Source organism: Rhinolophus ferrumequinum, chromosome 18 (assembly GCF_004115265.2).
Source record: "Rhinolophus ferrumequinum isolate MPI-CBG mRhiFer1 chromosome 18, mRhiFer1_v1.p, whole genome shotgun sequence".
Lineage (NCBI taxonomy): Eukaryota > Metazoa > Chordata > Mammalia > Chiroptera > Rhinolophidae > Rhinolophus > Rhinolophus ferrumequinum.
Genome location: NC_046301.1, coordinates 60,851,480 through 61,095,820, shown reverse-complemented (window position 1 = coordinate 61,095,820; position 244,341 = coordinate 60,851,480). Strand labels below are relative to the sequence as shown.

At 55.4% G+C, this 244,341-nt stretch overlaps 14 protein-coding genes, 2 long non-coding RNA genes and 1 pseudogene across 29 annotated transcripts; 10 read left to right on the top strand and 7 right to left on the bottom strand.

Moving 5' to 3' along the window:
* The first annotated feature begins 15,920 nt into the window (after positions 1-15,920).
* On the top strand, positions 15,921-70,746 carry DOT1L (DOT1 like histone lysine methyltransferase). Of its 2 annotated transcripts, XM_033134380.1 has the most exons (29): positions 15,921-16,228; positions 26,714-26,757; positions 31,268-31,342; positions 34,213-34,276; positions 34,883-35,111; positions 36,641-36,735; positions 37,315-37,377; positions 45,494-45,549; positions 48,017-48,096; positions 50,101-50,169; positions 50,800-50,906; positions 51,269-51,310; positions 52,313-52,423; positions 52,645-52,879; positions 53,125-53,238; positions 53,844-53,935; positions 54,306-54,407; positions 54,648-54,785; positions 55,394-55,519; positions 57,373-57,857; positions 58,039-58,174; positions 58,722-58,868; positions 60,008-60,122; positions 61,096-61,676; positions 61,918-62,123; positions 63,588-63,652; positions 64,218-65,156; positions 65,904-66,524; positions 68,218-70,746. In XM_033134380.1, the coding sequence occupies exons 1-28, from the start codon at positions 16,148-16,150 to the stop codon at positions 66,488-66,490; spliced, it is 5,184 nt and encodes a 1,727-aa protein (XP_032990271.1). In that variant the 5' UTR covers positions 15,921-16,147; the 3' UTR covers positions 66,491-66,524; positions 68,218-70,746. The 2 variants fall into 2 exon arrangements, with proteins under 2 accessions (XP_032990271.1, XP_032990272.1); XM_033134381.1 differs by lacking the exon at positions 65,904-66,524 and having other exon boundaries at positions 15,923-16,228; positions 68,218-70,745.
* Positions 70,747-71,343: 597 nt separating this feature from the next.
* PLEKHJ1 (pleckstrin homology domain containing J1) lies at positions 71,344-73,666 on the bottom strand. Its single transcript, XM_033134383.1, has 6 exons — positions 73,291-73,666; positions 73,134-73,201; positions 72,987-73,053; positions 72,063-72,153; positions 71,922-71,985; positions 71,344-71,846 (listed from the first exon to the last, which is right to left on the bottom strand). The coding sequence occupies exons 1-6, from the start codon at positions 73,382-73,384 to the stop codon at positions 71,781-71,783; spliced, it is 450 nt and encodes a 149-aa protein (XP_032990274.1). The 5' UTR covers positions 73,385-73,666; the 3' UTR covers positions 71,344-71,780.
* Positions 73,667-73,921: 255 nt separating this feature from the next.
* On the top strand, positions 73,922-82,116 carry SF3A2 (splicing factor 3a subunit 2). Its single transcript, XM_033134382.1, has 9 exons — positions 73,922-74,075; positions 76,759-76,922; positions 78,087-78,158; positions 78,805-78,851; positions 79,326-79,435; positions 80,384-80,433; positions 80,512-80,652; positions 81,092-81,160; positions 81,274-82,116. The coding sequence occupies exons 2-9, from the start codon at positions 76,797-76,799 to the stop codon at positions 81,988-81,990; spliced, it is 1,332 nt and encodes a 443-aa protein (XP_032990273.1). The 5' UTR covers positions 73,922-74,075; positions 76,759-76,796; the 3' UTR covers positions 81,991-82,116.
* A 119-nt stretch (positions 82,117-82,235) lies between these two features.
* Positions 82,236-85,676, top strand: AMH (anti-Mullerian hormone). Its single transcript, XM_033134384.1, has 5 exons — positions 82,236-83,326; positions 83,983-84,125; positions 84,326-84,434; positions 84,512-84,671; positions 84,755-85,676. The coding sequence occupies exons 1-5, from the start codon at positions 82,885-82,887 to the stop codon at positions 85,605-85,607; spliced, it is 1,707 nt and encodes a 568-aa protein (XP_032990275.1). The 5' UTR covers positions 82,236-82,884; the 3' UTR covers positions 85,608-85,676.
* A 208-nt stretch (positions 85,677-85,884) lies between these two features.
* JSRP1 (junctional sarcoplasmic reticulum protein 1) lies at positions 85,885-93,588 on the bottom strand. Its single transcript, XM_033135482.1, has 8 exons — positions 93,529-93,588; positions 89,661-89,814; positions 88,494-88,646; positions 88,074-88,111; positions 87,785-87,914; positions 87,271-87,441; positions 86,527-86,618; positions 85,885-86,414 (listed from the first exon to the last, which is right to left on the bottom strand). Exons 1-8 carry the CDS (start codon positions 93,586-93,588, stop codon positions 85,968-85,970), a joined length of 1,245 nt encoding a protein of 414 aa, XP_032991373.1. The 3' UTR covers positions 85,885-85,967.
* A 3,088-nt stretch (positions 93,589-96,676) lies between these two features.
* Positions 96,677-100,426, top strand: OAZ1 (ornithine decarboxylase antizyme 1). The gene is given in 6 exon segments (XM_033134224.1): positions 96,677-96,914; positions 98,339-98,396; positions 98,398-98,484; positions 98,888-99,060; positions 99,483-99,568; positions 99,860-100,426. Coding segments are annotated over 6 exon segments (684 nt in total). The 5' UTR covers positions 96,677-96,768; the 3' UTR covers positions 99,994-100,426.
* A 2,049-nt stretch (positions 100,427-102,475) lies between these two features.
* On the bottom strand, positions 102,476-107,493 carry PEAK3 (PEAK family member 3). 6 transcript variants are annotated; one of them, XM_033134219.1, is made up of 4 exons: positions 107,410-107,493; positions 106,855-107,175; positions 105,842-106,380; positions 102,476-104,008 (listed from the first exon to the last, which is right to left on the bottom strand). In XM_033134219.1, exons 2-4 carry the CDS (start codon positions 106,934-106,936, stop codon positions 103,232-103,234), a joined length of 1,398 nt encoding a protein of 465 aa, XP_032990110.1. In that variant the 5' UTR covers positions 106,937-107,175; positions 107,410-107,493; the 3' UTR covers positions 102,476-103,231. The 6 variants fall into 6 exon arrangements, with proteins under 6 accessions (XP_032990110.1, XP_032990113.1, XP_032990114.1 ...); XM_033134222.1 differs by having other exon boundaries at positions 106,855-106,940; positions 107,410-107,483; XM_033134223.1 differs by having other exon boundaries at positions 106,855-106,937; positions 107,410-107,483.
* Positions 104,793-104,884, top strand: LOC117038573 (uncharacterized; annotated as a pseudogene).
* A 1,801-nt stretch (positions 107,494-109,294) lies between the features above and the next one.
* LINGO3 (leucine rich repeat and Ig domain containing 3) lies at positions 109,295-124,357 on the bottom strand. Its single transcript, XM_033134217.1, has 2 exons — positions 124,268-124,357; positions 109,295-113,855 (listed from the first exon to the last, which is right to left on the bottom strand). The coding sequence occupies exon 2, from the start codon at positions 113,807-113,809 to the stop codon at positions 112,031-112,033; it is 1,779 nt and encodes a 592-aa protein (XP_032990108.1). The 5' UTR covers positions 113,810-113,855; positions 124,268-124,357; the 3' UTR covers positions 109,295-112,030.
* Positions 124,358-132,341: 7,984 nt separating this feature from the next.
* Positions 132,342-135,707, bottom strand: LSM7 (LSM7 homolog, U6 small nuclear RNA and mRNA degradation associated). The gene is made up of 4 exons (XM_033134215.1): positions 135,594-135,707; positions 135,411-135,501; positions 134,064-134,135; positions 132,342-132,623 (listed from the first exon to the last, which is right to left on the bottom strand). The coding sequence occupies exons 1-4, from the start codon at positions 135,597-135,599 to the stop codon at positions 132,481-132,483; spliced, it is 312 nt and encodes a 103-aa protein (XP_032990106.1). The 5' UTR covers positions 135,600-135,707; the 3' UTR covers positions 132,342-132,480.
* On the top strand, positions 135,692-150,777 carry SPPL2B (signal peptide peptidase like 2B). 6 transcript variants are annotated; one of them, XM_033134210.1, is made up of 16 exons: positions 135,692-135,820; positions 139,597-139,716; positions 140,482-140,664; positions 141,247-141,336; positions 141,933-142,072; positions 142,662-142,801; positions 142,977-143,073; positions 143,869-143,985; positions 145,728-145,809; positions 146,264-146,338; positions 146,418-146,480; positions 146,554-146,653; positions 147,065-147,142; positions 148,731-148,891; positions 149,884-150,049; positions 150,220-150,777. In XM_033134210.1, the coding sequence occupies exons 1-16, from the start codon at positions 135,761-135,763 to the stop codon at positions 150,297-150,299; spliced, it is 1,752 nt and encodes a 583-aa protein (XP_032990101.1). In that variant the 5' UTR covers positions 135,692-135,760; the 3' UTR covers positions 150,300-150,777. The 6 variants fall into 6 exon arrangements, with proteins under 6 accessions (XP_032990101.1, XP_032990102.1, XP_032990100.1 ...); XM_033134211.1 differs by having other exon boundaries at positions 142,659-142,801; positions 146,572-146,653; XM_033134209.1 differs by having other exon boundaries at positions 142,659-142,801.
* A 1,141-nt stretch (positions 150,778-151,918) lies between these two features.
* Positions 151,919-154,178, top strand: LOC117038045 (uncharacterized). Of its 2 annotated transcripts, none has more exons than XR_004425606.1 (4): positions 151,919-152,291; positions 152,547-152,772; positions 153,216-153,265; positions 153,623-154,178. It is a non-coding gene; the product is annotated as an uncharacterized LOC117038045 (long non-coding RNA). The 2 variants fall into 2 exon arrangements; XR_004425607.1 differs by having other exon boundaries at positions 153,172-153,265.
* A 314-nt stretch (positions 154,179-154,492) lies between these two features.
* TMPRSS9 (transmembrane serine protease 9) lies at positions 154,493-188,739 on the top strand. Of its 2 annotated transcripts, none has more exons than XM_033135236.1 (21): positions 154,493-154,558; positions 154,926-155,041; positions 156,675-156,782; positions 168,053-168,219; positions 171,594-171,704; positions 172,864-173,008; positions 173,118-173,293; positions 173,991-174,032; positions 174,867-174,980; positions 175,202-175,373; positions 176,231-176,505; positions 178,538-178,674; positions 179,415-179,733; positions 180,833-181,004; positions 181,626-181,900; positions 182,425-182,561; positions 183,080-183,467; positions 186,257-186,431; positions 187,100-187,365; positions 187,473-187,609; positions 188,162-188,739. In XM_033135236.1, the coding sequence occupies exons 4-21, from the start codon at positions 168,078-168,080 to the stop codon at positions 188,321-188,323; spliced, it is 3,345 nt and encodes a 1,114-aa protein (XP_032991127.1). In that variant the 5' UTR covers positions 154,493-154,558; positions 154,926-155,041; positions 156,675-156,782; positions 168,053-168,077; the 3' UTR covers positions 188,324-188,739. The 2 variants fall into 2 exon arrangements, with proteins under 2 accessions (XP_032991127.1, XP_032991128.1); XM_033135237.1 differs by having other exon boundaries at positions 154,510-154,558; positions 154,910-155,049; positions 171,577-171,704; positions 172,941-173,008.
* Positions 188,740-188,844: 105 nt separating this feature from the next.
* TIMM13 (translocase of inner mitochondrial membrane 13) lies at positions 188,845-189,749 on the bottom strand. Its single transcript, XM_033135238.1, has 3 exons — positions 189,561-189,749; positions 189,403-189,471; positions 188,845-189,251 (listed from the first exon to the last, which is right to left on the bottom strand). Exons 1-3 carry the CDS (start codon positions 189,678-189,680, stop codon positions 189,153-189,155), a joined length of 288 nt encoding a protein of 95 aa, XP_032991129.1. The 5' UTR covers positions 189,681-189,749; the 3' UTR covers positions 188,845-189,152.
* Positions 189,750-189,895: 146 nt separating this feature from the next.
* On the top strand, positions 189,896-197,283 carry LOC117038333 (uncharacterized). The gene is made up of 3 exons (XR_004425658.1): positions 189,896-189,984; positions 192,216-192,363; positions 196,928-197,283. It is a non-coding gene; the product is annotated as an uncharacterized LOC117038333 (long non-coding RNA).
* A 4,659-nt stretch (positions 197,284-201,942) lies between these two features.
* On the bottom strand, positions 201,943-220,757 carry LMNB2 (lamin B2). Its single transcript, XM_033134490.1, has 12 exons — positions 220,455-220,757; positions 213,518-213,654; positions 210,190-210,346; positions 209,824-209,949; positions 205,221-205,391; positions 205,001-205,126; positions 204,591-204,811; positions 204,191-204,470; positions 204,013-204,120; positions 203,108-203,227; positions 202,741-202,854; positions 201,943-202,043 (listed from the first exon to the last, which is right to left on the bottom strand). Exons 1-12 carry the CDS (start codon positions 220,731-220,733, stop codon positions 202,002-202,004), a joined length of 1,881 nt encoding a protein of 626 aa, XP_032990381.1. The 5' UTR covers positions 220,734-220,757; the 3' UTR covers positions 201,943-202,001.
* A 9,773-nt stretch (positions 220,758-230,530) lies between these two features.
* On the top strand, positions 230,531-232,533 carry GADD45B (growth arrest and DNA damage inducible beta). The gene is made up of 4 exons (XM_033133456.1): positions 230,531-230,802; positions 230,891-230,992; positions 231,361-231,583; positions 231,823-232,533. Exons 1-4 carry the CDS (start codon positions 230,759-230,761, stop codon positions 231,934-231,936), a joined length of 483 nt encoding a protein of 160 aa, XP_032989347.1. The 5' UTR covers positions 230,531-230,758; the 3' UTR covers positions 231,937-232,533.
* Positions 232,534-244,341: the final 11,808 nt, after the last annotated feature.

The following is a 244,341-nucleotide window of genomic DNA, read 5'->3' as shown; positions in this document are numbered from 1 at the left end:
CCATCCATCCATCCATCCATCCATCCATCTCTCCATCCACCCATCCATTCATTCAGTAACAACATACTGAGTGTGTACTGTGCCAACTTCGGCAATGAACAGAGATGGAGGACAAAATTGTAGCCAGGACGTTTTGGGGCAATGGTCCAGGTAGACTTCAGGACAAAGTGACAGGTTAGAACAAACAGCATGGTGGAGGAACAGAGAGGAGGCTGGTGTGGTTGGAGCTGAGCAATGAGGGGAGTGAACAGAGGTGAGCTTGGTGAGTTCGACAGGGGCCAGATCAGGCATTACCTTCCAGGACAATTCACGCTCCTGGAACGCTTATGGTATACCCCACGTGTGCTAGTCTGATGCACAAGACAATGGGTGAGGGCCATCTCTTTTTGCTCTTGACAGAAGAGGCTCAGAAAAGTGAGGTCAATTAACCAAAACCCCACAGCTGGCAAATTGCCAAATTCAAACCCAGGTCTCCAGTTTTTCTCCTACTCCCAGCTACCTTTGGATTCAATTCAGACACCATTAACAGGTGCTCCCATCAGCACTTGGTCTCACAGCTTTGAAGCTTTCTCAGTCCAGTGAGGGGGGACACCTACTTACTAGTCAACAAGTGTGATCATTCTGCATAATAAACTACACCAGAGCTCAGGGGCTTAGACCATCGTCATCTACTCCATTGGTGGGTCAGCTGGGCATCTGTAGATCTAACCGTGGCTCAGCTGGTCTTGGTTCCAAGCTTTGGGTTAGGCCACACATGTTCCATGGAGGGTGCACTGGCAAATACTGAACAACTGGCCTTTGGGAGGCTGGCATTCATTTGTCAACTTTGCCCATTTCCATGGTGTAAATATTCCCACTGTGGCTGATTTCAAACTACCATTGTGACATCAGTGAATGCAGAGTTGGGATGACACGTGTGGTAGCAGGCCGTTGGTAACTATCTCAAGTCTGTTCAGGCGGTTATAACAAAAATGCCATGGACTGGGCGGCACAGAAACACAGGCACTGATTTCTCACAGTTTTGGAGGCTGGAGATCCAAGTTCAAGTCTGCAGCAGGTTCAGTTTCTAGTGAGACCCGCTCCTTGGTTCACAGACGGCTGTCTTTCTGTGTGTCCTCACATGGTGGAAGAGTAGAAGGAGCTCTCTGAGGTCTCTTTTATAAGGGCACTGATCCCCTTCACAGGGGCCCCACCCTCAGGGTGTGATCCCCTCCCAAAGGCCCCACATCCTAACACCGTCACATTGGGGGGTAGATTTCAAGATACAAATTTGGGGGCACACGTTCAGTCCACAGCATATACTATTTCCACCATAATGACACAATAAGTATAAATAACACTAAGATAATAGTACAATGGTAAAACAAATGGGAAGAGTGAGTTTTGAGTATTGATTACCTTTGCTTTAATTACAATGAATGTAATTGCATGTTTATATAATTTAATTTTTAATACTGGCTGTGTTTAAAAAACAGTCACAACATTCCTAAATATTTCACAACGAGCCACCGCGAGGCAGCTTCAGCACGCGTCTGTGCTCATCTTCCCGGGCCAGCCAGATGCAACTGTGGAGCACCGTCATTTCACTGACCAGAACAAGCCAAGGCCACACACGCACACACACACCCCCATGAGTCAGGGGTGGAGTCTTCCTACGGTTGGGAGATTTCAATCTCACCTAAAAAAGTGTGTTGACACAGGGAGGGGTAAAGAATATGAAAGAATAAAACAAGGAACTACATGTGCCATTGAGCCTCCCCCCTTTTTAAAATAATGACCATTGAGATATGTCCAGGAAAAACTTACTTGTCCTGTTTGTGTGTCCTTTACTCTCACACTACCTGCACCTGCCACACTCATAACACTTCTGATACCAGACTGTGGAGTTTTTCCCACACAAAGCAATTCTCTGTGACATCAGCTGGGAGTCCTACAATGCACTCGCTTCTGCCACCACCCCCCTGGAGACAGCATCAGACCCCCAGGTTAACAGTTCCGCCCCACTAGACTGCCCCCGATCAGACGCCAATCCCTGTGTCTAGGTTGTCACCGGTGCTTCTGACCGATAGGCCATAGGTCAGAGGTTCCCGCGATTCCCTCCTTGGGTTCAATTAATTCGCTAGAGAGGCTCACAGAATTCAGGAAAACATTTACTTACTGTTTATTGGTTTATTATAAGAGAATATGACAAAGGATACAGATGAACATCCAGACGGAAGAGATGTGGGAAGGGGCATGGAGCTTCCACGCCCCCTCCCAGCACACGGCTCTCTCCACAGCTCGCCTGTACACAGCCTGGAAACTCCCCGAATCCCTTACCTTTGGGGTTTTTCTGGAGCCTTCCTCACGTACGCATGCTCAAGTACTAACTCAGCCTCCAGCTCCTCTCCCCTCCCTGGAGGATGCGGGTGGGGCTGAAACTTCCAACCTTCTAATCAAGGCTTGTTCTTCCTGGTGACCAGTCCCCATCCAGGAGCCCACCCAGGGTCACCTCATTAAACAAAAAACACTCCTATCACCCAGGAAATTCTCAGGCATTTAGGAGCTTAGGGTCCGGAACCAGGGGCAGACACCAAATATTAGAAAAAGAGATGATCCTAGCGCTGTTATCACTTGAAATTATAAGTGTTTTAGGAGCCTTGTGTCAGGAGCAAGGGGACAGAGACCAACATGTACTTTCTATTATTTCACAAGGTATAATTTACATACTATAAAACTCATCCTTTTCAACGTCCAACTCAGTGGTTTTTAGTATACGTATTCAGTTGTGCTACCATCACTACTATCTAATTCTAGAACAGTTTCAACACCAGAAAACAAAAACCAAGCCAAAAAAACCCTATATATACCCTTCAGCAGTCACCCCACCCCCTCCCCAGCCCCCGACAACCACGAACCCACGTCCTGTCTTTGTGGACGCGCCTGTTCTGGACGTTTCCCTTAAGTGGAATCACACACTGTGTGTCCGGCTTCTCTCATGAGCACCATGTGTTCAAGGTCCATCCACGTTGTGGTGAGTGTCAGCGCCTCCGTCCTTTTTATTGTCAAATAATAATCCATTGTATGGATAGACCACATTTTGTTTACCCGTTCATCTGTTGATGAGTATTCAGGATGTTTCCACTTTTTGGCAACTATGAATAATGTTTCTGTGAAGTATTTGTGTGGACATATATTTTCATTCCACCTAGGAGTGGAATTGCTAGGTCATATGGTCACTATATGTTTAGCCTTTTGAGAAAATTTCAGACTGTTTTCCACAACAGCTGCATCATTTTACATTCTCATTAGCAATGTATAAGTGTTCCAATTTCTGCACATCCTTACCAACAGTTGTTATTATCTGTGTTTTTTATTCTAGCTGTCCTAGTGGGTATGAAGTGCCATCTCACGGTGGTTTTCATGAGCATTTCCCTGAGGGCTAACGATGTAGAGCATCTTCTCATGAGCTCATTGAGCATTTGTATATCTTCTTTGGAGAAATGTCTATTCAGATCGTTTGCCCCTTTTCAAATTGGGATTATTATTATTAAGTTGTAAGAGTTCTTTATATATTCTAGATACATGTCCCTTATCAGATATCTGATATGCAAATATTTTCTCCTATTTCATTGGCTGTCTTTTCATTTTCTCAATGGTGCACAAAAGGTTTTCACTCTGCTGATGTGCAGTGTAATTTATCCATATTATGTACGTTCTCGTGCACATCTTTTGAGTAGTCTTGTTTAGAGGACTGGAATCGCTGGGTCATGGGGTGTGTAAGTTTTAATAGTTGAAGCCAAACAGTTTCCCAAAGCATTGTAAAAATTTACAATCCCAGCAGCAGGGGGTGGGTGTTTCCAGTGCTATCTGTTCTCGCCAACACTTGGCTTTTATCAACAATGTTTGATCAATGAATACACATACATAAGGTGACTGCTAAGGTGCCCACCTGGCAGACAAGGAAGCTGGGTCTTTGAGAGGTAGGTGGTTTGCCCTGGTCGCCCAGAAGGTTAGTGGCAGAGCACAAGCCATCTGGCTCAGTCAGAAAACACCTCCTTTGAAAGGCAGAGTCTTCAGGGCTATGCCTGGTAGCTGGGTGAGTGATTGGGCACCTCCAGCCCCAGAGACACCAATTAGGCTGCCTCAGGCCCTGGGTGGCTGGGGAGAAGGTCCCAGCAATGAACCCATCTTGCACCACCTGTGTTCCTGGTATCCACAGGCACCAGGTCTGCAGGGAGGACACAGAGAAGCTGGCAATGCCTGTCAAAATGGCAGCGCAAGTTGGGCCACCAGGGAGGTAGCTAAGAAGCCTGGAGGAGCATGGTCTTAGCCAGCGTGCCACCAGGAACTCAACCTGACAGCAGGATCCTGGGCCTCGCTTTCCCCAATTGTAAAATGAAGTCATGATATTCCTTATTGGCCTAGTCTCATAGGAAGAAAGAAGGGCAAAGGTGTTAATTATGCTGACGTTGATAATAACAGTGGGTGCATTTATTGAGCATTTACTGTAAGCTTTGTCTACAGTGACTCATTTAATGCCCTTATGTGGTTCATATAAAAATCAGAGGCTGAGGATCCTTGTCCAAAACACAACCATTAAGGGGGCAGCACAGGGATTTGAACCCACTTATATTTCTACCCGAGAGTTCCACCTTCATTATTCCCCAGAGGGAGGCTCTGACTGGGCCACTAAGTAACCTCCAATACCTGTACTGGCTAGAACTCCAGGCCTCCTGATAGGCTGCTTTCTCAACCTATGGCTGGCTGCTTTGGTGAGGGAGCCAATCCCTGTCAAGGAACTATGGTCACATGACAGTCACGATAACAAATATGGCCCTTTCCAGACCATTATCCACTTCACTGGTAAAGCCCATCTGATAAAGACCTCCAAGGGCACAACTGTGGTCCCAGAACATTAGGTTTATTAACTTGCTGCAGCAAGAGACCACACAATAGAGGAAGGATGGGGCATCTCACTGAGAGAGAGGGGAGGGAGAGAGAGGGGGAGATATCACAGGATTTGGGGAGAAATTAGAGTTTAGGTAATATTTACATGAAACGTAGTTTGATAGACTCCAAAGCTAGACAGAATTATAATTAAAGAGGTTGTCATTAAGCTTGGGCTGAGTGAGATGCAGACGCAGGGTCTTGGAAACTACCAAGTGAAGGGTTGTGTTCAGACATGTTTCATTTTGAAGTTCTGCACCTGGGTTGGAAATCCAGGTTTCTTCTCTGGGTCAAAGTAATTTACAGGGTTCAGACCCTCCAGACAGAGCATGATGTTGCCTTTTCACCAACGAGACTGAAAACAGCAAAGATTCTGACAATCTATGATTTTGGAGAATGTGTCCTTTTTTTCCCCTCTCACTTTTTAATACTTTTAATGGTTGGTGCCAAGTCACCCTCCAGACCTCTAGCCAGAATAGAAGAGTGTCTATTTCCCCCACACTTTTGCCAACACTGAGAAATAAAAATATCATTGTTTTTCAAATTTCTATTTAATAGTTGAACATTTCTTCATTAAGAACAACGTGTTCCTTAATATGCTAATATCCTTAATGTGATTAACTAAATCCATTTGTACAGACTGACATCACAAATCCTTGTCACATCACACAGAACACCTAACAGTTCACAACACCAGCACCGGGATTTTGGTTTCTCACTGTTCTCCAACAAAAGCTAAGCTTGCTGGAGAAATGACTGAGTCTAGACTTAGGCAGGAAATATACATGAATAGCCTGGAGCAGCTTGTAGTACCAGGAAGTAAGTGTTTAAAAATCCACCACAATGATGGGGTATGTCAAAGGGACACAGGAACCAAAGGAACCACGAGATAAAGTAGTATTAGACTCTAACCCAAAATATAACATAAATATCCATGACTCCATGTTGATAATAACAAATGATTAACAAATGGGAGAATAGATAGATCTCCTACAGGCAGAAGAGTTCAAAATAATTTACAGGAATACTCAGCCTTCAAGGAGAAAGAGCACAACTCCCGACCCATAAGTGTGGGCCGTGCATAGTGACTTTCTTCCCACGTAGACAAAATGGAAAGGAGAGGACTTCACAGTGGAGAAACCTGATGACACACTCAGCCAGGGAGTCAAGGTCAACATCAATAGTGACAGGTCACGGTGACACATGACCCCTCATATGATGGGAGGAGAAGGGCCCTGAACTCTGTGGTCTTCCTCCCAGAAGCCACCATCTGGGCTAACCAAGAGAAAAACCCCAACTGAGGGACATTCTATAAAATCCCCAACCAGCCCAACCAGCGCTCCTCAAAACTGCCAAGGTCACCAAAAGCAAGAAAACCTGAGAAACTATCTCAGCCAAGAGGAGTTTAAGAAGATACAATGACTAAATGTCATGTGGTTCCCTGGAAAGGATCCTGGGACAGAAAAAAAAGAATAAGCAAATGCATAGAGATAGGAGATGGTGGTGCCAGAGGCTGGGGAGGGGGTGGTGTTTAATGGGGACAGAATTCCAGTTTGGGAAGATGAGAAAGTTCTATAGATGGATGGTGGGGACAGCTGCACGACAACGTGAATGGACTTCATGGCACTGAGCTGTGCAATTAAAATGGTTAAAATGATATATTTAATGTTATGTGTATTTTACCACAATTAAAGAAAAATAGACAAAAACCAAGAGACACTTAAGAATCCGATGTGCTGGACCAGGTAGCTTCTGGAGGTTGCCATGAGGTCAAGATAGCAAAAGAGTGTCTTTTTGTTTATTTCTCCTTTGTTTTTAATCAGCATGTTCAAACCAACTGGTATAGTTTGAAAGCAAAATTTGGACACTGAGTTTGTACAGGAGTGACCTTGACTAGCTCCTAAGAGGTGTGTCAGGTAGGGAGGCCTTCCTTCAATCACAGATCACCCTAAAATATTTAGATTCCAGGAAAGCTCCAAGGTCTTGGGCTGCCCTAGAGCTCAAGGCTGACTCCCAGCTCGAGGCCAAGTAAGGACCTGGAAATAGGAGGTGTGGGGTGTAGTTAGCAAGACAAAGCAAGAGCTAGGCCCCCAGTGACCCCAAACCATTGGCCAAGAGAGGCAAGCTGGGGGGTATTTCAGTACCATGGAGAGCTCTGAGCTGCCGGAAAGTGGCAAGATCCCATATCCTGCCATAGTGGGGAGGACACGGTGGTCTGTTGAGGGAGGTGGGGAAGATGCAACCGGAGACCCCAGGGACTTTATTGCGGGCTGTACTCTAAAACAGCTCTGCCTACTTTACTTAGTGAGAGAGCAAGTCACCACTTTTTAAAACCCTACACTCAGCCCTCTCTTGCCTTCCTCCTGCCCACAAGCACTTGGGGCCCTGCCTGTCTAGCGCACTGGCTAACAGCTCTAGCTCTGGAGCTAGACCAACCCAGCTCAACCACCGACTGGCCACTAGTGCCTCAGGCAAGTCCCTGAACCCACCTAAACCTGTTTTTTCATCTGCAAAATAAAGTATGGTAGGCAGACAAATGCCCCCTACCCCCAAAGATGTCCACATCCTAATCCCTGGAACCTGTAACCTACATTAGGTTACGTGGGCAAAGGGGAAAAGCTTATAGATAGAATTAAAGTTGTGAATTAGCTGACCTCAAAATGGAGGGATTCACCCTGAATTATCCGGGCAGACCCAAGGTAATTAATCACAAGTCTCCTTAAAAGTGGAAGGTCAGAAAGATAGCAGCTTGAGAGGGACTCAGCCTGCTGCTGTTGGCCTTGAAGATGGGGAAAGGGGCCATGAACCAAGGGAGGCAGGCACCTTCTGAAGCTGGAAAAGGCAAGGGACTGGACCCTCCCCTAGAGCCTCCGGAAAGGATTGCAGCCCTGCAGACACCTTGATTTGAATGCAGCCAGGGTTCTCCAGAGAAACAATATATGTGTGATAATAAATTTGTGTTATTTTAAGCCACTAAATTTGTGGTCTTTTGTTACAGCAGCTGTAGGAAATGGATACGAAAAGACTGTCCTTCACAGGATCCTTGTAGGATCAAGAGCGATGCTGTGCGAAGTGCATGGCCAGCATTTAATAATGGGGAGTGGTTTAATTGCCAAAGCCTCCCCATGGCAGGGAACTTGGAAGCCCTGGGTCCCAGCGGGGGCAGTGGGCTGGATCCTGGAGCAGAAGGAACCTGCAGCAATTCTTCTGTTCTGTGCAGTCACAGCTGTCACTTCTGAGACTTCAACATAAGCCGTGAAGAGCCAGCAGCTCCATCATTTCCCTTCTGAGGGAAATTTGGTGAATTCACTGAGATTTCCCAGAGCACCTGGCGATGACATTTCATCCTTGGTGTGCCTGTCTTTGCCGTGGAAAAGAAAAAAAATCCCACTTGTGGGTCATGGGGTGGGAGGCCATCAGTGTCGCAGAAATGGTCACAAGCTAAATTACCACTGGAAGAAAATGCTGTGTAATGGGGAGCTGAAGTGTGTGGTGTGGAAGAGGACAGATAAACAATCCACTGCTTCTTGTGCTTTGAGTCCCAGCAACCAGGAACTCAACAAAACACAGCCCCCGGGGCCAAATCCAGCAGAACGCTGGTGAGGTCCCTGCTTTGTGTAGGGACACGGTGGGGCTTTGCCCCAACCCCCTGCAAGCTTGTTGGGCACAGCTAGCCAGCTGATTCCAGGAGGCGAGTGTCCTGATGCCTTCCTCTTACATCAGGGGCTGGCATTACTTTATGCAAAGGGCCATGGAGTAAAGGTTTTTGGCTTTGCGGTGGGAAAGCAGCCACAGATCATTTGTAAACACATGTGGTGTTCCAATAAAACTTTATTTACAAAAACAGGGCTGGGCTGGTTTAAACTGTGGCTTTAAACACCCCTCCTTAGGGGAGAAGGAATGGGCCCTTCAAGCCTCGCATAATGGCCTTGGGGTCCGGAAGGCCCCATTCTTGTCCTCTTACTGCCATTAGAATGTCACGTAGGAAAACCTGGCGCTCCTACTGCAGGATGAGACCCCAGACAGCAGAGATGAGCCCTCTACACCAGCCAGCCTGCAGCCAATCCCGTAAATGACCCCAGACACGCAGTTACCACAGGCAAGACCAGCAGAACTGTCCAGCTGGGCCCAGTGCAAATTGCTGACCTATAGGACAAGGAGTCAATTGAGTGATGGTTGTTTTCATCTTAGAGTCACTGGGGCAGCTCTACCGGGAGGCCCTGCAAACTCACAAGGCCCAGGGTGTGTATGTGCGTAGTCCTACTGCAGGGAGACTCGGGAGTCGGGAGCAGTGCTCACCACGGTCACGTGCTCCGGTGGGTCAGGAAGAGCCTATGTACACGGAAGCCTATTGTGTGTGTGTATGCATATACTGACATGCAAGTACGGCTGCTTCTACACACTAATCAGCACCATCTCCTTTCACATAACGTCATGTGCACCTGTCTCCAGGTGGACAGCTTTCCAGTTATGTCTGCTGGATGATCTTAAACATGGTGTACAGATTTATAACCCTCCTTCCCTGCTGACGGAGGTATCCGTGCCCCTAGTCCTGCCAAGAATGAGCTCACTGACCCCAGGACATTGCAAATGAGGCAATGGGAATACAGCAAGTGGACTCGCAGAGCTTCACATTTCTGAGGCAGAAGCCTACCTTTGCCTGCAGAGCTGGTCAGTATGATTCTGTGTGCTACCACTGTTCTTTTCAGATTGTGGTAAAACACACATGATGTGAAATTACTATTTTAACCATTACAATTCAGTGGCATTAAACACAGTCACATGTCACACAGCCATCCCCATCGTTCATCTCGAGGACTTTCTCAGCTCCCCAAACTGACACCCTGTCCCCATTAAACACTCACTCCCCACCCCTCCCCCAGCCCCTGGCCCCACCACCTACTCTCTGTCTCCGTGAATCTGACCCCTCTGGGGACCTCCTGTGAGTGGGATCACACAGTGTGTGTCCTTCTGTGACTGGCTTCTCTCACTGAGCATCGTGTCCTCCAGGTTCGTCTACGTTGTAGCGGGTGTCAGTGTCCTTCCTTTTTAAGGCTGGATAACATTCCAGTGTGTGGATGGACCACTGTGTTTCTCCATCAGCTGTTGGTGGAAATTTGGGGGGGCTTTTGCCTTTTGCGTATTGTGAGTGATTCTTCTATAAACACTTGTGTACAAGTGTCCGAGTCCGTTTTGAATGCTTTTGGATACATAGCTAGGAGCGGAAGCAGCGGATCGGAGGACGATCCTGTTTAACTTTCCAAGGAACCACCAAACTGTTTTCTCCAGGGGCTGCGCCATTAGAAAAGGTCTCCCACCAACCCAGACCTGGTGTTTACGTTCTTCTTTCTTTGAGGGATGACATACATACAAAGGAAACAGGTACACAAATATCGTGACTAGCTTGATAAATTGTACCTCTGTCTCTATCTGTCTTGCTCCAAGTAACTACCACTCAGACCACAATGGAGGACATACCTGGCCCGCCCCCCGAAGTCCCATGTGCCCCTTCCCAGTCAACATGCCCCCGAGACAACCTCGGACTTAAACACCATTTATTAGTTTTTCCTGTCTTTGAACTTTCTGAAAATATCGTAACAAAGGAGGTCCTCCTTTGTTGTGCTTGACCACCTTCACCTAACCACGCGGCTGTGCGATTCATCCAAGCTGAGGCATGTCACAAGTTCCCTCCTTTTCCCTGCTGTGTGGTGTTCCTTTGTATGACTGTACCACAATTTATTCACCCACTCTCCTCTGGAAGGACATTTAAATAGTTTCCAGTTGCCATCCATCATGAATAAAGCCGCTGAGAACATTCTAGTGCCGAATCTTTCAGTGCGGACATAGGCACTGATTCCTCCTGGGCAGCCCCACACGGGAACGCCCAAACATGGCTGCTCCAATTTGCATTCCCGTCGGCAATGCGTGGGTGTTCCAGTGGCTCCCCAGCCTGACCAACGCTCCATATTGCCGGTCTCTTTAATTTTGGCTCTTCAGGGAGGGGAATGTCCATCGTGCTGTAAAACAGTGGCCAGGTGATCCAGGTTCCATCATCAGCCCTAGGTCCCACTGCCGGCATGTACCCAGACTGACATGATGAGAATGGCATTTTGTCTCTGTTTGGGTCTTCCTCCCCAAACCTGGTAACCTCAGACCAGCCACCAGAAAAAAGCAAAACAAAACACAATTGAGGGACAAAATACCTGACCAGGACTCCTCCAAATTTTCAAGGTATCAAAACCCAGGATGGTCTGAGAACCTATCACAGCTCAGAGGAGACTGGGATAGAAAAGGATGTGAGGAATAAACTAAGGAAATTAAAGTCAAGTCTGGACTTTCATTAATAATGTTATCGAGATTAGTTACTTAGTTGTGAAAAATGTATCATACTAATGTGACATGTTACAAATAAGGGGGGCTGCGTACAGGGTCTACAGGCATAGGAACACACTGTCCAATCTTTGGTACTTTTTGGTAAAATGTATTTAACAAAGATAATAGTGTATTTCCTTGATTTGAACATGCCTGGGTTTCTTTTCGTCTTATAAGCAATAACAAAGGCTTGTTGCCAGCCTCTGGGAAGGTGTGAGTTATGAGCAGGGGCGGGGGGGGAGGGGTTGCTTTAAAGCTGGAGACCAAGATCCTGCGGGAAAGTGTGAAGCCTGTGGAAATATTTAGGACTCTAGGAAGGATAAGCCAGGTCACTTAAGGGCTGACTCCAACGCAGCCGGTGCCCTGACCTTTTCTCTTGGACTTGACAATCTCTAGAGTCCAACAGCCAGCATCTGCGTCTTATGCTTGAGGACACGTCCAGGACTTGGCACTTCAGACCCACACCAACTCCACCAATAACTGATAGGACTTGGTGTAGAAGTATACAAGTCCTTCACCCCTGGGGGGGCTAATTGCAAGGTGTGTGTTTGCACTGTCACCCAGTCCCTCAGATGGTAAAGTTCCAATTGCCCCCCGCGGCAGCTGGTGTGAGAACCAGCCTTTTTTGCTGCCTTCTCTCACCTGTCTCCCCACCCACCAGGCCTCAACAACTTGTATTCAAGTCCTAGTTCTCAGAGTCTCCAGGGAACTCAACAGGGACCGTGACAGTGACAAGAGGAAATCTCTGGAAAGAGGTGCACGGGGGGTGAAAGAGGCCATGACAGCTGAGGTCCAGACGTACCGGTCCAGCTCTGAGTGGTGGGGGCGATGGGCATTGCATTTGTCATTTCAGCCCCAAAGCTTGTCTCAGCCCTGCCTGTTTGCCCCACTCCGGGTCCCCTCAGGATGCAGAAGTGACCAGGCTAGAGTCCCTGCCCTCACAGGCTTCTACAGGCACCAACTGGTCAGAATACCGTTAGAGCAGGGTCTCCCCCTGGCACTGCTGATATCGGGGCCGGGTGGTTCTCGACAGGGGGCCGTCCTGGGCACTGTGGGTGCTGAGCGGCATCCCTGGTCCCACCCACTCGATGCCAGGAGCACCCCCAGTCATGACAACCACAGATGTCCCCAGATAAGGCCTGGTGTCCCCTGGGGGTGCTCCAGGGGGTGTCCCCAGGGGGTGCCAGGGTGACAAGAGCTGTGTTGAAGCTGCTGGCTCCGCCCCTGGCCCGTCAGGCCTTTTTACATTAGTGCTTTGTGTTGAAAAGTGCCCCTCCCGCCCCCCTCCCCCAGCTTTAAAGAGCCCTGTGACATCATCCCCATATAACGAATGACATCTTATCAGTTAACTTGTTTGCTGCCCTCTCTAGAACGGGAGCTCTGGGCTATTACGTCCCCAGCAACTGGAAGAGTGTCTGCTAGATAGAAGGGTGCTTGATAAATACCTGTTGAATCTAGTTGAACAAAGGGGCGAGTGGATGAAGGAAGGAAGGAGGAGGGAGATTTCCTTTCTGGCTGCGTGGGGGGATGGAAGCTTAAGCAGAAGGGCAATCCTAAATGGAGTGACCCACAAACCCTGTTTGCCTGGCACCCAGATTTCCAAATCTAAAACTGCGATTTTTCCCAGGCAAACCAGGATGGTTGGTCAGCTTACCGAACCACAGTAACGATTCCAACAGCAAATAAAACTTCTGTTGACCAGGCACTATTCTAGCACTATGTTAACCCTCACAAACATCCTGACACTATGGGGACTGTTAGCAGTGGCTGTTTGACAGAGGTTAGGTGACCTACTCAAAGAGCCCCTGCAGGGAGGGATGCACCAGGATTGGAATTCTGGAGGCACAGCAGGGTTCTAAGTAAGGCATATCTTGGGGCCTGGCCTTGTTGTGGGGTGGAACAAGAAGGTTCTGGAGGAAGTGAGGGGAGAACAAGAGAGACACTCTGGAGGAAGTGAGGGGAGAACAAGAGAGACATAGAAAGGAGGAATCTAAGGAAGAACGTTCCATGGGGCGGGCTGGGGCGGGGAGCTACAGCACATGCAAATGGCCCTGGGCCCAAGATCACCAGCTAGGGCTTGCTTTGATATCCCTCAAAAGGGGAGTGGGGGTGGGCAAGGGGAAGGATCGGATAGGAGCAGCTGCTGTGAGCCACTCTGGTTGGCTGCCTGACTCAGGGTCTGAGAGGACTCTGGGAGTCTCTCTGCAGAAAGTGGGGGAGAGATAGATGGGGAGGGAGAGAAAGAGAGGGGAAAGAGATGAAGGAGGAGGGAAGGGGAGAAAGAGATGTGGATGGGGACAGAGAGATGGAGGAGGAAGGAAGAAGGAAGCAGGGAGACAGAGGGAGGGAAAGAGGGAGGGGTGGAGGAGAGACAGTTTCCTGTGCCCCTGGTTCCAGCTGCTGTCATGTCCTATGGGATGAAAGCTTAAAATAGCCCCTAGTCCCGAGCCTAGGAGCCCGAGCGACTGGCTCTCCTCCTTGGTAGAAGGGTGGCTCTGGGCTTTGGGTTTCTCAGGCTGGGAAGGGGGTGCTGGGCAGGGAACCCCCTCTCTAGGACCTCCCAGGCCATCCTCGTTCTCCCGGATTGTGAACATCTCTGTGTAACCCCTATACGTACCCCACCCTAACCACTGCCTTGACTTCTAACACCCGCCCTCACCCCGTCAGTCAGTCAGCCTAAGTTGGGGCTCTGCACAAATGGAAGTGACTGCATCTCCTCCTTCAGAGTTGATCTGGTCCTTCTCCCTCAGCACTGCTTGTGAGAATCACCCACGGGAGTGTGCATGATGCTGTCACAACTCCACGGGGCTCCCCCCTCAGCCTCCGCACCTCGCCCCTGTGTGACCTCTCGGACCCTCATGCACCTCCCTCGGGAAGGGCAGCACCATTTGGCCTCCTGGGAAGTTGTGACACTTAAGTGAAATACTGAAAGGACAAGCGGCTGGCTCCCTAGCAGGCACAGGGCTGGTTGCTCAACTGTCATAGTCAGGTGACTGTGTTAGTAAGGATCTCCAGACAAACGGAATCCATGGGGTGTATGTGCACGTATGTTCGTACACATAATACATACGAAAGTCGGACAATTAAGTTCACGAACTCACCGTAGAAAAAGTGCTACACACCTCACTGCTGAATATCACTACGGTCACCTTCGAAGTCCTCCCCTTGGGAAGCTATGCACTGATGCCAGCGCCTAGTCCACCCTTCAAAGCAATTTTGGAACTCTTTTTCTGGAATGGCCTTCAGAGCTGTCGTCATATTACCCTTGATGTCCCAAATGTCATCAAAATGTTTTCCTTTCAATATTTCCTTTATCTTCGGGTAAAGAAAGAAGTCACTGGGGGCCAGATCAGGTGAGTAGGGAGGGTTTTCCAATACAGTTATTTGTTTACTGGCTAAAAACTCCCTCACAGACAGTGCTGTGTGAGCTGGTGCATTGTCGTGATGCAAGAGCCATGAATTGTTGGCGAAAAGCTCAGGTCGTCTAACTTTTTCACGCAGCCTTTTCAGCACTTCCAAGTAGTAAACTTGGTGAACTGTTTGTCCAGGTGGTACAAATTCGTACTGAGTAATCCCTCTGATAGCAAGAAAGGTTAGCAACAAGTTGGCAAACTTAATTGTCACACCTCATATACACACCTATATATAAGTATGTAGAAATATATTAGTGTGTATTATGCAGTATGTGTACACACATACGTACAGATATACAGGTGTGTGTCTTCAGTATATGTACACATATGTGCACATACTTTTACATGCATGCATATATGGAGTTTTGGGTTAAGGACTTGGCTCACCTGACCATGTGCTGTCAGGTCAGAATCTCCAGGGCAGGACCCAGCTGGAAGCCCGGGGAACAGCCGATGTTGCAGCTGGAGTCCCCAGACCGTTAGCGGCAGAAGGCAGAAGTCTCTCTCTCTAGGAAACCTTGTTTTCTTCTCTCTTCAACTCTTTGGACGAGGCCCACCCACTCGGTGGCGGTCACAATCTCCTTTACACAGTCGACTCGTTTCAGTGTTAATGTCATCTGAAAAATATCTCCGAGCCACATTTGGGATAAAGTGTGTGGGCGCAGGGCCCAGACAAGTGGACGCGTAAGACTAACAACCTCCGTGGCATTTCTGACACTTGCCTTGTCTTCCCCCATGACCACTGTCATCACCTTTCCAGTTAAAACGACAGCTCTGTGTGGGCAGGTGATGGCCTCTTGGCCAGCATGGGCTTAGTAGATGCTGTCAATAAGGAGCATTCCTGTTGAGCGAATCCTGTACTTCGACCTGAAGCGGAGGCCCGGACTCCGACCATCATATTTAATGAGGAATTATGGCTTTATTATGGGGGCGGGCCCTTCTTCAAGGGTGGGGTTCGAACCCGCCACCCCAGGCCCCGCGGGGTTTCCCCGGGTCCCCGCTTCAGCCGGCTGAGGTGGCCGAGGGCAGCCGAGGACGCGCGCGCGCGTGCGTGCGTGCGTGCGTGTGGGCGAGTCCACGGGGCGGGGCGGTGGGGGAGGCGCGCGCGGAGCGGCGGGTGGGGCAGCAGGCGCGCGCCGCCTCCTTGCGCCAGGACCCCCCGCGCGCGCGCGACGAGTGGTTCGGCCCGGCCCCGGCTCATTGTGCTCGCCTCACGCCGGCCCAAGATGGCGGCGGCGCTAGAGGCCCCGGGCCTGTGACTACAAAAAGGGAGCCGTGGCCGGACGGGAGCGCGGCGGCGGCAGAGGACCAGGCCGGGTCCCCTCCCCTCAACCTCCCGCCCTCCAACGCCCGCCCGCCCCGCCCCCGCCGGCGGCGCCCCGCCCCTCCCCCAACCGCTTGACTAGCATGGTGCGGCGGTCGCGGGCGCCGACATGGGGGAGAAGCTGGAGCTGAGGCTCAAGTCGCCCGTGGGGGCCGAGCCCGCCGTCTACCCGTGGCCGCTGCCGGTCTACGTGAGTACCGCCCCTCCTCTCCCCCTCCCCGCTGCCCCTCCTCCCGGACCCCTGCCCCTCCCGCGGCGCGCGCTGGGCCCACCGAGCAACCGAGCAACTCAATTCCAAAATCACTCCTGGGGACCCCCCGGGAATCCCCGCGACCGTTACCAACCCTTTACGGAGGTTGGGCAGCAGGGAGCCCCGGCCGAGGACAGACGCGGCCACCGGGACCCCGCGCCTCGGAGGGGCGCCCGAGCCCGAGTTGCCGTTGCTTGTGCGGGGCTGGGACTCCCGCTCTCTCCCGGCGCCCCCCGCCCCCCAGGTTGGCCGGTGAGCTTGCCTTCCTGTTTCAGGTTTTGACATTCAGGGGTTCTTTTTTTTTTTTTTTTCGGTAGTTTATTCTTTGAGCTGTCAATGTGCTTCGCTTTATTTTTGAGAACATCCTTCTCCCTCTCTCTAGTTGTTTTTTGTTTTTCAATTAGGTATTTTTGTCCCCCTAATCTTGAGTGGCGGGACTGGCGGGACCTGAATGAGTCATTCTGTCCAGTAATCTTGAGTGGGTGGGCTGGCTGGACCCTTGGAAATGAGGCATTCTGCCCTCTTAATCTTAAGTGACCCTTGTAAAATGACAGGCTGAGCGGAAATTTACAAAGGCGGCTGTCCCTTGGTGAGTCCACAAATACAGGGTGCGGGATGGGCGCCCGAACTCTCGCCCGTGGGTGGTGGCGCGGTGCATGTTGGTGTCCCTGCGTCCACGCTTGGGCTGGGCAGTGAGCAGTTGGGAGGGAAAGGGCAGCAGGCGCCACGGGCGGGCGTTTTCGGGGCGCCCTTTCGCGCGCTGGTCTTGCGGGGGGGGGGGGGGGGGGGGCCTCCAGGGGACCCGGCGGGGAAGCCCGCGCGCCCCGCCCCTAGCGCGCGCTCGGAGTGTGTCAGTTGTTGGAAACGTCGGGGCCGGAGGCGGAGTCGGAACGCGGGGCCCGCCCGGGAGTCGGTGTTGGCTCCTGGCCACGGGTTCTCCGTGGTCGGAGGGTTTCGTGGTGCCCAGCCCGCCGCGCACCGGCACTTTGGGGTATTGCTCATACCGCACCGGAGGCAAGGTTGAGCCTGGCTCTGGCTTTTCTGTTTGGGCAGCTCCGGTGTGTGTCCTGCGCGGGGCCTGAGCAGTGGGCAGGCGGGGGCAACGGAAACAAAGTGGAAGAACCTTCAAAACTCCAACCGTTTCACCAGCCTCTGCCTGTCTCTGCCCCTGTGGCTGGTCAGTGCATTGTTTAAAATTTAATTTTCTTTATTCTTAGTGGACATGCGGTATATAATTCATTCTGTTTAGCGTCTGGTTCTAGGGGTTCTGACAGATCCATGGCAATCAGGCAGCAGAATAATGCGTTACTCCTCAGTGACTCTTCTGCTGCCTTTTTCAGCCAACACACACACCTCTCACCTCCTGGCCAGCACTGACCTGGGTGTCCCTACAGTTTTGCCTTTTCCGGAAAGTTAAATTAATGCATTCAACAGCACACAGCGTTGTAATTCTGGCTGCTTCCACTCCAAAAGTCACTCCTTTTTCTTGCTGTTTTTCATTGATCCATTCGCCTGCTGGTGGCAGGACATGTGGAATGTTTCCAGTTTTGGGGGGATTACGAATAAAGCCACTCTACACATCCCTGGGCAGGTTTCTAGGTGAACCTGTTTCAGCTCACTTAGGAAATGTGCGGGAGTAGGACTGGGGGACTGTGCCCAGTGTACATGTAACAGTATTTGTGAAATCAGAAACTGGTATTGTTGAGTGTGGGAAGAGTTAAACCCACTGTGACCCAGCGTCCAGGCGTCTTATACTAAGGTGAAAGTTCACCTGCAGACACCATGTTGTCCTTTTACTTGGAGCGGAGCGGGACCACAGGGATTTTGTAACCCTTGTGAATGAAGCCTCCTGGGCTGGGACCTGGCTTTCTAGTGGCGGGTGCTTCTGGACTGCAGAGCTTCGTTCCCTTGCTGGCCCTGGCCTCGCTTGGCAGGGGATGACGCTGTGCTGCCCGCCTCGCCAGGCGCTCTACCTGACATCAGCAGGCCCCTTCCTGGTGTGGCTGTCCCACTGCCAGGCCAGCCCAGTGACATTCTCAACTAGCTGCTGGGGCCAGCAACAGCCTTACAGCCTTGCTGTGACCTGTCAACCTTCTGTGTCCCTACTGAGGAATCTCGCTTTTTCATGGGAAATGAAGGGGCTGTACTTGATAAGAGTTCCTATTCTGTGATGACTCAATGATGAATACATGAAGAAAATGGACTACTTTAGTAGCTTCACTTTTTGGAAGGTCAGATTACTCATGTGACCACACATTTGAAATGACTGAACTTGCTTGTTCACTGATTAATTCATTCTACAAGCACGTCCTGAAAATGTGCAGCGTTCCCAGGGTCACAGAGGACAGTAGACAGTGTTGTTATTCTCGAGAAACTTATCTGTGAAGGAAGGTGGGTGATGCAGAAACACAAAAGTTAGCAGCCTTAAAGCGCCCGTGTATAGGGCCAGCTGAGGTCCCCGAGGGAGGAGCTGCCTGCAGGGTCTGGGTGGCTTCTCGGAGGAGGGGGGCATCTGCAAGAGGAAGTGTGAACAGCCACAACTGGCCACACTCGGAAGTGTCCAGCCTCGGAAACTGACTTTTGTGCAATTGACAAACAGAAGGGGGGGCCGGTCGAGTTCTGTTCCTTCAGTGACTTTTGAGTTCCCACTACCCACTTGTAGTTCACGGTGGCATCATTTCTAAAGCAGGATGGTTCTTTCTTGGGCGGGAAACTAGGTCTCAACTCCGAAGGGAGTAAGTGGCATCTTGAGTTGCCTGCTGGCTGGGCAGGAGCCTATGAGGGGAGGTTGTGCGGATCCTTTGCCAGTGACTTAGTAAGGCTGTGGGTGGGGGAGCAGTCCCAGCGTGACTGTCCCCACCCCTGCCTTCCTCCCTGGAGCCTACAGTTCTCTGATGAGTACCCTCTGAGCAGTCCTGCCCTTAACACGGGCGGTGAGTAGTAGCTGAGTGGGCGGCCTAGTCAGGCAGCCTGTGACTCAGAAGATATTTTCTGACCTGCTGTCTGCGTGAGTCTGCCGAATCCTCCCTCAGGTGGAGGCAGATTAACCCTTTGGAGACTTCATAGTGGTGAAGTAGTGGCTTTCAAAGGGGAAGAAGGCCTGACCAGAAAAGTGTGGTGTTCCACGTGTGACTGTTAGTTCCCGCACTCTGATCCGGAAGGTGCAGCTATCTGCTGTGCTCTCTGCCCCCTGGTGGGAGTGGAGGGGCGGTAGCTTTGGATGTTCATCCGCGAGGCGAAGGCCCAGTGTCCCTCTGGGAGCGCCACCCTTTTTTTCTTCATTAAACTTGTTTTGAGGCAGTTATGGATTCTTGTGCTACCATAAGAGATAACACAGACACCGCGTGTTCTCTTTATCCAGTTTCTCCCAATGGTGACATTTTATACAATGAAAGAACAATATATAATTATTTTCATCTAATTCCAGAAGCCCCGTCCCTCTTAGGAGTCACCCCCAACCCCTGACAATGATGAACCCACGTCCTGTCTGTGGACGTGCCTGTTCTGGACATTTCCCGTAAGTGGAATCCCACACTGTGTGGCCTTGTGTGTCCGGCTTCTCTCATGAGCCCCGTGTGTTCAGGTCCATCCACGCTGTGGCGAGTGTCAGCGCCTCCCTCGTTTTCACAGCTAAGAAATATTCCCCTATTAGGATAGACCAGGTTGTGGGGTCTTGGGGCCCCGGTGAGGCATTCATCTGGCCTTCATCATGGGGGGTGAAGGTGACCCCAAATGAATTGGTGTGGCAATAATAGTGATCCCTTGATGGAGGTAGAAACAGCTGGGATTCCCAGGGGCACAGCAGGTATTGGCTGTCCGGTGTCTGTACCCGCCACTTGGTGGCAGGGCCTCCTGGGTGGGTCCTCTCGTCAGAGGAACCTCGTCCCTGGGCTGTCTCCCATCCCATCACACCCTTGGCCTTGACCTCGAGCTGCAGTGATCTGTGGCAATAAACCGTTTTATCTGATGAGGGCAAGAAAAGTTTTGGGGATGAACCTTTGATCATATGTCCCACGGTCCCACCTATGTCACTTCACGATGGCCTCTCGTGAGACTTCCAGCATCAGGTTGCTCGGCACTTGGAGAGGGGCTCCCTGGGGGCCAGGCATCTCGGATTGTTACCGACCGGCTGGTTTTTATTAAAGCAACTGAAGTTTTCTTGTCAAGACACCTTTGGTCTTAGCTCTGCCCCTGGGGCTACAGGTGGCACCCGTCTTCCTGTGGAGATCTAAGTCCCTTTTTTCCACACTGCCCCTTCCTGCGAAAGATGGCTTACCCAGAGCAGGGGCGTCCCATGCCTGGTCCCAAACCTACAAATGTTCTGTCAGTTCCTGAGGTGGAATGAAGTACATGAGGTGACCAACCGGTGGGACTAGCACGAGCCATTAGTGTGATTTCAGCATTTCTAGTAGCCGCATTAAAAGGGTCAAAAGAAGGTGGGATAAGTTTTCCTAAGACATTTTATGTATGATCAAAATACTATCATTTCAACATGTAATTAAAAAAATTATGAATGGGGGTTTAACTTTCTTTGGTGTGTGTCCTAAGTTGGAAATCGGTGTGTTTTTTACTCAAAGCACAGTTTGGTCCAGGCCAGTCGCATATCAAGAATCCCATAGCCCCAGGTGGCCCGTGGCTGCCTGGGGACTACATGCTTCTAGTCCCCTCCTCTTCCTCGTGGGGGCTTCTTCCTCTGGACCCCCTGGTTGTTGCAGGACTGTGGGACTGTGTTTGCTCCGTGGATGCCACCACCCGAGTGAGGCCCAGAGCCCCAGCGGCCTGCTTGCTCCGTGGGGTGGGTGTTCATGAAAACTGGAGGTGCTGGGACGGCCTTGGGCGGGGCTACCTTGTCTGAGGCGCTGGGAGCCCTGCTGCTGCAGGTCTCGCAGGCAGGGTGTGGGTGGAGGCAGCTTTCTCCTCCGACCAGCCTTGTTTGTTGCGTGACCTGTGCAGGTCAGAGTCGGCACTGAGCAGCGGTGGCGGGGGCAGCGTGGCCCTGCGAGGAGAGGTGCCACAGGGGTGGTGGCGGGGGCTGAGCCTTCCATCCTGCTGAGGCCCTGCTGGCCCTTCGCTCAGCTCTGTCTTCTGTCTGAGCAGCAGGAGGAAGCACGGGCGAGGGCTAGACCAGCCCAGGGCTAGACAGCAACCACTCAGCACCCTCCTCCCCGCAGCCGCCCCTTTCTGTCCCCTTTGCAACGTGACATTATTGTGGGGGCCACATAAGCATAGTTCTTAAAACTGGTGAGCTCAGAAGCAGTGAGTGGGTGAACTTGACTTTTTCTGCAGCTTCTGGGAGTGCATTCACTGCAGTCGATTGTCTTGCCTCACTGTCCCTTCTGTCCCGGGCTGCCCCGTCTGGGACAGCAGGCTGAGAGCCTTGCTGTCTGTTACTGTGTGGACATGGGTGCTGTGAGCTGGGATTGTCTCCACTGGGCATATCTCTCCCCAGGTGGGTATGTGACAGCAGAGGTCTGGCAGAAGGACCAGGACAAACAGGAGGGCTTTGCAGCACAGGCACGTCCCCATAGTCCAGTGTACGGATGACGGAGCCATGCGCAGGGTCTGTGTGACCCATTTGAGGTCCTGTTTCTAGAAGCAGCGTTGTTGGATTCAAACTCCAGTCCGTCCTGCGAGCAAGCCTCCTTGTGGAAGGGCCGCGCTCGGTCAGTGCGCTGTCTTAGAACTTGCTGTCTTGAACTTGCCGACATGTGTCTTCCTCTTGTCCCTTGCCCCACAAATCTGCTTCTTCTCTGACCGCCGTCGGCTGTATGACCCACCATCTTTGCTCGGGTGCCGCAGCAGCCAGGCCTGTCATCCCACACACTTGAACCCTCACTGACCACCCTGTGTCCCAGCAGTACCTGCTCTCTGCCCAACCCTCTCCTGTAATGCCATCTTCCAGTTGGGTTTTGCTCTTTACTTATTTGGATGTGAAACCTCTTTCTTTTGGTTCCTGCTTATTTTGAACTAGTTAAGGTACTGTTGTGATCCCTACTTGAATTGACCATATAAAGAATAAACCATAGGTTGGACGGGTGGCTCTGTTGGTTAGAGCGCAAGCTCTGGGCAATGGGGCTGCCGGATCGATTCCCAAACAGGCCGACGAGCTGCGCCCTCCGAAACTAGAATGAAGTCAATGAGCTGCTGCTCAGCTCCCAGGTGGCCAGATGGCTGTTAGTTGGAGCGTGTCCTCTCAACCACAAGGTTGCGGGTTCAACTCCTCGACTCCTGCAAGGGATGGTGGGCTGCGCCTCTGTAACTAACAATGGCAACTGGACTTGGAGCTGAGCTGTTCCCTCCACAACTAATATTGAGAGGACAACAACTGACTCGGAAAAGTCCTGGAAGTATACACCGTTCCCCAATAAAGGCCTGTGCCCCTTCCCCAATAAAATCTAAAAAAAAGAATAAACCATAAACTAATTGCTTATGCTCCCACCTGAGTAGCAGAGGGCCTCAGGCCTAATCCGTGATCCTGTAGCTCTGCTCTGGGGTGCCCACATTCTCGGGGGTGGGGGACAGGGCGCAAGGTGCGGGCTGGTATAGATGGGGGCCCTGGGGGCCAGGCACCTATGGGCGGGCCTCGCGGTCTTTTGGGCGCCCATTGAGTTTGCACCACCTCCCGTTTGCTCGTCCAGCCAGGTCTGCCCACCAAACCCCGCCTTTAAAACACCAGAGAAGCCGGCTGCCATGAGCCGTCAGCCCACCTGTAACATCTTGTCTCCCTCCTTTGTCATTTTCACTCTTTAAAGCTGTTCACATATCACATTTCTTGTGTAGTGTGATTCCCACGTCACAGCGTCCATCTGCCCCTGTGCTTGTCCCAGCCAGCTGGTCCCATTGTGTCCACGTACCGCCCATGAGTACCGCCAGTGGCCTCTCGTGTGACAGCCAGTGATGGCCCATTCTAAGTCCACGTGGTCTGCACCAGGAGCCATTTTGTTTGGCTTGCTTTAGCTGTGGGGACCGTGTGTGGCAGAATCATCCCGACCCCAGGGCTCCAGAGTTAAGTGGAGCCACCAGGAAAGAAGGCAGTGCCCGCGAGATCGGAGACAGGCGCCCTCCCTGCAGCCACTAGGGAGCCAGAGAGGATGGTGGGGATGGTCCCAGTTATCCTCACTTCCCCAAGGACCAAGGGAGCCGTTCCTCTCAGCTGCCAGCATGAGCTTCTGCCCCTCACTGAGTCCCTGGGAACTTGGTAGGAAATGCGGGTTCTGGGCCCCAGACCTGCTTAAGTGATACTTTGAGAGTGGGCACAGGCGTCGGCTGTCACGAGCCCTGCGATGACGCTGGTGCTTGTCACTGTGCGAAGACTCTGCCTCGTAGGGCCCTGTGGTCCTGCGCTCCTGCTGTGAGTGACCTCACAGGGCCCATAGCAGGCCTCGCATGTCATTTTCTTTTTTCCCCCCTTCTTCTGCCCCCCCAACCCCACTCCGGTTCAAGCCGTTGTTTCTCAGCCTAGTTGTGTAGGACACAGCTCCCTGGCCCATGCTGGTGTTATGAGCCTTGCACTCCCCCGGCTGAGGCCGTCGGTCGCCAGTCGTTGGTCGGCCACTCACAGCAGCTCATGGCAGCGCTTGCCAGCTGCCGACCACTCACGCCGGCCACCGGCCGCTCATGGCGGCACACGGTCGCCCACGGCAGCCCGTGGCAGCTCACGCCAACTTCCAGGGAGAGCCATTATTCACAATGTTAGCGGTAGAGGGCGCAGCTCACTGGCCCATGTGGGACTCGAACTGGCGACCTTGGCGTTAGGAGCACGGCGCTCCAACTACGTGAGTCACTGGGGCTGGCCCCGAATGTCTTTTTCTTGTTGCAAGCGGCAGTGAGGAGAGGGGAGCTGACAGTGGATTTGCTGCAGTGGTGCATCTGCAGTGCCCACTGCGGGCTCCATTGGCTCCTGTGTCTGCCTGTCCCTCCCCTTGTACACTGAGCACACACTCACCTGAAGTCTCGCGGCCTCACAATGAATAGGGTATAAGTGCTCAGAACAGGGACTCGTGTCCTCGCAGGGCGTCTAAGAGCCTCCTGTCCAAACTCCTCAGAGGAGATGGGGGACAAGCTGGTTTGTCCTCCTGGTGATGGAGAAAGCCAGGCACCTGCTGAGATGACAGCCAGGCTCCCCACCCCATCTCCCTCCCTCTGTGTGTGCCCCCTCTGCACACTGCCTCTCTGAGTACACGAGGGGCAGTGTCTAGAACAAGCCATGGGCCTCACACCTGCATCTGAGTTGGGAAGGCGCATGGTACCAGAGGGGACAGTTTGGTGTCATCTCAGGGCATGATGACTGCCTCCTGTGCAGAGTGTAGTTTAAGGTGGAACAGTTGCACTTAACTGGGGACATTGTCACATGATTCCCCAAAATGGGGGACCTGGTGAAGTCTGGGTACCCACCGTCCTGCTTTCCCAGCTGCCAGGGTTCCGTCAGATGGAGCGTGGGTCAGTTTGGATGCCACCAACAGGTTTTCCTGCTGTGGGTCAGTGTGGGGCAGGGGACGCGGACTGTGAAAGAGGTGGCATGGGGGTACCCTGTGCAAAGGGGCGAGGGCTGGGCCCTACATCCAGGGTTAGCTAAAGTACTGAAACCACCCAGTCTGACCTTTCCTGGTCTGCTTCTGGAACCTCTCTTGCGAAGGCCTGTGGAGCAGTAGGAACCTACAGCCAAGAGGTCACGAGAGCTTCTGACTCATTGATGGTGACCAGGCTTTTTAAGTTGCACCTCTCAGGGTTGTGGCTGGAAACTGGCCAGTCCCTGGAAAGATCACTCTGATACCTCAGAAGGCACAGTTGTCAGCTTCTTTCTCCCTTCGTTTTGGTTTTTAAGCTGGGAAAGCACAAGTTCTTCCCATCACAGATGAGACCAAAGTCTAGGCACCTGAGCCTTTCCATGCCTGCGTGCTTTGGGCCAAGAAAGTTACTGCAGCTGAGGGCCGGCAGGGGCCTGGTGGTGGCCAAGGCCTGGGGCGTGGCCTGGGGGCAGGACCTGGGGGCCTTGGCCTCCGGCAGCCAGCCTGGGGGGCGGGGTGAGCCTGGTGGGGGGCATGCAGCTGCGTGGCACTCTTTGGCGATTGTGAATCATGCTGCTGTGTATGGACGAGTTTGTGTGCGGATGTATAGTCTCGTCTTGCCCCCACCTTGGCTGAATAGTAGGAGTTCAGTTAGTATTTGTTAATTGATCCTTAGAACATTGGAAGACATTATTAAGAACACTAGAAGGCTGGTTTATCCTTTGCGTTAAAAAATAAGGCTTTGCACGAAAGGCCACACCGTGTGTGATCCCATTTACATGATCTGTCCAGTAGGCAAATCTACAGACGGGAAGTGGGTTAGTGGTTGCCTGGGACTGGGGAGGCGAATGGGGAGTGGCTGATGGGGGCAGGGCTTCTTTTTGGGGTGATGGAACATTTTGGAATTAGTGCAGTGGTTGCACAACTCTGAAAGTATTAAAACCCACTGACTTGTGTACCTCAAACAGGTGAGCTCCCTTCTATCTGAATTCTATCTCAATAGAGCTGTTATTTAAAAGTGAGGCTTAGGATACAAGGATGTGTAAGGAGTTGTTTTCATACTGTTTTGAGCGCTGGAATACGCGGGGCACTGTTCCAGGCCCCTGCCCGCGCAGACACTTTCCTTCTGCATAAAGGGTAGAAATGGTGGCCTAAGCGAGAGCGTCTTTGCTGTCACCCAGCAGCTATTGGTGGGCCTGTCCCTCCAAGCCCCTCCTCTTCACTCACCTCCTGCTCTCACCGTTGTGCAACCCTCACCTGCAGAGTCCGCGGGTGTGTCCTAATCCTGGTTTCTGCGAGGTTTGGGTTAGCTCGCTGCCTGCCGAGACCCCAAAGGCCTGGAGCAGCCCCTGAGCTTCCTTTTAAGGAACAAGCCACACAGTGGGCACTGTGCTGGCCGGGCAGCATGATCAGCCGTGGAGGTGGGACGTCGCTGCGTCCATGGGAGGATGGCCATGTGCTCTCCTGGTGGTTGTTACTGGTGTTTGCCATTTTATAGATGAGAAAACAGAGGCCCGAGAGGTTCCTAACGCAAAGCCAGGCCTGTGGCATCCAGGTCGCTGGAGTGCTGGGAAGTGCCAGCGGACACCAGCAGGTTGGGGAAAGGAGGGTGGGGCATAGACTCCACCCAGCCTCTTTCCCACTGCCCACTGGGGAAGGAGCTCGGGAACAGGCTCTCCCTAGACCAGCATGTCACACATGGGCAGGGCTCTCAGGATGGCACCCCAGTGCCACGGCGGGGCTCGTGGGACTCATTGGGCGGTTTGGGGGGGTTGGGAGCTCTGGGGGCCAAGAAATGCAGCGATGGAAAGGCCCGGGGGCTGCAGTGCCTGCCTCCTCTGGTCTCAGGGCCCTGACATGGCCAGCCCGCCCTCACTGGGACTGCTCGGTCTCTAAACTCTGTCCCTTTGCCTTTCAGGACAAACACCATGATGCTGCTCATGAGATCATTGAGACCATCCGGTGAGTGCGGCGCAGCCATCCCCTGTCTTCCGAGCTCCCCCAGCCCAGTCCCTCCTGTGCTCCGTGTCTGCCTCTCAGGAAGGCTCGAGAAGTGGTGTGAGAGCGTGGCCAGCGCAGCCCAGGCCGTCTGGTTGTGGCCTGGACGAAGTTCTCCGAGCTTGGCTTCCCGTGGAAGGGGACGGACACCTGAGCTGGCAGGATTCGCAGGGAACCCCCTCTTCCCCTTGTGTTACTCTCTCCTCCACCCGTCTGTCTCCCTGTGGGAGTTGGTACTAATTCAGCGGTGGCCCCTGGGCAGGCTGGTCTCCCTCTGCCTGTCTGCGCCTGTCCTGAGTGTGCGGGACCAGCGCAGGGTGTCAGCTGACGACCTGACTGAGCAGGAGGTGTGTGCCCTCCGCTCTGACTAGCGGCCTTCCTCCCTGCGCTGGGTGAAGGGTCTGGGTCGACCTCAAGCGCCAACAGTGGCTGCTCTTCACATGTTCTGTGGTGGGAAAACCTGTTCTCAGCTCCTGCGGTAAACCTGCGTGTGTGCGTGACCCTGGCATCTCGCTGTGCCGTCTTTTAAAATCCTTAACCACGTAGCCACCACGTGGGCCACACGCCATGACACCCACACGAGCCTGCAACAGCTGGAGGCAGGGCCAGGCTGTGGTTCCTGTGCAGGAGGCAGGACAGGCGTCCTCACGCTGCCGCCCGGGACTGGTGACTTCACGCAGCCCTGCAGCTCCCCAGGCTGCGGTGCTTTGCTCCTGGGACTGAGCAGGGCTTCCTCGCAGGTTGTTTCGAGGATTAAGTGGGATGCCTGTATACGACTCTCAGGGTGGGCCTGACCGGGTGTGATGTTGAGATTTGGGGATATAGGGTCCAGAAACCGTTCAGTTGGCGGAGCAGCGTTACCGGTTGGTGAGTTTGATTTGTTTGATTTTAGAGGCTGCTGGTAGCTGGTGGGGGTGTCGTGGTGGACAGGCCGGGCTCTGAGCAGGTAGCCTGGTTCTCACCCACGCCGCGCGTGTGCTCCGTGGTGGTCAGCCTCTCCACCGGGCCTCCTCTGCAAAGTGGGGTGCTTGCTCTCTTTTCTCCTTTTTATAATGGAGAATTTCTAATATGCATAGAGCTAGTTGAGGGTGTCAGGAGTCCACAGAGCCGTCACCCAGCCCACAAGTCACCAGCTGGTGGCTGCTGCTGCTTCATCTGTGCCCCCTCCACATCCCTCTTGGCCATGTTAGCACTTTTTAAAGTGCAGCCGAGGCCCAGAACTGCACGCGTGTGAAGTGCAGTCTGTGTGGCGTGGCCATGCGCCTGCGCCCACAGAGCACTGCGACAACAGACGCCTCCCCATGCTGCTTCGTGTCCCCTGTGCCCCTGCCCGCCAGCTGCCCGGCTGCCTCCGACCTGCTCCCTGGTTCTGCGGTCATTGCGTTTCTTAGAACTGTCCCCACGTTGCATCTACAGCTGTGCTGAGACATGGCACTGAGGGTCCCGTTGTGTGTGCCGCTGGTTTCCTCTTTATCCCTCAGGTGTGTGCTGCTGCAGGAGGGACCACGGCTCCTGCTCCCGTCGGCCCGGTGATGGATGTGCTTGGGCTGTTTCCCACTTCGGGCCGCCCATTGGGGGTCCTTCCAGTTTGTCCCGAATCCCTCTTGACTTGCCTCCGCCTGTTTGGAGCACGGCCTCACTTTCTGGAACCACAGGGTGCTCCACAGTCATCTTGATTTCCCACAGCCACTTCTCCAGGGAGCTCTGTCAAGAACAGAGCTGCTTCTTGAGCCTGGGCTGTGAGAATCCCTGCCACGCTCTGGGGGCCAGTGCGGCGGGTGCCTGGGAGGTGTCATGGTGCAGCTGCTTGTGGTTTGCACGGCACCTCGCGGAGTGGGAGTTCCTAACTCACTTCATTCTTTGATGGTTAGTTGCCTGGGTCGTGTCCAGGAAATCTTTGCCTCCCCGAATCGCAAAGATACTCTCTTTTGTTTTCTTCAAGAAGCTCTGTGGTTTTAGCTTTTACGTTCAGGTTTAAGATCAATTGTGAATTCATTTTGGTTTATGTCAAATAGGGGTTTATGATTATGGGGGTCAAGATTAATTTTTTTTCCCATCTGATACTCAGCCGTTGCAGCCTCATTTGTTAAAAAGACTCCTTTCCCCATCAAGTTGCCTTGGTGCTTTTGTCAAAAATCAGTTGTTTAAATATCCCTCTCTCTCTGGACCTATTCGTTTACCGCTACCCGGTGCTATCCTCTCCTGGTCACTGCAAATTCCCAGTAGGTCCTCAAAGAAGGAAGGACAAGTCTGGCAACTCTGTGTTATTTTAAAAGACTGTTGTGGTGGTTCCAGGCTCTCTGCTTTTGTATGACAATTTTAGAATCAGCTTGTCTGTTTCTCTAAAAATGCCTACTGGGCCTTTCATAGGGATGACTTTGAGCAGTTCGGTTTGAGGAGAAGGTTTAACCTTGAACCTTGTATCCCGTGAACAGAGCCTGTTTGTTTATGTTGTCTTTAATTTTCTCAGCAGTGTTTTATAGTTTTCAACACAGAGGTCTTACAAATTTCTCATTAAAATGAACCCTAAGAACTTATGTTTTAATGCTGTTTTAAGTGGCATTTAAAATTTTTCTTTTTTTAATTCTTTGTTGCGGTTATATGTAATTATAGCTCATTTTTGCATGTTGACCTGTGCCCTGCCACCTTGCTGAATGCACATCTCCAGTTCTAGAAGCTTCCTGTAAATTCCTTATGGTTGACTGCACTGAGCTGTGTCTGTGAATGGGGACGGTTTGCCTCTCCCTTTCCAGTGAACACGGCCCATTCCTTCCTCTGCCATGTGCACTGGCCGGGCTCTCTGTCTCCTACAGTGTGGAAGGGACGTGGGGCCCACAGGCATCTCTCACCTGTTCCCCACTCTGGAGGCGCTCACTCGAAGTAAAGGGGTTCATTCTGTAAGCAAAGAAAGAGAGCGCAAATGCAGCCCAGGGAGTGACTCAGGGACCATGGGATCTGGGGAGCACAGGGGAGGTGACACATGGACTGCCTCGCTGGCCCTGGTGACTGTGAGTTTGGGTGGGGCACCCAGACCCCTGAGGTGGGAGTGTGGTCTGGTGGGGGCAGGGCCCAGGGTGGGGAGGGTGGGGGGGTGGGGAGCACGCGGAAGCAAACTAAGTGGATTCAGCAGCTGTTACCAGAAGTAACGCTTCCTGCAGGGTGAGGGAGTCTTGATAAATGACACAGGGACCCAGGGACAGAGAGCCATTCCTCCCTCCTGTAAGGTCTCCTGTGCCCTTTGGCGGAGCCCAGCATGGAGCCCACAGGCAAAGCAGAGGGCCGTGGGTTTCTGGCTAAGGGACAGCAGCTCCACACCTGGCCCAGCACCCTTTATTGGGGTGAAGACGGCTCTCCCCATTTCTACTTTCCTGGGTTTCATCATGAGTAGGGATTGAATTTTGTCATGTGCACTCCTGCATCTGTTGAGATGAGTGTATTATTTTTTTTCTCCTTTATTCTGTTAATGAGGTGAATTGCAGTGATGAATATTTTTTTAGTGTTAAACATTCCTCTTCATTCCTGGGATAAACCCCACTTAATTGAGGTGTGTTGCTGAATTTGTTCGACTGAGATTTTTGAAGGATTTTTGTATCTGAGCACAAGGAATACTGATCTGCAGGTTTCCTTCCTGTCATGTCTTTACAAGGCTTCATCTTTCTCTGGTTTTGGAATCAGGGTAACGTTGGCCTCATAAAACTGGAAACATTTTGGTGAGATTGGCGCACTCTGGTAGGATTCAGCAGTGGAGCCGCCTGGGCCTGACGTGCTCTCCGTGGGAAAGGACTGAGCTAGGAAGTCAGGTTCTGGGACAGGGACAGGGTTGTGTGTTCCCCAGTCCGTTTTGGTAATTGATGTCTTTCAAGGAATTTGTTCATTTCATCTAAGTTGTTGAACTCCTTGGCGCGCCGTTTTCATCTTTTGCCTTTTATTCCCTGTATGATGTATAGTGATGACTCTGCCTTCATGTTTTTTTCAAGATTATATCAGGATCCAATGGGCGTTATGCCTTGGGATTGGCTGACGTAGTTTTCTGTCTCTTTTAATCTGTAGGTTCTCCTTCCATCTCTTTTAGTCTGTAGGTTCTCCTTCCATCTTCTTTTTTCTTGCCATGTGTCTGTTGAAGAAGTCCCATTGTAATGGGTTAGTTAATTCTTCAATAATAGTTATCTTTTGTTTCCAGTTGATATGTTATTTTTCAACCTCTCCGGTTTGAGCTGACTGGTTTCCTCTACCCGGTGACATGTAAATCCACGCAGTCCCTAAGCCAACGTTGTTTGAACTTGAAGCTACATAAAATTTGTGTAATTCACAACAATAATTTGAAGCAGCGCCTCCCTTCTCTTTCACATTGTGATTTGGGTAATGAGGATGTTTTCTTTTTATATTTGGGAGTAAACAGTGTTTAAGAAAGTTGAGAGTGAAACATTGAGCCTGAATAATCATCTTAATTGTCGTTTCTGCTTTTGGATTTCAGATGGGTCTGTGAGGAAATCCCAGACCTCAAGCTCGCTATGGAGAATTACGTCCTAATCGACTACGACACCAAAAGGTAAGTGGACTTCTGTCTGAGCTGCTTCCCCACTGGGAATGGGCTCAGTGCTGGTGGGGACAGCCTGTAATTAGTTCTTCGACGGTGCAAGCTGATCTGAAATTTCCTTTTAGAGTTGGCTGTAGCCTCTGTGCAGTTATTTTGGTAGGAAATGTTTATCAAATATTGGCAGAGGTTGTCAGAGTGAGGACCTAATTGAGAACGCCACATTGTGGAAACTAGAGTTGGTCTGTGTGAAATTACCCGACTTAGTAGTCGTGGTTTTCACAGCAGGCGACTCCAGCAGCCAGCCTCTCCGACACCACCCCTCCCCCCCCCCGCACTGGGGAGCCCGCTGCCCTGGCTCAACGAGCCCCAGGCGCTGCCAGCCCTGGTCCCGGTCACACTGTGTGCCCGGCCCTTTGGCTGAGTCCAGCAGTTTCCTGCAGGCACATCCTGATCTCGGAGGAGTCCCGTGGGTGGGGATGGGCGAGGCCATCTCTGGAATGCCTGCCTGGAATTTTTTTGTTTTTCTTTGAGAAGAAAGGACAACATTCCAGGCTCGTGCCTGTTTTAGCTCTTGGCAGGCTTGAAATTGGCACTGCATTCTCCCTGAAAGTGGTGGTGTCGTCTGTGGGCATAGGGATCCACTCTTGACAAAGAACATGACCCGGAGGAGCCCAGAAGCTCCCCACACAGGAACCGGCACCCCGGCGTTCCTGACTTGATGTCCCTTTTGGGTTTGGGGGCTTTGGCCCGCAGGTCAGCATTGCCCACCTCAGTCAGCCCCTGATCCTGTCCCCTTTGCCTCCCGCCTTCCTCCTCACGTAATAATCGTTACCTGTTGTAGAAAGCAGGGGACCGTGCTTTCCTTGTCCAGGACACCACATGCTGAGGACCCGCAACAAAGTCCTCTTAACCCCCAGGTGAGGGTGCATGTGTCACGTGGTCAGTGAAGCACACTTTTAGTACCAGGTGGTCGCTGCATGCAGGGCCTATGGCAGCCGCAGGTTTTAGAGGCACTTTTGTTACAAATCGCTGCAGTGGTGTTTGGTGTTGTTCCCTCCATGTTTACGTCAGCTTAGAAAAGACTGGAAGGATGAGAGAGGCTGGGAGAAGGCAGCGGGGTCAGTCTGATGGCATCCCCCAAGGGACCGGTGTGACCTCAGGGTCAGACCTGCAGTGGAGACCATTTTTCTATCAAGCAAGGGGACAGCAGGGCCAGCCCGGGAGCTGAGCGCGGTCTGTCTGTACGGAACCCCGTTGGGGGCCAGGGTGCAAGCACCCTGGTTGCCTGGGTGCTCTGAGCTCCCGCCTTGCTCAGTCCTTCAGGACGACACCTCCCAGGGCTGGTCGGTGGCTGTGAGTGTCACTGTGGTTGGGTTGGAGGGTCAACATAAAAGTGGTGGCACAGGAAATAAAATGCAGAATAGTGACTAGTGCAGTGGCTTTTCTCTGTGGCCTCAGGAAACTCTGACTCATCCTCCCGTCTGCACGATGGATACGTGGGGCCTGACAGCAGGGAGGGCCTGTGTCCCCTGTGAGCCTGCAGCCCCCTTGCGCCCCTTGTCATCTCCCCCAGTCTGTGCATGCAGTTAGTTCTCCAGAATGTGCTGGCCTCGTTTCTCCTGGGTTTCTGATTTGTCACATCAGCCTTCTCATGTTGTTTCTGGTCATTGTCACTGTCCTTTGTGAGAACTCAACAGGCTTTGGTGGTGGCTGCTTGTTGAACTCTAGCTTTTTCAGCTGCACCTGCCATCCAAGGAAGTTGCGACCTTGTCAGGTGGGCGCTGGTCTTAGTTGAACCGTTCCTTCCATTAGAAGGGAAAGTGCCTGTAAACTCAGTAAACCTGGGCAGGAGTGAGGATGCGGGTGAGGACGGGGCTGTGTCCTGTTATCCAGCCAGTGTCACCGAGCATGTCCCGGGGAGGAAGCGCCTTCCTGCTGTGCGTGTAGGTGGTGTAGACAGAGGCCCCACGGACACGCCCTTGGCACAGTGCAGACGCCTGGTGCCCATCACCGCCCAGCACTGTGGACATTCAGGCTGGGTCACTCTCTGGGGACTGTCCTGGGCACAGGGGTGCTAAGCAGCATTCCTGGCCCCCACTCACTGATGCCAGGAGCACCGCCAATTGTGACAACACTGATGCCCCTAGACGTGCCTAATGTTCCCTGGGGGCAGGCTCACCCCAGCTGAGACCCTCTGGGTTAGGAGACTCGTTGAAAAGTGACAGCTGAAATAAAATGGATCATGTTTGGGAGAATGCAGTTTTGTTTAAAAACTCCGCACTCTTTCATTAGGTATCTGACACATGCTGCTTGTGTCTTTGAAAGTCTTGGAAACTTGTAAAAAGATTAAGCAAATGGAAGTAATGTCTGCGTGAAGCGAGAGGTGCTGCCCGTCCTTTCTTCAGAGTCGGGGTGTTGCGCATGGTCCAGCCGTGCCAGGTGCCCTTTCTGCCTACGGGTGCCCTCGGCGGAGTCAGGCCGGTGCGCAAGCCTGCAGCACCAGCCAGGGGAGGGAAGGCCTGTGAGCCCCCCTGGCTTGGTGGGGAGTGAGGGCCTGGTCGGGGGCCTGCCCACCCAGGACACTCCAGGAATAGCTGTGCGAAGCCCTTTTCTGACCTAAGGCCTGCTGGACACACCGGGACCCTCAGCTTCGGTCTCTGAGCACACGGCGCAGCCTCATCGCCGTGACCACCTCGGCCCGAAACTCGTGACCCAGCCTTGTGCCCATGTGGGGTACTCTGTGGAGCCCTGTGGTCTCTGCCCACTCCCTCAGTGGGAGCGAGGCTCCGCCCGACCCCATGTTGCCTGTCCATGTGCCATCCCCTCCCGGTGGCCTCTTCTGAGCTTGGCAGTGACCAGAGCCTTCCCCTTGCCTTTTTCAGCTTCGAAAGCATGCAGAGGCTCTGTGACAAGTACAACCGGGCCATTGACAGCATCCACCAGCTGGTAGGTGCCTTGCCCTCCCCTCAGGCCTGTCTCCTCATCTGGGCGCTGCACTGTGGTTCCGGACCACCCACCAACGTTCACGTCACCTGAGCCCAGGGTGGCGAGGCCGAGGCTGAGGCCGAGGGGCACCGCCCACCCCACCCCCTTTCTTCTCCCGAAGAGATTTTCAGGATGGTGGCCGTTCTGAGTCTGGGGTGTGGGGTGGGCGGGGCATTGTCTGGTGCGGTGGTCGTGCCCACGGGGCCTGGGCGGTGGGCATCGTGTGCGCTGCGGGCCTCGCTGCGCACCAGCATTCACATCCACACACACACACACACACGTCACACAGGCTCACACACCTCCACATACACACGTGCCAGTATGTACATGCTCACACACGTATACACAGTCATGTATACACGTACACACACACAGTCTCGTGTATACACAGACGTGTACACTTGCACATACAGGTATACAGACACTCATGTATACACATAGACACTCATGTATACACACTCGCACACACTTTTTTTCAATAGGGAGTCATAACTAGGTGGGGTGTGAGGGCCTCAGGGTGCGTTGTCCCCTGTGTGACACCTCCCGGTGCTTCCTTGATGTCCACAGTGGAAGGGCACCACGCAGCCCATGAAGCTGAACACGCGGCCGTCCAACGGTCTCCTGCGGCACATCCTGCAGCAGGTCTACAACCACTCGGTGACAGACCCTGAAAAGCTCAACAACTACGAGCCCTTCTCCCCGGAGGTGTACGGGGAGACCTCCTTCGACCTGGTCGCACAGATGATTGACGAGATCAAGATGACTGAGGACGACTTGTTTGTGGACCTGGGCAGTGGTGAGTGTGGGGCAGATGGCCCCAGGGCCAGGCTCTCTGTCCCAGCGCACCATCTCTGAGAAGGGCCCAGGACTGGGGTCCACCCTGCCTGCCGGACCCTGTGAGCACCACCCCTGCCCCAGAACCCCTGGCTCCCCCAGACGTGGGATGCTCCATCCCAACACGCCCCAGCCAAACCCCTGCTCTCTGGCTTCTTAAAGCCAAGGGGTCCCCAGACTCTCCAGCCCCCACAGCCCACACCTCTTTGTTATGGGACATCCTCCAGCACCAGAGTGGAGGCTCCTGGAGGCAGGGCCTGTCTTAGCAAGACGTCTGTGGGGGCCTGGCAGGTGTACATGAGATGAGCTTTCTAGAACGAGCAAACATCAGGCTGACTGATTGCTGATGGGATGGCCCGATCAGGGTGACAGGACGGATTACGTGGTTGTCTGTCACATACCAGATGGCTCCACCGGGGACCCATGCATAGCCCTCCTCTGGGGTGTCTTTGCCGTCGCCACGTGACCTTGTTTCCACATGAGACCCTCGTGCTTTCGGACTCGAACGTCCTGTCTCCAGCGGGCACGATTGGCATCAGCACTCAGGGACAAGATCGTTTCTTCGGTGGCGTCGTCTTTAGTTTAAGCCCTCACTAAGCACAGAATTCACGTTTTAGTTAGAATGCATGCGGTTCAAAACTCCCTTACCTGAAAGGCTGTGTAACTTACCTCTCTATATTAAAAGGATGATGGTTTTTGAAAACCACCAGCCTTTTAGTGCTCGGCTCTTACCACCTCTCCCTTGCCCCTGGCAACCACTGGCCCTGGGCCTCCGTTTAGTGTTTCCAAACAATATGCTTATTTTTATTGTTTGAGTATGTTCTATTCAAAATGGGTAATCGATGGACTCCTAACACCCTATGAAATGCAGAGCTGGCCTCATGTAGGAGGAGGGGTTGCCGGCTGGGACCTGTGGTCTGTGTGCTGGTAGGCCCTGCCTCCTACCTGGGCTCGGACACCCAGGAGTGTCGGCCTGCTCGGCCTGCGTGTTGGGTGGCACAGGGATGCTGTCAGCAACAGTGGTTTGGAGACCCTGTTTCTGTTCTTTGGGGGGCTCCTGCCACCTCCAATCCCACAGCAAACCCAGTCGATGACAAGCATTGACGGTATTCTCAAGGCCACGTTAGACCTAGTCAGCCCTGCCACACTGTGGTGCCAACAGGTGTGGATTTGGAGTGGATGGGAGGCTTCCCGAGGCGTCACTGCATCTCGCAGAGCCGTGTCTGTGTCTGGACAGTTCATGCCACGTCTGGCCGTAGACCAAGAACGACTCAAGTTGTGGGAGCCAAAGCGTGACAGCCATCCCATAGTGGGGGCCCTGGTCATGGCCTCAGCACCTTGGACAGCGCTGGCGCCTTTGTGGAGAACCCTGGACCTCGGCCTGTTGACTCTCGTGGCCACCGCCCGCCTGGCCCAGGCCCGACCTCGGCGTGGGTCTGCCGCCATCACGGTGTGCGTCTGTGACGGCCTCCCCCCTCTCTCTCTCTGAAGGAGTGGGCCAGGTCGTGCTGCAGGTCGCCGCGGCCACCAACTGCAAACATCACTACGGCGTCGAGAAAGCCGACATCCCAGCCAAGTACGCGGAGGTGAGTAGTTCTGGAGACATGTGTCGGTGCCTCCTGACCCACGGGATTGGGGGCTTCCGGGAGGGGCCTCTGGGGGCTTCGTGGTCTGGCACACATATCTGGGCCCTGCTCGGTGTATTTCTGTCCCTGTGGATGCTGCAGCCCCATTGCCCCCAGGGTGGGGTTAGTGGGGTCACTGCTATGCCAGCTCCCACCTAGGCTGGGGTCAGCAGGGGTCTGGGGAGTACATGTGTCTGAGCAATGTCTTGTCCCACTGAAATGTGTTTAGAGTTTATAGGTTGGATTTTGGTGGCCTCAGGTTCCCTGGAGGTTGGGAACCTGAGGCAGGCCCCACAGTCTGCTCTCCCTGGGCCCCCCGGCATCCTCCTGGGGCTACTGCTCACAGGGCTTGTCCTGGGTGGTGGTGGGGGGCAGACCAGCAGTCCCATCCCGTTTCATCTGCTGGAGCGGAAGAGGGACCAGGGGATGGACGGGGCCTGGGGAGCCACCGGCCACCCGCCCAAGTACATGGAGACGCGCCCTCTGCCCCCCTGGCCATCCTGGGTTTCTGATGGGTTGTCTGGTTTCATTCCCTTGCAGACCATGGACCGAGAGTTCAGGAAGTGGATGAAATGGTACGGAAAAAAGCATGCAGAATACACAGTGAGTGCCATCGCTCCATGCCCCCACTGCTAATGAGTCCCCTGTGGCCCCTTCTCCTCCTGGACCCGCCATTCCTTTCCCTCCTGGACCCTGGCTCATCCCCACCGGGGCTGCCACTCCCGGACTAGTTCTTGCCTGGACTGGCCAGAGCTGGACATGCGGTGTCTTGGGAAGAAGGCCTGCTCGGCCCCCTCCAGAAGCCCCTTGGATGGGGTACCTGGCAACACCCGGAAGTTCCCCATTTTCCCTTCCCCCATCTCTTTTTCATCCTTTCTGGGCTACACTTGTCCTCCTTTCTCAGGGGCCACCTTGGGGGGGGGGTCTAGCTCCTCCTCCACCCTCTCAGAAAAGAGAGGCAGCACATGGCAGCATCTTTTCTTCTCAGCCCTCAGCTGCACAAGGTTAACTGCCCACCCTCCGAGTATCTCTGGGAGCACTTGGGGCTCCTTCTGAAGTGCTCCTCTCCTTCGTGCACGTGTGTGTAGCAGGAGCCCCTGTGAGGTGGGCGGTGGGGTGTGTAGGAAACGGCCTCTTCCCCTATCCACTGGCCAGCTGAGTGGCATCTTTCTCTTACTGCCTTCCCCAAAACACGTGACCCAGCCTGTGCCCATTTTCCTGGCAAGGCTGGGATTAGGGGCGGCAGGCTCCACAGCTCTCCCGCTGCCCCATGCCCGTCAGTCTCCGGTGCTCAGCCCAGCCTTCGACCTGGGTCCTCTGGTCTCTCACTGCTTCTCCCGCCCAGGGGGCCTGCACCCATGCCTTGAAATGCGTTTCCCGCTCAAGGTGCCCCGCTGTTCTCTTCCAGGGGTTCTTCTGTTGCCCGTGGACATACAGCTGCCGTGCAGTCTCCATCTGGCGTGGGTCCAGACTGGATCCTTAACATGTGCTTCTCTCCCGTCTTGGTTCAGCACCCCCACATGGTTGAGTGGTTTAGGCCCAAACCATTCAGATTCCACCTGGCTCCACCCGCCGGTCCTGTGGCTGCTCTTTTCCGAGAATCCCAGGACTGACTGTTCAGTCCTCTCCCTCCCACCCAGAGCAGGCTGTCCCGTGGGGTGTTGACTGTTGAGCTGGAACCTACACTCCTTATCGAGTTAGGGAAATAGAATAAATCATATACTTACAGACTGGGGGCCGATTAGAGGTGTGAGGAGAGCTAGAAAGAGGCTTCCTGTTCCTTAGAACAACCCAACAGCTCTTCTTTCACGGATCATGCTTTTGGAGCTGCATTCAAAAGTCATTGTCAAACCTTAGGGTTACTTTCACGGTATCTTATAGAGTTTTACAGCTTTGTGTTTTACATTTAAGTTTGTAATCTGTTTTAAGTTATTTTTTGTGGTGGGTGTAAAGTATGTTTCTTGGTTCTTTTTTTTGTACATGGAGGTCAAGTTGTTCCAGCACCATTTGTTGCAAAGACCGTCTTTGCTCCTTTGTCAAAGATCATTTGGCTGTGTTTGTGTGGGTCTGTTTCCAGGCTCTCTGCTCTGTTTATTGACATATTTGTTCTCTCACCAGAACACGCCGTCTTGATGACTGTAGCTCTACAGTAAGTCTCAAGGTCATGTAGTGTCAGTCCTCCAACTTTGTTCTCCTTCAATGTTGAGTTGGCTGTTCTGGACCTTTTGCCTCTATATAAACTTTAGAATCAATTTGTCCATAGCCAAACAGTAACTTGCTGGGATTCTGATTGGGATTGTGTTGAATCTGTAGGTCAACTTGGGAAGAACTGACACGTTGACAACACTGAATCTTCCTGTCCACGAACATGGACTGTCTCTCCATCTAGTCGTTTGATTTCCTTCATCAGAGTTTTGTAGTTTTCCTCATATAGGTCTTGGACATATTTTGTTAGATTTATACCTAAGTATTTTTTTTGTTTTGATGCTGATACAAGTGGTATTGTCTTTTGAATTTCAAATTCCGTTTGTTCAAATTCCGTTTGTTCATTGCTGGTTTATAGGATGTGACCTTTGCATAATGTATGTTAACCTACAGTAATACCTTTATTCTGTAACCTCACTGTAATTGTGTATTAGTTTGTTTTTTGTGTTGACTTTTTCAGATGTTCTACGTAGAGGACCATGTCATCTGCAAACATAAACAGTTTTATCATTTTCTTTCTGACCTGTACACCTTTTATTTACTTTCCTTGCCTTATTGCATTAGCTAGGATTTGCAGTACGGTGTTGAAAAGCCATTGGTGAGAGGGCACATCTGCCTGGTTTCTGATCTTAGAGGGAAAGCTTCGAGTTTCTTGCCATGGAGTATGTTACTAGCTGTAGGAATTTTGTAGATGTTCTTTCTCAAGTCTTATTTTGCTGAGAAACATTATCATGAATGGGTGTTGGATTCTGTTAAATACCTTTCCTTCATCTGTCGATGCCATCACATGGTTTTTCCTCTCTAGCCTGTTTCTGTGATGGAGTATGGATGTTGAGCCAGCCATCCACGTCTGGGGTAAATCCCACTGGCTTGTGACATGTGTTCTTCTCACACATTGTTAGGTTTTCGGTTTGTTCCCATTTTGTTGAGGATTTTTGCATCTGTGTCTACCAGGGGTCCTGGTTTGTAGTTTCCCCTGCTTGTACCGTCTTTGGTTTTGGTACCAGGTGATGCTGGCCTCGTCCAGTGAGCTCAGAAGTGCTTGCTCTGCTTCTGTCCTGCTTTCCTGGAGCAGAACTTTCATGCCCAGGGCGTGGGCCCAACTCCTCTTCCCTTTCTCTTTTTGCTTTTTTGTTTTTTTGTGTGTGTATTCGTATTATGTATTTGTAGTCTTACAAAAAAAAAGCATACATAGTGCATTTTGAATTGGTTTTCTGGAAGTGGTGGTGCTCTTTGCTAAACCATCCTGCTCTCTTGCCGAAGAATCCCAGGGATCACAGGCACTAATCAGCAAATAGCACAAGAACCCCAAGGAGTTAAAACTATAGAGGCTTCAATCGGATAGGTTTGCCCCACAAACCTGGGTACCTCTCTATACCAGAGCCCCTCATGGCCACTGCAAATCAAGCCTGGGACTCTCTGTCAATCACTGACGAGGTCAGCTAGCAGTTTCACAGGGAGAAAGCAACCTGTCTAGATGTCCAAGTAAAACCCTCATGTAGGTAGGGCAAACATTTAAGCAGTAATTGCCTGTGTTGCTCAGAGGATGGTTAGTACGATTCCCAGAAAGCGTCTCAGTCTTACAGACAGAGGAGTCATCTTCAGTGGATCCTCCGAGTAGGATTCTTCCACCCAAGGGGCTTTCACGTTCTTCCCAGTATCACTGTGCACTGAAGGAACACAGAAGATCAAAGGAGATCAAACCCAGGCCATTCCAAGGAGAGGAAGACCAGGGGCTATCTGTGAGCAGAAACACCTGAGAGATAAGAGGCTGAGAGATAAGTGAAACAAAGTCCAAGTGAAAAAATGTACCTCAAATCACCTGGGCCACAAGTGCTCTGGACTCAGGAAAGGACACAGATCAGACCAACAGATGCAGAGACTGTCTCCCAAGCCCAGCGAGTTGTGGGTTTACAGTGGGTCTTCCCAAGGAGAGACTGGAGAGGAGCTGGGAGCCTTCAGGTTCTCCACGCTGTTCATAAGGCAGGTCCTGAGCAGACGGCTGGGAGATGCGGCTCAGAATCACCTGTTGTCGTCCCCTGTGCTCATTTTTTCTAGGGCTGCCATAACAAGGTACCGCAGACTGGGTTGCTTAGACAACGGAATTTTATTGTCTCGTGGTAATGAGGCGAGGAGTCTAGGATCATTAGCAGTGTCTCTTCCTTCTGAAGGCAGTGAGGGAAGGGTCTATTCCAGGCCTCTGTCCTCGGCCTGTGGATGGTTATCTTCTCCCTGTGTGTCCTCCTCACGTCATCTTTCCTCTGTGTCCCCTTCCCTTTCTCTTGATGGAATTTCTTCCGGAATTCTCTTTGCTCAGTAAGAAGTCATAGCCTTGACCTCTCCTGTTCCTTCCACCTCTAAAGTTCTCTGGCATTTGTACTGTGGGCTGGCTGGCAGTAAGACCAGCTAGTTTCCATTCCACCTGGTCACCATGTGCACTGACTGAGAGTTCCCAGATGGCTAACCACTTTTCTAAGACTTCATGACTTCCTAAAACACAGGATTTTAAATTCAGAGAAAACTTCCTCCTGGTGAGCGAGCCTACCAGCTCTCAGCACCAGTGTCCGAGTTTTCATTGGCCCGTTGCCCCGCGCAGCCCCAGCGACCCCTGTGCAGTCTCTAGTGCTCCATTCGCAGTGCAGTTTGGAGGAGGCTGCAGGCCCCCGCCCTGGGCGCGTCATTTCTCCTCCTTTCTTCTCTGGGAGTTACCCTCCGGTGGCAGTGTCTGGCGTGCTGGGTGTTTGGGGGTCAGTGAAATGTCTGAATGTCGTGCTGCTTTGGTGGGCGCACAGCAGGGTCTCCCGGCTTGGGAATCATCTCATTTTCTAGGTCTCGTGGGGTTTATGGTACTCATTAGCCCTGCATGGCCCTTGTGAAGTGGTGGGGAACAGAATTTGGCTAAAGAACACGGTCACAGCTGTGGCAGGGGTCGGGGACAAGCTGGCCGCAGGAGGAGAGTCGTCTGTGCCTCTGGCATCCTCTGGCCCATTTCTAGAGCTTTTCCTATTGGACGCACCCCTGCTCCAGGAGGGTGTGGTGAGAGTCTGCCTGACCGCTGAACGCCCGGATTTGGCGGGAACGTGTGTCCTGGGTCTTCAGAGGCCTCCCAGCAGCTTGCTGTGGCTTTGACCAGGCGCCTGGTTGGCAGGCAGAGTCCTGCCTCCTGTTACTTAAGAACTGGAGAGGAAGCAAAGCCAACAGGAACCTAAAAATAGCCCAGTGTGCTTTTCTAGGCGCCAGAGCCTGCTTCTGGAGGCCAAGGATCCCCTTTGGCCCGCCTCCCTCCTGTCCTCTCCCCCCTGCAGAGGTGCTGCCCAGCTAGGCTTAGCCTGCTGCTTACCCCATTGGTTCCCAGGTGGCCAGGCCCTTCCTGCCCAGCTCAGCCCTCCTCCCATCGGAGCCCTGTCCCCTCCTTCATCTGGCTGATGCCTGCTTATCTGTCCACCTGGGAGATGCTCCCTCCAGCTCCCTGCCCTGGCTGACGTCTGGGCCCCCTCAGGGCCCCCACAGCACTGTAGCCGTCTGCTCACGGTGGAGCTCTTGGGTCCTGGTGATGGGACTGGCGCACAGCAGGTTTCAGGTGTCCAGAATGTGGCACCTTGGGTGGCCGTGGCCTAATGGAAGTGCCACATGGGGAAGGTGCTGAGCTGCTGCGGACCTGCCTGCGGCCCCTCAGGCAGATCCTCTTCAGGAAGCATCTCGGGGCCTCCCCCTGGGTGAGAGCTGCTCCCTCAAGCTGGTCCATGTTAGGATGGCCCAGTGCTGCTGACAGACCACAAAGGTGCAGGGCCCATGTGGCCGTCAGAGCTGCCAGGCACTGGAATGGCGGCTGCTTCTTCCTCGGGAAAGTTATGGGACCGCATGCATTCTAGAAGCCTCGGTATACCTTTACTGGTCCTGCTATGGGCTCAGTCTCTGGGAGTCAGGCAGTTCAGCTGAGCGGCATCTATGTGGGTCTGTGGTGGGTCCTGGGCAGATTGGCAGAACGATGAGCCCAGGGCCTCCTGTCAGAGGTTCTTGCCCACCGAGCTTTGGGTGGGGTCTGCCTCCGTCTCCCCGTTGGAGTGGATGTGTCACGCAGGCCATGCTGTTTCTTGGATGTTGAGAGCACGTGTATTCTGTGCAGATGTGGGTGCCTGCTCCCAAGAGGATGTCTGGCCAGGCAGAGACAGCTGGGACGGGTGTGCCCATCCTGCCTGAGTCAGACCCTGTTGCTGCCTGCTGGCCTGGGACACAAGCAAATCAGTGGTCTCCTGAGGAAAGGACAGTGCGTGCTGGGGGTCCTCCCATTTCGTTCCCCTCAGGCATTTCTCCACAGATGGGAGAAATAGGAGTCTCAGTGACATTGGGGCTAGTCCTCGGGGGGACAGGAAGGCTGTGCATATCTTTATGGCCACGGTTAACTCAGGTGCACTGGCTCCAGCAACAGCGCCGACTCAGCCCGTCTCTCTCCTCGGACGGTCAGGACCCACGAGCAGAACTGTGGTGAGGCAGGCAGAGGCCAGGACTGGGGCTTTTTTTTCTTAAGCCTCGAATACGAAGTCACCATCTGTTGGGGTCCCTAAAGCCACCCCAGGATTTGCAGGGAGGACCCCAGGACTCAGCAGTGGTCCTTCTCATGGCTGGGGTTTGTACAGAATCAGGAAAGAGCAAAATGAGCTGAGGGAGAAGGCAGGTGGGGCGGGGCCCAGATACCAGGCGAAAACTTCAAGTCCTCTCCCGGTGGGGTCACCAGGATGCACTTAATTCCCCCAAAACGAGACGTGACAGTGCATATGAGGTGTGGTCCACAGGGGGCTCCCAGGGACCCAGGCAGCGCCCACGTTTCTCACCGGGGGCTTGGCATGTGCGAGATCCCAGACTCCAGGAAGAGGGTGGGTGGTCAGCGGGAACCACATGTTTGTACAGACTGTTTAGGGCCAGGGAGCCCCCCTGTCAGCGAGCGTGGTGGGAGCCCCCAGCCTCCAGTTCCAGACACCGCTGAGGGCCACCCCTACAAGCCAGCCTTTCTGAAGCTAGACGTTAAGTTTTGTCTTGCACAGCAACAGTGAGCGCTTTTGACTCAAGTCACTTTCCTCAGGCCTGGCCTGGATGTCCATGGGGTGTGAAGGCAGATTCAGAAGGTTCCTCAGGTGGGGAAGAGGCAGGGGACGACCAGTATGTGAGCAGTTTAGAGTGGGCGCCTCCCACCTCCCCGTGTCCTGCGTTGTCACGTCATGTCACGTCACATCACGTCACGGGATTCCCTCGGTGGTTTCCCTGTGAACACTGGAGGACATAGGCCTTGCAGCTGCTTATCTGTCCCCCCGGGCACAGGGCCTTACTGCATTGCAGTGGCAGCACCCACAGGGACCTTCTCTGCTCAGGTTCTTCTTCCTCCCATCCTGAGAGAGGTGCAGTGCCCTTCGGGCTCCTGTGGTGGTGTGGATGAGGGTCCGTGAACAGTCACCCCCACCCCCCTCGCCAGCCCCGACAACCACTAACCCACGTCCTGTGCCTGTGGATGTGCCTGTTCTGGACATTTCCCGTAAGTGGAATCACACACGGTGTGGCCTTGTGTGTCCGGCTTCTCTCATGGGCACTGTGTGTTCAGGGTCCATCCACGTTGTGGGGAGTGTCAGTGCCTCCCTCCTTTTCACGGCCGAGTAGTAGGACCACCTCTTGCATTTGTCCATCATCTGCAGATGGACACTTGGGCTGTTCCTCCCTTCAGGCTGTTGAGAATCCTGCTGCTGTGGATGTATGTGTACAGGTTTCTGTGTGGACAGATGTTTGCAGTTCTCTTGGACAGACACTGAGGAGTGGTGCTGATGGCCTTTTTGAAGGATTACAAAACCAGATTTCTTGGTTTGCTGAATGTTACAGCTCTGGACACCTAGGTTAGTAAATACTGTGTGCTCTGGATCAGACTCTGGCATTGAGGCAGAAGGACATCAGTCTGCCAATAATAATAGCAGGGAGAACAGGCACTGAAGGTGCAGATGGCCCTGTTCTCAGGTAAAGCTGCTCAGAGCCACAGTCCAAGGGTGACCCCATGTCACAGAAAGGAGCCTCACCTGTGTGTGCACTGGTCACTCGGCGTGCAGGTGTCTCTCGCTGTCAGTCACAGTCACAATGCAGGTGTCTGTTGTGGCCCTTGCTAGCCACCTCTGTCCACAATAGCCTGCAGTGGGGCCTGCCCTTGTTTGTGGGGCGCCCTCTGCTGGCCCCACGTGGACATGGCACTGTGACTCTCCACCACATTGTCTAGTGTCCTCGTGGCTCCATGCGCCAGGGTGCTGCTAGGCCCCTTGCCCACGCCGGTGGCGTGTGACCTGCACGGAGGTTTGTCTTAGCTTATCTCTGACTGTCTGCTCCACCCCATGGAGCCACTGGCAGCCGTGCCTCAGTTTCACCTCAAGTCCTGCCCACTTTAGCGACTTTGTGCTCATTTCATCTGTTCCTCGCCGGGTTGTGGGACACAGGGCCGAGCAAGACCCGTGACAAGTGCTTATCCCTGTTTTCTTCCTTTCAGCTGGAAAGAGGCGATTTCCTCTCGGAAGAGTGGAGAGAGCGGATCGCCAACACAAGGTACGGGGCCCGCGGACAGCGCTGGGGCCTGGCGGGGCAGGCAGCCTTTCTCAGGGCACAGCTGGATGGCGGAGGCAGCCAGGGCTTCCCTTCCCTCTCTTGGCTTGGCCTCCCCGCGTCGCCTCCCGCCGAGGGTCACTCTCAGGACTCAGCAGGGCAGGTTGTCAGTGACCGGACCCAGGGTCAGTGTGGCCAGCCTTCGTGGCCTGTCAGGAAGGGTGCTTTCCTGCTTTTCATGGCCCAGGGGGGCGGGCGGCCCTGTGGTTTGGTCACGCTGTGTCTGCACGCGGACACAGTGCCCAGTGCCGCCTCTGTGGCTTGGTTGGGGGTCGGCTATTTCTGCATTCCCCGTGGTGACCATCAGCAGCCTGTTCTGGCCAGAAACCCCCACGTGTCCTACGTTTCCTTGGACAAGAAGCCGTCCCAGAGCCCTCCTGGCTCCTACAGGCCCCCACCCTGAGGGTGGCACAAGGGACCTCGGTGTCCACGAGTTCCTGAAGCCGTGTCTGCAGCCCTCCCCTGGCCCCTGTCATGTCATCTTCTCTCTGTCCTTCTGCTGGCCTCGGGCTGGGTTGCTGCGCTCTGCCGCAGCTTTGATGGGCCTCGCTGGGCCGGCACAAGGCAAGGTCGGGGCGTGAGGGTCTGTGTGGATCAGCCAGAGAGGCCACGTTGCACATGGGAGTGCTCCTGGGGCAGCTGGCCAGCCTTGCCGGAGCGGCTCAGGTTGCAACCTGACCTGCTGTCTTGTCCCCCCCGTCCTTCTGGGTGCACTAATTGCATGTTGCCCCATGTCCCCCACCGTGCGATTCTCCGGGCACATAGGAGCTAGGCATTGCTCTTTCACACAGGTATCCCCCTTCCTTGCTCTCCTGGGAGCCCACTGTCTCCACTGGCCAGGTCCCCCCCTCCCGAGAGAGCCCTGCTAACCCCATGGGTATCCCCATCAAACAGGGTCTGGGGCTCTGCTGCCGCTGTGGGAGACTGAGCCAGGCTCCGCCCCCCTGGGGAGGACCCCACGCTCACCGAGCGAGCACGGACCAGCAATATCCAGGCCACAGAGTCGCGTCTTCCAGGTGTCCCTGGGATGTGAAAGCCCTGAGATTGCACTGCAGCCTGGCCTCATCTGCCCGTTGTGTGCCTGGCCTGGGACAGTCCTGTGGGGCCCCTTCAGCACTGGGGTTCAGGCTCTTTTTCCTTGGCCAGACCTGGGTGATGGGAGGACGTGGTGAGGCCCCGAGGCTGGGCGCCCGGCCATCCCCCCAGGTGCTCTGCTTCCTGTCAGGGTTGTCGCCTCCCACCAGCTCCTTACTGCCTCAGCTTCCTGGTTTCCTGTGTCCGAGTGTGAGAGGGCGGGAGTCTCTGGAGCCTGCCTCCAGTCAGCCATCCCTCCCTGGAGGCCTTTCTTGCCCCGCCCGCGCGTTGCCTGGGTCACCATGAGACTCTGTCGTGCAGCCTCCCCAAGCTCGGTCCCTTGTCTGGCACTGTCCATCGGCACCCAGTGGCTGCCATCCCACTTCAGCTTCAGCTGTCTGCGCCCCTCAGGGATGGCGCACAGAGAGGCGCTGGTCTTCACACCCCCGCACTCTTCCTGCCGCTCCGCGCTTGCTGGGAAGTGCCCTCACACGCGTCAGCGCCCTGCTGGTTGTGAACATGAACTGTCTTGATTTTAAAGCCATCAAGACTTAAGCAGTGTGAGGGTGGCAGCTCACTCTGTTTTCTGTCATATTCAAAATAGGAAGTGACCCCTGTCCTCACTTCTGCCATCCATGGCCCGGTTTTAATCTGGAGGTACTTATAGCGGGGAGAGGAAAGGAGAGCCATGTGACTCTGTGGGACTGTCCCTCTCACCTGAGCCAGCTGCATCTTGCTTCCAGAGTTTAGCCGTTCAGAGTCCTCCAGTGGGCTGGGCCGGATCCAGTGGTGAGGGAGTGGGTGGGGGGCACCTCCCCATTCCCCACGGGGGCAGCAGCCTCACCCACTTCCCTAGCTGGGGTCTGCAGACTGAGGTTTCCTCCGTCGTCTGAGCATCTGAGCCACTCTGTCCTTCGGAAGAGCTTTGTTTCTGGTCACATGGGCCCTCGGGCGGGGGGGAGGGGGGCGGTGGCAGCGCGTGCAGACACAGCTTGACTCGGTCAGCTGCTTTCCTGCCTGGGGGTTTGGTTATCCTCACTTCACTGTCCCAGGTGACAGTTGTGCTGCCCTCATTCTAGCCCAGAAATGTCCAAGGGGCAGGTGGGAGCTGCCTTGGCCTGCACACATCCATCTTGGCTTTTCTAGAGAAGCCAGCAGTCTGGTGGTCACTGGAAATTTCCAAGTTGTTGTATGTTAGCAACAAATTGGGGCAGTCCTAGGGGCTGGCCCTACAATGGAACTGGCGGTGGAGGCGGTAGGCGTCGTATGCACAGGTGCTCTGTGCATGTGTGAAAATGGAACCTTCGTTTTACTCAACTGGAATATTATTTTGCAGTGTTATATTTGTGAATAACTTTGCCTTTGGTCCTGAGGTGGATCACCAGCTGAAGGAGCGATTTGCAAACATGAAGGAAGGTAACGTACTCCCCTTTAACCCCGTCCTGCCGGGGCTGCCTCATGCTCACCACTTAGTCGGTCTGGCTAGGTGTGGCACTGATCCCAGGTGTTGGAATTCTTCTAAGTTTCCATACCCATCCATTGCAGGCCCAGTCGAAAGACCTCAGGCAGCAGGGATCCTTGGCTGTGGTTGTCATTGTCACCTGGGTGGCCAAGCCAGATGCCTCCCAGCTCAGTGTATAGAGTAGGCCCTTACTGCTTAGCCAGCCTGAGGGATTTGGGGTGGGTGTCCAGATTAATAAGGAAGATGGAAGCTGTTCGGTTAAATGTGAATTTCCCACAGACAACAAATAGCTTCTTAGTACAAGGGTGCCCCAGCTTATACTAAAGGATTATCACGTGTATCTGAAATTCAGACTTGACTGGCATCCCTGCTTATCTGGCAACCCTAATCTGGCATTTAGGCCCGGCTCTCCCACATTTTCTGGGCCTCTTTTGTTTGGAACCATGCCCACCTGGCCAGAGCGCCCTGCTGCTTCCCTCTGCTTCCCTTTCCTCGGTCCCAGGTCCAGTGCAGGCAGCAGCCCAGTCCAAACCTGTGTGGGGGTGGGAAGGTCACAGACCCAGGTAGCTTTTCTCTGCTGTCAGCACCATTGGCTCTGTGTGTGTGTGCATGCACGCGAGTGTGCGTGTGCCCATCTGTACAGGTGAGCATGTGTGTGTGCATGTGTGCATGGTTGTTCCTAATTATTTGTAAGAGCGAGTGGCTGTTGTTCACTGCACCCTGCAGTGGGTTTCCAGGGCGTCCTGAGGCGCCCTTTTGGCTGTTTATCCTGACTGTCCAGCCAACAGTCACCCATGGTGTTCGGGCCACTGCGGAATTTTATTCGAGAATGGCCCCTCCATCTTTTTTGATGACACCCATGGGGCATCCCGGCTCGTCCTGTGGGATGTCACCCATTCTGGACTCACCCTTCATGGTGACCTCGACCTTGCCCTGCACAGCCCTGTTTCTCAGGGGCCTGGGTGCCTGGGTGTCCCACGGGGGCCGGCTCGGGCTCCGGCTCCGGCTTGGGCTCGGGCTCGGGCTCGGGCCTGCCTGCCAAGCCTTGCTATCACCGCCATTGGTTGTCCTGCAGTGTCGGGCCCTCAGAAGTCCCCTCATGCATCGTCGTCGTATAGGTGCTGCAGGCTGGTGGGTCCCAGATGAGAGCGGTCTGTGGACCCCTGGTTGTATCTCATCATGCCCCACACTTTTAGGTGCTGCCGTGGTTCCAGCGCCCACTCATCCCTGGCACAAGGTCACTGCCTGACCATGCTCCTGCCAGCCCTGGGACCCATCCCTCCTAGTGGGCACAGAGCGCAGAAGCAGGCTGTGTGCTGGGCTGTCATGGGGCGTGTGCGTGCGTGCCTGCGTGTGCGTGTACGTGTGTGTGTGTGTGTGTGTGTCTCAAATGGATTTATCATGGCTTCCTATGGAAATGTAATATTATTATTTTCTTTGACTTTTATGTTTGGCTTCTGTGCTCACACTGCAGAGTTTAGCGTTAACATGTGTACTCGATGTTTTCAGTGCAGGAGGAACGGTGTGGTGCTCAGCGCCTGAGCAGCACCATGCATGCACTCTCACCGTGGCAGAGGCCAGGGTCCTTTTCCTCCCTAGAACTGGAACCTGGAAGTGGGGGTAGTGCAGTGACTCGGGAGCGGCAGGTCCTGACCTGACAGCCAGGCTCTGCTTCCATCTGGCAAGTGTCAGATCCGGGCTTGGGCATAGGTGGGGTCAGTGCCCATGGGCTTTCAGGGGCCTTGGGCGCATTTCTACAGGAAAGCGATTAGTAGGACAGGCTTAAGCGTGCCTTAGCTTTGCTTTTACCTGGAGGAAACGGACAGGACCCGCGGTCCTCGTGCAGTCCGCTCAGTGTACCTGGAGCCTCTCCGCCCCTGCTCTAACTCCACTTTCTTTTCGTTGGTGTGTGTGCGGTGGTTCTCCCCGAATGGCAACGATCAGTTTTTGTGTTTCAGGTGGCAGAATCGTGTCCTCGAAGCCCTTCGCACCTCTGAACTTCAGAATAAACAGTAGAAACTTGAGTGGTAAGAAAGTCCTGCATTGTTAACTCTGAACATACGTCATTCTTAGCAGTGATGTGAGAGTGTAGCCCAGCACTGCTGACACAGGCGGGTCACTCTCTGGGGGGCTGAGCAGCCTCCCTGGGCCCGCCTACCCGATGCCATGAGCACCCCGTATGACAATCACAGATGTCCCCAGACATCGCCCCGTGTCCCTTGGTGGCAGAACCGCCTGGGTTGGGAGCCATAGGCTTGACAGGAGGCTGTGGAGTTACAGGGAGTGGTTTACAAGCTGCTTTGCAGCCACGTCTGGTCGGCCTTCGAGGCAAGTGGCTGGTGTATGCAGCAGGCGGGGCTGCAGCTCCGGCCCCTGGGGAAGAGCCCCGTCGCTGTGTGGCGCTCACCCTTGAGCACAGACCGTTGGCTGCTGGGTGTGCGGGTAGCTTGTTCTCCCAGGTGCTCCCCAAGTGCTTTCCCACCCCTCCCTGTCAGCTCTCCACGGTTCTCCTTGGACACGCACCTGGGCTAGTGGGACCGTTGTGCTCGTCCTGTGCCTCCCTGACCCGCCAGTGTGCTGATCAGGCGCCTCGCTATCTGGCGGGTGGGATGGCTGCATGTGATGGTGCCTAAAGCCTGACCTGTCCGTCCTTGCAGACATCGGCACCATCATGCGCGTGGTGGAGCTGTCACCGCTGAAGGGCTCGGTGTCATGGACGGGGAAGCCAGTGTCCTACTACCTGCACACCATCGACCGCACCATAGTGAGTATCTGCGGGCGAGGCCCAGGCCTCCCACAGCACGGGTGGGCTCCAGCCCTTGTGTAGGCTGGATGTTGTTCCGAGTGACATGTGATGACAATTGCCTCAGTGTCAGAGGTCTCTGATATCCAGGGAGCCCCTGGGCCAGCTGGGCCCGGTCCTCCCCCAGACTCGCCCCATGTGACACGGCCCTACGGGTCTGCACGACCCCCAAGATCCGGGGCCTGCAGTTGGGGTGGGTCTCTGGGCAGAGACATGTCCCTGCCAGACTTGCTGCCACTCTCCAAGGACATGTGACGTTGGCATGTGCAGACGGGTTGGCACCGACTTCCAATAAGATGTTTTCCTTTCTTTTCTATTTTTAGCTTGAAAACTATTTTTCTAGTCTGAAAAATCCAAAACTCAGGGTAAGTGTGCGCTTTATCCCTTCACTGAACATTGTGGGGTATTGCTTGAGGAGCTCCGAGCTGTGGATGGGGAGCATCGCTTTGAGGGATAGGGATTACGGCGCCCACTGAGCCATACTTCCTGGGAGCAGTGTTTTGGGAACTAGGTTGAGTGAGTTGAGACCTTTGAACAATGTTTGGGTAACTTGGTGAGTTCTGCAAAGTGTAGCACTAGGGAGCCGCTCACGGTACACTGACCCATGGTGTCCGGAACTGAGGCCCGAGGCAGCTGGAGCACCCGCCGTCCTCTCTGGGTGTGGGCAGCCCCCGGCTCAAGGGGAGCTGGTTTAGGCCCTGACATGGTGGTTTTGCTGTTGGTCTCAGCGTCCTACAATGCCCAGTCCTGGCACTACACCCACCCCCAACCCCACACCACCACCACCACCCCCACCACCACCCCCACCCCCACCATCCCCCCAGGCCTCACAGGGCCTCTGCCCAAATGCCTGTCTTTTTGGAGACTCAGGTAAGCATCCGAGCAGGAAGAGGCCCCCACCACACCCCAAGCACAGAGGACGAGCTAAGCCGGCGTCACCGTCCTCCCTCTTCCCGGGGCCTCTCCAGCAGCCTCCCTGGGACAGCACACGCTCTGTGCACAGATGTGACCCAGTGTGCACCCCCGTCCCCTCAGAGGAGAGGACTGGCGGGCAGCTTCTTCATCACTGCACCCAGGGCCTCTTGTCTTTGATTTTGTTTCCTTTAACGTATCACAGTTTAGAAGGCCACCGGGTTTCTAACTGACAGATTTGGGGGTGTCTGCTCGCTCATGGTAGACATGCGTGTGGCTTATGGCCAGCTAAGGGCCAGGGGTGGCACACGGGCTTCTCTGCCTCAGTTTCCTTACCTATACAATGGGCAGAGAAGTTGACATGAGTGGAGCGGGGCCTGCTAGCCCACCTCAGGGTTGAGGGGGACCCTCACAATGCCGGCACTTTGAGGACACGTCCGACACTTGCTTTCCAGGAGGAACAAGAGGCAGCTCGGCGCCGGCAGCAGCGAGAAAACAAGAGTAACACGACCACCCCCACGAAGGTGCCTGAGAACAAGGCAGCTGCACCTGCGGACACCCCTGTGGTGAGCGCCCGCACCCTGGGCCCGCATGGCTGTCATCGGGCACAGTGCCCAGTTGCCTTGCCCTCGCCCTGGAGGGCAGCAGTGCTGGATGGCCCACACATTGGTCAGCACTGGTCACCGGCCTCAGGACAGGGGGGTCCCTGGGGTGCAGGATGCCTTGTCCAGTCACTCTGGAGCCTGTATCTCGGGCGATTTTGATCCGTCGACATTCCATCCACTAGGATTCTGGTGCTGAGGAAGAGAAAGTGGGGACTACCGCCATCAAGAAGCCATCCCCCTCCAAAGCCCGGAAAAAGAAGCTGAACAAGAAGGGGCGGAAGCTAGCCGGCCGGAAGCGCGGGCGCCCCAAGAAGATGAGCACTGCAAACCCTGAGCGTAAGCCCAAAAAGAGCCCGACTGCACTGGACCTGCTGCGTGCCCAGACTGTGTCCCAGACGGCTGCCGCGTCGCCGCAGGGTGAGCCAGCCACAGCCCCTGAGAGAAGGTGGGGAGAGCTTTCCCAGCACGCCTGGCAGAAACCACGTGCTCATAGGGATTTCATAGAACTACTAAGACGCGGTACCTGGCCGTGCCGTTGGACCCCACGAGTTGTGTTGAGTCTTGTCTTTGAAAAAGACAGAGAAGCTCCATAGAACAGTCTGTAATTCCCCGGGAGGGAGTACTGGGCAGTTGTTGACACGTGGGTGCTGTTGTCTCCCCAGATGCATACAAGTCACCTCACAGCCCGTTTTATCAGCTACCTCCCAGCGTGCAGCGGCAGCCGCCTGACCAGCTGCTGCTGGCACCCACCCCGCCTGCACTGCAGAAGCTGCTAGGTGAGCCGGGATGGAAGGTGCCGGGCTGTGGGTCTGCCCCCAGGGGACACTGGTCAGTGTCTGGGGACATCTGTGATCACATTGGGAGTGGGCCTGCATCAGATGAGTGAGGCAGGGCTCCTGTGTCCCCAGTGAGGGGGCTGGGCCCGTCGGGGATGAGCCCTCCCTCACCTTGTGGGCCTCGACCTTAAGACCTCTCATCTCTTTAAAAACTGGGGGAAGGAAACCCTTTTGAATCATGGGAGCTACCAGTTTCCCCAGTTCCACATCTACAGCCTGTGTTTACTAGGAAATTTGGCAGATCTGGTCATGGAAACACACAGTCTTGGGGAGAAAGAAAAGGCAGGTGGTGATGGCAAGAGCTGCAAGGGGCTCGCAGGAGGGTCCCCCTGCTGAGGGGCTCCAGGGGGAGGGACCAGCCACAGCTGTGGTGGGGGACGCCAAGGCAGTGAGGGGACCGAGGGTGCCGGCACCGTCACCGGCAGTTCTCCACAGCATCTGACGACGGCCGGGGGAGCTTCCAGAGAAATCGAAGCCCGCCCCCAGCCTTTCAGCCTCGAGACCTCAAGTCTTCTGCTCTGAGACCTTGTCCCCGGCTCTTCTAGAATCCTTCAAGATTCAGTACCTGCAGTTCCTGGCATACACCAAGACCCCTCAGTACAAGGCCAGCCTGCAGCAGCTGCTGGACCAGGAGAAGGTGAGACCCGCCGGTGGCTGTATCCCCAGCGCTATGCAGAGGGGCGAGACGGCCAAGCCCTTCACCCTTCACCTGCCAGCCACTGATAGCCCCAGCCCACCAGAAACAGGCTGCGCTCCCTGTCATGTCCCCTGGTCCCCGCGCAGAGGGCTCGCCCTCAGTGGAGGCCATCTGTGGTGGCACTCGGAGTGTGGGCGTGCTCAGCCCCTGGACGGGTGCCACCTCCTGATGGCATCCTGGGGACCAGCTCGTCCTCGTGTCTGGGTGCCACGGCTGCACATAGGGAGGTGGTAGCGTTCATCAGTGAGCCTGTTGGAGAGAGGGGACAGAGTGAAGTGCAACCGCACACTCACCAACCTCGTCTCTGCAGGAGAAGAACGCCCGCTTGTTGGGCGCTGCACAGCAGCTGTTTGGCCACTGCCAGGCCCAGAAAGAGGAGATCAAGAGGCTTTTCCAGCAGAAACTGGATGAGGTAGAGCTGCCCAAGGCTGGGTGACCCACGCACAGGATGGGGGGAGGCAGCTGGGGGCACAGCCAGGACGGCTGAGATCCAGAAGGACCACTTCCTTCTGGTGGTGCTTTTTCCGGTGGCTTAGAACCGGAGTCTGGTCAGAGGGCTGCTCCCGACATGGGGCCGGCACAAACTTGTGTCCTGGGGTCACCCCCTTGCTCCTTTTTCTGGAGGGCTGCAGCCTCTGTCATGTGTCCGCAGTTGGGAGTGAAGGCCCTGACCTACAGCGACCTGATCCAGGCGCAGAAGGAGATCTCGGCTCACAACCAGCAGCTGCGGGAGCAGACGGAGCAGCTAGACAAGGACACCCGGGAGCTGCGCACCCAGAGCCTCCAGCTGGTGCGTGTGCGGGCCTGGGCCGGCCCGCTGGCCGCCTGCGCTCTCCGAGTGCCGCTGCTTTGCGTGGCTCTCTGAGTTCATGAGCATGAGCGGGGCCCAGGGCCCACAGGCGTCTCCTTAGCTTCCTGTCGGGCATTCCAGAGGCTCTGATGATTGCAGTAGACAAGCCCTGGAGGGGGCTCAGACTCTCCTGGTCCTCAGTTTCCCAATGCTGGACTCCTTAATGAGCCGCCAGGGCCGGGGTGCAGACCCCTGTGACCTCACTCAGCGATGGGACCCATCGATGGATGTGCAGGGGCCTCTCTTCTAGGGGGCTACCCTGCCCCATTCCGTGGGACCCCTCACCGTGCTCCTCAGGCATTTCCTACGTTGACCCTGGTCTTCTCCTTGGCCCTTCTCTGCAGCCTGGCCTCCCAGAGCAAGAGGGAGAGAGGGACCAGCCCCTGGAAACACCTGCCCAGATGCCCTCCCTGTCTCTCCTCAGAGGCCCAGTGTCAGGGTGGGAAGCAGACCCCCTACTGGGCAGCCCATCATCCCCATAGCACCCATATTGCAAGGCTGGATCCGCCTGGCCCAGGCTCATGGCCGTAACTACCCCTCCCCCACAGCTAAAGGCTCGGTGTGAGGAGCTGAAGCTGGACTGGTCTACGCTGTCCCTGGAGAGCCTGCTGAAGGAGAAGCAGGCCCTGAGGAGCCAGATCTCCGAGAAGCAGAGACGCTGCCTGGAGCTGCAGGTAGGGCCCAGGACGGATGCATCGGCCTCTCTGGGCTTCAGCCATGGTGTCGGGAACGTGCTCAGAGCTGTCAGCACGGAAGCTGCCCTCCTCCCAAGGACAGGGCATTTGGCTCCCGGTGTCACAGTAACTGACGCCCCCCTGTCAGCCCTGGAGGGGAGCAAGGAGCAGGGCACGTGGGGCCCCCCACTCGCCCCCAGGGCATCTCGCTCGATCCCAGACTTAAAAGGTTGCCAGAGCACCTACTGAGGAAGTGTTTCTGACACCGTCACAGAACAGCTTGTGCTTTTTTGATGGGGTGACCCGTTTGTCAAGAGCAGCTAGAAAAAAGTGCGGGGCAGGGAAAGCACAGCACAGAGGCTGTGGCTGAGTGCCCACGTCCGGAACTTCTAAGCGACAGAACAAAGGGAGGCGTGCGGCGCAGGCCTCAGCCGTCACGCCTGTTGCGTGGGTACTGGCTCTGGCCCTCACGGCGCCGCCCCAGCCTGGCTCTGCAGCAGGCAGAGCTCTTCTGGCCAGCAGACCGCTGGGGCTCTTTCAAGTGGGTTATCCTTATAAAGTGACACTGCAAGGAATTTCTCTACACCGATGACTGCACTGAAGGGTATTTCCCTAAAGACCTTGTCCTCAGAGTAGACCTGTGAGCAGTTTCAGGTCCCACAATACGTGTCTTGTGCCTGCTGAGCAGCAGTGTGCATCGTGGGAAGAGGTTTGCTGACTGTCACCAAAGCCAGGCCTTGTCCCCACTATGCACGTGCCCGCAAGAGCAGTCTCCACAGGAGGATATTTGAGTTCCAACCCTTCAATGTAATCAAGAAATGGTACATATTCTTATGGGGAAAAAGTCAAACAGAGTGCATGAGCTGAAAGAACAGAAATGTGGTTGGGCAGGCAGCTGAGACAGGTGACCTGTGTGCTCCTTGTTGAGTCACTGCCTTCCTCAACTCTGGTGCTGGAATGGCGGCGGGCACAGCAGCGTCCCGTTCTGCAGGCGACCGGGAGCCCGCTCCTACCCCCATCTTTCTTCGATCTTCGGGGCCCCATTCCCCCTCAGTCGTCCCAGACTCCTAGAGGCTGAACCCATCCTGGGGACTGGGCTGAGCGGTCACTTCCCTCCACCTGGGCTCGCAGGGGGGTGATGGACTCTGGCTCACCTCCCCCCGGTAGCACAGACCCTCCTTTAGCCTGCGGTTGCCACCTCCTTCCTCTCTGGCCTCCAGGCCCATGTCACCCTCTCCTCTTGGCTCCTAGCTCCGCGGGGCCCAACTGAAGTCTTATTGAAGCAGACAAATCAGTTTCAGGTTCTGCTCATTTCCACTTGCAGCAGAACCCATCCCCCACCCCTCTCCCCTTCTCCTGAGGGTCCTTACTGAGAGCACGAAGTTTTCAGTTTTGCTGTGCCTAAAGAGCATTCGTCCTCTGGCAGTCTGGAGTTTTGCTCAGTAATGCATGTATTTGTTGAGTAAAGGGGTAGTGCAGTAATGTCAAAATCTGTTGTGATAATAAACGATTCACATGGGATCCAAAAAATAATAATAAATAGAAAAACAAATGCCCCGTGTCCTGACCCCTGGAAGGAAACTGCTCCAGGGTTTTTCCCAGTGTCTTCAGCACAGTGTCCTCTGTCTTGCTTTGTGGGGCATCAGCCGATGTGCGTCTGCAGAACCGCCCTTGACCTTCACAGGCTGTCTTGCCCAGAGCGACCCGATCGAGTGTGGGCGGCTGGCTGTCCTGGGCTCCATGTCCCTGCAGCCACTGTGGCTGAGTGTGCTTTCCCCCCTTCCCGGGACGGTCCCTTCCGGTGGGCTGCTGGGTGGGGCTGGGCCGTGGGCCTGATGCCCTCTGTCTTGCAGATCAGCATTGTGGAGCTGGAGAAGAGCCAGCGGCAGCAGGAGCTCCTGCAGCTCAAGTCCTGTGTGCCACCCGACGACGCTGTGCCTGGTCACCTTCGCGGGAAGGGCGGCTTGGGCCGTGAGCTGGAGGCGGAGCCCGGCCGGCTGCACCTGGAACTGGACTGCTCCAAGCTCTCACTGCCCCACTTCAGTAGCATGAGCCCGGAGCTCTCCATGAATGGCCATGCAGCCAGCTATGAGCTCTGCAGTGCACTGAGCCGGCCCTCGTCCAAGCAGAACACCCCCCAGTACCTGGCCTCACCGCTGGACCAGGAGGTCGTGCCCTGCACCCCTGGCCACAGCAGCCGGCCCCGTCTCGAGAGGCTATCAGGCCTGGCCCTGCCCGACTACACCAGGCTCTCACCTGCCAAGCTGGTACTCAGACGCCACCTGAGCCAGGACCATGCGGCCAGCAGCAAGGCTGCCACCGGCGAGCTGCACCCACGGTGAGTGCGCGGGCTGGTGGGTCTGCCCCTGGCGCCCTTAGGCCGTCGTGGGGTCTTGGGAGTGGGAGCTCATCAGTTTGGGAGGAATTCGGGGGGTTGCTGGGCCCAGGCCACCAGCTCTGAATGCAAAGTCCAAGCCGAGGGGGCTCCAAGAGTGACCGAGGGGTGTGTCTCATTCCAGAGCCGAGCATACCAAGGAGAACGGCCTTCCATACCAGAGCCCAGGCCTCACCAATGGCATCAAGCTGAGCCCTCAGGACCCACGGCCCTTGTCCCCCGTGGCCTTACAGATGACAGGAGAGAAGGGCAGCGAGAAGGTGCGAGCAGCTGCCAAGAGGGGCCCGTGGGGTGGGGGCTTGGGGGTGTGTTCACCTGCACCCGAGCCGGGGCTGTGGGGACACTCAGTGAATGTCCTGAGTGGGTCTATTAGGAGAGGGGGTCCAGGTGAGGACAGGTGGAGCCAGGAGAATGCTGGGTGGGGGTGGAGGGCTCGGGAGTCCGTCAGGTCCTTGTCCACGGTCACCTCACCACTGCGTGGGGACAAGACTAGGAGAGTGTCTTGATAGCATAGCCCTGTTAGGGAGGTATTGCCTATGGGGACAGAAAGAAGAGGGCTGCTCTATCTGTGTGTGTGGCTGCAAATTTAAGAAACATTGGAAGGTCAGAGCTTGAGGACCTGGTGATTGGTATTGGGTTGATGGGCGAGACCCCGGAAGGTCAGGAGAGCAGGTTGGGGTGGAGGCCTGGGTGTTACTGGGTTGAGGGGACGGTTTGTGGCTGGAAGGTCGCCGTGTCCTTTGGGTGGTGCTCGTGGCCTGGGCTTTGCTCTGGTCAGCAGGAGCAGGCAGTCTGCTGTGTCTGCAGGGTCTGAAGGAGCGCGCCTACGCCAGCAGCGGGGAGGCCATCACCAGCCTGCCTGTCAGCATCCCACTCAGCACCGTGCAGCCCAGCAAGCTGCCCGTCAGCATCCCTCTGGCCAGCGTGGTGCTGCCCAGCCGTGCCGAGAAGGTGGTAAGTGTGCGCCGTGAGGGCCAGGCCCCGGCTCCAGGGTACTGCTGCGCCCAGAGCGCCTGTGTAGGCAGAGGGGGCTGGTGTCTGCTTTTTGTGCCCCTCTGTTAAACTGTGTGCTATTGAATTTTGAACACACCATGGTACCCAAGGAAAACAGCATCCAAAATCCAGATTTAATTACCATGATATCTTGCTGTTTTCATCTCAGATATTTTTTTGTAAATGTGTGTGTGCCAGTGGAGAAAGGGATCGAACTGCCTGATACGGTGGAAGCTGGAAGCCCACCCTTTCCTTCAGTCTACACGTGCCTTCTCCTGCCTCTTATGTGTGGACTCATGAGCACAGAACCTCATACAATGCAGCTTCTCCTTGTCTTTACTGAGCTGTAATTCACATACAATTCACCATCCAAAGTGTGCATTATAGTGGCGTTTAGTACATTCACAGGGTTGTGGACTTACCACCTCTCTAGTTCCAGAACCTTCCATCACCCAAAAGGAAACCTCATTCCTGTTAGCAGTCACCCCCACCCCCTCCCCAGCCCCTGGTCTGTGGACGCGCCTGTTCTGGACGTTTCCCATAAGTGGAATCACACACTATGTGTCCGGCTTCTCTCATGAGCCCTGTGTGTTCAAGGTCCGTCCACGTTGTGGGGAGTGTCAGCGCCTCCCTCCTTTTACCGAGTGACACTCCAGTGGGAAGATGGGCTACATCGTGTGTATCTTTTCATCTGTCACTGGGCATTTTTTGTTCCCACTTTTTGGCCAATGTGGACATGCGTGTACAGGTTTTGTGTGGTCAGTGTTTTCATCTCGTTCCACATAGGAGTGGAATTGCTGGGTCAGATCGTAACTGCAGCCCCTCACTGCTCTCCCTGCCCCCTTTATCCGCAGCCTGAGCCCATTAGCTAGAGCCATCCTTTAGGACCCAAGTCAGACATCTGTCCCTCCCCTTGTCAGACCCTTCTGGTGGCTGTCCCCCATGCCCACACCCTGAGCAGGTCACTCTCCGCTCTGCATGCTGCTTCTCACACACGTGCCCTCTCCCTGCCTCATGCCCTCGGCATGTTCTGTGGCCTGTGGCCCCTCCCCAGTGTTCAGCCGCTGGCCATCTCAGCTGACAGTGTGTTCTCTCCACAGAGAAGCACCCCCAGCCCTGTGCCGCAGGCACGAGAGTCATCGTCCACACTTGAGAAGCAGATGGGTGCTAATGCCCACAGTTCTGGGAGCAAAGGCCTCGCCCTTGCCCCCGCAGGTGAGAGTGATCCTCCAACTTCCCCCAGGGGCCAGGCCGGAGGTGCAAGTGAAGCCCCCAGAGATGCTGGGCTGGGTTCAGAGCCTGACTCCTCCTGGCCGTTGGGTCTGCGCTGAGTCAGGGCGGTCGTCCCTGCTGGCGGCAGCAGCACAGCATCGCTTGAACCTGTGGCTGGCATCCGGATATGGACGTGCTCGGTCTGGCTGTATTCCAGCCCATGTGGCTGACTGGGTGGCATGGTGGCTGTGTCCTTGTCAAACCACTGTGGGCGCCTGGGCTGCTCTGTTTCTGGCTGGTTCTGGCTTTCAGGGAGCGCCGATTCTTGGCACATCTGTGTGTTGATATGGGGCCAGGGGTACTGTGGCTCTGCAGCCGAGTGGGTCTCCGTCACAGCTGCACAGCTCTGATATGACAGCCCGTGGGCAGGTGGTGAGCCTGTTCCAATACAGTCCGGGCTGCAATTTGCCCACCTGCACGAGCACATGGCCTATTTGGAAATTATTTTCCTAGGCATAAAGAGTGAATTGCACAAGCCAGTACTGAGACTAGGTCCTTCCCTGGTCTTCTGATGCCCCACTACTCCAACACTGGGGCACAGCTTTGCAGGTGGCGGCATAACTGAGTTCTGGGCAAGAGACAAATTATCAGTTGGACATCACCCAGGTTTTTGAGGCTGTAGGGGAGGCCCCCTAGAGAGGGCTTGGGGTGGGGAGTTGGGCACAGGCTCCAGGGCTTCCGATGGTGCCACACCCAAACATGGGAAGGAGCTCCCCGCACCTGGGCATTGTCATGCCAGCCTGAGGGCACCTGCCTTGTCCCTCTGTGCCATCTCTGGTGGCAACTACAACATGGAGGGTGGTTCTCAGGGCCTGAGTGTCCTCACCAGTTCCACCCCAGGTAGCACCATCTTTAGCCAGTCTGAGCATCCTCTCTTGGGACTTGCTCCCCTGAGAAACGGTGTTCTTCTCGACAGGCTTCTCCTACACTGGCTCATTGGCCATCAGCGGGGCCCTGGCAGGCAGCCCGGCCCCGCTCGCTCCTGGAGCCGAGCCCCCCGCCTTTGACGAGTCCTCTAGCTCGGGGAGCCTCTTCGCCACCATGGGCTCCCGCAGCTCGACCCCGCAGCATCCCCCACTGCTGGCACAGCCCCGGAACTCTGGCCCGGCCTCACCTGCCCACCAGCTGTGCGCCAGCCCCCGGCTGGGCACCGCCCAGGGCCCGCTCCCTGATGCCAGCAAAGGGGACCTTCCCTCCGAGGCTGGCTTCTCAGATCCAGAGAGCGAGGCCAAGAGGAGGGCCATCTTCACCATCTCAGCCAGCACCAGCAGCACCAAACAGTCGCCTTCCAACAAGCACAGCCCACTGCCGGTGGGCACCCGCGGGGACAGCAGCCAGAGTCACGGGCAGGACAGCCGCAAGCGGGGCAGGAGGAAGCGGGCGTCGGCAGGGACCCCCAGCCTGAGCTCGGGCGTGTCCCCCAAGCGCCGGGCCCTGCCATCCGTCGCCAGCCTCTTCACGCAGTCTTCAGGATCCCCTCTCAACCTCAACTCCATGGTAAGGCCAGGAAGGAGCGGCTATGGCGGGGGTCGGGGGAGTTGCGCAGCACCAACAGCCTGGCATCTGGGTGGCCTTCCCTCCAGGCCCATGCACACGCAGGGAAGAGCAGGAGGCGGGCTTCACGGTTCCCGGGGCTCCGCCCACCAGAAGGCTCTGGGCAGCAGGGACCCAAGCACAGCCCGTGGGGTTGGCGTGTGCGGCTGTTGACAGGGTTGTGCTATCTGTGCTGCTCTCTCAGGTCAACAACATCAACCAGCCTTTGGAAATCACGGCCATCTCATCCCCCGAGAGCTCCCTGAAGAGCTCTCCTGTCCCTTACCAGGACAATGACCAGCCACCCGTGCTCAAGAAAGAGAAGCCCCTGAACCAGACCAACGGAGCCCACTATTCCCCACTGACCTCGGATGAGGAGCCGGGCTCTGAGGACGAGCCGGGCAGCGCCAGGTGAGGGGCTGGACTGCGCTGGGCAGTGAGCACTGCAGGGTTCTGACGGACAGGCCCTCGTCGTCAGGCGTGACCCGGAGGGCAGGCAGCTGCCCCCTGCCGACTGTGGATGGCTGCCGGGGTCCTTAACAATCCCTGCCCTCGCCCTGCCCAGGCCCTGGCCCCACCTTCTGCTTCCTGTCTGTGAATCTGACTCCTCTGGGGGCCTCCTGGGAGTGCGATCACACAGCACAGTCACTGAGCATCATGCCCTCAGGGTCCGTCCACTCTGTAGCAGGTGTCAGTGCTTTTCCTTTCTAAGGCTGAGTGATATTCTGTCGTGTGGATGGACCACGTGTTTCTGTGTCATCCACGGACACACGGGTTGCTTCCAGTTTTAGCTACCATGGACCATGCTGCTGTGCATTCACAGACATGTTTGTCTCTGTTTCCCTCATACCGAGTGGTGGAGTTGCTGGGTCTGTGTTTAACTTTGTGAGGAGCTGCCTCCCTGTGTCCCACGGTGGCCACTTGCTGCACGTCCCCACCAGCCGCGTTCCTGCGGCTCCTCCCCATGTCGCGGGCCTGCTTCTGTCCTTTAGTGTAACACCTGCTCTTGTGGGCGTGGAGCGGAGCGAAGTGTCGTGGTCCTGGCTTCCATCTCCCTGACCACCAGTGGTGTGGAGTGTCACCTCACGTGTCATCTGTGTCTGCTCAGGTCCTTGGTCCCCTCTGTCCTTGGGTGTCCTTTGTTGCTGTTGAGTTATGAGAGTGCTTTATGTGTTCTAAATCCGTGACCCCGTACAGACATACGGCGTGTGAATGTTTCCTCCCCTCTCTGGGCTGTGTATTCACTCTCTTGCTGGTGTCCTTTGAAGCACAGAAGTGTCACATTTTGATGAAGTCCCATTCCTCTGTGTTTTCTTTTGTTGCCTATACTTGCGGTGTCTTGTCAAAGTTACTTCTTTTTGTTCCTCATCCACATACACATATTGCATTTTAGAACTTGAACGTGGATGCTGTCCACTTGTGTTGGGCACGTCCAACTTAGCAATGTCCAAATTCTTTCAGAAGCTCTATGTCTGGCGGTCAGTGTCCCTTGGGACAGACTGCGCAGCACTGACACAACGCACACTATTTATAACCGTGCTGCTACAAATCCTGGCCACTGTGGCATCCTGCATGCTGTGTGTCACGTGCACCACAGCAGGCACACGTGGTCTTCAACAGCGTGAGAGAAGTGAGCGGAGTCGGCCCATAGGGACCGTGTGTCTCTGTATATGTGGAGGTGGAGGTCCTGTCTCTGCAGTGGTTGAGCCTTCAGCCGTGTCTCCCACCAGAGATAGTTTCGTGCTAGCGCTGGGGCTGCGCACGGGTGAGGGGCGCCAGTGTCTGCCCGGCCTCCTGGGCAGCTCAGTGCACACGTGCAGCTCTCCGCGTGCACGTGGATTTCAAACAGTCACCATTTGTTTTTTTTCTCGATAGAATTGAGAGAAAAATTGCCACGATCTCCTTGGAAAGCAAATCTCCTCCGAAAACCTTGGAAAATGGTGAGTAACAGTGCTCCCATCGCTTGAACCCCCCCCCCCCCCGGTGCTAAATGACACAGCCCCTGGATAGCAGTGACGCCCAGGATCAACCCACTGCCGACCTGTGAGGGCACCACACCAGCCTTCTAGAATTGCCTCTGGGGGTCGTTGGGTACCGCCTGGCCACCTCCCCTGGGCAAACAGCACTGTCAGAAGGGCCGTCCCCAGGCCAGGCCAGGCTCAGTGCTGCAGGGCTCCACATCCTCGGTTGCTGGGGCAATGGGCCTGTTTCCTTCCTGGTTAGATGGGCCAGAGCCTGATTTCTGTGCTGGCCCGCCACACGGCTGCTTCTGTCCTCGCCTTCTCCTGCAGTCCCACCCTCACCACATGCAGGGCCGGCACCACCTCACAGGACAGGCCCATGTGGACCTAAGTGCTCTTCTCTGGCTGGAAGGGCATCTGAGCCACGGTGGTCTGAGCCCGTGCAGCTCCCTCCTGGACCCCCTCACAGAGCCCACGCCACAGCTCCTGCCCCACTCGGCCCCTCGGAGGCACCCAGGCCTCAGCCCCTGCCTTTCCTTGTCAGGTGGTGGCCTGGTGGGAAGAAAGCCACTGCCCGCCAGCGAGCCTGTCAACAGCAGCAAGTGGAAGGCCACCTTCTCGCCTATCTCCGACCTCGGCCTGGCCAAGGCCACCGACAGCCCATTGCAGGCCAGCTCCGCTCTGAGCCAGAACTCCCTATTTGCTTTCCGGCCTGCCCTGGAGGAGCCCGGCTCGGCCGACGCCAAGCTGGCTGCCCACCCCAGGAAGAGCTTTCCCGGTGCCCTGTCAGGGGCCGGTGGGCTGAGCCCAAGCAGCAACCCTCCCAACGGCTTCGCCTTCAGCGGGGGCCTGGCCACTGACCTCAGTTTACACAGCTTCAACGATGGTGCTTCTCTCTCCCACAAGGCCCCCGAGACGGCCAGCCTGGGCACTCCCTTGAGCTTTCCCGCCCCACGGGGCAAGGAGGGCGGCACAGAGCCCAGCCCCTTTGTGAACAAGAGGCAGCTGGACGGACTGGGAGGCCCAAAGGGCGAGGGGGGCAAGGGCAGGGAGGCAGAGTTGGGCCTGCCCTCTTGCACGCCCACGGACAAGGCCTCGCTGGCACACGTCAAGGCGGGCAAGGGCCGGGACCGCGAGCCTGACTTCAAGAATGGCCACAACCTCTTCATTTCCGCCGCCACCGTGCCCCCCGGGGGCCTTCTCAGTGGCCCGGGCCTTGCCACGGCAGCATCTTCGGCGGGCAGTGTGGCCCCCTCTGCCCAGACACACCGGCCCTTCCTGGGCACCTTCGCCCCCGGCCCGCAGTTCTCCCTGGGCCCCGTGTCCCTGCAGGCCAACCTGGGCTCATCAGTGCTGCAGTCTCTGTTCAGCTCCGTGCCGGCCGCCGCCGGCCTGGTGCACGTCTCGTCCGCTGCGACCAGACTGACCAACTCACACGCCATGGGCAGCTTTTCCTCCGGGGTGGCAGGCGGCGCAGTTGGAGGTAGGCAGGAGCACATCTTTCTCGGCTGCCTAGGGTCCCGAGAGACCTGCTCGGGGGTCCGAGACGCCAAGCCACAGGCCATCATCGCGGCCTCTTGGACCACTGGGTTTAATCACGACTGCTTTACAGGTTCCCTTCCAGAGCCCCCTAAGGGTCGAGAGGCTATGCCTGCGTGTCCCCTTGTGCCCACTTTGCACCCACCACCTCGTTCCTTTTCATAAAATGCAGATGTGACTGTCACATGGGCAGAGCACTTACGCGTGAGTCGGCCTGGCAGGCTCTGGTTGTGACGGCGTCTCATACCTTCAGGAGAGCTGGCACCGAGACTAGAGCTTTCCTACCTGCCCGGGAAGGTTGCCATCAGACCTGACACACAGCCCATGGGCTTTGGGCGGCTTTGGGGGCTGGCACTAGGAAGAGTGGCCACAGTGCCTGCCACAAGAGGGCTCCGTGTAGGGTGGAGTGGGGCCTCCGGCTGGGCCCGCCGTGGTGTCAGACCACTGCTGCAGGCCCCTTGCTGGGCACAGGCAAGGGAGATGCTCACAGCTGGGATCCCCTGCGGCCTGCCTGAGGGGGTTGTGGCCGTCCTGCAGGCAAGTTTCACCTGGCCACCTGCACCCTGCCTACTGCTTTGCCCTTGCACCTGCGTGCACGCGGAGCTGCGGCTGCTGTCCCTTTTGCGTGTGTCTCATCGCTTGCCTGGAGAATGCCACCTGTTGAAGCTGAGTTTTTCTCTCCTGTTTGCAGGTGTCTTTAACCACGCGGTGCCTTCCGCCTCCGCTCATCCGTTTGGAGCCAGTTTCGGCAGCGGGGCTGCGTGTCGCAGCGCCACGCTGAGCTTAACCCCGCTGCAGGCGGTGGCCAGCACCCCCGCCTCTTCCTTTCAGGCCCCGCCCTCCATGGAGCCGAGGCCGCCCCTACCCCCGCCTGCTCCGCCCCTGGGCCGGCCCCCTGCGGGACCGCCCGCCCTCCACGCCCCCCCTCCTCCTAACGCCGCCTTGCCTCCCGTTCCCGCGCTGCTCCCCGCTAACTCTGAGCCCGCGCTCCTGCAGAACCTGGCGCCCCTCCCTGCTAACCAAGCTTTCTTACCCGCCTCCTCTGCCGCCTCTCTGCCGCCTGCTAACGCCTCTCTGTCCATCAAGCTCGCCTCCCTCCCGCACAAGGCCTCCCGCCCCTCCTTCACAGTGCACCACCAGCCCCTGCCTGGGCTGACCCTGGCCCAGGCTGCTCCTGTGATCCCACAGGCCAGCTCCACGGGGCCGTCCGCTGTGTGGGTTTCCCTTGGCATGCCGCCTCCTTGTGCCGCGCGCCTTACGGGGGTTAAGCCGCGATAAAGACCTTGCTTAGCTAGCAGTTCTGTTATGTAAGGTAAGGCTAGAGCCAACCAGGTGGCCCATATGAGAAACTCAACTGTCCTTCCTTTCGCAGAGAATAGATGGGCCCGCAGGACTGCGCAGAGGTCTGGGGACCGAGGCTGCTTTGCCTTGGCTGAAGGGTGGAGACTGGGGGTTCTGAGAAGTGCAAAGGAAACCTAAGTGCAGGGTGGGAAGGGAGACTAGGGCGGGCGTGCCCATAGGCCGCTGAGGGCTGCCTGAGTGCCAGCACAGAGCTCGGAGGGGTGTGGCTGGCCCTTGCCCGCCCACTTGGACCTTCACACTAGGTCCCAGTAGCACTCCTGCCCAGGGGCGCAGCACATCAGCTGGAAGCTGCATTCAGTCTTGCAGGGAGGGGACCAGGAGAAAGTGCGGGCGTCCGGCTGCGGGCCCCAGCTCAGTGTTGCCGCCACTCTCCAGCTGTCCACTCTCCAGCTGTCGGTCTCCGGTGGTCAGGGACCGGGGCAGCCCCAGTGTGGGGCCATGGGGCAGCTCAGAAGCCCACCTTGCTGTCTGTCCACCGTTGGGCCTCTCTCAGCCTGTTTACTTAAATGCACCTCGTCGGGTGCATTTAAGGCCCCTGGTACTTGGTGGGCCTTTAGAAGACAGTTGTGCGTTGTGCTCCTTGGCTAGAGGTCCCTGCTGGCAGGCCCCCACCCACATGCCCTGGGGGCTGTTGGGCAACAGGAAGGGCTGCCTGGCAGGTGGGCGGTGCTCCTCCGGCCTCCAGGGAACTGGACCCGTGCAATTTGAGTGTCATTGTGAAGTCAGTGGAGAGCAGTGTAGGAAGGGCCCGCCTTTGGGAATGGGATGAGGAAGATGGCCGGGAGGCCTTCGGGAGGGCCCTAGTCTGCTGCTCCGCTGTGAGGGCAGTAGGGAGCTGGGCCCTGGGACAGCTGACCCAGCCACTGCTGGTGCCACCTGGCATCCCCTGGGGAAAGGGCCTTCCTGGGCAAGTCTACCGCTATGGGCGAGTGCTTGAGGAACAGAAGCCGGGTGCTGACTGGGCACTGCAGGCTAGGCGTGAGGTCTGTCTGCCATCCTCAGCCCTTTGCATGTGTTTAAGTGGAAATAGACATGAGGCCGCAGGAGTCTGACGACCTCCCAGTCAGGGCATGGGTCTGGGGATGGGCTGTGCCTCGGTCCCATTGGAAAAGCCTGGAAGGTAGGTTGGCAGTGGCTCACAGTGGCCTCACGCCATCAGAGAAGGCACGGTGGCCAGGACTGGCCGGAAGAGGTCAGGGTTGTACACGCGGAAGCATCGGGGCATCAGGCCCCCAACCCAGCCTGGCCCGCAGTGGACACCTGCCTTCTGTCCGCCCAGCATAAGAGGTCTCCCTGGGCTGGACAGCGACACCTCACTCCGGGATATGCACGCCTGTCAGTGGGGTCTGCTCACAGGACCCCCTGAGCAGTGCCTAGCCGGTGGTGACCAGAGAGGGTCTCGGGTTCCAAGGTTCCCAGGGAGTGGGGGAGGCCGGGACCCAGAGCCTCACGCAGGCCTTGGGACTGTGACCTCCCACCTCTGACTGGGCCAGGGGCGTGGCATAAGAGTGTCTGCGAAGACCACATTCTGTCCATCCATCCGTCCATCTGTAGGCTTTGCTTCCCCAGTCTGGGGACATGTGGACTGCTCTGAGTGAAACACTAACGCTGTGCTGCCTTTCCTCCCGCGCCGCTCTCTGCAGGTAACTAGGATTTCTACCTCAACGGCGACACCTGTGCGAGGACAGGTGGGCCACGGGAACGGCGGCCGACCACCGGACAGCGGGACAGACCGAGGACGAGGCTGTGCCGTGAGTCCACGCTGCACAGATATGCAGGAGATGCTGGGCCTGGCTCCAGCGTGTACTGTTGATAGTTTTAGATAAAGTATTTATCGTTTTTTAAAAAGTATAAACAATTTTGACTTATTTTATTCCACCGAAGTCATAAAGGCAACCTATTGAGAAATGTAAATACTATATATGAGAGGATCTATATAAAGACCTGGACCCAACGGACTGGCCGCCCGCGGAGACCCCGACAGCCGGCCCGGTGCTATCTCACCGCCAGGCCTCGCCGCCTCCACGTTCTCTTGGTGCTGACTCGAGGTTGACCAACGCCAAAACCAGTGCTTGCTGCGCCCGCCCCGCCATCCTGCGCTCTCCCGTACCAAAGGCACGCCTGTCTTCAGGTCAAGGGTGGTTTGCTCGCTTTCTGACGTCCCTCAGAAAAGCCCCTCTCCCCCATCACTGTGAACACTCCCGGCCAGACTGTCAGCCCTGGATCCTGGGACGGCTCCTTTGGTGTGGGGACGCGGGCGGTCGGCGGGCTCCCTGATGCTACAGGAGGAGGCCGCTGTGAATGGTGCTTGGTGGGGGGGGGGGTCTGGTACCTGTCGTCGTCGCGTGTGTCACGGAGCTGCTGGGAAACAAGTGCTTTACTTTGTACGTGCTATCTTAGTCTTGGGCTCATGCAGCCCAGCAAGGTGTGTGGCCGCCGGCCGGGGCATGTGGCAGGTCAGCCGTGGGTGCCTGGTGTGTCTGTACAGAAGAGAGTCACGCTGACGAGTGACAGTATTTTATAGAGATGTGATGAAAATTTATAAATTTCATAGACTTGACTTTGTTTATTTTTAGATCGTATAATGCACAGTAAACTTAAAAGGGAGAAAGAAAAGTGAGGGGGGAAACCTTTTTATTTATTCAAGTGCACACAAGTGGCGTTGGCCCAGGGCCGAACACCCCTTGTCCCTCTTCTCAGCCTGTGCCACTGCTCCATGTCTCCACTGGCCCTCCAACCCCGCAGCTGGGGTGACACCTGCCCCCACTGGAGTAGCCTCCATGGTGCTTGGGAACCAGTTCCCCGGGGTGGGCTGGCAGGGCAGAGGCGGGCTTCGCAGGAAGGCAGGAGAGCTGTTGCCGATGCTTCCAGAGGCTGCCAGTAGGGTTCTCGGCTCCCTCCAGCGCAGCTGTCTGTGACTAGTTCTGGATCCTGTGTTGTCTGCAGAGTCCCTGAAAGGGCGAGTCCAGAAGCCCTCAGGACCCCATTGTGGGAGCTCCAGAAAGGGTTAGGAGCAGGTGCAGTCAGAGCTCTGGCCTCAGGTGCTTTACCCCAGGAGGTAGCACCCCCCCAAGGAACAAAGAAGTCCTTTTTCTAAAGGTGGGGCTGTGCAAAGGGATTTGACCTGTTCCTGGAGAAAAGGCCTGAGCCCCGCCTTCCCCAGCCTGGCCAGCAGGGCCTTCTGCCAGGTCCCTGCATCCTGATCCCTAGGGGCAAGACAGGCCTTGGCAGATGGGAGGAGGGGGTGGGGGGCTGGAGTGGGGGGGCCTGGGAGAGCCCTGCCTCCTGTGTGCCCTGGGGTGGTGCCTGGCCCAGAGCAAATCCAGGCTGAAGATGGTGCTCGGTCAGGTTCTTGGAACCGGCTGCCCTGTAACTGCTGCCCTGGCTCCCTTCCCTGCCGGTCAGTGCACGAAGGTGCTGTGCTCACCCCAAACCCCATGTCCCCCCCTCCCTTGTCAGGAGCACAGGGCCCCCTAAAAAGCTGCAAGGCTGACAGTAGCAAAGTCACAGCACGTGGCGAGTCCCTGGTCTGGAACTAAGCAACCGTTCTCAACAGTGCTTCTCTTCCGGACGACTGGGGTCCTTGTGTGGACTTCATACTGACATGCCATATCTGCCCCACAGCAGTTAGCACTGGGGGTCTCCGTCTGTGCCCGCCCTCAGCCCCTAGGCCCTCCTGACCAGGAGATCGATCGGCCACTATTGGCTGCCAGGGAGGGGAGGCCGCATGGCCCTATGGGGAGCGGGTTCTGGTCTCTGTGCAGAGACCCTGTGCTGCTGTGACTGTGGGCAACTTCAGGGAAGCCCAGGGCTGCGAGGGCGCTTTGCTCAGGAAACCTAAGTCGGACGACCCTCCCAGTCAGGAGGAGCCAGCCTTCCCTTCCAGCTATGACTCGTGACTTATTTAAGACCCACTCACCCCTTTATTTATCCGCGCCGTCTGCAGTAGGAGATTTGTTTTCTTGTCCTTTTACCACCACCCGCCACCCCCGCCATCATTCCCATTCAGTCTCAACCTTGACTATTAACTCAGATAGGGCCCTGCCTGCTTTGTGGTTCTGGTAGACTGTCTCAGTTGGGGCGCTGGCGTGGCCTTCTTTCCCTACGGGAATCCCACTGCACTCTGATTTCCATCTCTAGACTGTAATAAAAGACTTGTTTTCACTTGAACCTGGTCTGCTGGCATTTCTTCCTGGTTACCACAGTGAGACCTTAGCCTTGAGGGCCCAAGTGCAGAGGACGGTCACTCCCAACAGGCCCACAGTGCTCCTGAAAGCAGCCGCTGTGACTAGCAGACTGCAAGTGCCCACCTCAGGGAGGCCCAGCCCCTGCAGGGCTTATACCTGACGAGGTCCAGCACCCCAAGGACGGCCCTTTTGATGAACTAAAACCAACCAACTGCGACTCGGACGTGGGCAGAACCCTTTCTGAGGTCCCACGTGCACCCAAGGGAAAGCCCTGTGACGATGGGTGGGATCACGGGCCACCTGAGGATCCCATCACACCCCCGCCTCCATCCTACCTTAGGGCCTGTGAGCACCAGAGGCCCCAGGGGCCAGCCTCCCTGACTTGCCAGGCTCTGGGTTCTGGGTCTCCTCCCCTCTATTTGGGCAGCCCAGCCCCTTCTTCCCAGGCACTTAAACCTCAGGCCTGGAAAGGACCTGTCCCCCAGGAGCCTTACTTCCCTCAGGGGCCAGCTCCAACGGCCTGGGACCACCAGCCTGTGGAGGATCCATGTTCCTCTCTGCATTCACTGCACCACCAACCCATGTGGAAAAAAGAGGTACCTTTATTTGAACAGAATAGGCACACGGGCCCAAGGGCAAAAGCTCCCAGCTCTGCCCAGCGGCCTCCAGCCAGGGCCGGCCCTCGCCCTCAGCAGGACAGTTCACAGCCCCGTGCCCTTCACAGCATCGTCCAGCTTCATGCATTCAGCCTGCACAGAGCAGGAGCTTCGGGCCTCCCTCGCCAGGCCCTGGAGGGATGTGCCCGCGGGGCCAGACACAACACTCCCCGGCAGCAGCATGTGGCACCAAGAGGTGCCGGACCAGTCTGGTGGGTCCCAAGGCACAGCCCCTGCCCACTCTCAGCAGCCTGGGGCCTCTGGAGTCTTGAAGCCGAAACACCTCACTCCATAAATCCAGGTCCCTGGGAGGGGGGGGGGGGCTCCTCAAAACTGGTGAGTGTGAGGAGCCTGATCGTGGACTCATGCCTTCAAGCCACTCAGCTGGAACCGGGCCTCTTCCGATATGCCGAACTGCTCCAGGGGGTCCTGTGGGGTGGACAGCATAGCGTGAGCCCCAGGCCACGAGCCACCCCCGTCCCGAGCCGTGTGCCCCATGCCCACCTTGCCGGTCATCTTCTGGATCTCATTCCTATAGAAGATGAGGCTCCGGCGCATGAACTCGTAGCTGGAGAAGAAAGTGGCCTGTGTTCACAGGGCTGGCTCTACCTCCACCCCAGGCCCCCTGGGCCGCCCATGCCCCACCTGGCTCGACGAAGAGCCCCCATCCACTCCTGACACTGCTCCTCGCTACAGCACTCAAAGTGGTACTTCCTCTCCGGGTCCTCGATGAAGCCTGCAGAGGGAGGGGCCCCGTGTGTCCCTGCTCACTCCCACCCCCACCAACCACAGGCTTCAGCTGTCTGTTGCCACTGTCCACAACTGTCCCCTCCAGCCCAGGCTCCTCGCTTCCCACCGGCTGTGGGTTGACCTGTGTCCCCCAAAAGGGTAGGTTCAAGGCCTAGCTCCCAGAATCTGGGAACAGGGTCATTGCAGATTAATTAAGGTGAGGTCATGCTGGAGTGCGGTGGACTCCTAATCCAATAGGATTGGTGTCCTTACAAAAAGGGGGAATTGACAGACACACAGGGAAAAGGCCAAGAAGACGATGGACGCAGAGCGGGGTGATGCGTCTACAAGCCAAAGAATGCCAGAAGCTGCCAAGCCTCCAGAAACTGGGAGAGCCTGGGACAAATTATCCTCAGAATTAACCAGTCCTACCGACACCCCAACCTGAACTTCTGCCCTCAAGCAGTGAGAGAAGTAAGTTTCTGCTGTTGAAGCCCCCCCCCCCCCCCCGTCTGTGGCAGCCCCAGGACACTAGAAGTTCCGGCCTTCCCTGAAAACTCCATCCTCTCAAAGAGACCCAGAAGAATCCTCCGGGGTCCCATGCACAAAGCCCGGCACTGAAAATGGGTAAATACAGCAAGCATTGACCCGAGGGCTATGCTCCCCAAGAGAAGACAAAGCCCTTGTGGCCTTGCGGTGGCAGCTAGGGAGGGGCTGGGACGGATGCGCACAGCCTGCACCACAGGGAAGGAGCCCAGCCCTGAACTTTGTTCCTGGGAAGGGACGGGGCAGGGCGGAGTTGGGGGTCATGGCCGGCCTGGCCCCACCCCCCGCACTCACTGATGGAGAAGCCGCTGGGCTCTTCCTGGGTGATTCTGCAGTGCTCCAGCAGCAGGGCTCCAACGGGCTGGGGGCAGACGGGGCGAATGGGCGGGCCACCCTAGGACCCCAGCCCCCAGCCCGGGACCCGCCTCCCCGCCGCCCTACCTCTGCCTCATCCGTCCGGAAGTAGAAGAGGAAATTAACCACCAGCTTCACCAGTCGTCGCTTCACCACTGCGGACACAGGGCGGGCTCGCGAGGGCTGGCGGCCGCCCAACCCGCCGCTGCCCGCCCGCCCCGACCCTCGGCCCTGGCCTGCTCACCGCTGCCCTTCTTGGGACCCCGCATGCCCAGCTCGGCCGCCAGCTCGGCCGGCTGCCTGGACAGCGCCTGCAGCTCCTTCTCGTTGTAGCGCATGGCGCCCCGAGGCCCAGAACGTAGAGTACCGGCCGCGCCCTACCGGCCGTTGTCCCCGCTCACGCCAAAAATGTCCCAGGGCACGTCCCGGAAGTTCTCCCAGAGCTACTGCGCCGGCGCGCCCCAGGGCTGCCCATCCTGTCAATCACCGGCGAAGGGCGCTGGCGTCCCGGGGGCAGCAGAGATCGAGTGGAGCCCTCGTGGGGCCCACGGGAAAGTCAAAGACAGACTGTTATATGTATCATGCAGTGTTAGGCCCAGGATAGAAAAAATAAAACACCCCTACGACCCGTGGCACCCAAATGGGCAAGAATAGGCGGAAGGTCTGGGTACAAGTCGCTGCCCTCCTTCCCGCGAGAACTGGGTCCTGCGAGTAAAACCGACCGAGAGGTCATTGAGAGCCTGTTGGGCATGCGCACTTCAGCTTCCAGCCTGCACGGAGTCCCGCTCCCTTTCCTGGCACCTACAGAGCTGCTCATTCGCGCTATCGGCTGGGCCGGACATGCGCACATGGGAGGCCCGCCCCGTTTGCCCCGGAAGTGCATTCTTAGCCCGCGGGGCGCGTTCGCGGGACGAAGTCGTGGCGGCAGTGGAGACTGAAAAGGCAACGGGATCGCTGCATCCGGTGCAGGTGTAAAGCGGAGCGAGAGCGGCGGCCCCGGAGCCCGGAGTTCCCTAGGAGATAGCAGACGTGAGCGAGGGGCGCCTGCGACGGGGGCGCAGGCTGAGGGCGGGCCGCCGCGTCGCCTCCTCCCCGGGGAATGACGGGCCTCTGGGTCCCCGGAGCCCTCCGCTCGCTTGGGATTCTCCAAAGACCCATTGGGATTGGGTCGGGGTAGCAGCTCGCATGGCGCCTTCCGTGTAACCGAGGACCCCTCCGAGCATTAATTTGCATCCGTTAGTTGACAGACTCTGTGGTACGGGAGTCACTCGGTTCCTCTTCGCCTCAGTTTCTGTAACTGGAATGGGGGTAACAGCGATCGCCAGTTCCAGGGCAACTAAATAATACATAAGGTCCTGGAGTAGAGTGCCCAGCGCCGTGCCGAAGGCCACCAGAGCCAGTTAGCTGGCTGCATTTCGCCAGCGAAGCCCCGAGGTTAAATGACTTTCCACCACTCATACTGCTATGCGCGGTCGGCTTCTTTCTTCTACCCATTGGCCTTGCAGAACGTGCGAGAGGAGCTCCCGATAATAAACTGTCTGCCAGGTTTAAGGAGATAATAGTATGTTCATCAAAAGCTGGCATTCATCCCTGCTCGGTCCTCTGCCCCGGAGGCCGCCTCTGCTCAATTTTTAAAGCCGTCTTTATCTCCGTAAACATTCTTTCTGGATGTGCTGGTGTCAGACGCGACCTGCTGATTTCTTACGTGATTGATGAGGTCGTATTTCTGCCTCCCACCCACTCCCACTTCACCCTCCTACCCTGGATGCGTTTATATATCGCAAGCTTTAGTCAAATTATTAGTTCTGTTTTCTGAGACTGAAAGTATCCTTCGTGGCTAAGGCAAGTAACAAGTTCATCTGTGCGGCTTTTCCTGTACTGTTCTCCCCCAACCACTACCCCGAAGCTAATGAATGTTTTCATTTTTCCTGTTACCCTGATTTTCTTTTCCTCCTGTTAATTTTTCCTCAAAGTTCCATCACCTCAAACGGTGATAGACTGTATTTTTCCACAGGTTTAGAGGACTTGGTCCTTTTTTTAAAAAAAAATTCCGCCATAGAAATGTCTCTCCCAAATGCTGACATACTCCTGCTTCACTTTGTTCTGGTTGCTCACCTTACAGAGAAGCAGTTGTCCTAGAACGTTCTGTCAGTGCTCTCGGGTTGGCTTGTTTCCAGTCTGACTATCTCCTCTTCCTCCTATCGGCCCATCAATCGCAGGGTAGCTTTTGAAGAAATTGATTGATGGACTGATTGATTGATTTTGAGCCCTTTGAGTCCTGAAAATGGCTTTATTTACTTACACTCACAGTTCGGATATAAAATGAAAACTCGGGGTTAAAAATCTACGTTGAGAACTGTGGGAGTATTGCTTCTCTTACATGCTCAGTTCTGAGAGCTCTGGCCCCATTCTGCTTTCTAACCTTTCGCTTCTGATCTTCTGTTTGTGCAAATGGAAGATTTTCCTCATTGGTGTGCAGTTTCATGATCCATTTATTGAGAGTCTTTTTGTTTCTATTGCAAGGAATAGGTCCTTTCAGCCCTGGGGCATTTTCTTTCAGTGTTTTGATAATGCTTTTGTGTTAGCTCTCTGATAATATTTATTTCTTTGATAAGACTCTCTGTGTTTCTGTCTGTTTTCACTCTGGAATTTCATCAAGGTTCTTGCACTGCCTCATATGTTTTCCTTTTTCTCTTGTTTTCCTTATGAGATATGTCTTTGACTCTTACCTCCGAGCCCTCATATTCAATTTTTTGTTTGGATCACCCTGTCTTCTTTCCCAGGGTTCGTTGCGGTTTTAATTCACTGTGCTAACCCTTGGCAAGGTGTTGGCACCGTCTATTGAGGTTTCCATCAGGTTTATTTTTTTCTCAGCTGTATAGAGATTCTTTTTGTCTGTTACGTGAAGTTGCCACCTCTGTGTGTGAGAGCTGTCTGTGCTTCTCATCTGATGGGTCTCACTGCTCAGTTGGCCTGGCAGGGAGCTGGTATTTTATTTGGGGCACGAGGGACCCCTACTGTCAGTGTCTGAGAATACTTTCCCTGGCGCTCCTTCCCCAGAAAAGTCTCCTGAAGTCCTCCCTAAGCTGGGGGCCTCTGACCGGGGCCACCTGCCTTTGGACATGGTGCAGGGAAGGGCAGACTGCCTGCTGGTCAGTGGGCAGCTTTTGATGAAATCCCCTCTTCAACCTGGCCCTCACCCACAGCCTCTCTGTGCCTGGCTCCCAGGCCAGAGGCCCCTCATTCCAGTTCTTAGAATCAAACTGATCTGCCCAGGAGCCCAGATACCTGTGGAAAGACCTTCATCCCAGGCTGTGAGCTCTCAGTTCATTTGGGGTGGGGGTGCTGCTAGGGGAGGAGGGACAACACGGGAGCAATGGGCTTTGAGTAACCAGCAGTTTTGGTTTCCAGTGGTTACTGGTTTTGCCCTGATTGGTGAGCGGTTGAGTATTTATGTGGGCTTAGATTTCCCTAAGTCAATCATATTGTCTGGACAGGGGCTTTTCCCAACCCCGGCCAGCCACTGGCAACATAGGAGCTTATTCTGGCCATTTAGGATGGAGGGATGACGGGATGGGGGGGGGGTGGCAGGAGTGCGGGGTGAGAGACAAACATTGGGGGGCATGGTCTCCTTGCCTGCCCGTCCACCAATCCCGGGGAGGCCCCAGTGACAGCCACCAGGTTCTCACTGCCTCTCCCCTTTGCTCTCCAGGTTTCTCCCCAGTCCAATAAAACCCCAAGGCCCTCACCATGGACTTCCAGCATCGCCCCGGGGGCAAGACCGGGAGTGGAGGGGTGGCCTCCTCCTCGGAGAGCAACCGGGACCGCAGGGAGCGTCTCCGGCAGCTGGCTCTGGAGACCATTGACATAAACAAGGTGAGGTAGGGCTGGAGGGGGCTCCCCACAGCCTCCTTTCTTCCCGGGGACCCGTGGTCCCGACATCACACCGCTACCCTTGAGCAACCACCCAGCTCTCTGGGCCTCGGCTTCCTCACCTGTAAACGGGGGACTTGGGCCGGAGCAGCAGGTCCCCCCTGCCCGCCCAGGGCCGCCTGCTATCAGTGACCCCATGTGTTTACGGGTTTTCTCTGTGTAAGGGGTTTGGTTTTGTTTAATTACCCAGCGGCGTAGAGAAGCAGTGGTGAGGGCCATGATGGCGTCATATAGATTGGTACCATTCCAGCCACAGGCAGCGAAGGGCAGCATGTTCGTTCCGCTGCACAGAGCCGTTGGTAGACCAGGTCTCCCCCTGGCACTGCTGAGGGCCGTCCTGGGCACTGTGGGTGCTGAGCAGCATCCCTGCCCCCACCCACTCGATGCCAGGAGCACCCCCAGTGTGACCACCACAGATGTTCTGAGTGGCCCAGGTGAGAGCCCAGCGGTCAGTATATGGCTCCCTTAGACTTTGAAACCCTCTGAGGTGTGTGGGGCCTGTGCCTGTGAGGTCGGTTCTATTACTGTCCCCATTTTGCAGGTGAGGAAACAGTCGTGCGGAGGGAGGGGTCAGCATTGCCCAAGATGACACAGCCGCTGGCCAGTGGAGTTAGGGTTTGAACCCTGCCAGTCTGCACCACGCCTGCCCCCACTGCCTTGGTTTATGGCCAGTCAGCTGTCCAGCGCACAGCACTTGCAGAGACATGGGTCTCCGTGGTCTTTCCCTTAACGCGCTTACTTATCCAGCTTGTGCTGGGACACTTGGAAGACTGGCAGGGTTTGCTGCCAGATCCAGGCCGAGGAGCTGACCAGCAGTGCTGTTTGGGCTCTGCCTCCTTCTAGATCCCAAACTGCCACAAATATGTGGCCAGGGACTCCCCGGAGATGCCCACTGCTAGAGTGGGGGCCAGGGACCAGCAGTGTCTACCCCAGCCCTGCCAAGTGGACCCCATCTCCACAGGGCCCCAGGTGGTCCTGCAGTGCTGCCCTGGGAGACACCTGCCGGGACAGCCTCAGGCTTCTCCTAGCCCTCCATCCCGGGCAGACGGCTGTGGGGCCGCAGGGCGCCGTCTCCCACAGTCTAACGGGCTGTGCCTCCGTCCCCAGGACCCTTACTTCATGAAGAACCACCTGGGCTCGTACGAATGCAAGCTGTGCCTGACACTGCACAACAACGAGGTGAGTTCTCAGCACGGCTCCCTGTGCAGCCCACATCCTGTCCTCAGGCCCTGCCGGCAGCGTGCGCTGCTCTCCCATCCTCAGGGCTCTTGTTAACTTGACTCGTCGTTCAGAATGCTGTCGGTGGCAGAGGGGCTCTGACTGGGGCCCGCTGGTCACTCCACATGAAGGCCACGCCCCTTTGTACCCAGCCTCTGACTGGCACTCCGGGCCCTGGAAGTCACCACTGCTGTGGATTTCTTGCTTGCACGTTTTCCTTTAACACCGTTGGTGCTATTGCCACACAGGTGTGCATCTGTGAGCACGGGGCACTTCCAGAACATTCTACATTGGGGTTTGAGGTCTCATGGCATGGTTCCTGTTCATTTCCTTTAATGACGGTTAGGTCATCCACACAATAGTCTGACAAGTGCTCACTGTGCAGTAATGAGCAGGCCCCGTTTGTCCTTTCCCATGTTGTCGTACATTTGCTGTGTTTTAGAATTTATTTACAACCATGGACAGTGCATTGTTGAATAGCCTTGAGTGTCAGAGTCTCTCCCTTCTGCACTGTGGACACTGGGGCCCTGCTCCCAGCAGGCAGAGAGGATGCCAAGCCCATTCCGCTCACTTTGTCCTTAATTGTGTCCCCGTGTTCCCACTCCAGGGGAGCTACCTCGCGCACACCCAGGGGAAAAAGCACCAGACCAACTTGTGAGTACGTCACCCCTACGCCCAGGGTCAGGAGTTGGCATTTCCCTAGCATCTGTGAGCCACACCAGACAATGGCGCAGAGGTGGTCTGGGGCCAGCCTGGCCTGCAGTCGGAACACTGAGCCTTGCCAGGGGTGGAGGGTGGGAGGTGCAATTGCCTGGGTGTGAGGGGATCGAGGGGATGCACCTCTCACTTGGCAAGAGTGAGGGTTCTGTAAGTGAAGAGAAGACGGGTGGGATTCTCCGGAGGCGCCACAGTAAGGGGCAGTGGGAAATGTGACAAGAAGAGAAAGGTGCCCTTGCTTGTCCCATCCCCACCCAGGCCCCTCACCTGTCAGAGGCACTCCAAGGTCAGTGAGGGGGCCGCGTAGCTCCTGGCACTGGGGCCTGTGGCCTTGGCGGGGTGTGTGTGTGTGTGTGTGTGTGTGTGTGTGTGTGTGTGTGTGCCACAGTGCCATGTTCATCCCGCCTGCAGGGCCCGGCGAGCTGCCAAGGAGGCCAAAGAGGCCCCAGCCCAGCCGGCGCCAGAGAAGGTCAAGGTGGAGGTGAAGAAGTTTGTGAAGATTGGCCGCCCAGGCTACAAAGGTAAGTCTGTTGGGGGGTGTAGGGGGCGCCACAGCTGGCACCAGTGGGAGTGACCCCGTCCCTGAGCCACACAGACACTGCTGTTCACTGGCCTTCGCTCGCCCACCCACCTGCTGTCCCGCCTTCCTGATGTGAACTTTCCCAAACACAGCTGCTGAGTACAGCATCCCTTGTGCGCATCATGGTGTCGTGGGAGCTCATAATTCCTCACATTCCTGGGAAGATGAGTGAAAGGTGGGAGGGATGGCAAGCCTGGTGTGTCACTCCCCTGGGAGCTTGGAGCGTGGCTCCTCTTAACCTAGACCGGAAGTGGAGTGGGAGAGAGAGGGTCTGTTCGCAGCAGCTTGCTCAGTAGGACCTGGCAGAGAGGAAGGCTCTGGGTTACCTGGGTCGGAAAGCAGGCCACGTGACCCACTTGGATCCCAAGGGATTGTGGTCTAACAAGGTGGGGGCATCCTGTGGGTGACTGGCTTTGTAAACAGGATGTAGCATGTAAAGGCCCTGGGGCAGGCGAGCTTGCTGAGTGAGGGCCGGAGTGTCAGGATCCAGGTGGTCAGACACCAGAGGCCTCTTGGCCACAATAGGCTGTCTGGTCTCTGTCCTGAGTGTGACGGGGAGACGTTGGAGAGTTTAAAGAGGAGTGTGACATGTCCTTGAGCTGTGCAGAGAATGACCTGGAAGTCCCAGGAGCTCTGCTACAAGGGGCACCCTCCCCGGGAGGCAGGGGTGCAGGCCCTCACTAGTCCCCCACCCCCAGTTCCTGGTCCTCAGCTCCTGCTCAGTGCGGTCCCAGGCCTTGGATGAGGGTAACACAGCCCGTTCTCCCACTGCCACCCGCGACCTCTAGGTGACTTCCCCTAGTGTCCTTCCCTCCATTAATGGGTCCTTAGTTTCCGGGGGGGGCGGGCCAACCAGCCGGCCTGGACCTGAGACCCTTGTGTGTTGCAGTGACCAAGCAAAGGGACACGGAGATGGGGCAGCAGAGCCTCCTCTTCCAGGTGAGATGAGTCCTGGGGTCCAGTCATGATGGGAGGGGCTCTGGAAGGCTGTGCTGCCACTTGGCCGTCTCCCCACAGATCGACTACCCTGAGATCGCCGAGGGCATCATGCCACGCCACCGCTTCATGTCCGCCTACGAGCAGAGGATCGAGCCCCCTGACCGGCGGTGGCAGTACCTGCTGATGGCCGCCGAGCCCTATGAGACCATTGCCTTCAAGGTAGCGTGTGCTGGTCCCCGTGCCTGTCCCTTAGTGCAGCCCACTCCAGAGGTGCCCCTCCTGGTAGGGCCTTGCCGGTGGTGGGAAACAGCGTCCCAAGGTAGTGCCTGCCAAGGGTGGAGCTCCCCCACATGTCCAGCAGTGACAAGCCTCTATGCCAGGCCGGTCAGGGATTCTGTGACCACATCGTGTGCCCGGGCAGACAACAGTGAAAAACACAGCGTTAACCGTGACTTCCCTGGGGCGGTGGGGTCGCTAAGCAGCAGAACCAGAATGTAAGCCACACCTGCTACCCCAAAAAACTGAGCTCTAGCCCTTCTCAAGGGCCTGGTCTGGCTGGGCCATCTCCAGGGCTGAGGGGCAGTCTCTGCCTGAACCTGGGCCCTGGAGGGTTTTTTAAAGGCCCATCTCCACCCCCCCACCCACCCTCTCCGCGCAGGTGCCGAGCAGGGAGATTGACAAGGCCGAGGGCAAGTTTTGGACTCACTGGAACAGGGAAACCAAGCAGGTAAGTTGCTCCAGATCTGGGCAGTTCTGGGACCTTCCAGCCACTGCCTTGGCAGTCCTGTCCCCCAAGCCAAGGCCCCGAAGAGCACTACTCAGTCTTCCCTTCCTCTCCAGTTCTTTCTCCAGTTTCACTTCAAGATGGAGAAGCCTCCGGCCCCGCCGAGTCTCCCTGCTGGGCCTCCTGGGGTGAAGCGGCCACCGCCCCCACTGATGAATGGTTTGCCCCCACGGCCGCCATTGCCTGAGTCTTTGCCCCCGCCCCCGCCAGGAGGCCTGCCTCTGCCCCCCATGCCACCCAGTGGGCCTGCGCCCTCAGGGCCCCCGGGCCCTCCGCAGCTGCCCCCCCCAGCTCCCGGGGTCCACCCACCAGCACCAGTGGTCCACCCACCAACATCTGGGGTCCATCCCCCTGCTCCTGGGGTCCATCCCCCAGCACCAGTGGTTCACCCACCAACATCTGGGGTCCATCCTCCTGCTCCTGGGGTCCACCCTCCAGCTCCAGGGGTCCACCCTCCTCCATCTGCTGGAGTCCACCCACAGGCCCCAGGGGTGCATCCACCGGCCCCTGCAGTTCACCCCCAGGCACCAGGGGTGCACCCCCCAGCTCCTGGGGTTCACCCCCCAGCTCCAGGGATCCACCCCCAGCCTCCTGGTGTCCACCCCCCCCCTCCTGGGGTTCATCCTCCAGCTCCTGGGGTCCACCCCCAGCCTCCAGGAGTTCACCCCTCCAATCCTGGGGTCCACCCGCCAGCTCCCATGCCCCCGATGCTGAGGCCCCCACTGCCCTCAGAGGGCCCTGGGAACATTCCACCCCCTCCCCCAGCCAACTGAATAGCTGCGCCCTCTCCCTGCAAGTCTGCATTTCTGTTTTCCTGTATTTTCTCCCAGAGCAAAGTTTGATGTTTCTGCATAGAGCTATGCTGTGTGCCCAGATCTCATTAAACCACCTCCCTGGCACCTGGATGCACTGCTGTGGCGGTGGGTGGGCTGGGGGGGCTGACGGGCATAGTGGCACCGCTCTCCTACGGGGGCCCCTCCACCACGTGCAGGGCGGCTGAAGGTCAGGCTTCAAGTCCTTGTGGCCCACCAGACTGGGGGTGCCCTGATGTGTTAGCTGTGTCCTAGAGACGGCAGGGTGCAGGGTAGGCTGCCGATTAGCAGGGCTGGGGCCGTGCTGGGGGGGGAGCAAAGCTTAGGGTCCTTGCTGTCCTCGGGCTCTCCAGGCCGAGATGCCTGTGTTCCCGAGAGCCCTCAGGTAAATGGGCAGGAGATTCAAGCCTAGTCGGATCTGGACACTGTCCTTCTCCAGCCAGGCCCACCCACCCGGTGGTCTGAACATCCAGATATCCGGTGCCCCTCAGGGCCTGGTCTGTCCTCCAGCGCACGGGCTCTGCCCCTCTTCTCCTACAGACCTGACTCCACTGATGTTTGGCTCATCTGGGCCGGTCACTCCCTGCTTGCATTCCCACTCTGGAGAGAAAAACTCGTCAAGGACAATTGGACAAATCAGTCACAGGCCACACTTTGTATCACTAGTGGGAAGGAGATAGAGGTGGGCGGTCTGGAACAGAAGGGGCTTTGAGGAGGCCCAGGCTTGCAGCAGACACGGGTGCTGGCCCCCAAGGTCACATCCCAGGAGGAGATACGGGCTGTCCTCCAGCACACACACACCAGGCTCACCCGTCCATATAAGCAGGGGCAGCCCAGCCCCTTGCAGCTCCCAGGATGCGGGCTGCACCTCTCTCTCGGCTGGCCCTGGTGCTGTGGGCCATGGGGGCCCTGCTGAGGGCCAGGACCCCTGGAGAGGAGGCCTTGCCTGGGGAGCCCCCTGCAGGCACCGGGGGTCTCATCTTCCACCAAGACTGGGACTGGTCGCCTGCGGGTGTCTGGCCCCCAGGCAGCCCGCAGGACCCCCTGTGCCTGGTGGCACTGGGCAGGGACAGCAACGGCAGCAGCACCCCACTGCGGGTGGTGGGGGCCCTGAGCCGCTATGAGCAGGCCTTCCTGGAAGCTGTGTGGCACGCCCAGTGGGGGCCCCGCGACCTGGCTACCTTTGGGCTCTGCACCCCCAGCCATGGGCATGCTGCACTGCGCCCTCTGCGGTGGCTTCAAGAGTGGCTGGGGGAGCCCAGGGGGCAGCGGCTGATGGTCCTGCACCTGGAGGAAGGTATGTGGGGGCCCACGGCCCAGGCTGGGCGGGAGACCCCACTCTGGTGCCCGACCACCACTTGTTTGCATGGTGACCACCATTCTCCCAAGTAAGAGCCCAGGGCCCTCCCCAGCCTCCTGGGGAAGTTGCTGATGCCCTGCTCCCTTCGACGGTGGGTCTGGCCGGAGAGGTGTGTGCCCTTATCTTTGCCATATCTGGGGGTTGATGGTCCCCAGTGCCGGGCTCCCAGATCTCTCCTGCATTGCTGGGGAAGGTGCCGCCTCCATCTGGAAGGAGCCCGGGGGTGGGGCCAGCACTCCTAAAGGTTCAGTGGAGGAATGCCCCTTCTGCACACTAGGCAGCCGGGGGGTGGGAGGTGGCCGATCCCCAGGGGCCACTGGCCTCGGATCCACTTCCTGGAAAGGAGCTGCCCAGGTGATCCTTGTGGGCCTACCTCTAGTTCCCCAAACCCAGAGACCCTGTCAATCCTCCCAGCCACCCCCCCACTCCCGGCAACGTCCTGCACCTGGTGTCTGGGGTTGTCCAACCTCTCCCGCTAGCTCCCCAAGGCTCCTAGAGGTGGTGAGCTCCTTGCAGGGCTGCAGGACAGACTTGGAAGAGGGATTCGGCCTCAGTGGCTCAGGCGTCCCCTTTCCCCATTGTCCTGGCGGCAGTTACGTGGGAGCCAGCACCCTCGCTGAGGTTCCAGGAGCCCCCACCTGGAGAAATCAGCTCCCCGGAGTTGGCGTTGCTGGTGCTGTACCCCGGGCCCGGCCCTGAGGTCACTGTCACAGGGGCTGGGCTGCCCAGTGCCCAGGTACCAGGGTGGAGGGGCATTTCCCTGCCCCCAGGAGCCCTCACCCATGGCAGGGGAGGGGGATCGGGTTTCAAAGGGTCTGCACTGAAGAGAAAGGCTCCAGGTGTCCAGGGTGGAACCGTGAAGGGCAACCGACAGAGCAGGGGTACCCCTGCTCCCACCACCCCCTGCCCAGCCAGGCTGAGCACCAATCTCCTCAGAGTCTCTGCCTGTCCGGGGACACCCGCTACCTGGCGCTTGCCGTGGACCACCCCACAGGGGCCTGGCGCGGCCCCGGGCTCGCCCTAACCCTGCGGCACCGCGAAGAAGGTAGGCTCCATCGAGAGGGAGCGGACTGGGGCGGTTACCCTGGGCCCAGCCCCTGAGCCAGCCAATCCCCTGCGCAGGTGCCCTCCTGAGCACCACCCAGCTACAGTCGCTGTTGTTCGGCGCCGACGCCCGCTGCTTCACGCGGATGACCCCGGCCCTGCTCCTGCTGCCGCGCCCGGGGCCCGCGCCCATGCCCGGGCATGGCCGACTGGACACGTTGCCTTTCCCGTCGTCCAGGTGCGCGCTAGCTGGGCCCAGGAGAGTGGGGAGGTGGGGGAGGCGCCGCCTCGGGCACACACCCGACCGCCCTCGCCTTCCAGACCGACCCTGGAGCCTAAGGAGCCACCGCCCAGTACCGACCCCTTCCTCGAGACGCTCACGCGCCTGGTGCGCGCGCTTCGGGGACCCACGGACCCGGCCTCGCCTCCACGCCTGTCCGTGGACCCGGGAGCGCTAGCCGGCTTCCCGCAGAGCCTTGTCAACCTGTCAGACCCCGCGGCCCTGGAGCGCCTGCTCGATGGCGAGCAGCCCCTGCTGCTACTGCTGCCGCCTGCCGCGGTGGATCCCGCGCCGCAGCCGCAGGGACCCGTGTCCGCGCCATGGGCCGCGGGACTGACGCGCCGCGTCGCCGCCGAGCTGCAGGCGGCGGCCGCCGAGCTGCGTGGCCTTCCAGGGCTGCCACCCGCCGCCCCGCCGCTGCTGGCGCGTCTGCTCGCGCTGTGCCCGGGGTCCCCGGGGGACCCAGGAAGCCCGCTGCGTGCGCTGCTTCTGCTAAAGGCACTTCAGGGCCTGCGCGCCGAGTGGCGCGGGCGGGAGCGTTACGGGCCGGCACGGGCGCAGCGCAGCGCGGGGACCGGGGCCGCCGGCGGGCCTTGCGCGCTGCACCAGCTGAGCGTAGATCTGCGCGCTGAGCGCTCAGTGCTCATCCCCGAGACGTACCAGGCGAACAACTGCCAAGGTGAGTGCGGCTGGCCGCAGTCCGACCGAAACCCGCGCTATGGCAACCACGTGGTGCTGCTACTGAAGATGCAGGCCCGCGGGGCCGCCCTGGAGCGCCCGCCCTGCTGCGTGCCCACGGCCTACGCGGGCAAGCTGCTCATCAGCCTGTCCGAGGAGCGCATCAGTGCACACCACGTGCCCAACATGGTGGCCACCGAGTGCGGCTGCCGGTGACCCTGTGTCGCGCCCTGACTGGTGCCCGGCACTGCCCATATTTATTCGAACCCCAATAAAGACCACAGCACGCGGCAGGGGTGTCCATGAGTGTTTGGAGGAAGGCGGGGGCCTCCTTCGCCAGCTATCCTTTGGCGCACAGGCCTCGGTCGTCGCCGTTGGCACCTACTGCCTCCCCCCACCTCTCCCATCCGCCATTGAACCCCCATCTGAAGTTCCCATCCCCGCCATTCAGGTTCTGGGGTCAGGACGCAAAGGAGCAGGCAGTGCAGGGGGCCTCAGTACTCGTTTTATTTTGCTGGAACCGGGGGGGCCACCGAGAAGAGGTCCCACGATTCCAGCGCAGGATCCAGACCCGGCTCAGTCCCGCCACTTGCCAGAGCGGTGCTTCTGGCGGCCCGGAGGCCGGTCTTCCTCGCCGGGGCGCCGTGGGGAAGCCCAGGCCTGCCTTTTCCTGTGCTCAGAGTCTCGGGAGTCCCTCACCCACTGCCGATGGCCTTCTTCGCGTGCCTCCCAGCCCCGGGGTAGGACTCCCCGGGGCTCCCTAGTGGCCCGTGGCTTTTCCGCCTTCCGTGGTCTCTCCTCCCTCCGCGGTCTCTCCTCCTTCCGGCGCCTCTCCTTACGTGGACTCTCTTTCTGCTGCCTCTCCTTGGGCCCTCGGTGGGCCAGGGGCGAGCACTCCTTCCCAGTGGCCTCCCCTTCGTCCTTCTCTACAGCCTCCGTGCTCCCAGGAACCTCAGTCTTCTTCCCTGCCTTCACCTGGGGCACAGGGGATCCGGATGGGGGCACCAAGGCCACGGGCGTAGGCTGCAACGCCGCAGTGTAGGGTGGTGGGATCAGCGCAGGCCTACACTACTGGCCTAGACCCCTTTCCTGAATGAGGGCCCCTCTGCCCAGTGTCGTTGAAAGAAACACTTACCAGGAGCGGAGCTGGCTCCTTTGGGGCCGAGCTTGGTGGGACCCATGGCTCAGGGACAGGTGCTGGGGCATCCGCCTCCCCAGACACCACATCTGGGAGAGGAACAGAGGTGATGTATATCAGCCTTCACCGAGAGGCCCACCACACTGTTCTTTCCAGACCCTCCCGTGAGAGCTCTCTGCCTGGGGACAGGCGAAGGGGACCAGCCGCACTCCAGTGGGTATGCTGAGGTTGGGCTGGATCCCTCCAGGCTCTGGGAAGCGAGTCCGGGTCTCCCCGGCTGCGGGGCCCCTCCTTCCCCCCAAACCTCCCTCATTCCAGTTGCAAAAGAACAGGTCATGTTTCTCCACGGGCTGCAGAAGCACCCTGGTGCAGGAGAAAGGAGTGCATCACCAAATGTGGGGTGCACACAGCCCATCCTGGGCATGCAAGGTCCATGGAGGGGGGCTGTTTATGGGGGAGGGAAGTGCACTAATGTCCATAATGGGAGGGGAAGCCCCCTCAAGGTCCATAGTGGGGGAAGGGGAAGGAAGCAAGCAAAGCTGGTCCTGCAGAGAGGGGCCCAGGCCGGACTTTGGAATAGCACAGTTGGTCTCTAAACAAGGTGCACAAGGCAAGGAGGGCAGAGGAGTAACCCCGCACAAGGTCCATGCTAGGGGGAAGGGGGTGCTCAAAGCAGGAGGGGGGGCGACGGGCCTGTCCATGGAGGGGAGCACAGATCCGACCCTGGGAGTGCAGGCTCACCGTGGCATAGCTGGAAGGCTGAGCCCAGCAGCGCCACAAGCGAGGCGAGCACCAGGCACTTGTTGAGTGACAGGTCTCCCCAGGGCAGCTCCTCGCTCAGGGCCGGGGGTGGTGGGGGCGGCTGCGGGGGTGGCACAGCCTGTGCCTTTTTCCGCACGGGACTCCGGGGGGCTGCACGAGCAAGTGCTTGGCTGAGGGTGGCACCAAGGAGCAGACCGACACCCTAAACTTGGCTCAGTCCTGCCCTGGCTGTGCAGCTCTGAGTAGGGGAACTAAGCTTGGCAGCTTCAATAGGATGTGGAGAATATTCTAGAAGATAATTAGCTGAATCATGAATTAGCAGAGGCTCCCAGCCCTTTTAGTTACTGCCTGTGACACCTGGACACCACTCAGCCAGAAGCTCCCATTGCACCCTGTCTCCCCCTGCCCCCAGGTCCAAAGACCAGCCCAGGACTGACTCCCCATGCCAGTCCATACCCAGTCCCCACCTCACCCCTGCCTCCTGCAAACCCACTTGCTCCTGTTTTCAGCCTCTCCTTGCTGGGTCCTGGGGCCACTTTGGCCACAGGCCCCTTTTCTGTCTTCTTGGGCCTGGCATCCACTCCGCCTGTGGGACTGCCCTCAGCCTCAGGCTCCCGAGAATCCTGTGGGGAGTCACCAGTCATCCCAGGTGTTTCCTTCCCATCTTTCCTGTGAGGGAGCTCAAGCCTTTGCCATGGGCTGTAGAAACCCATCCCCCTGGCCAGCATGTCCCTGACTGCAGGGGCATTCTGGGCTGAAACCCGAGGGCCCCAGCTACTCACCTGGGGCCAGCCGCTGGAGTCAGCCAGCCTGGGCATCACTGTTGGTGGGGAAAAAGGGAGATTCAAGGTCATGAGGTTCCCAGGCCAATCCCACCCTCCACCGGGCTCTGCTGGGCAAGGGCCTGCTCCTACTTTATAGATTGTAAAACAGACAGACTCAGAAGCAGCCTTGCCCAAAGGCACATAGTATTTCCCTGGCAGGCTGGGATCTGAACCCCAACCTGTGTGGCCAAGCCTCTCTGCTTTTTGGGCTCCTCACAGACCTGAGGCTCCCTGAGGCACCAAGGGGCCAGAGGTGAGAACCAGGAGTACAGTTTAAGCCAATGTAGGAGTCCAAGTCCTGGTCTCTGAAGATGAGCCACCTGGCTCAACGGGAGGATGGGGGCATGAGTTTCATGCTGCCAGTACCCCCGCGGGCACCTCGAGTCCTGTTCTCCTGAGGCCGGCCTGGATAGCGGTCATCCAGTGCAGAGAGGTCCGCACTTGCCTGGCAGTTGCCCAGGCCTCCATCCAGCTCTTCCAAGGCCCTGGTTGTCATGGAGATGTCTGAGAAGCAGTGGGTCCAAATGTGGGCTGTGGAGGGTTGGAGACAGGGAAGATGCAGCTTGCATTTACGAAGCCCCACTGTGCCTGGGCCTGACCTGGGGAGAGGAGGGCTCTGTATGCATGAATTACCCAACCCCTGCCTCCTCCCAGCCCTTTAATGTCCTTCTGCACGCAGACCCTTCACCTGGCAAATTCAGACTCATGCAGGGCATAGCCCAGGCACCCTTCCTGACTCCCCAGGCCTGCTTTGGGGCTCCTCCCCATCGCCAGCCTCTCTGGGGCCCCAGCATCCCTGAACACACAGTGGAGGCTGCTGCAAGCCAGAAAGGGCTGGGACCCACCCACAGTCACACAGAGATGAGCAAAGAGCCCAAACCAGAACCGTGGGCCCCAAGGTCGGCTCATGTTCTCTGAGACCAGGGACTATTTTTATCCAGTACCCAAGGCCCGCGGGACAGGCCAGTGTACAGCACAGCCCCTCCCCGGCCTTTGCCCCCACAGGGTCTCTCTTTAGACCATCCTCACCTGCCATTCCTGGCACCCAGTTCTCCCATGACCTCCTAAATCTAGGAACTCAAGCCCAGCAACCAGGACCAGCCTCATTCTGGCCTCAACAGGCAGAGGGAAGGTGAGGGGGTCCTAGGTGTCTCCCAATCCCAACACTGGGGTCCCTGTCTCCTCTCACTGCTTCTGCTCCCACAAGCAGAGGAGGAAACTGAGGCTGGGGACGGAGGCATTGGCCAGAGGTCACGCAGAGCTTCAGATCAAACCCAAGTCTGTCGGCTTCCCAAAGCCCTGCTTTTCAATTTCCCTAGTGCCTCAACTGCCAGCATTAGTTTGTGCCATCCCTGGGCAAAAAGACGACCCTTCCCTGGGGCTGGAGCCGGACAGTGGGGGAGGGGCCCAATTGGCAGGGATTGTATGCCGCTAGGTATGTACGGGGACAGCCACAAGAGTTGTGGATACCCCTGGACCTCAGAGATGCCTTCCCCAGACCCCGGAGACCCCAACCTCTGTCCAGGCTTCCCCTGCCCCACTTACTCCACAGACGCTTCGCTGGGCCTTGTGGACAGGATGGAGGGTGGCCCCAGGACAGACAGCAACAGGTGGCTGGAGGCAGCAGCCTGGGCCAATCAGCTCTGTGGCTGGAGTAGGAGGGGGAAGAGGGCCAGGCATAGCTGCTGCGTCTCCCCCCCTACAGCCGGAGCAGGCATTGGCCAGGGGTTACCTACCCCCACTTCAGCACAGAGCCACTGTCAGGCTGGCCACGGTGACCCTGGGAACATTACTTCCTGTCTCTGAGCCTCAGAAAAAAGGGCTCTGGGGGTGAGGGCACCCACAAAGGGTGGTCCCCTTGGCTTCTCTCATGGATTCAATCAGCAAGACTTTGCAAAGCATTGATTGTGTGCCACCCACATAACCAGGGTGACCTATGGAGGCCAGGGGCATCAGGAAGGGCTTCCTGGAGGAGGACCACTGCAGGAATGCAGGCTCTGCTGGCTGGCCTGGGCAAGGCCACCAGCTCAGAAGCCTCAGTTTCCTTATCTACAGAGTGGGATCACTCTCTCCCAGGAGAGTAGTAAGATTAAAAGGCATTAACCCATACTACATAACCACTCGATACCTGACGGCTATTTTGGTGTCATGACACCTATTCACACAAGCACACTTTTGTTTAGTTGATGACCAAACGCATCACACCAAGCCCAGCCCAGCTGGATGGGAAATTATTTGTCATCTTTTAAAAATAACAGCTTTGGGGGGCTGGCCTGGTGGCTCAGGCAGTTGGAGCTCCATGCATCTAACGCCAAAGGCTGCCAGTTCGATTCCCACATGGGCCAGTGGGCTCTCAACCACAAGGTTGCCAGTTCGACTCCTCGACTCCCTCCAAGGGATGGTGGGCTGTGCCCCCCTGCAATTAACAACGGCAAGTGGACCTGGAGCTGAGCTGTGCCCTCCACAACTGAGATTGAAAGGACAACAACTTGACTTGGAAAAAGTCCTGGAAGTACACACTTTTCCCCAATAAAGTCCCCTTCGCCAATTAAAAACAAAGAAAATCTTTAAAAAATATAACAGCTTTGGGCAGGCCCGGTAGCTCAGGTGGTTGGAGCGCAGCGCTCCTAACGCGGAGGTCACTGCTTCGATTCCCACACGGGCCAGTGAGCTGCGCCCTCTACAGCTAAGATTGTGAACAACAGCTCTCCCTGGAGCTGGGCTGCGGTGAGCCCCTTGGAGGCCGGTGTGACCTGCTGAGTGCTGCTGTGTGTTGCCGTGGGCTACCGTGTGCTGCCAGTGGCCAGTGGCCAGCATGAATGGCCAGCAGCCAGCGTGAGTGGTCGGCAGCCGGCGAGAGCTGCCGTGAGCTTCTGTGAGTGGCTGATCAACGACTGGTGACCGACAGCCTCAGCAGGGGGGAGCAGAGCGCAAGGCTCATAACACCAGCAGGGGCCAGGGAGCTGTGTCCTACACAACTAGGCTGAGAGACAACAGCTTGAACTGGAGTGGGGGGGGGGAGGCGGAAGAGAGGGGGGAAAAATAAATAAAAAATAAAAATAACAGCTTTATTGAGATACAATTCACACACCATACAATTCACTCTTTTAGAGACTACAATTCAATCATGTTAGGTACATTCATACAGTTTTGTCACCATCACCTGTATCTAATTTCAGAATATTCTATCACCCCCCAAAAAAGCCCCTTCTCTTAGCAGTCACTTCCCAAATCTCCACCTTCCCCAGCCCCTGACAACCACTAACCACTTCCTGTCTGTGGATGTGTCTGTCTGGACATTTCACATAAGTGGAATCACACACTGGGTGGCTTTGTGCGCCTGGCTATACACATACACATATAGAGTATAAGCACAGATATTAGAAACATGCACAGAAAAAAGGGCGGGTAAGAAACATACATCTATTTAGCTCCCTCAGTGAGTATCCATTGCTCTTATATGTAGCAACAACTTGCTGAAAAGGCAACATGGGGCAGGGAATTGATGGCAGAGCAGTTACGTTCATGCTCAGCCTATGAATGTTCTCTTTTTTCTATGACGAAACCTTTGTGAAAATATTTGAAATATCAAAAGTAAAGTACTGAAAAGAGTATCGAGGAGCATAGGAAAAAATACATAGAAAGGGTGCCAAAAAGAGTATACACTTTTTAAGAAAGGAAAAAACTATTAATTGTAATAATATATACTGATAAAGATGAATACCAGTCACGTTTGACTTCTGCAATGACAAGAGGTGCTCCAAGTGGTTCCCATCAGCGTCCAGACACTTCTGATTATGGCGAACTACTGCTTGAGCATACATAACATCTCTTAAAATGTGTAGACATTTTTTTGGAACCTCGGTACACACACACACACACACACACACACACACTCACACACACAAGGTCTGGCAATTAAGTTTGCGAACTCATCCTAGAAAAAGTGCTACACACCTCACTGCTGAATGTCACTACGGTCACCTTCGAAGTCCTCCCCTTGGGAAGCTATGCACTGATGCCAGTGCCTAGTCCACCCTTCAAAGCAATTTTGGAACTCTTTTTCTGGAATGGCCTTCAGAGCTGTTGTCATATTACCCTTGATGTCCTGAGTGTCATCAAAATGTTTTCCTTTCAATATTTCCTGTATCTTCGGGTAAAGAAAGAAGTCATTGGGGGCCAGATCAGGTGAGTATGGAAGGTGTTCCAATACAGTTATTTGTTTACTGGCTAAAAACTCCTTCACAGATAGTGTTGTGTGAGCTGGTGCATTGTCGTGAGGCAAGAGCCATGGGTTGTTGGTGAAAAGTTTAGGTCGCCAGGTCATCTAACTTTTTCACGCAGCCTTTTCCGCAATTCCAAATAGTAAACTTGGTTAACTGTCTATCCAGTTGGTACAAATTCATAATGAATAATCCCTCTGATATCAAAAAAGGTTAGCAACAGCGTTGCAACAAGTTTGCGAACTTAATTGTCAGACCGCGCGCTTGCGTGTGTGTGTGTGTGTGTGTGTGTGTGTGTGTGTAATTAAAAAAAACAAAACAGTCACCAGTTTGAGATAAGCACTGCTCGTTTCTGGCCATGCCCTGTCGTCCTTGGCAACTGTATGTTTTTACAGAGCTGTTGTGATACTACTGACACTTTATCATCCCCCACAGATGTGTGTGTGGATTTGTGGCCCAATTGCGGCAACTCAAAGCCTTCCTTGGGCCTGGTTCTTACCGCAGGCTGTTTGACGCAAATTAATGATAGTTGGTCCTTGTTTACTTCCCCCTTTTCTTGCTGCTTGGCTCAAGAGTTTTGTTCCTGAGAACAATGTTAGGAGAAGTGGCCAGGCTTGAAAATGGCAATGAACGTGGTGAAACAATGTCCAGTTTTTTTTATTTTTACTTTTTAACATTATATTCTGAAATTTTTCAAACATGCAGAAAGGTGAGGGAGTTGCTGTAGGTGATATTCTGCTGTGTTCACCCTGGGCCGCCTCCGTCTGACTGTCCATGGCTCTGTCTATTAAACTTTGTTTCAAGGTCAGCTGCTGGCATATAACGACTTCAGCGCACACCTCGTGCTAGAGATCAGTCAGAACCTGTCTGTGGCTTTCATGTTTACATGAAATTTACAGTGACTGAAATGTAAAGTCTTAAGTGCACTGTTGGATGGCTTTTGTCAAATGCACACACCAAGTGTCACCTTCCAGGGATATGTTCCCATCACTTCATGTATGAGTCTCCTGCAACTGCTGAAACAAATTACCATCAACTGAGTGGCTTAAGACAACACATTTATCGTCTCACAGTTTTGGGGTCAGGAGTCCCACTCAGGCCTCTCGGGGCTAAACTGAGGGAGGGCAGGGCTGGTCCTTCCGGAGGCCCCAGGAGAACTGTTTCCAGCCTTTTCCAGCTTCTAGAGGCACCGCGTCCCCAGCTCGTGGCCCCTCCTCCATCGTCACAGCCAGCAGGGCAGCCTCTTCCATGTTTCTGACTCTGAGCCTCCTGCCTCCCTCTTATAAGGACCCTGTGATGACACTGGGGCCCCTGGGGAATCCAGGGTCATCTCCATCTCAGGGGCCTTGACTTAATCCCATCTGCACTTAATTCCCTTTGCCAAATAAGGGGACATGTCCACAGGTCTCACGAATTAGGTGTGGATATCTTTGGGGGCTCTTATTCAGGTGACTACACTCTGCGAATCTTTTTTAAAAATCATAGTGAGACCCTCAGCCTCCCCCACTTATCCCCATGTCCTAACCTGGCCATACTGGACACCCAGCATGGATCCTCCATCTTTGACCTGCCATTCCCACACTCTCCGCTGTCCATTCCCAGCAACGTAGCTCTCACCACCTCCAGGAAGCCCTCCTTAACGCCTTCTTTCCCTCCCTGCAGTCTGGGGGCCCTTCACTTCTCACAGACTCCCTTCTCCTAGCAAGGCACCTCCCCTTGTCTGATTTCCCTCAGTCCCTGTCAAGCCCAGCCAGAGCAGGCTGCCTTGGCCACCTGTGCCCATCCTGAGCCTTTCACTAGGGTGGTCTGCTGAGTGTGGAGGTTGCCTCTTTTAGAGTCAGCATTTGTAGGCGTACCCAGATTAGGCAAAGGAAGGACAAAGTGACACTTGGGAGACACTGGGTAGTGTCTGGGGACATCTGTGGTTGTCACGACAGGGGGTGCTCCTGCCATCGAGTGGGTGGGGGCCAGGGATACTGCTCACTTTCCCCCACAGTGGCCCCAGAGAACAACCTGGCCCGAATGTGGAGAGTGGGAATTTCCTGCCTCAACAACTGAACACTGCACGCTCCATAACCAAGATCCTACAGGAAGTAAGTAAGCCTTTCAGTGCCAGACGAAATCTGGAAGGAGATTCTGGTCTGGCTTTGGAGTTTACAATGTTGGGGGTGGCAGGTGCCTCCGTTCCTTCACCCTAATTCCCCAGCCCCACCCCACCCCAGCATGCCCTCGCCACCACACACAGGGAGCAAAGCTGATGACGACATTCCCCATCCTGCAGTCTGGTCACTCCCAGCTCCCTGACATCAGGCAGAGGGAGCTAGCTGTCCAGGAACCAGAACCCACCCTCCTCACAAGGGTGATATGGTAGTGCTCCCTACCTCCCTCTGGGAGCCCTCAGAACCCCTAAGCCCGGACATGCCCTGCCCCGACCCTACACACACTTCTTTTCTCCTCCACCCCTGCTCTTTTACAACCTGTTTCAGTCTGTTTTTTACCAACAAGCTACATTTTTATCCCCTTTCCACACACGATGATTGCAAATTACCCCACACTTTGTCCAGAAGCAGCACACAGCTGCCACGGAAAAAAGAAGTCTCCTCACTTGGAGTCTTAGCACCTGAGGTTTCTGGGGGTTCCCCACCAAATGAAGGGGCCTGAGCGTTGCCTAAAATTCATCCCCTAGATTCTGGCCCAGCAGGGAAGGAATTCTTGGAGACACCCAACTGGACCTATTCTGTGTGGGCTGCAAGGGCCACAGTCTTGAACCCACTGTGCTGGGGGTCAGGGATGACCTTGGTCAGTTTCTGGCCTCACTTAGGAGGTGCAAACACAGTGTGACCCAGTGACCAGTAGCCAGCCATTAGCAGGTCTGCATTCTGGACTCTTGGCCCAGAATTCTCCGGAGATCTACCAAGAGGAAAAAAAACACATTTTTCGGAGGCGCTTCCAGCCTCAAGAAAACAAGGCCTAAATAATAACAAAGATACTAATTCTACAAATATGGAGGACATTCAAGAAGCACCCTAGGATGGGTGGGTGGGTGGGTGGGAGTGAGCCCTCCCAATGAAAGTGAGTGCCTCTATGGAAAAATTGAAAACAATTACAAAGTTAACTAAAAATGCATCTGCTTTATGTTTTCACATTGAGACCATGAGCTGCAATTCTAAGCAATGTCATCCATTTAATAGTCTTCCTCTGGGAAAATTATTTGGTTTGCCAAATAATAACAATTTGCAATTGTTACAGTGTTGAGTTTTAATCATGTGTATTGTTATGCATTAGATATTTTTATTACTTATAAATATTGTATAAGTAAATAAATACTGCATTCCACAGGGAAGGGAATTTTGAGATACAGGGGGATTCAGACACATGCTGTGCAGAGTAAATTTCTATCCATTTTGTAATCATTCAAGGTCCCTTTGGGGAAAGTTTGTGTGTCTAACCCAAATAGACACAGTAGATTGGGAATAAAAATGAGATAAAAAAGACAAAGACACAAATAGGAGTTGCTTCAATTCCATGTAACATTTTAAGTTTCTATTTGTATTTCTATTTCACCTAAAACGTGAAACTATGAAACAAAGTGGGACCCGAAAGGAACAGTATTTTCACTTGGTAAGTGCAAAATTTAGTTCTGATATGTTTTTCTAACTTAAACTGCCAGGAATGATATCTTTGCTTGGGGATAGTTCACACATGAAATATCTGAGTTTGTCTGCAAGGAGTAATATTTTTATTTGTTAAGCCCAAATGTTAGACAAAATATCTTAAAATTTGAGTATCTTTAACATTGAAAGTTCTTTTTTCAATTGTAAGTTGTTTTAAGACGTGAAAGACTGAATCCAGAAAACCATCATTATGACCGATCATTATGAGGTTATTACGGAATATAATTTTGACCTATTGATGGGTGAGGGCGCTGGGACCCCTCTTCCCCCCAAATACCCACGGCCTTGTCGCCCCAAGCTGCCGGGGAGGGGGCCCCTGCTGGAGAAAGGGACCCTAACGAGGGCGACAAGGACCACGGCGGAGACTGGGCCACCGCGAGACCCCAGAAAACGGACCTAGCACCGCGCCCCGGGTCGTGGGGGCGGAGAGGGCGGAGGGGGCGGGTTGGTCGCGCGCGCGCGTTCTCGGCGCCACGGTGGCCCGCCCCCTAAGCATCTCGCCCAATTCACGGCGTGGTCTCGCCCCGACCCCTCGCGGTCCGCCAATTAGACGCCGAGAGGGGCGGGCGCGCCTGGTTTCCTGGCGGCCTCGCCCCCTCGCGCAGCCGTGCTCCAGGAGGCGTGGGGGGCGTGGCCTGGGCGAGGCGGCTATAAAAGCGAGAGGCGGTAGCGGCGCCATTTTGCGAACGGCGAGCAGCGGCGGCGGCGCGGAGAAGTGCAGCGGAGGTTTTCCTGGTTTCGGACCCCAGCGGCCGGATGGTGAAATCCTCCCTGCAGCGGATCCTCAACAGCCACTGCTTCGCCAGAGAGAAGGAGGGGAATAAACCCAGCGCCACCGTCCACGCCAGCCGCACCATGCCGCTCCTCAGCTTGCATACCCGCGGCGGCCGCAGCAGCGAGAGGTGAGCGCCCCGCCCCCGCCCGAAGCTTCCAGAAGTGCCGCTGCGCAGGGCCGCGGGGGGCGGCCTCCGGGCGCCACGGAAGTCCTGGGAACGCGAGATCCGCTCTTTTGTCGAGGGGGCAATCACGCGGGTGGCGAGTTCTTGGCGAGGTGGGGGCGGGACGGATCCGGGGTCCCGGGCCTGGCAGGCTATTGGGGGGGCGCGGGGGCACCTGGCTGGGTCTGGGAGCCCGCGGGGGCCCGTGGTCGAGTTTGCGGAAGGGCCGCGGGATCGGGGGTCGGATTTGGGGAGTGGTTTGGCCTGAGGCCGAGTCGGGCCCTGAGTCCCATGAATCTGCACTTTGCGGGCGCGGCCTCCTAGCGATGATCGCGGGGATCTTGAGCACTCCGCGGGTGGGAAAGTCCAACCAAGCGGGGTTTCGTACCCCGCTCTCCGTTGTGGTCCCCCTGGTGATCCCCCTTTTTGGCCCCAAAGGGCGTCTGTCCGGGTGCGCCAGGCCTCCGAGGACGCGCGGGGCGAGGCGGCGCCACGTAGATGCCGCCTGGACCTTTCTCGGGGTGGCGACCCGACGGCTCGCCGCGCGCTTACAACCCCCGGTCCTTCGTCCCTCTCCTTCCGTTAGGGACGTTTTAGTTGAACGTGGTCGTGTCCGCCTCCGAGGGGCGGGGGACCGAGATGAGGTTTGCCTGTTGCAGTAGTTGGCAGTATCCTAGACCTTCCACTACCCCGGCTTTTTACTAGCTCCACAGGGCTGTCGTGAGCTGCAATTCCCGCGGGCCGCGGCTTGGGGGGCCCCGATGGGAGTCGTGCAAAATGGAGGCGACTTTGGGGCTTGTTTACACTGCGCAGCAAATGGCTGCTGGCGCTCCCGACTGCGCGATTGTGAAAATCTCCCCCGGGGCACAGGGCCGCTCTGCCGAGATGACGCAACCCCGAGGCCTGCGGTGGGGAGGGGCCCCTCCGCAGGCCTGTCCCCGCCGCGCGCCCTGCCTAGTGGTGGGCCGGCAACAGAAGGGCTGCCAGAGAGGCGGCTTCGTGTAAAAAGACAGGTTGCTGGCCGCCTGAGAAAGCACTAGAACTTCGACTTTTGCTGCGGACAGCGAAACGGGAAAGGGGAAGCTAAAATGGTCTGAGTTAGAAATGGGAGGTGAAGTTTGTCGGGGAGGTAGGATTGGGTTGGTGAGCCTTTATGCATGTCTTAACATAATTAATTCAAGGACAAAAGACCACCAAGTGGGATTTGAACTCGTTAACTGAGGCAGCCAATTACTACTTGTCTCTGCCTGGGGCGCAGCTTTTGAGCTGACTTGGGGCAAACATCAGATTGGGAGGGGGAGGCAAGGAGTCCTGGGTGGGCATGGACTCTGGAATACCTTGGCCTTCAGCTGAAGGCCAGTGCCACTAACCAACCCGTTTTTCTCCAGTTCTAGGGTCTCCCTTAACTGCTGTAGTAACCTGGGTCCAGGGCCTCAGTGGTGCTCCTGATGTCCCTCACCCACCCCTGAAGATCCCAGGTGGGCGAGGGAATAGTCAGAGGGATCACAATCTTTCAGCTAATTTATTTTACTCTGTAAGTATTGGGGCCCTGGGCGCCCCAGCAGGGGGCAGTGGCTGTCCACTGGCTGGCCAGCCCATCTCTCTGACATTTCTTGTGCACCCACTGTGAGCCAGCTGTTCTGTCTACATGACTTCATTGATTCTCAGAATCTTGGCGTGGGGGTTGGGGATCAGGGACACACGGGCTGAGCTGCAGCCCAGGCCCTGCCCAAGCCACAAGTAGCCCTTGGCCAGCTCCCATTTGTGCCTCAGCGTGGGGCTCCTGCCCCGACCCCGCGCCGGAGGCCCTGCAGCAGATTGCAGCACTGCAGGGGGCTGGGTAACTGGTCATTTCCATTCTTTTCCGATTTCCCAAATGGTGATGCTGAGGGGGAAAGACCCCAGTGTCGGTGTCTAAGGTGCAGGCTCCTTCACAGGATAATCGGCTGACTGTAACAGAGGAACTAACATCTAACCACAAGACGAGAATTCTCAATGTCCAGACCAGGCTTACAGACGCCAAACACGTCAACTGGAGAGCGGTGCTGAGCAGCTGCTGCCTCTACATCGAGGTCCCTGGCGGCGCTCTGCCTGAGGGGAGCAAGGACAGGTGAGGGCAGGCCCAGGCGTGTCCCCGCGCCAGGGGAGGAGGGAAGCCCGACTCAGCCAGGCTGGCTATCATCATTTTTCGGGTGGGGGTTCTCTTTTGAAGCAGTGCACCAGTAATTCTCAGGGGATTCCACCCCAGGGGACACTGGGCCATGTCTGCGGACATCTGTGATTATCATGACGGGGGGTGTTTTGGGCATCGAGGTGGGGGTAGGGCCAGGGATGCTGTTCAACCTCCCACAGTACCGGGGAGGACCCCCACAGAGTGACTGGCCCCAGTGTTCCCAGTGCCAAGGGGGAGACCTGCTATAGACCTGGAAGAATGGTGCAGCCTGTGAATCTAGCCCCGGAGAGAAGTGGGAGGTGCAGGGCTGGGCCCCTCCATGGGGGGCAGGCAGGCAGACCCTGATGCTGGCACTTCAGCTTCGCAGTTCTTCTCGAATTTGCTGAGGAGCAGCTACACGCTGACCACGTCTTCATTTGTTTCCATAAGAACCGCGATGACAGGGGTAGGTGATTGCCCATTACCAGCCAGTCCTGCTGGCGGGAGGGGAGAAGGCATCCATTCCCCCTAGGTGGCAGGACCAGGGTGCAGCCCAGCGTCCCGTTCTCAAATCTTGGTTTCTCAGTCCTGCTGTCCATGGGTCCTGCCACACCCTGTTGGGTGTCCTCAGTCTACTCTGCCCTCTTCCCATTACTGCTGAAGCCCCCTGGGGCCTTGTGTTAGGGGCCCGCTGGGTGGGTGGGCATAGCCCAGGGTGCTGGAGGCCCCACTGGCTCTGACACAGTTTGCTCTGCAGCCGCCCTGCTCCGTACGTTCAGCTTTATGGGCTTTGAGATTGTGAGACCGGGGCATCCCCTTGTCCCCAAGAGACCCGACGCTTGCTTCATGGCCTACACGTTGGAGAGAGAGTCTTCTGACGAGAGCGAGTAGTGACCGAGCCGCCTGCGCCCCCTCACCTTCACCGCCACCCGCAGGTCATCACAGACCGCAGCCCCTTTACGTGTTATGCTTTGTGGGTGCTGTGACCATTGGCTGGGGCTGCAGAATGCCAGGCCTGCTCCCCTCTTCTGGGTTTGTCCGCATGTTGTAATTGTGCAAATAAACGCTCACTCCAAATTAGCGATATATTTCTTGAAGTTTAATATTGTGTTTGTGATACTGAAGTATTTGCTTTAATTCTAAATAAAAATTTATATTTTACTTTTTTATTGCTGGTTTAAGATGATTCAGATTATCCTTGTACTTTGAGCAGAAGTTTCTTATTTGAAGTTTTGGAAACAGTCTTAGGTCTTAACTTGGAAAGACAGGTATTAATCTATCCTATTGATCTCAAAAATCTGAATAAAAGTGATTACACCTCCAAGACCTGCTTTGGCTGCCTGTGTTAATGTGCCAGCTGGTGCTTTGGGCCAGGGGAAGGGCCTTGGTTACCTGGGCTGGGGTGGGACAGCGCCTTGTGCAAGTTCCTGAGTGACCCCTTTTGAGAGAGACCGGCCTGCGATGGGAAGCCAAGGGCCTGGTGTCTCTGGCCACAGTCAGGTGGTTGTGGGATGTGTTGGCTGATTCAACCCCATGGGTGTGAGGCTGTCTTCCCCATCCTGGCTGCCTCTATGCCTCACCTTCCATCCAGCGCAGCCCTGGATGGCAGCCTGCCGCTCCTCTGCTCTGTGTCCTTCCCTGCAGTGGCTAATCCTGGACACCGTCCAGCTTCTTGCCCACCTCTAAGGGTCTCACCTCTGGGGCCCACTGGGTCTTTGCCAACTGGGGTGTAGGTGTGACTATGAGTCCCCGCGCGACCTAGTCGCTCCTGGGGAGGGGCTTGCAGTGCTCTGCTGCGACTGGAGCAGTCTTGGCAGAAATGGGTGCTGCAGTGGTGGGGGGCGTTGCTGAAGAGGCAGGATGGGCGGACTGCGGCGCCACCTGCTGGCAGCATCTGGGAGCACCTCCCACGTTTCATATCCAGGCCTTGGGTGGGAAACAGACCGCAAAGGGAGCATTTTTTTTTTAAATTTGTTAGGGTGACAGTAAATAAAATCATATAGGTTTATAATGTACAGTTCTATAGTACATCATCTGTACATTGCATTAATGTGTTCACCCAAAGTCAAATCTCACCATATACCCCAGGGGGCCAAAAAAAGGTATAAAACTGGACCCTGGTCAGTGTTGCTTAAGCAGCGGTTTGCCGTAATCAGAAGTGTCTGGACGCTGATGGTAACCACTTTGAGCACCTCTTGTAATTGCAGAAGTCAAACGTGATTTGTATTTATCTTTTGGTATCGGTATATATTGAGTTAACAATTTTAATAGTTTTTTCCTTTCTTAAAATGTGTATACATTTTTTTTTGGCACCCTCTGTATTTCATTTGCTTTACCTTTTTTTACTTCCCTCCCCTTTTCCCTCTGGTAACCACTAAACTGTTGTCTGTATGAGTTGTTTGTCTTGTTCATTTGTTTTATGTCCCACATACGAGTGAAATCACGATTCTTGACTTTTTCTGCCTGACTTATTTCGCTTAGCATGATACTCTCAAGATCCATCCATGTTGTTGCAAATGGCAGTATTTCATTGTATGGCTGAGTAGATTCCATTGTATATATGTACCACACCTTTGCAAAGGGAGCATCTTTTACGGAGGAGGAAAGGTGCTGGGGGAACTTGAGTGTATTTGGGAGTGGGGTGGGATACTTAGCAGCTACCTGAGTGATGATGGATCCAGTGTCCAAAGGTCTGGGGGGACAGAACTGGACACACACTCCCAGTTTATGTGAGCAGGGCAATGGCAGAGAAAGGGCATTGGGGTTGGGACATTGAAGGATGAATAGGAATCTGAAGCAGAGGAGTAGAGGGGAGGGTGTTTCCAGTGGAAGAAACAACTTGGGCAAGGCCTGGAGGCCAGAAAGTAACTCCAAGGATGAGCAATGTAACAGGAAGGGTTGGCCAGAGAGCTTGCAGTCTTTGGAGGAGCCCCACTGTATTCTGAGGGTATTAGGGAGTCATGGGAGATATCTGAGCAGGAGAAGGACCTGGTCATTTCTGAGAGTTAGAAGCACCCCACACACACACACACACACCCTCCCCCACACCCCCACACCCCGCCCCAGGATCACCATGGTCGGGGAGGGGGAGTGAGGAGGCATTACTGGAGGCTCCAGGCCAGGGCAGTGGGACCTCTCAGCTCTCCTGTGTCCACTTTTCAGAGTCATAAACTGAGACCCCATTCTCTTCTTCAGGACCCCTGATGAGTCTTGCATACAGTTTCTTTATTCCATCATCCTGTGCTATTAATTAAGCACCCTATTTTCAGGGAACTCACAGTGACAGGTAAGAGACGAGTAAATACTTCCAGGTGGTGATTAGTGCTCTGGGGGGGGGGGGGGGGAAGAAGGCGGAAGCAGGGTGAGGAGCTTAGAGGGCCCAGGAGGGGCAACTTTATTTACTTAGAGGCGGTGGGATTGGAACAGTCTGGCCCTGGGGGAAGAGCCCATGCACAGGTTAGGCGGCTGGACAGAATTTAGTGTCACAGAGGAACAGCCAGGAGGCCACGGTGGGTAGAGAGAGAGAGAGTTGGGAAGGTGGCAGGACATGGGAACATTTGGGAGGTGAGTTCAGACTCCAATAGGGCGGGCTGTGTTGGGTGGGCCCCCCTCCCCCTGGGGACCTGAAGTAGCTCTTGACAAGGACGTTCACACTGGAGGGGTCAGCGCAGGGGCTGCTCCAGGGCCAGGGGTGCCTCCCACATGGGCACGGGAGGGGTGTCCACGCTCTGTGGAGACAGGGACTGGAAGACCCCAGCATGAGAAAGGCACTCTGGCTTCTGGAAGTGGGGAGAGGGGTTCCACACACTCAGAGACACTGATTGGCAGGGAGTGTTCACACCTGGAAGAGATGAGTGTCCCTGGCATCAAAAAGGCTCAGCTGGCACTAGCCGTTAGCCTCCTTCCTTCCTGGGGAGGCCTTGGGGCTACGTCCCCAACATAGAAGGGGCAGGCATTGCGGGGTCGGGGAAGGGGGTGGCACCTCTTCTGTATTCTCTGCTAGCCTTCTGGCTCCTTCTGGAAGGAGGGATCCACTCTATTGTGGAGACACTGCCCCCAGCCCCAGCTCTGGGAATGGGTGCCTGCCTCTTGGAGAAGTCCTGGAACAGGCGCATCGCTCTGGGAGGGATCAGCCCCACAACAGCTCCAGGGCGCCGCCCATCGAGGCCTCGGTGGCCTCTACCAGGTATTCACAACACAGCCAGTCCTCCAGGCCGGGAACCTCCCCACCAGCGGCCCGCTGCGCAAGGTGCAGGACCAGCAACGCGCGGCGCACCCGCAGCCAGGGCCCCAGCGATGTACCGCGGCCTCGTAGCTCGTATCCCGGCCCCCAGAGCAGCGCCTGCAGCGCGCCGCGCGTCAGGGTCGCAGAGGGTTGTACGCGGGCCAGCTGGGCTGCCAGGCGCTCCAGGCCCGCGGTCAAGGGCGTGGCCAGGGGCACGCGGTCGAGCAGCGTGCGGAGCAGGCGGCCCAGCTGTAGCGCGTGAGCTCCCAGGGCTTCCGAGGGCCGTGGGTAGACACGGCCGAAGTCTGCTAACAGCAGGCGCTGGGGCCCGGAGGCCGCGCAGCCCCGCGGCGCCACCAGCAGCAGGTTCTCGGGACGCAGCTCGGTCAGGGTCGCGCCCCGGGCCTCCAGGTGCTCCAGGGCTCTACTCAGCTGCAGTAACATCAGGGCCACGGCCCAGGCAAAGTCCGGGGGCCTCTGCGCGCCTGCCTCCACCAGCCACTGGGCCACCGTGCGCTCTGGTACCTCCGCCGCCAGCACCACGGGGCCGATCCAGGGCGCCTCTGGCAGTGCACCTTCGGGCACCAGGCCACACAGCCCCTGGAGGTTGAAGTGTGGGGGCAGTGAGGCCTGCAGCTCCAGGCCCCACGGGTGGGGCTTCTTGGCTCCTGGCTTGGGCACCTGAAGGGCAGAGGGGGCCATCAGTGCCTGACCCAGGAGCCCCCCCAAAGCAACAGAGCCTGCCCCAGAGGCTCTATCTGTCCTGAAGCCACCCACGCCCACCCCCAACCTATCCCCACTCTGGTTTTGGAGGGGCATCCTGCCCGCCTCCAGAAGCAGGGGTTAATTGTAAATTCAGTTGTTAGTTGCCAAGATGTGGAATTAAACGCCTGCCTGCCAAAGGAGTGGATTCTTCCCACTTGGTAAAGTGGGAGGTGACAGCTAAGGTGGCAGAGCTGGGCTGTCCAGTAGAAATACAACGCTGGCCATTTAAAAGTTTTCAGTAGCCACATTAAAATAAAAATGGAAAGAAACAGGTGAAAGTAGTTTTTATAATATATTTTATTTAACACGATATATCCAAAGTGTTATCATTTAACAGGTCATCGATATAAAAAATATTGAGAGGTTTTACATTATGACTATGTTTTGATACTAAGTCTTCCAGACCAGGTGTATATTTGACACTCAGAGCATATCTCAGCCCTGGACCAGCCGCATTTCGCATTTCACGTGCTTAGAAGCTGCACATGGCCAGCGGCTGCAGTACTGGACAGCAAAGCTCTTTCTAGAAGATCAAGAGATCAGCAGGTCGGTGGATTACATTAGAATCATCTGCCGGGGGTGTTTAAAAATTACAAATGTTAAGGAGAGATTCGGGGGACGGATACTTAAAAAATAAAGTCCCCAGGGGCCTCTGAGATGGAGCCAGGATCCTGCTGTCCACTAAAGAACTCACAGCCAGGGCCTTTTGTAGTTCATAAGCCTGATGATTGGGTGTTCACACTGTTGTGTGAGATGTGCCTCCCTCAAACCTTGTTGTGGGCCGGCCTGGTGGCTCAGGTGGTTGGAGCGCCGTGCTCCTAACGCCAAGGTCACCAGCTTGATTCCCACATGGGCCAGTGAGCTGCTCCCTCTACAGCTAAGATTGTGAACAACAGCTCTCCATGGAGCTGGGCTGCCTTGTGCTGCTGCTCCAGCTGCTGTGCAGGCTGCCATGAGCTGCCGCGGGCTACCGTTTGCCACTGTGAGTGGCCGGCAGCCATCGTGAGCGAGCCAGTGAAAGCTGCTGTGAGTGGCCGACCAATGACTGGCCACCTACTGCCTCAGCCAGGGGGAGCACAAGGCTCATAATACTAGCATGGGCCAGGGAGCTGTGTTCTACACAACTAGACTGAGAAACAACGGCTTGAACTGGAGTCGGGGTGGGGGGCAGAAGAAAGGGAAAAAAACCAAAAACAAAAAACAAAAAAAACCTTGTTGTGACATCGGCACATTGCTCATCTGACATGGAAATAAACCTCACAGCCAACAGCCCCCTCCATGCTCCAGTCTGCAAAATGGGCCCACAGTAACACATTCCATCCAGTTGATGAGGTTCCTCCATTTGGTGATGGGTCTGACGCTTGGTAGTATGGCTTATTTAACAGGATTTTTTTTTCTTAGTGGTACGTAAAACAAAAGCATCTTAGGACGAAACGTGCTGATATTCGCATTATTGTTATTACTTAAAGTGGTAGCTGTCAGCCTGCTGTGGCTGGTGAACTCAGTGGCTTGCTAGCCAGAATTCCCTGGGGAGTGAGTTAAAATGCAGATTCCTGGGCCCCTGAGTGGTGTGAGGAGGGAGTTTTCATGAGACTCCCAGGTGATTGAGAACCATGGTTCCAATGGCTGACAGTGTTAATTTCTGTTAGTTCCAAAATAAGCATTTGAGCCCAAACTGCAAGTGTGGGTTAAGCTTAAGACGGAAAGTTGGGGAGCCCTCTGAGGAGGAGGGCTGGTGGCTGGGCTCACCTTGGCGGCCAAGACATGCCACGCCTCCTTGTCCACCTGCACAATGCGGTAGTAGAGGGTGTCCCCGCTCTTCACACAGGGCAAACTGTCCAGGAGGCGGAAGCTGTGGTGGGGGCGGCAGGGGCCCGGGCGGCCCCCTAGGAACCGGGCCTGGAGCCGGGTGTGCACAGCGCGGAGACCCTCCAGCTGCCGGGCCGCCAGCACAGTATGCACAGCCTCTGGGCAGTGCAGGTCATGGAGGGACAGGCCTAGCTCCATGTCCAGTGAACAGAAGGGCAGCTCTGCAGGGGGACAGGCTGGCCTGGCCTCATCGCCACCTGCCTGGCTCTCATCCACACTACGGGACCCCAGAAGGGGCCTTGGAGGCTGCCCTGCTGGAGTGGGGCTGGGGCTGAGGGCCCTGTGGGTGGGCAAGGACAAGGCCCTGGCCAGGGTCTTCTTGGGGAGGGGTGGGGGCAGGTGCTGTGGGCCCGTGCAGGAGGACCCGGATGTCGGGGTTCGGCAGGCCTTGGAGGGCAGCAGATGGGCACGGACCTCACCTGTGAGGAGAGAGTGGGGGGTGAGGGGGGTGAGGACATGCAGAATATGGGGCCCTGGATGCACGACTCCACTCCTCAGCTCCATGCGCCCATCTCTGAAATGGAAATCAAACTAACACCCAAGTGCCCCGTGCATGGGGGGCAGAGACGCCATCCCCATGTATAGATGAGGAAACAGGCTCAGAGGAGTGACAGTGAGTGGCAGAAAAGCATCCGGCCTGGCACCAGGTGACCCCACTTCCCTGCGTGGCTCTGGGCAGCTGACCACACCTCTCTGAACTCCAGTTTCCTCATTTTTACAAGCCGATGAGCCCAGACTTATTTATTTTTTTTAAATCAAAGCTGGGGGAAAAGCTAATATAATTGAGTTAAACGGTCATTAGGCAGAAAGTTCCTTAAATGGTAAAGAGAGACTCCACCCCTTTGCTCGGGGCACCCGCCTCCTCCCAGCCCAGACCCCCCTCCATGGCTCACCGAGGTTGCTGTACGTGGGCTGAGTTGGCCAGGTGGCAGCATTGAATCCAGGGGTCTCGGTGGGAGGGTCTAGGCTGCTCATGCTGCTGAGTGGGGCTTATACGTGGGTAGGCACATGCAGGGTGTCCGTGATGGCGGTGGGTGGGTGTGCACGGCTCTACGTGAGAGCAGGGGAGTCTCCCATACCTTGGTCCTCTTGCCCAGCCTTGACCCTACTGTGTGACTCTGGGAGGGTTTCTTGCCCTCTCTGGGCTCCTTTCCTCATCAGCAAGACAGGAATGTCGCTTATCAACCTTTCAGGGTGGTGGGAATGACCCTATACTTTTGTGACATGGATAGAATGTCCAGCTGTGACCGTGGGCTCTCTGGGGGACAGTGGAGGGCCAGTGACAATATTCAGGGACCCGAGCTTGGGTCTTGTCCTCAGAGCTCAGCCCCGTCAAACCGATACCAGCCAAGCCCCAGCCCTGCCCCACCCAGATTCCAGGTCACCCCAACCTGGAAAAGTGGCTTCTACCCTCTCCCTGCCCCAGCACCCCTCCAGGAGATCCCTACCTTTAGGACAGGAGTGACCACGGGCAGGGGACCTTGCGGACAAGTTCCCAATAGCTGCAACCCCTGGCTTCCCAGGACTGTCTGACCTGTCACCGGCAGTGAACCGGAAACGCCTTGCAACAGTTAGACCGCAGGCCAGGGCTGGGGTGGGGGGCCTCTCTGTATCACTTCCCCAGGGACTGGCTGCAGGCTTACTCAAAGGTGGGGACAGCTTTCCCGGCAGAAAGAACAGCCTGGGCAAAGACCAGGAGATGGGACCTGGAAGTGAACAGTTCCAGGGCTAAGAGCAGGATGAGAGCATGTGGGGAAGATGGGCTGAGGTCCTGAGGCCACTGGAGATGAGCAGCAGTGGGGAGCCTGGGGAGATTGGCAGGGCCAGATATTTGAGGCCCCCCACCTTTGAGGAAGGCAGGGAACCCCAGCAATGACTGTTTAGGGGAAAACGCAACCAGGGTTCTTTCCTCTGTGGCCTTCACTTCCTGGAGAACCACTTTCCCTTCTGTAGGACCACCTGAGAAGGCCCCAGTGCGCGTGAGCCCCCACACACACACACACCCCCACCAGGACCCTTGGACTGGGATCGAATACTTCCTGTGTTCTGAGTAGGTACAGCTCCATTCAAGCCCAGCTCTGTTCGGACTTGCTGTGGCAAGTCCCTGCCCCTCTCTGTGTTCAATGAAGAAAAGTGTCTCCCACTCTCTTAACAGCCACACTAGCTAGATTTCTCTTTAAAAAATTGAATCATCTCACCCAGCACTGGGATCGCCTCTTCCCCCACCCCGCACCCCAAGAATAAGACAGGATTCAGGAAAGTGGTTTGAACCAGGGACTTGGCAACCCCTGCGGGTGGGGAGATTGTTTTGCCCGCCTTTGCTGTAGGAAGAATAGGGTCTCCTAGGGAGGGTCCCACAACCTAGCACCCCCCCACCCGCCAGTTTCTTGGAAATCAGGCACAGAGGGCATCCATCCTACAGCCCCTGACATGTCCCTACCCTGCTTCTGCCTCCTGCAGGGCAGTAAAGGAATCTTCTTCCCATGCTCAGATGGGGAAAGTGAGGCCCAGAGAGCACCTGTTGGGTGGCAAGTGACAGGCTGTCCTTGACCATGACTTCTCCTGACTGCTCTGAGTCGGTCTGCCTTGTTCCAGAAAGAGAACAGGCCTTCAGGGACCAGCAGGATTTGAGCCCTGACACGGGCCCTGTCCCTCATTTTCCCCATCAATCAGGTGGAGATCAAAGTGAGGATGAAGCACTTATCAGTATTATGTCCAGCGCTCACGGCTGCCTGCATTTCCCCAAATCCCCCAGAGGAAAGGACACTGACGGGCCCCCCTTAGAAGAAGAGATCCCCCACAAGCCCCAGGGGAGGAAGCCACCAGCTTCAGGAATAGTGGGGAGGGGGTGGGTCTGTGCCTCACTTCTCCTTTCTTCCCCACCACGGGCTCTGCCCCCAGCCCAAGCTTGGGGCAGGAGATTCCCTGCCAGCCCAGTTCCACCCACCCCTCTCAAAACCCACCTGTCCCTAGATGAGGGACTATCAGCAAATGCCCTCTGGCCTCCAACCCTCCCTTTGCCCATCTGTAAAATGGGCTCATGTAGTAGGACCCAGCTCACAGGGTTGTCATCAGTGTGAAAGGAGTTAATAATATAGGAAAACAGCACGGGGAACAGCATGGGCGCTCCTGACATGCCACCTCTAACTTTTCACCCGATTCATTCACTCTCTGTCCATAAATACCCTGTGACTCGGGGTCAGTGCTGGGGCTGGAGCTCGGAAGCTCCCTCCAGGGAACCGAGCAGACCTTATCCCTTGTCCCTACTTTCTGCGCCTATTCCTCCATGAGAATAAAAAAAAAAATCTGAGGTTTGTTATTAAATTGGTTTCATTTTTATTAGATTCCAACCAAATACAGCAGGGTGGGGTGGGAGATGGGAGGTGTTGGTTCATGTTGGAACGGGGGTGGGCAGAGGGGGCTGGGGGACCCCACTATGTGACATTCTGTAAATCCCAACGCTGCAGAGAACATACCCCCTCTGGTCTTGATGATGCTAAAGGCACTTGGATGTCGTTTTGAAAGGCCCTCAGGGTTGTCATGGCAACCAAGGTCAGGAGGATGCTAAAGGGAAAAAACTAGTGAGTTCTGCTCAACTTAGGTGGAGTTTAGGGCTGCTGGACATCCCCTTTGGCCCTCATTCACTTCCCTCCTCGAGTGGGGTTGAGACGGGGTCCCAACCCTGGCTGGCCATGGTCAGTGGCCCACCACCTGGCCTGCTGGCCACGTGTACATCGTGGGAGCAGGACCTGGGCCTCCAATGTCCTCAGCCACAGCCCAGGGAGAACTGCTGGTGTCTCCTTCCCAGTTCTGTCTGAATCCTTTGCTGAAAAACTCCAGGTTTTACTCAGCTTTCTCTCTGGCTCATCTCAGAAAGATCATGAGGGGTCCAGGATCCAAGTTCACCATCAAACCCATCCATGGCCTGGCCTCTGTATATATAGTGATAAGTTTAACCCTCAGACCCATTTTACAGATGAGGACATCGATGGTCTAAGTGGTCCTCAGTCACCAACTGAGAATACACAGCTGGGAGAAGGCTTCCAGTCTTCCCACAAGGTCCTTGAGAATACTGTCCTAACCTCCTGGCTGGTGGCCAAGCTCCTTTCTGGCTGAGGTCAGACCCCACAACATTTCCTGTGCCCTTTTCCCCACAATGATGCCCTAACCGTTGTCTGGCCGAGGTAGAAAGTGGGGGCAAGAACCAGGCTGGGAGGCAGGGTCATGAATGGTCCCTCTCCGGTGTCTGAATACTTCTGCAAAACCTCAGTTCCTACTTGCTTACCCCCTAGTGACAGGGAACTTACTATCTGAAGAGCAATGGGGCAGTAACCTTGGGGAAACTCTTCTTTAACCTGAGTCACAGTCTGCCTACTCTTTAGTCCTAGATCTGCTCCAAAATTGCAGAGACCAAGGTGCCTCTGTCACCTCCCAATGATGCAGATCCAGGCCTCCCTGTAGCCTGAGCCCCTGTTCTGGCCTTTCTCCCCATTGCTGTCCTACAGTGCACATAAGAGGGACCTTGAGAGTTGCCCACACTCTCTAGTCTCATTGCCCAGGTGAGCTATGGGACATGGGGCTAACTCAGGGGCTAGACTCAGGATTGAGGGTCACTCCAGCTGGCCGCCTGGAAAGGGACACCCTAGAAGCCATGGTCTTGGTCCAGGGGCCAGGTCAGCTGCCTCTCCTGCCTGGTGCGGGCTCAAGAAGGAAGTGGCGGGCTGGCCTGGTGGCTCAGGTGGTTGGAGCGCCTTGCTCTAATGCCAAGGTCACCAGCTCGATTCCCACATGGGCCAGTGAGCTGTGCCCTCTACAGCTAAGACTGTGAACAACAGCTCTCCCTGTAGTTGGGCAGCCAGCGTGAGTGGCCCGCAGCCAGCATGAGCTGCTGTGGGCTGCTGTGGGCTACCGTGTGCTGCCATGAGCAGCCGGCCGGTGGCCAACGTAAATGGCCGGCAGCCATTGTGAGCAGCCAGCAGCCAGCAAGAGCTGCCATGAGCTGCTGTGAGCAGTCAACTGGCGACCAACTGACTCAGCCGGGGGATCGCAAGGCTCATAATACCAGCATGGGCCAGGGAGCTGTGTCCTACACCACTAGACTGAGAGACAGTGGCTTGAACCAGACTGGGGGGAGGGGAGGCGGAAGAAGAGAAAAAAAGAAGTGGCAGCTGTGAGGGTGGAGGAGGAATCTGGGGAGATGGCTTCTCCTGGTGGCGGCCTGCCCTGCTGGGCCAGTGGATCCTGGTGAGAGGGAATCTGGGGGTGGGGGTGGGTCCAGCATGTCAGGGACCACCTGGTGCGCTGGGCCTTCTCAGGGTGACGCTGACCTTAGCCCAGCCCCCAAGGTCTGTCCGGCCCCCGACGGCCAGCTGAGCAGGAGCTGGGTGTGTCTCACATGTGAGCTGGCTGTGTTCTAAATTTCAGCTGCTTGTCCCAGGTGTGAGCTGTGCTCTCACGAGAGCCCTGTGTGCCCGAGGTGAGCTGCAGAGTTCAGGTACCTGTTTAATGTCAGCTGGGTGTCTGGTGTTCCACTGCAGAGCTATGCACACGATTGTATCCTGGGTGTGAATACGTGTGCGCTGGGTGTCAGGTGTGGGTGTCCAGGTGTGAACAGTATAGGCTTTTGTGCACCCTCCCCTTGGGGCTGGGCTGCCCCCTATGCATCCTGGGTATAGACCATCTCTGCTGGGGTGTGAGCTGTCAGGGGGCTGTGGGCAGCTGTGTACCTCCTGGGAGTGAACTGTGAGCTCTGAAGACCCTGGGGATCTCCGAGCCCCCACTACACCCCCACACAGCTCAGCGATCACTCAGCGCCGGGAAGGGCGGAGGCCTTAGAAAACGCTTGAGAAACTGCAAAAGATGCATCCTGATGAAAAAAGCAGTTCTGTGGTTGGGTTTCTACAAAAAAAGGGAAGTTCTGCCAGGAACCGGCTTGCAGCAGCCCCTGTGGAAAATGCATAGGTGTCATCAACGGGCTGGTGAGGGGCTGGTGGGGACTGGCTCTCCCGGCTCCACTAGGAGCCCACAACCCCAGCAGGGAAGGGCAGTTTGAGGTCGACCCCAGAGTCCTCAAATCATCTTCATGTTGAACTTGCGGGCGCCCCCCTGGCCTGAGGCAGCAGCCGGCCCGTCCACCTTGCGGAAGGAATACTCCACAGAGAAGTTGTTCTTATGCTGCCCGCGGCCCCGGCTCCACACGAAGAGGAGCAGGAAGCAGAAGAGGACGACACCCAGGAAGGTGATGCAGCCCATGGCCGTGGACACCAGGATGGTGGTGAGGTCCAGCGGGAAGCGCGCAGCCGCCAGCGTCTCGTTGTGGCCCTCACCCGGTGTGGGGTTGGCAGCCGGCTCCGGCTGCACGGTCAGCGTGGCGAAATACGTGTCGTTGCCGCCGGCATTGCTGGCCACGCATGTGTAGGTCCCGCTGTCCTGCGGCCGTGCGTCGCGGATCTCCAGCGTGCCACCCGGCAGCAAGCGCGCCCGGCCAGCGCTGGCGGCGGTCACAGCGCGGTGCTGCGGCGTCACCCAGGCCACGGTGGGCGTCGGCTCGCCCTCCGCGCGGCACTGGAAGCGTACATCCTCGCCCGCGGTGGCCGTGACCTGCTGCAGCCTCCGTTCGCGTATCTTCGGCTTGCGGCACACAAAGTACTCAAAGAGCGCGGAGTCCGGCAGATTGCGCAGCGCGTCTCCGCGGACTTCGGCCGGGGAGGCGCAGGCCGGCAGCCGCCCGTCAAAGTTGAGGGTCTTGCGTCGCTGCACGATCCACAGCAGGCGACAGTCGCAGGCCAGCGGGTTCCCGTCCACGCGCAGCGTCTCCAGCGTGTTGACTGAGTGGAAGGTGCTCTCCTCCAACGTGGACAGCAGGTTGTTGGAGAGGTTGAGCAGGCGAATCTGCCGTAGCCCCAGGAAGGCCTGCGGCTCGACCACTGCCAGCAGGGCCCCAGCCAGATGAAGCTCACGCAGGCGGACCAGGTCGCGGAAGGACCCCCGCGGCACCGTGCTAATGGGGTTGTGTGACAGGTTGAGGCAGGTGAGGTGGGCCTGGTGGCGCAGCGCGGCGGCCGGCACGGCGGTGATGTTGGTGTGGGTGACCGACAGCGAGGTCAGGTTGAGGCCCTGCAGGCTGCCCGGCGCCACCTCCTCCAGCAGCGGCCAGTTATCAATCTCCAGATGCAGCAGCCCTGAGAGCCGGCGGAAGTTCTGGTCCTCCAGGGCCGCGATGGCCAGATGCCGCAGCCTCAGGGTGCCCAGGCCCCGCAGGTGTCCCAGCGACTCGCCCGACAGCGCCGTGAGGTTACAGCGCTCCAGGGTCAGCTCCTCGAGTGCCAGCAATCCTGCGAAGGCCCTGCGCGAGATGAACACCAGGTCATTGTCGCCCACCTCCAGCCTGCGGAGGCTGCGCAGGTCCTGGAAGGTGTAGTCCAGGAGGATGACCAGCTTGTTCTCGCTCAGGTCCAGCAGCGTGAGGTTGTCCAGGCGCGTAAAGACCCCAGGCGGGATGAGCTTGAGCAGGTTGCCGCGCAGGCGCAGGATGCGCAGGCACGGCAGGTTGGCAAAGGCGCCGGGCTCCACGTGCGCAATCATGTTCTCGCTCAGGTCCAGCTCCTCCAGCAGCGGCAGGGAGGCCAGGTCGCCTGGGTTCAGGCAGCGGATGCGGTTGCGGCTGAGCTCCAGCAGGCGCGTTTCTGCAGGGATGCCGTCGGGCACGGAGGTCAGCCGGCGCCGGGGACAGGCCACCGTGCGCGTCTGCGTTGTGCACTCGCAACGCGCAGGGCAGCCCCCTGCTAGGGGAGGGGTAGCGGGCAGGAGCAGGAGCTGCAGGCTCAGGACGCACAACCAGCAGGTCATGGTGTGGAGCCTGGGCCTAGGGCCCCGCCACCATCCTCACGGGCACCTGGAGATGGGGGCAGCGTTAGCAGTGTGGGGCCTTCTTGCCCCGCCCTAGTAGTGCACTGGAGGAGCGTTTGTCCACCTGCAATCCCACTCCTGGGTGTCTGTACAAAAGGACTGAGCACACACGACCTCACAAAAACCTGTACACCCATGTTCACAGCAGCAGCATTCTTCTATTAGCCAAAAAGGTGGGAACAGCCGCAGAGGAACGACAAACGGAGCGACAAACGCAACATGGCCTGTCCAGACACTGGGGTGTCACTCGGTGGTGAAAAGGAGGGAGGCGCTGACACTCGCCACAGCGTGGATGGACCTTGAACACACGGGGCTCATGAGAGAAGCCGGACACACAAGGCCACACGGTGTGTGATTCCATGTATGTGAAATCCACAGACAGGTAGTGGGTTCATGGTTGTTTGGGGCTGGGGAGGGGGTGGGGGTGACTGCTGATAAGGATGGGGCTTATTTTGGGGTGATGAGAATGTTTTGGAATTCGATAGTGGTGATGGTTGCACAACCCTGTAAATATACTAAAACCGCTGAATTGTGCACTTTAAAAGGGTGAATTTTGTTTTGTGAATTTTAATCTCAATTTTAAAACTTGCAAAAGAGGGGCCGGCCCGGTGGCTCAGGCGGTTAGAGCTCCATGCTCCTAACTCCGAAGGCTGCGTGGGCTCTCAACCACAAGGGTGCCAGTTCAATTCCTCCAGTCCCACAAGGGATGGTGGGCAGCGCCCCCTGCAACTAAGATTGAGCACGGCACCTTGAGCTGATCTGCCGCTGAGCTCCCGGATGGCTCCGTTGGTTGGAGCGCGTCCTCTCAACCACAAGGTTGCCGGTTCCACTCCCGCAAGGGATGGTGGGCTGTGCCCCCTGCAACTAGAAATGGCAACTGGACCTGGAGCTGAGTTGCGCCCTCCATCACTAAGACTGAAAGGACAACAACTTGACTTGGAAAAAAGTCCTGGAAGTACACACTGTTCCCCAATAAAAGTCCTGTTCCTCTTCCCCAATAAAAACAAAACAAAACAAAACAAAAACAACTTGCAAAAGAAAGCACTTATTGAACTGGAGAAGAACCATACAAATATAATGTAAAACGTGTTTTGGTACCAAAGAACCCCCATTTATTGAGTGCCTACTGTGTACCAGGCTCTGAATATACCAAAGAACAGGGCAGACACAGATCCTGCCCTCCAGGGGCTCACATTCATCAGGTGGGGAGACAGGTGGTCTCCGTGTTCCCCTCTCTCCCCCACAGTCCTTACCAGCTCCCCCACTCATCTTGTCCTCCCTCTGTTACCTGTCTGTACAAGTCGAACCATCATGTGAAATGATAACCCATCTTAAAACCTGTTCACTGTCTGTCTCCTCCAACCGCCTTGTAAACTCTCCAGGGCCTTGAACTGTGCCTGAGACAGAGCACATGCCTGACAAATGTCAACGCGTTCAATACACAGATAACAAGACCAGAGGACGCACCGCAAGGGGCTGTGTGGGGAAGCAGTGTGGACAGACGATCAGGGTGAACAGATGGAGGGGCGACTTCAGACCGTGAAACGTGACATATGAGCTGAGACCTTGCAGGGGTCTCAGTGGACTGTGTCCCCGCAAAAGACATGTTCAAGTCCTGACCCTGGTCCCGATGCATGGGGCCTTGTTTGGAAGCAGGGTCTTTGCAGATGTGATTAGTTACAATATAGCTATATTGCGATACGGTAGCCTTAATGCAATGACTGGTGTCCTTATAACAAGAAGGGGATTTGTCCCTACATATATAGATTCACACAAGGAATAAGGCCACATGAAGATGGAGGCAGAGACTGGAGTGATGGGGTGGGAAAGCAGCTGCCGTAGCTGAGAATGTGTTCATCACACCATGAGGAAAGCGAGGGTCTCCTGGTCTCCAGGAGGTCGTAATTCTTAGGTCCCTGTCCCCAGCTGGAAAGTATGGTCGGGAGGCTGAGGGAGAGAGCGAGAGTCCTTGGCTGTGCCCTCCCACATGGCCATTATCCTTAATCCCTTAATACCCGACCTGGGTATTGCAAGGAACATAATCCTTCCCCCAGGCAAACCTGCCTTCTGAGGCTGGTTTTCTAGGTCATTCTCTCCCATGTTGTTGCCTCAGACAGCACATGGTGAGCCTGTGTCCCAGGTGGGGACAAGAGAGCCAGAACGGATGGTTCCCTGTTCAGCTGCCCATCTCGTGCCTCTGGCAACTTCCTACCTGAAATCTACCCCCGAGTCTGAGGTCACTCCCAGTTCCCTGTTGTGCTGCTCTCTCTGGTCAAGGGGAGACTGTCCCCTCATGCAGTAATGGGGGACAGGGCCTGAGAAGACTGCTCTGGAGGAATTGGGACCTCCTGGCTCTGTCTCTAGGAGGAAATGGCTGGTATTGTTCAGCCCCCCAAATATAGAGTCCTTGTGGGGCAGAGCAGCCTGATTTGTTCTTTCTGCAGGAGAGAATTTCACGCCCCTAGAATAAAATTCAAAGTCCCCCCCCACGGCCCACGGGCCCTGTGTGACCTGCCCCAGTCCCCCCCTTACCCTTACCTCCTCTCTGTCTCTGCCTCACTCACTGTGCTCTAGACACACGAGCCTTCTCGCTGTTCCTTCAATATGCCAGGCACCTTCCTGCCTCAGGACCTTTGCATCGCTAATACCTGGAACACCTTCCCTGCATGGCTCTCTCCCTGACTCTATTTGGGTCCACCCCCAATATCACTGGTTACTTTCTGAACTAAAGTCCCCACCTTAGTCTCCCAGAAACGCCATTTAAACCCTCATTTAATGAATCGTCATCACCGTCACCCTCATCACCATCATCACCCTCACCATCACGGCACACGCTTCTACAGCCCCTGCTCTGTGCCAATGCAGGCTAAAGGCTCCACCTAAGTGTCCCTTTTCATTCCCACAACAACCTCATAGGGGGCCCACTGTCACCCCTACTTTGCAGATGGTAGTAATGAAGCTCAAAGCAACAAGTCACTGGCTCAGGTTCACACAGCCCATCAGAAGTGGGCGAAGTGGGTGGCGCTCTCGCCCCTATCACACTCACTAATCTCCTTTTTCTTTTTTAAACACAGCCTGGACAGGGTCCTGACTGCTCACCCAGCTGGAATTTAAAATACAGTTCTGTTTTTGCTGGACCAATTTTTATCACCACCTTTGGAGATACTGTAACATTGGTTCCCTCATGCGTTGATTCAATTTGTCAGTCAGTCAGTCAACAAACAGGTACCGTGTGTCAAGCATGTTCCAGGTGCTGGGGACACAGAGCGCAGAAGACAAAGAGGTCAGCTTCCTGGGAGCTGACGGATAGTAATACAGCCTCTCCTGCTTCGAGTGCCATGAGTGGAGAAAAGTAAGTCCAGGGAAAATGCGATGCTGGTGTCAAGTGATTGCAATGATCTAATTTACTGAGAAAGGGATGTTCTTGCAAAGACTTAAAGGAGAAAGGGAGCCGAGCAGATGGTGCAGGAAGGGCAGTCCATGGGAGGGCACAGCACGGGACAACGCAGCGAGGGGCCCCGTGCAGTTCAGGCACGGAGGGGGGCGGATCTCTGCGGTCAGAGATGGAAATGGACTTTTCAAAAATTTTGTTTTTTTCAATTGGAAAGAATTTTTTAAAAAATAGTTGCCATGGAAGGTGGATAAGGACGAAATCAGAAAGTACTGAAGTGAAGAAAGGTCTGGACCGCTGGGGCACAGCTACTGTGATATAGTGCAGAAAGGCCGGCGGGAGACCTCAGTTCTGGCAGGCTGTGTGACCTCTGATGAAAAACGCACCCTCTCTGGACCTGGCCTGTCAAAGTGAATGAGAACCCTTGGGGTGTTTGAACTCCAGCTCTATAATTACTCGCAGGATGAGAGGACAGCTGGTTCACAGCACCCAGTGGGGGCCACTCAAGCTGTGACCCCGTTTGCCAGCTCTGACCTCTCCTATGGACACAGCCCTGTAATCTCCTGTACAGGGTTGGAGGCTGGTGAGAGGCACAGGGAGGAGGCTTGCTTGGGCTACAGCCTTTGATGCCTCCCCCTAAGGTTCTGGCTCCTCGCTTCAGGGTATTTCCTGGTTATTGGAGAGGGAATGGTGGGGACTCGATTCTGCCTGTAGGACCCCTATTCCCTCACTTTCCCTGACACTGGCTGGGCCTGAAAGTGGGAAAGCACGTGGGAGGCTGCTCTCGGGTGGAGGGCTGCAGGGGGCTGTGGCCCAGACACTCGAGTGCCCCTCAGTTCCTGCTACTCTCAGATGATAAAGGGGGTGGTGCCCCACCAAGTGAAGGACCCTCTCTGGACCTGTTTCCTCTCCCTGGAAGGCTGGACCTTCCAGTGGGGTTAGAAGGCCAGAACCCCCAGTTCCCGATTAGGGTGGGGGTCTGAATTCCAGTCCTGCTTCTGCAGGGCTAAGTCTTTAGGGCTCTCCAGACACCCCTGTCTCCCCAGGGAGCTGCCACCCACCTGGGGCCTTTCCTCACGTCCTCCCAGGACTCGACACCACTGTTCACTGATGACTCCTGATTTTGTGTCTCGGGTGTGTCTTTGGGTGTCCCCTGAGCTTCAGCCCTGGGATGCAGTCACATCCCTGACCTTTCCCAGGAGGCCCTGCAGTGTCCCAACTTTACCACTGGCAATGGGAACGGTCCTTGCTCACCCCCTCCTGTTGCACAGGCAACTCCTGGCTCACTCCCCTGGCGAACCCATCACCAGGTGCCATCCAGGTACATCCCAGACCCACCCGCTCTACATCTCCTGCCTTAGCCAGGCCACCCCAAACCTCTCCTTCCAGCACAGGCTCGAGCTCATACCCCAGCACTCAACAGACACTCATCCTTCCTCTGGCCTCAGTGTTCCCACCTGCAGAATGGGATGGGGGTGTGTGTGAGGGTCTGTTCCCCTTGGCACTGCTGACATCTGGGACAGCAGTCATTCTCTGTGGGGAACCAGGATGGCCACTGCGGCGTGCTGAGCAGCCTCCCTGGCCCCCACCCACTCCATGCTAGGAGCACCCCCAGTGTGACAACTACAGATGTCCGAAGACATGGCCCAGTGTCCCCTGGGCACAGGACCACCCTGATGAGACCCCTGCTCTGTGTGTGTGGGGGGAGCTGGGCACAGAGCATCCATCCCTAGCAGGAAATAGACGGATAGCCTGTGTCTAGATGGGAAAGCAGAGGCCCAGAGAAGGAAAGTGACTCGCCCAGGGCCACACAGCTGGTGAGAAGCAGATTCAAGACTCAAACCCAGAACTCCACACCCTATATTCCCATGGCTCTCCCAGGGACGGGGCACTCCCGTCCCCCACAGGACCCTGACTTCTGCCGGCTCTGCAGACCCAGGAGCCTCTCCTGTGCCAGCTGGGAAGAAGTGTGAGGCCCCAGAGCTGCCCTAGCCGAGCAAGTCTCCCTCCTCCCATACCACAGAACGCTTCAGGGTTAGGGAGCTCGTGGCGACATGGCCGAGGGCAGAGGAGCCCTGCGGCAGCCCGCTCCTGGGCTTTCTGCATCCTTGCCCACAGGGGCAAGGCTGGGGTGGACAGACAACATGTGTCTCAAGGACAGAGATTCACCATCATGCACAACGAGCCACAGTGGAGGCCGTAGCCACTGGGGGCAGAAGGCAGGGCCCTGCCTGGAGACGGCTGGGGCGGCCCTCGTACAGACGCCCTGCTACCCAGCCAGTCACATCCGGGTCTCCATTTCTCCTGCTGAAACCTAGTGTGCGGGGCCCTGAGCTGGCATTGGGGCATAGTGACACCCCGGCCTTCATGGGGTGCATTTTCTCCCATTTCAAGTGTTCAAGTCAATGATTTTTAGTACATTCACAGATACATGCAACCACCACCTCTTTCTAGTTCCAGAACATTCCATCACCCCAAAAAGAAGCCCCATCCCCATCAACAGTCACCCCTACCTCCTTCCCAGCCCCTGACAACCACAAACCCACTTCCTGTCTGTGGCTGTGCCTGTTCTGGACATTTCACATAAATGGAATCACACACTGTGTGGCCGTGTGTGTCCGGCTTCTCTCACTGAGTATCATGTCAGGTGGGAAAGCAGATAAAAATCATGCAAACAAATGAATGAAGTAGATCATTTGGGAAAAGGAGGGTCACATGGCTGGGGGAGGCCAGTCTGAGTTGATAACTGAACGGTGGGCAGTAGTCCATCAGGGAGAAGTCTGGGAAATAGTGTCCGAGGTGGGGCTCCCTGCTGGGCAAAGGCCCCAGACTGGAAGGAGCCTGGTGCCCCGAGGAGCAGAGAGGCTGTGGCCCAGGTGTGTCTGAGTTTGGGTGTGACAGTTGGGGTCTGCAAGGGTGAAACCACACAGGGTGTTGAACCTACAGTGAGGTGTTCAAACTCGATTCGGACAGCAGCAGGGAGCCGTGGGGGGTTTCGAGCAAGAGCACGGCAGTCTAAGTTGCAGCTTGAAGATGTGTCCAGTTCTGCGTGGTCTGACCCTGTCACCCTACGTCACTCGAGCCTGGAAAGTCTTGTCTCCTACCTGGATGGCAATGTCATGAGAACAAGGACCACATTATCCCTCTTCCCACTCCCAGTATGCACAGAGCTGGGTCTTGGAGGGCCCAGTACTATCCAGCAAGAGTGGAGCAAGAGTCTGCAGCCTGGATGAGACTCCTGGGTCCCTATTGGAGCCAGCCCAGTGCCTTGGGCAGAGATTTTTAATGCCCTGAGCCTCAGTTTCCTCTTCTGAAAAGGGGGCTCCCATGACCTCCTTGTGATCCGTCAGGAAAAGTCTCCATTGGGTGCCGGCTGGAGTCAGGAGCTCTGAGTCCTAGGTCCTGTTCTGCTCTTGGCCAAGTCTTCACTTCATTCATTCATTCATTCATTCATTCATTCATTCATTCATTCAATAAGCATTTAATGGGTGCCTGCTCTGTGCCCGGCACTGTTCTAGTTTGAGTGGGAAACAGCTCTGAACAAACCCCCATGATTCAGTCTATGGGTGAGAAACAGAAGAAAGAGTTAAATAGACCATATGTGGGCAATACTATGGAGAAAATCAACAAGGAAGGTGGGGTCTACAGTGGGCAGAGCAATGCCCCCCGCCCGACCTCCAAGACGCCTGTGTCCTAATTCCTGGAGGCTGTGAATGTTACCCGAGGTGGCAAGGGGATAAAGTTTGCAGGCGCAATGAATAATGCTAATGAGCTGACCTCCAGATGGGGGAGATTGTTCTGGATTCCAGGGGCCCAGGGTCATCCCCGGGTCCTCATAAGAGGGAGGCAGGAGGCTCAGAGTCAGAGACATGGAAGAGGCTGCACTGCTGGGTGTGGCGATGGAGGAGGGGCCACGAGCCAGGGACGCGGTGCCTCTAGAAGCTGGAAACGGCCGGAAACGGTTCTCCAGGGGCCTCCGGAAGGACCAGCCCTGCCCGCACCTGGGTTTAGGCCAGTGAGACCATATCAGATTCCTGACCCCAGAACTGTGACCTGACCCCAGAAATGTGTGGTTTTAAGCCACTAGGTTCCTGGTGACTTGTTACATCATCTGCAGGAGACTCACTGAGGGACTTGAGCAGGAGGTGGGCTGTGCGTCTGCTTCCAGGAGCCAGGAGGTGCAAGGGGCCAAGCTCTCTGCAGGGTCTACAAGCAGCCTCAGCTCGTATAGACCTACGTGGGGAGAGGCCTGGAAATCTGTCCATCACGGCAGGACCGGAGAAGTGGCGACGTTTCCTCTCATCCACCCCAAGCTGTTCTGGACTAATTTGCCACGAAGCTCTCAACCCAAGGAGGAGGCAGACTGTGGCTCCGGGTATGTGAGCCCTCTCCTTGAACTCCAGACCCTTCTAACCCACCTCCTCTATTCTGAATGAGCTTTCTCACAGGCCACATGGTCCCCTCCCAGGCCAGGGGATGCTGAAGACTCCTACGCCTGGCTGGGGTGGCAGCTGAACCCACAGGGAAGGTGGGGGCAGGGTGGGGAATAGATACTGGGAGCTTGGCAGCTCTGTCCCCAGGCCACCGCTCCCTCTGCCCTCCACCACCATTAAGGCCAGAGGGAGCAAGGGGAGCATAGTTTGGCAGTCTCTCGAAGCATCCCCCATTCAAGCTTCCAGACAGACTTGGGAGGTGGGGGCCCTCCAAGGCCTCCTTTTGGGGACACACTGCTGATAGCCCCAGGACTGTGGTGCTTCCTGTGTCCTAGATCTGAATCCTCCTGAGGCTCTCATCCATGACAATTTGTTAAGTCCTAATTAGCCTCGGTCTGCTGTTAGTCCCTGTTAACCCTTATGGGGGGCTGGGGGCCTCCTGACCCACTTTCCTTGCCAACCGGTGGGGGGTGGGGAGGCTGCTGACTGCCCTCTCAGGTGAGGCCTCTAGGTCTGGAACCACTTTTTTAATGTCCACTGCTCACCCACTGGACTAGGGTGGATGGGAATAATGGAAACCATTTGGAGAAAAGGAGACTGAGGGTCAGAGTGGTCCCCAGCTCACCTCGCATCACTCAGCTTGAGAATCAACTTTTGAACCCAGGTCTGATGCCCACTCCTTTCCACTGAATCCCAGAGCCCTGCTGGAGGGTCAAGGGTGGAGGGTACTCTTTTGAGGCCCGGGATTGACACATGGTGGTGGGTGGCTCCCTTGGGCCCACCTGGGACAAGCTTTGCTTGGAGAGTTCTCTACCTGGTGACTAGGTGGTGACTCAGGGGCACCCAGAAATGACAGGATTGTGGGACGAGAAATCAAGCTGCTGCCTCAGATCTGCTTTTTATTCCCACTCACCCAGGCACCTTCAGATCCCAGGCTTAATCTGGGGGCGGCTAGGAGCAGCCACCCCCATTGTACAGGAGAGCACACTGAGGCTGAGCTGGTCCAAGGCAGAGCTGCTGTAATAACAATAACATAATAAGAACGGCCCCTATTAACTGAGCATCTAGCTTACAGAAGCACCAGGCCAGGGGCGTGATGTGTGTCCATTTGTCTCATGTCATGTGAGGTAAGTCCAAGTTTGTGTTTGTCCAGTTCCAGAACTGGAGCTCAGAGAGGGGCTGCCCTTTGCCAAAACTCACCAGCTGGGACAGAGAACAGAAAAGCAGGATGAGGAAGGCTGGGTTTAGCCCTTCTGAGCCCTATCCAATGGCTGGGTGGCCTCTTCCTGTCACCCAATGTTACCCAGATAGAGTGTAGGCACTGTATCTGTGGGGGAGCCCTCTAGGTGGGCCCATGGGACTACCAGCTCAGATCCTTTCACATGCCTGCTGCTTCAAGGCAAGGAGCTCACAGCCCACTCTTGCCCAGACTCCAGACAAAAATCAGTTCTGACCTCCCCCCACCGCTGCGACACCCCTCCCCGCCCATACACCTGGTTTTCACCTGCCTCATCCACACTGAGACCCTATGTCTGCCACCTTTGGGCACTCATGCCACACTCTTTCCAGTCTCCACACCTCCTCCATGAAGCCCTCCAGGGTTGCCCCACATCTCACAGCCCTGCTGGCCCCGAAGCTCCCTCCATCAAGTCCCAGATGGTCCCCTTGTCACACCAGACGCCCCTTTCCCACCCCTTGCCAGAAGCAAGAGACTCTCAACCATCTCTGTGCACACATGGATTCACTAGGGTCTTATTGTTAAAAATGCAAGTTCCAGGGCTCAACCCCCTGAAGTTCTGATTCATCAGAGCTGGGGAGCTTGGATACCTGCATCTATCTGCAGGGTAACATGTTGAAAACAGCAGTTATAAGGCACTCTCCAAAGCAAGGCCAGGTCTGTTCTTGTGCCCAGATCCAGACACTAGGGGCTGTCCCCCAACCCCCCAACTTGTTGAATGGGGCTCAGTGGCCTCCCCAGGGGCACCCAGGCTCAGTCTCAGGGGATGGAGAGAAGCCCCCCACCACCCATGTTGCTGCTTGGACACAGGCCCATAGAGCAGGGGGTTCAGCCCAGTGCCTTCAAATCTATCCCACCAGGCTAAGCTGTCCCCAGCCCCAGGGATGTAGCAGGTCCTGGTCTGGATCTCAAACCCAAACACCCCCTTCGCCTTCCTAGCAGCTCCACACCCTCCAGGCTGGACCAGACCCCGCTGCGGGGAGGACAGGAAGACTCTAGGCTGACGCCTCCATCCCAGCCTCCCCACCTCCTCAGACCCAGCCAGTGTCCCCTTCTTCCCCCCACGGATGGGGGGGTGCGTGCCCTCAGGCGTCTCTACTGCTCCAGAGAGACGCCCACCCGGCTCCCCTCTCCTCCGCGCCCCAGGGGAGGTGCGGGGTCACCCTAGCGTGGTGAGTGGTCCTCAAAGTTTCCGGGGAAGCGCTGGGGGCCTGGCGAGGGGCGATGCGCCCGGGAGGAGGGCGCGGGGCGAGTGCCCCCAGGCAACTATGGGGGCGAGAGTGGGGGCTGCGGCGCGCAGGTGGAGTGGGGTCACCGGGCCCCGCGCGGCCACTCACCTGGGCGGCTCCGCCGCGGACACGGCGCGGGCTGCGGCGCGGGGGCCGCCCGGAGCCGACTGGAGCAGCCGCTGCCGCCGCCGCCGCCACCGCCTCCCGGGCCCGCCGTGCGCGCTCCCACCGGCGTGTGCCCGCTGCCACTCTATCTGGTGCGCGGGGCGGGGGCGCGCGGGGCTGCGCCCGGCCGTGCACGCAGCCTGCTGGCTGAAGTGAGGGCACTAAGGGCCGCAGGTGTCTGGGACTGCGGGACTCGCAGGGACACGTGTGCGCAGGAGCCAGGACGCGCGCCAGGGCGGCAGGCAGGGCCCGGGGACCAGGCCCGGGAGCGAGTGGGGCTCCGGGAGCTCCCTGCCCGCGTTGGCGCGCCTCTGAGGACCTCTGTGGCTATGGCTTGGTGTGCCTGCTGAGGCTGCAGTACCAGAGACCCCAGACCCCCATATGTGCCCCTCTGGGACCTGCTCCCTCCTCGTTGCTCCCCAGTCCAGGCTTCCACCACCTGGCACCTGGACATCTGCCTCAATCTCGTCCACTAAGGCCCGCACCCCAGGCCCATTCCCCATGTGGGTCACAGAGGAAGCTTAATCACTGGACTCCAGAAACAACTGTGGTTCTCTGTTGCCCTCAGGATCTCATCTAAATTGTACCCTGCCTTCTTCCCCCCCTCCCCTCATTCCCATCCCAATGCGGGTCCCTTTGCTCTTTGGTAAATATGCCAGGCTCCCTCCCTCCAGGCGGTCTCAGAGCCTTTGCATGGGCTGCTCCCACCGCCTGGAATGCCTTTGCCTCCATCCTCCCTTGGCCAGTTTACAATCGCTTCTGTTTATCTGTCTAATGGGGCTTTTTCCAAATCACCCCCTTGCCTGGCCTGTGCAGCATGAAAGGCACTCAAGAGGTGTTTGCAGGAGAATGAGTCTTGCTTGTACACACGGTGAATGGTTGGGGGGGTGGGGCTGTGGGTTCCCCAATTCTTGGGAACCTCACGTTAGGAGGGGATCCACCTCGCCCTATGAAAGGTGTCTTGTGGGAACAGACACCCTAGAATCATGGAACGTCGGGGCGAAGGAGCCAGAGCAGAAATGGGACCAGGAATGGGTCTTCTGAACCCCCTAGGTCCTGCCCCACATAGGCCAGGAATGAGTGGTGCCCCATTCAGGAGGCTCATGCCGTGGAGTCCACCAGGGGAGGTGGGTTTGGGGTGCCTGGGCAGAGGACAGAAGTTGGGGGGTCATCCCCCATCATGCTAACAATCCCAGCTGAGATGGCCAAGTGCTTACTACATGCTGGTCTCTGTTCTAAACAGGGGCTCTCAGCTCCTTGCTGCACCCTCACTATCACAGGCAGACACTCTTATTGTTCCCATTTCACAGATAAGCAAACTGAGGCTTAGAGATTTGGCCATTTGACCAAGGCAGGGGTGAGAAGCAGGACTGGCTGCCCTGGGGGATGGGCATGTAACCTTGTACTGTTCCCTCCCAGGCCTCCCCAACCACTGTGTCCTTCCAGCTACTCTGATGGTAGCCTGGCGTCAGCTCAGCCACCTGTGACTCAAGCAGGCTCCATTCCCAGACTGTCGTGTTGGCTGGAGGCCCAGAAATCACATCCCGGGAGGCCGCAGGCCAGGCCCCCCACAGGCTGAGGGGGCGGTTCCCTTCCTGGCTGAGAGGTGCAGAAGGAGGATGTGGTTCCCCGCCCCCAAAGCCAGCCCAGAGCCCTGCACAGAGAAGTCATCCCCAGGACGTACTGAGTAACCTAGGGCAGTCATTTCCCTTCTCTGAGCTTCTCTCTTCCCCCTGATGCCTGACTTTTAAGGCTCTTGGAGGAAAATGTTTATTGAGCATCTACTGTGTACCAGGAGGAAGGAGGCACTGGGGGGAACAAAAGGGCTTGCCATGGAGCAGGTGGAGCAGACTCATGAAATAATTACAAAGTGAGGTGGAACACTCAGTGAGATACCCAGTGCCCCCCCTAAGCTGGGGTTTAGGGACGCTTTCCCAAGAAGGCGGTGCTGGAGATGAATCCTGCAGGGTGAGGGGGTGTCAACCGATGTAACGGGTCCAAATCTTGGTCCTGTCACTTCCTGGCTGTGGGACTGTGGGAGACTCCAGCCTCTCCAGCCTCAGTTTCCACATTTGTAAAATGGGGATCAGAACAGTACTCATCTTCTAGGACCACAGACACTCCACCCCCAATGACAGAGCAGGACACCAGGATGCTGGTGTCTCTGCCCAGCTGTGGTCATTGCTCTAGATACCTGGCTGAAGGACAGAGTGAGGCCACGGGCACACGCCCACCTCAGGACCTTTGCACGGCTTTTCCCTCTGCCTGCACCATCCTTCCCCCAGATGTCGGCCTGGCCCTGCCTGGCTTCCTGACTCCCATTGCCCACTCGCCTCCTTCTATCCCATCTCTGCCTCCTTGCCACTTTCCCCAGTTAAGATACTCTGTAATTTACTGGCTTATCCTGTCTACCGTGTGCCTGTGGCTCCAATAGGCACACAGTACATGTGCAATAAACACTGGTTGAAATGAAAGAGACCTGGTGACGCTGAGGGTGGTAGATTTCGCTCCCCGAGGTGGGGCTTCTCAGGGGCTGCGTGGGCAAACGGCACCTATTTCCCTCACAGGGTCTTTCATTTCCTGAAACCGCTGCGTGTCTTCTCCTTTCTGTCCTTGGCCAGTGTGTCCCTGCTCCCTGTCCCCAGTGGGAGCCCGCTGAGGTCAGGGACCACTCCTATCTTGCTCACTGCCATGTCCCCTGAGCCCATAGTAGGTGCTCAGCAAATGGCTAGAATGTGTACATTGGTTTCCAGCAGGAGAAGGAGGTGGGTTTGGCTGCTGGGTGGCCTCTGCTGGGTGGGATGCTGCCATTGGGGGCGCGGGGAGCATGGGAAGGGGGTGCAGCCATGGGTTAGAGCTTCTCGGGTGTTTTGGGGCCAGTACCTGGTTGCTGAGGTTACAACCATCTGTGATGGGGATGTTACCATGGAGACAGACCACCTGGGAGGAGAGGGTAGTTCCAGATGGAAAAGCCGTGGGAGAGGCTGAGGGGAGGAAGGCGGCCACCTGCCCAGGGGGCTTACAAGTCCCCGTGTGCCCCTCTGGGTAGCCAGGTATGGCAGGGGCCACGAACTCTCCTCATCCTGCGCCCTCGTTCCTAGGAAAGCCAGTGGAAGCCCTTATGTGGCAGTAATTATTTCTAAAATTAAAAGCCCTCCTCCTCTGGCGGTCTCTCTCCATCGAGATGTGCAGGATTGGCAGTCGAGGCTGGTGCAGGGAGGCTTTGGGGGCAGGTGGCCTGGGAGCCACCCGTGTGGCCCCAGAGAAGTGGCGCCCACTCTGTCATTGGCTGTGGAGCCATCAAGTGTGGGGAGGCAAAAGTACAGAGTGATTGAGGCCTTGGGCTGCTGATTCAGATCCCTGGGGTCACACTGGGTCCCTGCTGTAAGACCCAAAGCAAGTGGCTGAACGTTTCTGAGCCCCAGTGGCCTCACCAGCAAGTGGGAATAGTGAGTAACCCCTCTAGGTTGTCCAACAGGCCAGGAAGGTTGTGTCCTGCCTCTGGCTCTTTATTCCCGAGTGAGTCCTGACCCCTGCTGGCTCCGGTCAGCATGGCAGGCCCGGACCGGCGGGCCGCAGCGGGCGGGTGGGGTGGGTAAAGGGGCCCCAGGTTGCTGACCTGGGTCCTGAATGGAGGTAGAAAGTGAGGAAAGACAGGAAGGTACTCACTCCTTCAGCAGCCGACGACGTTTATTGGGCGTTAGAGACCCCCACCCACCAGCTCCGAGTCCAATGGTGGCGGGAGGGAGAGACCTGTTCCTGCAGGGGTGGGGAGGGCGCTCTGGGTGGGCGTGGCGCTGGGGAGGGACGTGCTCAGAGCAGCAGGAAACAGGAGGGCCAGATTGGGGGGAGGTGTCCTCTCTCAGCCTGGGCCAACCCTGAGCTCCAACCAACACCCCCCTGGATCTAAGACCCCCCCCCCAACACACACATTTGTGAAGTTTCCCCATTCACAGAACACTCTCCCTCTTACGTCCAGGTGGAACCCAGGACACCAAATCAGACAGCAACATGCCTCGAGCTGCAGGAGGTTTCATGGCTCTGCGGCAGAGGGTCCCAGGCCTTTTGCTGGAGGTGGGGGTCACAGTGAGGTCTCCTCTTGGCTGTTGGCAGCAGGAACGGACCTGCAGCGTGAGAGTGAGGACACCTGCTTCCTCCCAGCTCCTGAGGCCAGGGCGGTGGGCAGGGGCTCCTTCCCTTCTCTGTTTGCCTCCCCCACATGCGGGCCCCCACCCATCTAGCTTTGGGCTTCAGTTTGTACACCCATGAGACGGGAGCAGTCAACCTCAGTAGCTTTAGAGCACAGGAAGGGTATGGAGGGCAGAAGGTGCAGGAGGCAGAGTGTGTGACCTTTAGAAAGTTACTTGACCTCTCTGGGCCTCAGCTTCCTGATCTGTGAAGGGGACTAATGAGAGGGTTTGGGGGAGGGCGAAGTGAACCAGAAGGGGAGCGTTAGCCCATCCTGTTATAAAGGTCTTTTGGGGAAAGGCAGTTGGGTGGGGGCATGGCAGGGCTGACCGTCACCAACGCCAAGATCCTGTCTACCTTTCGAAAGACTGGAATCTGCCATGGGGCGGTGTCCTGGGCCTACTCCGACTGGTCTGAGCTCAAGCCGGGGTCTGCCCCTTCTTGCCCACCCGCCAGGACCTCTGGCCACGTCTCCCAGAGCGGGGCTTCGGCAGACAGCACTCGAGGCTTCTCGGCTAGCACGTGGAAGCCGTGAGCCGTGGGGACCGTCTGCACGTGCAGCCGAGCTAGCCCCTGGTCCGGTGGCCGCAACCCCCGCCCCGTGTTCCGACGCCTGCGTGGACCTTGGGCCGGGAGCTGAAAGGGCGGGATCCGGGCAGGGGTCATAGGACAGCCTCCCTTGGGCATGGTGGGCTGGCTGGTGGCTGAGAGGGCCAGGGATTTGTACCAGGGCTAGGAAGGTGGGGAGGGCAGGATCCAGTGTCGCCTGCACAGGCAGGTGGCTGTGTCCTCATTTCTCTCCCTCTCCCTGTCCTGCCTTTCCTGTCTCTGTAAATCTTTCTCTGCTTTTCACCAAGTGCTTCTGGCCTTCTCTTTCTCAAACTCCTTGTAAAATATTAAAATCTCCATGTAATAGTAAATGTTAAATATGAAATATTACATTTCTCCTTGTGAAATATTAAAACATGCAGAATAGGCTAACAGACCACTTTGATCACCATCTTCAATTCCAGGCCACCAGGTGTCTTCCCAGATCTTTCTCTATATATTTAAAAACATAGAAACATAAGATCTTTTAAAAAATTATCTTCCCCCCCCTTTTATCCGCCTCCCCCCCACACACTCCGGTTCAAGCCGTTGTTTCTCAGTCTAGTTGTGTAGGACACAGCTCCCTGGCCCCTGCTGGTGTTATGAGCCTTGCGCTCCCCCCGGCTGAGGCAGGCAGTCACCAGTCGCAGCTCACCGCAGCTCTCACCGCCTGCTCACAATGGCTGCTGGCCACCGGCCGCTCATGGCAGCCCAGCTCCAGGCAGAGGTGTTGTTCACAATCTTAGCTGTAGAGGGCGCAGCTCACTGGCCCGTGTGGGAATCAAACCTGCGACCTTGGCCTTAGGAGCACCGCGTACCAATCACCTGAGCCACCTGGCCGGCCCTTAAAAAATTATCTTAATTAAATGGTATCATACCCTATGTATCAGTGTGATAAACTTGTGTTTCCCTCTGCAATCTGTCATAGGCCTCAGTCAGCAAATCTCAGTGACCTGTCACTGCGTAGCAAACTTCCCTCAAGCTTAGTGGCATAAAACAATTTATTATTTCTCATGATTCTGTGGATTGTCTGCGAAGTTCGGCTGCGGGTGTCACCTGAGTTAACTTGGGAGGCCTCAGACGCCTGCAGGGTGGACTCTTGCCAGTGCGCAGGCTGTTGGCTGGGGGGCCTCAGTGCTCCTCCATCAGCTTCTCAGCCTCCAGGAGGCTGGTCCAGCTCCCTTGCATCACAGAGGCCTTAGGGCTGTGTTCCCAGAGGACAAAGGTGGAAGCCACAAAGCCCTTTTGCGAACTAGGCTCTGAGTTCCCACACTGTCACTTAAGCTATATTCTTATCAGCAATGCAAGCCCCCAGATCCAAGGGGTGGAGAAATATCCCCTCCTCTTACTAGGGAGAGCTGCGGAGAATCTGCGGCTATATTTAATTCACCCCTGCACAGAGAGAATGTTTTCGTAAAAAGTCACTTTGTAGTTGGAGGAGGAACCTGAGTTTATATAGCAGATCCCCAGGGATGGACAGCTAGGTTACTTCCAGTCTTTTACAAACTAGGTCAGAGTGACTCTCTAGGGCGGATACGGTTCAGTGGAATGATCTCTTCTTATCCCCTTTCTGGGGAGTTCTGCCTGAGCCCCCAGGAAGTTGGGGTCTCCCTCCTTTGGGCCCTCACAAGATTCTGCTTTCGTCCTCACATTTGAACACAAAGCTTTGTGCTCTTACCCATCTCCCCACACAGCTGTGGCCCAGTGCCCAGCCAGAGGACATGCAATGCCTTTTCTTGAACTTGAGAGAAGAAACTGGACCTCAGAGAGGTGGGGACACTTCCTATAAGCCACACAGCAAATGGTGAGATATTTGAACCCTGGACTTGGTGGCTGCTTTTGTCCTCATCGGCTCTATGGGAGGTGAAAGGGTGGGCAGAGCAGTCTGGAGCCTGGGGGCTGCTTTGAGGGGTGTAATGGTGGGGTAGGGGGGTACCAGGGACAAGTCTTGCTTCCTGTTGGAAAGCCAGACGTCTCTCTGTTCTGGTGCCTGGGCTGCCCAGGGGCTCTGATGAAGGCTAATCAGCCTGCAAACTTGCTGCTTCCCTTGCCGAGGTGAGCCCCTGGGCCCTCTGACCCCTCAGCTCAGTCAGACTGTCTTGTCCTCAGATGGGGCAGGCTGGGTGTCGGAGCAAACAGACCAGGATCTCAGTCCCTCCACGTGGCCTTCCTGCCCGAGTCCTGGCCCCACAACGGCCAAATGGACATTGGGCCACATCAAGGCATAGAGGGTTGGATGTTGGCGTGCTGGGTGCACCCAGGTTCTAGGTCACAGCCTTCCCTGGGGGTGCGAACCGCCCACAGCTAGGCCAGCACGCCCACTATCCAGCTGTTGGAGGCTTTAGCTCCGGGATAAGGCCTCTGCTAAGGGACTGGAATAGGCGGGTAGGGCCAGATGGCAGGGAAGGGGGCAGGAGGGGTAAGGGCCCCCTAGCTAATCCCCCGCAGCTGGCGCTAAGGTACCCAGCCACAGCAGAGCCCAGATCCTGCGATAAGCAGGTGCCAGCTGGTTTCCTTATCTGGTGGCCGTGACAGACAGGTAGTGCACCAGCCCACGCAGCCCCATCCTGCGGCTGTTTCCTGCATGACCCCAGAACCTCTGTCACCAGCCATTGGCTAAGGGGTTGCTGGCTGGCAATTCCCAGCCTCTCTCAGGCGTCCTGAGTGACAAATCAGACAGACGGGGCTGCTGTCAGCAACGACAGTCCCATGGGGGACAGAGTCCTAATAAAGATACTGAGTTTAGGAAAGAGGCCACGGAAAGCCCTTCTTTTAAGGAGGGGCATTGAAGGGCATTTGTTAGCACCACCTGGTTGAGCCGCCGAGGGGAGGGGAAGGGAGGGAAAGGGTGGGATGTCGTGTTGGGAGGGGCAGGGGAAGGCCCTGGGCGAGCTGGGGCTGGACAGGGGCGGTGAGAAGGTTGGGCCACCGCGGAGGCTCCATGTGCTCTGTTCTCTGAGGCCAGCATATGGGGGCATTGAAGGGACAAACCAAAGCGAGGTCGGGCTGCTGGGAGGGGAGCTGCCTGCTGAGGAGCTTGGTGGCAGGTCTACCGTCCCGAAAACACTCTGCAAATTCTCTGGACTCACAGGCCCCCGTCCCCTGGCCTGGACGGTGCACACCTGGGTCTTCACACCCCAGTCCCCAGCATGGACCACAGCTGGCACTTGACAACTCTGCTGGGCCAAACCCAGACTTTGCCAGAACACCAAGGCCAAAAGCAAGGCTCTGGGGCTCCTAGAAACGTGAAGTTTGCAATTTTATTAAGAAAACAAAAAATGTAACCTATACAAAAAGGAAAGTGCTGTTCCTCTGAGTCACACATAAGGTAGGAGGGGCAGCTGCGAGTCCAAGGGCAGCCCTGTCCTCGCCTCCATCTGCTAGGCCTCCTGCTGCTGGATGAAAGGGTTGGGGATGGCCTCCATGCCGTCCTGCGGGCAGATGAGCACGACGGAGGTGCCCCTGCACACCACCAGGCCCAGCTGGCGGGTGTCCTCCGTGAGCTTATACTGGTCGTCGGGGTCTGCGGAAGAGGGCGGGAGTGAGGACCTGACACCGAGCCTGGGGTGGGATGGGGTCTGAAGACCCAAATCGAACGATACCCCGATCATTCCCTCCCCCCTCCCTCCAGGACCTCGGTGGGGACATGCTGGCCGGGCGGCAGGCCAAATACCTCCCAAACCAGACATGCAGCCTTTCTCCCTGCATCAGCCTTCAGGGGAGAAGCCTGCCCTGGTTCTGCAAGTGAGAACACAGAGACCCGGGGGACCGTGGGCTATGGGGTGGAGCTAACAGGGGCACTGGCACCGAGCCAACAGAGGGCAGCTGGAATACAAATTGGTCTGGGGCTCTGGGTTTCTGCACAATGGCAGAAGCCCCGTGGGGCCCGTTCACCCGTGTCAATGGGGAGTTAATGGCAGGGTGAGAGGGACCCCATGGAAGTAACAGCAAGTTCGAGGGGAGCTCTTCGGAGGTGACAGCGACTACAAGTCCTCATCACTGTTACTGCAAGATGTTGGGGAGGGGAGAATCAGGTGGCCCGCTGAAACCAGGCAGATTTGAAAGGCAGTCTTCTACCCTCAGATCCTGCAGGGACAACGGCTGTCTGGGCCTGAGCCTCCCCTCCCGGGAACTGTGCGGTGTGTCAGGCCTCCGCTGGGGACGCAGACTCACTCAACAAGTGAGTCTGCCGCCTGGTAGGAGACACTCTGAGGAAGGAGCAGCAGCCACACCTCTTAGGGCCAAATGGCCCTAAGTGCTTTGCACACTCAAGCTGACTTGGTTTCCCCACGGGCCCCATGCAGTGAAGCTGTCCTACAGACGAAGAAATGTATCCACCCAAGGAGGCAGACCCAGGCAGGAAGAGAAAAGATGAGGGCAGAGAGAAGCTCCCCGGGATTGGCTAAGCGGAAACCATGCTTCTCCCTCAAAGAGGGCCTCTCCCCTCTGGCCCCGTGACACTCATGTGTGGCTCCATTAATTTTTCACCAGAGTAACGTGTGTGTCAAGACACTGACGGTCCCCTGAGGGACACCGCCCTCCCTCCCTCCCTCCTTCCTAGGCCTTGGCATCCCCTTAATGCCTGGCTCAGGATGAGCCAGACTGACTGCCGTGGGCTGCTGCGAAGGGTCTGGGGACTTGGAGGGACAGGAACCGGGGTGAACACATGGTGACAGCAGGAGACTGGCTGACATCTTTCTAACCATGCCGGGTACGCTCTTAGTGCCCAGCACGGGCCTCAGGACCAGTGATGGTGGATCACAAAACGCCTCCACATCCTTTGAGTCCCCAGACAACAGCCTATTGAGCTTGCCTGGAATGCTGGGTGGGTGGGAGATGAAACACACCCGGTACCGGCCTGCTCTACAAGGACCGTGCTCATCACTAAGACGGCAGGTGAGTGGGTCTGGGACAGTAACACAGGCCCGGCAAGGAGGCCTCTGAGCCCCCTGGCTGCGCTCACCTCTCATGTATTCGATGGTGCCATCCAGCACAAGGTTGAGGAGCGGGTCAAACCCTTTCAGGATTCCACTGGCTTGTGGGAATGACCAAAAAACGAAACAGAAAGGCGTAAGATCAAGAGTCATTCGGGAGGCAGGTACCAACTGCCACTAAACTGCATACATTAAAATAGCGAATTTTATGTTCTGTGAATTTTACCTCAATTAAAACAACAAATAGGCATCCTAGGTTATGGCTCCTTGACCAAGTGATGTATCTTGGCACCTGAGAGGGGGTGTGGTCTGCGTGCCCCGGACAGGCCACCCACCCTTCCACCCTGATGCCTCTCCCAACCATTCTCTCTGGCCTCAGACCTTCACACCCACCTGTGCTTCTACTTGTAACGCTCCACCTCCCACCCCTCCTCTTCCAGGCCTCCCTTTGCCCTGGTCTCACCTAGTGGAGGCAGGTACCCCACTATGTCAGCACTCTGCTTGCCCATTTTCCCTGAAAGGTGGGGACCAGACGCTGTATTGCCCTCTCTTCACTAGATTCCAGTTAAGCACCATGTTAACACATAAAGCTGCAAACTGTGACAGGTGCTACCAGAAGGTTATGACGAAGGGGATTAGCCCCGGCTGGAGGGTCACGAAAGGCTTCCCAGAGCAAGGGCCTCGAGCTGAGAGCAGGAAAACGACTCTGGCAGTTAACCAGGTAACAAGTTAACCTCGTAAGAGTACTCCAGGCAGAGAGAAAATAGTACCTTTACAGCCCGGTGGCCGACGAAAGCTCCACTTGTTACTCTGAGGTACAAAAGGTTTGTCCTTACCCTGGGACAATGGGGAGCCCCAGAAAGCTGAACAGCAAACAAGATTTGATTTGTTTTTAACAGGTTCCTCTAGTCCACACCGGGAGTCTGTCTCACTGTAGGGCTCTGTCGTCTCAACGGGGGCGAGTCTGCCCCCCAAGGGACACTGGGTGAAGCCAGGAATGCTGCTCAACACCCCACGGTGCCCAGGACCGACCCCACGACCTAGAACATTCGGACCCCAACGTTAACAGTGCGGAGCCTGAGGAACCCTGGTGTAGGGAGACCAGTGAGGAGCTGCAGCGACAGAACCGCACAGGAGGCAAAGTCTCAACCTCGGACGACCCACTGTGGGTTGGATTAAGTTTGGTCCCCTTTCCATGTCTCAGTTTTCCCAGCCGCAGAAGGGGTATACCACCTCCGAACTCCCGGCGTCGCTAGGAGACTTGCGCGAGTCATCTGGGCCAAGCGCCTAAGCTGGGCCCGGGCATCAGCTGTCACTATCGCCGCGTGTTACTTTTCGTTAACCGTTCGGAGGGTGCGGAGTGGGGGGGGCCTCACCTTCGCGGCCTCCCTGAAACTTCACCCGGATCGTTTTGTCGATGTACTTGGACAGATCTAAGATACTCTCCTTCTTCTTCTTCTCTTTGTCCTGCAGGAGAAGCAGAGCGTGTGAGGCGAACAGCGCCGCCAGCCCTGGCGCAGCCCGCCCCTTCGGCCCCGCAAGCACAGCCTCGCGCTCACCGCCATTCTGCTGTGTCGCGCCACTCTGCGCAGGCGCCGGCGTCGTGCCCTTTGACCCCGCCACTCACGCACGCGCAGAATGTGTACGGCGCTTGCGCGGCGCGGCGCACCGCGCTGGGGCGTTGCTGGGAAACATCTGGCGACGCCTGCGGCGGGGACCAGCAGACATGGCGGCGGCGGCACCCGTGGCTTGGCTCTCGGCGGCCATCCTCCTCTTCGCGGCCCAGGTGAGGGCTTCGCCGGCCCCGCTGGCCCCGCCAGATGCGGTGACCCGGCCCCTCGGTCCTCGGCCGCGCGCACGACCCCCGCTGGGCCCAGCCTGGGGGCAGCCTCTGGGACCCGAGCCCCCCGCGCGGACGGTCCGCGGGCCCGGAGCCCCGCCGTGACCTTGCGGGCCTGTCTCTTGCCCGGCTTCGTTCCCCGCCTCGGAAGCCCTTCCCAGCCGCTGCGTCACTCATTTCCATGCGGGTCTGAAGTTGGGGGCCCCTCTTCGTCCCCCGGGCCCTGCTGGTCTCGGCGTCCTAACCGCTGCGGAGATTCCCGTCTGGCTCCGTAGCCTTGACCTGGTGGCTGCGCCTCAGTTATCCCTTAAGCACGATGCCAGCGCCCACCCCGGGGGTTCTGGTAAGCTGTCCAGCGCGGCACCCAGTGCCTGGCACTGTCGGGGAGCGGCCAGGAGCCCAGCCCTGGAGGGGGGGTCGAATTTCCTTCTCACTTTTACTCCATGACCTTGGGCAAAGGAGTTCCCCCGCTTTGGTCGTCAGTTGCTCCTCCGCAAAAGGAGATAAGAGTACAGCGCGGACTCAGCGAGATAGTGCATGGGGTGATGCAGGCGCAACATGCTACTTTTTTGTCATTTAACGTTAAGGGTCTTTGGTGCTGGTGGGGGACTGACCATGAGATGGCTGATGTACATTGTCATAAGCTCATCTTTTATTTCCAAATCCTTCCTCTCCCTGGATTCAGCAGCTCAGGGAATGGTGCCCGTAACAGCTGTGGAAACACAGCCATTAACCTTGACCTGCCCACTCCAGCCCACCACCAGCTCTCCGCTGTAGCTCCCAGCGGGCGGCTAGCGTTCTCCCTGTGGCCGCTTTTGTCCGCCACATCCCAGTCCATTCTCAACACAACAGTAGTGATCTCTTTCAAAGTGTCTCAGGTCTTGTCCAGATGACAGCTTTCAGGTGGCGTCCTGGTGCATTTGGGAGGCCTCTGATCCCTCTGACCAGGAAGTGCCCCTCCCTTTCCAGCTGTCCTCTATTGGAGGCAAGCTGCTTTGTTTTGTTTTGTTTTTTCTCTGTTTCCCTGGAATGCCGGGGTCATCCTGGTGTCAGCTTAGCTGTTGTCTCCCCCCAAGCTGTCCGGGATGCCCCTGTACTTCCCCCGAGCCTGTTTAATCATCTTCCTCACTGGCCTGAGCAATCTGAGGGCCAGGAGTTGGAGCTCTCCACACGTTTTGAATGAGAGCAGAGAGAGGGGATGAAGAGGCACGGGAACACCTCAGAGCGAGTGGGAAGGCTTCTCAGAAGCAGTGGTGCCCCAGGGCTGTTCTGAGGTAGGAGTCGGAGTTTGCTAGGTGGTGCAGGCTGAGGGAGGGCACTGCCGGTGGTCGGAGCAGCGCGAGCTGGCGGAGGTGTGAGAGCGGATGACTTATTTGGGGACGGTGAGGGGTCCACTGTGGCTGGTGTGGAGGCTGGTCTGATGCCTAGGTCCTGAGATAGATGTCACTCTAAAGGAGGCCCTGGGAGTGCACTGGAAGGGCAGGCTGGGGTTCCCCCTCAGCTCGAGGGCCACGGGAGTAAATGATAAGGACAGAGGGTAAAGGGGCAGGCTGGGTATGTGGCCTCCCTGGGCTGGGCAGGGAGTGGTGGACGGCTCATGGTTCTGGGGCCTTTGCACTTTATCCCAGGCAGGCTGAGGCTTATCCTTAGCATGTAGTCTTGGGAGAGAGTGAGGAGCACAGTGGGGCCTGCTCTTCCTAGAACAGACCCCTGGATGTAAACACACCCTGACACCGGACGGTGCCCCTCGGGTGCTCTGGTTCTTCCTGGTACCTGCGAATAGACTCGCTCCCCACTGGGCCCTAAACTCACTCGCTACCATTTTGAGATCTGGGCGATGGCTTTCACCTTCCCCAATAGGCCCACATCCCCCAGTTGCTATGAGATGTGTAAACAAAGGCCTGAACAAGAGGCTTAGCAGCAGATCTTAACTAATGTCAGTGCCACCCTGCCCTCCTCCACTAACCCCACCACCACCTGGCCCAGGCCCCCTACTGCTCCACCAGAACTTCTGCTTCCCACCTGGGTCCTCGTTTCTCCACCGCCTCCCAGAACTCACCACGTCCTATGAGAAGGGAGACTGCCCCAGCCTGGGCTCTAGCCTCCCTCAGATCCCCAGAGGTGGATGCTGTCATACTCACCCTAAAGCACAGGTCCCCTGGAAGTTCCTGGACCTGCCCGGTGTTGTGACGTGTCGGAACGTGGCTGGTCCTGGTTCTCCAGGTGGGGATGGGCCGTGCTGGGACACGGGCACGTGCAGCATTGGGTCTTTTTGACGAACTTCTGGTTCCTTTAACACAGCAGGCAAGGAAACCACATTCAAAGCGAAACCATGCCCTCCCTAGCGTTGGACACAGCACAGGTTTAGTTGTGCGAGTCGTGGGGAGGAAAGTTTGTAGGTGTGCTTGTGTATTCCTAAATGTCCTTTTTATAAAGAACTAGTTTCTACCCATTCCCATTTTACACAAAGGACAGTTTTTGCCAACTACCCAGCTCTCATGGATCAGGGCTCAGCAAACATTTTCGGAAAGGCCCAGACTGAATATTTTCGGCTCTGCGGGCAACTGTCCAACTCTGCAATGGTAGCCGAGAGCAGCCGGAAGCCCTGCATACAGGCACAGGGCAGCCATGTTCCAATAAAACTTTATTTGCAAACACAGAAGGTGGGCCGGATGAGGCCTGAGGATTGAGGGACCGTACACTCCCCGCAGTGACCCAGAGTCAGGAGGTGGCTCTGATCATGGGGTGTCCCATCGGAAGGGGCATACACTGAGCACGGTACTTGGGGGCATTCTGGTGGGGAGAACCTGGAAGAGGGACCTCCTAATTCTGCCCCCCTATTAAGGGACCGAGGAGTCATGAGAAGTGTGTGGAGGTTCTGTGGGAGCAGAGGCAGGTGGGCGCAGGATACTGCCTTAGTGAAGTTCTCTGACACCGCCTCCGTCAGCTTCAGGCAGCCCCCGCCCCACCCTCCTCTCCTGTGAGTGCTCGTGGCAGTGGCCCTACACACCCAGCTTCTTTGGAGCTTGGTACCTGTGAGCACTGCTTTGGCAGTTGGCACCTCACTCAAGGTGACAAAAGGAAGTGCCCGAGATGACTTGGGCTAGCTGGAGCATTGGCAGTCGGGGACTGTGGGGCCGGGACTTGCACCGGCGCCTGGTGTCAGCCTCCGGGCTGTGAGGTCAGGGCGCCTTCACCACCACTAGGTAACCAGGCCAGGATGAGAAGCTCCCGGAGGGCTTGGCTGTCTGAGAGCCAGTCCGTACCCCAGGCTTGGTGTCAGGGCCCACGGCCCATCAAGGTGGACGCCCCCACCTTGGCAAAGCAGCATCCGTGCTATGGGTATGGGTCCTGAGGTACCGACTGGCATCCATCCCCATCATGTGCCCATTGTTGGCAGCAGCTGCTACCTGTTTGTCTCCGTGGCAGGCTCTCTGGCTCTGTCTGGAGGCATATGTAGCCCAAGGACAGCAAGGCTGCAAAAGGATGTGCCCCAGGAGCACGAAGCGTGCAGAGCGCGTGTCGGGCCAGGAGGGTGCAGGGCCGTGGTCACACCAGCTTTCCCTGGGGACACTTGTCCCTGAGCTTGCAACCCTCCCTCGTTTTCTCCCCCCTGAGATACGTACGATTGTGCCCCATGTGTCCTGTTGGAGGGAGGAAACCAGCCCGACCCCCATGGCTGTCCTTGTTTGGTCTGACCCCTCCCTGCCCCATTGCTCCAGGTGACCTGTGAGTACGGCATGGTGCGTGTGGTCTCTGAGACGGGGGGCCCCAAAGGCAAGGACTACTGCATCCTTTACAACCCACAGTGGGCACACCTGCCACACGACCTCGGCAAGGCGGTGAGTACTGCCGGCCCTCGGGCTCGGGCTTTCGTCTGTCTTGTGGCTGTCCCCCTTCCCTCCCCGGTGTCCAGAGAGGCCCTCTAGGAGACTCATCTGCAGAAAGCCAGCTGGGGGGGTAGGAGGACCTCAGCTGGGAGACCAAGGTAGGATTGGGCCACACTCAAGAGGCTGTGGGGCCTCTGGAATCTGGGGCATTACCGGAGGGGCCCTGCAACCTTTCCGAGCCTCAGTTTCCTTGGTCATGAACTGTCAATAGACAGGCCCTGCTGGAGGCACTGGCCAGGCTTCCCTGTGCTGGCCTGGGGCTGGCTGGCAGAGGCGGCCTGGGAGGAGTGACAGCAGAGGGCATGGGTGAGCACCTGCCCCTTCCTCGTGGGAGCAGTGCTCCTCCACCCAGAGGCCCGAGTGCTCTAGCGAGGTGGGTTCTCACCACTGAGGCTGCTGCCAGCCCCTCGTGTCCCCCGTGGACGCGGGAGGCAGAGCTGGAGACGCAGGGAGGATTCCTGAAGGGTTGGCTCAAGCACATGCCACCCTGTCCCTCTGTCCTTGGCTCGGGCGTGTGCATGTGGTGTCTGCAGGCCCCACCCACCTGCCACGTGGGGCTGAGACCTGGTGGGGCTGAGGGCAGGGGGACTCAGGGATGGTCACTGCGGTGGTCTGGATACTGAAGCCATCCAGCAGGCTGACAACTTGGTTCCCCTGAGGACTCGGCCCCACCCCGGCTTTGCTAGAACAGCTCATTTGTGCGCCACCTTCCTTCAGTCTCTCCTACAGCTGCGGGACTGGACGGCCTCCATGCTCTGCTCCCCGTCGGACCTCCCGGCCAAAGGCTTTAGCAACCAGATCCCTCTGGTGACGCGGGGGAACTGCACCTTCTACGAGAAAGTGCGACTGGCCCAGGGCAGCGGGGCACGCGGGCTGCTCATCGTCAGCAAGGAGACCCTGGTACAGCTGCCTGGGTGCCCCTCCTGGGCATTGGGGACCCTGGGCGACAGCTGCCCTGCAGGGCAGCAGGACCTACCAGGGGCAAGGGTTGGAGGCAGGGAGGAGCTTGAGGGCCTCAGTGCCATGTGGCTGGACGGCCATGGCTGGGGGGACGAGTTCAGTTCGCTGACCATGGCTGTAGACCTGGGCCTTTGGACTGTGGTCTTGAAGGGGGCATGTCCCAGAGCAGTTCTGGGGCTGGCTACGGGGCCTCGGAACGGAGCTCTGGGGGCACCTTCTGAGGAGCAGGTGGAATGTGCCCAGGTGCCGGCCTCTCCTTCAGGCTTTCCTAGGGCGGATTGGCCCCTAATTGACCTGACCCCAAGATTTAAGTGAAGGGCAAACTTTTCCTCCCCCGGTGGAGGATGGGAAGGACGGATGAGCCTGCCAGTGTCCCTCCTGGCAGGTCCCCCTCCCTGCCTGGCACCTGATGACCCAGCACATGCCTGGGACTGTTCCATTACCCCAGGTCTGGCTCTGCAGGCTGCCCCATCCTGGGTGGGCTTTGGTCAGCCAGCAAGTCTGCCTCCTCTGGGCCCCCAGGTCCCCCCAGGAGGCAACAAGACACAGTATGAGGAGATTGGCATTCCCGTGGCCCTGCTCAGCCACAAAGACATGGTGGATATTTTCAAGGTAGGGTCCCCTGTCCCCTGCAGTCGGAGTACATGGTGGGTGGAGCCATGACAAGGCTGCCCCTCGCAGGCTGGCTGTGGGTGATTCTTGGCTACTGGCCCCTTGAAGGAGGGCCCCGAGTGCCCCCCAAAGTCAGGAACGTAGGCCCCGGAAGCGCTCTGTGGACGCCCAGGCTGCAGGCTTGGCAGGCCTGACACTGCCCACACACAGACTGAGCACCACCCCGTCCCGTCGTTCGCACACGCTGGGCCGGCCTCCTGTGCACCCAAGGCCCATGTCCATCTGGGACGTGGGGTACTGGGTCTGGAGCAGGCAAGTGGCATTTACAAGTCAAATGGGAATGTCCAGTCTTGGTGGAAACTTTCAGAAGGTCACAGTAAATGTTCCTGACCACAGGCTTCACGCCTCTCCCCATGGGGGCCTCCGTTGGCCTCCTGGATGCTCCCCAGGCCACCTGCACCCTCACACACGCACACGGGGCCGCTCGCCTGCCTTCAGAGCAGATGGCCTGGGGTCAGGAGTGGCGGGTGAAGGTGTGGGGCAAGGGGCCTACGGATGGCAGCCGACCTCGAGCTCCTGTGCGTCTTCCGAGGCAGAGTTTTGGCCGAGCGGTGAGGGCAGCACTGTACGCCCCCAACGAGCCTCTGTTGGACTACAACATGGTCATCATCTTCATCATGGCCGTGGGCACCGTCGCCCTCGGGGGCTACTGGGCCGGGAGCCGGGACGTGAGGAAGTGAGTACCCCACGCATGTGTGTGCGCGTGTGTGTATGTGTGCGCGCGTGTGACGGACGGTGGCCCTAACTCATGCTGGAAAGTGAAAACATGAAAGTAACAGGACTGCCCACATGCCCAGAGAACCTTCTGGAATACTGCCGCTGTGAACACCCAGGAGACCCGGCCAAAGGCCCTGAGGGTCCTGCTGCCTGAGATCCTGCTGTGGTGCTGGGGTCCGGGCCAGGCCTGCCCAGGCAGGGGCCGCACATAGGACAGGGGGTCCCCAGGTGGTCCCAGCGGTGGTCGAGGGCGTCCCCTAGCTTTCACAGCATGGCCCTCGGGTGACCGAGGACACGTGCAGGCGCCCTCCCTGCAAGGACCCCGAGCTCCTGGACAAGGATCTGCGGTCCGTGGGGCAGGTCTGGCTCTCCTGTTGTGGGGTGGGGACACTGGGAACATGCGGGTGCATAGAGGGCAGGCAGGCCAGGGGAGCACGTGGCGTGTCATCGTGTCCTGGTGAGCCTCCTTCCCCGTCTGTGGTCCTCGGCCCCTGGGGCTGTGCCAGCCAGCCAGGCATCCCTGTGACTCATCTGTGCCTCACAAGAAGGTACATGAAGCACAAGCGGGACGACGGGCCCGAGAAACAGGAGGACGAGGCCGTGGACGTGACGCCCGTCATGACCTGCGTCTTCGTGGTCATGTGCTGCTCTATGCTGGTGCTTCTGTACTATTTCTACGACCATCTGGGTGCGTACGCAGTGGCCGCAGCCCCGCTAGAGAAATGCTGCAGGTGGCGGTGAAGGGGCATGGGCCTTGGGTTGGTCTGTCCCTTCCTTTTACTGGGTGCGTCACTCTGCCTGGGTGTGTGGGTGCACGGGGCCCCGGCGGCCCTCTCCTCCCCTCACTGCCCCCCTGCCCACAGTCTACGTCATCATTGGGATTTTCTGCCTGGCCTCCTCCACTGGCCTCTACAGCTGCCTTTCACCATTGGTCCAAAGGCTGCCGTTTGGCAAATGCAGGTGAGCCCTTGTGGGCGGACGTTGCCCCGCCCCGCCTGGCCCCTCGCCCTTGGTTCCGCTCGCAGAGGTCCTGTCTCACAGCCAGTCACTCTGTCTCCCATTCCCTGGGCCCTGAGGCTCCCAGCTGTGCTTCCACAATGCGAGGACCCCTCTCTCCCCCATGGCCTCCAGCCATTCTGGCACAGCACGGGCATACAGCAGGTGCTCACTCAGTGCTGGCTGGGGGCGCTCACAGGCCTCGGGAGCAGGGCAGCATGGGGAGGCCTCTCTCTCCCCATACCCCCTTCTGGGCAGGCCCAGTGGCTGCAGGGGCTGAGTGGGGTCATGTGACTGCATGTGGGTACTGGGCAGGGTGGGCCGGGCCTGGAGGCTCCCGCTGTCGGGGGCTCCGTCTGCTTCTCACACGGCAGGTGGGCAGCTGCTCAAGGATTCAGACAAGGGTGCTGTGGGCTCTTGTGGGCAGGCCAGCGTGGTGACGCCCAGGGCCGCTCACCCTACGTGCCTGTCCACACTGGCTCTGTCCTGCCCTTGGCAGCCTCCCTCCTAGAAGAGGGGATGGTGGGTTTCACAGAGAACGTGAAGCGGAGGAAAGGGTAGGGCCAGGGGGAGTCAGTGTGGGGGTGTTGAGGGCCTTTTGGGCAGGAGTCGACATGAGCGCTCTGGGCACTGGGCGGGGATGAGGCTGTGGTCTGGACGGTCACGGCGGGGGGAGACGGATTTGGTCAGAGGTCAGAGGTGGCTGGTGAGCGGCGTGCTGCCCCTGACGGCCACCCCTGCCCCCCCCCGCAACCCCAGGGTCCCCGACAACAACCTGCCCTACTTCCACAAGCGCCCTCAGGTCCGCATGCTGCTCCTAGCGCTGTTCTGTGTGGCCGTCAGCGTGGTGTGGGGTGTTTTCCGGAACGAGGACCAGTGAGTGCTGCCCCCTGGGAGGCCCCCAGCTGGTGGGTGGCCCCTCCCTCCTGAGGGCTGTCCTCAGGCGCTCTGAGTGCTGGTCCGTGACCTCCCGGTGCCTTCCCCGAGGCCGTTTGGGGGCACCTGGAGTCGGTTCACCGCCTCGGTTATTAAAAGCCCTCCTTTCAGTCCTCTGGAAGTGGTGGCCTCCAGGCGTCCGCCCTGCCTGCCTGCTGCCCGCGTCTAGTTTCCTTCAGTTTCCCCGGGTGCCACGTGAGCCATGATTAGAAACTGGATAGGAGGTGCTGCAAACGCTCCTGGCCCGGGCACTCCGAGCCGAGTCCTGCAGGGTCCCATGTCCTCCAGGACACTCCCCGGCCCTGGCGCCACTTGTCCCCACGGCTGCCGTGGGGGTGTCCAAGGGGTGTGCTCAGCCAGCATCCCTCATGGATGGTGCAAGGAGGCCGGCTGGCTTCCCCTCGGCTCGGCCTCCCCTGTGAGGCAGCATGCCCCAGCCATGGCCTGGAGCCCGGGCTGGGCTGGGAGGACAGAGCGGGCCTGTTCCCACCGGCCCCCTCCTGTCGCTGACACCGTCTGGCACTCTCTCTCAGCCTTTCCCGGGGCAGTCAGTGCTCTTGGCGGCACCTCCGTTTGGAGCCACAACAGTTTTAACTGGCAGAAGGAAAGTGGGAACATATTTAAAATCCTTTGTACACAAAGAGAATACTAAGTCCCAGTTAAAGCTAAGCCAGCAGACTTTCTCCGTCGTATAAAGTTAGAACAAGCCATGGTGCCTGCACCTCTAGGCACAAGCAGCTCACGGCTGCCTGCAGACCTTCCCTGCCCGAGTCATCTTAGCCCATCTCATGGGAAGCATCTGATGAGTGACATGGGCAGGCGGAGTCCAGACCGGGGTGCAGGGCACTGCATGCAGTAAGGGGCTCACAGAGTCCGGGCAGAGGTCGTGGGGCTGGGACAGCATGATCCCCAAGGCCAAGCAGGTGGGGCAACACGGCAAACACCACCTGTCTCCAACAGCCCTGCTGTTGAGCCAGTTATATCTTAGAGCCTCGGTGTGGGACTTCACAGCACAAACACAGCTTGTGTGGCTGTGGGATGGCAGGACCGGCAGTGTTGGGGTAATGCAGACATTTGGGGTGGGTCTTCCCTCTGTGTCCTCCTCTGCTGCTTGTTCCCACGGGACTGTCCTGGGGGACTCCAGACACTCGTCCTCAGGGCCTGCCCCTGGCATACCAGGTCCCAAGTTCCCATGGGCAGAATCTATAGAACCTGGCTGGGCACAAGTTTGTAAATTATTTTTTAAATATTATGGGAGAGAAATTTGAATCCAGTAGAGACAGTCTCCCCACCTATCCTTTGATCTGGGTGTGAAAGTCATAGCTAGAGAGGCACGGAGGCCCTTTCACGGGTCCGCCTCTTTCTGGCCTCTGGCGTCAGGGAGCAGGAGTCATTCACCCCCTGTCCCTGCTGTCCATCGCTGGCCTGCCTGTCCCAATGTGGTGGGCCCGTCCCGCTGGTCTCCTGCCCCAGCATGGTGGCTCATCCCACAGGTCTTGGCCCCTACTGCCTGTGGGTCTTGGACCCACACTACTGCAGTGCCTGAGTCTTCACAGCACAGCAGGGTTAGGCCGGGTGTAGGATGTTGCAAACTGCTTGGTGGCTGAGGAGAGAGGGACCCAGTGGGTGTGGCGCTTGGCGGAGCCCCTGTCCCAGTGGTTGATGCTGCTCTGCCCTTCCAGGTGGGCCTGGATCCTTCAGGACGCGCTGGGCATTGCCTTCTGTCTCTACATGCTGAAAACCATCCGCCTCCCCACTTTCAAGGTGAGGGCCATGGGGGCGGGGCCCAGGCGGCGTGAGGCCTGAGGATTTCTTCCATGCCAGTCATGGGCCTCCAGTGTCCCAGGCTTGCCTGCCACCAGGCTGTGCCTTGGTCTTCCCCTCTGAGCCCACAGACCCAAGTCCCACTCAGAAGCACACGGGGACTGTGAAGAGTCCCCTGTGAAGCACACCCATAGCTGACTCGTCACGAACCGTGTCGCTCAGCACTCACCTTTGCTACCTTTCCCATAGCTGGGAACCCTAGAGTGGGACTTGTCCTCTGTCCCTACCCTCCATGGGACATCACTTCTGGAACACTCCTGTGGCCCGAGGGCCAGGGTGGGACTTGCTCAGACTTTCTCAGAAAGGCTTCATTCCACTGGGAACAGTCTGAGCCCCGTGAGGGAGCCAAGGGCGTGAGGGTCGCAGGCAGGCCCCTCAGGACGCCTGTCCGCAGGCCTGTACACTGCTGCTGCTCGTGCTGTTCGTCTATGACGTCTTCTTCGTGTTCATCACGCCCTTCCTGACCAAGGTGGGCGCCCTGCCCCGCACCCCCACACCCTCCCCCATACCCCGCCCTGTCCTCATTCTGACGCGGCCCCCTGTGTTAGAGCGGGAACAGCATCATGGTAGAGGTGGCGACTGGTCCCACGGACTCAGCCACGCATGAGAAGGTATGTTCAGGCCCCAGTGGCCCGAGGGGGGTGGTGGCTCGCTGGGTCTGCAGGTGCTGTCCCCTCCCCACAGCTGCCCATGGTCCTGAAGGTGCCCAGGCTGAACACCTCGCCACTGGCCCTATGTGACCGGCCCTTCTCCCTCCTCGGATTCGGGGACATCCTGGTCCCAGGTATGGGGACTGGGCACAACAGTGGGTGCCCCACGGTCCTTGTGTTGGGCCAGGGGGCCAGTAGGTAGAGATGGAGCCAAGCAGATGGGGACAGGATGGTGCTGGTGGGGCAGGTGGTGGGGAGGGCTGATTGAGGGGACCCCAGGGGTAGCCGTGCCTGTGTTGATCACGGCTGCACAGATATGCCTGTCTGGGTTGACATTCCCCCCGGCCCCCAGGATCCACCCAGGGCAGGACCCCTGTTCCCTCCGTGCTGTGGGATCTGTGTAGGCCCACTGTCTCGTGCTACAGTGCCGTTCTGAGCTGGTGGCATGGCCATCCTGAAATAGCAATAACAGCTGCTAGATGGGGTGACGCACAGCGCCCGCCCCTTTCCCACGGGGGTCCCCGGCCCACGTCCTCTTCCCCCAGGGCTGCTCGTGGCATACTGCCACAGGTTCGACATCCAGGTACAGTCATCCAGGATCTACTTCGTGGCCTGCACCATTGGTAAGCACTGATCAGGAAGGGCGGGGCCGTGGCGTTCACACCTCCATCCGTCCCATCCCTGTCCCCTGTCCCCAGCTTCTGGAGCTGGGCGGGGGCCAGCCTATGCTCACCACACAGTCCTTTTTCTCACTTTTCCATGATTGTTGTAGTTTTTCTTTTCTCTTGTCTCCTTTTTTTCTTTATCTTCCACTGGTTTCGTTACCAAAGCCATTGACGCAAGGTGACATTTTCTCATTTTCTCTTGAGCCCCAATTGTTTTTAAATACTTCCCAGCCAGTTTGACTGTGCCCACCAAGAAGTGAGGTGCACACTTAGCACCCCTCTGCGGGAGCAGGCTGGTGGGGGCGCATGTCCCTGGACCCAGGAGGCAGAGTACACAGGCCCGGCAGCCCTGACAGCAGTGGAGGGGGACCTGTAGGTGCCACTGTAGCACCAGGCTGGCCTTCGGGTGCGTTTTCGAGTTACTACTGCCTGCTCCTTCCCACCCTGGTCCCTGCAGCTGCTGGCACGTTGTACCTGAGCCTTCCCTCGGGTTTACAGTCCTTGAGATTATTCTGCAAAGGCACAGCTGCATAGGTTTCCTGTGAACCGCAGTGCTGATGGCTCCCGTAGTCCCATCAGTAGGACCCCTTAGGCCTGCAGCTGCCAAACACTGTCCTTCCATCGCCTCTGAGTCACTCTCTTGGGGCGCTCAGGCAGTGGACACCAATATGTAGGAACCTTCTGAGTGAGCACGTCACTGGGAAATGTGGGGTGTGGCTCAGGCAGAACAGAGCCGAGTGGAGGCTGGAGACTGGCTCGGCCCTGGAATTCAAAGGCTTATTTTCTTGTAACTTTTACTTTGGAACAATTGCAGGGTCCCTGTTGTACGATGAGTACCAGGGACTCCTGCTGTCAGCTGACCAGTTGCTGACGTTTTGTCACATTTGCTTCCTTGTATTCTCTCTCTCTGTGTGTGTATGTGTGTGTGTGGTTAAATGTTCAAACTCACACACATAAGGATCCCCACCGTTTTATTCTGAGCTGTGAGCACACTGCAGACGTCAGGCCCTTCACCCGTAATGCTTTACCAAGTGTCTCAGGAACAAAATGTTCTTTTCCAGGGTCACCATTTAGTTATCAAAGATTTGATTTCCCAATTCTTTACGTATGCTACTGTAATTCAAAATTATTTTTCTAACTAAAGATTTATAAAAAGCAGGTTATTGGGGCATATTCATGGCTCTTTTCTCCAGCTGCTTCTGTGGGTCCAGACCCTTCCACAGCTGCCAGCTGCTGATCAGAAAGCCCCGTGGTCTCCTGTCCCTGTCCTCTCCCCAGTTTCCTCAGCCTTTTGGCTGCACCATCGCTCCCTCTCCTCTTCTCACTGACACCTGACTCACATCTTACCTGCCCCCTCGGGGCCCAGTGGGAGCATGTGTCCTGGAAGATGCTAGAAGGTTCTGTTCATTTCTAGAAGCGCCTAACTCTTGTTGTCTTGCGACTGTGTCATGTCTGTGGTGGCCCCTGCTCTGGGCATCCCTGCACGCGGCGGGGTGGCCTCCGGGACTGGCAGCCCAGGTCACCCCCTAACTGTCTCTCCCTCCAGCCTATGGCATCGGCCTCCTGGTGACGTTCATGGCCCTGGCCCTCATGCAGCGCGGCCAGCCAGCCCTCCTCTACTTGGTGCCCTGCACACTGACGACCAGCGGCGCCCTGGCCCTGTGGCGCCGGGAGCTGGGCATGTTCTGGACGGGCAGCGGCTTTGCGGTGAATACCAGTTTGCTATGACTGTCTGCGACAAATAATAACCCATAAGCCCTAACTAGAATTAAAGTTGAGTAAATGCTCCAGTTTTACACCTAAACCCGCAGCCCCTGTCCAGTGGTCCATGTCTCCCCATTTCTGGAACGTTTTCATGTGGGTGTCATGTCTGTGTGGCTCTGGGGGCTCCAAGCCGTCCCCACGGAGGAGACAGCTTGTGGCTGTCGTGACGGGTGGGACTTGGTGGTGGCAGTCCTGTAGCATGGTAGCACCCCATTTGATTGGGCACCGGCTGCGGCTGCTTCCAACATTGAGAACACAGCAGCACACTGGGCAGGGGTGGGCACTGGAGCCCCTCTGCCAGGGCGAGAGCTGTCACAGCTCAGGCGCTGGGCTCTGTAGGGGACCTGGCACCCCCTGGCCCAGCCAGGGAGAGTGAAAGCAGGGAGAGTGTGGGCCAGCCCAGCCCTTCCCTGACTGCGACCTCAGCTCAGCACACTACCCGCAGGAAGGGGCACCTGGGGCGTCCCCGACTGTGACGCGATGCCGCCAGTTATGTCACTGGGTTCTGTTCTTGGGGAAGTTAAAACATTCATCCCGTCCATCGTGGCATGGAAATTCCGGGAAAGAGCAGGGCCCCGGGTGTAACCAAACAGTGGACCCTACGCTCGGGCCTGTGCTCACCGGCTCCAGCCAGACCTTCTACCAGGCCCTTGGGGAAGGCGTGGGTTCGGTCCCCACAGGTGGTGGCTTTGCCACAGAGCTGGTGGCCTCTTCTAGATGGTTTAGGAGGGGGAACAAGCCAGCAACGTTGGAGTCGGGTTTCTGTCTTGGGTCCCCTTCCCGTGGCCTACATGCTGGCCTGTGGGACTATTCCCGCTCATTCTCGGCCTGGAGCTTGAGCTTCGGGCCTGACTCCTCTGCCCTGCCCGTCTCCCCCATCACCAGGCCCTGCTGGCCTGCCCTGCCCTACCTCACCGTCGGCCTCTCTCTTGCAGAAGGACATACCTCAGCCTTCTTGGGCACCGGCCGCAGCTCAGGGCCCACAGCCTCCAAAAGAGTCCGAGGCCACGCTGTCCCAACAGCCTCCGGGTGAAGCACAGGTCATGCCTGCCCTGCCTGCCGAGCAGCCTCCAGAACTGACCAAGCCCAAGGACATAGCTGGTGTGTCTCCCCAGGAGCCCATGGGCCCGCCGGGTGCCTCAGCCTAGGGGGTAGTGCAGCCTCGGCCCCTTGCTGCCGTTTCCCCACCCCCACCGAGACTGGACCCGCTGGCCCCCAACTTGGTGCTCTGGTCTGGCCAATGCTCACATCTCCTGCCTCTTCGAGCCCAGCCGCACCTGGACCCCAGCCCTGCTCCCAGCTCACGTGGCTGCTGCACGCCCCTCGGACCACCGACGTTGCCGTCCCATGACTCCAGCCCCGTCATCTTTCTGGTGGGAGTCTCTTGGTGGAATCTCAGAAGGGGCAGGAAGTGTCACCTCACCCGCCGATGGCTGCAGACCCGCCACATTGGTGCTTAGCCACACGGCTGCTTCCTCCAGGTCCCCTAAAGACACCTTGCCCTGGGCAGGGGGGCGAGGTGTCTGCCCCGAAGCCGAAGCCGTGGCTTTCCCTCTGCGGTCCAGCTGGTCCAGTGCCGAGAGCCCAGGTCCCAGAGGTGTGGACTGGGCCATCAGCCCAGCTGGCGGGGGCCGAACCTGCCTCTGGGTTGGTAGTGGGCCCATGAGGAGGGGGAGCTGGGCTGAGGGCTGCCAGCAAGGCTGGCAGTACGTGGGCAGCGCTGTCGGGCCCAGCCCTGAGCCTGGTCCCTCCATCAGCCCTGGGGGCATTGGCACCTGTGCTCCATCCAGTCCCTCCATGTCTTAATAAACTGCCACGACTTTCTGAAATTTCGGTGGTGTCGCCTCACTTGGACTGCCCTTCCTGGGGTAGGGGTGGGCACCAGGCTGGGTCAACATGCCCTTGGGGTCCACAGGGCCCCGTGTCCCCAGAGCCCTCAATGGCCGGCTCTTCCCGTTGCATGGGCTCCACTTTGCCCCATTCTCACTTCATGGGCATCTGCACGTTCTCACCCCATCCTAGTGACACAGTTCGCCGGCCTACAGCTGCAACGTGGGCAAGGCGAGCCCACCATCACCATGAGGAGCTTCTGGGATGTGGGAGAATATTCTGGAACTGGCCTTTCATCTTCTACCTCACCGACAGGGCTCTACACCTCACGACATACGGGCGGTAGAGCTGGTCCAGAGGCCCCCATGCCCTGGCACCCTCCTCCCATTGTGTCGCATGTGTCACCACCAGTTTGAAGCCAATGACAGTCACCAGGGGCTGTGGACCAGCTGGGCTGTCTTGGCTCCGGGGCCTACCCCTCACCCTTGCAGCAGCCTCCAGACTCAAGTTTGGAAGGATATTTCCATTGGTGTCCTGAAGGCACAGACCCTCCAGCCATGTGGTCCCCACCCATCTGCTGTAGACCGTGAACGCCGGGCCAAACCATAACCCACTCCGAGAATACCAGTGCCAGACAGACTGACACACCACCTTTGTTAGCCACGCTTCTCATGGGATACATTTTATTCCTAAGAACGCAAACAAGTCATCTTCCACCTCTTTCCGTGTATCTCTCCTGGAAGGGAGAGCAGCTGGACCAGCAGCCCCGCGGAAGCTCCTGGACTTGGGGGCCGGGACCCAGATGCAGCCACCCGGGCGGCCTGGGCAGAGGAGCTGCCTGGACCCTGCCTGCCCCTCGGCCTTAACCTAAGCCATTTTGTAGGTCGGTGTCAGAGCTACGAATCTTCTGTTTTGGAAATTTGACAAATGTCACGACTTTAGAAGGCGATGTTAGTTCCTAAAGTTTCCGTTTGCAGTTTTGCCTTGCTTCTGTTCCAATCTTATAATTAAACAGCACTTTTGATTTGTAGGACTCGGCCTTTACCTTTCCCGCGGTGCAGTGAGCTGGGTAGCTGGGAGACGGTGGATGGGGGCGGGGCGGGCCCCCGGCGGGGCGGGGCGGGGCGGGGCGGGGCTGGCTCGTCCTGCCCGAACACCTGCGGCAAGGTATGAGTCAAATCCACGACCGTGCCCGCTGGCGCCGAAGGGGGGTTTTTGCTGCAGTGCTGCTAACTGTTGTGTGGGTGTTGTATCCTAATTAGTGGCTTAGAAGTAACTAAGTCTGTTCCCTGTGTTTTGGATACTGTTAGCTTATTCGCTGTTATCTAAGGCATCTGGAGGGGGATCCCCACAGCAGGAGCCGAGACCTGTTGTAAAGGGCCAGGTAGCCAGTGTTTGGGACTGTCACAGAGCCTGCCACAACTAGTCAACTCTGCTGCTGTGGCCGAAAGCATTACAGACAACGTGTGAACAAACGGCAACTGTGGCCAAAACTATTGGTGGACATCGAAACGTGAGTTCCCTATACCTTTCACATCACGAAATACTTTTTTAGCATTTTCCAAATATGTAAAAACATAAAGCCCTTTCTTAGCAAGCAGCTGTGCAAAGACAGGCAGAGGGCCAGATTTGGTCAGCTCGACCCCACATGCCGACCCCCGTCTGCAGGAACGCAGATCCTGCAGGTATGGGCTCGTGTGTGGCCGAGGGAGCTGCAGAGTGTGGGGCCAGTGTTCCGTCGTCGCCAGCCCCTCCTTTTCATGTACAGGAGGCGAGTCTCTAAGGCCACTCAGCCTGCAGAGGGCGGGCCCCGGTTCACGGGAATTCCTCCAGGCTCACATGGAACGGCCATCACCATCCCTTTCTGGGGCAACAAGACCCCAACCCCTGTGAGACGGGCCGAACACAAGAACACAGCCGCCAGTGAGGTTCAGGACAGACGCCGCAAAGCCTAATTTAAACCAGCTGGGAAGGAATGGCTTCATCACTGCAAGGTAATTCTAGAATATTTAAAGTCACAGTTGTTTGTAAATTTTAACTATTAGTGATCCACCGCTAAACTATCTAAAAGGAGAGCCTCAGCGAGGACTTGGGCAGGTGTCTCACCCTGACTCTGAGTCCTCTGTGATGTGGGAGTGGTGGCACAGGGGACAGGCACGGGGGACAACCCTGAGATCTGGTGCCTGGAGTGGCACTGAGCAGTTGGACTGACCTGGCTGTCTGTCCGTCCTACATGACAACTGATGGTGGGTCACGCTTTTGTGAGGGTGGTGGGCCCCAAGAGTTCACATCTTGTACTTAAGCAAAAGAGTGGAACGATGCTGGGAAGGCAGTGATTTCCTTTTACTAAGCAGGCCAGAGCTTACACAGTTTACATTCATCCATCCATTCAGTCAGACATTCAAGCAGTCTTCATTGAATGCCTTCTGTGTGCCAGGCTCCCCTTCTCCGACTTGGACTGGGGATGCATGAACCCCTCTGGCCCAGGTGAGTCACCCTGATGAGGAAGGACAGGACACAGGTCAGTGCAGGAAAGGCCCCCAACTCTGACTTGGGGGGCAGGTATCAGGGAAGACTGCCTGGAGGAGGTGACTTTTGGCTGAGCCCAAGGGATGCAGGAGGGGTGGTTCCAGGCCATGGTGGGGGAAGTGAGCGTGGCTGGTGCCAGTGTTCAAGGATGGGGGTGAGGAGCCCGGATGGAAAGGGATAGGGGTTGCCAGCCACGTGGGGAAGGCAATAGCATGTCACTAGATGGTTAGGGGGCTGTAGCTCCAGAAAAAAACCAGTGGCTGGGGGAGAGAGAGAATGGTGGCTTCCTGGGGTCACAGGCTGCTCTTCACACAGCTATCCTGACTCAGAGAAGGAGGCAGCAGTGGGAAGAACTCAGGTGTGGAGCCAGATGACCTTGGACACATCACTGCCCTCTGGAGCTGCAGCTGCCTCTTCTACCAGAAGGGGTGACAGCTACTTCTTCAGGGTCATCAGAAGCACCAGAGAGTCGGCACATATTCAGTAAATGGGACCACACTGCATGCAGCTGGGACCCCGGGGGATGGCAAAGATGGCAGTTCTAACAGAGGGCACAGGCTCGCAGAAGGAAAAGGCAACGTGCTATGGAAGCTGGAGGGGAAGGCTGGGCTGCCGCGTGGCCCTGCTAGGTGCCCAGGTGCTTCAGAACAGACCAAGCCATTGCTCCAGCCAGACTGTGAGAAACACACCAGATGAACCCCAATAGAGGGGCAGCTACCAAATTCCTGACTCCCCTCACCACTGCCCAAGGCGTCCAGAACGAGGAATGTCTGAAAAACTGTCATAGCCTGGAGGGTTCCAAAGAGACAAGAAACCTGTCACGTGGGAACTGGGACAGAGGACTGGGACAGGGAAAACTGCGGAATCTGAATAAAACACGTGTGTTAGTTAATAATGTGTTGATATTAGTTCATTAAATGTGACACTAATGTAAGGTGTAAGTAATGAGGAGTCTGGATGTGGGTACAAGAGAACTAGTAACTTCTCTGTAAATCTAAAACTGTTCTAAAATCAAAAGTTTATTTTTTAAAATATTGTAGTTATTCACACACGACAGCGCTCCGCCATCTCTCTGCTGCCCTGAGCGTCTGCTCTCCGCAGGCCCCAGCACCCCTCCTCTGCCCTCTGTCCACGGTCACCTGCCTATGTGGGCTCACCTGCCCAGGCCGTCCCTCCACCTGGACTCCAGGCTCCATCTGCAGCAGCCCCAGGGTCCAGGGACGGACCACCCCCGTGGCTCCCGGGCACCCAGTACGTCCACTCCTTTCCCTCTGCTGGTCCGGCCCATTCCGGAAACTGGCGGTAAACTGATGGGACCCGGGGCTCCTGACGGGCTCACGGGGCCGGGTACCCCAGTGTCCTTTTGGAGTCCCCACCCCTGCGGTGCTGAGGGCGGCAGGCCAGGCTCAGGTGCGCAGGGGAAGGGGCAAACAGGAGGTGGGCAGGGGAGGCTGGTGAGGCTGGTGACTGAGGGGTGGGGGGCGCCCCCAGCCTGAGTCCCGACCCCAATGCGTGATAGTACTCCCATCCCAGGCCGGGCCCCAGCCCAGACCCCGCCCCAGCCCAGGCCCCGCCCCTAGCCCGTGCCACCCTCCAACCCAGGTGCCACCGCCCCCAGCCCGTGATCCTTCCAGCTCAGGTGCCGCCCCCGCCCCTCCCGGCTCCCTAAGGCCCCTGCTCGGTTTGCACGGCGGCGGCGGGAATAGGACGCGGTGCAGCCTCAGGCGTAGTGCGGTGAGTCGGTGAGTCGGGGATCCCCGGGGCGTGGAGCCCCCTCCCGAAATGGGACCAGGGCAGCAACTCCCCCCCTGTGCCTCAGTTTATCCAGGACCTCTCTGTGTGGTAGTGGCTTTGTAGACGAGTGAACGGGCTGTGTGGATGCGGTCGCGGTGTGTGAATGAGGCCGGGCTGTGTAGACTACGGCTGTGTAGAAATGTGGGCAGGCTGTCTGGACGCAAACAGGCTGTGTAGATGCCGCTGGGGTGTGCGAATGTAGCCGGCTGTGTGTGTAGACGTGGTGGGAGCACACTGCCAGTGCCGGCCCCCCCAGGGCTCCCCACACCCCACAGCAATTTTCCCGCATTTCTGAGAATTAACTTGGCTAAAACCAAGCGCAGTGCCTCAGCCTGGACCCTTGGTGGGGGCTGGGGGTGCGGCAGGAATGTGCTGGACAAAGACCAGTGAGGATTGCCCTGTGTGTGATAAGGGGGCGCCCTGCTTCTCTCCCTCTCCCTTGTCGCAGCCTTTTAGTGGCTGGTGAGTGAATAAACGACAAAGATTTGGGGGTAACGTTTGGGGAGGGTGTGGTCATAGGTGTGAAATTGGGGGTGGTGTTGTCTTTGTCTGGGGAAGGGTTACATGTGGCAGGAAAGCCGCCTTGGGCACACATTATGTGCTGTCCTGGAAGTGCCCGCAGCTCGGTGAGGATGGCCAGCGACACGGTCCTCTGGAGCCAGGCCCTCACCCTCCTTTTCCATCTCACAGGGGTCAAAGCTAGTCTCCAGGGTGGCAAAGGTTTGGGGAACATGTGTTCACATCCACACAGGCCCCCAGCCATGGTTAGTGTCCACTTATTGGGACTGTGGAGAGAAGCCTTTGTGAACCTGGACACAAGTAATCCACGTTTTGTGCATCGTGACCATGGGACATAATATCTGACGAGCAGGGGTGGCGGCCCCCATAGCAGATCTATCTATGGCCGTGGGGCACGGAGCCTGCAGACCCGCAGCCCACCCTGCATGTCTGGGGCCTGGCCAGGTGTGGTGTGGGTGTGAGATTGTGAGTGTGAACATCGTGTGTGTGACTGTGCGTGTGGTCATGATTGTGTATGGTTGTGTCATTGAGAGTGTGTGGTTGTGTATGACTGTGTGTGGTTGTGTGTCTGTATAATGGTGTGACCACATGTGTATGATTGTGTATGGTTGTATTGCAATAGTGTGTGGTTGTGTGAGGTTATGTGTATGGTTGCGTGTGTGCAAACTCCCTGTTACTAGTTTCCTCATCTGGAAAACGGAGCCAGAGTCACGGCCACTCACACAGCTCTGACGGCCACACAAGTTAAGTCCACCTTGCGGCGGGCAGCGTTCTTGTCCTGCCAAACAGAAGCCCAGACGTTCATCCCCGCTTGTCCGACCACAGTGTGTGGATTCCAGCAGGCGGATATGCAGCCCATGCTGGCTCTTGCCCCATCCCTGCTGAGCATCTGTGTGGTGTTCAAAGTCCCTCTGCAGAATTCTGAAGGTTTAGGGCGTAAAGCATGGAGCTTGGAGACTCTGCAGATAGAAGCATGTTGGGCGGCCTTTTGTCAAGGCTGGGACTCCAACTCAGAACGCTCTGCTTACAGAAAGCTCTGCTCTTGTTATCACAGCTGTCCGCCAAGAGTCTGGAGCTGTGGCAGGGTGGCGGAGGCCCCGTCTGGGACCCGGGGACCACAAAGTGAACAAGCAGAGGCAGGCATTCCCTTGACGGCAGCCAGGTGAGTCCTGGATCCTGGAGAAGGAAGCTGGGAGTAGAAACAGGGGTGGGGGGTCTGGGCTGCTATTCTCACCCTGCAGTAAAGGAAGGTGAGAGAGCCGTGTGGATGCTGCTGTGTCAGGTCCCCGTCTTTGTTGCTCACCTGCCTCACTTGGACAGCAGGGTCCTGGGGTAGCAGAGGCCCATTTCATGATAGAGAAGCTAGCAAACAGCATAGTGGGGTGGGGGTGGGGCATCCTGGAATTCTAAGAACTGCGTGTGTATAAGAGAGAGGAGAGGGAGAGAGACAGAGACAGAGAGAGGCAGAGAGATAGCTACATAGAGACAGAGATATATAGAGGGACAGAGAGACAGACAGACAAAGAGGCAGAGACACAGTGGAGGTCATCTCTCCAAGGCTCAATTTCATCATCGATAAAATGGGGAGAGTCATGCGGGTCCCTGGAAGGCTAACGTAACTCACTGACGTCCACGGCCCACACACACGTTAGGCTTGGGCTTTCTTCTCTCCTGGTATGAGCAGTTCACGCACATATGTGGGAACAGCTGTGAAGTGAACCTGCGTGACCCTAAAATTAACACAGAAGATGACCTCTTCTGGGTCGTTGGCTGATATCCACAGAAAGCTTTGTTGTTTTTCCCATTTTACCCCTGTTAATTAAAGATAATGATTCTGGAATCATTTTAGTTGCAAAGACGGCAGGGAGAGTACCCACTTACCCTTCACCCAGCTCCCCCTGGTGTTCAGATCTTACCTAACCACAATGCAATGGCCACTAGTAAGAAATTAACATTGTGTGACACTCAGCAGACTGCATTTGAATTTCCCATGTTCCCACTCATGTCCTTTTTCCATCGCAGGATCCAAGCCTGGATCCCCCATTGCATTCAGGACCATTGTATTCCTTTAAAATTACACAAGTCCTAAGTGACTGGAAGTTTCTTTTTCGAATCTGCATGCTTTATCCATTTTCCTGGATATCACCCGTGTTTATCGTCTTCTCCCCTTGACACCCCCCACCCCGGATCTCTGACTCTCTTTTCCCCTGTGCACGTTAGAAAGTTGCAAGAACACAAGATATCATCGCCACAAATAGTTTTCTCACAAACAACGCTTCCCATGAAAACTTAACAAAAAGTCCACAGACAAAAAGAAGAAAAAGCAGACCGAGCTTATTAAATTTCCTTTAGGCTTGCTGAGTGATTTATTTCATGAAGTTGGGGCAAAGGGGAGGGAGGTTTCCTGGCTCGGTTCGAGTCTGAGGACGGGGACTGGGAGAAACCGGAGAGGCTGCGGCACAGACAAGTGATGTCTGTTCCATAAACAGGCCTTGGCTGCGGTGGGACTGAAAAAGGGCAGGCACATGGGATGGGAGAGTGGAAAAACCATGATCACCTTGGATTCGGAGTAAGAAAAAAATCATACAGAGCAAGAGTTGAGAGTGAGGAGGAGGAGAAGTTTAGATGCCCGGGGGCAAAGCTGAGATGAAGTTGGGGTTTTATGGAAGTTGATAGCTGGCCCTGCTTGGGAAAATGGGAACCCAAGCACTGTATCTCCCCTTGGAGAGGTTGAACCACTGCTGTAACCAACTAGGTAAAACCGGTCGGTAAGGCAAGGAGAAGATTCACAACCGAAGGACAAGGGACTAAAGACGACATGAAGAGAAGGGTGCGGGATGGGCTACCGAGAACAGAGTGCTTGCTTCCTGGGAGGTAAAGCGGAAAGGCAGGCAGAAGGGTCACAGGCTATGGAGTCTTGTGCATTAGTTATCGGTTGCTGTGTAACAAATTATCCCCAAAATTTAGCAGATTAAAACGAATGTTTATTATGCCTATTTCTGTGGGTAAGAATTAGGGAGTGATTATCTGGGTGGTCCTGCCTCAGGGTCCCTCATGAGACTGCAGTTAAGCTGCCGGTGTGGACCGCCTCATCTGAAGGCTCGACCAGGGCTTGAGGGGCCCCTTCCAGGATGGCTCCCCCAGATGGCTGCTGGCGGGAGGACTCAGGTCCCCCACGGGGCCCCATGGTGTCCTCACAACATGGCGGCTGGCTCCCCCCCAGACCCCAGAGCAAGTGGTCCCAGAGAGAGAAAGGCAGAAGCCACATGTCTTTTATGATGTAGTCTCAGAAGTTATACTCCATCGCTTCTGGTACATTAGGAGCGAGTCATCAAGTCCAGCCCACACTCAGAGGGAGGCAAATTAAACTTTGCCAAAGAGAAGATGGCAAAGAATTTGTGGACATGTCTTCAAACCACCACATCTTGTGACCTTGGGCAGGTCACCTGGCTCCTGTGTGCCTCTGTTTCCTCCTCAGTCGGATACAGCTGTCTCCTAGCAGAGTTGTGGTAATAAATCAGATATGCATGTAACTGTCATTTAGTGCAATGAATTTCTCCCAGCACGTTTCCATTCTCTTGAGGAATGATGTACCAGGTGTAGTTATCAAACAGCAACCTTGGAACTGCAAGGCCAGAGTGCAGAGTGAGCTAGCTTGTTCTCTCGGTCGATATTGTGCTAAAGAGTGGGGAGCATGTTGTGGCTGTCCTCTCCGTGGCTCCCTTCTCCCAGGGTTAGCCACTTCTCCCAAGGGGGCTCCCTCCAAGGGACCCCAGGCTCTGGACCTTGGCAGAAGCCGTCCTGCCATGTCTTCCCATGAGTACAGCTTATATAACCCAGGAGAAAACAAACAAAGCAGGGGAGGCGGAGGTGACTGTCATGAGGATATAGATAAGCACAGCAGGCAGAGGGCACAGCCCGTGCATAGGCCCTGAGGCTGAACTGTGCCTCCTGTGTTTGAGGAACACTGAGGAGGCCCAGTGGCTGGAACTGAGGGAGGGAGGAAGTAGGAGCTGCAGACAGACAGCAAAGAGTGGGGGGGACCAGGTCACACAGGGCTTTTGCCCTGAGGGAGAGCCCCATGGAGATTTGAGCAGAGGTGGGACATGGCCTGACTCAGATTTTAGCTGGCAAGGATGGAAACAGCCAGCCCTCAATGACGCCGGGACGATGCTCTCCTTAGTCCAGGGGAGAAGTGAGGGACATGGCCCAATTCTAGATATCCTTTGAAGGTGACTGACAGCATTTGTTGGGCAGACTGGATGGGGGCTCTGAGAAAGGCCTCAGGATCCCAGGGAGTTTTGGAGCTTCTGTCCGAGATGGGGAAAACTGGGAGGAACAGGTATTTGGGGGGCACATGAGAAGAGATATTAGGAACTCAGTTTGGTGCATGTCAGAGTTGAGAAGCTTGTCAGTCATTGGATTGTGGTGAGAAGTTGCTACAATTTTGGAGGTTTGAAACAGCTCCTATTTACCATCTCCCAGTTTCTATGGGCCAGGAGCTCGGGCACAGCTGAGCTGGCTTCTCTGCTCAGGGTCTCACAAGGCTGCAGAAGCAGTGCTGCCTGGGCTGCCCATCTGAAGGCTTGACTGGGGAAGGACCCACTTCCAAACTTGTTCAGGTTATTGGTCAGTGACAAAGGGCCCGGCTTTGACTGGCTGCCAGCTGGTGGCCACTGTCATCTTCTAGAGTCCTCCCATAGCTCCTTGTCCCAAGGCCTCTCCAGAACAGCCCCCAGCCGTTTAAGACGGAGTCTTACCTAATGTCATATAATCGTGACAGTGACATCCCATCACCTCTGTCATATTCTACTGGTTAGAAGCAAGTCACAGGTTCTGCCCACACTCAAAGGAAGGACATTAAAACGGGTGTTAACACCAGGAGGTGCGGGTCATGGAGGTCACCTGAGGTCCCCCAGAAGGAAGTTCCTGTAGCCAGTTGGACTTGAGTCGAGAATTCAGGTGAGTCTGGGCTGTTATTAAAACCACAGACTGGATGGGATCCCGGGGGTGGACACATAGCTGCAGGTAGTCCATGAAAATAGTTATTTAATCTTCTTTAAATGGCCTACTTTTTAAAACTAAAAAAAAATTTTTTAAAAGAAACTTTGTCACTGACACGTACAAATGGAAAACATGTAAGAGAATGCTACTGAAAACATAAAAGGAAATTGGAGGAAAACCAGTGTTCTTAAATTGTTACTGTCCTCCAGGGCCCAGATGTAGGTGAAGCAAGCAGGACTGTCACCGTGTGCCAACATTTAGGGGGATGCCGAAAATCTCAGTCATAGAGAGAAATGATATTGTAGTGCAATATTGTAAAATATATGGGTGCACAGGGGACCTCAGTAAGCAAAATTTCACCATTTTAAGCAAAGACAGCAGTGGACGGGGCTGGAATTAGGAGGAGAAGAGCCAGGTGAGTTGGGCAAGTGCAAGGTCGGAAACTGTCTTTATGTAAAAATGCCGACATTTGGTTGGTCATGGATTTTAATTTTTGATTTTAAAAAATTATTGCATGAAAACGTCATTTATCTTGTGGACCGAGGTTTTTGGTGTCCCCTTAACTTTTGCCCCAAGGCCAGTGCCGCGGTCGCCTTGGCCTGCGCATCATCCTCCTGGAAGGCTCTGCACCTGAGGCTCACGCTCCCGTTTTGGAAACAGATGCTGGCAAGTGTGAGAGTGGCATTAAGGACACACTGGTCTTAAACCGAGATTCCCCGGGTCATCGCCAGGAGTCTGCGAGCAGATGTGGTTCCTGCCTCGTGCATAATTTCGGCTCAGTTCCCAAAGTCCTCTTGTGTAGCACCTCCCTGGAAAGCCCCCATATTGCTCCACCCTTCTGGCAGAGGAAGACAGATGGGTGGTAGGGTGACCAGATGTCCCGATTTCCAGGTTCAAACTGGAACAGTTCCAGGTAACGGAGGATGACCGGTCCCCCAAGTGGGAGTGACTTGCTCAGTGTCACGCCATCGCCAACAACCGAGTTGGGATGAGAGTCAGGCCTTCTGCCTCCAGCCTGGGACAGAGGACGCCAGGACAGTGGCATGTGTTCAGCTGGAGGCTGGTTGGGGACAGGCTCAAGTTGGGGACATTGGCGCTCACAGTTCACAAGTTATTCCCGCACTAAATATTGGTCCCTTCCCTGTATCTTGGTGCGCCCTTTAGATCTCAGATCTGGCACCGATTCTTCTTGAAGCTGTTAGGACCATTCCTGTAACCAGGGACAGGCAGTGAGTGCGCCCTCGCCCACCCATTTCTCTCATTCTGCAACTCCAGCTTTGTCTGGGGTGTTCTCATGTGTCTCTCAAGCTCAGGTGGTAACTTATCTCCTACGTGGCTTTCAAAAAAAATCGTTATGCCCCATCCTATCAAGGGCTCTCTCGTAGCTTGAGGTCGCCGTGTGAAGCCAGCCACCGCCCCTGTGCTCCCTTTCATTCCTGGTAATCAGCTATCTTCCCTCTTTCTACTTGGCTTTTGTTTTCCATTCTCTCCCACTCCAAATCTCTACCAAAAAAAAAAAAAAAGAATACAAATAAAGCAAATTCTAGAAGCGATTTTGTAGCCTAAGATTAGGAGTGTCAAGGACCTTCCGGAACCTTCCATCCCTTTGCCTCTCTCTCTTAAGCAAAACACCCACTTATCTGAGACAGGCTGTCTCCAATCCATCTGAGTGAAAAGAAAAAGATACATCTAAACAGGCAGATTTGGTTTTTGGTCTACCCAACACCAAAGAATTTATTTGGCTGCTTTTTTTTTTAAAGGCCTGAGTGAGCTTTACATCTTGGTCAGAAGTTTACTTGGATTTAGAATTATGGGTGTTTGTGGAAAGTTAGGTGTCAAATAGACGCTGCCATATGCCTGGAGACTGACAATTAGCCCAGGACGATTCCAGCTTCTGCTTCTCAACATGAGGTGGAAGAGAAAGCGAGCCACACAGGTCGCTGCTGGGAGGTGTGGAGTTCATCTTGGCAAAGCTACCGATCACACAGCCCTTCACCTTTGGCAAAATTGTCTGCTTTTCACTCAAGTGGCAACTGTTTGCAAAGACTGCAGGGAGATGAGAGCGTGAGGAGGTGCAGGGGCTCGTGTCCGTCCTTGAGGAGCTGACGGGGGTCGAAAGACCCGGTAAACTGGGCATGTCTGAGCAGCACTTCATAAGCTGGGGCTCCACTGTTTTCTGTGCTTTGAGGACTGCATCCGCACCAGACATTCCTGGTCTTGTGTTCACCGTGACGAGGAGGGCCACAAGTTTCCCCCCGTCCATTCTTTGCTGACTTTTCTCAACAATTTTTTCACTGTGATAACATAACATTCTCCATCCTAACTAACCATTTGAAGTGCACATCAGTGGCATTAAGTATATCCACACTGCTGTGCTGCCGTCCCCACCATCCACCTCCAGAACTTCCCATCTCCCCAAACTGACACTCTGTCCCCATTAAACACTCACCCCCCCTCCCCTCCCCCAGCCCCTGGCCCCACCACCTACTCTCTGTCTCCGTGAATCTGACCCCTCTGGGGACCTCCTGTGAGTGGGATCACACAGTGTGTGTCCTTCTGTGACTGGCTTCTCTCACTGAGCATCGTGTCCTCCAGGTTCGTCCACGTTATAGCAAGTGTCAGGATTTATTCGGGAACAGAATAAACATGGACTGGCTGGAGGTGGGAGCAAGTAGTGCTGCGGAGGGAGTTGCGGCTGAGCATTTGAACTTGGTGCTAAGCGTAGAGGAGCTACAGAAGGGCAGGGAAGGAACACGATCATATTCGTACAGACCACGCTTTCTCCCCCTCGGCACAGCTGGCATTTGGGGCGGTCCTGGGCACTGAGGGGGGCTGAGCAGCGTCCCTGGCCCCACTCACTTGATGCCGGGAGCACCCCCAGTTGTGATAACCACAGATGTAACCAGATGTTGCCCAGTGACCCTAGGGGAAGAATCATCCTGGGAGTGAACCCCTACTGTAGGCAGATATCCTTAGTTGTATGAAAAAAATGGATAGGTGGGGTCAGACCTGGAGTTAGCAAGAACACCACTAACCCAGGGAAAGGGTGAAGGTTGTGAGACTGGGGATGGGTAGGTGCGGTCCCTGGAGAGGAGGAAGGAAACAGTGGCCAGATTTGGAGGTGACCAGCAAGGAGGGGAAGGAGGAAGGAAGGGTGACAGAAGACTCCAGGGGTTGGACTACAACCACGGTCTACAACCACGGATGGGAGAGGTGGTATCCATGGGAATGAAGGAGTGGGTACTGTGATTGGCAGGCCTGGGTCCATTGGGGACCAATCACTGATGGGGAATAGGCATGAATATTGTGATTGGCAGGCTTGAACCCAGTGGGAACCAATTACCAATGGGGATGAAGGAGTGGGTACTGTTGATTGGCAGGCCTGGATCCAACGGGGACCAATCATGGATGGAGAGAAAGGGGGTAAATACTGTGATTGGCAGGCCTAGCGGCCAGGTGGGTGGGGCACTATGATTAGGGTGTGACTTCCGCAAAGCAAGAAATTCTGGGAAGACAAAAAGGAAGTTGTCACCTACATGCCATAGAAAATTAGAACCAAAGGGTCAAAGCTGATCAATGATCAGCTGTAACTGAGGCCAGGAGAGGTAAACTGCTTCTGGGAGTCACAGAACTAGTCAGATTGAAGCCAGAGTGTGGACGTTGGTCTTCGGGTGACCAGCATTCCTCCCACTCAACCCCAGAGGACAATGGGGGAAGGGCAGGTCCCATTTTCAAGTTTCTCTTCCTACCAAGTGCCCAGTGCTTGGATCAGCAACCAATCCTCCCCACCAAGCCAGCACTGGGTAGCATTGCCCACAGAGCCTGTATTAGTTTCCTGTTGCTGCTGTGACAAAGTGGGCCAAATAGGGCTAAACCCAGGTGAGGGCAGGGCTGGTCCTTCCGGAGCCCCAAGGAGAATCGCTTCCGGCCTCTCCCAGCTTATACAGGTGCCACGTCCAGTGCAGCTTCTTCCATCTCTGACTCTGAGCCTCCTGCCTCCCTCTTACGAGGACCCTGTGATGACACTGGGCCCCCGTAATCCAGGGTCGTCCCCATCTCAGGGGCCTTGACTTAATCCCACCTGCAAAGTCCCTTTACTCTGTGAGATGACATGTCCTCAGGTCCCAGTACCAGGATGGAGATGTCTTTGGGGACATTATTCTGCCTGCCACAGTGTCCAAGCAAAATGCCATTTCTATGGAAGCACCAGAGACACTGTCAGAATTTTTGGATCAAACAGCCACTGCCTTTTCTGAGCCTTGCTTGGTTCAAAGGCAGATTTTGTAGCCTGATTTTTATCTGCTCCCCATCAGGCCTGCCAAGAGCTGGATGAGGTTTCTCTGCCCTTCGAGGGTCGGGCCGGGGCACGGGTGCACTGGCGCGTGAGGGACGCCGAGGGGGGCAGAGCTGGCCCGGCTTCGCCTGGGTTTCCTTGTTTGTTCATAGATACTCACTGCTGGCTCCCCTCATTCTGGATATTTCTGTGTGGAAACAGTTCCAGTGTGTCCCATTGTCCCCTGTGGTTCTTGGGCTTCCAGCTCTCCCTTCTCACATTCCAGTTTCCAGCAATTTCTCTCTATCTCTCTTAATTATTTTCTTTTTTATTATGCTTAATTATATGTAACATAAAATTCACCATCTTAACCATTTTAAATGCACAGCTCAGTGACATTAAGCACATTTATGTTGTGCAACAATCCCTACCATCCACCTCCAGAACTTTCTCATCGTCCTAAACTGACACTCTGTCCCCATTGAACACTCACTCTCCTCCCCTCCCCCAGCCCTGCCCCTACCATCTGCTTCCTGTCTTTGTGGATTTGTTTGTGGTAATTTGTTACACAGCAGTAGCTGACTGACACACTTTCTCTACGTTGTCCCTTCCTTCCTCCCTCCCTCCTGCCACCGGCTTTTGACACGTTTTGTTCTCACTGTATGGGCAGCTGTTCCTTCCACTGGGCACTTACCGAACTCTTAATTATCCTCCAGAACTCAGATAACTCATTCCTCCCTCAGGAAGCATCCCCTGACTTCCTGTCTAGTCCCATGGATGCATCTCTATTTCGGAGCCTTTATTGTCACTGTACTTTTAATTTATTTAGGTCTCTGCCAGTAAGGTTTAAGCTTTATGAGCTCAGAGAATCGCATCGGCCTCATTCTGGGCTGGGTACCCAGCACAGAGCAGCCAGGTTGCAAATATCAGGCAGAGAGAGAGCGAGTGAATGGTGCTTCTATATTCAATGCTAAGTAGCAGTGGGGCCCCTTCTGTGCCCTAATGATGGTGATGACAAGACAATTTAGAGAACACAGGGATCCTTAGAAAACCCACTGGGTGGGGGGAGCAGGGGCAGCTGGGGTTGAACAAACTTAGTGTGTGTGTGTTTGGGGTGGGGGACATCAATGAGCTCATACACTAAATTTGAGTTTCCAGCCCTAATCACAGAAGTGAATCTTGGTGTCTTTGTCCCTAAAACATTTCATCAACTGATTCTTAGTTCAAGTGTGAGAATAAAGGGGTAAGTGTTGTGTAGCCTCACTCCCTGCCAGGCCCTTGCCCCGCCACCCCCACGCATCTCCCCTTTCTTGTCAGCTCTGGATGGTGGCAGTGAGGCACAGAGCAGCCGTCCCCAGCAGAGACACGTTCCCTTGATAGGATGGAACATTCTGGCTGGGCTCCAGCATGCGGTTCCAGATTTAACAGGAAGCATACTGAAATTTACACTCGGGTAAATTTGAATTTCAGATAAACAACAAATACTTTTTTTTAAAGTATAAGTATGTTCCAAGTATTGCACAAGACATACTTATACTGATTAGGGACTCCAGAGAGTTCTCCAGAGAAGTAGCACTAGGGTTCTCCAGAGAAATAGCACCAATAAAATGGAGAGAGGAAAGGAGGGACGGAGGGAGAGCGAGAGATTAGGAAATGGATCACGCTATTGTGGGGCTGGCAAGTCTGAGATCGGCAGGGCAAACTGGAAACTAAGGAAAAGTTATGTGGCAACTTGAGTCCAAAGGGAGTCTGGAGGCAAAAGTCCTTCCTTCTTGGGGGAGCTCAGACTTTTCTCTAAAGCCCATCAACTGATTAGATGTGGCCCACCCACATTCCAGAAGGTCATCTACTTTACTCAACATGTACTAATTTAAATGTTATTCTCATCTAAAAATTACCATCATGGCAACATCTAGAATAATGTTTGACCAAACAATGTGGCGCTGTAGCCTAGCTGAGTAGACACACAAAATCAGTTATCCCAGGGACATACCTATGCTACAGAAGTATGTTTTGTTTATGTGAAATTCAAGTTTAACAGGGTGTCCTGTGGGGCCTGCCATCCATCTCTAGGGGCCTGCAAAGCAACTCCATGGCCTCCCAGGAGGCCCCCAGCCGAGGGGGCACCTTCACAGAACCCATCAAGGGAAATAAGGATCTGATTATCCTCCCAGCTTCCTTCTCTGTGGTTTTCTAATGGGGAAAAATATGTCGAGGCCAGATATGAATCACCCTCCACCCACACAATGCAGAGAGATCCCCAGGAGCCGAGGCAGATGGCGGGTAATGAGGGCCACCTCTGCAGAAAGCAGGAAAGTGATTTGGCCCCTGGGGAGAGGAAGGCTCCTCTGTGGACTGAGAACGCCTTTGGTTTGGTCTCGGGAACATTAGAGAATTATCCAGCAAGGGCCTGAATGGGTTATGCATTCAAGGCTCTGTCTTAGGGCTCTTCTAGTCACAACTGGCAGAAACCAACTGCCTTAAGTGAAAGAATTTGTTGGCTCTTGATGGTAAATTTCAGAGGCAAAAGTACCAGGGCTCAGCCTGTCACCCCCTCCCAGCTCTGCTTTCTCAGAGCTAAGACCCTGGAGCTCCCAGAAGCAGCAGAGCTCTCTATTTTGAGACGTCTGACTTCCAGAGAAGCAGGATAATAAATGTGTGTTCCTCTAAGCCTCTAGGTTTGTGGTAATTTGTTACAGCATTCCCAGGAAACTCATCCATATTCTTTCCAGAAATGGACCCCAGTGACCGACGGGGAGCCCACATGCACCAGCCTAGCCAGCACGTGGAATCCATTTGTTAGGGCTTTTTTTTTTTCAGTTTCAGGTGTACAAAACAATGTAATAGTTAGACATTTACACCCCTCACAAAGTGATAACCTCCCCCACTACTGCCCCTCTGACATCGAATACAGCTGTTACCATTCCATTGACTCTCTTCCCTATGCTGCGCTCCACATCCGTGACTATATATGTATATACACCTTTAATTACAGGTGACTTTCCATTTTTTAAGGCTTTTTGAGTGGAGTCCATGGGTGCCTAGGGCACTGTTGATGGCTGTCACATCTGCACATGTAAGACCCTGGCTTAGGGGAAAAGAAACGCCCTCCTGCGCTGATACTATTTTTCTGCCCCTTTATTGCCGGCATCCAGGTGGCTGTCCTGGGGTCTGGGAGGCATGGAGCCCACCATTGGTGAATTACAGCTCGTGCCCGGGGCAACAAAGGAAGTCCCTGCTCAGGACACCGCATGCTGCCGAGCAGCTCTGTCCGCAGCAGTGGCCACCAGCATTGTCATCGTCACCCTGGCAGTCCTTGTGGGTAAGTGGCCGAGGGCTGGCATGGGTTCACGTGCCAGGTGCCTTGCACAGAAACTCTCAGACTTGCCTCAGTGGTGTCTGCATGACGGTCCCAGAAACAGAGGGCTGAGCGTGCATACATGGAATTGAAGGCTGGCCCTTCAGGCCACCCAAGGGAGAAGACGAGCTGGCCAGGGCCCAGGCACACGGTCTGGGGGGGTGGGCACGCGGGCAGGTATATTTGGGTTTCTCACCAACAGGGAAGTTTTCATGACCAGGTTGAAATGGAGACAAATAGGAATAGGGAAAAAAACTTTTTAAAAATCTTGAGAAATTGGAAGAATACCGAAAAGTATTTTTAAAATGAACTATTGTCTATATTCCCACCACCCACAATCACAATGGCTCCCATTTCATATTTGTTTCCAGTCCGTATTCATAGAATCTAAGATGAAATGTGCAAAATGATGACCCATCTATATGGTGTGGGGCTGCAGTTATAAAATAAACAAAGGAAGCTCTTTTTATATTTCAGTAGAATGATCTAAAACTTCCTACAAACTGGGCCGCCTCCCCGGGTGGCCCTCTGTCCGTGCTGTCCACAATGGTAGCCCTGAGTCCTGGTGGTTATTTAGAGTTAAATCCATTACAATTAAATAACCTTTAAAATTCAATTCCTCTGTCCCCACCAGCCACATTCCATGATGGCTCATGGCTACTGTACTGGACAGTGCAGATCTAGAACATTCCATTATCACAATAAGTTCTGCAGGTCAGTGTGGCTTATTCTGAACCAGGCTTGTTCTGAGCTGAAGAGGTTCCTACGGTTTGGGGAGAGATGTGAAAATCACCTTGCTTTCATGAGATGGTGATAATAAGTGGCAGTTTCCAGGGAGATGCTCTCATGTGGCAAAATAATAAGTTTGCAATCCTACGTGGGTCTCCCTAGTTATTATTTTTTTAAATGTATGTGTGGAACATCAAGACTATCTCACAGCCGGGCATGGTTGACTGAGGCCCCCTATTGGCTGTGGGAGTCAAGGGCAGGAAAATTCGGCTCTGTGTGCGTGTGTGTGCACACGTGAGCATGTGTGCATGTGTATGTGTGTATACATGCGCGTGCATGTATCCTTGAACCACGGAGGGGTGGGAGCAGGGTTTCACACCTTTATTCTAGAAGCACAGATGCATTTTGGGAACAAGAGATAAATATACCATATTTTCCTGTGTATAATGTGCACTTTTTTGCCCTAATTTGTGAGGGAAAAATAAGGATGCACATTATACATGAGTAGTACTAATTCTGTATTTATATAAATGTTTTTAATTCTTTTATTGATGCTTATGAGTTAAAAGTGTAACTCTAGAAATCAATAACTATATCTATATGCAAAATAAAGCCCCGGAATACAATAATCGGTTTTGTTGAACTTATGACAAACTTGCAATGACAAAGAGTTCTTGGCATTCTATGATGCGTAAATATCGTAAATTATTTTTTTAATCTGCCCCTTTTTTAAAAAGTTTTTTTTGGGGGGATTATTGGGGAACAGTGTGTTTTTCCAGGACCCATCAGCTGTAAGTCAAGTCATTGTTTTCAATCTAGTTGTGGAGGGTACAGTTCACAGTGGCCCATGTGGGAATCGAATCCGCAACCTTGGTGTTATGAACACTGCGCTCCAACCAACTGAGCCAAATGGCCGCCCCAAATGTCGTAAATTTGATACTGCTACATAAAATTTTTCGTACCTTGTATCTGTTCTTGTGTTTTGTAATTATTTGGTACATAAAATTTCTTGTACCATAATATGTTAAAAAAATAAATGCTAAGGGCGGCCGGTTGCTTCAATGGTTAGAGCGCTGTGCAAGGTCGCTGGTTCGATTCCCATATGGGCCAGTGAGCTGCACCCTCCACAACTAGATTGAAAACAACGACTTGACCTGGACCTGAACTGCACCCCCCACGACTAGGTTGAAAAAAACCAATGACTTGGCGTGGAGCTGATGGGTCCTGGAAAAACACACTCTTCCCCAATATTAGCCCCCCAAAACAAATTAAAAGTAAAAATAAAAATAAATAAATGCTAAAATTCCTTTATAATACAAAAAACATGTACCTAAATGTAAACAAATAAAATTTTGAATTAAAAAATTAAAACGAAAGATTTTTTTTCTGAAAATTTGGGCCAAAAACGTGGGTGTGCATTATACATGGGTGCGCATTATACACAGCAAAATACGGTAATCCCCAGCAGGACCCCTGAAACCAAGGAAGGCTTTAAGATGCACTTAAAATTTTAAATTAAAAAAAATATATATTTTAAACTCGAGGTGAAAATGTGTCTCTTTCCCCTTTAAGACAGCTCACAGCTTCCAGTGAAGGTGTTAGCCTTGCGGGGACGTAGGGGTAGGGTGCTGGGACCTCTCTGTCCGGTTTCCTCAACTTCTAGCAGTCTGTGATTATTTTGGGGGGGAATGTAAAGCCTTAGTTGGGTACAGAGCATAAGCAATTTGGTCTACATGACATGGTGCTCGTTTTTCTCTATATTTAGTTTTTGAAGAGAAAACAAACCACTTTTAGAATTGGTTTTAAATATTTGTTCTATTGAATAGACAAATATCTAAATATCTGTCTAGATAGGTACTCATTCAGAATAAATAGAATTGGGAGCTGGCTTTCACGGTTTATGTGGCTGCTTCTTTCATTTTCTTATTTTGCAATTATGACCATTTTTTGCTAGTGTGTCCTTTTGACAGTTCCAATATATTTTCGACAGAAACGTGTTTTCACAGTTTACGTGCTTGCTATCATATTCTTTATTTACATTTTTTGATGATTATCACTCCTTGCTAGTGTGTACTTTTGACACAGCGTTTCCGACAGTTGGAAAGCCATATGTTTTCAGAGGGTGGCATCCTGGGGCAGAGGTCCGAAGGTCCTGATACCCGTGACTGACAGTAGCTGTGCCCCTGTGGTTTTTGGTGTCCCTTTCCCAGGGAGCAGGTGGGGACTGTTGTTCCAAAGTGGAAGGAAGGTCTCCTGAAGCCATTTCAGCCATTTTTGACTGAAGTTGGTTTCAGGCCCTTGGGCCAGACACAACTGGTGAGACAAAAATGACCAGGAGCTAGTTCTGCCCTCAGGCAAAACCTGGGGACCTCTGGGGCTTTGTGTTCTACCTAGGGGCCTCCAGGTGGGTGACATGTGAAAGCTGAAAAGGGGGCACTGTTAATAATCACTCCGGACAACCCCTGGGAGTCAGCCCACTCACCTGTTTGTCTGGGTGACCCAGCCCCTGGGTGGTGGGGGCCTTCAGGGCGCCCTAGCTAAGCCCCGACTCTGCAGTTGGGCTCTCTCACGGGGCCCTGGTCTCCCCCGCAGCCTCCCTCTCTACACAGGGTGTCGATGTGGAGCACACGGCCGAGCTGCAGGGCATCTGGTACGCCTGCAGCCTGCAGCAGGAGGCCTCGGACTACTACCGCACGCTGACGCCCACCCTGGAAATGCTGGTGAGGGCCTCCCGGATGCAAGGGGACGGCCAGGGGCTTTAACCCAGAGGAACCCCCCCAGGCCCGAGCAAGCCCAGCAAGGCGAGGCCCAGGCAGGAGCTGGGCAGGGAGGTGGGCCCGTGGGGGAACAGGACAGGTGGGTGTGGCGGGACTGGTGTGTTTGGGAATGCAGGGGAGAGTGGTGTCAGTGGGAACTGACGCCAGCAGTCCACATTTAAAGGTTGCAAACTGTATTATGGTAAAAAATCAGAATCCTCATACATGGCCAGTAGGAATGTGAAATGGGGCAGCTGCTGTGGAAAACAGTCTAGCTTTCATCAAAAAGGTGTTAAATATAGAATTACTATCTGACCTAGTAGTTCCGCTCCTTGGTACATACCCAGGAGAAATAGAAACACACTTCACACATAACTTGCTCACGTGTTCACAGCAGCCAAAAAGTGGAAACATCCCAGATGTCCCTCAGCTGATGATGGACACACACAGTGTGGCCCACCCACACACTGGACTGTCACTCAGCTGTGAAAAGGAGGGAGGTGCTGACACTTGCCACGTGAATGGACCTTGAAAAAATGATGTTCAGTGAATCAAACATCCATTTTAAAATTTAAGCATGAATTAATTAAAATGTATAAATCAGTTCCTCAGTGGCACTAGTCATGTTTCAAATGCTCGGTAGTCACCTGTGGGTGGTGGCTGCCATACAGGGTAGGGCAGATGTAGAACATTCCGGAAATTTGTGGAATATTATATAAGACAGAGCAGGTCTAGATGCAGGCAAGCCCCGTCCCCATCAGCAGTCGCTCCCCATTACCCAGCCCCCGACAACCACTAACCACTTCCTGTCTCTGAGGATTTGCCTGTTCTGGATGTTTCATATAAGTGGAATCACACACTGTGACCTTTTGTGTCTGGCTTCTCTCACTTGGCATCATGTTTTCAGATTCATCCACATGGTAACGAGTGTCAGTGCTTCACTCCTTTTCATGGCTGCGTAATATTCTACCTTGTGGATGGACACATTTTATCTATCTGTTGATGGAGCAATATTTTCATATGAATAACTTTGAAATGCCCTTTCCTGTCGTTTACACTGCTCAATGAAGTCACTGCATGTATTGGGTCTAAGAGGAGGTGCTTTTCCGCCCCCCTTCTCCAGCTCTCTGCACACGACAGTTCTCCTCAGGGATGGGAGCCCATTGCCGTCTCAACATTGCTGCTGTGTTTCCGTTGCAGTTTGTAAGCAGCTTTCGGAAGACAGAGTTGGAGGCCAGCTGCGTGGGCTGCACGGTGCTAAGTTACAGGTGTGTCGGGGCCTCCTTGGGGGTGAAGGAACCTTGGTGGACACCCCAAGATGCCGGAAGAGTCCAGGGAGAAGAGCCCTCCCTCCAAGGGCCTCTCTCCTGCCTGCAGGGATGGGAACTCCAGCGTCCTTGTGCGTTTCCGGCTGCACTTCCTGCTGCTGGCCCTGCGGTCACTGGACCTGGGCCTGGAGCGGGAGCTGCTGCAGCAGGGGCTCCGAACAAGGCTGCAGGGCCACGGCGTCCCCCTGGGTGCCCACGGCACCATCGTGTCTGCCGAGCTCACAGGCAAGTAAGCAGTAGAGGCCTGAGATGTCGTGAGGGACATGCTGTGGGAGGGGAGCGTTAAACTCGGGGTTTTCAATAACCACCCACTCCCATGAAAAGGAAACGCACGTGCACTGCTTCACCTTCCAGGCAATAGCGACCTGTACATGGCCAGAGTGTGAATATTTCCCTCTTTGCAGCCCACTTAGCTCTGCTATTGTAGCACAAAATCAGCCCAAGACAATGCATAAGTGAATGGACACGGCTGTGTATCAATAAAACTTCATTTACAGAAACAAGTGGTGGGACAGATTTTGTCAACTCTGGGTATAGCGATAAAAGTAAATGCTAAACTCTAAAATCTGAGGATGCATCAGGGTGTTGTCAGATTGAAGGTGGTCACCTAGCCCTTGCCCTACAGGACATTTATGGTCCCCTCCCCATCAACGCTGACACACCTGAGAGTTGAATCTTAGTGACTTACTAGAATTTCCTGCAGTGGTGGAAGCCACCTGTCTGCGCTGTGGTACCAGCAGCCCCCTGTGGTCCTGGAGCACCTGTCATGCAGCCAGTGAGACCACAGTGCTCCATTTGGTTTTCTCTTAATGGATTTCAGTTAGGTTGTAAGTGGCTCCTGTGGTGGACAGCTCTCTGCTTTGCAATGTAGTGTTTTCAAAGAACGTCGCCACCCACTGACTGAGCTAATATCTCTTCACAGGAAGCCAGAAGGGGCCGTTGACAGAAAGAGACTTGAAATCAGGTATGCTTTCTTTCTGTCATGGGCTCCCTGCCCTCTGCCAGGTTTCCTGTGATTGCGGCCACTGCAAGAGGGTTCCTAAGACTGGGTTCTCCTAAGAAAACGCCCAGGGTGAGCTGGCTGTGCACCCCAGCCTCCTCTGGGGGACAGATTCACAGTCCCGTGTGCATACAGGATTCTGGATGAGGCACTTTGATTTATGTGGCCAAGCATGAGTGAGAGAAACCTTGTTGGGGATTTTAAAAGCGGTGGAAGGCTGTTGTTAAAGAAAAGAAAAAAACAGTTTATGGGGGAAAAAAAGGAAAAAAAGTAAATGTTACCTGGACTGTCATCACTTTTAATATTCTGGTGACTATCCTTCTAGACAGCTCATGACACATGTATAGATACACTTATTTAGCTTCACATCAGTGGTCCTCAACTGGGGGTGACCATGTCCCCAGGGGACAGTGGGTGATGTCTGGGGACATCTGTGATGGTCACACTGCAATGCTCTTGGCATGGAGTGGGTGGGCCCCCCACAGTGCCCCGGGATGGCCCCCCCATAGAGAGTGACTGGGCTCCAATTAAAGCGGTTAAAATGGCAAGCTTTACATTATGTGTTTTACCACAATTTTAAAAATTTAACCGCAGCTTTCTCACTTTTTTAAAACATGGCTCCTAGAAAATTTGGGGGTGCACACATGATACACATCCACTTACGCTGCCCAGCCCTGGCTCCATGCTGACCGACATTCTCATGCTGTGTCCCTGCTAATTCTGAGAAAGTCATCTCAGAAACACCAGAGACTGGGAGCAATGGATTGAGGGTGGGAACCGGCTCTACTCTGCGTTCAGGTCGCTGTCCAGGGAACGCCTTCTCCTGCAGGGACAGCCAGTGCGTGACCAAAGTGAACCCGGAGTGTGATGACAAAGTGGACTGTTCCGACGGATCCGACGAGGCCCACTGCGGTCAGTGCACCCCTGCGGCAGGAGCCCACCCCCATCCCTTCCCAGGGTCAGCTGCCGCTGGGCTTCCTGGCACCTTGTACAGCAAAGCCAAGTGGGGGACCCTGGGCATGTCCTGGAATGTGGGGGCCTTGTGGATGAGAGACTCGGGTGCATATGTGCCAAGGGAGCGTGGCCGTGGTCCTGCTTTCTTGGGGTCCTGATTGCTGATCTGTGTCTTGCAGACTGCGGTTTGCAGCCGGGCTGGAGGACAGCCGGCAGGATTGTGGGTGGCATGGAAGCATCCCCCGGGGAGTTCCCTTGGCAAGTCAGCCTCCGAGAAAACAGCGAGCACTTCTGTGGGGCCGCGGTGATTGGGGCCAGGTGGCTGGTTTCTGCTGCCCACTGCTTCAATGAGTGAGCCCCACGCCCCTGTGGCCCAGAGCCCACCCCACCCCCACACCCCACCTGCCCTGCCACCCTGCAGATGCCACCTCTCCTGAGTGTCCTCAGAGCCCCTTGGAACTCATTTTTGTCTTTCTCTGTTTACTTTTCCTTTACTTTTTTGGTTGAATCCAGATACAAAAAAGAGTTTTTAAAAAAGAGTTTTTTCAAAAAAGAGTTTTTAAATGGTGGTAAAACATGTATAACATAAAGTTACCATTTTAACCATTACAGCTCAGTGGCATTAAGCACATTCACACTGTCATGCAGCCGTCCCCACCATCATCTCCAGAACTTCCCATCTCCCCAAACTGACACTCTGTCCCCATTAAACACTCACTCCCCTCCCCTCCCCCAGCCCCTGGCCCCACCACCTACTCTCTGTCTTATGACTCTGACCCCTCTGGGGACCTCCTGTGAGTGCGATCACACAGTGTGTGTCCTTCTGTGACTGGCTTCTCTCACTGAGCATCGTGTCCTCCAGGTCCGTCCACATTGTAGCAGGTGTCACTGTCCTTCCTTTTAAGGCTGGATAACATTCCAGTGTGTGGATATATAATATTTAGTCCCCCTTAACATTTCTCACCCTAATTGGAGTCCTGTTGGAGCCTGTGTTTGTTTAAAATGTTGCTAATTCCCGCACTGTGGGTGTTTGTTTGTTTGTTATATCGTGATTTTTGACAATGTTGCTTAAAAATATCATCTGTCTCGATGAGTTTTGGGGCGCCCCTTCACATTTGCCCCCGGTGATCACCTTGCCCTCCACCCGTCCCGCCCCCCACCCCGCCCCTTTCCTCCGCCCTCTGAGCTGCGGTTTGTTCACCCCGCAGGTTCCAAGACCCCACCGAGTGGGTGGCCTACGCGGGTACCACGCACCTCAGCGGCTCGGAGGCCAGCACGGTGCGGGCCCGCGTGGCACAGATCATCACGCATCCCTCCTACAACTCCGACACGGCCGACTTCGACGTGGCGGTCCTACGCCTCGGCAGCCCCCTGCCCTTCAGCAGGCACGTGCAGCCCGTGTGCCTGCCGGCCGCCTCGCACGTTTTCCCGCCCAGGAAGAAGTGTCTGATCTCGGGCTGGGGCTACCTCAAGGAGGACTTCCGTAAGCTCTCACCTTCCCAGACAGAAAACCCTGCGGACAGGACAGGCCGTCCTCCTTACCCTCCTTATCCGCTGTTCCTGATTTGCGAACTCGCCTACTTACTAACACCTATCTGGAACCTCAAAGGGGCACAAACGGGTATCTATGTGCACTTGCGGACATAGATGCACAGAGCAATGACAAGTTGCAGTTGGAACCAGGCAACGTCTGCCTCTTTGTTTCAGCTCAGATGTGAAGCAGGGTCCTTTTCCTGTATATTTCCTGCCACGGTTTTTTTTTTTTTTGCATTTTTGTGCTTTTGTGGCAGATTGTGATGTATGGCCCCCAGTGTAGAGCTGCTGTGCTGGCTGGTGATCCTGAACAAAAGGCTGGGATGTGCGTTCATGAAAGAAACACGTGTTAGGTCAGCTTCCTTCAGGCATGAGTTACGGCACTGCTGGCCTTGAGCTCAGCGTTAATAAGTCAATGATGCGTTAACTTGAAAATAAAAAGCCTTTCAAAGTGAGAGGCAACAAGCATTTACTTGAGATCAATAACAATAGCTATCCAGGAACCATTCAGACAGAAGAGGGGGAACAGATTTAGGAAGGGGTGCAGAGAGGTGACACCTTAGCTAAGACCTGGCCAATTAGGCAAAGCCAGACAGGCAAAGCGTCAGAGGACAGGAGGTGCCCTGCAGAGAGAATCCCCATCATCGAGCAAAGTTCTATTGGACAACGTTGGTCCAGAACATTCTAGAGCCACAGTGTCCGATACAACAGCCTCAGGCCAGCTCAGCAGGAGAACAGGTCTACAAAGACATTGCCTGTCAATGACTCTCGAGCCTGGGGGTGGGGTTCCCAGGGCTGAAGCCCTAGCAACCTCCCCCCCACGCACCCCGAGTTCAATGAGAATCTGAGAATCCGACACAGCCCCACCTCCCTCGCAGTGCCCATTGGCTTCCGTTCTGGAGTTTTCTCAGGTCTGTGTCTGCCTGAGAAGAAAGAAAAATCCTGGAAGAATAGGATTTTTGTGATAAGGAAAGATATTTGCTACAAAGACTGGTGATCTAAATATCTAATTAGGAGAGAAAGTCTTTAATGACTGAATTCAGTCAACAAACATTTGAGCCCCTCCAGCTCACCAAGCATTGCTCCAGCGATACACAGGAAGCAAAGTACATAGAAACCCCTGCCCACGTGGCGCTCACTGTCCGGACCAGCGCCATCCCGCAGAACTTTCCTCTGTGACAGATGTTCTCTACGTCTGTACCGAGCACTAATGGAAGACACCAGCCCCGTGAAGGGTGGCCAGTGTGACTGAAAACCTGACTTTTACATTTTATTTCGTTTGACTGCATTTAAATCTACATTTACATAGCCACATGTGGCCAGTGGCTACTGTATTGGACCTGGCAACTCTAAGGGCAGCAAATACTAAACAAGATAAGTGATAGATGGTGATGACCGTAATGGAGATAAATAACCAGAGATGGTGTGGGGGAGAGATGCAAATTTAAATAGGGTGTTCAGAAGGGGCCTCCTTGAGAAAGGAGAGGAAGGAGGAAGGCAAGCAGATTCTACAGGGACAAGCATCCTAGGCAGGTGCCAAGGCCCTGGGGTAGGCAATCCAGACTTGGGTGTTTAGGCTAAGTGGGGGGTGGGGGGAAATGCACTGGAGGGTTTGAAGAAACACACAGTATAACCTGATTTAATGTTTGGCCAAGAGGGCACTGGCTGCTGGTCTAAGAAAAGATGCCAGCAGGGTAGGACTAGAGTAACAGCGGGTACAGGTTAGAGCTGAGGAGCTGAGGAGCCCAGTCTTGGATGTTAACCTGGATGCATCTTAATTGTCCCGGTCAAAAATGTTATAATCAGTGGGCGTTTGTGGAGCGCTTACTCTTTGCTAGTATCTGAGGCTAGTGCTGCAGCCGCTCTGCTTACCACTGGGGAAACTGAGGCTCAGAGAGGAGCTGTCCTTCAGCCTCCTGGTTGGGGGTGACTGCCTGGGGCCATGGAATGCTCACCCTGCTTGTCTCTTCTGTCTTTGGCAGTGGTCAAGCCGGAGATGCTGCAGAAAGCCACCGTGGAGCTACTGGACCAGGCCCTGTGCGCCAGCCTGTATGGCCACTCTCTCACAGACCGGATGGTGTGTGCTGGCTACCTGGATGGGAAGGTGGATTCCTGCCAGGTGAGTCCTGGTGCCGCAGAGGACCCAGACAATGGCACACCCACTGAGGTGGACTAGGAAAGGCCCCCAGGTTTCTGCCCCATGGCTCCCCTCCCCCCAGAGGGGGAGTCCTCAGTTTCTGGTCCATCACCAGGGTGTCCCTTTGCTTGATTTTTAGCACAGCTCTGGATTTCCTTCCTTTTAGTTTACAATTTTTGCTCTCATTTCTAAAGCCTAGTGGGTGGGGAAAAGGTAGAAAGAGACTGCTACATGTGCTCAGGTTGCCATATCAAAACCAGAACCTGCAGGAAATGTTGGGAAATAATAAGAGAGTACTTGTGTTTGAGACTGTAAGAGTCAAGGTGAGCTGTATGTGATCACAAGACAGGATGAGTGAGGGCAGATCAGGCACTTCAGGAGAATGCCACAGCTACCAGTGATACTGTCAACCCAAGGAGTGATATTATCAAAGATCTACTGGGATTAGGAGGGGAGGGGATGATGTTGATTGCGACTGGGTTTTTAACTGCCAGTTGTAGAACTGAAAGATATCTTAACAGTCCCATAGTCTGACTGTCCTATTCTATTTTTACAGGAGAGGAAACAGGGTCTGAGATGTGAACTATCAGCCCACATTTTATTCGTGAGCTCGTGAGCTCGCATGGAGAGAGGTCCCTGTCCATGGTGCTTTCTCTGACCCTGCAGCTCTGGGATTTGAGGCTGAGCCCTGACCCCTCCTGAGGGTGTGCTTTGTCTCCTAGGGTGACTCAGGAGGTCCCCTGGTCTGTGAGGAGTCCTCTGGCAGGTTCTTCCTGGCCGGCATCGTGAGCTGGGGCATCGGTTGTGCAGAAGCCCGGCGTCCAGGAGTTTATGCTCGAGTGACCAGGCTGCGAGACTGGATCCTGGAGGCAATTGCCATGACAAGCAAGCCTCTGGCCCCCACGGTGGCTCCTGCCCCCACCATCCCTAGCACTGCCTGGCCCACCAGCCCCGAGAGCCGGGTGGTCGACATCACCACCAAACCCACGCTGGCCCCCAGCTCTGTTCCTCTTGACTCAGTGACTGCTTCTAAGCCACAAGGTATTTCCTGGGGAGACAGGCAAAAGTAGGTGTCCCCTCCCTGCAGGGTCAGATCGATTGGTACTGGCTTCCTGAAGCACTCATGGGAAAAAGATGGGTGATTGATTAGTGATGTCTGTCATGAACACAGGCGAAGTCACATTGACCATCCTTCAGATTTACTGCCTGGCAAAGTCAAGTAGTCCAAGAAGTAAACACAGAATATCCTGAAGGGTCATCAAGAGGCCAATGACCTTGACTGTGGGACCAGGGTGGGAGAGAGACTAATTTAGAGTTTTCTTTCACACGTGGGTGTCCTTACATTTTAATATCTGAGAACCCTAATTTCTCTTCTTTTTACCCAGGATTTTCCTAGACAGGCTTGTGTGCTTCTTTTCCCATGTGAAGAGTAAAACCAGCTTATCTAGTTTTTAAAATTTATTTTATTTTTAATTGTGGTGACAAACACATAACATAAAATCAACCATTTAAAGGTTTTGTGTCTGGTTCAGTAGCGTTAATCTATTCACATTGTTGGCCTGGGGAAGCCACCTTGATGAACACCTGGGTCTGGTCACATGTTCTACATCTGTCTTCACTTTGTGGTTTCCAAGGAGCCAGGTCCAATCACAGCCCAGATATGATATTGCTCCTTCTGTATGGTCCCATAAACCTGCAGCGCTCTGAGACCATCAAAACTTGGCCTCATGTAAATGTCACCTACATCCCACCCTGTCCCCAGATCTCACAATAACCTAACTCTTCCTTTGTTTGGTGAGCCGCCCCATGGTTCTGGTGTGTGCCCCACCCCTTGTAGCCAGCCATAAACCTGACCTTGGGGGCTGTAGGTCTGTGTCTGGCAGGGCTTCGGCTGATGGGGCCAGGGCGCTTTATAATTTTATCTTGTCCTTTTTAACCTATCCCCCCAGCTGTGCACATACTTGCTCTGAGACATTAGGACACCTTTAAGCCTTGGTTTCTTCATCTGTATAATGAGGGTAATTTGCCCCAGCCCAGCCACAGCCAGGAGGCTGCACCCCGGTGTCCCCAAAACTCTCTGGGCCCAGGTGCTCTCACTCTGAGCTAAAACCCAGACCCGTCCTCTCTTGTCCCCTCACAGAGTGTGGGGCCAGGCCGGCAATGGAGAAACCCACCCGGATCGTGGGGGGGTTAGGAGCCGTTGCCGGGGAGGTGCCCTGGCAAGTCAGCCTGAAGGAAGGTTCCCGGCACTTCTGTGGAGCGACAGTCGTGGGGGACCGCTGGCTGTTGTCCGCAGCGCACTGCTTCAACCAGTAAGACCTGCCTCAGGCCAGAAGGGCTGCTCAGCTCCCCCCATCACGGGGTCCCCACCCCAACCCCATCAAATCCCCATGCATTCAGAATCCACTATGACCAAGCCTGTGGCTACCTGTGCGATAGGGTGGCCACAGTGGAGGCAGCCCCCTGGCTCCCACCCCACCCCACCCCAGGGCATCTGGATATCCATATGCAAATGAGAGGGTGGGACATGGCCTTGGGGGTGCCGCCTCAAGGGCCCAGGCCTGGGCTGCAGCTTCTGGGAGGACAATCTGTTGAGCTGGTCTTTGGGGGACAAATAGGGGCTAACTGGGGCTGGTGGTATGTGTGACAAGTGCTCCTTCCCCTCAGCTGTACAGCCATGGGGCTTCGGTCTTTGAGAGTCATAAAGCTATAAGGGCCTCTCGTGCTGCTGGGCCAGTTCCCTCTTGTTACAGAAAAGCAAATAAGGCCCAAAGGGGCTCCCTGCCTTGCCCTGGTCCTCTAGACTGGGACCGCTTTTGGGGAGCAGCCGTGTGCCCCCCTCATCCTCCTGGTGCCCCTCCTTAGAATCTGGGCCCTGCGAGTCTACCTGGCTCCCTGAGGGCAGCAGAGGTGTCTGAGAGGCCCCTTGTCAGCAGCACGAAGGTGGAGCTGGTGCGGGCCCACCTGGGCACCGTGTCCCTCACGGGCATTGGTGGGAGCCCGGTGAAAGTGGGGCTCAAGAGGGCAGTGATGCACCCCCAGTACAACCCCAGCATCCTGGACTTCGACGTGGCTGTCCTGGAGCTGGCCAGGCCCCTGGACTTCAACAAGTACATCCAGCCCATCTGCCTGCCCCTGGCCATCCAGAAGTTCCCTGTGGGCCGGAAGTGCATGATCTCTGGCTGGGGTAACACGCAGGAGGGAAATGGTGAGTTCCTGGCGGAGTCTCTGCTCCTCACACCTGCAGACCACGCGCCTCTACATTCCTCCATGGGTCGCAAACTTTGGTCTGCGAGCCCAATATGGTTGTGTTTTATAAAGTTTGGTTGGCACACAGCCACACCCATTCATTTTACAGATGGCTCGGGTGGCTTTCCTGCTACCAAAGCAGTCCCGACAGAGACTGGCTCGTAAAGCCGAAAATACTCTGTGACCCTTTCTAGAAAGTTTGGAGACCCTGGTGCTATAACCTTCAGAGCCTCCAAGAATTAATGCTTCCTTCGAAACCTCAGAGTGGCCTCCCCGCAGGTCACCCAAGGTGCTGGGGACAGTGGCGAGATCCTAGGTCTCCGAGTTGGGACCCTGGGCTCCACTTCCTTCTGGCTGTGAGCCTCAGTTTCTTCATCTGCAGGATGGGGTGGAACCTCATGCTGAGGTTGTTGTCAGAGCTAACGTGGGTATTGAACGGTGACCACTCTGTAAGTGGTGTGGGGGGGTGTCTCCTTCCTGCAGCGACGAAGCCGGACACTCTGCAGCGAGCATCCGTGGGCATCATAGACCAGAAGGCGTGCAGTGCACTCTACAACTTCTCGCTCACAGACAGGATGCTCTGTGCCGGCTTCCTGGAGGGCAAGGTGGACTCCTGCCAGGTAGCGTTCACAGACGGGATGGGGGTATCTGAACGCTGTGCCCACACACCCTCCGCCCTGCCCGGCAGTGCTACTTGTGTGGGCGCAAGGACAGAAGGAAAATATTTTTAGTGCAGCAGAGTTGAGCAGGGAGACTCTGGGATGAGCCCCATGTCTTGCAATGTGTAATTCGGAGAACTGATGTGTGAGCAGTGGGTACATGTGAGTGCAAGGCAGAGCCACATAAGTACTCGCACTGCGTTTAAAGATGCGCAGTACCGCTAAGTGGCAAAGGGGACCACAGTGAGTGCACGTACTGACCACGCTGTCCCACAGGACGGCGAGCGCTACTCCGGGGGGGGGGGAGGCCACTGGGTGGGGGTGGGGCTGTGTCAGTTCCTGTGTCCATGTGTCCCCGCCGCGTCCTCCTGCCCCACGGATGGGTCCCTCCCACTGTGAGGTCTCAGGAGGGCCTGGCAGCACCCTCTGCAGAGGAGGGGCCAGATGTTCACAGCCAGCCTTCTTTGCTTCTTTTTTAGGGTGATTCTGGGGGGCCCCTGGCCTGTGAGGAGACCCCTGGTGTGTTTTATCTGGCGGGGATTGTCAGCTGGGGGATCGGCTGTGCGCAGGCCAAGAAACCCGGAGTGTACACACGAATCACCAGACTGAAGGGCTGGATCCTGGACACCATGTCATCCCAGCCTCTCCCCACACCTGCCCCCTCTACGACGAGGACACCTGCCACCAGCAGTCAAGCTCCCAGGACGACAGCTGGCCTCACAGGCCTGGGTGTCACGGCCAGCAGACCCACACTCCGGGCCACCAGCCAACCTGCCAACAGGACTGCCACGGCCATGAGCACCACTGCTAGGGGGCACACGCCACTTCCAAACACCCCCTGGACCACCATGGGGTCCCAGCTACCAGGTACCGGGAGGACACAGTGACACGTGTGGGTGGCAGGGGCCCCATATCAGTCAGCTAGGTCTGCCGTCACAATGTCCCACAGTCTAGGTGATTAAAACAACTAACATTTGTTCTCTCCAAGTCCTGGAGGCTGCAGTCCCAGGTCACGGTGCTGGCTGGGCTGGTTCCCTCTGAGGCCTCTCTCCTTGGCGTGTGGACGCCGTCTACTCCGTGTCCCTGTCCCTCTGGGCGTGTCTGTGTCCCGATCTCCTCTGAGAAGGACACCAGTCAGATTGGATCAGGGCCCACCCCAGTGACCTCATGTTACCTTGATCACCCCTGTAAAGACCCCGTCTCCAAATACTCACATCCTGAGGTCCTGAGGCTCAGGACTCCAACTTCTGGATTTGGGGGAACACAGTCCAGCACGTCATCAGTCCTGACAGCCAGGGACATACATGGGCACTGATTGGGCAGACCTACACTGTCTAGTGGCAAATGCCTCGTCTGCTCCCATTTTAGAAAGGAGACTTCAGGGCGCCGCGGGCACAGGGAGTCCCTGGCAGGGCTCTCGGTTAGGGCAGTTCTCCGTGCATCGAGCCCGTGCTCGCATAGCCCTCCTCTCTGCCAGGCCCCTGCTAAGCTTGGGTGCAACAGGGAGCCAGGTGCTCGCGAAACACACACCTAATAGGATGGCAGGAGTCAGGAGTTAAAGGAAGGCAGCGCAGGATACAGCGAGGGCAGGGGTCGGCAGGCCCCCAGGTTCCCTGCTATGTGCCTAACTGGCTGGTAGAGACACTGAGAGAAAATGTCCCGAGACCTTTCCGCTCACATCAAAATGCTGGGTTCACTTTTACTGACTATTAGAACTCTGTGAAATTGCCACATTTGTATTATACTTCAAAGCCCCATCAGATACAGGCAACGTCATGCGGCTTGAGCTAAGTCAGAAGCTGTCTGTACTGAGAGAAAGGACTCTGGCTTCTGCATGACATAGGGTGTGCCGGGTGGAGGCCCATGACAGATGGTGCCGGGAGACACCGTCCCCCCCATCTGGGTCTTGAGGGACAGAATGGCCACCCAAGCAGAGCTCAGTGGAGAGGACGTGGCTCTCTGGAGAAAGGTGAAAGTGGGCGGGGCCCAGCAGAAGGTATGGCCCCCCCACCTCCACCCCTGCCTGGCTCTGGGTCACATGCTGATCCCCAGCCCCTTCCTCTGCGTCTCCGTGCACACAGCCCCAGCAGACCTGGATTTGGTGCTCTCACAGCCAGATTCTGGGCACCAGGTCTAGTCTGGGAGGCAGGGGTGCTGGGCCCACGCTGCTTCTGGGAGCCACCAAAGGAGACAGGTGCTCAGCCTGTCTGTGCAGTCTGCACCCATCTTCCTTCACACTGCGGACTTTCCCAGAACTCCCGTGTCGTGACTCCCCACAGGACTGATCCAGAGAAATGACTCTGCCCCTTTCCTCCGTCATCAGCACCCCCTCTCTGGGCCTCCCCTAAGCCGCCACAGTCCTTCAGAGCAGTGGTGGCCAGAGGTGTGTGTGCATAACTTAACCCCATTACAGAGAAGTTGGGGGGAAACCACCCATAAGCTTACTGCCCTAGCCTGACCTTCATGCCATGTCACGAGGGCGTTTTTTCCTCCCCCCCACATATGTTCATTGTGTCCTTGTCCCATCAGCCCAGGTCACCCAGACCCAGACCCGAACCCTAAGGTTTGTGGGCTGTTTATAATGAGGCAGCCCAAAGGAACCAGGGCTGCCTCGCCAAACAATGGAAGTCAGGTTGTTATGGGATGTGGGGGGAGAGCGTGGTGTAGGTAACTTAGATGAAGCAATTTCGATGGGCTCAGAGCAAAACAGACCGTGTGCCATGTGCCAAGGGCCTGGGAGTCGGTCTGGAGGGTGAGGAGGACCCAGGTCCTGTCTCCTTGGAAACCACTTAAGACAGAGGTGAAGTCCAGAAGCCCCTTATCTGAGCCCTGGTAGTCTCGGTGACTTAGACCCTCCATGGCTCTGCTTGGTGACAGCAGTTTCTGCCAGTCTGAATTTAGGGCACAAGGTTTCCAGCAGGGCCCTAGGAAACCAGGTGTTGGATACTTTATAGCTAGCCCATTCTTAGGAGAAACAGTTTCTTGTTAACTCTGCAGCTGACTTTATCTGGGCTTGGCCTCCAGCCTGATGATTTTCACTTTTCTAGTAGGTACAGGCTGCAAATTCTTAACTTGGGGGCCCAGACTTGGAGGAAGGCCCTGAAAGGGCAGCACTGTCCATTGTGGGAGCGGTGTTTCCAGGAGAGGGGCTGCAGCTTCCGCAGGCCTCCTGGTTCTGGGCCAGGTCCAGATGGTGGCAGGAAGGTGGAGGAGGTGGGGCTGACGGCACTGGGCAGGTGGCCTCTTGTCTCCCCCTCCCTCCTTCTGCCGGAGGCGGGGACCTTTCCCAAAGCCACCCTACAGGAGAGACAGGCGGCTTCTGGCGGCTGGGTGGTGGGAGAGGGCTGGAGAACAGGGCTAGCTCCAGAGCCGGAAAATGCCCCGTGGGGATCGGGTGGGTAAGAGGTACCCCTGCTGGGTGAGAATGGCTCTCTGGCAGCATCCTTTTGAAAGCACCTTGTTTTTTCTACAGTTGTGTTCTGAGAGTGCACCTTGTCTGGGCAGACAGGTTAGCGCAGTGGGACGCAGCAAGGTCCTCCTGGGCAGTGGCTTTGGGTGTGCCAAGGCTTTTCGAGGCGTGTCCCACACTCAAGTGGCTGTGCGGAGGGGGCCCAGTGCATCCATCCGCCGACCCGTGGCCCCGCCCCCTCCCCCAGCAGACTGCGGCCTGGCGCCAGTGGCAGCTCTGACCAGGATCGTGGGCGGCAGCGCCGCGGGCCGCGGGGAGTGGCCGTGGCAGGTGAGCCTGTGGCTGCGGCGCCGGGAGCACCGCTGCGGGGCCGTGCTGGTCGCCGAGAGGTGGCTGCTGTCTGCGGCGCACTGCTTCGATGTGTGAGTTCGGCCCGCCCCCAACGCCCCTGCCGGTCTGTGGTTCACCGGACCGACCTGTGGCCCGAAAACTTACTGTCATGCCTCCGCGCCTTTGCCCGGAATGCTCCCCCATCCCGAGGCTGACCATACGGGAATTCAGGGGCCCAGTCCGTCCCGGGTCCCCACCAAACCCGGGGCGCAGCCTCTCCCAGCCCAGGGTCAGGCTTCTCCGGGTAACTGCGGGACATCTCCATCCCCGGGCGCCAGCCCCCAATGGCCATACTCTGGGGAGACCCCTTCTTGGAAGGCCGCTCAGTAGAGTGGACCAGGCAAGGGACCCTGCCCTCCATGGAGACGCCCAGCTCTTGAATGCGCACTGTGCGCCTCGTGGGGAGGGGCCCTCTGGCCACCAAAGCCCTAATATTGGGCAGAAATGAAGACGGCTTGTGGTGTCACCTCGTTGCCCGAGTGGGCGCATTTCCGTCATGGGCACCCCTCGCTGTCCTAGGAGGGGACGACTCAGACCCATTGAGCAACCCCAGGCCGAGAGGTCAAGTGCCCAGCCCAAGGCCCCCAGCCGGCCGCTGGGGTACAAGCAAGGCCTTGGACACAGCACCACCGGGCAGCGTCAGGCGGGCGGGGGCCGTGGCACAGGGATCTGGGCCAATGCCTGTCCGCGCGCCCTGCAGCTACGGGGACCCCAAGCAGTGGGCGGCATTCCTGGGAACGCCATTCCTGAGCGGCTCCGACGGGCAGCTGGAGCGCGTGGCGCGCATCTACAAGCATCCCTTCTATAATCTCTACACGCTCGACTACGACGTGGCGCTGCTCGAGCTGGCGGCACCCGTGCGCCGCAACCGCCTGGTGCGACCCATCTGCCTGCCGGAGCCCGCGCCCCGGCCCGCCGACGGCGCGCGCTGCATCATCACTGGCTGGGGCTCGGTGCGTGAGGGAGGTATGCGCGATCGGGTGCCCGCAACCTCGGGGGTGAGGGGTCCAGGGGCGTCGGTTAAGTCCCCAGCCCGTGCCCCGCGCGGCCCCACCGGCCCGTGTCGCCTGCAGGCTCCATGGCGCGGCAGCTGCAGAAGGCGGCCGTGCGCCTCCTCAGCGAGCAGGCCTGCCGCCGCTACTACCCGGTGCAGATCAGCAGCCGCATGCTGTGCGCCGGCTTCCCGCACGGCGGTGTGGACAGCTGCTCCGTGAGTGTACTCTACTGCTGGAAGAGGGGCTCTGCGGGGTCCAGGTCCCACCCATCGAGGATGAGGGCAAGGTTCTAGTAACTCTAAAGCCCATAAGCCAGGCCCTACTCTCCAGGGCAAACCTGAGCTCATCAAGCGGGGCACCTTCTCGGTCTGAGTTTTCACTCCACCACTGTTTATTGGGCATGGGCATCCATCACGAGCCAGTTCCCACACATCCCACCCTCCCGTCCCCTGGACCTGCAGAGGAGGGACAGGGGCAAGCTGCAGTGTGAGGCCCTGTTCTGCTAGGGGACCACAGTGGCAGGTGTCCACAAATGTCCACCAGCCAAATGAAATGGCTCATCCTGGCACTGAACCCATTTCCCAGATAATAAAAGTGAGGTTCACAAGGGTAGTTACTTATCTAGCGTCATATAGGGACCCCAGGCGACACTGCTGTGGTGGCCAGCCACCCAGGGGTGTACAGATCAGGCCAGTCCTTCCTTGGCACAACAGCTGTTGAGGAGGTACTGGCCTGCTCTGAGTGCCCTTCCTCTCTCCTCCCCTCAGGGTGACGCTGGAGGACCCCTGGCTTGCCGGGAGCCCTCCGGACGGTGGGTGCTAACTGGGGTCACCAGCTGGGGCTATGGCTGTGGGCGGCCCCACTTCCCAGGCGTCTACACCAGGGTGGCTGCTGTGAGAGGCTGGATCGGACAGAACATCCAGGAGTGAGGGCCCATAGGCTGTCCAGGCCTGAGATGTGAAGGCAGCAGGAACCAGCCGGCCACCCCGCCCCAAGGTGGAGTCCAGGTGGTGGGAGGGCAGCGGGTGCAGTTTTACTGCATGTTTCGCTCCAATAAACAGCCCCTTGTCCGTAGCTTGCTGTCTCAGCACCTCCGTATCACAGCAAGAACCACTTGCCTGCACATCACCCAGGGCCCAGAAATGGGAGGAAGGATGGGGTAGGGAGAGCAAGGCCTCCCAGGGAAAGGGCTACCCCAGAGCCTTTGGGGCTGGGGGAAGTTCAGCCTCATCTTCAAGGCTCCCTTGTATCCAGAGGACGCAGTGGCACCAAGGGGAAAGATAGTGGGGGTGCCTCAATCTGGGCAACCATCTCCCACGGAAGCTCCCTGCAGAGAAGATTCACAGGGCTCTCTCCGCCCCCCCCCCCCCCCCCCCCGGCAATTTATTTGTCAGTCCACCCCCGGAAAGTCACAGCTCAGGTGGATCTAACCACACGCTACACCCCCAGGTTCACAGGAAGATTTTATGCCCAAAGTCATGAGGTTGCCCGGGCACACTAGGGGAGATGCCACCGGACTGCCAGCACTTTGGGAAGTTCCAGGGACCCCAAAGTCCCCAGCTACACTCGCTGGCAGTGGGAGGTGGGCTGGGCGAAGGGGAGGGGCAGAGTCCCAACTGTCCCAGCACCAGTCTCATCCTCATAAACCAACGGCTGGCAGCGCGCACACGCAGGCCCCCACCTCACAAAGAGCATTTATGGAAATGTTGCAGGGGGTGGGGGTGGCCTGCAGGCTGGGCCGGGCCCGGTGCGTCCGGGTCACATGTTGGCTCGTTCCCGTTGGAGCCGCGAGTTGTAAGCGCGGGACACGGTGTTCCAGGCGTCCATGTAGCGGTCCATGCACATGGCGATGCACTTCTGGAGACGGGGAGAGCGCGCGGCTCAGCTCGGGCTCCCCCACGACCGGCGCCCCCCAACCCCGGGCAGCGGTCCGACCACATCCCCCCCCTTAGTACGCGCACGAGCACAGGTCCCGGCCCGCGGCCCCCACCAACGCCGCGGGTCTCACCTGCTCCGAATTGTCCAGGGAGCCCCCCGGCTTCCCAATGCACTTCCGGAAGCACTTGTCCGTCATCCTCTGTGGGGACACGCGAGCCCTCAGCCGCGAGGCCCGCCCCCTGGCGGACCCCGCCGCCCTTGGCCCCCGCCCCCGGCCCAGCCCCGGACCTGCAGAAGCTCCTGAGCGTTGGCCACGGCGATCTGCACCTTCACCTGCTCCATGATAAGCCCCGGGTCCAGCTTGCCGCCGCCGGAGCCCCCGAAATCCGAGCCGAAGCCGCCCTCCATGGCTCTACAAAGTCAACCGGACCGAGGCCGCGTGCGCCGACCCGTACCTGCGCCGGAAGTCTGCCGCCCAGAGCTCCATGGGAAATGGAGTCTGGGCGTGCTGGGGGCGGGGCGACGGCTGGACTACGATTCCCACAAATTCGCGCGGACTTTTCTGCGCATGGGCAGGCGAGACTGCGCGAGGAGGGTGTGGCTACAACCTGCCTGTTGGAGAGGCACTGGACCGGCGGAGGCGTGTCACTGTGTGCTCAGATCCGGTGCTTGGCTCATCCCACCGCACGTGCCTACGGGGCCAGTGGCACGTGTATGTACCCTGCGCCCTGCAGTGAGGGTGGAGCCGGAAGGAATCAGTGCTCCTCGCTTGACCGAGAGCACAGGTCATGTAGGAAGCTCTGGTAGGAAAGCCCCCACAGGGCCCTCTGGGTGGCTCAGGAGGTTGGAGCTCCGTACTCCTAAGGCGGAAGGCTGCCGGTTGGATTCCCACATGGGCCAGTGCCAGACCGCTCAGTTGGTTGGGGCCTGGGCTCTCAACCACAAGGTTTCTGGTTAGACTCCTCCACTCCCTCAAGGGATGGAGGGCTGCGCCCCTTGCAACTAAGGCAACTGCACCTGGAGCTGAACTGCACCCTCCACAACTAAGATTGAAAGGACAACAACTTGACTTAAAAAAAGCCCTGGAACTACACACTGTTCCTCAATAAATTCCTGTTCCCCTTCCCCAATTGGAAAAAAAAAAAAAAACACGATGCAAAACACTCGGGTAGTGGTAGCACCAGGGAAGGTTAGGAGGTGGAGCTTGTCTATACCTGCCATTGGGACTTATTTGTATGTATGTGGTGGTGGTGGTGCTGGTGGTGCTGGTAGTGGTGGTGGGTGTTAACCACTTGTTTACCCTGAGAAAGAATATTCCTGCCGAGAATAATTGGGCTCAAATTCATAACCAGCGCCTAGCAGCCATTGTTAACAGGGGCCCTCGGCACTGCATTTTAGGCAAAAGCCACAGACTGAGCTGCTAGCCTTGTGCACTGTGTTCCTGCTGCCTGAGTCACCCTTATGAGAGCTCCTAGGATTGTAAGTCTACCAATGGACTGAAGATCTGCCCCTTCCAATCAAAGCTGCACAATTACATCCTTATTTGCATATTCACTGACTAATCAGAATGTATGAAACTGACCAATCAGGACAGTTTTTTATGGACCAAACTGTGCAAATTTGGAGTCCTCATTTGCATAGGAATGGACCAATTGGAAACAGCGGTAGGCACTTTTCTCTAGAGAAGGCAGCCTCACCTATGCTTAAGTAGAGTACTGTTTCCTCTGTTTGCAAATGGAGCTTGAACACCTGGAGCCGCCTTCCTGAGCCACTGCTTCTACTCAGCTGTTTCACACCTGAGCTGGTCCACAGCCTAAAGGGACACTTTCATAAGGAGGGGTGTACGTGAGGACGCTTACATTGCTAGCACTGGTGTGTGTGTGTGTGTGTGTGTGTGTGTGTGTGTGTGTGTGTGTGTGTGTCTGTGTGTGACACCACCCATAATTTTGAATGCAAAATGGGTAACACAGGCTAAAATTCTCATGTTAATCAGCTACCTCCTGGTGGCAGGGGAGGGGACTTTGGCTGATTACATGTCGAAAAATTATGGTCCAGAGAATTGCAACTGTGTAGGCCTCAACAAAAATCATGAGATGATGTTGAGCTTTCTTGGCTGAGGTTCCTTTGAAGCCCCAAAGCATGTCTATTTGTAAAACAAATGGGATGGTATGCGTATTTTAAATGACTTCTGAGGCCTTTTTTTTTTTTAATTTTATTGGGGAATATTGGGGAACAGTGTGTTTCTCCAGGACCCATCAGCTCCAAGTCGTTGTCCTTCTCTAGTTGTGGAGGGCGCAGCTCAGCTCCAAGTCCAGTCGCCATTTTCACTCTTTAGTTGCAGGGGGCGCAGCCCACCATCTCAAGCGGGAATTGAACCGGCAGCCTTGTTGTTCAGTGCTCTAACAAACTGAGCCATCCAGATGCCCTGCAGCCTCTTTTTCACTGTCCCATCTTCTTTGGCGAGGGAGGGGAGCTGCCGTTTTGTGCTCAGGCTCCATGTCCAGAGCAACCTCTCTAGACAATCTGCCCCTATAAGTCAAGCCTTCTGAGGCCATTCTGCGCTTTCTGTGTTGTCCAACTTTACTGGGCACATTTGTCTTCCATCTTTGTGTTTGTAGACAAGTTCACCTTAAGGGGCACCCTTAACGGAGAGGATCTCAAGTCTCTCAGAGACGATAGAATGTGTTTTTGATTGATTATTATATAGAGCATTAACTATGGACACAAAATGGACTCTAATAATTCTGATGGCTATGTCAGTCACAAAGTGACAGTCATGCCAGAGCATCCTGTGAAAGGCATACCCAGTGAATGCCCTACCCAGATAACGCCAGACGCAGGGTGGAGTGTGACCATCTGGATGGCTTTATTAGATTGCAGATGGGGGCACCGCACCGTCTTGAGCATAATAACATCAGAGCTCTCTGATGGCTCCTCCCTCAGCTCTCAACCAAGAAGCTGACAGCCACATCTGCACTCGTCCCAGCTGGAGCCTTGAAGCCTTGACTCCTGACCGTCCTGACACCCCACACTATGCACCCCAGCGCCGTAGGGACTCTCGCTGAACACCAGACTCTCTCATCCTTCTTGTGTAAGACTGTTTCTGTTTGCCTTGCCTAACTCTATTGCTTGCACACCTGTATGACCCTCTTATATGAAACCGCTCTACCACGACTATTGGAGACTACCTCCAGCTGGAGCCTTGGTTAATGCCTGTGGTAAACCGAGTCAGTAGGAGTGGATCCACGGCTTTATTCTGATAAAGTCTGATCTTGTGGAAAGACACAAACGTGTGTGAGCCTGCTCCTTTGATAGCTATGTCCCGCTCACGACAATTATAAATTAAAAACAGCTTTAAAGGATGCTTTAAACAGCTTTATAGTATGCAAAAGCTTTGGCCACCCGACAAAACCTTAACTTACTCCATCTGCCAGAAACATAATTTGGATCCAAATTTTTTTTTTCCACTTTTTTTCCCCCTTCTTCTGCCCCCCGCCCCCACTCCGGTTCAAGCTGTTGTTTCTGTCTAGTTCTGTAGGACACAGCTCCCTGGACCATGCTGGTGGTCGATGGTGGTCAGTTGGTCACTCACAGCAGCTCACGATGGCTGCCGGCCATCCCACAGCAGCACACAGCAGGCCTTGGCAGCTCACACCAACCTCTGGCTGCTCATGGCAGCCCAGCTCCAGGGAGAGCTGTTGTTCACAATCTTAGCTGTAGAGGGCGCAGCTCACTGGCCCATGTGGGAATCGAACTGGCGACCTCGGCTTAGGAGCAGGACCCTCCAACCACCTGAGTCACCAGGCAGGACCTGGATCCAAATTTTGTTTTGTGTTATTGTGCTGTGTTTGTGTACATCCATGTATTTAGCTTATAGATGTGGTATATTTCTGCTGCTGGACAGTATTGCCAAAGTTGGTTTGTAATTTCAAATTAGCTTGTAAAGAAGACTTATTTAATTTGCTTAAAACACATGAGCACTTATACAAATTGAAGAAATAACAGAAAGTAACCCAACTGTTTCTCAAGTGCACATGACCTAGGGTCAATCTTCAGTGAGTGAAAGAAAGCTAGCTAGCTTAAGGTCATTGGATTGATTAAAATGGGCATGTCTTTAGAGATAACGGCTAATCTCGTGAAACCCTCAGGGAGTAATCTAAAATTACAAGCAAACAGTTTAAAGATAAATGGGATAAGAGTGCCACAATTTCACCTAGACAGTTTCCCAAATCCTTTGGTTACTCGAAACCTTAAAGTCTGTTAAGATCTAGACACTTATGACAAAATGATTGCATACGGAGAATAAAAGATGTGTGCTTTGTAAAAGAAGGTATAAGGAACGGAAGTACATTCTGTTGAAGGAAATGAGTAATTTTGTCCTAGAGTAAAATGATCTAGAATGAGAAAAGAAAAAGATAAGACAAAAGCTGAAAAGTTTATGAAAGTTGGAGGTTTGTGGGAATCTTAAATTTTATGTGTTCACGCTGGCTACGATTGGAAGGGATTTATTTAGGTTGACAGATACAGAATTGGAATATGGATTTCTCTCCCTGTAAAAAGACAGTTTTCCTAGACTGTTGATATGCTCTTCATAAGAAATTATAAAGGGAAATATTTTGTTTTAGTAAAATGATTTCCTGTGCTTTGCACCATTAGGTTTTTGGCGGTTTAGGTAAAGCAAACATTCCTAATACTAAGAGCTAAATTGCTTCCAACCATTTAAATTCCTGCAATTGCTTGCGAAGTCTTTAATTGTTACCAGGATGAAATGAGTAACCAAAGTAAAGGACTCTCTTCATACAAAAGGGGGAAATTCAACCATTTACTATTGATGTGCTCAAGTTGTGAGGTTTGGGAAGTGGAAGTTATCCAACTGCCCCCACTGAAGGACACACATTTGTGTTAGTGAGATTGTATGTATCTCTGTGTCGAAGGGCTACAGCCGCCACAGTTACTAAAGTACCTCTAGAAAGGATTTTTCCAAATTGGGGAATCCCACTAGCTCCATAGTGATCAGGGGGACCCGTTTTACAGGATAAATTCTGCAACAGTTTTGTGAAAATCGGGCTGATATTGCAGTATTTCCATTGCGCTTATTATCCCGAGTCCTGTGTATAAGAAAGTGATTATAACTCAATTGGTGAAACTTGTTGAATCTTTTAATGTGCCTTGGCCTAAGCCCTTCCCTTGACATTGCTTAACCTGAGATCTACTCCCGTTGGTAAACATCGACTGTCTCCTTTTAAAATGGCCACCAGGAGACCCAGGAGGCTAGATCAGGGAATGTACGCACCTGCTTTACTGAGGAGACCCCCTGACTTATTGTGAAGAGCTTATCAAAGCCTTGAAATTAAGGCAATGTTGGTAGACCTCTGCACAGGACTCCCTCCAGCCTCGTGGAAGGGCTCATCCTGGGGATTGCTAACTGGTCCCTGAGCTGCAAAGTTAAAAGGTGTGGACTCGTGGAACATGTTTCTAGCTTAGAAAGGCTCCCACACTTGCAGCTCGCTTGCCTGACTGGACCGCCCGCCTGCAGGAAATTGTCCAGAGCACTTTCCTGGGACCAGCTACCACAGCCCACTCTTGTGCGGTGTAGTCCCTACGTTTGTTTCATAGTTATCATAATAATACAGTCCTGGTATACTGGTGATCTGAATTCTCCGGCGACAAGACAGTCACCGTCCCTCAAGTTTAGACTGTTATTTAGTTATTCCCTATAATTAATCCCTGACTACACAGGACGATCTAATTTTCTGGTTTTAACTCTTTGAATGGGAAACCAGCCCTGACTTTACTCTCGATTTCACCAAACCCCTCCTTCTGAGACTTACTGGGTTAGGCTACAAAAGGGGGCCCATCTCTCCCTTGTGTCGACTGAAACCCACCCTCTTCATTGATCCCAGTACATGCTCTCCCGCAGTGGGACCTGGCCACCTCCTACCACTGACTTAGTCTCTAGCCGTCCCTAATGGCATCACGACCTGTATCTTAAATGCCTTAAAGCGGCAGCCCGGGCCTCACTCCTGACTGCTGTGGAACCTCCCGTTTTCCTGCCAGCAGGGCAGGAAACAGTCCTATTCAGCACAGTGTTCCCTGCCCCATTGAAATTGACATTGCGGTATTTCCCCCACAACCCAGTGGGGAAACAGCCGCTTATTTAGGAGCAATTGTAGCTTCGCGTTCACCCTGTGCAAGGAGCTGTTGTGGACCTGTGTCCATGTGCCCTCGCTTCTGACTCATCAGTAAAGACACACTTGTGTGTCCTGGTCGGACGAAGTGCCGCTCGTTCATGGAAAGTACATTATGTTCCTTCTATCTTGCTTCTAATGCGGGAAGGATTTGAAACCTCTCTGTGGATATCGGACCAGTTTTTTAAGTGGAAATGACCTGTATTTCAGTTGAGGTGATACAGAGCAACATGGTAACAATTGATGACTGAAACTGTTGTACACGATCTTTATGAACATATGACAATGCTTATTATCCCCAATACCTTCAACTGAAGAGGCAGTTTCAAGTATAAGAAAATCTGGGCCGGCCCCGTGGCTCAAGTGGTGAGAGCTCCATGCTCCTAACTCCGAAGGCTGCCGGTTCGATTCCCACATGGGCCAGTGGGCTCTCAACCACAAGGGTGCCAGTTCAACTCCTGCAGTCCAGCAAGGGATGGTGGGCAGCGCCCCCTGCAACTAAGATTGAACACGGCATCTTGAGCTGAGCTGCCGCTGAGCTCCCGGACGGCTCAGTTGGTTGGAACGCGTCCTCTCAACCACAAGGTTGCCGGTTTGACTCCCGCAAGGGATGGTGGGCTGTGCCCCCTGCAACTAGCAACGGCAACTGGACCTGGAGCTGAGCTGCACCCTCCACAACTAAGACTGAAAGGACAATAATTTGACTTGGAAAAAAGTCCTGGAAGTACACACTGTTCCCCACTAAAGTCCTGTTCCCCTTCCCCAATAAAATCTTAAAAAAAAAAAAAAAGAAAATCTCCTTGACTCAGGAGTGATGTCTCAACAGTGGTCACTGCCGGCTGAAGGCTCTATCAGATACAGGTATCCTCCCTTTGTCAGTTCCTTACCTTCTACCTCATGCCAGTGTTTTTAAAAAATTGAAATGCATTTTAAGTGATGTTAGAATAAGCCTACCATTTCAAATATCTATTAGTACAGATAACATTTGGCAGTCTCGAGTTCTGTAAATTGCATTATTGGAGTTCAAATGTACTATATGAAGGGTTGTCTTTTGTGGGGCAGAGAGGAAAATCTTTTTCCAGATGTTATCCACCCGATAGTACTCATGCCCCTACACTTCAGTGGGTCCTGGAGAGGACACGGGAGCCATGACATCTGGTCCTATTCACTATATTTTATTTATTTTTTATTGGGGAATATTGGGGAACAGTGTGTTTTTCCAGGACCCATCAGCTCCAAGTCAAGCCATTGTTTTCAATCTAGTTGTGGAGGGCGCAGCTCACTGGCCCACGTGGGAATCGAACCAGCGAGCTCAATGTTATGAGCACTGTGCTCTAGCCAACGGAGCCAACTGGCTGCCCCCACTACATTTTAATTTGACAGAAAACATCAAACTGTTATCTGATAATTATGAACAATCTGACTTCATTCACAGCTGGTCTTCACTTCTCAATCATTGACCCACAGATATATTTCAACCAGAGGCATGGCTTCCTGGAAAACAGGATTATTGCAGAATACCAGGAATATTCTGGAAACAAGAAATTCAACTCAGTGGATACTTCAGAGCACTTACCTCAGCCCAGACACTATAATAACTGCATCAGATGTGAGAATGTGCACAAGTGGTAGAGAAACTGACTTTGTCCCCCTTTGTCTATGAACTCAGAATGATACAGCGAAAGGGAAAGATTATTTTTCTTTTTTATTCCTTCCCCTTTGGCAATCATCAGCTTGTTCTTTGCATCTAAGGGTCTGTTTCTGTTTTGGTTATTCATTTGCTTTTTTTTTAAGATTTCACATATGAGATCATACAGCATTTGTCTCTCAGTCTGACTTACTTCACTTAGCAGAATGCCCTCTAGGTCCATCCACGTTGTCACAAATGGCAAGATTTCCCTTTTTGTGGCCGAGTAATATTCCATTGTATGTATGTACCACAGCTTTATCCATTTGTCTAACTAACCACGGACACTTAGGTTGTTTCCATATCTTAGCTATTGTAAATAATGCTTCCATGAACATAGAGGTGCAGATATCTTTTTCAAATTACTGTTGCTTTCTTTGGATGAATACCCAGGAGAGGAATTGCTGGGTCATAAAGTGTTCTATTTTTAATTTTTTGAGGAACCTCCATACTATTTTCCATAGGACCTGCACCAATTTGCAATCCCACCAGCAGTGCACGAGGGTTTCCTTTTCTCCACATCCTCGCCAACACTTATTTGTTGATTTATTGATGATACCATTCTGACAGGAGGTGAGATTGTGGTTTGTATTTGCATTTCTCTGATAATTACTGACACTGACCACGTTTTCATATGCCTATTGGCCATCTGTGTGCCCATGTCCAGTCAGGTCTTCTGCTCATTTTTTAATCGGATTTTTTGGGGGCTGTTAAGTTGCATGAGTTTATATATTTTGGATGTTACCCCCTTATTAGATGTTATCATTGGTGATTATCTTCTCCCAATTGGCAGGTTGTATTTTTGTTTTGATGGTTTCCTTTGCTGTGCTAAACTTTATTTTAATGTAGTCCCATTTGTTTTTCCTGTTGTTTCTCTTGCCCGAGGAGATATATCCAAAAAGATACAGTAGTACCTCGGTTTTTTAATGTGTCCGTTGACGAACATTTAGGTTTACGAATGCCGTAAATTTTATGGATCTATGGTATCATTAGATGGTAAAATTTATGCTAAATTTGCAGTTTTAGGGGTTGATTTTAAAGGTTTGCATTACTTTCTATGGGGAAACCATGCCTCAGTTTTTGAACGTTTTAGAACTTGAATGGACTTCCAGAATGGATTACGTTAGAAAACCGAGGTACCACTGTATTGCTAAGACAGATGTCAAAGAGGTTACTGTCTGTTTACCTCTAGTTTTATGGTTTCAGGCCTTACACTAAAGTCTTTCATCCATTTTGAGTTTATTTTTATGTATGGTGTAAGACGGTAGTAGTTTCATTCTTTTGCCCATGTCTGTCCCGTCTTCCCAGCACCACTCATGAAGAACCTGTCTTTATTTACCCTGTTGTACATCCTCGCCTCCTTTGTCAAATACTAATTGACCATATAAGCATGGGCTTATCTGGGCTCTATTCTTTTCCATTGATCTGCGTGTGTGTTTTCATGCCAGCACCGTACTGCTGGTGGCTGTAGCTTTGTAGTACTTTCTTAGCAGGGTGCGTGATACCTCTCACTTTGTCCTCAAAATTTCTTTGGCTATGTGGTGTCTTTTGCAGTCCCATACAAATTTTAGGATTAGTGGTTCTGGTTGTGTGTGTGCATGCACGTGCGCCCAAGGTGGTTCACGCCAGAAGAATTGAGGAAACCAAGCCCTTTGCGATGGCCTCTCTCTGGCCAGCATTCTAAGTCTTGTAAGTGGCCTGCAGGTGTCTCCACCCTCTTCCGTGTCACACATGGACCCCGAGCATGTTTGAACCAATTGGATGTAGAAAAAGCTGGTTCCTTGTAATGTTTTTCATTTCAGTTATTGTATTCAAGTCTGCTTGGTTCTTTCTTATACTTTTTGTTGAAGTTCTCCCTAAGGTCCTCTATTCCATTAAAATTTAGTGAGCCTCCTTAGGACCATTTATTTGCATTATTTATCAGGCAAATTACTTACCTCCTTTTCCTTTGGGATTTTTTTCTGGTGATTTTTCTTTTTCCTTCATTTGAGAGATTTTGCCTTTTCATTTTCACTTTGTATGTAGGAATTAAACAAAATAGCTCTCCCAGGCTTGAGAAAGTGGCCTGATGCAGAAATGCGCTGTGTGGAATGAGTGCGGGTGGGAGCCAGTCAGGCGCCTGCAGAGCTGCCAGGGGGAGGCAGTGCCCTGTGACACCGCTTGCTCCCTTTGTTGTGCTGGGAATCCACTTCTTCCAGAGCCCCTGGTAGAGCCTGCTGCCCTGTGGAGGTGGGGCCAATGAACAGCCCCGCCTTCCGTTAGTCTCATTTGCTGTCCGCTGCTCAGTCCCTCGCTTGTCCTGCAGACTGTGTTCTGTGTATGTGTGTACTGACCTCGCTCCCAGGAGCAGTGAGGGAAACAGCCCCAGCCCCTCCAGTTGCTCATTCGGGGAGGCCATTGGCATTTTAGCAACTGGATTCCAGCAGCCCTGCGTCAGTGAACTCAGGCAGAACTTAAAAGCAAAATGTTTATTGGAGTGTTGTACAAAAAAGTTTCCAATCAGAAAATGTGTATTACAAATAATGGGAGGAAAAAAAAGACCACACATTTGGCATGCACCTTCAAGTCGCCACCACCCGCCTGCAAGGTAGCCCAGCCGTAGTTCTGGAAGCTGACGTCACTGCCCATTGTGCATGTGTGCTGGGGCCGGCCTGAGGTGCTGCCTGGAGGAGCATCGGCCGCGTGGCCGTGCCAATGTGGGCAGAACTGCTGGGTCTCTGCATCAACCTTGGCTAAGAGCTGAGCTACTGTGTTCTAGGTAGGCACCCAGCCCTGCCTCCAGACTCAGTGGGAGGGCGTCAAGGCACCCCCGCCCCCAGCGGCCAGTCCAGCTCTTTTCTAGGAGGGGTGCTGGGCTCGCACAGAGAAGCCCCTTCATTCTAAGTGGCTTAGGGCTAAGCTTAAGTACACGTGCACTGTTTCCCAGGCGATAGCCAGCAATGTCACACTGGATTCTGCTCCAAATGATTATCCATGAGTGACACCAACCAACCTCCAGTGGCCAACTGGCCACCCAGTCCAGCTGCCCCGCCCCCAAACTGCCAATACCCGCCGTTGCCCACACCTTCTTCCTCCCTTCCTGTCCACAAGCTCAGCTGGGCAGACTGTTCCAGCAAATCAGACCAAAATTCCAGAACAGAACTCTGATCCCCCAGGTTCCCAGTGTCAGGATGTCAGTGCCCCACGTCTGGGGTCCACTACGACCCTCTTCTATGGCTGCGCCTCACCCTGTCCAGCCACTCAGTGTCACATGGTTCCTGCTACGGGGGTGGGGACGGGGACAGCCCTCAGCCTCAGGGGCCCTGGAAGCACTCCTGGGAAAGATCACACATGGGGTACAGGGTGCTCCATTGCCAAGGCAGGCAAGCCCTCCGGGGCCCACCAGAACTTTCCATTAAGTTATCCTGATGCCCCACCTCCTTCCATGGCTGGGAACATAGGGTAGCCAGGCCACAGGAAGATCTCTGATCTGTAAAGACCCATAAAGCAAAGGCTGCGGGCGGACTCGAGACAAAACAGCTCACTTGGGTCGTCAGCCAGCACTCTCCTGGCCATAAGCAATTCCTAGGGAAAGCCAGGCCCGAGGGTGTGCCCAGGACAGGGCAGGCGTGCTGCTCCTGGCCGCTCAGGCAGCACGCCAGCACGGCTCAATGCTGCATCTGTAAGACTTGAGCCGTGCTTCTAGAAGGAGTGTGCTGTCTGGGGCTCAGAGCTCACCGAAACAGCCCCCGCCCCGGGACTATCCCCATGACCCTGGCTCACGCCCCTGAAGCAGGATCGGCAATCTGAGTACTGCCCAATGTAAAAAAATAAATATCCATTAAAAAAATAACTTCTGTGTAGTAGGTGGGGGGTATAAACGGCAGGCTGATGCAGAGGGGGTCGCTGGGCAGCCAGAGCTGGCCTGGGTAATGGGGAGCCACCCTAAAGGGGTGAGCTGGTGGCGGCCTGTCTGAGTAACATCATTTCAGCAAGAGCGGCACAGACGGAAGCAAGGGTAGCGATATATATGCATAAGAATATACACGAGCCGGCAGGAGGCGGCACTCAGCCCTGGGCACAGGTGCGGCGGCCCACCGCTTCACCCTGAAGCCAGTATCTCCAACAGGAGGGCAGGAAGTGGTTGTTCCACGTGGACACTGTTCTGAGACCCAAGGCGTTTGCTGCTGAGCTTGTCACACTTGACCCCTCACTGGTGACAAATCTTTGATCAGGAAGTGTCCCTGTCCCCAGGTTTCCTTCTCTCCTGTCCTGTTGGTCTTGCTCCAGAAGCACAAGGGTCAGGCATCCAGAAAGGGAACAAAAGCCCCCCCACGGTGCCCCGATTCACACAGGCTGACAAGCCCCATCTGCCACCTGACGCCATCAGAGCAGGAGTTGGGAACCTGCAACTTCCAAGCACCCCGACACTGCCTTCTGGTTTCCAGTTGACTGAGCTGCCAAACTCCACAGGGGACACCCCTGCCACTGCCAGGCAGGAACCTGGATTCTGAATTTGGTTTTTAAAAGCTAAATAACACAAACAGCTATTGAATCCCCGCACAGTTCCTGTGCCTACCTCCAGGCCCCGGGGGTCCGCCCTGGTCTGCGATGGAGGCAGGCCCTCCAGCCTCCAAGCCCAAACCCGTCAGCCATTCAGTTCCTGGGCCTCACATCCAACCAACAGGGGAACTGTCACCGAAAAAAGTCTGGACAGTGGTGAAGGGGAAAGAGGGGCCCATGGAAACCCACCCCCACATTCTGACAGTTTGCTTAAAAATTCTCTAGAAATGTATCAAGGACTAAAGAAAGCCAATGATATAAAAATAGTTTTCAGTGGCTCTGGGTAAAGATGTGTGATGAGGCACATTCTGTTCACATCACGCGGCAGCCTCGTGAGGTGGTCCTGGGGTCCCCCTGGGAGGAAGAAAGGACGGCAGCAGTTAGCTGGGTCCGGGAGGCAGGCGTGTGCCCCCTGGCTAGGCAGGCAGCTGGCGGCCCCCACCCCTTGCCAGGGAGGGGCTGGGCCAGGCCCAGCACCTGAGCCACCTCAGGAAGACAAATCCTCCACCAGATGACACAGCCAGTGGCGACAACCTCAACTGTCCCCGCTGCAGACCTGTCTATGTCTCCCTTAACTCTGTTCTGAGCTACACATCACAATTTTATGTCTCATGCACCACAAGTCTCAGAACATCTAATACAGTGTGGTCCTGGGCTCTCAATCTTCTCCCCAAAAACCATTGTTTAAGTTACTAGTCTCTCAGACAAGGAATCATGCTACCAGAGAACATTCGCTGAGATCCCCAGGGCTATGTTGGTGCCACTTCGAGAGGCAATCAGCTTTCAACACCCCACTTTTGGCTCCCCGGGCCACTACCCCAAGGTCCACACAAGTTAAGACTCAGAGGCAAGGAGAGCTACCCACGGCCATCTCTGGGTTGTGCCAGTGGAGACAGGGCCAAGGGGTGAGTGGTACCAAGGAGAGGCCAAGAGCACCTCTGCTCAGAGCTGTGGCAACCCACGTGAGCACGGCTTTGGGGGTCCAGCTAGCAGGGCTAAGGGGTGTGCGTGCATACATGTGCACGCCCAAGTGTGCCCCTGGTATCCCTACCTGCTGATGGAAAAGGTCCTCCTCGCCAAACTCGGCTCCCTCTTCTTCTCCCTCCTCCCCGTTCTCAGCCTCCCGTGACACTGAGGACTGCTTCACTGTTCTGACAGCCACTTCCTGTGTGAGACAAGAGCCACGGCCACTCAACCCCCAGGTGTGGGGGCCCAGCCCACAGTGGTGGCAGTCAGCATGCTCTTGCAGGTGTCAGCAAGCTGCACAGCGCCATCCAGGGACCATTCATGGGCTCTGCCAAACTAAGTTCCAGCTCAGAGCTCCTGCACCAGCCTGTGGGGTGGGGTGGGCTGGGCTGGACAAAGGAGACCTCAGGACTGCGGGAGAGGAACCCCACACCCAAGCCCCAGGCACCCACCTCCCCACTGGCGTTGACCAGGACAGTCCGGAAGCTCTCGCCTGTGTTCCAGCTGTTCTGGCTCTTCCACACGAGCGTCGAGGGGGGGCTGGGGGCCACCCCCGCACCAGCTGCCCACACCTGGGGACACAGGAGGGCCTCCTCATCAATGCTGGCTCTAGTCCTGGTGGTATATGCCAGCAGCTGGTCCTCCATCACAATCCCCCTTCATTGCCCCAGGAAATTTATTGGGGAATATTGGGGAACAGTGTGTTTCTCCAGGGCCCATCAGCTCCAAGTTGTTGTCCTTCAATCCAGTTGTGGAGGGCGCAGCTCAGCTCCAAGTCCAGTCGCCATTTTCAACCTTTAGTTGCAGGGGGCGCAGCCCACCATCCCATGCGGGAATTGAACCGGCAACCTTGTTGTTGGGAGCTCACGCTCTAACCAAGTGAGCCATCCAGCTGCCCCTGCCCCAGGAATTTAATCCTTCCAGCCCTACTAGGTCCTGCCCAGGGATGATGGTCACCAGGGTATGAAAGAAGAGACTGAGGTCCACAGTAGCCAAGGACAGTCATTTTGGCAAACAGGCCAAGCTGGACTCTGAAGCCCGTCAGCTCCAGGACCCATGCCCATGACTGTTCATCTCTTACCAATGCCTGCTGGCCCACATAGTCTGGACCCAGACTGCCTCCACTATGGTACCTGGCATGTCACCTAGGCCTCCAAAGGGTTCCAGGGAGGGTGCAATGGGGCGACGCTGGCACCGATGATGTGAGACATCAGGCAGCTGTTCCCAGAGCCAGGAGCTCAGCCACCACCCAGCCCCAAGCCGTGTCCTGCTTCTCACATCCTGTCGCCTGTGTGGCTGCCACTGTGACCTCCGTCCCACCGCCTGTCAGTCCACCAGCCCTTCTGCAACCACCTACCGTGACGGTCTGGCCAGCACGCAGCACGTACTTGGGCGTGAACTTGTAGGCAATCTCCTCCCCTTCCAGGACCTGCCTCTTGACCTTCCAGTTCCCCAGAGACTGGTCCTGGAAATGGGACACCGTCTGACACAATTCTGGGAGACCCAGCCCACAGCCCCAGCGCCTGGCCCCTCACCTTATCGGAGCTGTTCTTCAGCTGCACAAACCTGCCCTCCAGATCGACCTCCTCGATGCTGACGCTGCCGGAGGCCGAGGCCTGCTGGGCCCGGTGGAAGCTGCCACCGCCGCCACCTGAGCCGATGCTGCTGGAGCCTGTGCCTGGCGGCTCCTCAGCCTCCAGCCGCCTCCGCTTGCTGCGGCCTGAGCGCCCTGCAGTGGCCATACTGCTGCCGCTGCTGCTCGAAGTGGCCCTCGAGATGGTGACCCGCGATGACGGGCTAGGGGACAGCTTCAGCCTGGGAGGGACATGGGGTGACTGGCAGCGAGAGCCAGGACAGCCCCTCCTGACCTGCCCCAGGTCCATCCCCTCCTCCTCCCAGCCTCTCCTGGCCCCGCCCCCTCCCGCAGACCCCCACCTCTCCTCTTCGCCCTCCAGCAGCTTGCGGTAGGCGCTGATCTCCATGTCCAGGGCCAGCTTGACATCCAGCAGCTCCTGATACTCGGCCAGCTGCTGCTGCATCACGTCCCGCATCTCTGTCATCTCCAGCTCCTTGGCGTCCAGCATCTTCCGGAACTTGTCACGCTCCCCAGCCATAGCCTCCTCCAGCTCGCGGATCCGATCCTCGGCTGCATTTGCCTGGGGAGGGGTCCGAGGTCCAGGTCAGGGGGAGATAGGGGTTCCACAGCGGGCCAGCCCCACTCAGGGCACAGAGAGGACAGGGGAGGGCATGGATGGCTCCTGACCTCCGAGGCTGCATCTACTGCCCAGGGGCAGAAGGAAGGACCTGCAGGGACTGTGGGGCAGGAAGGGGACTCCATGCGTCACCTGCTTCTGCAAGCCAGACAGCTGGTAACTGAGGGATTCGACCCGCATGCGCGCCTCCTTCAGCTCCTCACGGGCGGCGCTGGCGGCCTTGTCATTCTGCTCAGAGCTCAGCTTGGCGCTGTCCAGCTGAGGGGACAGGGCGAGTGAGGGGCCAGGTGTGGGGCAGAGGGGCCGCCACCCACCTGCTGCCTGCCCACCCACTGCCCTCCTGCCACCGCACCTTGGCCTGGTAGGTCTGCTCCAGCTCCAGGCGGTACAGACGCACTTGCTCGTCGTGCTGGCTGCGCAGCTCCTCCAGTGCCTGTGCCATCTTGAAGTCGTACTCCTGCTGCCGGCTGCTGTCCACCTCTACCAGGCGCCGCTCGTGCCGCCGCCGCGTCTCCCGCACCTCCTGGGGAAAGAGCGCGGTGATCCCGTCCTGGTCACCAGTACCCTCGACCCAAGTGCCAGGTGCGAGCAAGGGTGCCAACAGTGAACCTCTGGGGAGTCGCCCTGGTTACTTGTTCACATTTCACAGTCACCAGAGAGAACACAGCCCAAGTGTCAGTCAGCAGATGAGACAAACATAACGTGTCCCATCCACACTCTGGAATATTACTCAGCTGTGAAAAGGAGGGAGGCGCTGACACTCGCCACAGCGTGGATGGACCTTGAATACACGGGGCTCATGAGAGAAGCCGGACACACAAGGCCACACAGTGTGTGATTCCACTTACGGGAAACGTCCAGAACAGGCGCGTCCACAGACAGGAAGTGGGTTAGCGGTTGTCTGCTAATGGGGACTGGGCTTATTTTGGGTGATGGAATGTTCTGGAATTAGAGGTGATGGTTGCTCAACTCTGTGAATGTACTGAAACCACTGTAAATCACACACTGAAAGCTTTAAGGTATGGGAATGTTTCGATAAAGCTGTTATTTAAGAAAAGAATTCCTGACTGGGCCCATCCCAGGTGCCCAGGGCCTGAGATAGAGACCTGGCTATCAGGACAGCGGTGGAACGAGACAGTGACAGCTGACTAAACCACCTGACGGACACCCACACCACACGTCCCATGAGTGCAGCTGCCCAGGCACACGGCGAGCTGGGGACTTTAGGGGAGAAGGCTCCACTCTCACACTCACGCCACCTCAGAAACCAGTCACTGTTACTGTGTCATCGGTCCCTAACAACAACAGAAATGCTCCTCAAGGAAGCCAGTCCTGCTCACAGGGAACTGCCGCCGCCACGGGAGCCACGAGAGCACACCCACCTTCACCACGGTCCTCCAGGCTCTCATCGTGGTCCTCTTCATGGCCTCCCTCCAGGAGCTCGTCACAGCCCACCCTGGGGACCCCCTCCAGGAGTCCTTCCTGGGTGCCTTCCTGCTTCTCTGTGCAGGCCTCTTCATGGGTCCCCTGACATATAGGGGTGCCTTGACCGGCCCCCCCTCAGCTGCCCTCCCGGCCGCCTCCCCAGCTCCCCTGGTGGCCCTGGCTGTCATGGGGCCTGGCTGGAGCCGCAGACCATTCTTCGGCTGCATGGCCGTCCTCCCACCAGCAGCTCTGCAGGGCAGTGACCACATAAACCAGTCAGGCCCCAGGGTTCCGTTTTGGGCCATGACAGCACAGTGGGCTGAGTGATGATGAGGTAGGAGGGCCCTCATGCTGGCCCCCTCCCAGAGGGCACAGGACCACAGCTCTACTCATAGGGACTTCGGTCTCTGCCAGTCAGGCCTGGCCAAGCCCAGGGGCAGAGGCCCGAGGATTAGAAGGTCAGGGGAGGGAAGCACATGGCCCGCACCCATCCTTTGATAGGGAGGGAGTAAAACAGGCTTAATGGCGGGCCCCATAAAGGTATGTCTGTGTCCTAATCCCCAGAACCTGAGTGGGACCTTATTTGGAAAAAGGGACTTTGCAGATGTGGTTAAGTTATTGGTCTCAAGATGAGATCATTCTGGATTATCCAGGTGGGCCCTAAACTTAGTTGATAAGTGTCCATCTTGAGACAGAAAAGCCTCAAGACATCAGCCTCACCCCAGAGTGAGAAGACCCCTTCTTCTCTCCCCTTAAAGTTACAAGTCTGACAACTGTAACTCAACCAAGGACCCTGCTCAGCACACAAACATGTTTGAGATCCCAGCATGGGGACATGTGAAGGTGGCTGAATGGAATGAGCAGCAGAGGCGGGACGGGGAAGGGCAGACGGGGCACAGACGCAGGCCAGTGCTCCCGGCCCGCTGACGCGTGGGCAGCGGGTGCAGGATTGGGGCTGCAACCCTCGCACAGCAGCCGGGGACGGAAGGGGCACAAGCTACATTCCGACCTAAGTGGTGACGGGCAGAGACGCGGCACACCGGGGTGGGAGCCGTGGACTAGAGGCCGCGCTTACCAGCCTGGCGGCAAAGAGCAGACTCGCGAACCGCCTTGGACAGCACAGCGTGCTGGCAGCCACTGGTTTCAGAGGAGGCGCCGGGAGCTTCACCGACTGCCACATCGCACCACAGGGATGGGGCCCTGAGATCGAACGACCCGGATACAGAGGGGACGCCCACCACCTCGGGGAATACCGGGCGCTTTCCATGACCGAGGCAACACCACCCACCCAGATCCGCGAGGTGCCCCATGCAGGTGAGAAAACAAATTTGCGCTATAGCACCACCTGCTGGAAAGGAGAAGAAAGACGTCTACTTATCAGCCTGATGATTTGCTAAGAGCTAAACAGCATCTAAACCGGAGTTCACTGCCTCAAATCCACAGGCAGAGAAACAAGCCATCGGGTACCATGAATAACCAAGGGTACCACACTCCCTGACTTCAAACTATACAACAAAGCCACAATAGTCAAAACATGGTACTAGCAGAAAAACAGACACAGACCAAGGGGACAGAACTGAGAGCCCAGCAATAAACACACTCAACATGGGCAATTTTCAACAAAGGAGCTCAAAACATTCCACGGAGAAAGGACAGTCTCTTCAATAAGTGGTGCTGGGAAAACTAGACAGTCACATGCAAAAGAGTGAAACTAGACTGCCATCTGATGCTACAGATAAAAATTAACTCAAAATGGATTAAAGACTTATAAATATAAGATCTGAAACGATAGAACAGAGAATAAAACATAGGCACTAAATTTACAGACCTTGATCTCAGATGGGTTTTTGTGAACTTGACTCCAAAAGCAAGAGAAAAAAAAAATTAATGAACAGGACTATGTCAAACTAGAGAGCTTCTGAACAGCCAAAGAAACGATCAACAAAACAAAAGGCAACCAGATGAATGGGAGAAGACATGTGCAAACGATATTTCTGATAAGGGGCTAATATCCAAAATATATAAAGAACTCACACAACTCAACAACAAAATCCAATGAAAAATTGGGCAGAGGACCTGAGCAGACACTTTTCTAAGGAAGATACCCAGATGGCCAACAGATACATGAAAAGACGCTTAACACCACTAGCTCTCAGAGAAATGCAACTGAAAACCACAATGAGGTACCACCTCACACCTGCTAGAATGGCTATTATCAATAAGTAACAAGTGTTGGTGAGGATGTGGAGAAAAAGCAACCCTTGTACACTGTTGGTGGAAATGCAAATTGGTGCAGCTGGTGTGGAAAATATGGAGGTTCCTCAAAAAATGAAAAATAGAATTACCTTATGACCCAGCAATCCCACTTCTGGGTATTCATCCGAAGATATATGCAGCCCTATGTTCATTGCAGCATTATTTACAATAGCCAATATATGGAAGCAACCTAAGTGTCCACCAGCAGATAAAGACAATGTGGTATATATACAATGGAATATTACTTGGCCATAAAAAAAGAATGAAATCTTGCCATTTGCGACACATGGATAAACTTAGAAGGTATTGTGATGAGTGAAATAAGTCAGACTGAGAAAGACAAATACCATATAATCTCACTTACATGTGGAATCTAAAAACAAAACAAATGAATAAACAAAACAGAAACAGACCCTGAGGTGCAGAGAACAAGCTGTAGATGCCCAAGGGGACAGAGTGGGGGAATTGAAAATAAATTGTAAATCATATACCTGTAAGGAATTAATATAAGTAACAGATTAACACTGCTCTATATATTATTCATAAAGTGATCATTTTAGCACACTCGTTTTTAGATGTGGCTTCATCACATAGAGAAAGAAAGGAAGGAAGGAAGGAAGGAAGGAAGGAAGGAAGGAAGGAAGGAAGGAAGGAAGGAAGGAAGGAAAGAAGAAAGGAAGGAAAGAAGAAAGGAAGGAAAGAAGAAAGACCACATAGATATTCATTCCCTTGGTTGGTTTGAATATTGAGTTCTGTTTACTACTTTTTGCACATCCAATTGGTTCAACCATGCTCGGGGTCCATGTGTGACACGGAAGAGGGTGGAGACACCTGCAGGCCACTTACAAGACTTAGAATGCTGGCCAGAGAGAGGCCATCACAAAGGGCTTGGTTTCCTCAATTCTTCTGGCGTGAACCACCTTGGGCGCACGTGCATGCACACACAGAACCAGAACCACTAATTCTAAAATTTGTATGGAACCACAAAAGACCCCAGATAGCCAAAGAAATTTTGAGAACAAAGTGAGAGGTATCATGCACCCTGCTAAGAAAGTACTACAAAGCTACAGCCACCAGCAGTATGGTGCTGGCATGAAAACACACACGCACATCAATGGAACCAAGTAGAGCCGAGATAAACCCATGCTTATATGGTCAATTAAACTTCGACAAAGGAGCCGAGGATGTACAACAGGGTTAAAGAAAGACAGGCTCTTCATGAGTGGTGCCGGGAAGACGGGACAGACACGTGCCCACAGCACACTGAGACCCACCTCCTCGAAGACACTCTTGCGGAAGTCCAGCTCCTCCTGCAGGCTCTGGCAGCGGTTCTCCAGGTCCACGCGCATCAGCGTCTCCTTCTCCAGCTGTTTTTTGGCCACTGAGTGACCATCCTCTGCCTGGGAAATGCAGGACAACAAGTTGAGGTGATTCTCTGCTTCACCACGTGGCTCTTCGTGCCTGGGGGAGCCCCTTAAATACACAAACTCCAATGTGGGTGCCAACTGGGTTAGGGGTCTGCAGGCCGCTGGCAGCTGAGCCCCAGGCCGCTCACACCTACACGACATCCCTCAGCCACCCGCACATGCACACCAGCTTGAGGCCTCCCATCTCCAGAGTGGGGGCTGCCCAGGGCCTACCTTGGCCAGCTGGGCCCGAAGCTCAGCCACGTCGCTCTCGAGGCTGTGCTTGTCACTGAGGGCAGCAGCCAGCTCTGCCTCACTCCGGTGGAACAGGGACTCCAGGTCCTTCACACGGCCATGGGCCACTGTGAGCTCGCCCTCCCTCTTCTTGGAGCTAAAAGTCAAGAGCAGCAACAGCCCCAGGAGGGGTATAAGCAGCTGTGCACACAGGAAGGGCCAACAACAAGCTCACTTCTGCCTCTGAGCCGTGGGCCCTTTTGCTTAGGGCGGGCCTGACCCACCCTGGCTCTCAGGTGAGGGAGCCTCGCCTATTGGCACAAAAGGTGACCCTTCTTCAAACCTGCCCCATACCATTGGGACTCTGTTAACTGACAAATACAAGCACTCAAAAAACCCTCAAGGCATGGGTGCTCATGTCCTTTCCTGAGATTTTTGGACATGGAAAGGATCACTTAGGGGAGAAATCTAATTTGTTTTTAATTAATGTATAATTTATTAAAGTTATAAACTAAAACCCTGGTCTCTGAAAAGCTGACCTCCTTTGTAAACTTAAGCTATGTTAAGAGGGTCTCGGTAGTCTACCAGACAGTTAGCTCTAATATCGAACATTTAAGATGCCAAATAGATTCTTTAACAAATAACTCTTAATAGTGTGAAATTTATGCTCTTAGACATTTCTGAACGTAATTCTAAATCTTCTCGGGGTTGAAAGCTTACCCACCTCGCCCTCCAGGGAACTGACTGGACCATATCCAGCAGCTGTGGCAATATCCAGGCTCCCCCTCGGCACTGCTGACACCGGGGCCGGTTGCTCTCTATGGGGGTTGTCTTGGGCACTGTGGAGGTTCAGCAGCACCCCTGGCCCCACCCACTGATGTCAGGCGCACCCCCAGGCATGAGAACCACAAATGTCTCCAGACATCGCCCAGTGTCCCCTGGGTGCAGTCACCCTGGGTGAAAACCACCGGGGACATGGCACTGCCTCAGCTCGCGTGAGGTGGTGTGGCATCAAGACCAGTGACTTCAGCCTGGAGAACGCCGTCCTCCTGCCAGATACATCTGGAAACAGCCCTGCCCTCACGAGACAGAGATGACGGTGTATATGCTGCCTGCTAATCTGCTGTAAGAACAGATGAGTCGGGGGATGGGGACCAGGATTGTGCCAGGTGGAGGCTGCACCTTTAAGTGGCACAGGCCCTGTAGGAGGGGACCCTGGGAATGAGCCAGGTCCAGGATGTCCAGAAGTGCAAAAGGGGTGAGCTGTGCCTGGCAGGTTCAAGACCACCACCAAGGCCAGGGTGGTAGAGCAGAGAGATCAGGATATGTGGAAACTTTCTAAACAACTTTATCCAATTTTAGGTTCTGCAGAGCTACATGGAATGGTCCAGAACGCAGGGGCACTCACTGGCTTACGCACCTGTCTTAATTTGTTCAGTTCTCTACAGCGCTATCTGCGATTCTGTCATCATGGGGATTTAGTGATAAATTTATCAGGAAAAGAAAAGCACTGGATGTGACCTGTTGGGAAATTCAAATTTGGGGTGACTGCCCACCCACTTGCAGCCCTGGAGGGGCTCGCAGACCTGAAACAGGAAGTCAGGCCGCCAAGAAGTACCTGCAGATCTGTAATTGCTCAAGGCGGGAGACTGGAATGGGTGCGCCAGGGCCCAGTGAGTTCAGGAAGCCTCCTTTCTAGAGCAAGGGCCTTACCAATGAAGCCACCAGCCAAGATGTTTACAGCCCCTCCATCCAGGACCACTGCAGTCAACGCTCTTTGTTGTCACCCTGTTTTAAATGTCTGCAGCCCCCACCCGCCCAGAAGGAGGCGAGTCTCACTTAGACGCCAAGGAAAATGACTGCTCTGAGGGCACAGTTGCCACCCAAACAGGTCACACAACAATGGGAACAGCCTAACCAAGCCACAGGAGCCAATGGTGACAGACTCCCAGACGCTGGAACATGGCAGCAGACAGGACATCGGGTCACAGAGGACGTGGACGAGTCAGCAAGCTGTCTGAGAGGCTTGCTACGTCCAAGAGCATCGCCGGCCTCTAACTGTATCTGGCCTTTAGTTTAAAAGGCGCACCAGGTCTGCCAGCAATCCGTCGGGGTGGGGCTGGCAGCTCACGGAGACCTTTATTTTTCTCTTTAAATTATCTTGCCTTTCCCACTTTCTCCACAGTGAGCATCTGTGACTGACAAGCAGAAAAAAACGTAACTTCTTCTTTCAGGAGTAGCCGGGGCAGAAGGTCAACCCTGTACTTCACAACCACGTTACGACTGCGGCTCATCCCACGTAACAATGCAGCTCACTCATTAACCAGGCGGCTTTCCAAAACTGAACTTTCCACTCAGTTTCCTGTAAACCTACATCTGCGCATAAGCTTGCACCGCACACATAAATCCTATTAATTAAAACACCTATTAATCAAAAAAAAAAAAGAAAGAAAGAAAAAGGATAAAAAGAAGAAAATGCTGCAAGCGTGAAGGTGGCTCTGTTGGCTGCTGGGACGAGAGGGCCTCAGGAACCAGGGTCCAAGCCTGGGTCACGGCCGAGCTAAGGGACCAGTCCCCAACCCTGTGCTGCAGTTTCCCCCTCTGTAAATGGTGATGACTGTGAGGATGAAAGGGATCACAGCTGAACTGCTGTGTTATTCATGGTATCCCCTTTATCACTTTAAATTGTATTTAAATTACTTTATTACTTAAATTACTTTATTACTTCTGCTATCACCTCCAGCACCACCTTGCTCTCCAAATTTCCAGAGCCCGTTACTCATAAGCAGGCAAGAGAACATGCTTTGCAAATAAAAGCCTCCAGCCCGAAGGTCGCCTGTCCCTGCCTTGGCCTGTTAGGGCAGGGGCGTGCGGAAGCTGGCCCCAACGTTTTCCAGTGTGGGGACCCTGAGAGGAGGCACAGAGGACAAAGCAGTGAGGGTCGGCACACCAGTGGCTCCCAAATCCAGGGCAGAGGAGGGAGGTGGCGGGTCCTGGAGGCTGAACTCTACAGCCTTCAGGAGGAGGTGGGCCCAGCACTCCCAGCTCGCATAGATTCCGGCTCAGGAAAGCTGCTTGGGTTCAAAACCCTCCTCAGGCCAAATTATGCTTGGGGAGGGGAGAAATAAGGTGCTTGGGGGCAGATAGAAGGTCAGTGCTGCCCGAGTGGGGGCCCCGCTCAGACCCCATCCCCATGTTCTCAGAGTGGTCCCTGCCACGGGAGTTGAGGGGACAAGGTGGTGGTGACAAACCACTGCCCCCAGCAACCATCCCGCCCTGCACACACATAGCCCTGAAATTGGGACATCATGCCAGCTGCACCCTGTACCTTTTGTTGGCCTCTTCCACCGCAGCCTTCAGTTTCCCTGTTTCGATCTGTAGCTGGGCACGCTCTCGGGCGGTCTCATCCAGCAGTCTGCGGGTGTCAGCCAGCTCCGACTCGTACAATGTCTTGATGCCACTCACCTGGGAGGACAGCAGGGGCCAGGTGAAGGAACCCCCCCAACCCTGACAGCGTGCGTCCAGGCAGGCCTATTGCGGGACACACGCTTATTGACCCCAAAGGCCTCCCGACCAGCTCAGTCCTGCCTCAGACCCTGCCCGCCTGACCTGGCCCCGTCACTTGTCTCCTGCCAGGTCATACCCACCAGCTGGGTGCACAACTCATATTTCCCCGTGGCCTTCTTGCCTCTACCCTCCCCCTGTCAAAGTGCACAGGGCCACGCACATGTGTTCACAAACCAGGACAGTGAGACATCCCCACTGGGTTAGCTAGAGTCAAAAGATGGACGATTACAAGTGTTAGCGAGGACGTGGAGAAATGGGAACCTGAGCCTGTGGCTGGTGCAGCCACTGTGGAAGACAGTCTGGCGGATGGTCCCTCAGCTGGTTAAACAGGTAAGGTCAGATATGGACTCCTGGCCCCATTTCACAGATGGGAAAACGAGGCACAGAACAATAAACTGCCCTCACCTGACCTGAGAAGATACAGGACAGAGCAGGTCTGCTGAAGGCAATTCCAAGAGGACACACGAGGTGGGAACAGACAAAGCAAGCTTCTCCCTCCTGTAACCTGGCTGCCTCCTGCAGCCCCCACCCACACACAGCAAGGGCCCTCTCTCCCACGAAGGTGTCACCTTGAGCCGCCCTCTCCATTTCTGTCCTCTGGGAACTGCCTTCTGGAATAAACCCTGAATTCACAAAAAGCTGCTGGCTACACTCTCTAAAGATAGTTGCACCTGGGTTCACATGCCTGTCTTTGCCCTGTCTCCTGTCATTTTCCCTTCCAGAACTCTCCTGAGCCTCAGGGAGGTTCTACACAGACAAGGTCTCCTGCCCCTCCCCCGATGGCATGCCTGCTGGGGCCCCTTCTCTCGTGCCCTCCCTTCCCTGGACAGGAGGATCTTGGGCTGGACCAACCCAACAGGAAACTAGGGCAAGATCAGAACTGAGCTGGGTTGGAGCACAGGGCAAAAGGGGAACCAGCAATTCTCATACTGGACTTTAGGTTTTGATATTTTGTTCACCGTGGCTTTGTTGCATTCATTTTAATTTTTAAAAATATTTCATTAAAATGTTACTTATCCCATCAGCCCAGCCTAACCATCAGAAAACACCAGACACCAATAGAGAGGCATCTACCACACTCCTGACCTGCTGCCCTCGTGACCACCCAGGACATGAAAAATGAGGAACATGTCAGAAACTGTCACAGCCCAGAGGGGCCCAAGATGTGACAGCTGTCATGTGGGATCCTGGATGGGGTCCTAGGACCTCAGGGGAAAACTAAGGAAAGGTGAACAAAGTGTGGGTGTTGGTTAAGGCAGATGTACCAATACTGTAAGTTAGTCCTGAGAAATGCTAACTAAAGATGTAAACGGGAAACTGGGTTGGGGTACACAGGAACTCTGTACCACCTTTGCCATTTTTCTGTAAATCTTAAACTGGCCTAAAAACATGGTTAAATGTGTAGAAATATATCGTACAGTTCATCCCCATGACGGAGACTTTGGCCCTCCCATTAGATTATGTGCCTGAGGCGGGTGCCCCCCCCACCCTTCTCCCAGACCCTGGCCCATCTCGGTGTCTTGTTTAAAGTACTTATGTTCTTCTCGGGGTGTTGCCGGTGTGTGTGCCAATAAGACAGTTACCTGTAACCAGGCCTGCAAACTCAAGCCCAGGGCAGAAACTCCAGCCCACTGCCTGTTTTTGTCCAGCCTGCAAGCCCAGGATGGTTTTAAGTTTTTAAATGACTGAGGAAAAGGAAAGAGCTATTTTGTGACGCAGGCGATTACATGAATGCCCACTTCAGCACACACACCCAAAGCTTTCCCGGCACAGGCCGGCCACGGTCCTCCACATGCCACTGCGGCAGCTTTCCCACTGCAAAAGCCCAGTCAAGTAGTAGTTGTGCCTGAGACCGTCCCGCCCACAGAGCTGAAAATGACTCTGGCTTTTTTCAGAAAACGTCTGCTGACCCCAATCTATGGCACTGGGATGATTTAGAAAATTCTTGTGTAGAGGACGAGCAGACAGCGGAGCTCTTTCAGACCAGTAACAGGTGCTCCCTGCACCTGTGGCCCTCTGTGGTCACTGCTGAAGCCTGGGGCACCACCGCGGGAGAGGGACAGCTTGGGCCTTTTGTTTTTTACTGCTTGCATCAAGTTTGAGGAATCCCGACAAATGTGTGAGTACTGTTGGCTTGGGATGGGGATGGGGACTGACAACCCCAGGTGGCCTTTTCCTTGTTGCCTATGTCCCTCAGGGGACAAAATCACTCCGTTGAGAAACAGCTCTGCATGTAAAGCCAAACATGGGTTCCCATGGGCAGACACTGGCTCCCCCACTAAACTCCAGGATCACAGCCCAGTCCCTCCTCCTTTGTTCCACTTGAGGAACACCCCCCACCCCCACCCCAAACAGCAACAAGACACCTGTGCGGGTAAGGGAAAAGAAACTGAAGCCTGGAGGAACGTAATACCCGGTTGGGAAGGGTCCCTGGAGAACCTTCCCTCCGTTGCTGTCCCACCCCTCCCGTCTCCCAGCACCCAAGAGCTTCGTAAAACACAAATCTGGCCAGCATGCCACCCCACCACCCTGCTTCCAGAGCTCCTCCAGTAACAGCAGCGGTGACTACTCACCCCAGTGCTGCCCACCCAGCCAACAGGTACCAACTGACATCCAGTGGGAAAGGCCTGGAAAGCACACAGGCGGGATTTGTGTGTGAGCCAGTGTGGAGGAGAGAGTACGCGTGGACGCCACAAAGGGGCAAGTCGGCCCAGCTGCGGGAAGGGACACCAAGCTTTCGTTTTACCTCAGGCGTCTGAATTGCTCGGGCTGTATTACAAACATATGGGATGCTTCTAATATTTTAAATGGCATCTTCAAAGTGTTCCTTAAGTGGCTTCTCAGCCCTGACACTAATGGTATTTGGGGCCACCTTGGGCACTGTGGGGTGTTAAAGAGCACCCCTTTACGCCAGGAGCAGCCCCAGTCGTGACAACCACAGATGTCCCCTGGAGGGCAGGATCCCCTGGCGGGAGTGTCCAGGTAACCGGCACACTCCTCGGTGTGACATGTCCACGTCTCTCCTAGTGCAGCCAACTGCCTTGCTCCCTGCAGGCACCCCCCCGCCCCCCACAGCCCCCTCCGCGCCTGCCGGGCCAGCCTGAGCTTGGGCGGCTCACCTCTAATGGCCTCAACCTGTCGCTCACTGACTCCCTGCCCGGGCCCCACTGTCATTTCCAGGTCACTCCCTCCAGACAGCCCTCGGTGACCACCTATACCCACTGCTCCAGGTCCCCTCCACTCAGCAAAGAGAAGCATTATCATCTCTGTTGCGACCTGCACAACACAAGCAGTGGGAAGAAACGAGGGAGGTGGCGAGGGCTAGGTTAAGAAATAAAGACACAAACACTTATATAGCAAGAAATCACAGAGGACCAAGGGACTCACAGCCATAAAAGGCTGGAGCCCTGAATGGGGTCTCTCCTGAGTATTTATTGATTTTTCCAAAAGGCACTACGTGACTCTGGGCAGGGTCTGTTACATCTCAAACACCGCTTAAGACAATCACCTTATCGCCAATACCCATTCATTGTGTCCCAAAGCAACCTAAGCAAACTGTCCCCAGGTGGTCACTGGTGTGGTATGCTAAGCCTAGGGGGGAGCGGGTCTCTGTATTGCTTTCCCATGAGATAAACGAGGAGCCAGGAGGTTCCGCTCCACTATTGTTCCTTGCACATCAAGGTCTCTGCCGCATGAGCCATGCGTCAGCAACCAGTGATGGAACTTTAAGAGGAGAGCTTCCTCTAAGTCTTAGAGCAATATTCATGGGGGTCCCCGGGGTCCCGTCTGGCTTAAGTCGTCCCTCCCTAGAGGAATCTTACTCGTCTTCGACCGCAGACCCTGCATACTGGGACCTAGAAAAGAGACTTATTAACTCAACCCCTAGGACATACAACCCTGCGACCCTCTTTCCTAAGGAAAGGCTAAAGGAGACAGACGACCAGGCTGCTATGTGACAACACACCTCAATCCCTCAAGTAGCAGGAAGCTCCTGGAGAACAAGCCAGTTGAACCTCCCTAGCGCTGTCATTGCCTAGAGCCCCCCACAGCCTTTGAGCCCTGAAGCTCACAGTGCAGCAGGCTTAGCCCACCAAAGCCCTGCATTCCCACAACCCTTAGTAACAGAGAAATAAGCAAAAGCCAGACAGGTGGGGGCGGGGCACGCTGCCTAGGCCTGCCCTGAGTGTGACGATGCCCAGCAGTGGGGCCAGCACCCTGCTCCCTCGCCACTTCCACCATGCTCACCAGGCCCAGCACTACGGCAGGTCAGTGCAAGTCTCACCCCATTTGGAGGTGGGGAAACTGAGACCAGGGGGGTTAAGACAAGAAACCAGCTCAAACATGTCGCGCTGATCAGCCTGGCAGGCAGGAACTGCACCGACATGCTGAAGACCCTCGCACTGCTGAGGCAGGGGCTAACGCTCAGTGTGGGACAATTCTAGTACCATGTACAGGTGACAAAACAGGCTTCAAAAGGCTGAGTGACCTGCCCCAGGTCACATGGATTAAAGGCAGAGTTTGGACCCCCAAGTCTGAATTCAATCCGGAGCAACCTAGAACACCCCCAACCACCGGATCGTTTTCCTTCCCCAACACCCAAGCCCCACTTTCTGAGCTGTTTCCTGTCCCCGTGACTATTAAACAGGGACAACAGAACCCAGAACCCAGACGAGTGCCTCTGCTGGACACCAGCCCTATAGTCTATTGCCTTTACAGTTTACCCCTGTAAAACACAATTGTTAGGTTCCTAACAAATGCCGTGTTATGCAAATCCATGTTATACGAAACAAAGAACGAGAACAAAAAAGGGGGTTAGGTTCCAAAAATTTGAAAAAACAAAACAAAAACCATACTATTATAGTTTTATAATTAAGAGAAGTATCTTTATTAAAGCGATTTTCACCAAAAGTATAACATGTTAATATGTATTAAATGTTTTCTTCGTCATCAATACTAAGTTTTTATTACATTCTGTGTTGTTCAGGGATTTCCCTAATTTTGAATAAAATATTCTTTTGCTCTTAAAATCTCTTACTGGGCCGGCCAGGTGGCTCAGGTGGTTGGAGCGCCGGGCTCCTAACGCGGATGTCGCTGGTTGGATTCCCACATGGGCCAGTGAACCGCCCCCCCTACAGCTAAGATTGTGAACAATGGCTCTCCCTGGAGCTGGGCTGCCCTGACCCAAGGTGGGGAGCAGCAGAAGGGTGGGGAGCAGCAGTAAGTTGGCATGCTGCTGTGAGGCACCCACGGGTGACCAATGGCCTGGGGGGGGGCTCTTATTATGCTCCATGTTGTTCCGGGATTTCTCTAATTCTCAAACTGTGTTTAGAATGAAACCCTGTTCTAGGATCTGTGTTGTAGGAGGGTTTCCCCCAATTCTCGAACTGTGTTAGAGCAAAATTGTGTTACAGAGGTTTGGTGTTATGGGGGGCGGGGGGGGGGGTTACTTGTATTTTACAAAACAAACACTAATTCATCGTGGCCCCATAGACAAGCCCAAAAGGTGCGTATTATTGCTACTTTACAGAAAACTCAGACTCAAAATGGTTAAGTGACTTGCCCAAAGTCACACAGAGGGCAAGTGGTTCTCAGAAATGACCACCCTCCCAGCTGCTCCTCTCCCAGAAGTCCGTCATTTGGCCTATTCTCCCGATGGGGAAGGCGAGGCTCTGAGTAGCTGTGCATGCTCCCGGACCCACCTCCCACCAGGCTCACCAGGAACCACGCGGTGGGCACTTCCCACTTTTTCAGAGGACCCCTTGAGTTGGGCGGGGCCAGCGGAAGGGAGAAAAGAGGGGAGGGGTTTGAGTTGGCAGCCACTGTCCCCAGAGCCCGATATACCTCACCCAGGCCCTCCGGGACCCCCGCCCTCACAACCCCTTAGGGGGCGGGGCTCACCCAGCCCCTTCGCCGTCAGTCTGCAGTGAAGCTGGGCCCCACGTGACTCTTTCCCCAAGACCTCGCGTCTCCTCTCCTCACATCTCCTGGTGGTGGGGAGGCGGGATGGACAGGGCCTACCAGGCTTCTATCCAACAGCCAAGGGGGTCCGAGGCCAATTAAGGGCCTCCCAAATTTCCTCGGGACCCCCGAGGCATCAGACCCCCTCTCCTCCGACCCCACCCTACCCCAGGCCCGGGTTGAAGACAGGTCTCCTACTGCCCAACCGCCAACCCAGTCCCCAAACGCCCCAGGCCTCATCAAGGGACACCTGCAAAGTTCCACTGAGAACTGAAACCACGTGATTCTCCCAGGGACAGCCCCTTAGTGAGCCCCTCTGCTCCTCCTTAGGGACCCTCAGAGGGCAGGAGCCTCCAACCTCCGAGAGCAGAGAACCGCCTCCAATTTTCTCCCCTGACACCCGAACCACCAAACGCAAGCCCGGAGACTCCCCACAACTCCCTTGGGGGCGGGACCTCGCCTAACTCACACCCCCTCATAGTGCCCCCCCGATTTCCTCGAATCCCTTGGTGCGTGGGGCTTGTCCCGGCGTGCACCCCTCACTCAGGACCCCCCAGGCCTCCTGAGGACCCTTCAAAGGACGGTTCTACCGCAGACTGCACTCAAGGGATACCCGAAACCCCCTGGAGAGCCCTCGGTGGGCGGGGCCTGCCCCAGCGTGCAACCCTCACTGAGGGCCCCCCAGACTTTCTGGGGGCCCCTCGGTGGAACCCCGCCCAGAGTCCGGGGCCCGCGCCCACCTCGCGCGTGGTCACCTCCTCCCTCTCGGAGATCTTGAGCAGGAGCCGGTCGTTCTCCAGCTCGAGCGCGCGGACGCGGTCGATGTAATGCGCCAGTCGGTCATTGAGCTCGCGCAGCTCCTCCTTCTCCTGCAGTCGCGACAGGCGCGTAGGCGACAGCGGCGTGGCGGGGCCGCCCGCGCGGCCGGGCAACGGCGTGGCCATGGCGGCGGCGGCGACGGCACCGACGGCTCGGGGCCCGCGCGGCTCGGGACAGCGGCCGCGGACCAGCGGGCTCATTCAATCCGAGCCTCCGGCCAAGATGGCGCTCGCTGCCTGCTGCCGCCGCCGCGGGGCAGCCTAGGACTTGTAGTCCGGCCGGCGTCGCGCGCGGGGCACGCCGGGAGTTGTAGTTTCCTGCGGGGGTGGGGTGGGGGAGGAACTCCAGCTCAGTTTCCCTCTCTGTCATTAGCTACTTATTCATTAAACAGCTAGCAGAAGGCGCGGGGTCCAGAACCAAAGCACCGGTTTCGAAATCCCAGTTTGGCCACGATATGAAACTGGGTTTCTTTCCAGTGCCTCAGCTTACCCACCTGAATCACCTACCTATCTCTTTGGAATCTCATTAAAATTAAAAATGGTGAAGGACCCTTAAAAACATGCTCAGTGATTTCACTTAGTTGTGGAATCTTAGAAAACAACAAAAATGAGCTCATAGAAACAAAGAACAGATGGGGGGCAAGAAATGGGTGAAAGGGGTCCAGTTATAAGAAAAGTAAGTCCTGGGATACAATGTACAGCATGGCAACTATAATTAACAATACTCTATTGTATATTTGAAAGTTGCTAAGTCAGTAGACCTTAAAAGTTCTCATCACAAGAAAAAAAATTGTAACTATGTGTGGCTGTTAACTAGACTCATGGTGGTGATCGGTGTCACAATATATACAAATAGCAAATCATTGCATCACATACCTGAAACTAATATCATATGTCAATTATACCTCAGTTTAAAAACATGCTCGGTGAAAGAAGCCAGACACAAAAGCCACATACTATATAAAATCCCCACCAGAGGCCAATCGATAAAGTGATAAAGCGTGGAAGCTTGGGCCCCATCCCTCCCTGCAGTGGGGGTTCATCCTGTTCCTTATAGGATATGGAGTAGCAACCCTGCTCTCCCCTCACCTGATTCCAGTAGCACTAACCGCCTCCAGTCCGGACAATCAAAAATATCTCCAGACATTGCACCATGTCACCTGGGGGGAGAGGAACAAATTTCCCCCAGTTGAGAATTACTTCCTTCCTGTACCCCTGGAAGTTGCCAGGTGTTCTTTCTGTTCAAAGAACCCCTCCCCACACATCACACCTGGGGAACTGGCTATAACTACCTCCCTCAGGAACCCTAGCCAATCCACCAAGGTACTCACCAATCCTGACACCTGATACGCACTCACTAATCCCCTCTAACCGGACACAGAGGGCTGATCCCTAGAACCCAAGCAGCACGGAGTCCCTGGCTAAACTGTGACTATGCTGTCTTTTTGAAAGTTACCTTGTGTTTGTGGATCTCCTACTGTTTTCTTTCCCTCCTACTGGCAGGAATATAAAATATTAAGACAAGGGGCAAAACGTGGGTGTTTAAATCAAAACATGAATAAGTGATATTACAGGAGGCAGGGCAGGAGGGGAGAAAAATGATTGAGGTTTGGGGTGAAATGGGGTCACTTTTCCTACCCTCCACCGCCCCTACCATGTAGCTCAACCCACTCCCCATCAAAGCTCCAACTGACCACCAAACCTGATCCCCACTCGCCTGTCATTCAAGGCCCGGCAGGTCCCACCCGCCGCCTGCCCCCCACTGCCCTGGCCACTCTTGGCACTTGGATATCCAATTCGCCTCCGGGTCTTTGACCGTGCTGTCCCCCCGCCTCCCCGTCAGGATACTGTTCCCTTCCTGTATTTAGGGTCGGGCCTCAGTCTTCCCCTCGGTAAATTGAAGTCTGGCCCCCATTCCCTGCCCCGATCTCTCAGCACTAGGCGGGGCCTCAGGGTGCTCGGAGCACCCCGCCCTCCACAAGACCCCACACCCCGGGGGCTGGACTCCAAGTCCCAGAAAGCCCTGCGCTTCCCGTGGGTGGGGCCGGGGCTCATGCTCCCCGCGAGCAGTTTGGGAGGTACTAGCAATTTTCAAACTTTGGCGCTGAACGGGCGGGGCGGTGTCAACTCCGGCGTAGCCCGCCCCTTCCCTGGAGCCAGAGGTGTAGGGCACCCGGCCAAGCTGGCGTGGCCACTCCGCGAGCTCCCCAGGCACGACACGGGGCGATGTCTCCGGGAAATGGGTTTTCGAGCCCATTTCCAGGGCGGAAAACTGAGGCACACAGGGATTTACGGGACCTGTCCCGAGACCCCAGCAGGGGCTTGGCGGGGGCGGGATTCGAACCTGGGACCCTCTGATCCCAGGGCGCTAGAAAGTTAATGGCCAACTGCTGTCTGCTTTGTGGGTATGGGGTGCCCGCGGTGGGCGAGAAGTCGGCGAGCTTGGGACCGTCCAGCCCCGCGAGCTCTGCCTCCCCTGTCCTTCCGTCTCTCACACCCACACCCGGCGCCGCCGCCCCGACTCGGCGCGGGAGTTTGGCGCCACATTTTCCAAAATCTCTGCGCGTCAGCAGCCGCTGGCTTCTGGCCTGGATCCTGAATTCCGGAGCCTGGATCTAGGGATCTCGGATTCCAGAGTCTGGATTAGGGGAGAGTCCAGTGGAGGCTGATTGAGAAGCCTGGATCTGGGATCCCTGATTCTGGCGCATGGATCTGGGAACTCCTGGATTCCAGAGCCTGGATCTGGGCCCTCCATTCCAGAGCCTGGGGAAGATTCTGGAACCTAGATTCCAGAGCCTGGAGGCTAAACCTGGAATCTAGGATCAGAATTCGGGAATCTGGGGATGGAACCCTGTAATCCCAACTGATTTCGGAGGTAGGTCGAGTGCAGGAGCTTATGGGAATAGCTTTTTGTTAAGTGGGAGAATGGAATAATGAAGTCAATAAATACTGATTGAACATCTCCGCGTCTGTCACTGGGACTGCCTCAGTGACTAAAACAAAGATCCCTGCTTTTCGCCAGAGTGGGGAGACCGGAAACAAATTAAGTGAACAAATAAGTAAATGACAGGGCATATTGCAAGGTAGTAGGTGTGGAGAAAGCAAGCAGGGTAAAGGGGCTTGGGAGCATGGGAGGTAGGGGGCTGCATTCCTATATAGGCTGCGCCTCTTAGAGAATGTGACATTTGAGCAAGGACTTGGAGAGACTTGGGGATGAGCCAGGTGAACATGTGGGGAGAAAGCCTTTTAGGGGAAGGGACCAGCCAGTACAAAGTCATGTTCTAGGCACAGTGGACATGGCAATGAATGAGAGCTTCCAGTGGATGGAGACATATTAAAGAAGGAAATAAATATGTAATATAACATTAGTGTATTAGTCATCTATTGCTGCATAAAACCTAGCCTCAAAATATATAGTGGCTTAAAGCAACTCACATTTCTTACCCGTTTCGTGGGTCAGGAATCTGGGAGCAGCTTAGCTGGGTGGTCTGCCTCCCGGCGTCACAAAACTACAGTCAAGGACTCACTTCCAAGCTCACTCGTGCAGTTAGTGGAAGGGTTTGGGTCCTTGCAGGCTGTAGCTGAGCGCCTCGGGTCCCTGCTGGCTGCTCTCCATAGGCTATCTCTTGTCCTTAGCACATAAGAGGATCTGATTTGGGTTTTGAAAGCTTCATTGTTTGTTGTAATAGGGAAACAAAAACTGAAAACAACCCAAATATCCATTGGTAAATATAGACTGATCCCCTTGTGTATATTCACACAGTGGAATATTACACAGCAGTAAAAAGGAAAGCAACTCAGCAACACACATCCACAGGATGACCTCCCCAACGTAGGATGGTACAAAAAGGCAAAGTGTAGAAGCATACCTACAGGACCCTGCCGTTTTTGTAACATTCAAAACCTGGCCAAACTAGCTGTGTTATTTAGGAGTGCTCCCAAATGTGATATAATTGAAAGGAAAGTGGGGACATGGTTATCCTGGAAGTCAACATAGCGGTTGCTCTCTGTAGAGGGGGGCAGGTGGCACGTGGTCCTCAGTCTCTAGAGGGAATCAGCCCCACCGACATCTTGATTCTGGATGTCTAGCCTCCAGAAATGGGAGAAAACAAATTCCTGTTGTTTTCAGCCCTGCCGTGTGTGGGGCTTGTTTGTGGCTGTCCCAGGACACTCATACACTGTAATTGCAAATCGAGCACTTTCCTGCATTCTGAGTTGTCCTAGTGAAACTTTGAGTCCCAGGGTAATCGTGGGGACCCCTGGATTTGCAGCCAGCTGGTCTGAAGTGAGCGTGGCCCTGGAGAGTGAGCTGACGTCTGTAGCCAGGCCAGTCTGACAGGAACTGTGCCCTCAAACCGTACAAGTGACTAAACTCCACGTGTCCAGAGAAACAAATTATCTGACGGAAAGTTGGGGTCTGCCCTCTATCAATTTGCACCTACTAAGCAGATTAATTTTCCGACCCTGATTGCCTAGAAATGTGTGGTTCTTTGAGTTCTTTGAACCGGTGGATGACATCTCTCTGTTCTTCTCGTTAATTAAATACAATCTTTGACACATGTTCATCGTATATTCACATAAAAATCATGCTTTTTCATTTTTCAAAAAAAGTGTATCCTCTTAAAATAATGCCGAGACCCTCAGAGTGACGTTGGGGACTCATTCAGTCATTCAACCAGCACACATTTATTGAGCACCTACTTGTGTACCAGGAACACCACGCTGAGCAAAACAGACCAAAACTCCGAGTGGCAAAGCTGATGTCTCAGTGAGGGGTGCAGATAACAGCTCTGGCGAGTCAGTTGAATAGGTAGTATAATGGGTGGTATTCAGAGCTAAGAAGAAAAACGGGGGGGGGGGTATGAAATGTGTGGGGTGGGGGTGTGTGAAACATACAGTGGGTGGCCCAGGAAGCCTGGCAAAGAGGAGGGACAGAGGCAAGATGACATGGGGTGGGCAAGGGAGTCCGGGGGGGGGGGGGAACCAGCAAAGAGAAGGGCAGGAGGGAGTACGTGCCTGGTACAGTCTAAGAACAATAGGGAGGGTTTCCGGTGATGTTTGTCTTTGGACGGTGAGCAGAAGACACACGTGGTGAGACAGGTTCTGGAAGGGGACCTTTGGGCGCTGCAGAGAGAGCCAGCTGAGGTGGACACGAACATCCAGGGAGGGAGGGGACGGCTTCAAGTGGCTTTCAAGCTAACTGCAATAGAGAAGGTACACGGAGCACTTTCTCAATACCAAGCCCAGTCTAGGTCATTGTTCATGATTTTTGGACAACCTGGTTCTCCCACTTCAAGAGGGAGTTTCAGAGAGGTTAACTCACCAACTCAAGGACACACAGCTTGTGAGCAGGGGATGTGGGATTTGAACCAGGCCAGCCTGACCTCACAGCAGAGCTCCCCACATTGTCCTCAGTATGCGTGGCCTCTGGCCTGCCCACCTTAGCTCCTGCCTTCTCCCATACCTGGTGTGTCATCCCCACCTCCTCCAAGCCCACCCTATCTTACCAACAACTCAAAGTTCAGGTGACTCGCCTCCACCAGGAAGCCTCTCCCTGGGGACAGGAATCACGTCTTGTTCATCTCTGCAAAACAAAACAAACATGATGTCAGAGGCCAGTCCTGCCCCTGCTTCAGACTTGACAATTCCTTCCTGGCACATCCAGAGTAAATCCAGACCCCTGCTCGCAGCCACCCAGGACTTCCTGACCTCATCTCCCCACGGTCCCCTCACTCACTCTGCTCCGCCACCTGGGCCTCCTGGGGAACTCCTCAAATATGCCGGCTGCTGTCCCCCCTCAAAGCCTTTGCACATGCGGTAACTGGAACACTGCCCTTCATAGCTTCCCAAGCCTGGCTTCTTCATGTCACTCAGGTCTCCGTTCAAAGGTCACCTCCTCAGAGAAGCCCACCCTGACCACCCCACCCAGTGCCAAATCAGCACCTAATAGGCCTGTAGTGTCTGAGAGTTAGATAACAGCCCCCATTTAGAGGTCGCATGACCAGTGTCTTCCAAAGTGGATACCAGAATGAACTCATTTTGTGCTCAGAACAATCCTAGACAATGCTACGATTTCCATTTGCAAGGGGGAAACTGAAGCACGGGGGTGGAGGTGGGATAATGCCCACGCTCACAAGCTCACATGGCTGGTCAGAAGGGAAGCTGGAATTCAAACCCAGGCAGTCAGAAGTCTTCTTGGTCACCCCCATCCCTCCCATGTGCCGTTTGGGGGGATCTGTCTACCCCCCATTTTTTTCACCCCAGCCCCTTGCACCCCTCCTTCCGTAGTCTGCTCGGGCTGCCATAACAAAATGCCATAGACTGGGCAGCTTAAACAACAGACATTTATTTCTCGAAGTTCTGGAAGCTAGAAGTCTACAATCAAGGTGCTGACAGGGTCAGTTCCTGGTGAGACCCCTTTCCTGGCTTATAGACGGCCACCTGAGTGCTGTGTCCTCACACAGCGGACAGAGACTCTGACCTCTCTTCCTCTCCTTGTAAGGACACTGATCCTGTCATGGGGACCCCACCCTCATGACCTCTTCTAACCTATATCACCATCCAAGTGCCCCACCTCCTAATGCCATCCCACTGCGGGGGAGGGTTTCAACATATGGATTTTGGGGGGCCACAAACATCCGGCCCATGACGTCTCCCACAATCTAGGAGCCTTCACTTTGCACTCGCATCTCTCGATGTCCCTCCCCAGCCCTGGACTCACAACCCTCTTGAATTCCAGTCACCCTGCTGAGAGGGAACCCAGGATTCACCTTTCTCCCAGGCAGACCGACTCCCTACCCTTCTGGAGACTGGGTTTCCCCCTTTGTCCATTGGGAATACCTACTCCCTGCCTTCCCAGTTTGCTTGTGGGGGGCTGGCGTTTAAAAACAGGGTCCCAAGAAGCAGGGCTGGGACTAAGGTGAGGCAAAAACTCAGTCGTGATGAAAAATCATGACTTAATGCCACATTAAAAAAAAATTAAAACACATGCAAAAGAAAAATGTCATGCTGGAGATTTGAAATCAAGACAGGATCAGTCATACTGATTTTCCCTTTCAGTTGGGCTCCTAAGGCTTGTGCGGCGCTGGCACTGACCGTGCCGTGGTGGGAAACGTTAATATTCCATTCGTCTTGGTGCTGTGACGTGTGTTTTGATTTAAACTATTGCATTAAAAATATTATTTCTCTCAGTCTGGAGTAGTGGTGACAGTCGCACAAACTTGTGATTATACCAAACCCCACTGAACTCTAAAAGGGTGAATTTTAGGATCTGTGAATTAAATCTTGATTTTAAAAAATGGGAGGAAAAAAGATTATTTATCTTGATACTGAGTTTTTTGGCGCCTCTTAAAATTTGTGCCAAAAATGTGAACGCTCTTCTCAGCTAAGGAGGGCAAAGCAGTGCCTCAAAGAATATGTGTCCAGGTCTGTCCTCTGCATCCGTGATGACAGCCTCGCCCTGAGAGGCCACGCCTCTGTCTGCGCTGGGTCCTCTGCATGGCAATCCGTTTCCTATCTTTACCAGGAAAACAAATACTCATCCTTCAGGGCTCATTTTCCTTTGTCCTCCCCTACTCTGACTTCCCTGACATGCATTCTCCTCAGCTCTTTCCTTCTAGACTCCAAACATCCTGTCCTAACCTTGGAATATCTAGAGTATCTGGGAATATCAAGGAACTCCAGCTCTGTGCCCTTGAACCAGTAACACTGTCTTCCTGAGTCTCAATTCCTTCCTCTGTAAACCTGGAATAGTCACACCAGTGCTACTCCATTGAGGGAAAAACTGCTTACGAAATACTAAGCATGTAATAAGCGCTCCATAAATGTTTGTTCTTATTTGTATTTTCAATGCAATGCAACATTGATAAAAAAGTAACTACGTTTATGGATTCTCATGTGCAAGGTGGGTATGAATATACCCACCCTTTTCCTAACCGGGGAAGTCCCCGCTTCACACATTCTCTCATCGGGGTGGTTCTGGGTTTCCTCACCCTGGTAGATGTGTCACCTCTCCTTGGGGCAAACAGGGACATCTTCAGGGATGGGCCCAGAGCAAGGGAGGCATTGGCCTCAAGAGCAAAACCTAAGGAGGCACCAAAAAACTCAATCAAGGTGAATATTTTCATGCAGTATTTTAAAAAAATCAAAATCAACACAAAAATCCACGATGAAGAAAAAAATCAAAATTGTAAATAAACAGGATCTGACCCTGCACCGGTACAGCTCACCTCCCAGGGCTTCTCCTAGTCGTCGCCCTGTTGGATCCTGTCTACATTTAAAGTCTTGAGCTTTTTTTCATCATGGATGGGGTTTTGCATATATTTTGAGTTTTTAAAAATATTGCATTTGGATATTATTAAATACATGTTGTATCTGTAAAATATTGTGTATATCAAATAATGCAACTGTTACCCAATTTCCAGCCCTCCTCACTCCACCACCCCGGCCGGTCGTTCCTTCCGGCGCTGCAGCCGCAGAGACACCGTTCCGCCACCAGGTGGGGCCGCCGCGCCTCGCAGCGCCTGGGACATTTCGCGCCCCCAAGGTGGGCGGCGCGGAGGCGGCGTGATGCGTCAGCGAGTCCGCAGGCCCGGGTGCCTAGGGAACGGAGCGGTGGGGCTGAGGCAAGACCCCAGGCTTAGCGGGGGAAGGGACACAGCTGTGAGTCACCTGAGAGCCCCCAATCGGCCGTGGGGGACAGTCCCACGCGGGCCTGCCCGCCTGGCTCGTGAACTACCTTCGCGTGAGACTGTGAGACTGACGGCCGACCCTGCGTGGGGCTGTTTCTGGCGCACACGTGTGGCTCCAACACCAAGTAGCTGGTGGCTCGGGAGAGTAGCGACCTCACCAAACCTCAGTTTGCCCTTTTGCATCATGCAGATAAATGTGGCTTCCCGGGTCCTTAGAGATTAAATGAACCATGATACAAGGAGGCTGATACATACATAATACGTGCTCAGTACATATCAGCGCCCACCCTGGACGGAGGAAATAAAAGTGACAACCGTCATTGCAAAGGGACCCGAGGTGGCAGCGTGCGGCACAAGCAAGAACCATTTCCTTGATTTCTCCCAGGCCAAGTGTCCAGGTACAAATGGTGGCATGAGAGGCGCCAGCAGGGGGCGCGCAGCTGGCTAAAGCCCAGCCACCTGCGCCTCCCACGCGCACCCCACCCTGAAACTCAAAGCTGGTGGGGAGGGGGCCTCGGGCTTGTCTTTAGGGCTCCTAGGGTTTTGCAGCCTCTCCTGATGGGGACCTCGAAATGGCCTCTCGCGACCACTAGGTGACATTTATTGAGTGCTTACTGTGTACCCCTTATTTTATGTCATGCTCCCTGCAACCCAATGAGGCTAGTATACATTCTCATAGGACAGGTGGGGAAACAGGCCGACCTTCGTAGACCCCAACATTGGGGACCTCGAGGTGGCCTCCGGCGACCACCACCGTTTATTAAACGCTTACTTGTGTACACCTTATGTTTTTAACGCTCCCCGTAACCCGAGAAAGCCGGAGTTGCATGACGCAGAAGTTTAGTCACCCAATGTCTAGGGTCCTGCATTCAGGGGAGACCCTCACCATCACCACCTGGGAGGGATCAGGCTGCAAACCAGGCCCCCACCCCGTGCAAGCCCCCAGCAGAATGTGGGAAACTCGCGGGCCGGGGACTCTCCAGGGACTGGGAGGGGATTCCAGCGCCCCCCGCCCCCGAAAGTCCGGTACGCCTCGCGCGCTGGAAATCCCGCGCGCGCCCCGAAACGCGGCGCCGCTGCCGGGAAATCAGGAGAAAAACTTCTGCTTTTTTTTTTCTTTTCTGGCACTCTGGCTCCCCCCGCACCCTCCTCCTGGCTCTCGCCCCCACGTGGGACGCCCCCGCGCGGCGCCCCGACGCCGACCAATCGCCTTGTGGGTTCGCCAATGGGCGGGGAGGACGGCCGCAGAAGACACGCCCTATTTTCCAGTTTATAAAAGGCGGCGCCCAGGGCTGCGGGCTTAGATCGCTGAAGCCGGTAGCTCGACTGTTTCCTTTGTTGCCACCTGGATTATTCTTGCTGAGAACTTTGCAGTCTTTTTCCGCCTTTTGGGGGGAGGATTTCGCTGCCATCCGAAGGTCTGGGACGAGCGCTCAGGCTCCTTGGGAAGGTTTTGGGCTCTCCTGCTTCGGATTTTCCATTTTCTCCCTTGGGACTGTCGTGGGGCTGCTTTCCACTGTGGATTATAACTGCAACATGACATTGGAAGAGCTGGTGGCGTGCGACAACGCGGCGCAGAAGTAAGTAGGCTGAGGTCGGGCGTGCCGGGAGGGGATCCGAGCGCCGAGTGCCCGGCCGGGCGTTGACCTCTCCTCTTCCCTGCCCCAGGATGCAGATGGTGAGCGCCGCGGTGGAGGAGCTGCTGGTGGCCGCGCAGCGCCAGGACCGCCTCACCGTGGGGGTGTACGAGTCGGCCAAGCTGATGAATGTGTGAGTCAGACCCCATCCCAGAGCTGGGCGCGGGTGGGGACCCCACTCCGCTCTGCAGGCTTCCTGCTGCACCCCTCTCTTGCATGGGCCTGGGACTTCCCCAAATGTCCCCATTGTGGATGGAGGGCCTCTTTGCTATTTTGGGGGGTTGAGGGGCTGCAGTATCCTGACGCTGCATCATTTACAAGCGCTCTCCCTCTATTATGCTTCTACCTTATCCCCCAATACTTTGAACCGTGGTCTTCTCACCCTCCCCTACCCTGCCAGCTGCTTGCACACCTGCGGTTTCTGTTTTTGCAAAGTTCCACGTGCATGGTGGCCCCTCCCCAGGACCCCAGCTGACGGGTTGCTTCCTCTGTCTCCCTCAGGGACCCTGACAGCGTGGTCCTGTGCCTCTTGGCCATTGACGAGGAGGAAGAGGACGACATTGCCTTGCAGATCCACTTCACACTCATCCAGTCCTTCTGCTGCGACAATGACATCAACATCGTGCGGGTGTCAGGCATGCAACGCCTGGCGCAGCTGCTGGGCGAGCCCGCTGAAACCCAGGGCACCACCGAGGCCCGGGACCTGCACTGCCTCCTGGTCACGGTGAGTTGGGCCTCCTGGATCTGCCCCGCCCCGCTTGGGCACCTGGGCTGGTGTTTGTCAACAAAGTCCTGCACCAGCTCAGCCCTCAGCCATGACTGGCATGTCCCGTGGGCAGCCCCACAGGGGCCTCGTCATCCTGCAAGCTACTTTGAACCAGCCTGTTTTCCCCACAGGGGCCCTGGGAGAAAGAGGCCACTCCTGGGGCTGCCACTGAACCCCATCTTTTTCCCATCCCACAGAACCCTCACACAGATGCCTGGAAGAGCCACGGCCTGGTGGAGGTAGCCAGTTACTGTGAAGAAAGCCGGGGGAACAACCAATGGGTCCCCTACATCTCCCTCCAGGAGCGCTGAGACGCCTGCCAGCATCAGAACCGGTGGAGTTGCTGCCAAAAATAAATAAATAAATATTTGATCCCCCTCCCCCCAGAACAACCCCCCAAAACAACCTAACCCATGAGACCATCGGGGGCAGAATCATTGGAGACAAGGAGAGGGGAGTGCGCGGCCACCCCCAGGGCGGTGAGCCTGGAGCAGCGCCAGTGGGCGGCCACCGTGAGAAGAGGAGAGGGGTCCCAGGCCGGCAGGAGAGAGGACCCTGGAGCTCAGGCCTTGTGACAGAGCAGAAGCTGCAGTGGGGGAAGGCCTGGACTCCACACTTCAGTAGTGGGGTGAGATTGACGGCATTCCCCCACCCTTCTTGAGGTTGGAGCTGACATCTGCACGCGGGCCTTGGATGATGAGGGTTGCAGACCCTCACCAGGACTAAACTTTGGGACTTGGGAGCTGGGGCTGCTGTTGCTCTGTGCCCATGAACTCCCAGTTTGCAAACTAAATAGACAATATTTTGTTACTTGCACTGTGACTTGAACCACTGAGAGACGGGAAGCTTACAAATACATCTATTTTTACTTCTATGAGGATGGCCTTGTAATAAACTTCTAAAGCTTTTGGGTTCTTGTGTGTGCGCGGCCTCATAGAGGGACCAGGACCCCGCCCCCCCACTCCAGCCGCCCTGGCCTGCCCCCCTCCTGCAGGCTCACCAGGAAATGTTACTTAAGTCCCTGTTAGCAGCTCCAGGCTCCTTCGCAAACACAGTGCCTCTTCTCTGTGCAGCCGGCGCCACCCAAGTCCAACAAATCTTTGCCTCTTTTTTTTTCTTTTCCCTCCTCCTTCCCTGTAGCAATTAAAAGACCGGTTTATTACGAAACCTGGCCGCCGTGCCACTGCTGTTACTGGCTGTGCTGGAGCCAACCCCAAGCTCTGGGCACATACAGACTTACCCTCCCTGGGACTGGCTGCAGCCCCTGCCTGCCCAGCCACCACAGCAGCCCAAGGTCCAGAGAGGTCAAGGGGGCACGTGCGACCACACAGCGAGGGCCTGGGCCTTGCAGGAAGTTCCTATGGGGATCCCCCCCCCCCACTCCCGTACCCCGGCCTTCTCCTTCCCAGGATGGGCCTCTTCACTGCACTAAAGAAAAAAATTTTTTTTTTCTTTTCCCAAACTAAAATCAACAAGCAGAAAAATACCCCAGGAAGTCTTGCTCCCGGCCCAGCTGGGCTTGGCACGTTACAGTGTTTTGCCTCTAAACCGAAACTGTTGGGCTTGCCTCCTCCCTGTTCTCCCCAAGTTGCTTGCAGTGACTCCCACTGCCCCGGGCTGGGAGCTGGGAGCGCCCTGAGTCTGCAGGGTGGGCTCCTGCCTGGGCAACCTCGCCTCCCCTCTGCCGGGCTGCCTGGTCCGGGAACTGGGGGAGATGGAAGGAGGGGACTCCTCCCTCAGGCCGCGACCTTTCCACGGAGAGCCCCACGTGGGCGCGTGAGGAAAACCCCGGCGGGCCCCCCCCCCCAGTCACAGGACTGGGGGAGCCCCGCGGGGAAGGATGAGGGGAGGGAAAAAGAGAGGGGGAAGTCCCAGAGGGAGGGGGAGGGGCGGGGATCCCTTCAGGGGTTGGGAGGAAGAGAGAGCCCAAGGGGGGAGGGGCGGAGAAACACCTGTACGAGGTGGGGGAGGGGAGATGCTAAGTGGAGGGACCCAAGCCCGCGCGGGGAGGAGGGGGGAGCACAGCTGGGTATGGCAGAAGGTGGGGGGAAACCCAGAGGGGCTGGGGATGGGTGAAATAAACCCCTGTAGGAGGTGGGGGAAGGGAGTGAGGAGACTGAAGTGCTTAGGGGAAGAAAGGGGGACTCCACCAGATTGTGGGTGGGAGCTGGCAGAGCTGGGCGGGGCAGCAGAGGCTGAGGGATCTTCCCCTGAGGTGGGGAGCTCAAGGCGAAAGAACGAGCAGGGACAAGTGTCAGTCCAGAAGCTCAGGCTCTTGGTGTCAGATCAGCTCCTTCCAGGGAGGCTTATCCCCGTTGACTCCTGTAGGCTTGGGACCCTCTGTCCCCATCGTGACCCTGGCCATCCAGAAGGGCCGTGTGACCTCTGATCCTCTCATCCCTCAGTCCCCTGTACAGTGGGAGCAAGACCCCAGGCTCCTGGGCTCCAAGGAGATACAAGGCATGGATGAGATTCCAGCTGTGTGACCCGCTGTAGGTACGTCTGTGTCTCAGTTTCCCCCTGTGCAAAATGAGGATAATAATACTACCTACTCATAGATTGTTGAGGCAGTTCAATGAAATATAAGAGTGTATTCCCTAGCTCAGTGCCTCCTACATAGAAAGCATAGAAAGCATTGGCCGTTATTGCTAATACTACTGTTATCAGCACTATTATGTCCCTGCACTTCCAGATTCATCTCTAAGCCTCTCACAGCCACCCTGTGAACCAACCCAGCTGAGACCAGGGTGACACACCTTCCATGCAAAATTTAAGAGGGCGGCACTTCAAACCTCAGTCATCAAGATAAAGAATATTTTCAAGCACTATTTTTTAAGCTCAAACGATGCAAACCAAAAAAAGAGAAGATGCCGTGGTAAACAATTGTGCATCAAGTTAAGAGCAGCAGTGCAGACTCTTCCTTTTGCCAGGCTCCAGCACCTCTCAGCGGCCCTGGCCCGATCCTGTGTCATTTAAACGCTTGATACTTGGTTCATTAATTTTTTCGGGTGTAGAACTGAAGGCTCAGAGGAACATGTGACTTCCTAGGACCCCAGACTCTCCCCGGTCACCAGCATGAACACAGAGGATCCTGGCTCTTACGAGCAGTCCTTCTATTACCATTACTGTTGGCATCGTTGTTGCTGTCATTAAGAAAAGTATTAAGCCTAGGAATCGGCTTGCAAAGCTGCTGTTTTGCTGAGTTAATAACAGCAGTTAGGCTTATTCGGTCTTCCCTGGTACAAACACCCTTAACCTTGACGGTTGCTCCTTGGGAATGGTGCTGTTGTCTCACTTTCCAGAAGAGGAGAGTGAGGTCCAGAGCGGAGCTGCCACAGCCTGGCCAGGAGTCTTGAATTGTTGGTGGCCAGCTAGCTAGTCAACCCCTGGGGAAAACCCAGGGGTGGAGGGGAGCAGGTCGCACCACCCTCAATACCTCCCACCCACCAGAGTTCACGCTGGACCTGGTAGAAGTTGTCACAGGTCACCAAGGCTCAGTCACAGCTGTAGGTGACTCCCCTGGGCTCCCATCACTGGGGTGCCAGGAGACATTTTGCAACCTCAGCAGAAGGGTGCAGGCAGCTGGGGTGACTGGGGTACATGCTCACCTCGGGGTACCTACGCCTGCCTCTGTCCACACCCACACCCACGGGCCCGAGACATACACACACCCTGTACGAGGTTATTTGTACTCAGAGCCATGCACACAGCTACCCAAACACCATACACACTGTCACGTACTCAGGTCCACGCACTCCCAGGCGGAGGGCTCAGATTCCAGCTGTACCCCACTCTCCTGGAGACAGCAGCTTGGCTTCTCTGAGCTGCCTTTCCATGTCTGTCAATTAGACATACCGTCTCTCACCAGTGTGTGTTCACACAGGTACACACACGCCATGGACACAGGGACACACTCATGGTGCCCAATGTGTAAATACAGATATGCTTGCTGCCACCAAGCCTCTAAGGTTTGTAGGATTCTAGCTATTTCCCTGAACCCTCCCAGCCTGGAGAAGGGGGGATACATTTGTAAGCATGTCATAAAACACATAACACATCCCTGGACTTGGGGACCAGGCTGGGGGCCTGAGGAGACAGCCAGACACGGCCCCCCTGGTGGGAGGAGTAGCACAAAAATAGCTGATGGTGCCCTGGGCCCGCCCTTCCGCCCTGTTATCTCTTCGTTCTTGAAACAACCCTACAAAGTAAGTACCATTATCATAAGTGCTTTTTACCGAAAGGGAACACAAGAGCTAGGAGAGGTGCAGTGACTTGCCGAAGGTCACATAGCTGGACGGTGGCCGAGTCAGGGACCAAGCGAAGGCCTGCGTGATTCAGAGTTAGACTTGTTTATATTTATAGACAATGGAGCTATAACTCACATACCATAAAATTCACCCTTTAGAGGGTAATTCAGTGGTTTTTAGTGTACTACACCAAGTTGCGCAATCATCCCCACTAGTTCCAGAACATTCCATCACCCCAAAAGGAAACTCCGTGAGCAGTCACTCTCCCTTCCCTTCCCCCGACCCCTGGCACCCATGAATCCACCTTGTTTCTCTGGGTTTGCCTGTTTGGGACATTTCACATAAATGGACTCACACACCAAGTAGCTTCCTACCCTTGCATGTTTGGGGATTCATCCCTGTGGTAGCACACGTCGCTCTCAGAGTCTGGACTCGGATTGCCACCCTGTGTCTGTGGCCCCCAGAGTGTGTACTACAGCACCCTCCCCTGTAGACGGGATATATAGGAAGGCACTCCAGGGACGCAGTTTATGGGTCAGAACGCACCTCCACGTGCGGCATTGCACACACCCCCTGCCTCCAGACAATGCGTGCACACCTGGCTCTCTAACCTCTGGCTTGTGCATGCAGAACCCTTCTGCCCTACCTTTCCCCAAGACAACGCCCACTTGCCTTTTTGTTCTGTCAGTGACCCCTCCTCAGGGAAGCCCTCCAGACTAGACCCTGACAGCCACCCAGCTCCGTCCACCTCTCCTTCATGGCACCTGCCCTAATGAAATGACATTTTGTCCTGCCATCATTGGCTTCTTGACTGTGTCCTGTGTTACGCTGCAGACTCCAAGAGTGCTCAGAGAGGGTCTGTTTTTCTGGCCTCCTTGGCTCCATGTGGTTGAGCTAAGGGCCTGGGACTTAGCTGACATGTCATAAATGCTTGTGACATAAAGACTCAAGCCTGAGCCCCGAGTCGCATAAAACTAGAGATTGACCTATCACTGACCTCCTTCTCTGGGACCAACTGTTTTGTCCCTAAAGGACACACGCTAGCCTGCCAAGGGCTGAGCCCTGGCCAGATACAGTGACACCAGCCAGCGCAGAGAAGCTGGGACCTGGACCTGTGCCCTCATGCAAGTTCCTTCACCTGTTTGGATTCATGCTTACCTGCCAAGTGGGGACATGAGTGGGAGTGCCATCTCTTGGGGCTGTCATGAGCATTAAACCAGTGAGAATATATCAGGCATTCAGAACAGTGGGGAGCCTTCCAGAAGTGTTAGCTATTACTGTGTGAGTCAGTATGAGACTGCTCATGGTTCTTTCTACCTGGACTGGGTGTCTACCATCTGTTTGCCTTGAGTAGGGCTAGTCTCTGAAACCTCTGCTTACAGCTGAGGTTCAGGCGGGAGTACCTGTGCTGCGACAGGGGGTGGTGGCAGTACACATGCACGTGTGGCTGGGACTCGATTCCTGGACTCCCCAGAGCAGGCCTGGGTTCCCAGAACTGGAGCCCAGAGGTCCCCCGATTCTACCTAGACCCTTCCTCCCCGCATGTCTGCATCTCCCAGAGAAGTCAGGTGGCCCGGGGGCCTAACCTCCGCGGGGAGGCAGCAGATGTGGCTGGTGGTCCGAGGTCTGTCTCTTCTAAGCTGCGGGTATGGAAGGCCACACACACACACACATGTGTGCAGAGCATATACTTAGGTGTGCATACTTGCAAATAGGCATGGATACTCACACACACACACACACACACACACACACACACACACACTACTGTTCTTAACCCCTACACACCCATTGCATGATTTTCCTGGGCAGCCATAACAAAGAATACGGAAGGGGGGTGCGTCCCAGAGATGTATGGGCTCCCCACTCTGGAGGCCAAAAGTCCCAGCTGAAGGTGTGGCCAGGGCTGGTTCCTTCTGAGGGCGTGAGGGAGGATCTTTCCAGGCCCCTCTTGCTTCTGGTGGCCTCAGATATTCCTTGGTTTGTAAATGTTCTCTTGTATCTTCACATGGTCTGCCCTCTTGGTGTGTCCAAATGTCTCTCATTATAAGGACACGAGTTGTATTGGATCAGGGCCCCCCTCATGGCCTCATCGTAACTCAATTATCTGCAAAGACACTAACTAACTACCTCCAAATAAAGTCCTATTCACAGGTACCAGGGGTGAGGAATTCGACATCTTTGGAGGAGACACAATTCAACACCTCACCCAAAATACCCAAACAGTACTCCCAGGCACACAGAGACACTGGAGTGCTCGGGCTCACGTGACAGGTACACAGGAACACATGCCAACAGACACCTCTCTTTATCTTGTTCCCTCTGGTTTTCCCAATACTAGCGCAGACTAGTGCACAGTGGGGGCCCAATAAATGATGAGAAAAAAAACCACAGGGCTACAAGTTCTCAGACATACAGGTGCACCCAGCCCCTCTTTTCCTTCCTGCCCACTCAGAGGGGTCCAGATAGAGAAAAGCCCCAGGAAAGTTGTGGGATGTTGGGAATTGCCCGAGGCAGCCACGATGGTACAGGAGTAGCACCTCTGAAGAGCAGCTCTCAGAACTCAGGGTGCATGGGCAGCCAGGGGCACAGCATCACACTTCTGGCTCCTTCCATTCGGTAGGTAAGATGGAGCCTCAGGCAGTACTGTGATTTTGGGAGACCCAGTATCCCCAGAGTCAGGGCGGGACCTCTGGCCCTGGCACACTCTGGTCCTCACCCTGGTCTTCTCCCTTTCCTCTTCGAACCACCACCAAGCACTTTTAGGCTCCCTGCCTTGGTTCCTGGGGTGTCTTGGCTGGGTCTCTGGCAAGTGCCTCCCCTCTGCTTCTTTCTCTCCATTCCCAGGCCGAGGATGTGGCCTCCCTGCTAGATTTTTGGGGTCCCAGTGGTGCCCAACCCAGAGCTGGGCACACCTGGTAATGCGGAGGCTTTCAAGGAGCGTGGTGGCTTTATCTGCTGGAATTGGAGAGTCTGGGAATGTCGCCCCCTGGAGTTGTGCAAGATGGGGCCTCAGAGACCTGTGAGCTGCCACCCCCAGCCCCCACCACAGTGTAGTGAGGCAGGCCCCCACGTGGACCTGTATACCAGTGGCAAACAGCTTTACAGATATCCAGGGTCCCAGGGTGCCCTCCAGAGACCTAGATAACCCAGAGTGACACACAGCCCTAGTGACACCCCTCCCCCAAGGATGACGAGCCAGGGAGCCCGCAGACACGTTACAGACTCTCAGAAGCTCCATCTGCACAGACGAGGTGGGTGGGGGGGTGGGGGGGTGGGGTGGGGGGGTGGGGGGTGGATGGGGGGGTGGGGTGGGGGGGTGGGGGGTGGATGGGGGGGTGAGGAGGTGGAGGGGGGGCGGGAGGGGTTTCCTTTCGCAGCCCCTCCCTGTGCTTTCCCTTCATTGTTCGCTCCTCCTCGTTCCCACCCCACCCCCTACTCCGGGCGCTGGAGGTTCCCAGGCTCTGGGGCAGGGGTACGGTGGGGGGCAGAGCGGGCAGTCAAAGACACTTGTGTACACGGGGCTGCGCCGCCTCATTCTTGAGCACACACGTGTGTAAGCGCGAGCCTGAGACCACGTGCGTGCTCACGTGGGACGGTGTTTGTGCCTCCGCGTACACAGCAGGCGCGCCATAAATGCCTTGGGGATAGCCGCAGCGGGGAAGGGGCAGAGTTTAGGCCACACTGGGAGAGACAACGAGAGCTTTGGATTAGAATCTTTTCTCGGCGGTTTACTAGCTTATGGCATCGTGCGGCAAGCGTGACTCAGTTTCCCCATATATAGAAGAGAAAGTCTCATCGCCTTCCCACGTGGCGACGTGAAACCAGATAACGCACGGAAGCGCTTAGCACAACGCTGGGCCTTGAGAGAACCCTCATTACGCCTTCCCTCCGCCCCACCCTCTCTCCAGACACTCTGGGGGTGGAGAGGGGCGCTGACCCAGGCCCCAGACACCCCTCCCTCCCTCCTCAGCAGGCAGGAGTCCTGGCTTCCTCGGTCCCTAAATTGGATAATTGGAGACAGAGGCGGGTGTGCAAGAGACAGAGAAATCCCTGAGTGGGCGAAGTGCAGGGGCCTGTCTCCCTAGTTAGCCTTCCCCACTCGCAAGTCCCGACCCTCACCAGCGCCCCCACGGGTGCTCCCTGGGCGCACAGCCCGTGCCCTGGGCCGCCGACCCCCTCCCGTGCCCGGCGGTGCCAGCCTCCCTTTGGTGCCCGCCAGGCGCGGTGTCTGCGGCCGCCCGGGATGGGGGGGGTTCGCGCCGGCGGCGGCCCCGGCGGCGTCTCCCTCCCCCGGCCCTTGGCGGCCGGCGGCCGGGCCCAGGGCGGGGCGTCTGCACAGACCCTCCCTTTGTGAGCGGCGCCTTCCCCGGGCGGCCTGGCGCGCAGGCCCCGGGCACCGCGCCAGCGCCGGGAATAGCCTCCCTGCCCCGCCGGCCGCCCCGCGCCCCGCGGGAGCCACCTGACCTGCGGGGCCGGGCAAGGGGGTGGCGAGGTCGGGCCGCGCGGTGCGGAGACCTAGTGCGTGCTCAGAGGCACGGGGCTGCGCTGCCACCCGCGCCATGTGCAGCAAGGCCTACTGTGTACAGACCCCCCACCTACATGCAATGGCCCTCTGTGTCAGCCCCCTGTCTGTGTGCAGTACATACTGTGTGCAGCCCCTCTGCTGGGTGCAAACGCCCACTGTGTGCGAACACCCATGTGCAGACTTTTGCCTGCATGCGAGACCCACTGTGTGTAGACTCTGTCCTGCAGTGCAGCAAACATCCATTGTACGCTGACCCTCCCCTGCCTACAAACACCTACAAAGAACAGACACTCACATGTGCTCAAATGCCCACTGTGTGCAGACACTGACATTCCAACACCCACTGTGTGTGGCACCTGAATGTGTGCCCGCACCCACTGAGCCAAGGCACAGACACGCTTACACACCCATTAGCAGGGACATCCCATACTTTCAAATGCCCTGGTCTGCAAGCACCCACATGGCGGGTAAAAACCCTAATGCGTGGACATCTGCATGCCTGTGGTCATCAGGACAGTGCAAACATTTTCCAAGTTCAAATGTTTGCTGTGCAGAGTCCCTGCACATGCCCACTGTATGCAGAGACCGTCTCCGAGGGCCCTGTGTATGTCCTCAGTTGACACCCCTTGCACACTCTGCTCTGCCTGATGCTCTTCTAGTCCCCATGGTGAGGGGCTCTGAAGGTGTGGGAGGAAGTAGGTTGCACACCCCCTGCATTGTGCGGGTCTGGGTGGTAGACTCAGGCGTGTAGGGCTGTGGAGTGGGCCTCTTGGGGCCTTCCTGGAAGCCCAGGGGACAGATGTAAGGGCAGGCGGGCTCTGTGGGCAGGATGCCAGCGGGTGGCTTCCCTGAAACTGGGCACAGCAGCTGGGAGAGGTTTCCGGGCCCGCCTGGCCCCACCTGGCCCCGGGCACTCTCGGCAGATGGGTGGGGCAGGCGGGCAATGCCAAGGATGAGCCAGGCCCCAGCTTGCACATACCTGCACAAGAGCCTGGTGGACCTGTGCACCCACACCTGTGTGCATGCATGTGCAAACTCTGCACCCAACGTACAAATGTGCATGTTCGTATATACACACAGGCTTGCACTTTTGTGTTGCCTATAGACCACAGGAACAGGCAATGGCCCCCGGGGTCCACATTCACCCTGAGGACACATATTCACAGGACAGATATTTGTCTGTATTGCTCACTGTGTGTCCCTAGCATCTGACCATTGGTTGGTGCTCCGTAAATATTTGTGGGGTGAACCTTTGAATACAGGGAGATATCATTTTGCAACTATGTACTGAATGTCTGTATGTGCTGAGCACGTACGTGTACATCTGGGAATAACCAAAAGATCCTTGGACCAACATTCTAGACACTCATGCAGGAGTGCGAATAAGCTCACACCTGCACACACCTGTGGGTACACAGCCATACTGATCAGGAAACATGAGTCCACTTTAATCCAGTCACCTGCAGAAATCAGAGCTAGATGTATGCACCCAGCCTGTGTGGACGTGCACACATTTTCAGGCACTCGATTTTCCCTCTTCCCTCCCTGGCAGCTGCTTGTGCTATCCACTCAGCTACCTGCTCCTGACCTCCCCCTCAGAGGCCACTGGGTGTCCATACCTGGGCTTGGAGGTGTTCCTCCGGGCACAGCGAGCCCCACACCTCACTCCCCAACTTCTCTTACCAGGTGCCCCCCATTGCACCTGGAATCTCCACCACGTGAACTCCTCTGAGGGCTTAGGCTGTGTCTACAGAAGGTTGGTGGGATCAGAGCTGTGAAGGTGGGGGGCTCAGAGGACCAGCTCCTGGACACCCCCAGAAACCAGCCTGGGAAACCGAGGCCCAGGACACCAAGAAGCAGATGCCCGGCTGGGCCCCCTCTGCCTTCTCATCCCCTTGTAGCCTTAAACCGTAGGTTCCCACGGCCTGTGCTGGCTGCCTGAGGTAGGGACAGGAAGGTGGGGACCTTGCTGGGAGGAGGAGGCCTGCAGGGGGAAGAGGAGCCTGTTGGTGTCCTGGAGACAGATCCAGAGGCGGGAGGCCCAGAAATACCCAGCTTACTTGCAGACAGACACACAAAACGGACAGAGACCCTATCTGGGACACATAGACACTCACTGTCCCCTTCTGTCGCAGGTGCTCCCTTCAGATGGGACTCCTGGGGCCCCTGTGTTTCCTGGGGGGAGGTGGGGGGGAGAGAGAGAGAGAGAGAGAGAGAGAGAGAGAGACAGGTGAGTGCCTATGTGTATTTGGAGTGTATGTGTAGGTGACATGCATTTGTGTGCACGTGTGTGTTTGTGTTTTGCAGGCATAATTACATGTACGTGGGTATTTGTGTAGGGGTGTGTGTGCATATTTTGGAGGGTGCCCATGTGTGCACACATGCATTTGTGTGTATGTATGTATATGGAGTATAATTGTGTGCATGCATGGGTTTGTGTGACTGTGTTTTGGGTGTGTGTGTTTCTATGCATACTATTTTCATATACATGTATATACATATGCTTGTGTGCTTAGTGTGTGTGTCTGAGTGTGTGTTTAAAGTTTATTGGGGTGACAATTGTTAGTAAAGTTACATAGATTTCAGGTGTACAATTCTGTAATGCATCATCTATATCTCACATTGTGTGTTCACCACCCAGAGTCAGTTCTCCTTCCATCACCATATATTGCATCCCTTTTACCCTCATCTCCCACCCTCTCCCCTGTGTGTGGTTTTTGAGTGTGTGCAAAGTAGTCTCCAGCTTCCAAGCTCCAAACTTGAGGATCTGGTTTCATGGGACCTGGGCAGCTTGCACACACAATAGCAACGGCAGCAATAATAATACAGCTATCATCTACGATTTCTGTATTGTGTATGGAGCATTTTTATAAACACCTTACATTCATTTTTCTAAGCTAGGTTTATTGAGGTATAATTCACAAACAGTAAATACATACTTTTGTACAATTTGACGCATCCTGACAGATAGTCACGTAACCTTTACACAATAAGCCTGAGAGCAGGTCCACCATCCTGGAAGACCCCTGCGGTCCCTCTGTGCAGTCAGTCCCCTCTCCCTATTACCAGCCTCTGTGACCACCAGTCTGCTCGGTCCCTATAGGTTGGCATTTTCCAGAAAGTCACAGAAATAGAGTCACACGGTGATCACACAGCCTTTTGAGTCAGCTCTTCAAACTCAGATGATGCATTCGAGACACAGCCATGTTGTTGCATGTATAAGTATCTTGTTCCTTTCTTAAAAAAAAACTGAGATATAACTCACATCCATAAAATTCACCCTTTTAAAGTGTATAATTCAGTGGTCTTTAGTGTATTCACAGTTGTGCAATCATCATCTCTAATTCCAAAACGTTGTCACCCCCAAAAGCAACCCTCTCCTCGTTAACAGTCGCTCCCCAACCCCGGACAGCCATGAACCCACGTCCTGTCTGTGGACGTGCCTGTTCTGGACATTTCCCATAAGTGGAATCACACACTGTGTGTCTGGCTTCTCTCGTTAGCTATAGTTTTTTCAAGGTTAATTTGTTTCTCTTTATTTACTGACTAGTAGCCCATGGTATGGGTGGACCTCAGTTTACCTTTTCACCTACGGATGGATAGCCTAGCTGTTTGCAGTTTTTTTGGTGGGGGTGGGCAGTTAGAAATAAAACTATGAGCATTCACCTGGGGTCTTGGTGTGTACATTTTCACTTCTCTTGGATCATACCTAAGGGTGAGACTCCTGGGTCCTGTGATGAGTAAACACTTCCATTTATTAATTCATTGGTTCCTCATAATCTAGGAGGTAACTACTATTATTAGATCCACTCTCTATATAAGGAGAGTAGACGCTCCCACACATCTCTCTCTCTGTCTCTCACACACAACACACACACACACACACACACACACACACAAACACACACACAGCAGACAGGAATGTTGGGCGGATCACCCAC

Coding starts and splice junctions, on each gene's coding strand:
- DOT1L (XM_033134380.1), top strand. CDS start 16,148: ATGGGGGAGAAGCTGGAGCTGAGGCTCAAGTCGCCCGTGGGGGCCGAG. Junction 52,880..53,124: donor GGCTGCCGCGTCGCCGCAGG/GTGAGCCAGCCA, acceptor TTGTCTCCCCAG/ATGCATACAAGTCACCTCAC. Junction 53,239..53,843: donor TGCACTGCAGAAGCTGCTAG/GTGAGCCGGGAT, acceptor CGGCTCTTCTAG/AATCCTTCAAGATTCAGTAC.
- PLEKHJ1 (XM_033134383.1), bottom strand. CDS start 73,384: ATGCGCTACAACGAGAAGGAGCTGCAGGCGCTGTCCAGGCAGCCGGCC. Junction 73,054..73,133: donor TCCGGACGGATGAGGCAGAG/GTAGGGCGGCGG, acceptor GTCTGCCCCCAG/CCCGTTGGAGCCCTGCTGCT. Junction 72,154..72,986: donor GCCCAGCGGCTTCTCCATCA/GTGAGTGCGGGG, acceptor CTCCCTCTGCAG/GCTTCATCGAGGACCCGGAG.
- AMH (XM_033134384.1), top strand. CDS start 82,885: ATGCGGGCTGCACCTCTCTCTCGGCTGGCCCTGGTGCTGTGGGCCATG. Junction 83,327..83,982: donor GGTCCTGCACCTGGAGGAAG/GTATGTGGGGGC, acceptor TCCTGGCGGCAG/TTACGTGGGAGCCAGCACCC. Junction 84,435..84,511: donor CCTGCGGCACCGCGAAGAAG/GTAGGCTCCATC, acceptor TCCCCTGCGCAG/GTGCCCTCCTGAGCACCACC.
- LINGO3 (XM_033134217.1), bottom strand. CDS start 113,809: ATGACCTGCTGGTTGTGCGTCCTGAGCCTGCAGCTCCTGCTCCTGCCC.
- LMNB2 (XM_033134490.1), bottom strand. CDS start 220,733: ATGAGCCCGCTGGTCCGCGGCCGCTGTCCCGAGCCGCGCGGGCCCCGA. Junction 205,127..205,220: donor AGCAGACCTACCAGGCCAAG/GTGCGGTGGCAG, acceptor CTGTCCCCTCAG/CTGGACAGCGCCAAGCTGAG. Junction 204,471..204,590: donor CTGGAGGGCGAAGAGGAGAG/GTGGGGGTCTGC, acceptor TGTCCCTCCCAG/GCTGAAGCTGTCCCCTAGCC.
- SPPL2B (XM_033134209.1), top strand. CDS start 135,761: ATGGCGGCGGCGGCACCCGTGGCTTGGCTCTCGGCGGCCATCCTCCTC. Junction 147,143..148,730: donor CTTCGTGGCCTGCACCATTG/GTAAGCACTGAT, acceptor CTCTCCCTCCAG/CCTATGGCATCGGCCTCCTG. Junction 150,050..150,219: donor CAAGCCCAAGGACATAGCTG/GTGTGTCTCCCC, acceptor CTTCGAGCCCAG/CCGCACCTGGACCCCAGCCC.
- PEAK3 (XM_033134219.1), bottom strand. CDS start 106,936: ATGAGCAGCCTAGACCCTCCCACCGAGACCCCTGGATTCAATGCTGCC. Junction 106,381..106,854: donor GCCCACGTACAGCAACCTCG/GTGAGCCATGGA, acceptor CTCTCCTCACAG/GTGAGGTCCGTGCCCATCTG. Junction 104,009..105,841: donor GGCATGTCTTGGCCGCCAAG/GTGAGCCCAGCC, acceptor TCTGCCCTTCAG/GTGCCCAAGCCAGGAGCCAA.
- TMPRSS9 (XM_033135236.1), top strand. CDS start 168,078: ATGGAGCCCACCATTGGTGAATTACAGCTCGTGCCCGGGGCAACAAAG. Junction 171,705..172,863: donor CGCCCACCCTGGAAATGCTG/GTGAGGGCCTCC, acceptor CCCCTTCTCCAG/CTCTCTGCACACGACAGTTC. Junction 174,981..175,201: donor ATCCGACGAGGCCCACTGCG/GTCAGTGCACCC, acceptor TGTGTCTTGCAG/ACTGCGGTTTGCAGCCGGGC.
- LSM7 (XM_033134215.1), bottom strand. Junction 134,136..135,410: donor GTTTCAGGGAGGCCGCGAAG/GTGAGGCCCCCC, acceptor CATTCCCACAAG/CCAGTGGAATCCTGAAAGGG. Junction 132,624..134,063: donor CACCATCGAATACATGAGAG/GTGAGCGCAGCC, acceptor CCTCTTCCGCAG/ACCCCGACGACCAGTATAAG.
- TIMM13 (XM_033135238.1), bottom strand. CDS start 189,680: ATGGAGGGCGGCTTCGGCTCGGATTTCGGGGGCTCCGGCGGCGGCAAG. Junction 189,472..189,560: donor ACGCTCAGGAGCTTCTGCAG/GTCCGGGGCTGG, acceptor GTGTCCCCACAG/AGGATGACGGACAAGTGCTT. Junction 189,252..189,402: donor CCCTGGACAATTCGGAGCAG/GTGAGACCCGCG, acceptor CCCCGTCTCCAG/AAGTGCATCGCCATGTGCAT.
- JSRP1 (XM_033135482.1), bottom strand. CDS start 93,588: ATGGAAGAGGCTGCCCTGCTGGCTGTGACGATGGAGGAGGGGCCACGA. Junction 88,647..89,660: donor CCCAGCGAAGCGTCTGTGGA/GTAAGTGGGGCA, acceptor AACCCTCCACAG/CCCACATTTGGACCCACTGC. Junction 87,915..88,073: donor ACTCCAGCGGCTGGCCCCAG/GTGAGTAGCTGG, acceptor GACTCCCCACAG/GATTCTCGGGAGCCTGAGGC.
- SF3A2 (XM_033134382.1), top strand. CDS start 76,797: ATGGACTTCCAGCATCGCCCCGGGGGCAAGACCGGGAGTGGAGGGGTG. Junction 78,159..78,804: donor TGACACTGCACAACAACGAG/GTGAGTTCTCAG, acceptor TTCCCACTCCAG/GGGAGCTACCTCGCGCACAC. Junction 80,434..80,511: donor AGCAGAGCCTCCTCTTCCAG/GTGAGATGAGTC, acceptor GTCTCCCCACAG/ATCGACTACCCTGAGATCGC.
- GADD45B (XM_033133456.1), top strand. CDS start 230,759: ATGACATTGGAAGAGCTGGTGGCGTGCGACAACGCGGCGCAGAA. Junction 230,803..230,890: donor TGCGACAACGCGGCGCAGAA/GTAAGTAGGCTG, acceptor TCCCTGCCCCAG/GATGCAGATGGTGAGCGCCG. Junction 230,993..231,360: donor TCGGCCAAGCTGATGAATGT/GTGAGTCAGACC, acceptor TGTCTCCCTCAG/GGACCCTGACAGCGTGGTCC.